Source organism: Anomaloglossus baeobatrachus, chromosome 4 (genome assembly GCF_048569485.1).
Source record: "Anomaloglossus baeobatrachus isolate aAnoBae1 chromosome 4, aAnoBae1.hap1, whole genome shotgun sequence".
NCBI lineage: Eukaryota > Metazoa > Chordata > Amphibia > Anura > Aromobatidae > Anomaloglossus > Anomaloglossus baeobatrachus.
The window spans coordinates 703787868-704076225 of record NC_134356.1 but is presented as its reverse complement, the minus strand read 5'-3'; the positions used below and the strand labels follow the sequence as shown (position 1 = coordinate 704076225).

Here is a 288358-nt window from a genome sequence, read left to right as displayed (position 1 = left end):
GTATACAGGACAGGGGAAGTGGTACTGTGCAGTGTATATATACAGAATAATACAGATACTGAGGACTACACCCAGTATACAGGACAGGAGAAGTGGTACTGTGCAGTGTATATATACAGAATAATACACATACTGAGGATTACACCCAGTATACAGGACAGGAGAAGTGGTACTGTGCAGTGTATATATACAGCATAATACAGACACTGAGGATTACACCCAGTATACAGGACAGGAGAAGTGGTACTGTGCAGTGTATATACACAGAATAATACAGACACTGAGGATTACACCCAGTATACAGGACAGGAGAAGTGGTACTGTGCAGTGTATACATACAGAATAATACAGATACTGAGGATTACACCCAGTATACAGGACAGGAGAAGTGGTACTGTGCAGTGTATATATACACAGAATAATACAGGTACTGAGGATTACACCCAGTATACAGGACAGGAGAAGTGGTACTGTGCAGTGTATATATACAGAATAATACAGATACTGAGGATTGCACCCAGTATACAGGAGAAGTGGTACTGTGCAGTGTATAAATACAGAATAATACAGATACTGAGGATTACACCCAGTATACAGGACAGGAGAAGTGGTACTGTGCAGTGTATATATACACAGAATAATACAGGTACTGAGGATTACACCCAGTATACAGGACAGGAGAAGTGGTACTGTGCAGTGTATATATACACAGAATAATACAGGTACTGAGGATTACACCCAGTATACAGGACAGGAGAAGTGGTACTGTGCAGTGTATATATACAGAATAATACAGATACTGAGGATTACACCCAGTATACAGGAGAAGTGGTACTGTGCAGTGTATATATACAGAATAATACAGATACTGAGGATTACACCCAGTATACAGGACAGGAGAAGTGGTACTGTGCAGTGTATATATACAGAATAATACAGATACTGAGGATTACACCCAGTATACAGGACAGGAGAAGTGGTACTGTGCAGTGTATATATACAGAATAATACAGGTACTGAGGATTACACCCAGTATACAGGACAGGGGAAGTGGTACTGTGCAGTGTATATATACACAGAATAATACAGACACTGAGGATTACACCCAGTATACAGGACAGGAGAAGTGGTACTGTGCAGTGTATATATACACAGAATAATACAGATACCGAGGACTACACCCAGTATACAGGACAGGGGAAGTGGTACTGTGCAGTGTATATATACACAGAATAATACAGATACTGAGGATTACACCCAGTATACAGGACAGGAGAAGTGGTACTGTGCAGTGTATATATACAGAATAATACAGATACTGAGGATTACACCCAGTATACAGGGCAGGAGAAGTGGTACTGTGCAGTGTATATATACAGAATAATACAGATACTGAGGATTACACCCAGTATACAGGACAGGAGAAGTGGTACTGTGCAGTGTATATATACAGAATAATACAGATACTGAGCATTACACCCAGTATACAGGACAGGAGAAGTGGTACTGTGCAGTGTATATATACAGAATAATACAGATACTGAGGATTACACCCAGTATACAGGACAGGAGAAGTGGTACTGTGCAGTGTATATATACAGAATAATACAGATACCGAGGACTACACCCAGTATGCAGGACAGGAGAAGTGGTACTGTGCAGTGCATATATACAGAATAATACAGATACTGAGGATTACACCCAGTATACAGGACAGGAGAAGTGGTACTGTGCAGTGTATATATACAGAATAATACAGGTACTGAGAATTACACCCAGTATACAGGACAGGGGAAGTGGTACTGTGCAGTGTATATATACACAGAATAATACAGGTATTGAGGATTACACCCAGTATACAGGACAGGAGAAGTGGTACTGTGCAGTGTATATATACAGAATAATACAGATACCGAGGACTACACCCAGTATACAGGACAGGAGAAGTGGTACTGTGCAGTGTATATATACAGAATAATACAGGTACTGAGGATTACACCCAGTATACAGGACAGGAGAAGTGGTACTGTGCAGTGTATATATACAGAATAATACAGGCACTGAGGATTACACCCAGTATACAGGACAGGAGAAGTGGTACTGTGCAGTGTATATATACAGAATAATACAGGTACTGAGGATTACACCCAGTATACAGGACAGGGGAAGTGGTACTGTGCAGTGTATATATACAGAATAATACAGGTACTGAGGATTACACCCAGTATACAGGAGAGGGGAAGTGGTACTGTGCAGTGTATATATATACACAGAATAATACAGGTACTGAGGATTACACCCAGTATACAGGACAGGGGAAGTGGTACTGTGCAGTGTATATATACAGAATAATACAGGTACTGAGGATTACACCCAGTATACAGGACAGGAGAAGTGGTACTGTGCAGTGTATATATATATACAGAATAATACAGGTACTGAGGATTACACCCAGTATACAGGACAGGAGAAGTGGTACTGTGCAGTGTATATATATATACACAGAATAATACAGGTACTGAGGATTACACCCAGTATACAGGACAGGAGAAGTGGTACTGTGCAGTGTATATATACAGAATAATACAGATACCGAGGACTACACCCAGTATACAGGACAGGAGAAGTGGTACTGTGCAGTGTATATATACAGAATAATACAGATACCGAGGACTACACCCAGTATACAGGACAGGAGAAGTGGTACTGTGCAGTGTATATATACAGAATAGTAGGTTCACCGCAGTCCAGTTCTTGTACTCTGAGGTTCTGGTTCCAGCTGTTGATGGGCCGTTGTCCTCCATTCCTTCTGCTCTGATCCCACCGCTGCCAACCAGTTTGTGACGGGGTGTACAGCAGAGCAGTGAGGGACGCCAGGCCAAGGAACAATCCAAAGGGCTTTATTGGAACCACAAAGATAAAGCACCAAACATAAATATAGATCCTTAAAGTCTGGAAGGAGTCCACAACAAAACAAAAGATCCAGGGGCACCGCCTGGTATTCCGATGCCAGGGAAAATAGGGCAATGGTCCTTATATGAGTTCCTTGAGTCCAACAGGTGAACAACAAAACGCAATCCCACGTTGTCATGATGTATGTAGTTTTCTCCATCCCATATTTTTGTATAAGATGCCATGTGATGTATTTTACCTTCTCACTGTATTTGCTGTAATACTATGTCTTGGGATGTAAGTGACTATACCTTTTCCCAGCCTGTATCATATTGCACTCAGGCTTCAGCAGTAGCTATTGTCATTGATTTTGTGGGGGTTGCATATATATATTGTTCTTCTCAGCATGGGACTTCTCCAATCTACAACTTGGTAAACAGAACAGAGCCAGCAGTCTAAAGTCCATTCATGCATCAAATGGCCAGGGGGAGGTGTTCAAACCTAAGGGGCTGATCCCAGGAGAGAAGAACATGTTAGTTCAGTTAGTTGGAGCTCGGCTGGAGTAGGACTAGGATCCATAGCTGAGGCTGGATCCTGGGGTCTGTGTGTGTGGAATGTTACAGACTGGAGATCCGCGGCCCGTGGGATTGTGTGGAACTCTTTGGACTACTGTAAGGACGATTGCTTTGTTATCCGGTCCGAGGATTGTCGGGAAGGGCCCCGAATCTGTTTTTCGTGGACTTATCGTGCACTGTTCCAGTGTTCTTGTGAATAAACCTGTTGGATCGTCCCTCGGCCTCGTCCATCCTTTGCTCTGTTGTACACCCCCGTCACAAACTGGTTGGCAGCGCTGGGATCAGAGCAGAAGGAATGGAGGACAATGGCTCAACATCAGGAACCAGCACTGCAGAGTACAAGACCTGGACTTTGGGGAGCCTGCAATCAAAGGCCCGTGAAGTAGGAGTTCGTTTCAAAGGACTCTCCAAGGAGCAGCTGATTGAGGTGTTGGAAGGAGTTTGCTCGCAAAATGACGTGGAGGAAGGATCCTCACAGCAAACGGAAGAAAGACGGCAGCCGGAGGTAAATACCCAAAAACGTCAGTGGGTTGTGTGGTACGAGGAGGAGATGGCCTTGCTGGGAGAGGAGACCACCATAGAATATAAGATGGAGGTCATGCGTAGAGCTAAAGAGAAGGAGCGCAGGATGGAGGAGATGGCATTGCTGGATAAGCAGCTCGCTGTGGAAGCCGCGAGAGGTTCCAGACAGACTGTAACCCCAGCACCCATCATGAGGGAACTTCCCAGGGTGTCCCGCAAAGACTTTAAGCCATTTAATGAGGCTGCTGGTGACATTGAGGGCTTCTTCCAGGACTTTGAGCATCAGTGTCGATTAATGGAAGTCCCGGACAGGGAGCGTGTCCGGCATCTGGTTGGGCTCCTAGAGGGGGGAGCTGCTGAAGCCTATAGAGCTATGGACCCTCGGTGGAACTGTGAGTATGCGGATATTAAACAGAATATTCTAGAACATTATGCTGTGACCCCAGACACTTACAGGACTCAGTTCCGTGCTTTAGCCTGTGATGGGGAAGTGTCTTTTAAGATATATGCTCATAGACTCAAACAAATATGTAATCGCTGGCTGGAGGCAGAGGAGGCCTTATCTTGGGAGACCTTCCTGCAGGTCATCCTAAAAGAACAATTCTTTGCCCAGTGCCCCGCTGAGATCCGGGAATGGGTGCGTGAGAGAAAACCAGCGACAGTGGAGGAAGTTGCTGCTCTAGCTGATGAGGTGCTCACTATCAAGCCTCAGTGGAGGGTTCTGTTGGAGGATGGAGAGACGCCTAACAGCTCCACAACACCGAATGCCCCCAGTTATTCTGTCACCATTGTTCCCCGTTCCTCTAAGCCACCACATGTTGATACCCGTGTTAATGTGCCTCCAGTTGCTTCTACTGCACTTTCTGGAATACGCCGGGGTCCCGGGCATTTGCAGGCCTCATGCCCAGCCAGCCCATGGAGGAATCATCTTCAAACCCCTACAGCACCTTCAGGTGGGAGCCGGCCTCCAAGTTCCCCTACCCCTTACCCAAGAGGACGCCTTGGATGGAGGGAGACCCAGCTCAGATGCTATCAATGTGGACAGCCAGGGCATCGGCAAGTCTCCTGCCCAGCTGTTCAAATGAGGACTGATCCTGCACCCAATCGGATTGTTAATTATTTACAGCCCAGTGCCATGGAGGAAGATGTGGCACCGCTATGTGAGGACTGGCCTAGTGACTCAGCCCCCCATGTTGCACCACCAGGAGTTTACGGGGTGCGACCCGCAGTAATGACGACTTTTGCTCATCGAGGTAAGCACTTGCAGGAGGTTGTGCTGGATGGACAGAGACTTGTTGGATTTTGTGACTCGGGTGCTTTCCTCACACTGGCTGATCCCCGAGTGGTTCGGCCTGAGGCAATCCATAGAGGACCTGGGATTGTCATTGAACTGGCTGGTGGACAATGGAGGACTATTCCCACAGCCACTGTGGATCTGAACTTTGGTTTTGAGGTCAGGCGATGTGTGGTTGGGGTGATGGGTGGTCTGCCTGCAGCTGTTCTCCTGGGCAATGATGTGGGAGAGCTACGATGCCAATTCGTGGCTGCATGAAGCCACATGTAAGTAACGCTCTGCCTGTGTGTACTTAACCAGTGACCTGTAGAGGTCCCTAGTATGTACACAAGTTGGGAGGGGAAGGAATTGTCATGATGTATGTAGTTTTCTCCATCCCATATTTTTGTATAAGATGCCATGTGATGTATTTTACCTTCTCACTGTATTTGCTGTAATACTATGTCTTGGGATGTAAGTGACTATACCTTTTCCCAGCCTGTATCATATTGCACTCAGGCTTCAGCAGTAGCTATTGTCATTGATTTTGTGGGGGTTGCATATATATATTGTTCTTCTCAGCATGGGACTTCTCCAATCTACAACTTGGTAAACAGAACAGAGCCAGCAGTCTAAAGTCCATTCATGCATCAAATGGCCAGGGGGAGGTGTGCCCACCTAAGGGGCTGATCCCAGGAGAGAAGAACATGTTAGTTCAGTTAGTTGGAGCTCGGCTGGAGTAGGACTAGGATCCATAGCTGAGGCTGGATCCTGGGGTCTGTGTGTGTGGACTGTTACAGACTGGAGATCCGCGGCCCGTGGGATTGTGCGGAACTCTTTGGACTACTGTAAGGACGATTGCTTTGTTATCCGGTCCGAGGATTGTCGGGAAGGGCCCCAAATCTGTTTTACGTGGACTTATCGTGTGCTGTTCCAGTGTTCTTGTGAATAAACCTGTTGGATCGTCCCTCGGCCTCGTCCATCCTTTGCTCTGTTGTACACCCCCGTCACACACGTGGCCACTGATCTCCAGTCTGTAACTGTCCATACACCGGCTCTAGGATCCAGCCTCAGCTATTCCCACCCAGAGGATCAATCTTATCATAGTTATCATAGTATCATAGTTTTTAAGGTTGAAGGGAGACTCTAAGTCCATCTAGTTCAACCCGTAGCCTAACATGTTGATCCAGAGGAAGGCAAAAAACCCCAATGTGGCAAACAAGTTCCAATGGGGAAAAAATTTCCTTCCTGACTCCACATCCGGCAATCAGACTAGTTCCCTGGATCAATACCCTGTCATAAAATCTAATATACATAACTGGTAATATTACATTTTTCAGGAAAGGCGTCCAGGCTCTGCTTAAATGTTAGTAGTGAATCACTCATTACAACATCATGTGGCAGAGAGTTCCATAGTCTCACTGCTCGTACAGTAAAGAATCCTCGTCTGTGATTATGATTAAACCTTCTTTCCTCAAGACGTAGCGGATGCCCCCGTGTTCCAGTCGCAGGCCTAGGTGTAAATAGATCTTTGGAAAGGTCTCTGTACTGTCCCCTCATATATTTATACATTGTGATTAGATCTCCCCTAAGCCTTCGTTTTTCCAGACTAAATAACCCCAAGTTTAATAACCTGTCTTCGTATTGCAGCCCCCCCATTCCTCTAATAATCTTGGTCGCTCTTCTTTGCACCCTCTCCAGTTCAGCTATGTCCTTCTTATATATCGGTGACCAGAATTGTACACAGTATTCTAAGTGCGGTCGCACTAGTGACTTGTACAGAGGTAGAACTATATTTTTTTCATGAACACTTATACCTCTTTTAACACTTATACCTCTTCTTTCTTCAAGTTTCACACAGACTGACTGAATCTCCCAGGTAAGCAGAGAGTTTACACTAGTTGGACTCTAGGCCCACCTCCCCCTACTCCCAGGGATGGAAGTGCCTCAAGAGGCTATAATCTTGCACTATAGGGGGTGATTACCTACAAACAATAGAAATGTACACAGAAGTAGTTCAAATAAGACAATGAACCAAGCTTGAAATAGGAATCTGTACAGCAATATACACCTCCCCCATATCCCACCATCACATTGATTGATTGATTGATCCCGGGGCCCGGTGGTGTAACGGGGAGGCTGGATGGTTGGGGTGCAGGGTTGCAGGGGCAGCGCGGCACGGTGCCGGATGGCACTGGTGTACTCACTCAGGCAGTCAATGACAGAGTCTCTGGTAAACCAAACGGCCGGATGGACGGGTCCCGCAGCCGGCTGCAGTGTTGTTGTTGTGCTCTCCCCGAACAGCTGATGGTGGCTGTCTTTCCCTGCACTTGTTAGAATGTTCTGACTCCTGTGGTTGCCCACCGGTAGTCTGCTCCCCGGCGTATAGGTACCGAAGGAGCCCGTTTTGCCCGCAGTCGCTGGCCCTTGGATCTCTGGCCTATGGCGGTGGCTGTATATCCTCACGGTGTGCTGGCCCTTGGATCTCTAGCCTATGGCGGTGGCTGTATATCCTCACAGTGTGGACTGTTGCCTTCTATCGGGTCTTGGTTGTTGTGAAACCCCTGGGGTTCCGGTTACACTTGGATTTGACCGTTGTCAGCGGCTCCAAGCCTAGTCGGGGTCCGATGGCCCTGCCTGTGTGCTTAGCTTCACTCCACTCCCCGGTTCGGTACCGGCGAGCCACCGCCCGACCCCGGTCCTACGGTTCTGCAGAGGTCCACTAACTCCTGCAGACGGCCAACACCGTCTGCCAACCTTGCTGTTTGTGTCTTGGCCCCTACCCAGACACCGACAGTTTTCTGTCCTCTCACTTTCACTGTCTACTCAGATCTGTCTCTTTTTCCGCCTCCAGACCTGTGAACTCCTCGGTGGGTGGCGTCAACCGCCTGGCTCCGCCCCACCTGGTGTGGACATCAGACCCTGGAGGGAGGCAACAAGGGATTTTGTTTGACTGGTGTGACTGTCCAGGGGAGGGGGTGTGTGAGGTGTTATGTCTGTGACTACCTGGCTAGTCCAGGGCATCACAAGAGCAACAAGCAAAAAATGAAGCAGGACATTCAGCAATGAACGGCGACCTCACAGCAGGGTCCGGGTCGTTGCTGGATGTCACACACAGCGACAGCAACGGGACGTCGCTGCTACGTCACAGAAAATGGTGACGTAGCAGCGACGTCGTTGTCGTCGTCGCTATGTGTGAACCCAGCTTTACACTAGACTCCTAAGTGTCTTGTACAAACAATGAGGGATTATCCCCTGTCTATAAACAAACTATCTTCATGTCTGGCTGGATTTTAAGAAATTTAACCTATGCTTGGCACTGACAGAGTCCATATCGTCACTTCCTCCCTATTCTTAATATTAGCCAGACAGGATAGGCTTCTGATCATCCTTCTCCACCTGTCGAGAAAGCCCATCCGCATTTCCATGGTTCTTGCCTTGCTTATGGGAGATGGAAAAATTGTAGGATTGTAACACCAGACTCCACCTGAGCAAGCGTCCGTTGTCCCTGGCAGTGCGATTTAGGCAACTCAATGGATTGTGGTCAGTGAGGACTGTGAACTCATTGCCATAGAGGTAGGGCTGCAATTTTTTCAGAGCCCAGACTATGGCCAGGCATTCTTTTTCTATGGTGGCATAAGCCCTTTCTTGGTCCAACAGTTTCTGGGAGAGGTACGCTATCGGATGTTCCTCACCGTTGTCCCCCACTTGGCTATGTAGAGCTCCTAGTTCTGTGTCCGATGCGTCTGTTTGGACGATGAACCTGCGACGGAAGTCAGGAGCAGTCAGGACTGGGCTTTGGGCTAGCCGGTCTTTCAATTGGAGGAACGCAGTCTCACATTCTGGGGTCCAGATAAGGTTACGGGCATATCTTTTGGTTGTGAGGTCAGTGAGTGGTTTTGCTACGGTACTGTAATTGAGGATAAACTTTCGATAATAGTTTGCGGTTCCTAGGAACGCATGGACCTGTTTTTGGTTGACCGGGCGTGGCCACTAGGTAATGGCTTCTACCTTTGCAGGTCCTGGACGAATGCACCCACTTCCCACCCGATGTCCCAGGTATAGAACTTCGGCCATCCCCATTTGGCATTTGTCAGGTCGGATGGTGAGCTGGGCTTTGGCTACCCTCTTCAGTACCTGGGACACATGCTGAAGATGCTCTTCCCAAGTGTCGCTGAAGATAGCGATGTCATCCAAATAGGCCTGGGCATACCCCTGACATCCCTCTAGTAAATGGTCTACCATCCTCTGGAAGGTGGCCGGGGCATTTTTCATCCCAAAAGGCATGCTGGTAAACTCAAATAGGCCAAAAGGGGTTATGAAGGCCAATTTCTCTTGAGCGTCTTTTGTGAGTGGGATCTGCCAGTATCCCTTGCTCAAATCGAGGGTAAATATAAACAGAGATCCCCCTAACCTATCTAGTAGTTCATTCACCCGGGGCATGGGGTAAGCATCTGTAATCGTGACCTCATTGAGCCGTCTATAGTCCACACAGAAACGAGTACTCTTGTCCTTTTTTTGGCACCAACACCACACTGGCAGCCCATGGGCTATGGGAGGGAACTATGACTCCCATATTTAACATGTCATCCACCTCGGCCTTTGTTAAAAAATATACACTTAAATATATTTTTCTTCAAATACGTAAAAGCACATGAAAGAAAGGACTTCCAAAAATGTAAAAAATAAATGTATTTTATCTATTTAAAAAATGGTTGCCAGGGTTCAGTTACAGAAAGGAAAAATAATATACTTTGTTAGCTTAGGTAAAAAGAGTTCATTTAGTCCAAACTGAACAATGGGAAATCTTTACCCATCTCTCTTTGGTTCCTGAATGGCAAGGCAGGGGATGTCATCTCTTAGGCCGGACAGCGTGTGTGTTCATCTTGCAGCACTGGAGTCGTCTGGCAGCAGGCAATGTGGAGGAGCCCCCAATAGCCCCCTCCATCGTGTGTTATATGGCAACTGTCCAACCCATATAGGGTGTTTTAACTGAACACAGTTCCATGACATAATCTTCTAGAAGCTTCTGGAAGAATATAAATATATCCTTCCATGCTCAGCACATATATATATATATATATTCAATATGGGCATTTTAATACTTATTCCTTATAAAAACTTTATTAATAAACTATGCCCTCCAACATAAACAGAACTATGAACTTATATGTCCTACTATAAACTATTTGATAACTAGATGTATTAATTTTAATGTTTTTACAAACCCCCCTTGAAGCGGGTGGAATAACCCCGAAAATTAATTAATACATCATTAAAATAACAAATCTTCTTTCCTTATTTGGCGATAATGGATTAATATCAATAATAATGATGAAGAATAATTAATTTGCATTATTCATGTTGTAAGTTCAATAATATAATAATGTGGATTCATGTTATGATAGGCCATGACTGATCAATCATATAAAAATATATAACTATACTTCGCTAGACCTAAAAAGAAATGCAAAAAACAAATCCGGTCACCATATGATGTCCTCTGAGTTGATGTCTTCTTATCTCCGATGTAATCCGGCATAAACACAGTCTCTTAGAAATAAATCCTTTGATAAAAATGGATGGTTACCAATTCATACAGTCCCATATTGCGTTTATCATTGTTAGATCAAAGTCCATAAACTTTATTTTTTATTACAAAATCCATATCCAATGTTGATAAACCACAGTTCATGAGTGTAGAAGAATAGCAAAAGTCTTTGATGTCTGTGCAGTGTAATTTACATTAGTCACCTTTTTATCCTTCATGCTGCCTGTTGTCAAATCCTGGAACAGATGTTAAGACGTTCTTGGTCAGCACGACAGGGGTTAACTTTAACACGTCATTGCTCTTCTTAGTAACTTTAGGGAGGTCTTAATGCTCAGACCATGTGTCATTGTCCATCCTGGAATCATAGGACTATTATGTTTCTGAAGTGCAAACACGGTAAGTGTATTTTGTATGTTTCACAGTCTTATTTGAGACGTTACCTTTTGGACCTTTTTGCAGAATCCCTTTTAACTTTAGGATAATTATAAAGTCTTTTTATCTTCTATAATCTTGATTGAAGACTTCATTCCCTACCTAAATACCAAATATGGCAATAACTATCACTAATAAATGTCATAGCGTATCATAACTCTAATACTATAATACCATGTCATTATTATTATCGTAGAAGTATTAATATAATTGATACTCAGAATGATAAAATACTGCATAATGGTATAGACAATAGTATTTTCTTGTAATGACCTTTTTGTCGTTGGTGCATTACCCTTCCAAACCCATAGGTGGCAATGTGTTGAATGTAGCCGAAATATAATATAAAATATGAAATAATGTAATGTGTACCTATACCATGTATCATATTATAAATATGAAAGGCAACAATGTGGCTTATTTAGTTAGATCACTTATAAAATTATAAACCAAAGCAAATAACTTTTTAGAAAAGACTGGAGGATTCCATCAAAACACAATAATACCCATTATAAATTATTATTGATTAAAAAATATAATATATATTATTTGTAAATATAGGAAGGTAAACCTAGATGTACCTCGATCTTCCATCTTTATTACGCTAATTTAATCATTGATTTGTCTATTCTTTATTAAAGAACCTATTATAAGAAAATGTGTAACTATAAGTAATATTTCATCCTTATTGTGTTAACATACTAATATAAAAATAATGTATTACTAGGAAGTAGACAATTGTATATATTGATGAAGGAAGTATCTTTTCTTCCAAAAAAATGGAACTTTTCCCTTTTAATATGATTCATATTTAATAAAGTAATATTCTTATATTCGATATTACTGAACTAAATATTGAAGTGTTTTCTCAATTGAAATATTTAAAATCTGAAGAAAAAAAATAAAAATTGTAGAATTTAAGATTTTGATTAAAAATGTGAATATTAAATAATAATTAATATAAAAAAATAGGAATAAAAGGAAAAATGAAAATTGGAATAAAAATAAAAATTGAAATAAAAATAAGGCCTTCTATGTATATAACACCTATGTCTTTAATAATACATAACCTTAATGTTACCAATATCTTATAGGATTTCCATACCTATCAGTAACCTATAAAAATAATTAAGTCATGTAACCTTGCAAATAATACACTTCTCTTAGTATATAAATGCATTATGATATACTTGTAAAATGATTGAAATTAATACATCAAGTTATCAAATATTTCATAGTAAGACATATACGTTCATAGTTCTGTTCATGTTGGAGGGCATAGGTTATTAATAAAGTTTATAAGGGATAAATATGCCCATATTGAATATACTTGAGTGATGAGCATGGAGGGATATATTTGAATCCTTCCCGAAGCTTTCCGAAGTTTCCAGAAGGTTACGTAATATGGAACTATATTCAACTGTGTTACACTAGAATGCCCTATATGGTCTGAACAGCTGGTATATAATGCACGATGGAGGGGGCTACTGGTCGCTCCCCACATTGCCTGCTGTGAGAAGACTCGAGGCTACAAAGATGAAGGCACGCTAAGAGAAGACACCCCCTGCCTTGCCACTCAGGACCCAAAGAAAGATGGGTAAAGACTTCCCATTGATCATTATGGACTAAATGAACTCTTTGCGTAAGCTTTCAACGTATATTATTTTTCCTTTCTGTAACTGAACCCTGACAACCATTTTTAAATAGATAAAATACATTTATTTTTTACATTTTTGAGGTCTTTTCATTCATGCGCCTTTACGTATTTGAAGGAAAATATATTTAAGAGTATATTTTTTTAACAATACTTCAAATATATTTTTTTTCCCAATTCTTCCTTTGTACTTGAAATATTAATTATTAAAGTATCTTGTAAACAGATATATTATCAAATATAAATATGTGTGATTGAGACCAAACCTCTCCCTTTCAATATCATGAAATATGATATTATAAAAATTAATATGTTTAGATTAAATTAAATTAAAATTTGTGTTGTATATCTTCAAGACCATATTATAAATATCACTTCCATATTTGAAAAGAAAAATGATTTTCAATCTATGTACCAATAAAAGAAGTGACTAACACAAAAGATATAAAAAAAATCAAAACGTTATAACCTTATTCTAGAATGTAACTCTTCAGAATAAACCCTTAATAAAAAATCCTAATATCTCTATACTAAAGAAATATGTCTAAGAATAATATATATATATATATATTCGGTATAAATTCCTTCATTTATACTTATGTACTATAACTTATTATCTAATAGTATACATACATATATTATAACCTCGAAGTTAAAACAAAAATTCCCTTTTTTTTTCCTCTCTGGATCCAAGTACTTTGACTTTAGCAGCTGCTCAGACAATCAATCATTCATAGACACATCTATGCACACAAGACTGCCATGGTTCTTTAACATATACTTCTTCACTTCTTCTAAACTGACAAACACATATCCCTTTTTTTTTCCCAATATTCTATGCGCATTTCAAAAATTATGTTACTAATTTGAAGTACTTCTTGAAAAATACAAATTCCAATGTATTACATACTGTACATTTGACCATGGAACCGACAGACATTTATTATTAGCTTTAGTAATTCAAGTCACATGCTCTAGTACGTGCAAGGAACACCATTCCAAAACAGCAAGCAGTTTTACTACACTCCAAAGCTCAGATTACATTTCTAATATCTCTAAAGAAGATATATATTCATAAAAGAAACGTTAAAGCAATAATACTCTGGCAATTGGTACCTGAGAAAATAATAATTATTAATTGTGCTTTCGCGATTTAACCTTACCCAATAAAATATATGTTACCTGATTGAGGACCAGAACAAATGTATAAATAAAAAGTTAATACTTCATCAATCTGCTTTACTGATAAATTCTGAGGGAAATAAAAGAATACAATTATTATCATATTCATGATAAAAATGAAACACTCAAAATCTGTTACTTTCTCTTATTATTTTATTTTAAATATTATTATTCATATACAGAGATCAAATTATTAATTTATAACATTAAACTACCATTTACTAAATGAAAATATGACCTTAATTTACTGTCACTACCTTTAATATATATATATATATATATATATATATATATATATATATATATATATATGTATATATATACATAAATTCACTGTATATGAATAAACATATTTATCAAACAATAAAATTAATTTCCCCAGAAATCCACTTTATCTTGCTGAAGACTAAACCTAAATTTTTCTTCAAAGATTCGATTTATGAGATCCATTTTAAACTTATAGGAATCTCTGAACTTATGTAATTCAAGTTTTTCTCTTATATGAGAAAGAATGTCTCTCTCTGAAAGACCACCCAGCTGCCACTGGCTATGAAATCCCAACCCAGGGAAAGAATCTGTACAAGACACCTGTTTCTGGTTTTCAAAGCTTTTACTCATCATTTGTCTGGGATCCTCAATCCCAGTGACCGATCCCTTCACTGGTGACAAGGGTTTTTCCTGTGGAAAAAGACTTTTAGATGACAAAAATTGGGGTGGATTGTATGGTTTATAACACGTATGCATCTTCCTCCGAACTTCATACACCCTGTCACAGAAATATCTGGATCTGGGAGACACTGTTGGTTTTTCACAAAAACTCTCCCTTTTTTGTATTGGTTTTTCAGAATTAATTAATTTCTGTTTTGATTGACTTTGGCGACTTCTAACAAAATCGCTAAATGTCGTACATTCGAATAGGGACTTTTTATTTAATGCCACCGCACTGGCTGCATTGTCAAGGAAATGAAATTTCTTGATGAATAAACGTATCATTCCATCCAATCTGACATTTGGAATGACCGCCCTATACAAACGTTCAAAAACGGACATAAATGAGAACGTACTCTCATTCTGTTCAATTTGTAATTCCTTCAAAATCTCATAATTTGGATCAGGTTCATTCCTTGCACAGAAGATGAGATTTTTCAGCCTTATGATATCGTTATCATTTGAACAATCAAATGTCTCATTGTCAGAAGACTTTTTTAATGCCAATTGTCTAAAAAAATGCTGAGGTAACCACATACGGAATAACTGATTCGTCTCACTATTGGTTAAATTTAACTTCTCAATGGAACTTTCAAATATCTCTGAATTTATACAAACATGTATTTTAGGATTATATGCGGGAATTAATTTGCATATGTCCAATAGACTCTTTCTAAGTTTAATTCCTAAATTTGTCTGTTCTATTTTTAGAAACTGATCGTCGCCATTTTCTCTCTCCACGTGTCCTTTCTGCACGTGTCCCACTCTGGCTCCTCCCCCTTCTGGCTTCTCTACGTCATTTCCTGCTCCATTCCCTGTGTCCTGAAAATGACCTTGATTACGTAGCACATGTCTGCCGCCATTATCAAAATTCTGATTTGCAAAATTACAGCCAACATTACAGTCAGAATTCACCATATCACTGACTGACATTCCAGGTTCTAAGCAGTCTTTGGATTTCTCTGTCACTGACTCTCCTGACAATTCAGGTTGTCTATTTCCACCATTTTTACACTTTTCTACGATTAACTTGTGAAAATCATAGACTAAATGACAGACATTTCTGATTTTCTGTTTCTCTCTATTAAAAGACCTTGCACATTCTATACGTGAATTCTCAAGTTCACACTCCTCATAAAAGCGTAACCAAAGCTCTTCCACATTAGAAATATCTGGATAAGTGAACTGAAGTTTACTTTGCTTAACATATGAAGAGATAAAATCCATTTTCTTACCTGAAATGATCAGATGATCTGATGGATGATCCTGTAAGACTTGATTCACCTTGCTCAGCACGTCCAATACTTCTTATGGACTGACTTTATCTTTCTTGCTCAAAAATACGTCAAAAGTTAACTTCTGTGGCTTTGTAAAGACTTTAAAGTTCATTCAAAAAAAAACTTTCATGCAACTTGACTTATACGTATTTCCTAGGTTCTGCGTGATTTTTATAAATTGTCGATTCCTGATCCTTTGCAGGAGATACTTAAAATACTTATTACTTCGATCCCCCTTATGCAAAGTGAAGGAACAACAAAAATATGTAAAAAAAAAATCACGAATGACTGAGCTCGCCAAAATGTTAAAAAATATACACTTAAATATATTTTTCTTCAAATACGTAAAAGGACATGAAAGAAAGGACTTCCAAAAATGTAAAAAATAAATGTATTTTATCTATTTAAAAAATGGTTGCCAGGGTTCAGTTACAGAAAGGAAAAATAATATACTTTGTTAGCTTAGGTAAAAAGAGTTAATTTAGTCCAAACTGAACAATGGGAAATCTTTACCCATCTCTCTTTGGTTCCTGAATGGCAAGGCAGGGGATGTCATCTCTTAAGCTGGTGTCACACACAGCGACAACGACAACGACGTCGCTGCTACGTCACCATTTTCTGTGACGTTGCAGCGACGTCCCGTCGCTGTCGCTGTGTGTGACATCCAGCAACGACCTGGCCCCTGCTGTGAGGTCGCCGGTCGTTGCTGAATGTCCAGCTTCATTTTTTGGTCGTCACTCTCCCGCTGTGACACACACATCGCTGTGTGTGACAGCGAGAGAGCGACGAAATGAAGCGAGCAGGAGCCGGCACTGGCAGCTGCGGTAAGCTGTAACCAGCGTAAACATCGGGTAACCAAGGGAAGTCCTTTCCCTGGTTACCCGATGTTTACGCTGGTTACCAGGCTCCGCTCTTGCTGCCAGCGCCGGCTCCTGCACTGTGACATGTGGCTGCAGTATGCATCGGGTAATTAACCCGATGTATACTGTAGCAAGGAGAGCAAGGAGCCAGCGCTAAGCAGTGCGCGCGGCTCCCTGCTCTCTGAACTGTGACATGTAGCTGCAGCACACATCGGGTTAATTAACCCGATGTGTACTGTAGGAGAGCAAGGAGCCAGCGCTAAGCGCGGCTCCCTGCTCTCTGCACATGTAGCACAGCGACGTTATGATCGCTGCTTCTGCTGTGTTTGACAGCTAAGCAGCGATCATAACAGCGACTTACAAGGTCGCTGTTACGTCACCGAAAATGGTGACGTAACAGCGACGTCGTTGTCGCTGTCGTTTAGTGTGAACCCAGCTTTAGGCCGGACAGCGTGTGTGTTCATCTTGCAGCACTGGAGTCGTCTGGCAGCAGGCAATGTGGAGGAGCCCCCAATAGCCCCCTCCATCGTGTGTTATATGGCAACTGTCCAAACCATATAGGGTGTTTTAACTGAACACAGTTCCATGACATAATCTTCTAGAAGCTTCTGGAAGAATATAAATATATCCTTCCATGCTCAGCACATATATATATATATATATATATATTGTAGCGGGGTGGGGGTCCCCCAGGACCACAAAGACGCCGTGACTCAAATAGTCCGATCAAAACAGCTTTATTGTCCTCGCTGTACATGTAATGGACCCGGAACACAGCCGGGATATGCACCGTCCATACGGGTCCCCGTCACACAGGCACCCTTTGCCGTAGGAGACGGTCTTACGATGCCCCGTTCGGCTGTTCCAGGAGGGTCCACAAACTTATAATCGCTCCACGCCGGCCTGGAGCTTTTCCAGGCTTCCGGCTCTGCAGCTTACAGAGCAGAGCTTTTCCAGGCTTCCGGCTCTGCAGCTTACAGAGCAGAGCTTTAGTACAAGATCATAGTGGGAGTTTTAACCACTTTCCTTACTCTCTGGCACCGGGTAGCAGACACCTCTAGCTGAGGTTCCTTCTTGGCCCCAGGGCCCTCTGCAGACCACTGGGTCTGTGTCTCCTCCAGGAGAGGTTCGGCCATACAGCCCTAGTCTGGCTGCACTCACCTCAGTCTGAATATCTGAGTCCTGTGCTGAACCTCCACACAGGCTGCTCCATGCAGAGCTCCGGCTCTGCTCTCACTCTCTCCCAGCACACACGCTGGAAGTCTAGAGCTAGTCTCTATCCAGACTGCCCTAGACACACACCACCCAGGTTCTGAGACTGGATTGCTTTAACCCCTCGAGCCACACCCACAGGTGGAGGTCTGTGAATCTCAGCCCTGCAGAGCACCTTGGGATTATTAAAGGGAACCTGACCCTTATGTGTAGCAAGAAACCTTTGTGGACTACAAGTCCCATAGCAACCTTTTTCGTCTAGATATCGCAGATACCTTCTCCACTGTGACATATAGCGACCATTTACCACGTTGGTGGTCGCTACGTCACATATCCCCCCCTCTGTTCAAACTTGTAGGGTTGAACACTCGATACCCTACAGGGGCCCGGAGACAGGGCAACCGGGCCACAGTGCGCTAACAGGCAAGAGGGCCCTTCAGGACACCCTCGAGCTTCTGGTCTCGCCGGACCGTCCGTCACCAAACCCTGCGCAGGAAACCCACTACTCAGACACGGTCCCCGGCCAGACCCATCCCACCAAGGCTGTCGCCCAAGGTCTGTGCCAGCGGGAGATCCTCCCTTAGTTGGCACCATCGTCCTGTCAGTCCCTGAGCTAACCTGACCACTAGGGGCCTCACTATCGAGGGGCCTCCGCGGGGAGATGATAGAAGAGACGCCATAACTAGGACCTCCGCATGAGCCGTTCACAGATCTCTCGTGGGCTCTTCTTCCCGGGCATCTTCGTCTGGGTCTCGGATAGCGTACTTTCTTGTCAGCGTCTTTGGCTAATGATGCAGCACTCCTTTCATTCAGTCCTTCGGATTGTGTCTCGCAGGACTGAGACCCTTCAGAGTCCGTACTATAGCCTGACAAATATCCGGGTCCTCTGTGACCCCGGCTCACTTTATCAACAGGCTTTCTTTCGCCCTCTGAGGTAACCCGTTCATTGAGTGGGCTACCTTCCTCTTCGAGGCCATAACCCCTATATGGTCGCCATCCCACACCAACTTGGCGGAGTTGGCTCGCAATTCTCTGTTTTTCTAAATTCAACTGTTTTAAGTCTTCCAAGTATCCCAGGCGGTAGTCTAGGAGGACTCGCATATCGGCAACACACTCTGTCGTTCCCGCAATGGCACCGGGAACCATGCCGACTTCACAGGGTATCATGGCTTTATTATGAATATCTATTCTTACTCTCGTCACGCCGGTCTTATCAACCATCTCCTGCATGGCTCTTCCATGTCGTCCAATAAGCCTCATGACCATCTCTTTGGGCACTTGAATGCTCTCTTCAACAAACTCCAATAACCGTCGAGCTGTCTTCACCGCTTCTGCAGTCTTTCCATAGATACGGAAGGTTCCGCTGTCTTTTTCGAAGTGTACAGCTGTAACCCCTGGAACCTCCCTGGCTTGCTTAACGTTATTTCTTAGCGCTCTCAATGCCAGCCCGATCAATGTTGTCTTCACAACCACCACCTCGTGAAACCCTGTGGTCAGCTGCGCCAAGCGTCTGGCGTCTGCATCCTTCTTGGCAGTGATGAGCCACTTCGTACGAAGACATCGGAGGTGCATGTCACTTAGGATAGCCACTCGCTTCTTTGTGACGTCACTAAAAGAGCACACCACCAACTGATTAGACTCTGCGGCAAAGTACACTTTACAGGCCCCTACTGCCTTCTGGAATCTCTCATGCACCCTCTCACTGGCACAGGCTTCTCTTAAGTCTTCCGGCACGTCGATCCAGCACTTGAAGACTGGTTTGCTTCCTTCACTGTTAAGGACACTAGACTGGTCCTGAGGTCTCTTGTCTTCCTCCATATTCTTGGTCTTACCCACTGAGTCAGTCAGGTTCTCAGCTCCTGATGAGACCTTACGTCCGATTTCCACCTCTTCCTCAGAGGCTCTTTCCATTTTTTCAGCACCAGCCGTGTCTTGGGACTTCACTGCATTCCCTCCTACTTCCTCTTGGGTCTCTGCAGTGACACCCTCTGCCTGGGTGTCACGCCCTTCAGCACGGTACTCTGTTCTTCCCAGAATCTTGGCACCATTTTCAACATTCAACACCTCACCACTGGGTAGCTTACCGGTCCGCTCACCAGGACCTTTATGGATTTGTGCTCCGTCAACACTGTCTAGGTTTACTTCTCCTAGATTACTCTGTAGTATGTCATCTCCTAAAGCGCCTTCATCCGACAGACCACCAGATTCATGCTTGGAAATTATAGAAGACACCGCCATTACTCCTTTGGTCGGTTCTTTCCCTGCAATTTCACCCTGCTGAATTCCGTCGTTACAATGTGTCAGTTCCAGCACAGACACATCTTTCTTTTGCATGATTTTGCTGTCCGACTCTACATTAGCGGTTGCTATCGGCAACGTGCCTTTCTTAAACTTCTCTGTACACTCAGATTCTAGAAGGGAATCCGCACTGTGGGCAGACATACACGACACTGTCTCTAGCTGGTCCTTATTTTCTGAGGTTGTAACTTGCTTCGCCCTTCTGTGCCTGTTGCGCCTTCGGCAACTGGAGGAGGATTTCCCCTCTTTGCTCATCAGTCTGTCACTGTACTCATTTGTCACTTTAGTAACGTCAGTGTCTATTCTGGAGTCATCGTCAGTCCCCCTGATGTTCTGGACTACCACGTCCCCACTTAACCAGGTGTCGGACCCCTTGTCTGGAGCTCTCCCGTTTTCAACGGTCACACTACCATTGGTTACTTTAACGGTCATGTCGCTAAGTTGGGCATGTCCCCCATTATCTTTGGTCACCCCTAACTCAGGACTGTCCTTACGTGGAGGTACCTCCTCCTCAGTGTACCTCAATGTCCCACCGGGAACCTGTATAACCTCTTGCGGAAAAGAGGCTTCCGTAGACGGGAGCCGACTTATTCCTGTGCCATCGGTCCTGGCCTCTGTCTTCCAGAGGTCCCAAAAGAACTCAAAGTCCTGTCCTATGACAACCGGATATAGCAGATCTGGAGCTACACCCACATCAGGGCGCCCCACACCTTTGGCCGACCAAATCATCATCCTGGCCAGAGGATATTCCTTAGTGGTCCCATGCACACAACGGCCTTCTATTTTCCTACCCTCCATAAAATGGAGATCGGACATGGGTCTCACTAAGGTCAACTGGCTACCCGGGTCTAACAGACCAAACACACTTAGCCCATTCAAGTCCACGGAGCACTTCTGTGGCCTCACATCGGATGAATATCCTATACCGCAGGTAGGACATAGGTAAGGCGAATCCCATTGCCCCTTGCTATAGTCCCTCTGCTCGGACCCTGAATGCTCCACCCCTCTGTGGATCACCACCACTTTCTGGGGTCCCGCCCCCTGTTGGGTAACTACCCCGTTTCGGGCCTCCGCCCCCTGTTGGGCAACCACCCCTTTTTGGGACTCCGCCCCCTTTTGGGCAACCACCCCTTTTTGGGACTCCGCCCCCTTTTGGGGTTTCCATGCAATGTCCTTAGCCCCCAGTTCACCCTGTTCGCCCTTATTTCCCTGGGCACCCAGTGTCCATACTGGCCGCCGAAGGGAACACACAAACTGGTTCATGGCTATGACATCGCTACACTCTGACAGCTCCTGCTGTTCCACAATGTCCGCAGGGACCTTTCCCTCTTTTTGGCTTTCAGCCCCCACTGCTGTCGCTGGACCTCCTGGCCCATGCTGCTTGTGCTGCTGACTCTGTAGCAGCTGGTTCAGGAGCTCCTCCATGCTGCAACGAGAAGAGGAACAGGAGGGGCGCTCCAATGGGTAATACCCGGTGGTCAAAGACAGGGGGGGGGGGTTAGAGAACCACTAACCTTTCCAGGTTGTACCGCCCGTACAACCTGGGTCTCCAGCCTGTGGTGTATCACTGCTCACCAAGCAGGGCCTCGCAATTCCGGCTGGCCTGGAACCTCCGGTCACTGGTCTCTCGCCCCTGCAGATCCGCTGATTCACCGCCAGCAGCTGGAGCGCTCTATCCCCGTTCGTGGACCCGCCGATCCACCGCCAGCTGCTTGAGTGCGCAGACGATTTTCGTGGACCCGCCGATCCACCGCAAACCGCTCCAAAAAAAAATTTTTTTTTTTTTCCACAGCAAGCAGTCCGTATCCACAGGAATATGTCCTATGCCGTTGCCCCTAGCAACCAGGCTGCATGCCCGCATTCTCCACCATAATGTAGCGGGGTGGGGGTCCCCCAGGACCACAAAGACGCCGTGACTCAAATAGTCCGATCAAAACAGCTTTATTGTCCTCGCTGTACATGTAATGGACCCGGAACACAGCCGGGATATGCACCGTCCATACGGGTCCCCGTCACACAGGCACCCTTTGCCGTAGGAGACGGTCTTACGATGCCCCGTTCGGCTGTTCCAGGAGGGTCCACAAACTTATAATCGCTCCACGCCGGCCTGGAGCTTTTCCAGGCTTCCGGCTCTGCAGCTTACAGAGCAGAGCTTTTCCAGGCTTCCGGCTCTGCAGCTTACAGAGCAGAGCTTTAGTACAAGATCATAGTGGGAGTTTTAACCACTTTCCTTACTCTCTGGCACCGGGTAGCAGACACCTCTAGCTGAGGTTCCTTCTTGGCCCCAGGGCCCTCTGCAGACCACTGGGTCTGTGTCTCCTCCAGGAGAGGTTCGGCCATACAGCCCTAGTCTGGCTGCACTCACCTCAGTCTGAATATCTGAGTCCTGTGCTGAACCTCCACACAGGATGCTCCATGCAGAGCTCCGGCTCTGCTCTCACTCTCTCCCAGCACACACGCTGGAAGTCTAGAGCTAGTCTCTATCCAGACTGCCCCAGACACACTCCACCCAGGTTCTGAGACTGGATTGCTTTAACCCCTCGAGCCACACCCACAGGTGGAGGTCTGTGAATCTCAGCCCTGCAGAGCACCTTGGGATTATTAAAGGGAACCTGACCCTTATGTGTAGCAAGAAACCTTTGTGGACTACAAGTCCCATAGCAACCTTTTTCGTCTAGATATCGCAGATACCTTCTCCACTGTGACATATAGCGACCATTTACCACGTTGGTGGTCGCTACGTCACAATATATATATATATATATATATATTCAATATGGGCATTTTAATACTTATTCCTTATAAAAACTTTATTAATAAACTATGCCCTCCAACATAAACAGAACTATGAACTTATATGTCCTACTATAAACTATTTGATAACTAGATGTATTAATTTTAATGTTTTTACAGCCTTCATCATTGCCAACACAGGAGGGGTCACCCGGTAGGCGGGTTGTCTTAGTGGGGTGGCTGCCCCTGTATTGACATGATGCTGGACCAGGGGGGGTTCTACCAGGCTGACTTGTGAACAGTGTTTCATATGTTTCGAGTAGGTCTGATATCTGTCGCTTCTGTGATGGACCAAGCTGCTCCCCTAGTGATACATCTTTTACCCCCATTTCCCTTTTGGAGTCCACTAATAGGTCTGGGATCTGGTCCAACTCTGGGTCATTAACTCTGGACAACAAACTGCTAAATTGGTGACTTCTCGTTCCTCATAAGCTTTTAGCCTGTTGATGTGGTAGGTACGCTCACGAACACCTGCTCGATCCAGGGCCACGGTGTAGTCAGTATTGCCACATTTCTTGGTAATGGTGAATGGACCCGCCCACATGGCTTGCAGCTTGTTTTTTTCGTACCGGTACTAGTACTAGGACCTTCTGTCCACAGGCAAATTCTTGGATTCGGGCTGTAACGCCTGCCTGGATCAACAGACTCAGGGGGGATGTAATGGACAGACTAGAGGGAAGCCACTCACCAAGCAGGACCCCCAGAACCCTGAAACCCTTTAACCCCTATACAGGGATTTGGAATTACACAGGGCCCTGGAGATCACTACCTGTGGAAGGCTGCAGTCCGATGAGAGTAGTCGTCAGGCAGGGTCAAACCAGGAATAGCAGAACAGGGACAGAATCGGCAGACAAGGACGTAATCAGAAAACGGAGCAGAAGTCAAATCCAGATCGGGCAGCGAGGTACAAAAACAGCAGACAGAAGGGTAGTCAGAAAACACGCAGAAGTCAGCACACAGGAATCACAAAACAGAATAGGGCAGACCAGGAGCCAGGAAATCAGAACTATATCTGGCAGTGTGACAGGAGGGGGAATAAGAAGGGTGTGGTGTCTTCCCATTGGCTGTAGCTGAACGCTGGCAACTTCAGCTGGAAGACACACGCCACCAACAGTCAGCCAGCGGTACTGCAGATTCCAAGATAACCCAGCCAAGTGGATGATCGGAGCCTGCGCCCACCGGTGCCGCTGGCATCGACTCCTCTCCCATCACCAGCACCATCCATGGCAGGAACACGGCGTCGCCTGGCGATCGCAGCAGAAGTCGCTGGAGCAGACTCCGGCAGTGACGTAACGCAGGCAGTGCGGTCGTAACAACGTTTTTGCCATTCCTGAGCCACTTCTAAATTCCCGTGGGCTAACGCCATGAGGTGCCTCATCCTTTCCCTAAACTTTTGAACATAGTCCAGTATGGGAACCTCTTCTGTGGGGAAAGTGCCCTCCCAACTCTCTCGTACCAGCTCTAGGGGCCCTCGTACCTTTCGGCCATACAGCAATTCAAAGGGGGAGAACCCGGTGGAGTCTTGCGGCACCTCCCGGTAAGCAAAAAGGAGCTGCTGCAGGTTTTTCTCCCAGTCCCCCCCCTCAGACTCCACGTAATGACTAATGAGCTGCTTGAGCGTTCCGTTGAAGCGCTCACACAATCCATATGTTTCAGGATGGTAGGCGGTTGTGCGCACGGGGCGGACTCCATGTTTCTCCCACAGGGTCTGAATCAGTTCACTTTGGAACTGTGCCCCCTGGTCAGTCAATACTTTCTGTGGAAACTTTACCCGGCTAAATATGTCCAGTAGAGCTTCAGCCACGTGCTCTGTATATATGGAGGTTAAGGCAACGGCTTCTGGGTAGCGGGTGGCAAAGTCTACCAGGGTGAGGATGAATCTTTTTCCACTGCGGCTGGGGATGGCTAAGGGGCCTACTATATCAATGGCAACTCTCTGGAACGGTTCTCCTATCAAGGGCATGGGTTTTAGTGGGGCACGACATGGGGCTCCCCCCATACGTTGACACATTGGGCAAGAGGCTCTGTATTTTTGCACTCCTTGAGTAACCTTTGGCCAGAAAAAACTATGCAACAGGCGGGCCCGGGTCTTTTTGGTCCCCATGTGCCCAGCTGCAGGAACATCATGAGCTAAACGCTATAGTTGGGGTCGGTATTGCTGGGGTACCACAAGCTGATGTACATGGGTCCAGGGTTTTTCTGGGCAGGATGCGGGCTTTTCCAGATATAAAAGAGGCCTTTTTCCCATCTATACACCTCCCCCTTATTTCCTCCCCCAGGTTGTGCGGCAGCACTACGGATAATCTCTAGGGTGGGGTCTGTCAGTTGGGCTTCCCTGAATTCATTACGATCTATCTCCCACAGTCAATGGGCACAGTTGGGTCTGATGTACTCACATTCGTTGGCTCTGATGAGGAGGCTGAAGATTGAGGAGGAGAGTTCTCCTCTGATGGGTTGGTGGAAAGACCTGCACCAGGATGATGATTGGCTTTGCTGCGGGTGATGGCGGTGACAAACTGGCTGGATAGTCCTTGTCCTAGGTCATTTCCCAAAATAACAGGGGTGGGGAGGCCGTCCATGAGCCCCACTTCAACCTCTCCTTGGTCAGTTCCCCAGTCCAACTGCACTTGTGGCAGAGGGATGTTCGAGCGCTGGCCCCCAGCAAGGGTGATGGTCACTTGGGGGCCAGGTAAATGATGTTCTGTGGGAACAATATCTGGGCTGACCAGGGTGATGGACGATCCAGTGTCTCGAAGTCCCTGAGCCTGCATATTACCGACCTTGACCGTCTGGATGTGGCAATGGAGGTTGGCTGGTGTACACTGTCCGGCCTGCCATAGGGTGTGGACTGGGTAAACCACTTCCTCAGCTATTGGTGTTTCTCGGGAGTAGCATTCCTCAGGTCTCGTTGGTTCATCTCGGCATATGTTGACTGGTTGGACTGGCAGATGGGCTCCAGGCATGGGGCCCTGGCTTTGAAGACACTCTTTGGCCATGTGTCCAAGGCGCCCACACGTATAACAGCGCCGTGGGTTAGACAAGTCACCGGCCCTGTTGGTAAACCTTTGTCTTGTTGGGGCTTCTGTGGGGTAATGAGTTAGTCCAGCTTGGGAGTCTGGAGGTCGCTGGGATCCAGGGTTGAGGGACCTCTTTGGATCAGTGGGCCTATCCGGCCTCCAGCTGGGTCGATTGGCTGTAAATTCGTCAGCCAATTGCGCTGCTTGCTCTGGGGTGTGGGGCTTCCTGTCAGCTACCCATTCTCGGATTTCCGGGTCCATCTTCTCCAGCAGCTGTTCAAGCACCATCACATCCCGGAGGGCAGCAGCGGAGTGGGCAGCCTGACCATCGAGCCAGCGATTACAGTGTCGTCGGAGTTGACTGCCAAATTCGACGTACAAGACACCCTGGCGAGACATAGTCCGGAACTTAGTGCGATGTCTCTCGGGGTTTATGGTAAAAAGGGACAACAAAGTATCCTTAATTCCATAATCCAGGCAGTCCTGAGGCCCAAGTGACCGGACAGCCTCCTGGGCCCCGGCAGGCAAGCTTGTTCACAGGTATTTGGACCACTCAGCTGTGGGCACCTGGTGCATGCGCATTAGCACCTCAAAGTTTTGCAAGTGTTCATCCATCTCAGTGCTGGAATCATTAAACACTGGCACGTCGCTGTAGCGAAGATGACTTCCTTGGTGGTGGTCTATCCTGGAGGTAGGTGCTGGTGGTAAGGAAATTGGAACTCCCAACATGAATTGCAGAACACCATCCCTCTCTTTCCTTGAAGCTTCAGGCCCCAATGCAGCCAACAATTCCTTGACTCGGTCTGCTTGGGCTTGGTTTGTTTCCAGACTGTCACTGGATCTAGGATGAGATACAGGATTTACCTTCTCTGATACCACAACGGCAGTGTCCTCATCATCCTCTGCATCATTCTGGGTCCCTCAATGGACCAATTTCCGGATCAAGTCTGACCGAGTGTCAGCATTCCTGTAGTCAATCTTTCGCATCTGGCACAGATCCTGTAGCATCCGTTTACTGCTGCGGTCGTAACTCCTCTCCGGTCCTTGTCCCATGGCTGAGCTGGTGGGGTTGGACATGGCAGCGTCCGAAACCTGAATGCCTCCCCTATGGCCTGCTGGGCATGCTTATGTGCCTCCCTGGTTGTTGAGCCCTGGACGGTGTCTGCGAACACTAGTCCTCTGCAGCTCCCATGGATAAACCAGGCTGAGCAGTATCCCACTGCTGCCACCAATTGTGGAGACACGGGGCTCAGTGGGTGCTCTTGTCCGCTGGCCCAGCCGCCTTTAGAAAGACAGCGTGGCTCAGGACTCAACTCAACTGAACGCCGGCCTCCTTAACCGTGGGCGTAACACTACTCAGACAACACAGGGTGAGGGAATCACAATATTAAGACTTTATTGTATCCCCAAACAATTAACGGCACATAACACATAACCAGCAAAACACACAAATGTAACAGGCAACAGAGTCTCACCCTTCCGCTGCTCACCAGGGATTTAGAATGTCCGTGCCTCAGAGCTTCCAGGGCTACTTTGCCACCCACCAAGAATGGAATAACGCCAGATTTAGGAAGCTGGCTGAGGACCGCAAAGTGTGTAGTCCAGTGACTGGTTGGTCCCAAGCTGGATTCCTTCCTTAGGTAGTCCTTGATATCTCAGCCGAATCCTTGCATTCGATGCTGAAGTCCATGTAGTTTTATAATCCAGGTTCAGCTATGGCTTGCCAATCGTATCCGCAGATCCTAGATTGGTATCATGTAGCAATGGACAATCTATCTTCTTATACCCCTGAGCTCTCCATTCAGACCATTGGGGTCTTCATGATTGGTGGATAAGACTGGGCTCTTATTGGCTAGATCTCAAGCCACATATAAAATATCCCTATTAGTAATGGTCTCTGACAGGGAGACAACAAGGTCCCTAACAAGGGAGACAGCCCAGCCACATCGCATCCAACAATACAATGGAGGTGTAATGCCTGATTGGAGCCACAGACTCAGACTGGCTGTAAGGGGAGTCTAGAGAAAAGCTGCTCACAAAGCAGGACCCCAAGAACTCTGCAATCCTTTAACCCCTCTACAGGGATTTGGAATTACACAGAGCTCCAGAGGTCACTACCTGTGGTAGGCTGTAGTCCGTGGTCGTCAGGCAGGGTCAAAAACCAGGAGATGCAAAACAGGAACCGAATCGGCAGCCAAGGGCATAGTGAGGAGACAAAGCAGAGGTCAAATCCGGAACTGGCAGCAAGGTACAAAAACGACAGGCAGGAGGGTAGTCAAAAAACAAGCAAAGGTCAGCGCACAGGAATCAACATACAAACAGCACATGAGCCAGGAGTACAGAATTATCTCTGGCAGTGGTCATGTGACAGGAGAGGGAATAAGAAGGGTGTGGTGTCTTCCCATTGGCTGCAGGTGAATGTTGGCAACTTCAGCTGGAAGACACACACGCCACCTACAGTCAGCCAGTGGTACTGCAGGTTCCAGGGAAACCCAGCCTAGTGGATGAGCGGAGCCTGTGCTCCGCAGAGCCATGGGCACCGACTCCTCTCCCATCACCAGCACTATCCATGGTGGGAACATGGCGTCGTCTGGCACTCGGAGCAGAAGTCGCAGGAGCGGGCTCCGGTGGGGACGTGACAATACCCCCACCTCCACGAGGGGCCACCGGACCCTCAAAACCCGGCTTGTCAGGGAACTGGAGGTGAAATCGCCTGACAAGACCTTTAGCATGGACCTCACTTGCTGGGACCCATGACCGCTCCTCCGGGCCATAACCCTTCCAATGTACAAGATACTGCACCGCCCCTCTAACAATACGGGAGTCAAGGATTCTCTGTACTTCATACTCCAGGCTACCCTTGACCAAAAAAGGAGGAGGGGGGGGGCTTGACTGGATGAATGGGAACACGATACAACTTGAGGAGGGATTTGTGGAACACGTTCGAAATTTTGAAGGACTGAGGGAGGTTCAGGCGGAAAGCTGTGGGATTGATGACCTCGACCATCTCGTAAGGTCCGATAAATCTGGGACCCAGCTTAGCAGAAGGGACCTTGAGTTTAATATGACGGGTGGACAACCATAGCTTATCCCCAACTCCAAGGCTTGGGCCCTTGGAACGCCTCTTATTAACAGCTGAGGCTTGACCACCCTGTGCCCTCTTCAAGTTCTCTTTCACCTCAGACCAGATAGCCTTCAGTTTGTTCACAGTGCTTTCAGCCTCAGGAGTATCCACCATAGCGGAAGAAAAGGAGCCAAAACGTGGATGCAACCCGAAATTGCAGAAAAAAGGGGTAGTCTGGATGGATTCCTGATACTGATTATTGATAGCGAACTCAGCTAGCGGCAGATATTCCACCCAGTCAGACTGACGGTCAGACACATAACACCGGAGATATTGTTCTAAGATTTGATTAGTACGTTCGGTCTGACCATTGGCCTCTGGGTGGTAGGCGGAAGAAAAAGATAACTCTATATTAATCTTTTTACAAAAAGCCCTCCAGAATTTCGAGACGAACTGCGTTCCTCTGTCAGAAACAATATTCTCGGGAACCGCACAATATGCCTAATGAGCAACCTGCTAAGCGTTTCAGAATTAGGTAAACCGGACAATGGAACAAAATGACACTGTTTACTGAATCTATCCACTACTACCCAGATACAAGTCTTCCCTTCTGAGGGTGGAAGGTCAGTGATGAAGTCCATGGAGAGGTGGGTCCAAGAACTTTCTGGAATAGGTAGGGACTGGAGAAATCCAGCGGGACGGGTACGGGGTGTCTTGGCTCAAGCACAAGTTTCACAGGCCAGTACGTATTCCTTACATTCCTTTGCTATGGTTGGCCACCAAAAGCTCCTAGTTACAAGTCGGAGGGTATTGCCTATACCAGGGTGACCTGCAAGGACAGAATTATGGGACTCCTGAAGTACCCGTAAACGAAGTGGGGAAGCAACAAACAGTTTACGGTCAGGAGTGGTTTCAGGGGCCTGGTCATGGGCATCACGGATTTGTTCTATCAAATCTATGGATACCGATGATACAACAATGCCCTTACCTAAAATAGGGACTGGTTCGATGTTTTCTGACTGAGAGGGACAGAAGCTACGGGAAAGTGCATCAGCTCTTGTGTTCTTGGTACCGGGCCGAAATGTCACCATGAAATCAAATCTGGGGAAGAACAATGCCCACCTAGCTTGCCTAGGATTGAGTCTCTTAGCAGATTCCAGATAAGTGAAGTTCTTATGGTCTGTGATGACTGTGACCTTATGATTGACGCCTTCGAGGAAGTGGCGCCATTCCTCATAGGCCCATTTGATGGCCAACAGCTCACGATTACCAATATCATAGTTTGTCTCGGTGGGAGAAAATTTGCAGGAAAAGAAGGCACAAGGACGAAGCTGAGTGAGAGATGGAGTACCTTGAGATAGCACCACTCCCACTCCGACCTCAGATGCATCGACTTCCACAATAAATGGATGCATAAGGTCAGGCTGAACCAGAATTGGGTCTGAGGAAAAACATTCTTTTAATGTAGCGAAGGCATGGATCGCCTCTGGCTTCCAATTTACCACATCAGCCCCCTTTTTAGTCAATTCGGTGAGGGGTTTGGCAATCTTGGAAAAATCCCTAATAAATTTGCGATAATAATTTGCAAACCCAAGGAAACGCTGCAAATGTGGCGCCCTGGACAAGCCAGGGGCCACAGGTAACTACACCACCACACCCTACAGCCCGGTTAGGCACATCTAAGCCAGACACAAAACCCTTGTTGCCTTCCTCCAGGGGCTGATGTCCACACCAGGGGGTGGGCCAGGCGGTTGGCCCCGCCCACCGAGGAGTTCACAGTCCTGGAGGCGGGAAAACCAGGCAGATTAATTTTGGAGATGAGTGAGGACAGTTGGGAAGTGAAAGGGAGAGAGGAGAAAAGTGACAGCTAAGCAGCCTGAAGTGAGTCCGGGTGTGTGGCCCGGACGGAGCAGCAAGGTTGGCAGACGGTGGTGACCGTCTGCAGGAGTGGCCTATCGGAGTTTGCCGTAAGGACCGTGGACGGGCGGTGGCCCGGCGGTACCGGACCGGTACACAAGGAGAAGCCAGCACCATTGGCAGGGGCTTTTTGGACCCCGGCAAGGCTAGGAGTCGCCGTGAATTTGCCGAATCCGTTAGTGAAGGGGACCCCCTGGGTTTCCAAACAGTCAAGTCCCGACAGAAGGCAACCGTCCAACCGTGAAGGGGAGACACCGCCACCGCCAAGGGCAACCGTTTCCCAGGGCCAGCGCCTGCGGGCAAAAGGGGCTCCTCCGGCCCACATCCAAGTCGGGGAGCGGGTTACCGGTGGGAACCCATCGGAATCAACATAGAACATAGGTGCAGGGAGAGACAGTCATCACTAACCTACGGGGAAGAAAGCACCGCAGCCGTCTGGGGGACCCGTCCATCCAGCCGTGTGTTTTACCGAGAACTGTGTCATCGTCTCAGGCTGAGTGAGTACCCCCGTGCCGTACGGCACAGCGCTGCCCCTGCGACCCTGCACCTCACCAGGCCCCGCAACCCGCCTGCCATCATCCCTACCTACCCCATCACCGGGCCCGGGACAACCAACCCCCTACCCACGGAGGGGAGAAATAACAACTCAGCTGCTCCCTGTCACCGCTCCCGGGATCCCCATTCAGAGCAGCGGTGGTGTCACCAAAATCACCACAACCGTGGGTGGCGTCACGGACAATATACAAATATCCATAATCAAAACCCCCACCACCAATCATCCCCCTTTTCACTCACAGGCGAGGAGCGTCGCTTGAGTCCCCGGGATCTGGCCCACCACTCGAGCCACCACCGAGCAGCAGCAGCGGCCGCAGCAGCAGCGGCAGCCGGACCCGAGCAGTGGGAGAGCGCAGCGTCCCCTCCTCCGCCCGCGACAACTTGGCGTCACGAACAGGATCTTACCGCTCTGCCGTCTGGTAAAGGTGCTCCTTGTTACCGCCGGAGGTGTCCGGCCGGAAAATTTCAGAAGCCGCCATCTTTGGTGCGAAAAGTTCCCGCTCGAGTGTCTCGAGTAGTGGAGGCGCGAAGGCCAAGACCCCGCCCCTGTAGAGGAGGAGCCGGAAAGAGGCTAGGGGGGGACGAAATGGCGGCTGGCCGCATGTGAGCGCGGCTCTGGAAGCAGGGACGCCAGGACCCTGCGGCCATTTACTGGTTCCTGGAATAGGCCGCTGCTAAGGATGCTGAGTCCGACCGACAACACCGTGGTCCCCGCGCCTGGCACCGCAGCATGGGTGGAAGTCCGGACCGTCCAGCTAAGCAGCCGTCTGCAGGTCCGCATGCAGCTCCTCCTGGAGGAGTGGGAGGCCGACATGGCGGAAGTGGTGGCGGCCATACGGAGACGCGAGGTGGAGGGAGTCTTGGAAGGGAGGGTAAGTGACCCACGCCCCTGTACCCCTAGTGGGTCGGTCATCGCGGCTGAGGGACCCGGTCCATACCTGCTCGCCCTGCTACCTCCCCCGCTACCCGTGTTGGCTGCTGCTGCCCCGCCACTAGGCCCGCTACCACCACCACCGGTAGCGGTACCCTACCAATCCGCCCCGGCGGACCGACCTGCAGCAAAAGCTCATGACCGCCCTGATCCGCTTCCATGGAAGAAGCCGAAGGCTGAGGCCGTCAGCAAAGATGCACCGGAGGCACGGCGGGGATGCAGCTGCCAGGAGGCAGAGCAAACCATGTCACAGCGGGGTCCCTCATTACTGAAGGTGCCGGTCGTAGCCGACACGGAGGGACTCTGGCTGGGTCCGTCCCCCGCACATGCTGAACCGGAGCAAGCAGAAAGTGCTCCAGACTGGGAGCGGCGGCAACGGCAGCTGCGCAGAGAGATCAATGCCCGAGAGGGGTGTAGAGCGGATGTGCATGCCCGCATGAATATGGAGGAAGATCACCCGCAGCGAGCTACCATCGGGGTCCACAGCGGTGCACCATGTGAAGGTGGCACTAGAGCCCTGCGATTGAGAATGGACTGTTGAGCAGTAAAAGTTGGCGGTCCTCCGCCTAAAAGTTGTCCCCATTGGGACCACCAGTGTGTTTAAAGTTTTGGAGAATGATAAGTAAAGGATACCGTGAAAAAGTTACCTGATTGTCAACCGTGATTTGGAACCGGTCGTAGCCGGCAGCTGGTCCCATTTTGGGACCCCCCTTCACCACTTTACATAAAAACTACTATGAACATGCCTGAGAACTTGCAAGGCAACCACAAACTTGTGGCCTGTAAATAATTATTTTGTTGCAGCTCCCACCGTTACCGCCTCCGGAGAGGCAGATTGGAGGAAGGGCCCGCAGTGGAGTAGGCTGGGGCCCAGTCACCACCGGAACCGGTGGCAATCTTCTGGGGGTTTCAGGGGTTCCCCATGGACGTGGGTCCCCTGAAAAGGACAGAACCCGCTTGGGCAACTTGTGCAGGACTGGGGGTCAAGGGGTGCTGCCTGTTTGCTTAGGGGCAGCATCAGGGCCAGGTTGCTTGGGTGGGAGAGAGCGGAAGCCGTAACCGTTTACCGTTGCAACGTTTAAGTAAGAGTACCTTCCGATGTGGGAAGATGTTATTATAATTGTATTGTCTGTTACAGTTATTTATGTCTTTTTTTTCAGTTGGTGAAAATAAAACCGGTGATGGACGGGCAGCCCACGGACGGTCTGCATTTTGCTAAGGGGGAATGTGGCGCCCTGGACAAGCCAGGGGCCACAGGTAACTACACCACTGTGGAGACACGGGGCTCAGTGGGTGCTCTCGTCCGCTGGTCCAGCCGCCTTTAGAAAGACAGCGTGGCTCAGGGCTCATCCCAACTGAACGCCGGCCTCCTTAAACGTGGGCGTAACACTACTCAGACAACACAGGGTGAGGGAACCACAATAATTAGAGTTTATTGGATCCCCAAACAATTAACGGCACATAACACATAACCAGCAAAACACACAAATGTAACAGGCAACAGAGTCTCACCCTTCCGCTGGCTCACCAGGGATTTAGAATGTCCATGCCTCAGAGCTTCCAGGGCCGCTTACTCCAGTCCAGCAGCACCCCGCTTTTGGCGGGAACCCACCGAGAAAGGAATAACGCCAGATTTAGGAAGCTGTGTGAGGTCTGCAAAGTCTGTAACAGGTGACTGAACTGTCCCAACCTGAGTGTCCTCCTTAGGTAGTCCTGGTATGATGTTACAATCCTGGCAGCCGGAGTCGAAATCCCTAGGCTGTGGATATGGTCTCCAACCGGATCCGGAGTCCCTAGATTGAAGCCATAAGATATCCTGATCCTCTAGTCAGCTCCAAAGAGCGTAGACTGGATCCATCAGCATCCATCAACCTTCATCAACCCTGGTGGCATAAAGAAGTCCCTTTTATAGCCATAACCTTCCCTTAGGATACACTGCGTGCTCATCGATTGGTTGGACAAGATTGCTTCTCCCATTGGATGAATTTCAAGCTGCATGGATAATGTTCATTTAAATGATGTGCATAGAAAGACTCAGTATATCTACATGGAGTCGGCAAGTCACCGACTAGACAATGGCTACTAAGGTAATTACATTATCAATACACATCTACATTACAATGATTACTGGAAGGGTCTGGAGAACAATAGCTAAGCAAACATGACTTAGCACACATAAGAACAATAGTCTGGCTGAATGTTAAGTAACTTGAACCCATGAGAGTCCATGTCGTCACAACCACCACACCCTACAGCCCGGTTAGGCACATCTAAGCCAGACACAAAACCCTTGTTGCCTTCCTCCAGGGGCTGATGATCACACCAGGGGGTGGGCCAGGTGGTTGGTCCCGCCCACCGAGGAGTTCACAGTCCTGGAGGCGGGAAAACCAGGCAGATTAGTTTTGGAGAGGAGTGAGGACAGTTGAGAAGTGAAAGTGAGAGAGGAGAAAAGTGACAGCTAAGCAGCCTGAAGTGAGTCCGGGTGTGTGGCCCGGACGGAGCAGCAAGGTTGGCAGACGGTGGTGACCGTCTGCAGGAGTGGCCTATCGGAGTTTGCCGTAAGGACCGTGGATGGGCGGTGGCCCGGCGGTACCGGACCGGTACACAAGGAGAAGCCAGCACCATTGGCAGGGGCTTTTCGGACCCCGGCAAGGCTAGGAGACGCCGTGAATTTGCCGAATCCGTTAGTGAAGGGGACCCCCTGGGTTTCCAAACAGTCAAGTCCCGACAGAAGGCAACCGTCCAACCGTAAAGGGGAGACACCGCCACCACCAAGGGCAACCGTTTCCCAGGGCCAGCGCCTGCGGGCAATAGGGGCTCCTCCGGCCCACATCCAAGTCGGGGAGCGGGTTACCGGTGGGAACCCATCGGAATCAACATAGAACATAGGTGCAGGGAGAGACAGTCATCACTAACCTACGGGGAAGAAAGCACCGCAGCCGTCTGGGGGACCCGTCCATCCAGCCGTGTGTTTTACCGAGAACTGTGTCATCGTCTCAGGCTGAGTGAGTACCCCCGTGCCGTACGGCACAGCGCTGCCCCTGCGACCCTGCACCTCACCAGGCCCCGCAACCCACCTGCCATCATCCCTACCTACCCAATCACCGGGCCCCGGGACAACCAACCCCCTACCCACGGAGGGGAGAAATAACAACTCAGCTGCTCCCTGTGACCGCTCCCGGGATCCCCATTCAGAGCAGCGGTGGTGTCACCAAAATCACCACAACCGTGGGTGGCGTCACGGATAATATCCAAATATCCATAATCAAAACCCCCACCACCAATCATCCCCCTTTTCACTCACGGGCGAGGAGCGCCGCTCGAGTCCCCGGGATCCGGCCCACCGCTCGAGCCACCACCGAGCAGCAGCAGCGGCCGCAGTAGCAGCGGCAGCCGGACCCGAGCAGTGGGAGAGCGCAGTGTCCCCTCCTCCGCCCGCGACACAAGGCTTTCAGGGACTTGGGTTGCACCCACTCCTTAATTGGCTGTAGCTTAGAGGGATCCATGCGGAAGCTTCTGCAGACAATATATAACCAGGGCTGTGGAGTCGGAGTCGGAGCTCATTTTGGTGGAGTCGGTATAAAATGCACCGACTCCGACTCCTAAAATATATAATAAATTGGGGACAGTAGAGCAATGCAGAATGTGCTGAATATTTTACTAAATAATATTTAGTATAATGCTTATATTTAAGTGAAAAATGTATTGTAGTACAATGTGAACATCAGACATTTAATTATTTTTATGATACAATAATCAAGATATTTGGATAGAACATAAAATATTTATTGGAATACAACTTTAGAGCACAAAAAACTGTAAATATGTAATTATATATATATATATATATATATATATATACACACACACACACACACACACACAAGATATATATGTAATCTACTGTATATTACATAGTGTATAACATATTTACAATTTATTAGTTTGTGTTCTAAAGTTGTATTCCAATAAATATATTTTATGTTCTAGCTAAATATCTTGATTATTGTATCATAAAAATTATTAAATGTCTGATGTTCACATACACATGTTCTGTTCATGCACTACAAAACATTTTTCACCTAACTATAAGCAATATATGTAGGAGTCGGAGTCGGAGTCGGTGCAAGAGAAATTGAGGAGTCGGAGTCGAAGGTTTGGCTTACCGACTCCACAGCCCTGTATATAACCCAGGAAATTAACTTCTGCCTCAAAAAAACCCACATTTTTCATATTTAGCAAATAGGGAGTTCTCCCTGAGTCTCTGGAGTACAGTGCGGACATGTTGGACATGTGATGTAGCATCAGGAGAATAAATCAGGATGTCATCCAGATAGACCACCACATATTGACCACAAATATCTCTGAAAATGTCATTAACAAAGTTCTGAAAGACAGCCGGCGCATTACTTAACCCAAAAGGCATTACAAGGTACTTGTAGTGTCCCTCTGGAGTGTTAAATGCCGTTTTCCACTCATCCCCTTCTCTGACGCGGATTAGGTTATATGCACCCCTGAGATCCAGCTTGGTGAACCACCGGGCTCCTATAAGCTGGTTAAACAGATCAGGATGAGTGGCAGAGGGTACTGATTCTTTACAGTAATAGCATTAAGTTCACGGTAGTCAATACAAGGTCTGAGGCCACCATCTTTCTTATCAACAAAAAAGAATCCAGCGCCGACTGGTGACCTGGATGGTCTGATGAACCCTCTCTGCAGACTGTCTGCTATATAATCTTTCATGGCCTGACGCTCCGGACCAGAAAGATTATAAATCCTACCCTTGGGGAGTCGGGAATTGGGGACCAAATCTATGGGGCAGTCATATTCCCTGTGTGAAGGTCATTTTTCAGAGTCAGAAACAGAGAACACGTCAGCAAATTCCCTGAATGTGTCACGGGCGGAGGAGGGGACGCTGCGCTCTCCCACTGCTCGGGTCCGGCCGCTGCTGCTGCTGCGGCCGCCGCTGCTGCTCGGTGGTGGCTCGAGCGGTGGGCTGGATCCCAGGGACTCGAGTGGCGCTCCTCGCCCGTGAGTGAAAAGGGGATTTTGATTGTGGGGGTTTTGATTATTGTCCGTGACGCCACCCACGGTTGTGGTGATATTGGTTACACCACCGCTGCTCTGGACGGGGATCCCGGGAGCGGTGACAGGGAGCAGCTTTGTTGTTAGTTCTCCCCTCCGTGGGTAGGGGGGTTGGTTGTCCCGGGGCCCGGTGATGCGGTAGGGATGGATTGTAGGCGGGCTACGGGGCCTGGTGAGGTGCAGGGTCGCGGGGGCAGCGCTGTGCCGCACGGCACGGTGGTACTCACTCAGCCAATGATGAGGACACAGTTCTCGGTAAAACAAACGGCTGGATGGACGGGTCCCACAGGTGGCTGCGGTGTTGTTTCTCCCGGCAGGTTGGTGGTGACTGCCTTTCCCTGCACCTATGTACGGTAGATGGTTCCAATGGGTTCCCACCGGTAACCCGCTCCCCAGCTTGGATATGGGCTGGAGGAGCCCCTTTTGCCCACAGGCTCTGGCCCCGAGAAACGGTTGCCTTGGCGGTGGCGGTGTCTCCCTCCCTTGGTTGGACTGTTGCCTTCTGTCGGGACTTGGCTGTTGGGAAACCCAGGAGGTTCCCTTCACTAACGAATTCGGCAAATTCACGGCGACTCCTAGCCTTGCCGGGGTCCGTAAGCCCCTGCCAGATGGTGCTGGCTTCTCCTTGCGTACCGGTCTGGTACCGCCGGGCCACCGCCCGTCCACGGTCCTTACGGTAGACTCCGATAGGCCACTCCTGCAGACGGTCACCAACGTCTGCCAACCTTGCTGATCTGTCCGGGCCACACACCTGGACCAACTTCAGGCTGCTTAACTGCCACTTTCCTCCTTCTACTTCAAACTCCACAACTAATCTGCCTGGTTTTCCCGCCTCCAGGACTGTGAACTCCTCGGTGGGTGGGGCCAACTGCCTGGCCCACCCCCTGGTGTGGACATCAGCCCCTGGAGGAAGGCAACAAGGGTTTTGTGTCTGACTTCGGTGTGCCTGACCGGGAGTGTGGGGTGTGTGGGTGTTGTGCTCTGTGGCCCCTGGCTTGTCCAGGGCGCCACAAATGCATAAGGTATGAAGATAGGTTCACCTCTAGTCAGGTTAACAGATAAAGACATACACGTCTCTTGACACTCAGGGCTCGAGCGCACAATCTCACCCTGGTGCCAGTCTATGACTGGGTTGTGCTTGCCCAGCCATGGCATGCCCAATACCACTGCTGACATCAGGTTCTCAAGACCAAAAAATGACACTGACTGTACATGCAGAGCCCCAACAAGCATGGAGATCTCTGGAGATACAAAAGTAACCACACCCTGAGTGAGAGGGGTATTATCAATAGCAGAGATTTTAATGGGAGAGTTCAGTCTCAGCAAAGGCAAACCCAGCTCTCTTACTACATCAGAGTTTATGAAATTAGCCGCAGACCCACAATCAATAAAACCTGGAGCCACACAGCTTTTCCCTGGTGAGATAATGAGACAGGTAACATTAACTTCATAGGGTCTGCAGGGAGTACCTGGGCACCTGAGTGAGTATCCTGGGGCTCAATCAGGTGCGGTTGCTGCTCTGGAGGCGATTGTCTCTGAGATCCAGGCTGTCCATGATGGTCTCCCCAACGTGATCTGCTCCCTTGACGTCGATGGGACTCCGGACATGATGAGGGAGGTGCTGCAGAAGCTTGGACCTGGGCAGATTGGAGCTCTTGCACCTGCTGTGCGAGTCCCCGAACCAAGCCAGACAGGGTCAGCACCTGGTCCATCATAGTTTGGAGAGGATCCTTTTATTTGTGTTAGTGGGCCAGAGATAATGTAATGCCTGATTGGAGCCACAGACTCAGACTGGCTGTAAGAGGAGTCTAGAGAAAAGCCGCTCACAAAGCAGGACCCCAAGAACTCTGCAACCCTTTAACCCCTCTACAGGGATTTGGAATTACACAGAGCTCCAGAGGTCACTACCTGTGGTAGGCTGTAGTCCGTGGTCGTCAGGCAGGGTCAAAATCCAGGAGATGCAAAACAGGAACAGAATCGGCAGCCAAGGGCATAGTGGGGAGACAAAGCAGAGGTCAAATCCGGAACTGGCAGCAAGGTACAAAAACGACAGGCAGGAGGGTAGTCAAAAAACAAGCAAAGGTCAGCGCACAGGAATCAACATACAAACAGCACATGAGCCAGGAGTACAGAACTATCTCTGGCAGTGGTCATGTGACAGGAGGTGGAACAAGAAGGGTGTGGTGTCTTTCCATAGGCTGCAGGTGAATGTTGGCAACTTCAGCTGGAAGACACACACGCCACCTACAGTCAGCCAGCGGTACTGCAGGTTCCAGGGAAACCCAGCCTAGTGGATGAGCAGAGCCTGTGCTCCGCAGAGCCACGGGCACAGACTCCTCTCCCATCACCAGCACTATCCATGGTGGGAACATGGCGTTGTCTGGCGATCGGAGCAGAAGTCGCAGGAGCAGGCTCCGGTGGGGATGTGACAGGAGGTACACAATTGATTTGTCTGGGTATCTGATCCTCTCTGGTCAAGGTAATTACATGAGTCAACAAGAACTTTAAGGGGTGCTTCACACACAGCGAGCTCACTGCCGAGATCGCTGCTGAGTCACGCTTTTTGTGATGCAGCAGTGACCTCATTAGCGATCTCGCTGTGTGTGACACTGGATCTGGCCCCTGCTGCGAGATCGCTGCTCGTTACACACAGCCCTGGTTCGTTTTCTTCAAAGGCGCTCTCCCACTGTGACACACAGATCGCTGTGTGTGACAGCGAGAGAGCGACAAATGAAGCGAGCAGGGAGCAGGAGCCGGCGTCTGACAGCTGAGGTAAGCTTGTAACCAAGATAAACATCGGGTAACCAAGGTGGTTACCCGATATTTACCTTAGTTACCAGCCTCCGCAGCTCTCACGCTGCCTGTGCTGCCGGCTCCGGCTCTCTGCACATGTAGCTGCTGTACACATCGGGTTAATTAACCCGATGTGTACTGTAGCTAGGAGAGCAAGGAGCCAGCGCTCAGTGTGCGCGGCTCCCTGCTCCCTGCACACACAGCTAAGCGGTGTGCGCTGGTAACTAATGTAAACATCGGGTAACCATACCTGATGTTTACCTAAGTTACCAGTCTCCGCAGCTTCCAGACGGCGGCTCCGTGCAAGCGCAGCGTCGCTTGCACGTCGCTGCTGGCTGGGGGCTGTTCACTGGTCGCTGGTGAGATCTGCCTGTTTGACAGCTCACCAGCGACCATGTAGCGATGCAGCAGCGATCCTGACGAGGTCAGATCGCTGGTCGGATCGCTGCTGCATCGCTAAGTGTGAAGGTACCCTAACACTAGACTCAATGAAACAAAACTATGAGGGCTTATCCAATGAGGGCTTATCCCCCGTTTATAAACAAAATATCTTCATGTCCATGTGTTGAATGTTAAGAAACGTTAACCCTTGCTAGGCACTGACAGAGTCCATGTCGTCACACCATGGGTGAAAGCATCCCTGATGGTGTCGGCCGCAGCCTTATTGGGGTAACGTTCTAGCCATGGCTTCATCTCGTACACTTTCACTGGAGTCTTTGGGACCTGGTGGTGCAGTTTTGGTGTGGTGCCTGGCTGGTTGTTTGTCGCATTTGGAGGTGTTGTGGTTGCCCTCGCATGATGAGCACTCGTGTTTGTATTTGCAGAGTCCCTGAAACCTGCGGTGGCCTTCGTTGAAGAGCCAGCAGCATCCAGGTCTGTGGACGTTGGCAGCTCCCGATGTAGCGTGGTGGGTTAAAAAGGACGGTGACCCAGGAAGGGGTTGTTGGGCCTTTTGCGCCATCATAAGTCTGAGCCACGAATCGGTGGCTTTCACGCCCCAACCCAGTTGGGATTGGAGGGCCAAACGTCTCCTGAATTCCTCATCGTACTTCCACCAAGCAGAACCCCCATGGGTTTTTTTAGGAGTTGTAAATGGTGTTGCAGTACGTGAACAGTTCTGAGCAGCATTCGGGGTGCTTTTGACCCATCATGCACCCCAGAACGCAGAAAGCCTGCAACCAATTATTTATGGTCTTCGCTACGGTAGGTTTTCTTGCGAGTGGGCGATCATTGCCTCGCCTTTCTTTGTCAAAAGTGTTCTGGTCCACTGATACTAATGACCAGATGACTACATATTCGTTTGCCCACATTTTTTGGGGTTAGGTGTGTTCCTAGCAGTGATTCGCCGCAGTAGAACATGTCCCTGTGTCAGTCAGGTCGCTCTGTTACCTCTGGTCTTTGGACAAACGTGGGGTTGACCAGAACTGTACCCGATGGTGTGCGACCCGCTTCCCTCACTACCCCTGGATGGGCCCCCCTTGCCCATGCGTTGGTAAAACTGTACTCACCGGCCGATGTCGTAGGTTAGTCCGCTGGCGACGCATTCTGGTGTCATTGTTCAGTTGCTGTTTCGATGTGTGAGCAGTGGATAGAAGACCTTTCACCTGGAGGACCGCTTAGCGAGCGGCTGTGGCATGAGTCGGATGACGTAGTGCTGGATGGTGTGTGATATCTTCTGCGCAATACCCTCTCACTGTGCTTCGACGAACGAGAGTGTCGATTTTGCTGTGAGCACCGGGAATGGCGTTTGTGGCTCCCTCGGCTCCTGCTGCGGGAGGTGGATGTTGATCTTCTGGGCTCATGACCCCTAAGGGGCCCTCGACGAGGAGCCGTCGTGCGCTGCTCGGCTGACCCCACGAGCAAAGACAAGGACTGCATTGTTTTGAAATGTGCTGGGGAGGCTGGCAGGATGTGCAGGGGGTGGTCTTGCGAGGATCGGCAGGGGCTACAGGGGGTTAAAGCTAGCGGCTGGGGAGTACCTTGTGTTTCTCGCTATTCTGGTGGTAGGAGGGAGCATGGGGGTGTTAAAGGTAATGATGGGTCCTCCGCTCCGTGGTACTCCATGCCTTTGGAAGCTGCCTGGTTATGGTGCCCATAATGGTACCTGCATTGCTGGTGTGAGTCTGTACATGATGGCTCCTCCGCTGATGAGCTTCTGCTTTCAGAGGTTCCCATAGTGTGGCCTGGCTGCTGTGGGTTAATGGGGCAGTGGACTCTTGCTTGGGGGATGTGTGGGAGGCTGCTGGTGGCCAGTGCAATCGAGCTGAAATGTGCTCCAACGCCAAGTCGGAAGTGACGCTGAAACACATGGGGCTTGGCTTTTTTGGTGTGGGAAATCGTTTTTTTCCTTTAAATTTCGCACTTTCCCCGGCTGTAACGTCACTTCCGGTCCGGGATCTGAAAACCGGAAGTGACGTGTGGTCATATGGGCGCCACATCACAGGAAGTGACACGGCGGCCATGGATACAGGATGTGACGGCGAGTCACATGGGGGCCGCCTCATCCTGTGGGACGCACCGCGCTGCGAGACCGAAGGGGGAGGTGCACAGCATGGCTGTGGTGACCGCACATTCGGGAAACCCGGGGGCTTGCGAGCTGGAGGTGAGAGCGGACCAGTCCTTCTGGACCGGGCCGCCCTGCACCTGGGGTCTGAAGTGGGGCTCAAACGCTGCGGTGGACGGGAGGATCTGGAAGACCTGCGCCCACCGCTGCTGGTGTGACGCCCTGGCAAAACCAGGTTGTCACACAGGTTAGGCCCCCGCACAACACCGCTCCCACACAGGGTTAAAGCAGCTGACCTGAAACCCTAGTCACCCCCTCAGGGAAGGACAGACACACCAGTGGGCGGGACCACCGCTCGGTCCGCTGCCACAAGCAACGGCAGTGGTACCCGTTCCATCTGCCTGTGAGGACCCAGCCGCGGAGTCCTCAGGCCCTGAGCACGCCACCGCTTCCACACTCGTAGCAGCCCCGCGAAAGATCAAGACCCAGAAGACATCCCCTCCGGCCCCGAGCCCAGCCACTCCAGAGATGACATCATCCCCGATCCCGGAGAAGACGGCGCACTCGATGACGTCGGCCCCGGCAATCCGCCCGGCGGCAGCAGCAGGGGCGACGCCCGACCGGAAGTCAGCAAAGACTCCGGCCGTTCCCCAGTATCCAATCCCGGCTGAGGCGCAGCTGGGATGCACCTGCAGGGCAGCAGAGCAGGCCGCGGATCAACGGAGCCCTCTTCCACTTCACGTGAGCCCGGTCGTAGCCAGCAGTGAGGGCGTCCGGATGGTTCAAGCACCTGTGCAAGGGGAAGCAGAGTGCGGAGCCGGTGCTCCTTATTAGGAGCGGCAGCGGCAGCAGCTGAAGACGGAGATAGCGGCTCAGGAGAAGCAGAAGGCCGAAGCACTAAACCAGACCTACCGGGAGAAAGAAAACCTCCGGCAGGCAACATTCCAGGTGTGGGGCTTGACGTTCCAAGGACAGGTCCGGTATTTTAACCCCCAAAAGGGATGGGGTTTTATTTATGGACCGGGCCTGGAGGCCGAGATTTTTGTGTCCCGGAGGGACATGGCCTCTTATTTGCCTACAGGCCACCAGGACCGTGACCTGGAGCCAGGAGAGCTGGTCTCCTGCACCCGGCACTGCAGAGAGAGTGGGTGGTTTGCCCTCGATGTGAGGAAGTGGGGCAAGATGGATGAAAAGGTGTGCCTCCACCCCCCTCCGCCATCTTCAAGCCAAGAATGTTAAGGTAGCGGTTCCCGGCTACCCCAGTTAAAGTTGAACCCCGTTACCGTTTAAAATATGGACCATGGCTTTGGACTGGAAAGCCAACCCAAAAACGTTTGGGCTTTGTAAATACACCCCGACCACCCTCTTTGTCCTGTAGCAGTCTCTGGAGAGGCTGATTGGAGGAAGGGCCTGCGGTAGAGTCGGCCGAGGCCCAGTCACCACCAAAACCGGTGACTACCGTCCAGGCCAGGGGTCCCCGGACTTGGGGCCTTTGAGATAGACTGCCGGGTAAGGAACTTTTTACCCGGCCCGTGTGAGCGTCACCCGGACCGGCTCCTGGACTTAGGAAAAGGGGTGCCAACCAGTTCTAGGAGGGGGCATCAGGGTCAGGTTTGTTTGGGTGGGCGTAGCAAGAGGGTGGTCTGGTCCGTCCCGTTATGTTTACATGTGCAACGTTTAAGATTTGTGCCTCCCGTAAAGGAAGAAATTGTAAATATGTTATTATAATTGTACCTGTTTTAACCTTTTCCACAGTTCCGGTTTAAAATAAAAGGTGGTGGTCGGACAGCCCGCGGACGGTCTGTATTAAACCAAGGGGGAATGTGACGCCCTGGCAAAACCAGGTAGTCACACAGGGTAGGCCCCCGCACAACACCGCTCCCACACAAGGGTTAAAGCAGCCGACCTGAAACCCTAGTCACCCCCTCAGGGAAGGACAGACACACCAGTGGGCGGGACCAGGTGGAAAGGAAATGCCCACCTAGGGGTCTGGAGAGCCCGGGGCGGGAAAAAAACAGTAGATGAGTTTTGATGTTCAAGTTGAGAGGAGTGAGGAGGAGAAGCTGACAGGTGTCAGGGTCGGAGCCCTGACATATTGGCTAGGTGGCAGACGGTGGTCACCGCCAGCAGGAGACGGGAAGACGGCTCAGCAGATCCGAGGTGGATCGGGGCAGGGTTGTAGCCCGCCGGTACCGACACCGGAGAACAGACCCGGAAATCGTGCACACAAGGGGGTACTCGGACCCTGAAGCCAGGACCGGTACCAACGGTCTTGCTAATTAACCGATTGAGGGCAGGATTCCAGGTCCTGTCCCAACCTAAGTCCCGAAAAGTAGACAATCACCCATAGAGAGGGTTAGGCCATCCGCCAGGGCCCGGTAGATCCCACGGGTCAGCGTCAGACGGGCACGGCTGCCAAAAAAAGTACCGGGAGCGGACTCCTGCGTTACACACTGTGAAGTCTACAAAAGAAAACACAAAGTGCAGAGTAAAGGGGCATTGACCATCAGCCCAGGTGGGGGACTGTGGCGCCCCTGACTGCTTATAAGGCCTGGGGGAGGTCCCAGGCCAGGGAAGGGAGGCAGCGGGGGGCATTGCACAGCAGGCAGAGGGGGAGGTTATCGTGGGAGCCCATAGCAGGGGGCTCAGCAGTCAGGGGCAGCGGCCGCAGTGCCCTGCATTCTGTTCAGCATTTGTAACATTTGTTGAGGGATTCCACAGGAGGATTATACACTGGTGCACATAACCTTATGGAGCCACCAGGGACGCTGACATTAACCCCTCCTTCAGTGAAGACCATGAGGGACCACCAGGGATGGTGACGTTGACCTTCCCTCTGCTGCAGACCACCAGGGATGCTGACATTGACCCCTCCACTGTAGACAACCAGGGACGGCACGGAGGCATATGAAGCCTGGGACTTGTAGTGCACACCAGATATTCACATTCACTCCTCAGAGGCGCCAGGTCAGACAGATACAATCTTTATTCAGATGGAGGATACTGGGTGCGTTATAACAACCGGCCGGAATCTGGGTTGTCAGGTTGTCAGACAGTCGTTATCTCATAAATGTCAGTTATTTGTGGCCACAATACATGGTCCAGTGTGCCGGGGTGCGATGCTCTGCGGAGAAGACGTTACCGGATACAGGAGGCCGAGGAGACTGCGGCATCCATTCCGGCCTCCACTCCACCCTAGGAGCTATTCTGCGCTCGGCTCTGAAGATTGCTCCGCGACACTTTAATTAAATGGTTCTGAAAAAAATAAAATCTAATCAATATAAGAGAAACTGCAAAAACATTAGCGGGAAAAGAGGAAGAAGAAAAAGGAGAAGAGAAAAAGGAGGCGGAGGAAGAAAAGGAGGAAGAAGAAAAAGGAGGAGAGAGAAGAGAAAAAGGAGGAGGAGGACGAGGAGGAGGAAGAAGAAAAAGGAGAGGAGAGAAGAGAAAAAAGGAGGAGGCGGAGGAAGAAGAGGAGGAAGAAGAAAAAGGAGGAGAGAGAAGAGAAAAAGGAGGAGGAGGAGGACGAGGAGGAGGAAGAAGAAAAAGGAGAGGAGAGAAGAGAAAAAGGAGGAGGCGGAGGAAGAAGAGGAGGAAGAAGAAAAAGGAGAAGAAGAGATAAAGGAGGTGGAGGAAGAAAAAGGAGATGAAGAGAAGAGAAAAAGGAGGCGGAGGAAGAAGAAGAGGAGGAAGAAGAAAAAAGAAAAGAGAGAAGAGAAAAAGGAGGAGGAGGCCGAAGAAAGAGGAGAAGAGGAGGAAGAAGAAAAAGGAGAAGAGAGAAGAGAAAAAGGAGGCGGAGGAAGAAGAGGAGGAAGAAGAGAGAAGAGAAAAAGGAGGCGGAGGAAGAAGAGGAGGAAGAAGAAAATGGAGAAGAAGAGAGAAGAGAAAAAGGAGGCGGAGGAAGAAGAGGAGGAAGAAGAAAAAAGAGAAGAGAGAAGAGAAAAAAGGAGGAGGAGGACGAAGAAAAAGGAGGAGGAAGAAGAGAAAAAGGAGGAGGAAGAAGAGAAAAAGGAGGAGGAGGAAGAAGAAAAAGGAGGAGGAAGAAGAAAAAAGAAAAAGGAGGAGGAGGAAGAAGAAAGAGGAGAAGAAGAGGAGGAAGAATGAAAAGGAGAAGAAGAGAAGAGAAAAAGGAGGAGGAGGAAGAAGAGGAGGAAGAAGAAAAAGAAGAAGAAGAGAGAAGAGAAAAAGGAGGCGGAGGAAGAAGAGGAGGAAGAAGAAAAAGGAAAAGAAGAGAAAAGAGAAAAAGGAGGCGGAGGAAGAAGAAAAAGGAGAAGAGAGAAGAGAAAAAGGAGGTGGAGGAAGAAGAGGAGGAAGATGAAAAAGGAAAAGAAGAGAAAAGAGAAAAAGGAGGCGGAGGAAGAAGAAGAGGAGGAAGTAGAAAAAGGAAAAGAAAGAAGAGAAAAAGGAGGCGGAGGAAGAAGAAGAGGAGGAAGTAGAAAAAGGAAAAGAAGAGAAAAAGGAGAAGAAAGAAGAGAAAAAGGAGGAGGAAGAAGAGAAAAAGGAGGAGGAAGAAGAGAAAAAGGAGGAGGAGGAAGAAGAAAAAGGAGGAGGAAGAAGAAAAAAGAAAAAGGAGGAGGAGGAAGAAGAAAGAGAAGAAGAGGAGGAAGAATGAAAAGGAGAAGAAGAGAAGAGGAAAAAGGAGGAAGAGGAGGAGGAAGAAGAAAAAGAAGAAGAGAAGAGAAAAAGGAGGAGGAGGAGAGGAAGAATAGGAGAAGGAAGAAGAAAAAGGAGAAGAAGAGAAGAGAAAAAGGAGGAGGAGGAAGAAGAGGAAGGCAATAAGAAGGAAGAGGAGAAGAGAGATGAGAATCGTAAGGAGGAAGAAGAGGAGAGTGAAGGTGACGAAAAGGAAGAGGAGAAGCAGAAGGAAGAGGAAAAGAAGAGAGAAGAGAAAAATGAGGAGGAGGAAGAAGAGAAGGATGAAGAAAAAGGAGAAGAAGAGAAAAGAGAAAAAGAAGGAGGAGGAAGAAGAGGAGAAAGAAGAAAAAGGAGAAGAGAGAAGAGAAAAAGGAGGAGGAGGACGAGGAGGAGGAAGAAGAAAAAGGAGAAGAAGAGAGAAGAGAAAAAGGAGGAGGAGGAAGAAGAAAAAAGAAAAAGGAGGAGGAGGAAGAAGAAAGAGGAGAAGAAGAGGAGGAAGAATGAAAAGGAGAAGAAGAGAAGAGAAAAAGGAGGAGAAGGAAGAAGAGGAGGAAGAAGAAAAAGGAGAAGAAGAGAGAAGAGAAAAAGGAGGCGGAGGAAGAAGAGGAGGAAGAAGAAAAAGGAGAAGAGAGAAGAGAAAAAGGAGGAGGAGGAAGAAGAAAAAAGAAAAAGGAGGAGGAGGAAGAAGAAAGAGGAGAAGAAGAGGAGGAAGAATGAAAAGGAGAAGAAGAGAAGAGAAAAAGGAGGAGAAGGAAGAACAGGAGGAAGAAGAAAAAGGAGAAGAAGAGAGAAGAGAAAAAGGAGGCGGAGGAAGAAGAGGAGGAAGAAGAAAAAGGAGAAGAAGAGAGAAGAGAAAAAGGAGGTGAAGGAAGAAGAAGAGGAGGAAGAAGAAAAAGAAGAAGAAGAGAGAAGAGAAAAAGGAGGCGGAGGAAGAAGAGGAGGAAGAAGAAAAAGGAGAAGAAGAGAGAAGAGAAAAAGGAGGTGAAGGAAGAAGAAGAGGAGGAAGAAGAAAAAGGAGAAGAAGAGAGAAGAGAAAAAGGAGGCGGAGGAAGAAGAGGAGGAAGAAGAAAAAGGAGAAGAAGAGAGAAGAGAAAAAGGAGGTGAAGGAAGAAGAAGAGGAGGAAGAAGAAAAAGGAGAAGAAGAGAGAAGAGAAAAAGGAGGCGGAAGAAGAAGAAAAGAAGAAGAGAAGAGGAAAAAGGAGGAAGAGGAGGAGGAAGAAGAAAAAGAAGAAGAGAAGAGAAAAAGGAGGAGGAGGAGAGGAAGAATAGGAGAAGGAAGAAGAAAAAGGAGAAGAAGAGAAGAGAAAAAGGAGGAGGAGGAGGAAGAAGAAGAGAAGGAGGAAGAAGAGGAAGAAGAAAAAGAAGAGAGAACAGAAAAAGGAGGAGGAGGAAGAAGAGGAAGGCAATAAGAAGGAAGAGGAGAAGAGAGATGAGAATCGTAAGGAGGAAGAAGAGGAGAGTGAAGGTGACGAAAAGGAAGAGGAGAAGCAGAAGGAAGAGGAAAAGAAGAGAGAAGAGAAAAATGAGGAGGAGGAAGAAGAGAAGGATGAAGAAAAAGGAGAAGAAGAGAAAAGAGAAAAAGAAGGAGGAGGAAGAAGAGGAGGAAGAAGAAAAAGGAGAAGAGAGAAGAGAAAAAGGAGGAGGAGGACGAGGAGGAGGAAGAAGAAAAAGGAGAAGAAGAAAGAAGAGAAAAAGGAGGAGGAGGAAGAAGAAAAAAGAAAAAGGAGGAGGAGGAAGAAGAAAGAGGAGAAGAAGAGGAGGAAGAATGAAAAGGAGAAGAAGAGAAGAGAAAAAGGAGGAGAAGGAAGAACAGGAGGAAGAAGAAAAAGGAGAAGAAGAGAGAAGAGAAAAAGGAGGTGAAGGAAGAAAAAGAGGAGGAAGAAGAAAAAGGAGAAGAAGAGAGAAGAGAAAAAGGAGGCGGAGGAAGAAGAGGAGGAAGAAGAAAAAGGAGAAGAAGAGAGAAGAGAAAAAGGAGGTGAAGGAAGAAGAAGAGGAGGAAGAAGAAAAAGGAGAAGAAGAGAGAAGAGAAAAAGGAGGCGGAGGAAGAAGAAGAGAAGAGGAAAAAGGAGGAAGAGGAGGAGGAAGAAGAAAAAGAAGAAGAGAAGAGAAAAAGGAGGAGGAGGAGAGGAAGAATAGGAGAAGGAAGAAGAAAAAGGAGAAGAAGAGAAGAGAAAAAGGAGGAGGAGGAGGAAGAAGAAGAGAAGGAGGAAGAAGAGGAAGAAGAAAAAGAAAAGAGAACAGAAAAAGGAGGAGGAGGAAGAAGAGGAAGGCAACAAGAAGGAAGAGGAGAAGAGAGATAAGAATCGTAAGGAGGAAGAAGAGGAGAGTGAAGGTGACGAAAAGGAAGAGGAGAAGCAGAAGGAAGAGGAAGAGAAGAGAGAAGAGAAAAATGAGGAGGAGGAAGAAGAGAAGGATGAAGAAAAAGGAGAAGAAGAGAAAAGAGAAAAAGAAGGAGGAGGAAGAAGAGGAGGAAGAAGAAAAAGGAGAAGAGAGAAGAGAAAAAGGAGGAAGAAGAATAACAGGAGGAAGAAGAAAAAAGAGAAGAGAAAAAGGAGGAGGAAGAAGAAAAAGGAGAAGAGAGAAGAGAAAAAGGAGGAGGAGGAAGTGGAGGAAGGTGACGAGAAGGAAGAGGAGAAGAGAGATGAGAATCCTGAGGAGGAAGAAGACAGAGAAGATGACAAAAAGGAAGAGGAGAAGAAGAGAGAGGAGAAAAAGGAGGAAGAAGAAGAGGAGGAGGAAGAAGAAAAAGGAGAAGAAGAGAGAACCACACCAGGGCTGGCACAGAGATGAGTGTGGCTATGGCGGCCTTATCTGATCGGCTCCTGGACTGTGGTATTTATGACCGGGGGATGGAAGTAACTGGAGGGAAATGTGCAGAGAACGACGTCCTATGTTCTTCTAAGTAAAAAAGCCATGAACCCAGATTTCAGATGCCGCGTTAATATGAGAAATATGAGAAGCATAGTGCTTGAATCCTGGCAAAGCGCTAAACGCGGAGCACTGTTTTGCTTTGCTGGGCGAACGCTGATATCCCAACAGATGGGTATTGACCAATAAAATCCTGCTAGATGTGTGTGCCGCCCCGGTGTTGGTCGGGCTGCTCGGATCCGGGATCGTGGCTCGAGGGGGTCCGGACCCGGGTTGGCGGACACTTTGATCCGTGAAAGGGGATTATTAACAGGGGATTAGTTTGTGATGCCACCTGTGGGTTGCGGTAATGGGAGTACCACCGCTGATGTAAGGAGTACCGGGGCAGGTGGTGTTGAGCAGCCTGATGTTAGTCCCTCCGCAGGTAGGGAAGGCCCCGGGCTCAGGGGTGTTGGTGGTTGTTTGGGAGAGCAGGGTGCAGGGTACCAGGGTACTCACTGCGGGTAGTCGTGGTGCTGGATGAGGTTTATAAAGGAGACACTCACACTGTAGGTAAATTAAAGTCTCTGAGTGCCGCTTATGGAGCCCGTCCAAGTACCCGGTCCCATCGGTGTCACATAGTAATCCGGAGCCTGCCTCCGTCCGTGCACAGTTTCGTGTCCGTGAGGGCCCCTCTAGCTTGAAGCTGTAACGTCCCGTTCTTCAGTTTTTAAGTGAAGTCTTGCTCCTAAGGGCTGGCTCTTGGACTTTATTTATGGACTTTAATGGGTTGCTTTTTCTGGAAAACTCTGTCCCCCGTGGTGTGCTGATGCCCTTAGTCTCTGAGCTCTCTGGGAAGGTCTCTGAATGTCCCCTTCCTCTGCAGGCTAATTGTCAGGACGTTGAATCAGCTCCTGACCTAGGGTCCTGTATCCCGTCGTGCTCGGTACTGGTCAGTTCTTTGGGCTTTCTGATGCCGACAGTGCTCCAAGACTATGTCCGTAACACCCTTATCCAATATCACTGTTAACGGTCCCCGACTCCTTTGGTCCTGGACCATCGTCTGCGACCCAACCTTGGTCTTTCTAGCTCCCCGGGAGCTAACACTCCCAGCTCCTCTCTCTTTGAGGGCTCTCTCTTGACTCTCTCCTCCATCCCTCCCACCAGTCTGCCTGACCCTTAGGTGGGTTGCCCTGTTCCAGCTAGACCACCCACTGGTGTGTCTGACAGGTCATGATGTGAGATGTTGAGTGGGATTTGTGGTACTGATGGAGGTGACACTTCTGGGAACTTGGAACCATGGGAGGTAGGTCCTGCACCCTGGGAAAAGGATGCAGTTCCCTGTAGCACCCTGATGTATTCGGGGGCGCTACATGTGCATTATTTGATATATATGTGATGGAAAAATTGGGATATAAAATATGACGCTAACATATCTCATCTGTGTGTCCCAGGGGCAAAGATATGTGTAGCACCCAGGGATATGGGGTACTTGGTTCCGGGCAGTGTCTCTATTGGGAATGTCACGGTGGTGGCCGTTGCCCATTTCCAGGCCCTGGGCCATTTTTCTAATGGGGTGTATTTACAGGGGATTGGTGAATAAAGTTATTTGTGACGCCACTTGCGGTGTTGCGGCTATATGTAGGGAGCCGCCGCTGCAGAATGTCTCTACTGGGGCTGGTGGTATTGGCAACTAGTGTGGTAGTCCCTCCGCAAGTAGATTATTGCCCCAGCGTTTTTTATGGGGCGGTGAACGTCGGAAGAAGGAGTCCAGACAGGTATTCAGTGCAACTGGTTTACTTACTTGGATGTTAACTTGTTGCCCGAGGCCGGCTGGTTTCGCACCCAGGTCCCCTTCGTCCCAGTGCCAGTCTGGTTCCCTGGTACCTTTTTCCCCTGCACCTGTCTCTGGTAAGTGGGTCCCCGTGGTATGGAACACTGGGGTCCCCGGTCTGTGGTTTGCCTACTTCTGTCCAACCCTGTGTGGTTGGAGTCTCTGGTCCTGTCCCCGGTTCTCCCTTTGCTATTGAGTCTTCGGATTCTTTAGGGTCAGCGAGGTCCTTGATGGTTCTTTGCTGTGCAGGTGTTAACAGGTTAGCTTGAAGCTCTTTCCTGTCCTTGGGTCCTGTACCTTGTCGGTGCGTAGTACTGGGAGTACTCCACCAGTAACCACTTCTCCTGGGTACCAGGTCACCGTTAACCCGAGTCAGGACATCTCCTCAGTCACACATTTACACTTTTGCTGTCACTGCAGTTCAGACTTAGACTGACTACTGACTTTCTGTGTTCCCGACTACTCTCCACAGTCTGCCCCTCCCCACCTGGAAAAATAGTGGACTGGAGTGGCTCTACCTCTAGTAGGCCATCCATGGTCCCACCATAGGTACCATTGTATGGGGGATTGTTGGGGAAAACTGGGATTACCTGGGTTTTTGGTGTTACCGGCACTGGGGTTCTGGGTCCCTAAGGGGGTAGGCCCTGCATCCTGGTGGGTATGGCTTCAGGGGCCCTACATTCCCCCTTGGTTAATTCCAGCACGTCCTTGGGCTGCAAGGTAAAAGTGGTTACAAATTTTTTTCTTTTTCTTTTCAACAGGTAAATATAAACAGGTTCATCCCACGCAGGGGAGGTTCATCACTTCAACGTTGCAACCTGGGTATCCCTCCCTGCACCCACCACCCAAAGGTCCTGGTCCCAGAACCCTTCTAAGGAGGCAGATCACCAGTTTCACTGGTGACCAGGTCTCGGCCGCCTCTGCTGCAGACCTTTCCTGCACCCGGCCTCTCCAGGTGGCGGTGCACACAGCAATGTCCGCTGGATGGGTGTACCCTGGTGGGGCACAATTGGTGCAACTATTTACAGAAACACAAGTTTGTGTTGGCTGCTGCCAGTCCTGCAGCCTCGGTCCATTTTTATATCAAAAACACGAAACTGGTAATTTTTTCAATTGTCCATTTTCAACACATTCAAAAGGTAGGTTAAATCAACATTTTTAAACTTTCAGGAACAGTTCAACAGTAAACAAAACAAACTGGTAGCATAGCAGGTAACGGCTACCATGGTGCTGGGTAGGGGCCATCAGGTTCATTTGGCCTTCTGGGATCAGCAACTAGAGTCTGTGTGCACTGGTCCCATGCACCTGCACTGCCTCCTGGTGGCAGCCAAGGGACTGGTGCTGAAGTGGGTTCTGAAGTGGGAGCGGGGGATGACTTTGCAGCAAGAACCTACACATCAAGAGCATACCAGCCCCACTCTCCATAGTGCCGTGTGTAGGCCACTTTGTCACCCACATGCAAGTCCCGATCAAGGTGTCCTCTGGGGAGATGGGGTCTCACATCCTGGCGGGAGATGAACACTCCCTCCTTCAGGTCGGGCCTGGTACCACTTTGCCCTTCTACAGCGGAGAAGGTGATGCGACCGCTTCTGGTCTCTCTGGCTCTGGCGGTGACACGGCCTGGTCGAGGATGGATCCCAGTAGCTGGATCGGTGCAGCCTGGTCAAGTGGCGCTCCACTCTCTTGAGCCTGCATAGCTGCCACCAACTCCATCATCTCCACCTTCCACTCCTCTACTCGCTGCAAGTGTTCTGCTCGTAGAGTCCAGCACATCAATGGACCTCTGCCTCTAGCCTCTCCGCGGTCCAGGTCCCTGGTTGACCTGGGGCACTGGCACGATCCCCTGGAGCAGGGCCTCCAAGCTCCCTGCTTCCGGTTTCGTTTTTACATTCCGGATACTTCAAGGGGGCAGGGCTTTTTTTTCGCGCCTTTTAGTCTGCTGTGGCGCAGTAATTTTTCACAGCCAAATGGCGGTGGTTTTTCAAACAATAAAGTTCAGTCCATATAATACAACTTTTAAGGCACACGTCACCCAGTTTGAGCGGGTCCCGTTCAATCCTGTTCGCAGTGGCAGAAAACAGGGTTGTAGCACCCAGGAATATGGGGTACTCTGTTTTGGGCAGAGTCTCTATTGGGGATGTCAGGATGGTGGCTGTTACACGGTTCCGTGCCCTGGGCCCTTTTTGTAATGGGGATAGTTACAGGGGATTGGTGAATAAAGCTTATTCAAGTTTCACTTGCGGTGCCGCGGCTAAGTATAGGGGCCGCCGCTGCACAATGTCTCTACCAGGGCTGGTGGTATTGGCAGCTAGTATGGTAGCCATTATATAGTAATAGAGGACATTAGAGGGAGTGATTGTAGTGTATACGTTATGAGGTCTGCCTTGCTTGAATGGGTAACTTGGTGCAAACAGATCTCATAACTTATATACTACAGTCACTTCCTCTATTGTCCTTTATTACTGTATAATGCCTCTCTCCTATATCATCCAGGGAGCCAACCTGGCGGCCATACATTAGGCATAAGAGCGCCACGTATACTTCATACCTGAGCTATGTCTCTTACACATTTTCTCTCAATAGCTGACAAGTTACACGACCTCCCATATCCCACCATCACAACCTCTCCCTCCTTCTGAATAAGTGAGTACACCATGAGGTCTACACAGACCTCTGGCCATCTCACTTAAGTCAATGTTGCCCAGCTGTGGATGGTCTATGGTTCTTCTTGCTGAGACAGTCCCTCAGCGTTCTGGTGTTGGCTTCCACGCTTGTATTGGATGGAGAAGCTGTGGATAGTCCCTTGTACAGCGGTAGGGTTGGAAGGACAAGCTTCCCTTTGTGTCCTCCTTCACTCAAACTGTGTTTCCTGCACCCACAAATCGGCATTGTAGATCTCCCACATAATTTCCTAGGAGAATATCTGCAGGCAGCCGCTCATCACCCCAACCACACATTGCTTGACCCCAAAGCCAAAGTCCAGATCTACAGTCACCTTTGGGATAATCCTCTTTTGTCCTCCAGCCAATTCAATAACAATCCCTGGTCCATGATGTATCGCCTCTGACCGAACACCCGGGGATCAGCTATTGTGAGAAATGCCCCGGAGTCACAAAATCCAATGACTCTCTGTCCATCCAGGACAACCTCCTGTAAGTGCTTACTTTGATGAGGAGAGTAACTCGGGGCTGTGGCTCGCACCCCATAAACCTCTAGTGGTCGACCACGAGTGTCTGAGTCATTAGGCAAGTCAGCTTGAAGGGGTGAGAATTCTTCCCCCCTTGTATTCAGCTGTAGGGAATGAACAGGTCGATTTGGTGCAAGTGTGCATGCTGGTGGCAGTACAATACAGGTAATCCAGAAGGCTGACCGAGGTGTGGCTACACAGGCGCATAGTAATCAGGTCTCACACATCTACCTTTGGGAGGACTCCTGAGAGCTTCCAGGAGAGGGCGCGGCCTCCATGTCCACTCAGGGGGTGTGGTAGAGAGCCTGGTTGCTAGGTTGTGTAAGCAAGAACAGGAGAGGAGGAAGTAGTGAGCCAGTTAGTGAGTGCAGCTCAGGGAGAGCAGTCGCATGCAGCAGACCCTGGAGTCTGTCATAAGCTGACAGCGTACGCGCAGTGACTACCGACGGGGGAGATCGGTCACCTGGTAGTGCCGCCCGAAATCCACCCAAGGCTAGAGAGAGCAAAGGGGTGGCAGAGTAAGGGGACTGCCAGGGAGGTACCAGGCCCGCAGGGGTAACAGGTCCCAGTGCAGAGATAGATCCAGCTTTCTTCTGCCAAACCTGCCGGTGTGGGGCCCTTAAAGCCCACACCATACCACCACAGAGTCCGCAGCCACGTAGCAAAGAGAGGGCCCATAGTTCACAGGAGGCAAGCAGCCGGAGTGACCTGGTCCAGGCTACAAGCAAACGGGCCGAAACGAGAAGAGCTCAACTTCCCTGGGTGACCCCCGTAGGGACTGCAAGTCGGGGTCATCACAAACAACAGAAGGGCTAAAGAAGGCGAGTCAGTAACCACCCTCACAAGTCAGCCTGAAGGACGCCTGGTTCCAGCCTGGTTCATCCCAGCTACGCCCGGGTTACTCACCCTGCCACCATCAGTGAGTAAAACCCCTGAAAGACATTCTGCTTGTGTTTGAGTCATTCTGCGCCTTGTGGTTCCACACACTTACACAGGGCCCTGGGGCTTGCCTCACTCTCGGGAGGCCACTACAACTGACTGCACCCACCATCAGCCCCAGGCACCCCTTAATCTGCAGTGGCGGTCACCCTGACCGCAATACCGAGAGTTGCGTCACGACAATCCTAGAAGGTTCCCTACCTGTGACCAGACCGTCCCGCCATGTGGAGTCCCTGAAGGTAATGCACCGACACAACACCGGCAGGGCTTCACACAAGGTCATTCCTCAATCGACCAGCAGGGCAGGTGTTTTGCAGATGCCCAGGCTGCCACATCGATAACATCTCATCTGCGTAATACTCCTTCTGATGTGCATTCTGGAGAAGGCAGTAGGAGAACCTGGTGACGAAGGCTGGAGGCCATACACTCCAACAGGGGCATCTATGGTGCAGGGGTCAGCGGTACACTCCAACAGGGGCATCTATGGTGCAGGGGTCAGCGGTACACTCCGGTGGAGGTGGTAGTACCTCTTCCTCTGGCTGGATGGAGTGCACAAAATGCACCAGAGGTGGAGGTGTGTGGGGTTCTCTCCGAGTCCTTGCGGGACAATTGAATTGCAGGTGTCCAGGTTGCCCGCACCCATAACATCTCCTCTCTGTGATCCCCCCAGGGCGTGGTCGGAACTGTTGGGGCCCAGGATTGTGACCTGTGGTTGTCATCGGTCTGAGGCTGGTTGGAGGGGCAGATATAACTGTAGGGGTCTGGGGTGCAGGAGCAGGCTGTGTCTTATTGTCCAGAAGCCCCCTCCATTGTGGTCGGATAGTAAGGGCCTCATCAGCCAGGGCTGCAGCTCTATCCCCGGCGTGCGGTCTCTGACCCATTCCCGTATTTCTGAGGGACACTTGTAAAGAAATTGTTCTATTAGAAATACTTGTGTAACGTCTTCCATAGTGAAGGCGTCTTCCGCTTCCAGCCATCTCCGATATGCTTGCGATGTCTTATGGGCATACACCCTAAACGATCCCCCCGTGGTGCATGGGAGGTCTCGGAGCTGTGCCCTATGTGAGTCTGGGGTGATGGCATGGTAATCCAGGATAATCCACTTTACAATGTTGTAATCCCGGTTCTGCTGTGAGGCAATGGTGCGATAAGCCTCTGCCAGGCTTCCGTTCAGGAGTCCCACTAACAAACGCACCCAGCCAGAGTGGGGAACCTCCATCACTGCACACTGCTGCTCAAAGTCCTGCCATCTCTTCATCATATGACACCAATCACTGGCTTTTTGGGGCAGGGATCCCCGTCCCCAGTGCTTGTCTGTTAGACATCTGGGATGAGGGGGTCTGGCTCTCACCCACCAGTAGATAATTTAAGGCCTCTTTACTCAGTCCCTGGTAGTTCAGGCCCAGACCTCTGGCTCTCTCCTGTAGACTGGATGCGGTCCAGTTTCTGTACTCACATATCACACAATCAACAGAGAGATGAGTGAACAATCCAATGAATATTTATTTCATGCACACCAGAATGTCCATCAAATAATCCACCACAAATAGTACAGGAACACGGATACAGTCCAGTAAGCGAAAATGTTTAGGTCTCTCTGGGGAGCCTCAGCTTCTCCCACAGGCGATAAATTAGTCACAATCCTCCAGCAGTCCTTTTCCTGGGAAATCAGGGCTTCTCACAGTTTCTCTGGGGTATCAGCTTCTTTCTCAGAGGATGAATCTAAAGGCCCCTTTACACGCAATGACATCGCTGACGAGATGTCGTTGGGGTTATTCGTGACGCACATCCGACCTCGTTAGCGACATTGTTGCGTGTGAAACGCACGAACGACCATTAACGATCAAAATTACTTAACTTATCGTTGACACGTCGTTCTAATCCCAATTATCGTTGCTGTTGCAGGATGCAGGTTGTTCGTCGTTCCTGCGGCAGCACACATTGCTATGTGTGACACCCCAGGAACGAGGAACATCTCCTTACCTGCGACCGCCGGCAATGAGGAAGGAAGGAAGGAAGGAGGTGGGCGAGATGTTACGTCCGCTCATCTCTGCCCCTCCGCTTCTATTGGGCGGCCGCTTAGTGATGCCGCTCTGACGCTGAACGAACCACCCCCTTAGAAAGGAGGTGGTACGCCGGTCACAGCGACGTCGTCAGGCAGGTTAAGTAGTGTGACGGGTCCGAGCGATGTTGTGCGCCACGAGCAGCGATTTGCCCGTGACGCACAACCGACGGGGGTGGGTGCTTTCACCAGCTACATCGCTAGCGATATCGCAGCGTGTAAAGCGGCCTTTACTCCTTCTCTCTTTCTCAGCCAGACTGAATAATCCCCCAGGTAAGCAGAGAGGTTAGGTGGATTCCAGGCCCCCCTCCCCCAGACTAAAGCCCGCTACACACGCTTCAATATATCTCACAATCCGTCGTTGGGGTCAAGTTGTAAGTGACGCACATCCGGCATCGTTTGTGAGGTATCTGCGTGTGACAGCTACATGCGATCAGGATTGAACGCAAAACCGTTGATCGCAAACACATCGTATCATTCTCTAGAATTGAGCGTTTTGTTGCACGAACCTAGTCAATTGTAACGTGTGACATCCCTCATACGATTTTGTTGTCTGATGCTATGTGCGCAGGTGTGCGCTCTGCACCGCAGCTTAAAAAAGGTCTGCTTCAGAGCGCAGCTGAAAAGCTGCGTTCTGAAGCGCCTCACAATGTCTGTCATGCACTAATCTCTGTCAGTCCGTCACTATCTCTGTCCCTCACTCTCTGTCCATGTCAGTCTATCCCCCTCTCTCATATACTCACCGATCCCCGATCCCCGGCGCTGCACGGCATTCACACTGCTCCGGCGGCTTTTACTGTTTTGAAAAAGCCGGCCGCCCATTAAACAATTTCGTATTCCCTGCTTTCCCCGCCCACCAGCGCCTATGATTGGTTACAGTGAGACACGCCCCCACTCTGAGTGACAGGTGTCACACTGCACCCAATCACAGCAGCCGGTGGGCGTGTCTATACGGTGTAGTGAAATAAATAATTAAATAATTAAAAAAAACGGCGTGCGGTTCCCCCCATTTTTAAAACCAGCCAGATAAAGCCATACGGCTGAAGGCTGGTATTCTCAGGATGGGGAGCTCCACGTTATGGGGAGCCCCCCACCCTAACAATATCAGCCAACAGCCGCCCAGAATTGCCGCATACATTAGATGCGACAGTTCTGGGACTGTACCCGGCTCTTCCCGATTTGCCCTGGTGCGTTGGCAAATCGGGGTAATAAGGAGTTATTGGCAGCCCACAGCTGCCAATAAGTCCTAGATTAATCATGTCAGGCGTCTATGAGACACCTTCCATGATTAATCTGTAAATTACAGTAAATAAACACACACACCCGAAAAAATCCTTTATTAGAAATAAAAACACACACATATACCCTGGTTCACCACTTTAATCAGCCCCAAAAAGCCCTCCATGTCCGGCGTACTCCAGGATGATGCAGCGTCGCTTCCACCGCAGCTGCATGGAGGTGACCGGAGCCGCAGCAGACACCGCCGCTCCTGTCATCTCCACACAGCAAATGAACACAGCCGCGCGATCAGCTGAGCTGTCACTGAGGTTACCCGCGGCCACCGGTGGATGCAGCGGTGACAGCGGGTAACCTCAGTGACAGCAGCTGATCGCGCGGCTGTGTTCATTTGCTGTGTGGAGGTGACCGGAGCGGCTGTGTCTGCTGCGGCTCCGGTCACCTCCATGCAGCTGCGGTGGAAGCGACGCTGCATCATCCTGGAGTACGCCGGACATGGAGGGCTTTTTCTGGCTTATTAAATTGGTGAACCAGGGTATATGTTTGTGTTTTTTATTTCTAATAAAGGATTTTTTGGGTGTGTGTGTTTATTTACTGTCACTTACAGATTAATCATGGAAGGAATCTCGGGGAGACGCCTGACATGATTAATCTAGGACTTATTGGCAGCTATGGGCTGCCAATAACTCCTTATTACCCCGATTTGCCAACGCACCAGGGCAAATCGGGAAGAGCCGGGTACAGTCCCAGAACTGTCGCATATAATGTATGCGGCAATTCTGGGCGGCTGTTGGCTGATATTGTTAGGGTGGGGGGCTCCCCATAACGTGGAGCTCCCCATCCTGAGAATACCAGCCTTCAGCCGTATGGCTTTATCTGGCTGGTTTTAAAAATGGGGGGAACCGCACGCCGTTTTTTTTAATTATTTAATTATTTATTTCACTACACCGTATAGACACGCCCACCGGCTGCTGTGATTGGGTGCAGTGTGACACCTGTCACTCAGAGTGGGGGCGTGTCTCACTGTAACCAATCATAGGCGCTGGTGGGCGGGGAAAGCAGGGAATACGAAATTGTTTAATGGGCGGCGCGGCCGGCTTTTTCAAAACAGTAAAAGCCGCCGGAGCAGTGTGAATGCCGTGCAGCGGTGGGGATCGGGGATTGGTGAGTATGAGAGAGGGCTGCTCACTTCAGTCACTCAGGAGATTAGCGGTCACCGGTGAGTCTTCACAGGTGACCGCTAATCAGGGCGCGACACAGACAGAGCCGCAGCATGACCGTGAAGTCGGGTGAAGTTCACTTGAGTTCATTCTGACAGTGCGGCTCTGTCTGTGTCTGCTGTCATCTGCCATTCAGCTCTGCTACATGGCTGTCTGTGTCTGCTGTCATCTGCCATTCAGCTCTGCTACATGGCTCTGTCTGTCTGCTGTCATCTGCCATTCAGCTCTGCTACATGGCTGTCTGTGTCTGCTGTCATCTGCCATTCAGCTCTGCTACATGGCTGTCTGTGTCTGCTGTCATCTGCCATTCAGCTCTGCTACATGGCTGTCTGTGTCTGCTGTCATCTGCCATTCAGCTCTGCTACATGGCTGTCTGTGTCTGCTGTCATCTGCCATTCAGCTCTGCTACATGGCTGTCTGTGTCTGCTGTCATCTGCTATTCACCGCTGCTACATGGCTGTCTGTGTCTGCTGTTAGCGGCCATGTAGCAGAGCTGAATGGCAGATGACATAGTAAAAACGCATCCCACATTACACACGCTTGGCAAGTCAATAAATAAAAAAAAAAAAAGGTGCTCAATGCATACGTCACAGAACACATGATGTAAAGGATCGCACACAAAATTGACCAATTTAACATAGACTACTAACGCTCGTGTGACAGCAAATGAACGACCAACGTGAAATCTCATAGATCCCGTATGTGACCCGGGCGTGTCACATCGCAAATGCGATTGTACAACTAATTGCAACGTGTAAAGTGGGCTTTAGGGATAAAAGCCCGGCAAGGGGTGATTAACCTGCAAATAGGACAATGTACACAGAATGGACAAAGCACCACACCTAAAATACGAACCTACACAAAACGATACACAACCCCCATATTCCACCATCACATCCTCTAACGCACGTTTTTGTAACGTCTGTAATTTGCTGCTCCTCACGATGCGCGGACCTTGGAAGGTTTGAGTATTTGTCACTTTGGAGATGCCATAATAATTATCTGCACATGTAGCGGAGATCGCAGACTTCACTTATTGTTTAGTCCCTTTTGGAAAGTGTCTTTCTTTCCTTGTGTCCTTGTCTGTGGCATCTGAGTCGTGTTCGCGTCTCCTTGTGCCACCTCGTAGTCTTCGCTTTTCGAGTGATCCCTCTGTCACTTTCTCTGGGGTCCGGCACGCTCCTCTCTCCTCTGATATCAGTCTTCTGGTCTTTACATATCCCAGTGCATTAATCAGGGCAGGGTGTAAACTGCACAGTAAAGTGGCTGCAGCCTGACCGTCTTTTATATCCTCACCCACATTTATTTGCTCCTTTGTATTGTGTCTTTTGCCAAGTCTCATTTTATACAGGTTTCTTAGCAGGTATAACCTGCAGGTTAGATTGTGACTCCTACAGCTTTAGGATGTTACCAGCTCCAGCGCCGGGCCTCGCTCTCTCTGCTCTACTCTTTGGCGGGTTACTAATATCCAAGTCACTTTCCGCTGCATCATCACTTCCAGTCCGGGCTGCTCACCGTGACCTACAGCTCAGAGAATCTGCATCTTAGGAAAGCTACATCTGTGCCGCCCCCGTGCCAGCAGCCGGTTGCTGCTCGGGCCCGGACCTTCCGGGGTGGTGGCTCGAGGGTCTCCGGACACGCCGAATAAAATGGGGGACGTAGATGTACGGGATAGGCCGTAATAGGTTCGTGATGCCATCCACGGGTTGTGGTGAAGGTGGACACCACCGCTGCTGTTACGTGGGCACCCAGGGGAGATGTTGTGCAGCAAGATGTTAACCCCGTCGTGGGCAGGGATGGTGGCCCCGGGACCCGATGGCTCTAGTGCAGGGAAGATGGCGGCAGCAGGGGGTGTTGGTGTACTCACTGTCAGTAGTAAAACACGCAAGTCTCTGGTAAACCAACATGGTGGTGGCCGGTGCCGCGGCTGGTTGCGTTCGGGATCCCCCACCCTGCTGGCGGTCTCTATCCTTGTCCTGCACCCTTTTAGTAGAAAAGACTTCCTTGTATGAAACGTAGGAGTTCGCTCCTGGCTGGATGTGGCCTAAGGAGCCGTGCCCGCACACGCTGGCCCGTGGGATCTCTGGGCCTTGGCGGTGACCTCTTATCCCTATTCGGTGGGCTGTTGTCTTCTATGAGGGACTTTGAGGCCAGGACTAGAGATCCTGTCCCACCCAATCAGTTAATTAACCAGTTCCAGTAGGTTCTGGTTCCTGGCTTCAGGGTCAGAGTACCCCCCTTTGTGCACGGTTTCCGGTCGGGTCCCCGGTGTAGGTACCGGCGGGCTACAACCATGTCCCGGACCACCTTGGTTCTGCCGAGCCGTCTTCCCGTCTCCTGCTGATGGAGACCACCGTCTGCCTCCTAGCCAGTGGCACTAGGGCTCCTACCCTGGTACCTGTCAGTTTACTTCAGGCCTGACACACAGGCCTGACCTCCACTCTCCACTGAACTCAGACTTTCACTACCTGTTTTCCCGCCCCTGGCTGTCTAGACTCCTAGGTGGGCATCTTCCAACTGCCTGACTCCGCCCCCCTGGTGTGTCTATCAGTCCCTAAGGGGGTGACTAGGGTTTAATGGTTGGCTGTGTGTATCCTAATGAGGGAAAGGTGTAATGCGGGGGCCTAACTGTGACTACCTGGTTTTGCCAGGGCGTCACACATCAGCATCATGAATTTCATTACCAGTGTTCCTATGTGGATCCTCCACTAATAACGTCCATGGTCTTGACTCTGTCTGTCATGTCCCATTCCTGACTATTAGTCTGCGGTCTCTGTGACATTTCTAGAACTCAGGGTAATTCATGTGGGGAAGCCATCAGATGTCCCTCATCTCGCCCCAGAGATCACCAGCATCCTACATGGAGGCAACTACTCACCAGGTACAGGGAAGAGCTCAACAACATGGCCTTCAGCGTCACCTCCAGGTCCAGAGGGAAGGAGACCAGAATGTGATCACCCTCCATCTTAATCATTCCCACAACATGCTGCTCATCCTGAGACTTCACCTGAGGGAGAGAAGAGATGTGGGTCTCCCGAAACTTATCACCCTAAGAGGGGCGGGGAATACAGCTTCTTTCTATCTGTATCACCCTACAGGGGCATGGTCATATCTCGCATCTGTCTCTATACCCTACAGGGGCGGGGTCATATCTCGCTTCTGTCTCTATACCCTACAGGGGCATGGTCATATCTCGCTTCTGTCTCTATACCCTACAGGGGCATGGTCATATCAAGCTTCTGTCTCTATACCCTGCAGGGAGGAGTCATATCTCGCTTCTGTCTCTATACCCTACAGGGGCATGGTCATATCTCGCTTCTGTCTCTATACCCTGCAGGGAGGAGTCATATCTCGCTTCTGTCTCTATACCCTGCAGGGAGAGGTCATATCTCGCTTCTGTCTCTATACCCTGCAGGGAGGGGTCATATCTCGCTTCTGTCTCTATACCCTGCAGGGAGGGTGTCATGATGTATTTTACCTTCTCACTGTATTTGCTGTAATACTATGTCAGGATGTGATGTCACTTTCCTTTGGTTGTACTTACTGAACACTTTGAAATGTCTTGGGATGTAAGTGACCATACCTTCCCCCCATCTCCTGTGTCTCTGGGCCAATAATGCAATTATCTCTTGTCCACACAGCCAGGGGAACTTCTCATTGTTTCGTAAGCAGTGGATAACGCCAACTACACAAACCTGTAGACATCTCGGAGCCAACCTTCTAGAATCTTCTAGTGGGCCCAACCATTGCATAGACCCCTACCCTTGAGGGGCGGGCCCACGAGCTCAAACAATTCCCTCCTGTTTCTAAATGCAGTTGGGAGTTGAGTTTTTGAAGAGGAAGGGAGCGAGATCTGAATCTGCGGACAGACCTCGCCGTCCAGTGGATTGTGTGGGATTTCTGGGACTCTGAAAAGGACTATTACGTTGTGATCTGGCACTTTGGATTATCGGGAGGTGCCCCCGAATCTGTTTTATTTGGACTTGTCGTGTGCTGTTACTGTATTCCTGTTAGTAAACCTGTTGGATCATCCTCGGCCTGTTGTCTCTCTTTGCTCTGATGTACACCCCGTCACAAACTGGTGGCAGCGGTGGGATCAGAGCAGAAGAAATGGAGGACAACAGCCAATCGACGTCTGAAACCAGAATCTCAGGATACAGGAACTGGACTGTGGCGAGTCTACAAACAAAGGCCCGTGAATTAGGTGTCGGCTACAAAGGACTCTCTAAGGAGCAACTAATTGAGGCATTGGAACACGCTTGCCTGCAAGATGGCACCGAGGAACAATTTCCACAGCAAGGGGAGCAAAGACGGGAGCCGGAGGTGAATACCCAAAAAAGTCAATGGGTTGTGTGGTACAAGGAGGAGATGGCACTGCTTGGAGATGAGGCCACCATAGAAGATAAGAGGGAGGCCATGCGTGGAGCTAAAGAGAAGGAGCGCAGGATGGAGGAGATGGCATTGCTGGATAAGCAGCTCGCTGTGGAAGCCGCGAGAGGTTCCAGACAGACTGTAACCCCAGCACCCATCATGAGGGAACTTCCCAGAGTGTCCCGCAAAGACTTCAAGCAGTTTAATGAGGCTGCTGGTGACATTGAGGGCTTCTTCCAGGACTTTGAGCATCAGTGTCGATTAATGGAAGTCCCAGAAAGGGAGCGCGTCCGGCATCTGGTTGGGCTCTTAGAGGGTGGAGCTGCTGCAGCCTATAGAGCTATGGACCCTCGGTGGAACTGTGAGTATGCGGATATTAAACAGACTATTCTAGAACATTATGCTGTAACGCCAGACACTTACAGGACTCAGTTCCGTACTCTAGCATGTGATGAGGAAGTGTCCTTCAAGATGTATGCCCACAAACTCAAACATCTGTGGCATCGTTGGTTGGAGGCAGAGGAGGCCTTAACCTTGGAGACCGTCCTCCAGGTCCTCCTAAAAGAGCAGTTTTACTTCAAGTGCCCCGCTGAGATCCGGGAATGGGTGCGTGAAAGGAGACCAGCCACTGTGGAGGAAGCTGCAGCTCTAGCTGATGAGGCTCTCACCATCAAGCCTCAGTGGAAAAAACTACTACTCAGTGAGAAAAAAAACACCAGCCCCCCAATGCTGGCCCCTGGTCCTTCTGGCCCCAATGTTCACCATCACCCTAGACCGTCAACTCATGGGGACCTTCGTGTGACTGTGCCTCGCATTACTCATGCTCCACCTTTGGGAATACGACGCGGAGGAAGAATCCCAGAGCGCAGATGTTATGGATGTGGGCAGCCTGGGCACATGCAATTCCAATGTCCAGGTGTTCGTAGACAGAACAGCTACAGACCGCCTTTGCCTGTTCATTACCTACAGACACCTTCACCAGGAGAAGAGCTGGATTCTGTGCCTGATGACTTGCCAAGTGACTCAGATATCCTGGCTCCCCTACCCGGAGTCTATGGGGTGCGAGCTCCAGCCACCTGTTCTTCTGATCTTCAGGACAAACATCTACAGGAGGTCGTGCTGGATGGCCAAAAAGTTGTTGGCTTCCGTGACACTGGGGCTTTCCTCACCATAGCCGATCCCCGAGTAATTCAACCACAAGCAATTCAAAAGGGACCAGGAATTGCCATTGAACTGGCAGGAGGTACCCAGAGATATATTCCAAGAGCGAGTGTGACCCTGGATTATGGCTTTGGGGCAAAACAATGTGTGGTCGGTGTGATGAGCGGCCTCCCTGCAGACGTTCTTCTAGGAAATGATGTGGGGAATCTTCATTGCCACTTTGTCGGTGCGGTAACCAGAAGTCAAGCCAAGAGAGCAGCCCATGTGGACGTGTACAACCCATCCATGGAACTGAGGCCACCAGAACTGCCATTACAGCCGGTGAGTGATTCTTCTTGTGGGGATAATATGAATGTTACTTGGGATAAAGTTCAGTTTAGACAAGATGTAGAGACTGACCCCACCCTTGCTAGTTTTAGAACTCGGGCTGAAATAGGGCAGCTAGGGGAGAACGGAGAAAGAATTATCAGAGAAAATGGACTTCTGTATCGGGTTGCCAATGCCGACTCCCTAGATAAGCCCTGGACTTATAGCAAACAGCTGATTGTTCCTCAGAAGTACAGAATTCCCCTATTACACCTGGCTCATGACATTCCTACGGCTGGCCATCAAGGCAAAACCCGCACCGAGAGACGATTGACTCAAACTTTTTATTGGCCGGGGATTTCCCAAGCAGTGGCGCATTTCTGCCGAACTTGTGACATATGTCAGCGTAGAGGGCGACCCGGAGATCACCCAAAGGCACCCCTGCAACCGCTCCCTATAATAGAAGAACCCTTTCAAAGAGTAGCTGTTGATATCATTGGACCTCTGGCTAAACCAAGTAAATCTGGAAAGCAGTACATTCTCACTGTTGTGGACTACGCCACCCGATATCCAGAAGCCGTGGCCTTGTCAAGTATCTCTGCAGCCAAGGTGGCCGAGGCCTTGGTTATTATTTTTACCAGAGTAGGATTCCCCAGTGAGATCTTGTCGGACCAAGGCTCCCAGTTTATGTCAGAGTTGGTCCAGTGTCTGTGGCGCACCTGTGGAGTACGAGCGATCCGAACGACCCCGTATCATCCCCAAACAAATGGACTTTGTGAACGATTCAACGGCACTCTGAAGAATATGCTGACGGCCTTCACGGACCGAGATTCAGACTGGGAGAAGTACCTACCCCATCTCTTGTTTGCCTATCGGGAAGTTCCCCAGGAGTCCACTGGGTTCTCCCCCTTTGAACTACTCTATGGAAGAAAGGTCCGAGGACCCTTAACCCTGCTCAAGGAATACTGGGAGGGGCAAGTTGAAGATACAGGAGCCCATGTTGTCCCTTATGTCCTAAAGCTGCGAGAAACCTTGGCCCAACTTGCTAGTTTTGCCCAGAGTCATTTGCGTATGGCTCAAACTAGACAGAAGACATGGTATGACCGTAACGCACGCTATCGGGAGTTTGTAGAAGGACAACAAGTCTTAATGATTGTTCCCCATCGGCAGAATAAACTGCAGACCACATGGGAGGGTCCCTTCCGGGTTCTCAGAAAACTGAATGATACCAATTACCTTCTTGCTTTAGATGATCAGGGGCTAAGGCAAAAGACTGTCCATGTGAATATGATTAAGGAGTACCATGACCGGAACATTCCAATGATAGCAAGCTGTCGGTTGGCTTCAGAAGATGGTCAAGAGGATGAGGACTCTCTACCTGATCTCGTGGAAGCAGCGAGAGCCCCATCCACTGTGGAACAGGTTCCCCTGGGAGATTACCTGGACTCCTTACAGAAAATCCAGATGCTGGAAGTGCTTCAACAGAGACGGGCTGCTTTCTCATCCCAACCAGGTCGAACCACCGTCACCCAACATCATGTGGACACTCAGGGCATCCGTCCCATACAACTGGCTCCTTACCGGGTACCTGAATCAGTTCGAAACACCATGCAGCACGAACTGGAGGAGATGTTACAGCTTGGGGTAATCCAGGCCTCCCATAGCCCTTGGGCCTCCCCTGTGGTGTTAGTACCCAAGAAGGATGGGAGTACTCGATTTTGTGTGGACTATCGGCGACTAAACGACCATACTGTCAGCGATCCTTACCCAATGCCTCGTATTGACGAACTTCTAGACCGACTGGCTGGGTCCCGATATGTCAGTACCTTGGATCTCAGTAAGGGATACTGGCAGATCCCTCTAACGGATGAAGGGAGAGAACGGTCCGCTTATAACCCCCTTTGGTCTGTATGAATTTCTAAGCATGCCTTTTGGAATGAAAAATGCCCCGGCCACCTTCCAGAGAATGGTGGATCAGATCCTCCGGGGATGTGGTGACTTTGCTTGTGCCTACTTGGATGATATCGCCGTCTTCAGCCACACATGGGAGGAATGTTACGGGGGGCTGTCTGATAATAACCGAAAGGAGTATCAGACAGTCAGGGTCCACCGTGCAAAGACTTTGCTGCAGACTATGGCAGAGTGCAATACCTCTGTTAACTCACAGAAGGATATAATAAGAAAGTAAAGCAATTCCTCCCTTACTTGGAGGGTGTGTGGAATGATCTCTGTTAATAATCACAGAGACAAAGGCAATGTGTGCGAAATGGCACCTACCTAGGTCCGCTCTTCTAGTGGTGCAAAAGAGACGAACAGCAGCGTAAGCCGCACAAAGCTCCTACCTGCGTTCGCTCCACTAGTGTGCGAGGACACGAACCACTAGATATGGCACCTGCCTAGGTCCGCTCTTCTAGTGGTGCAAAAGAGACGAACAGCAGCGTAAGCCGCACAAAGCTCCTACCTCTGTTCGCTCCCCTAGTGTGCGAGGATACGAACAACTGCCAGACGCAGTATAAGGAACGTTACCCTAGCGGCAACGTCCACCTACGAGTAGAATCACAAGGCCCAGCCAGACCATGTGCCTCAGGCACCTGCCTATGTCCGCTCCCCTAAGAGGTAAGGATACGGACAGCAGCCGAAGCTGTAAGGTATAAGAACGCTACCCTGCCGGTAGCGCTCACCTAGCATAGACAGAGGAATGCCTAGAGGAACGCGCACAGAGCGTCTACTCATATGCATGAACCAAGAGGACTGAGCACCATGCGGCGTGTGTCAGGGTCTTATATAGACTCTGTGCCTCATCCAAGATGGAGGACACCAGAGCCAATCCGCTGCCAGAACGACAGGAGTGACGTCATGCTGGCCTATCACCGAGCAAGATGTCACAAGCACATGACCAGCGACCAATCGGCATAGAAGGTGTCAGAGACATGTGACCTCGTGTCAGCGATGATGTCACCCGCACATGTGCAATGGCTCCAAGATTGGACTTAGTCTCCGGCGCTCGCACATGAGCAGTAGCAAGAAATCTGGACTTAGTCTCCAGCGCTCGCACATGTGCAGTAGCAAGAAATCTGGACATAGTCTCCAGTGCTCGCAGCAACCGTAACAGTACCTCCCCCTCAAGGGCCCCCCTCCCGGCGACGCAGGTAATCGGCAACTAAGTCGGGAGCATGGACAGCCTCCTCAGGCTCCCAAGAGCGATGTTCCGGGCCATACCCCTCCCAATCTATCAAGAAGAACCTGCGCCCTCTAACCATCTTAGAACCAACTATGGCTCGTACCTCATAGCTAGAGCGAGAGGAATCAGAGGCAGGAGAGTGCACTTCACGAGCGTGAGGTAAAATAGCCGGCTTTAGCAGTGAAACATGGAATTTGTCATGAATCCTAAGATGGACAGGTAACTTCAATTGATAGACTACAGGATTTACCTGTCGAAGAACCTCATAAGGACCCAGGAAGCGAGGAGCAAATTTGACAGAGCTCACTCTAAGTCTCACGTGTTTTGCAGAGAGCCACACAAAGTCCCCTGGAGAAAAGACAGGAGCCGGGCGACGAAACCGATCGGACACCGTCTTCATACGGTCCTTAGCTGCTTGGATCGACTCTTGAGTCCGATCCCAAACCTCTCTGGCATTAGTTGCCCAGTCGGCCACAAGAGGACGAGGTGCAGCAGCGGGAAACGGTACCGGTACCCTAGGGTGTTGCCCATTATTGAGTACGAACGGTGTCTGCCCAGTGGCCTCAGCCAGCGAATTGTTAAGGGCAAATTCTGCCCAGGGTAGGAGGGAGGACCAGTTATCGTGGTTCTCAGCAACAAAGTGTCGAAGGTATATAATCATAGATTGATTGGTACGTTCAACCAAACCATTAGTCTCCGGATGGTATGCCGAAGAGAGATTCAACTCAATTTGCAGAAGGCTACAAAGATCTCGCCAGAAACGGGAAGTAAATTGCGGGCCTCTATCACAAATGATACGATCTGGCATCCCGTGAAGCCTAAAGACATGCTTGAGGAATAGTTTGGCTAGTACCCTGGAAGATGGGATTCTCGATAACGGTACGAGATGAACCATCCGGGAGAAATGGTCCGTAATGACCCACACAAATCTATGTCCCTGTGAACATGGAAGATCACCCACAAAGTCCATGCCTACCACCTCCCATGGTCTATCTGGCACTGGTAAAGGATGCAAGAGCCCAGCCGGTCTCTGCCGTAATGGACGGTTGCGAGCACACGAGTAGCAGGAACCGACATATCTCTTGACGTGGCTGGCTAAGTGTGGCCACCAATACCACCTCTCCAGTAACTCTCGTGTCCGCCTAATACCAAAATGCCCACCCACCTTTGAGGTGTGGGCCCATGACAGTATATCATTCTGTCGATCAGGCGGAACAAAGGTCTTGCCCGGTGGGATTTGGTCTAACGTCACAGGGGAGAGCGTATGAAAAACCCTGGAGGGAAGGATAAGACGAGGTTCGTCAATCTCTTCCTGGGTAGAAAGCATAGAGCGAGACAGGGCGTCTGCCTTGTTATTCTTACTCCCAGACAGATAGTTGATGGAGAAGTGAAAGCGGGAGAAAAACAAGGACCAGCGGGCTTGGCGAGGATTCAGACGCTGAGCGGTTTGTAAGTACGTCAGATTCTTATGGTCTGTATAGACCTGGAAAGGATGTTTCGCTCCTTCCAGCAAGTGACGCCACTCCTCCAAGGCTAATCTCAAGGCGAGCAGTTCCCTATCCCCAATGGTATAGTTTCTCTCTGCCGGTGAAAAGGTTTTAGCAAAGAAGAAACACGGCCTTTTTCTACCTGCACCGTTCTTTTGATACAAGACCGCACCAGCACCCACTGAAGAGGCATCAACCTCTAAGAGGAAGGGCTTATTCTCATCGGGTCTTTGTAGAACGGGAGCAGTTGAAAAGTGTCTTTTTACTGTCTCAAAAGCCTGAGATGTCTCAGTAGACCAGGCTTTGGGATTAGCACCTTTCTTAGTCAAGGCCACCAAAGGGGCCACCAAAGTAGAAAAATGGGGTATGAACTGCCTGTAATAATTTATGAATCCTAAGAAGCGTTGCACCGCCTTCAAGGAATGAGGTTCGGACCATTGCAGGACAGCAGAGAGCTTCGCAGGATCCATAGCCAGACCCTCTTGTGAGATAATGTAACCCAAAAAAGGCAATGAGGACTGCTCGAATACACATTTCTCGAGTTTAACAAACAATGAGTGCTCCCTTAAACGGGAAAGGACACGAACGACATCCTGACGATGAGTCTCCAGATCAGGAGAAAAAAATCAGGATGTCGTCCAGATACACCACTACTGAGGATAACAGTAAATCCCTGAACACATCGTTTACGAAGTCCTGAAATACTGCCGGTGCATTACATAACCCAAAAGGCATGACGAGGTATTCATAGTGACCGTCTCGGGTGTTAAAAGCGGTCTTCCATTCGTCACCCTTTCGAATTCGTACCAAGTTATACGCACCCCGCAGATCCAACTTCGTAAAAACTTGAGCTCCTCTCAGTCTGTCAAAGAGCTCCGAAATTAAAGGTAATGGGTATTTGTTCTTTATTGTGATTGCGTTGAGACCCCTGTAATCTATGCAGGGACGCAAATCACCCTCTTTCTTCCGAACAAAGAAAAACCCAGCTCCCGCGGGAGAGACAGACTTACGAATGAACCCCTTCTCTAAACTCTCTCTTATATAGGTCGACATGGCCTCCGACTCAGGTATCGACAGGGGGTAAACCCTGCCTTTAGGTGGAACCGAACCTGGGATAAGGTCTATGGCACAGTCATACGGCCTATGGGGTGGAAGAACCTCAGCACCCTGTTTGGAGAACACGTCAGCGAAATCCAAATAGGGTGTAGGTATGGGAGAGAGATCAGTTGATGCAACCGCAACGACCTTAGGTGGTAAGGGAAGACATCGGGACTGACATTTCGAACCCCAACTAATAATGCTGTCAGACTCCCAGTCAATGTGAGGAGCATGAGTCCGAAGCCATGGAAGACCCAGAAGGACGTCGTCTATACCCTCAGGCAAAACAAGAAAATAAATCTCCTCTATGTGACCCTGAGACAGGGAAAGGCGCAAGGGAACTGTCCTCAATGTAATGGAGTCAGACAACATAGTTCCATTAACAACACGGACAGGAATAGGCGCCTCTAACATGATAGAGGGAATATTGTGTCCCTTTACAAATCCTGAGGACACAAAAATCCCGTCAGCTCCGGAATCCACAAAAGCCATAATAGGCCATGTATTCTCAGATAACGAGAGCTGACCTGGGATACAACACTTAGAGGGTGCAGAAGACGTCTCTAGTAACACCCCTCTAATGGTTACTAGGCCAGGGAGTTTCCCTGACGACTAGGACACTTGTTGGCATAGTGCCCAGCCTGACGACATACGTAACATATAGGAGGACCAGACTTGCGTAGTCTGGAAAACGTATGACCTAACTCCATAGGAGTGGGAGATGTTTCAGATGCTGAGGAAGATGGTAGTGGACCCTCAACAACTGGAATAGCCCGATGCTTAGGGCGTGAGGAAGAGACCTCGAGTCTACGTGCCTTATGGCGTACATCGATCCTCGTTGCTACTGTGATCAAGTCCTCCAGAGAAGCAGGGACCTCACGAGTAGCAAGGGCATCCTTGACATAGCCTGCCAACCCTCTCCAGAAGATAGGAATCAACACCTTCTCTGGCCAATCTAGTTCTGCCACCAGAGTTCTAAAAGCAATGGCATAAGAACTAGTGGATAACGAACCCTGAGATAGATCTAACAGTCTCAGGGCCGCATCATGGGTAACCTGCGGACCCATGAATACCGCCTTAAGAGCATCAAGAAAGTCTTGATGTCTCAGAGTAACCACATCAGAGCGCTCCCATAGGGGAGTCGCCCATTCTAAGGCTTTGTCCTGAAGTAAGGAGATGATAAAGCCTACTCTGGACGTCTCCGTAGAGAAGCGAGAAGAGTTGACCTCTAGGTGTATCTGACACTGACTAATGAAACCACGACATGATCTGGCATCGCCAGAATATCTGTTTGGCAGAGCAAGTCGAGGATCATGTGCAGATGTCACCATGGTCTGAGGTTTATCCTCTATACTCTTGAGCCGTGACTCAAGTACTTGTATGTAACGGTGTAACTGCTGATATTCTGCCATAACTGCCAGACCCTTGGCTCAGTCCTAATATTACGGGGGGCTGTCTGATAATAACCGAAAGGAGTATCAGACAGTCAGGGTCCACCGTGCAAAGACTTTGCTGCAGACTATGGCAGAGTGCAATACCTCTGTTAACTCACAGAAGGATATAATAAGAAAGTAAAGCAATTCCTCCCTTACTTGGAGGGTGTGTGGAATGATCTCTGTTAATAATCACAGAGACAAAGGCAATGTGTGCGAAATGGCACCTACCTAGGTCCGCTCTTCTAGTGGTGCAAAAGAGACGAACAGCAGCGTAAGCCGCACAAAGCTCCTACCTGCGTTCGCTCCACTAGTGTGCGAGGACACGAACCACTAGATATGGCACCTGCCTAGGTCCGCTCTTCTAGTGGTGCAAAAGAGACGAACAGCAGCGTAAGCCGCACAAAGCTCCTACCTCTGTTCGCTCCCCTAGTGTGCGAGGATACGAACAACTGCCAGACGCAGTATAAGGAACGTTACCCTAGCGGCAACGTCCACCTACGAGTAGAATCACAAGGCCCAGCCAGACCATGTGCCTCAGGCACCTGCCTATGTCCGCTCCCCTAAGAGGTAAGGATACGGACAGCAGCCGAAGCTGTAAGGTATAAGAACGCTACCCTGCCGATAGCGCTCACCTAGCATAGACAGAGGAATGCCTAGAGGAACGCGCACAGAGCGTCTACTCATATGCATGAACCAAGAGGACTGAGCACCATGCGGCGTGTGTCAGGGTCTTATATAGACTCTGTGCCTCATCCAAGATGGAGGACACCAGAGCCAATCCGCTGCCAGAACGACAGGGGTGACGTCATGCTGGCCTATCACCGAGCAAGACGTCACAAGCACATGACCAGCGACCAATCGGCATAGAAGGTGTCAGAGACATGTGACCTCGTGTCAGCGATGATGTCACCCGCACATGTGCAATGGCTCCAAGATTGGACTTAGTCTCCGGCGCTCGCACATGTGCAGTAGCAAGAAATCTGGACTTAGTCTCCAGCGCTCGCACATGTGCAGTAGCAAGAAATCTGGACATAGTCTCCAGTGCTCGCAGCAACCGTAACAAGGAACATCTGAATCAAGTAGCCATTATTTTGGACCTGATTCTTGCAGCCGGCCTAACTATTCGACCCGATAAATGCCAATTGGGGATGGGGGAAGTCCAGTACCTAGGACATAGAGTGGGAGGAGGGAAGCTCCGACCTGAGCCTGCCAAAATCCAGGCTATTAGAGACTGGCCTGTACCCCAAACTAAGAAACAAGTTATGGCTTTTCTGGGCACTGCCAGTTATTACCGAAAATTTGTTTCTCATTTCAGTACTGTGGCCAAGCCTCTTACCGACCTGACCAAGAAAACAATGCCCCGGCTGGTGATCTGGACTCCAGCCTGTGATGAGGCTTTTAACCGGCTGAAGGACGCTTTGATCTGCGATCCTGTCCTGGCTGCTCCAGACTACAAGAGGAGATTCATTGTGCAAACGGATGCCTCTGCTTATGGACTGGGAGCTGTCCTCAGCCAGGTGAATGCAGCTGGGGACGAGCACCCCATCGCCTATCTCAGCCGGAAACTGCTGGACCGAGAAGTGGCCTATGCAACTGTTGGGAAGGAATGTCTGGCTGTAGTGTGGGCCCTTAAGAAACTATGGCCGTATCTGTATGGACGAGAATTCACTGTGGTTACTGATCACAATCCCCTCACCTGGCTGAACAGAGTCTCTGGGGACGATGGACGCTTACTACGATGGAGCCTGGCTCTGCAGCCCTATAACTTTACCATACAATATAGAAGGGGCAGCCAACACCAAAATGCAGATGGACTGTCCAGGCAAGAGGAGCCTTGAGTCCTGTCAGCCATGCCTGCGTGTACTGAGGGATCATATCTCGCTTCTGTCTCTATACCCTGCAGGGAGGGGTCATATCTCGCTTCTGTCTCTATACCCTGCAGGGAGGGGTCATATCTCGCTTCTGTCTCTATACCCTACAGGGGCATGGTCATATCTCGCTTCTGTCTCTATACCCTGCAGGGAGGGATCATATCTCGCTTCTGTCTCTATACCCTGCAGGGAGGGGTCATATCTCGCTTCTGTCTCTATACCCTGCAGGGAGGGGTCATATCTCGCTTCTGTCTCTATACCCTGCAGGGAGGGGTCATATCTCGCTTCTGTCTCTATACCCTGCAGGGAGGGGTCATATCTCGCTTCTGTCTCTATACCCTGCAGGGAGGGGTCATATCTCGCTTCTGTCTCTATACCCTGCAGGGAGAGGTCATATCTCGCTTCTGTCTCTATACCCTGCAGGGAGGGGTCATATCTCCCTTCTGTCTCTATACCCTGCAGGGGAGGGGTCATATCTCGCTTCTGTCTCTATACCCTGCAGGGAGGGGTCATATCTCGCTTCTGTCTCTATACGCTGCAGGGAGAGGTCATATCTCCCTTCTGTCTCTATACCCTGCAGGAAGGGGTCATATCTCGCTTCTGTCTCTATACCCTGCAGGGAGGGATCATATCTCGCTTCTGTCTCTATACCCTACAGGGGCATGGTCATATCTCGCTTCTGTCTCTATACCCTGCAGGGAGGGGTCATATCTCGCTTCTGTCTCTATACCCTGCAGGGAGGGGTCATATCTCGCTTCTGTCTCTATACCCTGCAGGGAGAGGTCATATCTCCCTTCTGTCTCTATACCCTGCAGGAAGGGGTCATATCTCGCTTCTGTCTCTATACCCTGCAGGGAGGGATCATATCTCGCTTCTGTCTCTATACCCTACAGGGGCATGGTCATATCTCGCTTCTGTCTCTATACCCTACAGGGAGGGGTCATATCTCGCTTCTGTCTCTATACCCTACAGGGGCATGGTCATATCTCGCTTCTGTCTCTATACCCTACAGGGAGGGGTCATATCTCGCTTCTATCTCTATACCCTACAGGGGCATGGTCATATCTCGCTTCTGTCTATACCCTGCAGGGAGGGGTCATATCTCGCTTCTATCTCTATACCCTACAGGGGCATGGTCATATCTCGCTTCTGTCTCTATACCCTGCAGGGAGGGGTCATATCTCGCTTCTGTCTCTATACCCTGCAGGGAGAGGTCATATCTCGCTTCTGTCTCTATACCCTGCAGGGGCGGGGTCATATCTCGCTTCTGTCTCTATACCCTACAGGGAGGGGTCATATCTCGCTTCTGTCTCTATACCCTGCAGGGAGGGATCATATCTCGCTTCTGTCTCTATACCCTGCAGGGGAGGGGTCATATCTCTCTATTATCTGTATCACCCTGCAGGGGCATGGTCATATCTCTCTATTATCTGTATCACCCTGCAGGGAGGGGTCATATCTCTCTACTATCTGTATCACCCTGCAGGGAGGGGTCATATCTCTCTACTATCTGTATCACCCTGCAGGGAGGGGTCATATCTCGCTTCTGTCTCTATACCCTGCAGGGAGGGGTCATATCTCGCTTCTGTCTCTATACCCTGCAGGGAGGGGTAATATCTCGCTTCTGTCTCTATACCCTGCAGGGAGAGGTCATATCTCGCTTCTGTCTCTATACCCTGCAGGGAGGGGTCACATCTCGCTTCTGTCTCTATACCCTGCAGGGAGGGGTCATATCTCGCTTCTGTCTCTATACCCTGCAGGGAGGGGTCATATCTCGCTTCTGTCTCTATACCCTGCAGGGAGAGGTCATATCTCGCTTCTGTCTCTATACCCTGCAGGGAGGGGTCATATCTCGCTTCTGTCTCTATACCATGCAGGGAGGGGTCATATCTCGCTTCTGTGTCTATACCCTGCAGGGCGGGGTCATATCTCGCTTCTGTCTCTATACCCTGCAGGGAGGGATCATATCTCGCTTCTGTCTCTATACCCTGCAGGGAGGGGTCATATCTCGCTTCTGTCTCTATACCCTGCAGGGAGGGGTCATATCTCGCTTCTGTCTCTATACCCTGCAGGGAGGGATCATATCTCGCTTCTGTCTCTATACCCTGCAGGGGAGGGGTCATATCTCTCTATTATCTGTATCACCCTGCAGGGGCATGGTCATATCTCTCTATTATCTGTATCACCCTGCAGGGAGGGGTCATATCTCTCTACTATCTGTATCACCCTGCAGGGAGGGGTCATATCTCTCTACTATCTGTATCACCCTGCAGGGAGGGGTCATATCTCGCTTCTGTCTCTATACCCTGCAGGGAGGGGTCATATCTCGCTTCTGTCTCTATACCCTGCAGGGAGGGGTAATATCTCGCTTCTGTCTCTATACCCTGCAGGGAGAGGTCATATCTCGCTTCTGTCTCTATACCCTGCAGGGAGGGGTCACATCTCGCTTCTGTCTCTATACCCTGCAGGGAGGGGTCATATCTCGCTTCTGTCTCTATACCCTGCAGGGAGGGGTCATATCTCGCTTCTGTCTCTATACCCTGCAGGGAGAGGTCATATCTCGCTTCTGTCTCTATACCCTGCAGGGAGGGGTCATATCTCGCTTCTGTCTCTATACCATGCAGGGAGGGGTCATATCTCGCTTCTGTGTCTATACCCTGCAGGGCGGGGTCATATCTCGCTTCTGTCTCTATACCCTGCAGGGAGGGATCATATCTCGCTTCTGTCTCTATACCCTGCAGGGAGGGGTCATATCTCGCTTCTGTCTCTATACCCTGCAGGGAGGGATCATATCTCGCTTCTGTCTCTATACCCTGCAGGGAGGGGTCATATTTCGCTTCTGTCTCTATACCCTGCAGGGTGGGGTCATATCTCGCTTCTGTCTCTATACCCTACAGGGAGGGATCATATCTCGCTTCTGTCTCTATACCCTGCAGGGAGGGATCATATCTCGCTTCTGTCTCTATACCCTGCAGGGAGAGGTCATATCTCGCTTCTGTCTCTATACCCTGCAGGGAGGGGTCATATCTCGCTTCTGTCTCTATACCCTGCAGGGAGTGATCATATTTCGCTTCTGTCTCTATACCCTGCAGGGAGGGGTCATATCTCGCTTCTGTCTCTATACCCTACAGGGGCATGGTCATATCTCGCTTCTGTCTCTATACCCTGCAGGGAGGGGTCATATCTCGCTTCTGTCTCTATACCCTGCAGGGAGGGGTCATATCTCGCTTCTGTCTCTATACCCTGCAGGGAGTGATCATATTTCGCTTCTGTCTCTATACCCTGCAGGGAGGGGTCATATCTCGCTTCTGTCTCTATACCCTACAGGGGCATGGTCATATCTCGCTTCTGTCTCTATACCCTGCAGGGAGGGGTCATATCTCGCTTCTGTCTCTATACCCTGCAGGGAGGGGTCATATCTCGCTTCTGTCTCTATACCCTGCAGGGAAGGGTCATATCTCGCTTCTGTCTCTATACCCTGCAGGGAGGGGTCATATCTCGCTTCTGTCTCTATACCCTGCAGGGAGGGATCATATCTCGCTTCTGTCTCTATACCCTGCAGGGAGGGGTCATATCTCGCTTCTGTCTCTATACCCTGCAGGGAGGGGTCATATCTTGCTTCTGTCTCTATACCCTGCAGGGAGGGGTCATATCTCGCTTCTGTCTCTATACCCTGCAGGGAGGGGTCATATCTCGCTTCTGTCTATACCCTGCAGGGAGGGATCATATTTCGCTTCTGTCTCTATACCCTGCAGGGCGGGGTCATATCTCGCTTCTGTCTCTATACCCTGCAGGGAGGGGTCATATCTCGCTTCTGTCTATACCCTGCAGGGAGGGGTCATATCTCGCTTCTGTCTCTATACCCTGCAGGGAGAGGTCATATCTCGCTTCTGTCTATACCCTGCAGGGAGGGGTCATATCTCGCTTCTGTCTCTGTACCCTGCAGGGAGGGATCATATCTCGCTTCTGTCTCTATACCCTGCAGGGAGAGGTCATATCTCGCTTCTGTCTCTATACCCGGCAGGGAGGGGTCATATCTCGCTTCTGTCTCTATACCCTGCAGGGAGGGGTCATATCTCGCTTCTGTCTCTATACCCTGCAGGGAGGGGTCATATCTCGCTTCTGTCTCTATACCCTGCAGGGAGGGGTCATATCTCGCTTCTGTCTCTATACCCTGCAGGGAGGGGTCATATCTCGCTTCTGTCTCTATACCCTGCAGGGAGGGGTCATATCTCGCTTCTGTCTCTATACCCTGCAGGGGTGGGGTCATCTCTCTCTACTATCTTTATTAGTCTGCAGGGAGGGGTCATATCTCGCTTCTGTCTCTATACCCTGCAGGGAGGGGTCATATCTCGCTTCTGTCTCTATACCCTGCAGGGAGGGGTCATATCTCGCTTCTGTCTCTATACCCTGCAGGGAGGGGTCATATCTCGCTTCTGTCTCTATACCCTGCAGGGAGGGGTCATATCTCGCTTCTGTCTCTATACCCTGCAGGGAGGGGTCATATCTTGCTTCTGTCTCTATACCCTGCAGGGAGGGGTCATATCTCGCTTCTGTCTCTATACCCTGCAGGGAGGGGTCATATCTCGCTTCTGTCTCTATACCCTGCAGGGAGGGGTCATATCTCGCTTCTGTCTCTATACCCTGCAGGGAGGGGTCATATCTCGCTTCTGTCTCTATACCCTGCAGGGAGGGGTCATATCTCGCTTCTGGCTGTATCACCCTGCAGAGGGCGGGGCACACATCCCATAATTTGTGATTTACCTCATAGGTTACGTTGCCAAAGATACTGTCTTGGAATCTTGGTCCCAGGATGAGCAGAGCCACCTGCTTGGAGGAGTTCATGATGGACAGGTGGGTGACCATCAAATTATTATGCATTTGAGAAATCCAGCTGTACGCCCCGGAGGACAGTGCACCTCCATCTACAGGAGGAAGAACATGGTGTCAGGAGTGACCATCAGAGGCGCCACACACAGGGTCAGAGCTCGTGTCGCCCCATAGGGCGGCTCCTCAGGGGATAATAAATGTCCGGCCCTCCCATGTAATGACAGGAATGTTAGCGGTGTATCTCCGCTCTATGACTGTGGATGTCTGGAGCTCAGTGCGGTGACCTCTCCGGCACAGGTCATGCCATGTTTCCCCGAAAATAAGACACTGTCATATTATTTTCCGCCCATAAAATTGAGCTAGACAGGTCGTTGTCTTCTCCACAGAAGTCCTCCCCTGCTTCCAGCCGGCCGGCACTTACTCATCACACACATCCGGTGATACCGCACTGCAGCCGGCAAACAAGGGAGCCTGTGACGCTATGGAACATGAGGATCTGCGGTGGAGTGCATCGAGGACCTGCGGTGGAGTACGTCGAGGACCTGCGGTGGAGTGCGTCGAGGACCTGCGGTGGAGTGCGTCGAGGACCTGCGGTGGAGTGCGTCGAGGACCTGCGGTGGAGTGTGTCGAGGACCTGCGGTGGAGTGCGTCGAGGACCTGCGGTGGAGTGCGTCGAGGACCTGCGGTGGAGTGCGTCGAGGACCTGCGGTGGAGTGCGTCGAGGACCTGCGGTGGAGTGCGTCGAGGACCTGCGGTGGAGTGCGTCGAGGACCTGCGGTGGAGTGCGTCGAGGACCTGCGGTGGAGTGCGTCGAGGACCTGCGGTGGAGTGCGTCGAGGACCTGCGGTGGAGTGCGTCGAGGACCTGCGGTGGAGTGCATCGAGGACCTGCGGTGGAGTGCATCGAGGACCTGCGGTGGAGTGCGACGAGGACCTGCGGTGGAGTGCATCCATGAGTTTCACCACATGTCCTTAATGCGTTCCACCGCAGGTCCTCACGTTCCACAGCGTTTCGCTGGTTTGTACGACTGCGGGGTCTTTCTTCTTTCTTTTGGGGGGTGTCTGTGTTCTTTAATGAAGTGTCCTGCAGTATTCTTAAATTTTTTTAGCTACATGGACACTTCATTATTGATCTGCAACTAGGGCTTATTTTCGGGGTAGGGCTTATATTTAATTCTTACTTCGAAAAGGCTGAAAATTCCTGCTAGGGGAATAGGGTAGAACTGCCTCACCTCCCGAGTACAGGTCACAGTCCCGCCTCACCTCCCGGGTACAGGTCACAGTCCCGCCTCACCTCCCGGGTACAGGTCACAGTCCCGCCTCACCTCCCGGGTACAGGTCACAGTCCCGCCTCACCTCCCGGGTACAGGTCACAGTCCCGCCTCACCTCCCGGGTACAGGTCACAGTCCCGCCTCACCTCCCGGGTACAGGTCACAGTCCCGCCTCACCTCCCGGGTACAGTTCACTGTCTCGCCTCACCTCCGGGGTACAGGTCACAGTCTCGCCTCACCTCCCGGGTACAGGTCACAGTCTCGCCTCACCTCCCGGGTACAGGTCACTGTCTCGCCTCACCTCCCGGGTACAGTTCACTGCCTCGCCTCACCTCCCGGGTACAGTTCACTGTCTCGCCTCACCTCCCGGGTACAGTTCACTGTCTCGCCTCACCTCCCGGGTACAGGTCACAGTCTCGCCTCACCTCCCGGGTACAGATCACAGTCCCGCCTCACCTCCCGGGTACAGGTCACTGTCTCGCCTCACCTCCCGGGTACAGTTCACTGTCTCGCCTCACCTCCCGGGTCACAGGTCACAGTCCCGCCTCACCTCCCGGGTACAGGTCACTGTCTCGCCTCACCTCCCGGGTACAGTTCACTGCCTCGCCTCACCTCCCGGGTCACAGGTCACAGTCCCGCCTCACCTCCCGGGTACAGTTCACTGTCTCGCCTCACCTCCCGGGTACAGGTCACAGTCTCGCCTCACCTCCCGGGTACAGTTCACTGTCTCGCCTCACCTCCCGGGTACAGGTCACAGTCTCGCCTCACCTCCCGGGTACAGTTCACTGTCTCGCCTCACCTCCCGGGTCACAGTTCACAGTCTCGCCTCACCTCCCGGGTACAGGTCACTGTCTCGCCTCACCTCCCGGGTACAGTTCACTGTCTCGCCTCACCTCCCGGGTACAGGTCACAGTCTCGCCTCACCTCCCGGGTACAGTTCACTGTCTCGCCTCACCTCCCGGGTCACAGGTCACAGTCTCGCCTCACCTCCCGGGTACAGGTCACTGTCTCGCCTCACCTCCCGGGTACAGTTCACTGCCTCGCCTCACCTCCCGGGTACAGGTCACTGTCTCGCCTCACCTCCCGGGTACAGTTCACTGTCTCGCCTCACCTCCCGGGTACAGTTCACTGTCTCGCCTCACCTCCCGGGTACAGGTCACAGTCTCGCCTCACCTCCCGGGTACAGATCACAGTCCCGCCTCACCTCCCGGGTACAGGTCACAGTCCCGCCTCACCTCCCGAGTACAGGTCACAGTCTCGCCTCACCTCCCGGGTACAGGTCACAGTCCCGCCTCACCTCCCGGGTCACAGTTCACAGTCTCGCCTCACCTCCCGGGTACAGGTCACTGTCTCGCCTCACCTCCCGGGTACAGTTCACTGTCTCGCCTCACCTCCCGGGTACAGGTCACAGTCTCGCCTCACCTCCCGGGTACAGTTCAGTGTCTCGCCTCACCTCCCGGGTCACAGGTCACAGTCTCGCCTCACCTCCCGGGTACAGGTCACTGTCTCGCCTCACCTCCCGGGTACAGTTCACTGCCTCGCCTCACCTCCCGGGTACAGTTCACTGTCTCGCCTCACCTCCCGGGTACAGTTCACTGTCTCGCCTCACCTCCCGGGTACAGGTCACAGTCTCGCCTCACCTCCCGGGTACAGATCACAGTCCCGCCTCACCTCCCGGGTACAGGTCACTGTCTCGCCTCACCTCCCGGGTACAGTTCACTGTCTCGCCTCACCTCCCGGGTCACAGGTCACAGTCCCGCCTCACCTCCCGGGTACAGGTCACAGTCCCGCCTCACCTCCCGGGTACAGTTCACAGTCCCGCCTCACCTCCCGGGTACAGGTCACAGTCTCGCCTCACCTCCCGGGTACAGTTCACTGTCTCGCCTCACCTCCCGGGTCACAGGTCACAGTCCCGCCTCACCTCCCGGGTACAGGTCACAGTCCCGCCTCACCTCCCGGGTACAGGTCACAGTCTCGCCTCACCTCCCGGGTACAGGTCACAGTCTCGCCTCACCTCCCGGGTACAGGTCACAGTCTCGCCTCACCTCCCGGGTACAGGTCACAATCCCGCCTCACCTCCCGGGTACAGGTCACAGTCCCGCCTCACCTCCCGAGTACAGGTCACAGTCTCGCCTCACCTCCCGGGTACAGGTCACAGTCCCGCCTCACCTCCCGGGTACAGGGGACAGTCTCGCCTCACCTCCCGGGTACAGGTCACAGTCCCGCCTCACCTCCCGAGTACGGGTCACAGTCCCGCCTCACCTCCCGGGTACAGGTCACCTCACCTCCCGGGTCACAGTCCCGCCTCACCTCCCGGGTCCAGGTCACAGTCCCGCCTCACCTCCCGGGTCCAGGTCACAGTCCCGTATCACTGTGATGACATGGACTCTGAATGCCTAGCATGGGTTAAAGTTTCTTAACATTCCGCCAGACATGAAGACAGTTTGTTTACAGATGGGGGATGATCCCTCATTGTTCTACAAGACTCTTGGGAGTTTAGTATTGAAGTTTTTGTTGACTCATGTAATTGTTTTGGCCACTGAAGGCCAGACACCCAGATAACTCAATTATGTGAACTTCCCATTGTATTACTAAGTGAATTGCTAGATGTGATGTAACTTACCTGTCTCACCCTTGTCTCTGGATACTTGAATATAGCTTGAAATTCATCCAATAAAAGAAGCAATCTTGTACATGCAATCCAATAAGGGCACAGTATATCCGAAGGGAAGGCTATGGCTATAAAAGGGGACTTCTTTAAGTCACCAGTGGTTGATAGATGTTGCATGATCCAGTCTAAGCTCTTAGGAGCTGACTAGGGGATCAGAACCAGGATGCCTTTTGGACTCGGTCTAGGGACTTTGGCTCCGACTAGAGGATCACTTGGCTACAAGGCTTCAATCTAGGGACTCCGATTCCGATTGGAGACCGTACCACAGTCTAGGGATTTCGATTCCGGCTGCCAGGATTATATCACATCATCATACCAGAGACTACTTAAGGAGGAAACCCAGGTTGGGACAATTTGGTCACCTGGCTACAGACTTTGCGGTCCTCAGCCAGCTTCCTAAATCTGGCGTTATTCCATTCTCTGTGGGTGCCTGTCGAAAGCGGGGTGCTGCTGGATTGGAGTAAGTAGCCCTGGAACCTCTGAGGCACGGACATTCTAATCCCTGGTGAGCAGCGGAAGGGTGAGAAAATGTTGCCTGTTACATTTGTGTGTTTTGCTGGTTATGGGTTATGTGCCGTTAATATTTTGGGGATCCAATAAAGTCTTATTATTGTGATTCCCTCACCCTGTGTTGTCTGAGTAGTGTTCCACCCACGGTTAAGGAGGTAGTGCGGTCAGTTGGGATGAGCACTGGGCCACGCTGTCTTTCTAAAGGCGGCCGGGCCAGCTAATGAGAGCACCCACTGACCCCCGTGTCTCCACAGGAGTGCACCCACTGACCCCCGTGTCTCCACAGGAGAGCACCCACTGACCCCCGTGTCTCCACAGGAGTGCACCCACTGACCCCCGTGTCTCCACAGGAGAGCACCCACTGACCCCCGTATCTCCACAGGAGAGCACCCACTGACCCCCGTGTCTCCACAGGAGAGCACCCACTGACCCCCGTGTCTCCACAGGAGAGCACCCACTGACCCCCGTGTCTCCACAGGAGAGCACCCACTGACCCCCGTGTCTCCACAGGAGTGCACCCACTGACCCCCGTGTCTCCACAGGAGAGCACCCACTGACCCCCGTATCTCCACAGGAGAGCACCCACTGACCCCCGTGTCTCCACAGGAGAGCACCCACTGACCCCCGTGTCTCCACAGGAGAGCACCCACTGACCCCCGTGTCTCCACAGGAGAGCACCCACTGACCCCCGTGTCTCCACAGGAGAGCACCCACTGACCCCCGTGTCTCCACAGGAGAGCACCCACTGACCCCCGTGTCTCCACAGAAGAGCACCCACTGACCCCCGTGTCTCTACAGGAGAGCACCCACTGACCCCCGTGTCTCCACAGAAGAGCACCCACTGATCCCCGTGTCTCCACAGGAGAGCACCCACTGACCCCCGTGTCTCTACAGGAGAGCACCCACTGACCCCCGTGTCTCCACAGGAGAGCACCCACTGACCCCCGTGTCTCCACAGGAGAGCACCCACTGACCCCCGTGTCTCCACAGGAGAGCACCCACTGACCCCCGTGTCTCCACAGGAGAGCACCCACTGACCCCCGTGTCTCCACAGGAGAGCACCCACTGACCCCCGTGTCTCCACAGGAGAGCACCCACTGACCCCCGTGTCTCCACAGGAGAGCACCCACTGACCCCCGTGTCTCCACAGGAGAGCACCCACTGACCCCCGTGTCTCCACAGGAGAGCACCCACTGACCCCCGTGTCTCCACAGGAGAGCACCCACTGACCCCCGTGTCTCTACAGGAGAGCACCCACTGACCCCCGTGTCTCCACAGGAGAGCACCCACTGACCCCCGTGTCTCCACACTCACCTCCCGGGTACAGGTGCAGCCGCAGCTCTCCAGCAGCTGCAGAACCTCATTTCCGCTGTTGTCCATGATCTTCACGTCGTACAGAGGTGCGCAGACCGCAATATGCTGAAACGCCTGGAACAGTCGCTGACCAACATGGTTCAATATATCAAAGCTGCAGCTCAGACCCTGCGACACCGTATCTGGTGGGAAGAGGCACAAGAATAGATCAGTACCAGAACCCAGAGGACTGTCACATCAGACAGATAGGACCATAGTCATGGACAGCCCCGATGTAGAAGACAAAAATGAGGCCAAACTCGAGAAGACAACACACCATGCAAGGTCCTATCTCCAGGTAATAGCAGGGTGTGTGGAGCCACCAGCCTGGAAGCAAAACATCAACCACTAACAGAAGAATGGAAACCATGAATGAGATAGAAACCCGGCACGAACCCACTAGACTGCGGGACCCCAGAGGATATAACACTAGACTGCGGGACCCCAGAGGATATAACACTAGCCTGCGGGACCCCAGAGGATATAACACTAGACTGCAGGACCCCAGAGGATATAACACTAGACTGCGGGACCCCAGAGGATATAGCACTAGACTGCAGAACCCCAGAGGATATAGCACTAGACTGCGGGACCCCAGAGGATATAACACTAGACTGCGGGACCCCAGAGGATATAACACTAGCCTGCGGGACCCCAGAGGATATAACACTAGACTGCAGGACCCCAGAGGATATAACACTAGACTGCGGGACCCCAGAGGATATAACACTAGACTGCAGGACCCCAGAGGATATAACACTAGACTGCGGGACCCCAGAGGATATAACACTAGACTGCGGGACCCCAGAGGATATAGCACTAGACTGCAGAACCCCAGAGGATATAGCACTAGACTGCGGGACCCCAGAGGATATAACACTAGACTGCAGAACCCCAGAGGATATAGCACTAGACTGCAGGACCCCAGAGGATATAGCACTAGACTGCGGGACCCCAGAGGATATAACACTAGACTGCAGAACCCCAGAGGATATAACACTAGACTGCGGGACCCCAGAGGATATAGCACTAGACTGCAGAACCCCAGAGGATATAACACTAGACTGCAGAACCCCAGAGGATATAGCACTAGACTGCAGAACCCCAGAGGATATAGCACTAGACTGCGGGACCCCAGAGGATATAACACTAGACTGCAGAACCTTAGTGGATATAACACTAGCCTGCGGGACCCCAGAGGATATAACACTAGACTGCAGAACCCCAGAGGATATAGCACTAGACTGCGGGACCCCAGAGGATATAGCACTAGACTGCAGAACCCCAGAGGATATAGCACTAGACTGCAGAACCCCAGAGGATATAGCACTAGACTGCAGGACCCCAGAGGATATAACACTAGACTGCAGAACCTTAGTGGATATAACACTAGACTGCGGGACCCCAGAGGATATAGCACTAGACTGCAGAACCCCAGAGGATATAACACTAGACTGCAGGACCCCAGAGGATATAGCACTAGACTGCAGAACCCCAGAGGATATAACACTAGACTGCGGGACCCCAGAGGATATAACACTAGACTGCGGGACCCCAGAGGATATAACACTAGACTGCAGAACCCCAGAGGATATAACACTAGACTGCGGGACCCCAGAGGATATAACACTAGACTGCAGGACCCCAGAGGATATAACACTAGACTGCAGAACCCCAGAGGATATAACACTAGACTGCAGAACCCCAGAGGATATAGCACTAGACTGCGGGACCCCAGAGGATATAGCACTAGACTGCAGAACCCCAGAGGATATAACACTAGACTGCAGAACCCCAGAGGATATAGCACTAGACTGCGGGACCCCAGAGGATATAACACTAGACTGCAGAACCCCAGAGGATATAACACTAGACTGCAGAACCCCAGAGGATATAACACTAGACTGCGGGACCCCAGAGGATATAACACTAGACTGCGGGACCCCAGAGGATATAACACTAGACTGCGGGACCCCAGAGGATATAACACTAGACTGCGGGACCCCAGAGGATATAGCACTAGACTGCGGGACCCCAGAGGATATAGCACTAGACTGCAGAACCCCAGAGGATATAACACTAGACTGCAGAACCCCAGAGGATATAGCACTAGACTGCGGGACCCCAGAGGATATAACACTAGACTGCGGGACCCCAGAGGATATAGCACTAGACTGCAGAACCCCAGAGGATATAACACTAGACTGCAGAACCCCAGAGGATATAACACTAGACTGCAGAACCCCAGAGGATATAACACTAGACTGCGGGACCCCAGAGGATATAACACTAGACTGCGGGACCCCAGAGGATATAACACTAGACTGCGGGACCCCAGAGGATATAACACTAGACTGCGGGACCCCAGAGGATATAACACTAGACTGCGGGACCCCAGAGGATATAACACTAGACTGCGGGACCCCAGAGGATATAACACTAGACTGCGGGACCCCAGAGGATATAACACTAGACTGCGGGACCCCAGAGGATATAGCACTAGACTGCGGGACCCCAGAGGATATAGCACTAGACTGCAGAACCCCAGAGGATATAACACTAGACTGCGGGACCCCAGAGGATATAACACTAGACTGCAGAACCCCAGAGGATATAACACTAGACTGCGGGACCCCAGAGGATATAGCACTAGACTGCGGGACCCCAGAGGATATAGCACTAGACTGCAGGACCCCAGAGGATATAACACTAGACTGCGGGACCCCAGAGGATATAGCACTAGACTGCGGGACCCCAGAGGATATAGCACTAGACTGCGGGACCCCAGAGGATATAACACTAGACTGCAGGACCCCAGAGGATATAGCACTAGACTGCGGGACCCCAGAGGATATAGCACTAGACTGCGGGACCCCAGAGGATATAACACTAGACTGCAGGACCCCAGAGGATATAGCACTAGACTGCGGGACCCCAGAGGATATAACACTAGACTGCGGGACCCCAGAGGATATAGCACTAGACTGCGGGACCCCAGAGGATATAGCACTAGACTGCGGGACCCCAGAGGATATAGCACTAGACTGCAGGACCCCAGAGGATATAACACTAGACTGCAGGACCCCAGAGGATATAGCACTAGACTGCGGGACCCCAGAGGATATAGCACTAGACTGCGGGACCCCAGAGGATATAACACTAGACTGCGGGACCCCAGAGGATATAGCACTAGACTGCGGGACCCCAGAGGATATAGCACTAGACTGCGGGACCCCAGAGGATATAACACTAGACTGCAGGACCCCAGAGGATATAACACTAGACTGCAGGACCCCAGAGGATACAACACTAGACTGCAGGACCCCAGAGGATATAACACTAGACTGCGGGACCCCAGAGGATATAACACTAGACTGCGGGACCCCAGAGGATATAACACTAGACTGCGGGACCCCAGAGGATATAGCACTAGACTGCAGGACCCCAGAGGATATAACACTAGACTGCGGGACCCCAGAGGATATAACACTAGACTGCGGGACCCCAGAGGATATAACACTAGACTGCGGGACCCCAGAGGATATAACACTAGACTGCAGGACCCCAGAGGATATAACACTAGACTGCAGGACCCCAGAGGATATAACACTAGACTGCGGGACCCCAGAGGATATAACACTAGACTGCGGGACCCCAGAGGATATAACACTAGACTGCGGGACCCCAGAGGATATAACACTAGACTGCAGGACCCCAGAGGATATAACACTAGACTGCAGGACCCCAGAGGATATAACACTAGACTGCGGGACCCCAGAGGATATAACACTAGACTGCAGGACCCCAGAGGATATAACACTAGACTGCAGGACCCCAGAGGATATAACACTAGACTGCGGGACCCCAGAGGATATAACACTAGACTGCGGGACCCCAGAGGATATAGCACTAGACTGCAGGACCCCAGAGGATATAACACTAGACTGCAGGACCCCAGAGGATATAACACTAGACTGCAGGACCCCAGAGGATATAGCACTAGACTGCGGGACCCCAGAGGATATAGCACTAGACTGCGGGACCCCAGAGGATATAGCACTAGACTGCAGGACCCCAGAGGATATAGCACTAGACTGCAGGACCCCAGAGGATATAACACTATACTGCGGGACCCCAGAGGATATAGCACTAGACTGCAGGACCCCAGAGGATATAACACTAGACTGCGGGACCCCAGAGGATATAACACTAGACTGCGGGACCCCAGAGGATATAACACTAGACTGCGGGACCCCAGAGGATATAACACTAGACTGCGGGACCCCAGAGGATATAACACTAGACTGCGGGACTCCAGAGGATATAACACTAGACTGCAGGACCCCAGAGGATATAACACTAGACTGCGGGACCCCAGAGGATATAACACTAGACTGCAGGACCCCAGAGGATATAACACTAGACTGCAGGACCCCAGAGGATATAACACTAGACTGCGGGACCCCAGAGGATATAACACTAGACTGCAGGACCCCAGAGGATATAACACTAGACTGCAGGACCCCACAGGATATAACACTAGACTGCGGGACCCCAGAGGATATAACACTAGACTGCGGGACCCCAGAGGATATAACACTAGACTGCGGGACCCCAGAGGATATAACACTAGACTGCAGGACCCCAGAGGATATAACACTAGACTGCAGGACCCCAGAGGATATAACACTAGACTGCGGGACCCCAGAGGATATAACACTAGACTGCGGGACCCCAGAGGATATAACACTAGACTGCAGGACCCCAGAGGATATAACACTAGACTGCGGGACCCCAGAGGATATAACACTAGACTGCAGGACCCCAGAGGATATAACACTAGACTGCAGGAAAAACCAACAAACCCTCGGACAGAGCAGAGGGAATCCAGCGTCCGTGATCCAGTAAGAAAGGCTTTAGAGAAAACACCACGAGTATAATATGCCGCGCGGTTCGGATCACTTATGCTCCTTCTTCATCGGCCATGAGAAATGATCCTGAGTGGTCAGAAACGCGCTGCATACTTTACTATTATTTTGTGTTCTCTTTTCACGGAGTTTTGAAGGAAGCCTTTTTTTACAGGATCGGGGGAGCTATGGGACTAAACCACCAAAGCACAGAACACCAGGGAATATAACACTAGACTCCAGGACTAAACTGCCAAACCACAGGACAAAAAATGAATATACCACTACACTGCAGAACTAAACCGCAAAAGCACCGGACACCAGGGATATAAGACTAGACTGTCAGAATAAATCCACATAATTACAAGATACCAGGCAATATGACATTAAACTGAAAGTCTCAACCACAGGCCATCAGGCCACATAACAACAGTCCAAGAACGCAAGAGTACACCAACAGGGACTGGAGCATTACACCAGTGGACACCAAGAACAGGAGCAGTACACCAGTGGACATCAAGGACTGGAGCATTACACCAGTGGACACCAAAAACAGGAGCTTTACACCAGTGGACACCAAGGACTGGAGCATTACACCAGTGGACACAAAAAGCAGGAGCGGTACACCAGTGGACACCAAAAACAGGAGCAGTACACCAGTGGACACCATGGACTGGATCATTACACCAGTGGAAACCAAAAACAGGAGCAGTTCACCAGTGGACACCAAAAACAGGAGCAGTACACCAGTGGACACCAAAAACAGGAGCAGTACACCAGTGGACACCAAAAACAGGAGCAGGACACCAAAAACAGGAGCAGTACACCAGGGGACACCAAGGAAAGGAGCATTACACCAGGGGACACCAAGGAAAGGAGCATTACACCAGTGGGAACAAAGTACTAGAGCATTACACCAGTAGACACCAAGGACTGGAGCATTACACCAATGGACACCAAGAACTGGAGCATTACACCAGTGGACACCAAGGAAAGGAGCATTACACCAGTGGACACCAAGGAAAGGAGCATTACACCAGTGGACACCAAGGAAAGGAGCATTACACCAGTGGACACCAAGGAAAGGAGCATTACACCAGTGGACACCAAGGAAAGGAGCATTGCACCAGTGGACACAAAGTACTAGAGCATTACACCAGTGGACACAAAGTACTAGAGCATTACACCAGTGGACACCAAGGACTGGAGCATTACACCAGTGGACCCCAGGGACTGGAGCATTACACCAGTGGACACCAGGGACTGGAGCATTACACCAGTGGATACCAGGTATTGGAACAGTTCACAAGTGGACACCAAGCACTGGAGCATTAAACAGTGGACAGCAGGGACTGGAGCATTAAACCAATGGATAGCAGATAATGGAGCATTACACTAGTGGACACCAAGGACTGGAACATTACACTAGTTGACACCAAGGACTGGAACGTTACACCTGTGGACACCAAGTACTTGAGCATTACACCAGTGGACACCAGGGACTGGAGCATTACACCAGTAAGTGGACACTAAGGACTTAAACTTTACATCAGTGGACACCAAGGACTGGAACATTAAACTACTAGGTATTAGGGAATTAATTGCATCATTTGTCCTTATATCTACGCCTAAATTGCGTAGGAACCACGATACGAGGCACAAGTACATAAAATCTTGTACAATAATATTTGCTACAGAAAATTAAGATATAATCCATTAAATTACTTCCTTAAAGAGTTAACTAATATTCTAGATAAAGCGGTAGAACAGGGGACTAGCACCAAAAAACTAAAAGAGGGAATTTTGAGACCTAACCCCAGAATGCCAACTTTCTATCTAGTGCCCAAACTACATAAAAATCCAAAAGACCCCCCCCCCGGGAGACCCATAGTATCGGGAAATGGTGGTTTGAATGAACCAATATGTGATTTTATTGAGTTCTACCTAAAAAAATTGGTAGAGGCCCTCCCGTCACACATCAAGGACACCACCACAGCCCTACAGAGCCTAGATAACCGGAACATAGGAAGAACATCCCTCATGGTCACAGCTGATGTGGAGGCTCTATATTCGTACATCAAACATCAGGACGGATTAGAGGCCAGCTCCTTCTCTTTACACACCAGTAATTTAGATCCGGAACTGATACAGCTAATTTTGGACCTATTAAATTTTATCTTGACACATAACTGTTTTTTGTTTCAAGAGGAAACCTATGTCCAGATACAAGGAACAGCTATGGGGGCCTCTTGTGCCCCCTCTTATGCAAAATTTTTTTTAGGCTTGTGGGAACAAAACATCTTCCAGGTGGATCCGGTGGAGTCGGTGTGTCTGGTCCAGAATTGGATCAGATACATCGACGACATCTGGTTCATCTGGGAGGGGGACGAGAGGGGCCTACACAAATTCATGGATGGTTTAAACCATAATAACAAAAATATAAGACTCACATATAAATATGGTAGGGAGGTGGAATTTCTCGATATAAAAATTAGGGCCACAATAGAAGGGGAATTGGTCACAGATGTATTTCAGAAAGAGACAGCAACGAATACGTTGCTACATGCAACGTCCTGTCATCCACATATATATCTAACAGAGGGAGGAGTAATTACGCATTTATAATATGCAAAAAGATTTTTATTGGTACAAAATAAACTCAAAAATACAATACAATTGTATAAAACACATTAAAAACTTGAAGTATTACAGTGTATGATACACAATGAAGGAGATTTGGAACACTATGCAGGTTATAATAACTGTGGCTTTATAATATTATCGTTTATTACAACAGCAGTGTGCCGTTACTTTGTGTCTGTGCGACTGTTAACAATAGTGGATGTCCACCCTTGCTGTGAACTCAGAGCAGTGCTGGTGCTAAGGCTTGTAAAATTCTATCACTATAGACACATAGTGTGAGCCCGCATATAGTGCGTGTGCAGCAGTCACATATAACAAAGTTATCATTTAAATGAAGCCAAATAGTTTAGGATCATACCCATATTAGTAACTTCCACGTGTTGTCTCCTGTGCCCCGATGCGCATTTCACATCGTGCTTCCTCAGGGGGCTGCTAGATAATCGGCACCCCACATCTTATAAAGACGAACATTCACATAAGCCAGCTGGCAGTCATTAGCGGCGCACGCATTGATATGTAGCGTTACTTACGGTTCTGTGCGCGCGCCTGCCGCACTCCGGTCCCTGGCCCCGGATCGCGCCGCTGGCTATGGGGTTGACGCGTGTGCGCTGACTTTTGGAGTCGGTGCGCGCACGTCCTCGCCGCTGACGAGCGGCGGGCCTGGAGGGGTGATCGGACGGTGGCATGCGTGCGCCGCTAATGACTGCCAGCTGGCTCATGTGAATGTTCGTCTTTATAAGATGTGGGGTGCCGATTATCTAGCAGCCCCCTGAGGAAGCACGATGTGAAATGCGCATCGGGGCACAGGAGACAACACGTGGAAGTTACTAATATGGGTATGATCCTAAACTATTTGGCTTCATTTAAATGATAACTTTGTTATATGTGACTGCTGCACACGTTGTGTTCAAACAGAGGTATGCACTATATGCGGGCTCACACTATGTGTCTATATCGATAGAATTTTACAAGCCTTAGCACCAGCACTGCTCTGAGTTCACAGCAAGGGTGGACATCCACTATTGTTAACAGTTGCACAGACACAAAGTAACGGCACACTGCTGTTGTAATAAGCGGTAATATTATAAAGCCACAGTTGTTTGCGTAAAGTATATAATCTTACTTCGTTGGTTTTAACACCTGATATGCTATCTGTGTTGGAAAAGGGCTTAAACTATTGTATACCAGAATCATTTGACTTGACTGATTTTCATATTGATTTATTTAAGGGCTGTAGAAAACTGCATTTAAAAAATTTTTATAGTCAAAAGAAAAGCTTGCCCACTTCTGAAGTAACCGATTTACAATGTGAAATAGGTCCACTTGGCTTTTTTGGTACAAATAATGAATATACTGCTATTGAAAAAGATGCGTCTGTTCTTTTAAGTATAGCGGACCCCAGTCACATTGAACCCGGTTCTTCAGGTATTGTAAGTACCCAAATAAATCCTACATCTAGTTCTTCATTTTTTAATAAAGGGATAAAATCTACCTTTTGCCCCCCACTAACGCCTGGGAACAGCATAGACTTATTTCAGGAGCTGGTAATAAAAGATATACAAGCTCTAAAATACCCCTCTCCTCCTCAGAACCTCACTCGGGGGGAAACCGCGGCACTAAAAATCCTGCAGTCACAAAAAGATATTATTATCCGCAGAGCGGACAAGGGGGGCGCCACTGTTCTATTAACAAAAGAAGCCTATTTGCAAGAAGCCAATAGGCAACTTCAGGATATAAGAGTATATCAGAAATTATCTAATGATCCCACTGGGTCTTTTGTTAAAAAACTTAGAAGCCTTTTACATAAATATGTCAGTTTAGGTACTATTTCTAAAAAAACTGCTGAAAAATTACTCCCTCTTTTTCCGAAAAAACCTCATTGGTATTATCTGCCAAAGATTCACAAGAACAGTGTCTCCCCCCCTGGCCGCCCTATTGTGGCAGGAATAGGTTCAGTGACAGAGCCCTTATCTCACTACCTAGAATGGCTACTTAAACCACTACTGACCCGCATCCCCTCGTTCTTAAAAGATACGGGAGATCTAATTAAAATGCTTGATAATTTTCAATGGCAGAAAGGTTTCTCTCTTGCCGCTTTGGATATTGAGAGTCTGTACACCCGTATCCCGCAGGATCAGGGTGTGCAGACCATTAAGAGAGTCTTGCTGAATTTTGACCAGAATCCAATCTTAGTAGACTTCATCACAGAAGCCTTAAGCTTTATTTTGCATCATAATGCATTTAAATTTGATGATCAGTGGTACTTGCAATGCGGGGGTACCGCGATGGGTACCCCCGCTGCATGTACTTTTGCAAATCTCTTTTTGGCAGCATTTGAGGAAGACTTTATCTACAGTCCTAAAAATCCATATCTGAAACATATAAAAAAATATGCCAGATACATGGATGATGGCTTCTTTGTATGGGACGGTTCTGCGCAGGATTTTGAAAATTTTGTGTCATATCTAAATAATGATAATTCCTACAACATGTACTTTACACATGTTTTTGGGGACCAAAAATTGGATTTTTTAGATGTCACACTCAGTATATCGGATGGTATTATTGACAGACAAGTATATAGAAAACCAACTGCAGTGAACACTCTGCTTCATTTTAATAGTGCGCACCCCTCCCATACAAAGAGAGCCCTTCCATATGGACAATTTCTGCGGCTAAAAAGAGTACACAATAATTCTGAGACCTTTCTGCATCAAGCATCAGACTTGAAAAAACGTCTATTAGAACGAGGATATCCCATATCAGTTATCAATTCTGCCTTCGAAAAATCCTTAAATTATGATCCAAATGATAAAAATAAGAATAAAGAATACAAAAATAAAAGTGGAAATAAGAATAAAAATGTAAATGCCATTTCGAAAAAAAAAAAAATCGAAAGTTCAAATAGATGCGTTTTTAATTTTAAATTTAATTCCATGTATGATGCAATAAAATCAAGCATCAAAAAACACTGGCATTTAATTAATAAAGACAAGGATCTCTGTGAAATGACAAACGAGGGTCCTTTGATTTCATATAGGCGATGCAAAAACATAGGAGATGTTCTGATAAATAATCGTATTACTACACCCAAACTAGGTACGTGGCTAGACCGAAATAAAATCAAAGGAAACCATAGGTGCGGCGGCTGCCCCTTTTGTGAATATCACTGTACAGGAGACACTTTAAAAATTGGTACTGAGCTATTCAAAATAAAAGATCTTATCACATGTAAGTCCAATTATCTGGTATATGTTATTTTTTGCCCCTGTCAAAAATATTATATAGGTAAAACAATTCGGCCTTTATATGTTCGATTTAGGGAGCATTTTAAGTCTATAACCTCCGGGATAGGTTCTCCACGTTTAATTGCCCATATGCAGGAACATCATAGTGGTAATCCACGCCTCTTAAAATTTGCAGGCGTAATAAAAATTAATCCCTGTCCCACTGGAGGTGATATGCACCGTTCTTTACTTAGAAAGGAATCGAGATTGATTATAGACTTAAATGCTCTCGGTCCTCTTGGCCTGAACGACAAGAATGATTTGTCAGTGTTCCTATAATGCTGGTCTTCTTCTATAAGCCTGTTTTTTATAGTGTTTTTTGAGATGTCTTTGGTTAAACTATAATGAACACTATATTTAATTTTTTACTCTAACTATACCCATGTATGTTACGATTATTTATAATCCATTTTGGAATTGATATGTAATAAGTTTCTATGTGAATTTGATATATGTGCAGCTGGTATGTTTTTAATTTGCACTTCATTCACGCAAGGACGCTGCACCCAATTCACCTGTTATTTAAGGGTGGATGCAGCACCTTTGCATGCACTGGACCCGTAGAAGCAAGGTTACTTGCGAAACGGCTGCCGTCGTCCGACGTGGCACCCCCTCATCCTCCCTCACTACCTGTACCCCTGATGTGATCGTGGAATAAAAAGAAAAATATTTTATTCGACCTTTGGAGTGCGACCTTTCATCTCTTCATTGTGGATCTTGTATCGCCTTTGCTTTGGGACACGCACCCAGGTCTCCACCTGCCTGAAAGCACAGCTTTGTCAGCCTTAGGGTACTTTCACACTTGCGTTATTTTCCTTCCGTTACAATCCGCCCTTTTGGGAAACAGCGGAATCCGTTAACGGATTCCGCTGTTTCCCATAGACTTGTATGGTTGACGGATTGTACCAAAAGGAGCTGCGTTGCTTCCGCTGGGCGACGCTCCGTTGCTTCCGCCCAGCGGGAGGAACGCAGCATGTAACGTTATTTTGAGCAGCGGAATCCTCTGGATTTCACTGCGCATGCTCTTTTTTTTTTTTTTTTTTTTTTTTTTAAATCAAACTTTATTTTGGCTCGCGGTGGCCGAACGTTCAGCTGAGCGCCCGGCCGTCGGCAAGCGACAGCGCTCAGCTGAATGACCGGCCACCAGCATGCCCGGCCGCCGGCAAGTCACAGCGCTCAGCTGAGCGCCCGCCCGCCGGCATGCCCGGGCGCCGGCAAGTGACAGCGATCAGCTGATCACCCGGCGGCCGGCTGCAGGGAGCGATCAGCTGATCACCCGGCGGGCGGGAGCGATCAGCTGATCACCCGGCGGCCGGCTACTGGGAGCAATCAGCTGATCACCCAGCGGCCGGCTGCAGGGAACGATCAGCTGATCGTTCACTATAGTCTGCCGCTGGTAAAACCGGGAAAAAAAAAAAAAAAAAATCAAAACGAATTGCGTTGTTTTGCAGCATCCGTTGTGTCACTATATGCAACACATCCGTTGCATCCGTTACACAACGCAATGCAACGGATACCGTTCAACGCAAGTGTGAAAGTAGCCTTACAGGGATCAGCGGTGCCCGGTATCCTCCACTCAGCTTTAAGCCACAGTTATTATAACCTGCATAGTGTTCCAAATCTCCTTCATTGTGTATCATACACTGTAATACTTCAAGTTCTTAATGTGTTTTTATACAATTGTATTGTATTTTTGAGTTTATTTTGCACCAATAAAAATCTTTTTGCATATTATAAATGTGTAATTACTCCTCCCTCTGTTAGATATACATGTATTATGGAGTTAGCATAAAAATGGAAATCTGGATAAGTCTATGTCTAGTCCTGTCATCCACAGTCCACCTTAAAAGGGATTCCTGCTTCACAGTTTTTGAGAACAAAACGTATTTGCACGACACAGGAAGATTGTAACAAACAGGCTAATGACTTAAACAAATCGCTTTCTACATAGAGGATACAGCAGGAGATGGATAAAGAAGGGCTACAGAAGGGCTAATGAAACAACAAGAGATGCCCTCTTGTATCCTAACCCAAAAGAGGCGCAAGAACAACCAGTAAGGCTATGTGCACACGTTGCTTTTTTTCCAGCGCGGAAAAAAAACGCACCCTCTGGCAGAGGGGAGAATTGTAAACAATGCTTTTTGAGAAAAACGCATCGAAAACGCATGCGTTTTTCATGCGTTTTTCATGCGTTTTTCATGCGTTTTTTTTTGGTGCGTTTTTTAAGACTTGTCAGTGTTAATAAAGTTGGTTGAACACAGACCTTTGGAAAAAAATCCCTGTGATGTCATTTCCTTCTCCACATTCTGTTTGGATAAATGGGAGGGCTTGGAATGGAAGGAGCACCATTTGAATTTTGGAAAAGTTGAAATAAACTTCGCGCACCGAGCCCCTTGGGTACCTATACGTCAGAAAACCCCCACAAGTGACCCCATTTTGGAATCTGCACCCATCAAGGATTTTATTCAGGAGTATATTAAGCATTTTGAATCCACAGCTACTTCACCCAAAATGTTGCTGTAGCAACAATATTCTCACTTTTAGGCCCGTTTCACACGTCAGTGAAAAACACGCACATGTCCCTCCGTGTGCCGTGAATCACGGCACACGTGGGTTGTCTAAGTGCAATCCGGGCTCCGTTCTCCGTGGCCCGTGATTGCACTCAGTAATCAACTCACCTGCGCCCGCTCCCTCTCTCCATGGTGCTGATCGCTCCCGCGACGCAGCATCCGGCCGGCGCTGACCCCTGCAGCAGCTGCTTCCGGGTCGGCTGTGTCGCACATCATGAATATGCGCGACAATAATGAGCCGGCTCAGAAGCAGCAAGCTGCACAGGCTGCAGAGGACATCGCTGGATGCCGGGTGAGTTAAAATGATTTTTATTTTAAAAGCACGTTTTTTTCTGGCACGTGTTTCACGGATCACACCACTGCGTGGTCCGTGGAACATCAGTGATGCCAGAAAAAAAATGGACATGTCTCCGTGCAGCAATCACGCACACGCGGGTACACCGCACGGAGACACGTGCAGTGAAAAATCACTGATGTGTGAGCAGACCCATTCATTATAATGGGTCTGCGTATGTCAGTGATCCTGGTACGTTTAAAAAAAAGAACAAACGTACCAGAATCACTGACGCGTGAAAGGGGCCTAAGGCTATGTGGCCATGATCCAGCAACACGACGTCTAGTACACAGTGTCAGCCTTCCTGCAGCTGCCCATGCCCACGATTTGGGTTCAGGCTGCTGTGGAGCTCTATGCTACCTGCAGAGAACACTCTCGTCTCCGCAGCATAAACTGACATGCTGAGGCTCGGGAAGCCACGCTACCGGTCAGTTTATGCTGCGGAGAAAAGAAGCAGAGTGGGCATGGGATCTCCAAAAATCCTTCCACTGTGCTTCTACTGCACAACGCAGCGTTATGGACGCAGGGAAAACACTCAGCGCCCATAACGCTGCAAACCCTGATTGTGGGCACACAGCCTAAAATGTGTCAATGGATGAAGGGATGTCAAATATATATAACGTCCCACCCCCGTCTGCATATTCTAAACTGGCAATTTTAGTACCTTTCATGTGACACTAAAGGATGCCTAGCTTAGTATTTATCCAAAAAAAAAAAACAAAAAAACAAACAATGAAAAAAATGGCGTGGGTCCCCCCTATTTTTGATAGCCAGTCAGGGTAAAGCAGACAGCTGTAGCCTGCAAACCACAGCTGGCAGCTTCATCTTGGCTGGTGATCAATTTGGAGGGCTCCCCAGGCTTTTTTTTTTATTTATAAATAAAGAGTTAAAAAAAAAATAACGTGGGGTCCCCCCAAATTAGATCACCAGCCAAGGTGAAGCTGACAGCTGGGGTCTGGTATTCTCAGGGTGGGAAGAGCCATGGTTATTGGACTCTTCCCAGCCTAAAAATAGCAGGCCGCAGCCGCCCCAGAAGTGGCGCATCCATTAGATGCGCCAATCCTGGCGCTTCGCCCCAACTCATCCCGCGCCCTGGTGCGTTGGCAAACAGGGTAATAAATGGGGTTGATACCAGATGTGTAATGTCACCTGGCATCAAGCCCAGCAATTAGTGATGTCACGGCGTCTATCAGATACCCGACATCACTAATTGACAGTAAACAAAAGCAAAAAAAATGACAAAAAATGTTTTATTAGAAAAAACACTCCCTAAATCATTCCCTTGTTCTCCAATTTAATCAAAAAATTTGAAAAAAATGGGTCAGCAGAAATCCATATGGACGTCCCACATCGCCTCTGGACCTTCTAGAATATGGGGGCACGCTCAGGGAACGTATCCCCCATTTTCTAGGAGGGCAGACCCTCCATTTGAGGAGAGTGGGTGCAAAGAATCTGCACCCATTCTCCCCGGGTCACAGCTGCAGAGTGCCGAGCAGCCAGCGCAGCTCTCTGAACACCGTGCTGGCTGTCAGCTGCTCTGCTCATGTGACCGCACTGACCGGCGTCTGCTGTGAAGGAGGAGGGGCCGCGGGGGATCAGCGCTGCGACCGGACAGGTAATGGGGAATACCGGGGGAGAATAGGGGGTGACCGGGCAGGGCCTGGGGGCATTTTTCTGTCGCATGTGTTATTGCACATGCAACAGAAATCATAGGAGCACGGCGGCCGGTGCGCTACTGTGCGCGCGGCCATGTTGGATTTTCGGGAGGGGGGTCGGGGGTCGGGGCGGGCACTTTGGCGACACCGGGGGCTTTCCTGAACTTTGCCAGGAAGTGAGGTCAACAGGAAACCTCTTGACCTCACTTCCAGGTAAATGCCTGCGTTCTGGCGTGCCGACAAAGCCCGCGGACCGCAACAAAAAAGCAGCGAACTGCGGTGTAGCTGCGTTCTGACCCACATCATTGATTCAATGGGGGAGAGAACGCAGCCACACCGCACAAAAGAAGTGACATGCTGCTTTTCTTTCCGCACCGATTTTTGGCATCCAAAACGCTACGTTTAGAAACGCAGGTGTGCACTGATTTTTCGGCTTTCTCATACACTTTGCTGGGAAAGCTGAACGCATGCAATTTGCCACTGAAACGCTGCGGTTCTAAACGCAGCGTTTCCGCGGTAAAAGACGCAACGTGTGCACACAGCCTAAGGGTGATTACAACCTTCCACAATCAATGGGGACAGTTCCTATCTATTTTACTGTTAATGATTGTTGTACATATACCCTCTCTCACTTGGAAAGCGCCATGGAATAAATGGCGCTATAATAATAAATAATAATAATAATAAATAATATTTAAAAAGACATTGGAATGTGTTACAATCAGACCCTATTCTCAAAAAAATGCATCCCGGATAATCCAAAGGTAACAGCAAGAAGCAGCAAAAATCTAAAAGATTCATTAGTTCACAGTTACCATCAAAAAAGCAGAGCTAACCCATTCCATCCCACAGCCGGCGTCTGCCCTTGTGGACGCTGTAAAGGATGCAGGAATATGGATATGTCGCGGGCGGAGGAGGGGACGCTGCGCTCTCCCACTGCTGCTCGGGTCCGGCTGCCCTTGTGGACTCTGTAAAGGATGCAGGAATATGGATATGTCGCGGGCGGAGGAGGGGACGCTGCGCTCTCCCACTGCTGCTCGGGTCCGGCTGCCCTTGTGGACTCTGTAAAGGATGCAGGAATATGGATACATCCTTCTCTTTAAGGGAAATAAAGATTCAAAGATCTATGATATAAGAGCACATCTCACCTGTACCTCAAAAAACGTTATTTATCAAGCAGAATGTCCCTGATAGGCCTCACCACACCAGATCCTAAAATAAGGGTGAGGGAACATATAAGGGACATCGAAAAAGCGAAGACAGCAAAGGAGGATGAACATCGAAAATCAATCCCCAGACACCTCCAAAAATGTCACCAGTGCAATCCAATAGGACTTAATGAATCTAGGACCAAGAGGGGGTGATGTAAGTAAAGCCTTGGCCCATTTGGAAAGCCAATGGATCTTCAGACTAGGCACGGTCACACCTCAAGGACTCAATGAACACTTTAACTTCAACTGTTTTTTGGAGTAATCCGGCATTGGAGGTCTCTACCATGGATTCCTCCACTTTTATGTATTAACACAATAGGATTTTAGGGTTGTTTTAATTACACACACATATGCTCAACATCAAAACAACATATATAGGGTGCAGTCATGGACAAAGGATAAGAACACATGGCCGTGAACCCTGGGGCTCCCGCAGGATGAGGAGGCAGAGACACGTATTAATAGGGGTCCTTTGTTTGCCCTAGACTTCATCTAATCTAATTTCTCATGACAATATTGACCGCTCCATGGAAGAAGCAATGGCGGCCTTGGACGCTCCATGGAAGAAGCAATGGCGGCCTTGGACGCTCCATGGAAGAAGCAATGGCGGCCTTGGACGCTCCATGAAAGAAGCAATGGCGGCCTTGGACGCTCCATGGAAGAAGCAATGGCGGCCTTGGACGCTCCATGGAAGACGCAATGGCGGCCTTGGACGCTCCATGGAAGAAGCAATGGCGGCCTTGGACGCTCCATGGAAGAAGCAATGGCGGCCTTGGACGCTCCATGGAAGAAGCAATGGCGGCCTTGGACGCTCCATGGAAGAAGCAATGGCGGCCTTGGACGCTCCATGGAAGAAGCAATGGCGGCCTTGGACGCTCCATGGAAGAAGCAATGGCGGCCTTGGACGCTCCATGGAAGAAGCAATGGCGGCCTTGGACGCTCCATGGAAGAAGCAATGGCGGCCTTGGACGCTCCATGGAAGAAGCAATGGCGGCCTTGGACGCTCCATGGAAGAAGCAATGGCGGCCTTGGACGCTCCATGGAAGAAGCAATGGCGGCCTTGGACGCTCCATGGAAGAAGCAATGGCGGCCTTGGACTGGTTAACATAAAAGAGAGAAAAGAAATGAACACATTTAAAAGAAGAAAGCGTGGCTTCCCCCCTCCGCCCTCACCCCTACTCATCATGGAGCGTAATGATCAATATCCCATTAACAACTGGTTTTGATTCTATAGATTATATGATGTAAAAATGATGAAGGGTAATAGCATAAGAGGTTAATAAGTAAGGGGCCGTGATTGACAGACGTCGGTTGCTGGGTGCAGGGGGAGGGGGAGCCACAAGATTAATAAGAGGATTAACATGAAATTGTTTAACCACCAATCAATAGGTATTAATAAGTGAATATATGAAGGAGTCAGTAAATTAATATACAAAAGATAAATGGATTGAAATTATTGGGATTTGGAGGGTTAGAATAAATGGAAATATGCTAAAAGACTGAATGTAACAATCACTACAAATACCAAAAATTTAGAAGGGGAAAAAATAGCAAGTCTAAAGGCCCTGTCACACACAGAGATAAATCTTTGGCAGATCTGTGGTTGCAGTGAAATCATGGACATATTGGTCCATTTGTACAGCCACAAACCTGGCACTGATTGTCCACAATTTCACTACAACCACAGATCTGCCGCAGATTTATCTCTGTGTGTGACAGGGCCTTAACAGTGATTAGATTATACACACAGAGATGATAGAAAAGTAAGAATGGGAAGAATCCATCATTCCTGGTATGTGTGATGAGATGCCGATAATACTATCACGTAGAATAACAGGGGTCCGGTCCCATAAAATGTAATAACAGAACTCCCCTATTAGATATAGTTTTAATCTCGGAGTATTACCCACAGCCACAAAAATCCCAAGGCACTATAGTCACGCTAATGTCAGTACACAACCCCCTTACACTATAAGCAGCTGTGAGATAGAAATTCCCCCTGCACGCAAAATCACCCCGCTTACCTGGGAGCCGATTCTGACATCACGGCAAATTTGGCGCGCATGCACGATCCTGATTTCCACGGCAGCAATACTGTGGTGACTGACACGCAGCGTGCGCTCCAGATGCCGGAACTTGAAATTGGCACGTGAACCCGGAAGTAAGGGCGATTGCGCGTCACAACAAAGGGAAACCCCACAAACGTCACTACCCATGTGACGGGAATCACTCATTAAAGGCATCGCTATATAAAGGCACAACTTATAACACAGGCACACATCCCCTGAAGAAGTGGGAAACACGCGTCGGGACTAAGGACAGCACAACCACATTAAGTATTAAACAGGTTGGTAAAAGCTGCGCTTGACCATATTATCTCCCAGGTTAACCAACCTCCCCACTAATCACTAGTATGCAGTGCAAATTTAATAGCACATGGGAGGAATAGGGAGTAGGAAATAGTACATTTAAGCATCCACATGGAGGAGAAATTCTACCAATTAATGCAGAATGGTCACGATAAATGTTAATAACAGGTCAATGCAGCAATAGAACCTAAAACAGTGGAATTGGAGCAAGTCCAGTGTGAAAAATTTTTTTGTGACCTTGTTTACACTTATGTATGTCAATGAAAAATATTTTTAAATTTTGTATTTAATAAAGTATTAATATTAAGGAAATGCACCAATGTAGATCTAAACAACTGGACACCATGGACTAGGATGATTCCACCCGTCACACAGGAGCACACAACAATAGTATTTTGTATAAATATATATTTTCTTACATTTCTCTTTGACGATTAGCTGGTTAATCTGAAACAGAAAACCATCATTAGTGATGACTCAGAAAGGAGAAATGGACGACATCACAACCAGAAAGACAGGCAGGGGACACAGGGGGACACAGGCGGGAGAAACAGGCGGGAGAAACAGGCGGGAGAAAGGAGGAAAAGGAAGGAGAAATGGACAACATCACAACCAGAAAGACATGCAGGGGAGACAGGGGGACACAGGCGGGAGAAACAGGCAGGAGAAACAGGCGGGAGAAACAGGCGGGAGAAACAGGCGGGAGAAAGGAGGAAAAGGAAGGAGAAATGGACGACATCACAACCAGAAAGACAGCCAGGAAAGTCATGCAGGGGAGACAGGGGGAAAAGGAAGGAGAAATGGACGACATCACAACCAGAATGACATGCAGGGGACACAGGGGGAAAAGGAAGGAGAAATGGACGACATCACAACCAGAAAGACATGCAGGGGAGACAGGGGGACACAGGCGGGAGAAACAGGCGGGAGAAACAGGCGGGAGAAACAGGCGGGAGAAAGGAGGAAAAGGAAGGAGAAATGGACGACATCACAACCAGAAAGACATGCAGGGGAGACAGGGGGACACAGGCGGGAGAAACAGGCGGGAGAAACAGGCGGGAGAAACAGGCGGGAGAAAGGAGGAAAAGGAAGGAGAAATGGACGACATCACAACCAGAAAGACATGCAGGGGAGACAGGGGGACACAGGCGGGAGAAACAGGCGGGAGAAACAGGCGGGAGAAACAGGCGGGAGAAAGGAGGAAAAGGAAGGAGAAATGGACGACATCACAACCAGAAAGACAGCCAGGAAAGTCATGCAGGGGAGACAGGGGGAAAAGGAAGGAGAAATGGACGACATCACAACCAGAATGACATGCAGGGGACACAGGGGGAAAAGGAAGGAGAAATGGACGACATCACAACCAGAAAGACATGCAGGGGAGACAGGGGGACACAGGCGGGAGAAACAGGCGGGAGAAACAGGCGGGAGAAACAGGCGGGAGAAAGGAGGAAAAGGAAGGAGAAATGGACGACATCACAACCAGAAAGACATGCAGGGGAGACAGGGGGACACAGGCGGGAGAAACAGGCGGGAGAAACAGGCGGGAGAAACAGGCGGGAGAAACAGGCGGGAGAAAGGAGGAAAAGGAAGGAGAAATGGACGACATCACAACCAGAAAGACAGCCAGGAAAGTCATGCAGGGGAGACAGGGGGAAAAGGAAGGAGAAATGGACGACATCACAACCAGAATGACATGCAGGGGACACAGGGGGAAAAGGAAGGAGAAATGGACGACATCACAACCAGAAAGACATGCAGGGGAGACAGGGGGACACAGGCGGGAGAAACAGGCGGGAGAAACAGGCGGGAGAAACAGGCGGGAGAAACAGGCGGGAGAAACAGGCGGGAGAAAGGAGGAAAAGGAAGGAGAAATGGACGACATCACAACCAGAATGACATGCAGGGGAGACAGGGGGACACAGGCGGGAGAAACAGGCGGGAGAAACAGGCGGGAGAAACAGGCGGGAGAAACAGGTGGGAGAAAGGAGGAAAAGGAAGGAGAAATGGACGACATCACAACCAGAAAGACAGGCAGGAAAGTCATGCAGGGGAGACAGGGGGAAAAGGAAGGAGAAATGGACGACATCACAACCTGAATGACATGCAGGGGACACAGGGGGAAAAGGAAGGAGAAATGGACGACATCACAACCAGAAAGACAGGCAGGGGAGACAGGAGGAAAAGGAAGGAGAAATGGACGACATCACAACCAGAAAGACATGCAGGGGAGACAGGGGGAAAAGGAAGGAGAAATGGACGACATCACAACCAGAATGACATGCAGGGGAGACAGGGGGAAAAGGAAGGAGAAATGGACGACATCACAACCAGAAACACAGGCAGGGGAGACAGGAGAAAAAGGAAGGAGAAATGGACGACATCACAACCAGAAAGACAGGCAGGAAAGTCATGCAGGGGAGACAGGAGGAAAAGGAAGGAGAAATGGATGACATCACAACCAGAATGACAGGCAGGAAAGTCATGCAGGGGAGACAGGAGGAAAAGGAAGGAGAAATGGACGACATCACAACCCGAAAGACAGGCAGGAAAGTCATGCAGGGGAGACAGGAGGAAAAGGAAGGAGAAATGGACGACATCACAACCCGAAAGACAGGCAGGAAAGTCATGCAGGGGAGACAGGAGGAAAAGGAAGGAGAAATGGACGACATCACAACCAGAATGACATGCAGGAAAGTCATGCAGGGGAGACAGGAGGAAAAGGAAGGAGAAATGGACGACATCACAACCAGAAAGACAGGCAGGAAAGTCATGCAGGGGAGACAGGAGGAAAAAGAAGGAGAAATGGACGACATCACAACCAGAAAGACATGCAGGAAAGTCATGCAGGGGAGACAGGAGGAAAAGGAAGGAGAAATGGACGACTTCACAACCAGAAAGACATGCAGGGGAGACAGGAGGAAAGGGAAGGAGAAATGGACGACTTCACAACCAGAAAGACATGCAGGGGAGACAGGAGGAAAGGGAAGGAGAAATGGACGACATCACAACCAGAAAGACAGGCAGGAAAGTCATGCAGGGGAGACCGGAGGAAAAGGAAGGAGAAATGGACGACATCACAACCAGAAAGACAGGCAGGAAAGTCATGCAGGGGAGAGAGGAGGAAAAGGAAGGAGAAATGGACGACATCATAACCAGAAAGACAGGCAGGAAAGTCATGCAGGGGAGACAGGAGGAAAAGGAAGGAGAAATGGACGACATCACAACCAGAAAGACAGGCAGGAAAGTCATGCAGGGGAGACAGGAGGAAAAGGAAGGAGAAATGGACGACATCACAACCAGAAAGAAAGGCAGGAAAGTCATGCAGGGGAGACAGGAGGAAAAGGAAGGAGAAATGGACGACATCACAACCAGAAAGACAGGCAGGAAAGTCATGCAGGGGAGACAGGAGGAAAAGGAAGGAGAAATGGACGACTTCACAACCAGAAAGACATGCAGGGGAGATAGGAGGAAAGGGAAGGAGAAATGGACGACATCACAACCAGAAAGACAGGCAGGAAAGTCATGCAGGGGAGACAGGAGGAAAAGGAAGGAGAAATGGACGACATCACAACCAGAAAGACAGGCAGGAAAGTCATGCAGGGGAGAGAGGAGGAAAAGGAAGGAGAAATGGACGACATCACAAACAGAAAGAAAGGCAGGAAAGTCATGCAGGGGAGACAGGAGGAAAAGGAAGGAGAAATGGACGACATCACAACCAGAAAGACAGGCAGGAAAGTCATGCAGGGGAGACAGGAGGAAAAGGAAGGAGAAATGGACGACATCACAACCAGAAAGACAGGCAGGAAAGTCATGCAGGGGAGAGAGGAGGAAAAGGAAGGAGAAATGGACGACATCACAACCAGAAAGACAGGCAGGAAAGTCATGCAGGGGAGACAGGAGGAAAAGGAAGGAGAAATGGACGACATCACAACCAGAAAGACAGGCAGGAAAGTCATGCAGGGGAGAGAGGAGGAAAAGGAAGGAGAAATGGACGACATCACAACCAGAAAGACAGGCAGGAAAGTCATGCAGGGGAGACAGGAGGAAAAGGAAGGAGAAATGGACGACTTCACAACCAGAAAGACATGCAGGGGAGACAGGAGGAAAGGGAAGGAGAAATGGACGACATCACAACCAGAAAGACAGGCAGGAAAGTCATGCAGGGGAGACAGGAGGAAAAGGAAGGAGAAATGGACGACATCACAACCAGAAAGACAGGCAGGAAAGTCATGCAGGGGAGACAGGAGGAAAAGGAAGAAGAAATGGACGACATCACAACCAGAAAGAAAGGCAGGAAAGTCATGCAGGGGAGACAGGAGGAAAAGGAAGGAGAAATGGACGACATCACAACCAGAAAGACAGGCAGGAAAGTCATGCAGGGGAGACAGGAGGAAAAGGAAGGAGAAATGGACGACATCACAACCAGAAAGACAGGCAGGAAAGTCATGCAGGGGAGAGAGGAGGAAAAGGAAGGAGAAATGGACGACATCACAACCAGAAAGACAGGCAGGAAAGTCATGCAGGGGAGACAGGAGGAAAGGGAAGGAGAAATGGACGACATCACAACCAGAAAGACAGGCAGGAAAGTCATGCAGGGGAGACAGGAGGAAAAGGAAGGAGAAATGGACGACATCACAACCAGAATGACATGCAGGAAAGTCATGCAGGGGAGACAGGAGGAAAAGGAAGGAGAAATGGACGACATCACAACCAGAAAGACAGGCAGGAAAGTCATGCAGGGGAGACAGGAGGAAAAGGAAGGAGAAATGGACGACATCACAACCAGAAAGACAGGCAGGAAAGTCATGCAGGGGAGACAGGAGGAAAAGGAAGGAGAAATGGACGACATCACAACCAGAAAGAAAGGTAGGAAAGTCATGCAGGGGAGACAGGAGGAAAAGGAAGGAGAAATGGACGACATCACAACCAGAAAGACAGGCAGGAAAGTCATGCAGGGGAGAGAGGAGGAAAAGGAAGGAGAAATGGACGACATCACAACCAGAAAGACAGGCAGGAAAGTCATGCAGGGGAGACAGGAGGAAAAGGAAGGAGAAATGGACGACATCACAACCAGAATGACATGCAGGAAAGTCATGCAGGGGAGACAGGAGGAAAAGGAAGGAAAAATGGACGACATCACAACCAGAAAGACAGGCAGGAAAGTCATGCAGGGGAGACAGGAGGAAAAGGAAGGAGAAATGGACGACATCACAACCAGAAAGACAGGCAGGAAAGTCATGCAGGGGAGACAGGAGGAAAAGGAAGGAGAAATGGACGACATCACAACCAGAAAGACAGGCAGGAAAGTCATGCAGGGGAGACAGGAGGAAAAGGAAGGAGAAATGGACGACATCACAACCAGAAAGACATGCAGGAAAGTCATGCAGGGGAGACAGGAGGAAAAGGAAGGAGAAATGGACGACTTCACAACCAGAAAGACATGCAGGGGAGACAGGAGGAAAGGGAAGGAGAAATGGACGACATCACAACCAGAAAGACAGGCAGGAAAGTCATGCAGGGGAGACAGGAGGAAAAGGAAGGAGAAATGGACGACATCACAACCAGAAAGACAGGCAGGAAAGTCATGCAGGGGAGAGAGGAGGAAAAGGAAGGAGAAATGGACGACATCACAACCAGAAAGACAGGCAGGAAAGTCATGCAGGGGAGACAGGAGGAAAAGGAAGGAGAAATGGACGACATCACAACCAGAAAGACAGGCAGGAAAGTCATGCAGGGGAGACAGGAGGAAAAGGAAGGAGAAATGGACGACATCACAACCAGAAAGAAAGGCAGGAAAGTCATGCAGGGGAGACAGGAGGAAAAGGAAGGCGAAATGGACGACATCACAACCAGAAAGACAGGCAGGAAAGTCATTCAGGGGAGACAGGAGGAAAAGGAAGGAGAAATGGACGACCTCACAACCAGAAAGACAGGCAGGAAAGTCATGCAGGGGAGAGAGGAGGAAAAGGAAGGAGAAATGGACGACATCACAACCAGAAAGACAGGCAGGAAAGTCATGCAGGGGAGACAGGAGGAAAGGGAAGGAGAAATGGACGACATCACAACCAGAAAGACAGGCAGGAAAGTCATGCAGGGGAGACAGGAGGAAAAGGAAGGAGAAATGGACGACATCACAACCAGAAAGACAGGCAGGAAAGTCATGCAGGGGAGACAGGAGGAAAAGGAAGGAGAAATGGACGACATCACAACCAGAAAGACAGGCAGTAAAGTCATGCAGGGGAGAGAGGAGGAAAAGGAAGGAGAAATGGATGACATCACAACCAGAAAGACAGGCAGGAAAGTCATGCAGGGGAGACAGGAGGAAAAGGAAGGAGAAATGGACGACATCACAACCAGAAAGACAGGCAGGAAAGTCATGCAGGGGAGAGAGGAGGAAAAGGAAGGAGAAATGGACGACATCACAACCAGAAAGACAGGCAGGAAAGTCATGCAGGGGAGACAGGAGGAAAAGGAAGGAGAAATGGACGACATCACAACCAGAAAGAAAGGCAGGAAAGTCATGCAGGGGAGACAGGAGGAAAAGGAAGGAGAAATGGATGACATCACAACCAGAAAGACAGGCAGGAAAGTCATGCAGGGGAGACAGGAGGAAAAGGAAGGAGAAATGGATGACATCACAACCAGAAAGACAGGCAGGAAAGTCATGCAGGGGAGAAAGGAGGAAAAGGAAGGAGAAATGGACGACATCACAACCAGAAAGACAGGCAGGAAAGTCATGCAGGGGAGACAGGAGGAAAAGGAAGGCGAAATGGACAACATCACAACCAGAAAGACAGGCAGGAAAGTCATGCAGGGGAGAGAGGAGGAAAAGGAAGGAGAAATGGACGACATCACAACCAGAAAGACAGGCAGGAAAGTCATGCAGGGGAGAGAGGAGGAAAAGGAAGGAGAAATCGACGACATCACAACCAGAAAGACAGGCAGGAAAGTCATGCAGGGGAGACAGGAGGAAAAAGAAGGAGAAATGGACGACATCACAACCAGAAAGACAGGCAGGAAAGTCATGCAGAGGAGAGAGGAGGAAAAGGAAGGAGAAATGGACGACATCACAACCAGAAAGACAGGCAGGAAAGTCATCCAGGGGAGACAGGAGGAAAAGGAAGGAGAAATGGACGACATCACAACCAGAAAGACAGGCAGGAAAGTCATGCAGGGGAGACAGGAGGAAAAGGAAGGAGAAATGGACGACATCACAACCAGAAAGACAGGCAGGAAAGTCATGCAGGGGAGAGAGGAGGAAAAGAAGAAACAGGCGGGAGAAACAGACAGGAGAAACAGGCAGCAGGAGCAGGCAGGAGCAACAGGCAGGAGGAACAGGCAGGAGGGAGAAACAGGCAGGAGAAACAGGCAGCAGGAGCAACAGAGAGGAGAAACAGGCAGGAGGGAGAAACAGGCAGGAGAAACAGGCAGCAGGAGCAGGCAGGAGCAACAGACAGGAGAAACAGGCAGGAGGGAGAAACAGGCAGGAGAAACAGGCAGGAGGGAGAAACAGGCAGGAGAAACAGGCAGGCGGGAGAAAAAGGCAGGCGGGAGAAACAGGCAGGAGAAACAGGCAGGCGGGAGAAACAGGCAGGAGGGAGAAACAGGCAGGAGAAACAGGCAGGCGGGAGAAACAGGCAGGCGGGAGAAACAGGCAGGAGAAACAGGCAGGCGGGAGAAACAGGCAGGAGAGACAGGCAGGAGAGACAGGCAGGAGAGACAGGCAGGGAAGATATAGAGTACAGTATGAAGAAAAATAGGAGAAAGATACAATACATAGAGAAGGCAAACAGGACAATTAGGGCTCGCTCACAAGAGCGTATGAATCGGACTAGTGCAATCTGATAAAGCCTGCCATTACACTCAACCCAATGATAAGGGTGCTTTACACGTTGCGACATCGCGATTGCTAGCGATGTCGCGAGTGTTAGCACCTGCCCCCGTCGTTGGTGCGATATGTGGTGATCGCTGCCGTAGCGAACATTATCACTACGGCTGCGTCACACGCACATACCTGGTTGGCGACGTCGCTGGAGACACCGAACAATCCCTCCTTCAAGGGGGAGGTGCGTTCGGCGTCATAGCAATGTCACTGCGGCGTCACTAAGAGGCCGCCCAATAACAGAGGAGGGGCGGAGATGAGTGGGACGTAACATCCCGCCCACCTTCTTCCTTCCGCATTGCGGGTGGCCGCAGGTACGACAAACAACCTCGCTACTGACCAGACAACGATTTTTGGTAAGTGAACGACGTCTCACAGACCAACGATTTTTGCCTCTTTTGCGAACGTTTAAGGTCGCTCATAGGTGTCACACGCTGCGACATCGCTAACGACGCCAGATGTGCGTCACGAACACCGTGACCCCGTCAATATATCATTCGCGATGTCGCAGCGTGTAAATGGCCCTTAAGTCAGTGATGCCGGCCAGATCTGCAAGTTTTTCCTAATTTCTTGGTAGTGTGAGTGTGTGAAACATCTGACTGCACTCAATGTTATCAGTACAGGAGAATATACCCAGAAGATGGAGATGAACCTGTGATTCCATTCTCACATGCAGCAGAGTTGATGACGCTCGGCTCACGCTCGCAGCAGACGACGCTCGGCTCACGCTCGCAGCAAACGACGCTCGGATCACGCTCGCAGCAGACGACGCTCGGCTCACGCTCGCAGCAGACGACGCTCGGCTCACGCTCGCAGCAGACGACGCTCGGATCACGCTCGCAGCAGACGACGCTCGGCTCACGCTCGCAGCAGACGACGCTCGGCTCACGCTCGCAGCAGACGAAGCTCGGCTCACGCTCGCAGCAGACGACGCTCGGATCACGCTCGCAGCAGACGACGCTCGGCTCACGCTCGCAGCAGACGACGCACGGCTTACGATCGCAGCAGACGACGCACGGCTCACGCTGGCAGCAGATGACGCTCGGCTCACGCTGGCAGCAGATGACGCTCGGCTCACCCTCGCAGCAGATGACACTCGGCTCAGGCTCGCAGCAGATGACGCTCGGCTCAGGCTCGCAGCAGATGACGCTCGGCTCAGGCTCGCAGCAGATGACGCTCGGCTCAGGCTCGCAGCAGATGACGCTCGGCTCAGGCTTGCAGCAGATGAAGCTCGGCTCACGCTCGCAGCAGATAACGTCCGGCTCACGTTCGCAGCAGATGACGCTCTGCTCACGCTCGCAGCAGATGACACTCGGCCGCTCGGCTCACGCTTGCAGCAGATGACGCTCGGCTCACGCTCGCAGCAGATGACACGCGGCTCACGCTCGCAGCAGATGACGCTCTGCTCACGCTCGCAGCAGATGACGCTCGGCTCACGCTCGCAGCAGATGACGCTCGGCTCACGCTCGCAGCAGATGACGCTCGGCTCACGCTCGCAGCAGATGACGCTCGGCTCACGCTCGCAGCAGATGACACTTGGCCGCTCGGCTCACACTTGCAGCAGATGACGCTCGGCTCAAGCTCGCAGCAGATGACACGCGGCTCACGCTCGCAGCAGATGACGCTCGGCTCACGCTCGCAGCAGACGACGCACGGCTCACGCTGGCAGCAGATGACGCTCGGCTCACGCTGGCAGCAGATGACGCTCGGCTCACCCTCGCAGCAGATGACGCTCGGCTCAGGCTCGCAGCAGATGACGCTCGGCTCAGGCTCGCAGCAGATGACGCTCGGCTCAGGCTCGCAGCAGATGAAGCTCGGCTCACGCTCGCAGCAGATAACGTCCGGCTCACGTTCGCAGCAGATGACGCTCTGCTCACGCTCGCAGCAGATGACACTCGGCCGCTCGGCTCACGCTTGCAGCAGATGACGCTCGGCTCACGCTCGCAGCAGATGACACGCGGCTCACGCTCGCAGCAGATGACGCTCTGCTCACGCTCGCAGCAGATGACGCTCGGCTCACGCTCGCAGCAGATGATGCTCGGCTCACGCTCGCAGCAGATGACGCTTGGCTCACGCTCGCAGCAGATGACACTCGGCCGCTCGGCTCACACTTGCAGCAGATGACGCTCGGCTCAAGCTCGCAGCAGATGACACGCGGCTCACGCTCGCAGCAGATGACGCTCGGCTCACGCTCGCAGCAGATGACTCTTGGCTCACGCTCGCAGCAGATGACGCTCGGCTCACGCTCGCAGCAGATGACGCTCGGCTCACGCTCGCAGCAGATGACGCTCTGCTCACGCTCGCAGCAGATGACGCTCTGCTCACGCTCGCAGCAGATGACGCTCGGCTCACGCTCGCAGCAGATGACGCTCGGATCACGCTCGCAGCAGACGACGCTCGGCTCACGCTCGCAGCAGATGACGCTCGGCTCACGCTCGCAGCAGATGACGCTCGGCTCACGCTCGCAGCAGATGACGCTCGGCTCACGCTCGCAGCAGATGACACTCGGCCGCTCAGCTCACACTTGCAGCAGATGACGCTCGGCTCAAGCTCGCAGCAGATGACACGCGGCTCACGCTCGCAGCAGATGACGCTCGGCTCACGCTCGCAGCAGATGACGCTCGGCTCACGCTCGCAGCAGATGACTCTTGGCTCACGCTCGCAGCAGATGACGCTCGGCTCACGCTCGCAGCAGATGACGCTCGGCTCACGCTCACAGCAGATGACGCTCTGCTCACGCTCGCAGCAGATGGCGCTCGGCTCACGCTTGCAGCAGATGACGCTCGGCTCAAGCTCGCAGCAGATGACGCTCCCCTCACGCTCGCAGCAGATGAGGCTCGGCTCACGCTCGCAGCAGATGACGCACGGCTCACGCTCGCAGCAGATGAAGCTCGGCTCACGCACGCAGCAGATGACGCACGGCTCACACTCGCAGCAGATGACGCACGGCTCACGCTCGCAGCAGATGATGCACGGCTAACGCTCGCAGCAGATGACGCACGGCTCACGCTCGCAGCAGATGACGCTCGGCTCACGCTCGCAGCAGATGACGTCCGGCTCACGCTCGCAGCAGAGGACTCTCGGCTCACGCTCGCAGCAGATGACGCACGGCTCACGCTCGCAGCAGATGACGCTCGGCTCACGCTCGCAGCAGATGACGTCCGGCTCACGCTCGCAGCAGAGGACTCTCGGCTCACGCTCGCAGGAGATGACGCTCGCAGCAGATGACGCTCGGCTCACGCTCGCAGCAGATGACGCTCGGCTCATGCTCGCAGCAGATGACGCTCGGCTCACGCTCGCAGCAGATAAGACATTTCAAGATGGTAAGACATATGATGTTGAATTAAACATTTAGAGGCGTCATGCCTCTTTATCATAGCCTTGTCATGAATAGGAAGCATGACGTCTTGAAATCCATAATCCAACATCAGGGCTATGTCTAAAGGCCCCGTCACACTAAGCAACATCGCTAGCAACATCGCTGGTAATGAACAACTTTTGTGACGTTGCTAGCGATGTTGCTGTGTGTGACATCCAGCAACAACCTGGCCCCTGCTGTGAGGTCGTTGGTTGTTGCTGAATGTCCCGGGCCATTTTTTAGTTGTTGCTGTCTCGCTGTGAAGCACACATCACTGTGTGTGACAGCGAGACAGCAACAACTAAATGTGCAGGCAGCAGGAGCCGGCTTCTGCAGAGGCTGGTAACCAATGTAAACATCGGGTAACCAAGAAGCCCTGTCCTTGGTTACCCGATATTTACCTTTGTTACCAGCCTCCGCCGCTCTCACTGTCAGTGCCGGCTCCTGCTCTGTGCACATGTAGCTGCAGGACACATCGGGTTAATTAACCCTATGTGTGCTGTAGCTAGGAAAGCAGGGAGCCAGCGCTAAGCATTGTGCGCTGCTCCCTGCTCTCGGCACGTGTAGCTGCAGGACAGATCGGGTAATTAACCCGATGTGTGCTGTAACTAGGAGAGCAGGGAGCCAGCGCTAAGCAGTGTGCGCTTCTCCCTGCTCTGTGCACGTGTAGCTGCAGGACAGATCGGGTAATTAACCCGATGTGTGCTGTAACTAGGAGAGCAAGGAGCCAGCGCTAAGCATTGTGCGCTGCTCCCTGCTCTCGGCACGTGTAGCTGCAGGACAGATCGGGTAATTAACCCGATGTGTGCTGTAACTAGGAGAGCAGGGAGCCAGCGCTAAGCAGTGTGCGCTTCTCCCTGCTCTGTGCACGTGTAGCTGCAGGACAGATCGGGTAATTAACCCGATGTGTGCTGTAACTAGGAGAGCAAGGAGCCAGCGCTAAGCATTGTGCGCTGCTCCCTGCTCTCGGCACGTGTAGCTGCAGGACAGATCGGGTAATTAACCCGATGTGTGCTGTAACTAGGAGAGCAGGGAGCCAGCGCTAAGCATTGTGCGCTGGCTCCCTGCTCTGTGCACATTTAGCTGCAGCACACATCGGGTAATTAACCCGATGTGTGCTGTAACTAGGAGAGCAGGGAGCCAGCGCTCAGTGTGCGCTGCTCCCTGCTCTCTGCACGTGTAGCTCCATGCAGTGGTAACCAAGGTAAATATCGGGTTGGTTACCCGATATTTACCTTAGTTACCAAGCGCAGCATCTTCCACGCGGCGCTGCTGGCTGGGGGCTGGTCACTGGTTGCTGGTGAGCTCACCAGCAACTCGTGTAGCCACGCTCCAGCGATCCCTGCCAGGTCAGGTTGCTGGTGGGATCTCTGGAGCGTCGCAGTGTGACATCTCACCAGCAACCTCCTAGCAACTTACCAGCGATCCCTATCGTTGTTGGGATCGCTGGTAAGTTGCTTAGTGTGACTGGACCTTTACCATCTAGAAATGTCTTTTAAAGGATGAAATAAAAATGATATGGTTTTGATAGTGCTAGATCCCTCTTTGGGATTCCTTAGACAGGTAAAGGAGACAGAAAGGGGGAACAGACAGGCAGGGAAAGAGAAAGATGAGGCAAAGGAGAAAAGCAGACAGACGTCCAGCAAATATAGAGGGATGGGCAGATAAGACACAGGAGACACAAATAAAAAATACAGCGAGGAGAGACCGAGGAGGCAGGAACGGGAGAGAAAGGAGACAAACATGCTGGGAAGACGAGCAGGCGTCACAGTGCTTTACTACACTCACCTGAGGGGCATAGGTGGACCCCCGGAGATAAACTCTGTCCTATAGCTCCTAATGGAAGACGCTATGGGGAGCACACACAAGACACAGAGACAGATGACTTACCTGGAGAAGGTGCTCCATGCCAGGGGGGAGGCCTTTCATTATTGGGGTGTCTAGTTGATAACTTGGTGGGGCAGATGGTACACCTGTATCCGGGGGAGCATACGGTGCAATGACATTGTAGCTCGGAGGCTCATCTTCAGGATGTTTAGTCTGGGGCATTGATGAATCTGCAAAGAGTTCAGACACTAAATGTGAAGTTTTGTAAACCTTATAGGTTTGTTGTCATCTCCTGCATCAAACTCTCCTCCATCAAACTCTCCTCCATCAAACTCTCCTGCATCAAACTCTCCTCCATCAAACTCTCCTCCATCAAACTCTCCTCCATCAAACTCTCCTGCATCAAACTCTCCTCCATCAAACTCTCCTGCATCAAACTCTCCTCCATCAAACTCTCCTGCATCAAACTCTCCTCCATCAAACTCTCCTGCATCAAACTCTCCTCCATCAAACTCTCCTCCATCAAACTCTCCTCCATCAAACTCTCCTCCATCAAACTGTCCTCCATCAAACTGTCCTCCATCAAACTCTCCTCCATCAAACCCTCCTCCATCAAACTCTCCTGCATCAAACTCTCCTGCATCAAACTCTCCTCCATCAAACTCTCCTGCATCAAACTCTCCTGCATCAAACTCTCCTGCATCAAACTCTCCTGCATCAAACTCTCCTGCATCAAACTCTCCTCCATCAAACCCTCCTCCATCAAACCCTCCTCCATCAAACCGTCCTCCATCAAACCATCCTCCATCAAACCGTCCTCCATCAAACCGTCCTCCATCAAACCGTCCTCCATCAAACTGTCCTCCATCAAACTGTCCTCCATCAAACTGTCCTCCATCAAACCCTCCTCCATCAAACCCTCTGTTACGGGGGGCTGTCTGATAATAACTGAAAGGAGTATCAGACAGTCAGGGTCCACCGTGCAAAGACTTTGCTGCAGACTATGGCAGAGTGCAATACCTCTGTTAACTCACAGAAGGATATAATAAGTAAGTAAAGCAATTCCTCCCTTACTTGGAGGGTGTGTGGAATGATCTCTGTTAATAATCACAGAGACAAAGGCAATGTGTGCGAAATGGCACCTACCTAGGTCCGCTCTTCTAGTGGTGAAAAAGAGACGAACAGCAGCATAAGCCGCACAAAGCTCCTACCTGCGTTCGCTCCACTAGTGTGCGAGGACACGAACCACTAGATATGGCACCTGCCTAGGTCCGCTCTTCTAGGGGTGCAAAAGAGACGAACAGCAGCGTAAGCCGCACAAAGCTCCTACCTCTGTTCGCTCCCCTAGTGTGCGAGGATACGAACAACTGCCAGACGCAGTATAAGGAACGTTACCCTAGCGGCAACGTCCACCTACGAGTAGAATCACAAGGCCCAGCCAGACCATGTGCCTCAGGCACCTGCCTATGTCCGCTCCCCTAAGAGGTAAGGATACGGACAGCAGCCGAAGCTGTAAGGTATAAGAACGCTACCCTGCCGGTAGCGCTCACCTAGCATAGACAGAGGAATGCCTAGAGGAACGCGCACAGAGCGTCTACTCATATGCATGAACCAAGAGGACTGAGCACCATGCGGCGTGTGTCAGGGTCTTATATAGACTCTGTGCCTCATCCAAGATGGAGGACACCAGAGCCAATCCGCTGCCAGAACGACAGGAGTGACGTCATGCTGGCCTATCACCGAGCAAGACGTCACAAGCACATGACCAGCGACCAATCGGCATAGAAGGTGTCAGAGACATGTGACCTCGTGTCAGCGATGATGTCACCCGCACATGTGCAATGGCTCCAAGATTGGACTTAGTCTCCGGCGCTCGCACATGTGCAGTAGCAAGAAATCTGGACTTAGTCTCCAGCGCTCGCACATGTTCAGTAGCAAGAAATCTGGACTTAGTCTCCAGCGCTCGCACATGTGCAGTAGCAAGAAATCTGGACTTAGTCTCCAGCGCTCGCACATGTGCAGTAGCAAGAAATCTGGACATAGTCTCCAGTGCTCGCAGCAACCGTAACAGTACCTCCCCCTCAAGGGCCCCCCTCCCGGCGACGCAGGTAATCGGCAACTAAGTCGGGAGCATGGACAGCCTCCTCAGGCTCCCAAGAGCGATGTTCCGGGCCATAGCCCTCCCAATCTATCAAGAAGAACCTGCGCCCTCTAACCATCTTAGAACAAACTATGGCTCGTACCTCATAGCTAGAGCGAGAGGAATCAGAGGCAGGAGAGTGCACTTCACGAGCGTGAGGTAAAATAGCCGGCTTTAGCAGTGAGACATGGAATTTGTCATGAATCCTAAGATGGACAGGTAACTTCAATTGATAGACTACAGGATTTACCTGTCGAAGAACCTCATAAGGACCCAGGAAGCGAGGAGCAAATTTGACAGAGCTCACTCTAAGTCTCACGTGTTTTGCAGAGAGCCACACAAAGTCCCCTGGAGAAAAGACAGGAGCCGGGCGACGAAACCGATCGGACACCGTCTTCATACGGTCCTTAGCTGCTTGGATCGACTCTTGAGTCCGATCCCAAACCTCTCTGGCATTAGTTGCCCAGTCGGCCACAAGAGGAGGAGGTGCAGCAGCGGGAAACGGTACTGGTACCCTAGGGTGTTGCCCATTATTGAGTACGAACGGTGTCTGCCCAGTGGCCTCAGCCAGTGAATTGTTAAGGGCAAATTCTGCCCAGGGTAGGAGGGAGGACCAGTTATCGTGGTTCTCAGCAACAAAGTGTCGAAGGTATATAATCATAGATTGATTGGTACGTTCAACCAAACCATTAGTCTCCGGATGGTATGCCGAAGAGAGATTCAACTCAATTTGCAGAAGGCTGCAAAGATCTCGCCAGAAACGGGAAGTAAATTGCGGGCCTCTATCACAAATGATACGATCTGGCATCCCGTGAAGCCTAAAGACATGCTTGAGGAATAGTTTGCTAAGTACCCTGGAAGATGGGATTCTCGATAACGGTACGAGATGAACCATCCGGGAGAAATGGTCCGTAATGACCCACACAAATCTATGTCCCTGTGAACATGGAAGATCACCCACAAAGTCCATGCCTACCACCTCCCATGGTCTATCTGGCACTGGTAAAGGATGCAAGAGCCCAGCCGGTCTCTGCCGTAATGGACGGTTGCGAGCACACGAGTAGCAGGAACCGACATATCTCTTGACGTGGCTGGCTAAGTGTGGCCACCAATACCACCTCTCCAGTAACTCTCGTGTCCGCCTAATACCAAAATGCCCACCCACCTTTGAGGTGTGGGCCCATGACAGTATATCATTCTGTCGATCAGGCGGAACAAAGGTCTTGCCCGGTGGGATTTGGTCTAACGTCACAGGCGAGAGCGTATGAAAAACCCTGGAGGGAAGGATAAGACGAGGTTCGTCAATCTCTTCCTGGGTAGAAAGCATAGAGCGAGACAGGGCGTCTGCCTTGTTATTCTTACTCCCAGACAGATAGTTGATGGAGAAGTGAAAGCGGGAGAAAAACAAGGACCAGCGGGCTTGGCGAGGATTCAGACGCTGAGCGGTTTGTAAGTACGTCAGATTCTTATGGTCTGTATAGACCTGGAAAGGATGTTTCGCTCCTTCCAGCAAGTGACGCCACTCCTCCAAGGCTAATCTCAAGGCGAGCAGTTCCCTATCCCCAATGGTATAGTTTCTCTCTGCCGGTGAAAAGGTTTTAGCAAAGAAGAAACACGGCCTTTTTCTACCTGCACCGTTCTTTTGATACAAGACCACACCAGCACCCACTGAAGAGGCATCAACCTCTAAGAGGAAGGGCTTATTCTCATCGGGTCTTTGAAGAACGGGAGCAGTTGAAAAGTGTCTTTTTACTGCCTCAAAAGCCTGAGATGTCTCAGTAGACCAGGCTTTGGGATTAGCACCTTTCTTAGTCAAGGCCACCAAAGTAGAAAAATGGGGTATGAACTGCCTGTAATAATTTATGAATCCTAAGAAGCGTTGCACCGCCTTCAAGGAATGAGGTTCGGACCATTGCAGGACAGCAGAGAGCTTCGCAGGATCCATAGCCAGACCCTCTTGTGAGATAATGTAACCCAAAAAAGGCAATGAGGACTGCTCGAATACACATTTCTCGAGTTTAGCAAACAATGAGTGCTCCCTTAAACGGGAAAGGACACGAACGACATCCTGACGATGAGTCTCCAGATCAGGAGAAAAAATCAGGATGTCGTCCAGATACACCACTACTGAGGATAACAGTAAATCCCTGAACACATCGTTTACGAAGTCCTGAAATACTGCGGGTGCATTACATAACCCAAAAGGCATGACGAGGTATTCATAGTGACCGTCTCGGGTGTTAAAAGCGGTCTTCCATTCGTCACCCTTTCGAATTCGTACCAAGTTATACGCACCCCGCAGATCCAACTTCGTAAAAACTTGAGCTCCTCTCAGTCTGTCAAAGAGCTCCGAAATTAAAGGTAATGGGTATTTGTTCTTTATTGTGATTGCGTTGAGACCACTGTAATCTATGCAGGGACGCAAATCACCCTCTTTCTTCCGAACAAAGAAAAACCCAGCTCCCGCGGGAGAGACAGACTTACGAATGAACCCCTTCTCTAAACTCTCTCTTATATAGGTCGACATGGCCTCCGACTCAGGTATCGACAGGGGGTAAACCCTGCCTTTAGGTGGAACCGAACCTGGGATAAGGTCTATGGCACAGTCATACGGCCTATGGGGTGGAAGAACCTCAGCACCCTGTTTGGAGAACACGTCAGCGAAATCCAAATAGGGTGTAGGTATGGGAGAGAGATCAGTTGATGCAACCGCAACGACCTTAGGTGGTAAGGGAAGACATCGGGACTGACATTTCGAACCCCAACTAATAATGCTGTCAGACTCCCAGTCAATGTGAGGAGCATGAGTCCGAAGCCATGGAAGACCCAGAAGGACGTCGTCTATACCCTCAGGCAAAACAAGAAAAGAAATCTCCTCTATGTGACCCTGAGACTGGGAAAGGCACAAGGGAACTGTCCTCAATGTAATGGAGTCAGACAACATAGTTCCATTAACAACACGGACAGGAATAGGCGCCTCTAACATGATAGAGGGAATATTGTGTCCCTTTACAAATCCTGAGGACACAAAAATCCCGTCAGCTCCGGAATCCACAAAAGCCATAATAGGCCATGTATTCTCAGATAACGAGAGCTGACCTGGGATACAACACTTAGAGGGTGCAGAAGACGTCTCTAGTAACCCCCCTCTAATGGTTACTAGGCCAGGGAGTTTCCCTGACGACTAGGACACTTGTTGGCATAGTGCCCAGCCTGACGACATACGTAACATATAGGAGGACCAGACTTGCGTAGTCTGGAGGACGTATGACCTAACTCCATAGGAGTGGGAGATGTTTCAGATGCTGAGGAAGATGGTAGTGGACCCTCAACAACTGGAATAGCCCGATGCTTAGGGCGTGAGGAAGAGACCTCGAGTCTACGTTCCTTATGGCGTACATCGATCCTCGTTGCTACTGTGATCAAGTCCTCCAGAGAAGCAGGGACCTCACGAGTAGCAAGGGCATCCTTGACATAGCCTGCCAACCCTCTCCAGAAGATAGGAATCAACACCTTCTCTGGCCAATCTAGTTCTGCCACCAGAGTTCTAAAAGCAATGGCATAAGAACTAGTGGATAACGAACCCTGAGATAGATCTAACAGTCTCAGGGCCGCATCATGGGTAACCTGCGGACCCATGAATACCGCCTTAAGAGCATCAAGAAAGTCTTGATGTCTCAGAGTAACCACATCAGAGCGCTCCCATAGGGGAGTCGCCCATTCTAAGGCTTTGTCCTGAAGTAAGGAGATGATAAAGCCTACTCTGGACCTCTCCGTAGAGAAGCGAGAAGAGTTGACCTCTAGGTGTATCTGACACTGACTAATGAAACCACGACATGATCTGGCATCGCCAGAATATCTGTTTGGCAGAGCAAGTCGAGGATCATGTGCAGATGTCACCATGGTCTGAGGTTTATCCTCTATACTCTTGAGCCGTGACTCAAGTACTTGTATGTAACGGTGTAACTGCTGATATTCTGCCATAACTGCCAGACCCTTGGCTCAGTCCTAATGTTACGGGGGGCTGTCTGATAATAACTGAAAGGAGTATCAGACAGTCAGGGTCCACCGTGCAAAGACTTTGCTGCAGACTATGGCAGAGTGCAATACCTCTGTTAACTCACAGAAGGATATAATAAGTAAGTAAAGCAATTCCTCCCTTACTTGGAGGGTGTGTGGAATGATCTCTGTTAATAATCACAGAGACAAAGGCAATGTGTGCGAAATGGCACCTACCTAGGTCCGCTCTTCTAGTGGTGCAAAAGAGACGAACAGCAGCGTAAGCCGCACAAAGCTCCTACCTGCGTTCGCTCCACTAGTGTGCGAGGACACGAACCACTAGATATGGCACCTGCCTAGGTCCGCTCTTCTAGTGGTGCAAAAGAGACGAACAGCAGCGTAAGCCGCACAAAGCTCCTACCTCTGTTCGCTCCCCTAGTGTGCGAGGATACGAACAACTGCCAGACGCAGTATAAGGAACGTTACCCTAGCGGCAACGTCCACCTACGAGTAGAATCACAAGGCCCAGCCAGACCATGTGCCTCAGGCACCTGCCTATGTCCGCTCCCCTAAGAGGTAAGGATACGGACAGCAGCCGAAGCTGTAAGGTATAAGAACGCTACCCTGCCGGTAGCGCTCACCTAGCATAGACAGAGGAATGCCTAGAGGAACGCGCACAGAGCGTCTACTCATATGCATGAACCAAGAGGACTGAGCACCATGCGGCGTGTGTCAGGGTCTTATATAGACTCTGTGCCTCATCCAAGATGGAGGACACCAGAGCCAATCCGCTGCCAGAACGACAGGAGTGACGTCATGCTGGCCTATCACCGAGCAAGACGTCACAAGCACATGACCAGCGACCAATCGGCATAGAAGGTGTCAGAGACATGTGACCTCGTGTCAGCGATGATGTCACCCGCACATGTGCAATGGCTCCAAGATTGGACTTAGTCTCCGGCGCTCGCACATGTGCAGTAGCAAGAAATCTGGACTTAGTCTCCAGCGCTCGCACATGTTCAGTAGCAAGAAATCTGGACTTAGTCTCCAGCGCTCGCACATGTGCAGTAGCAAGAAATCTGGACTTAGTCTCCAGCGCTCGCACATGTGCAGTAGCAAGAAATCTGGACATAGTCTCCAGTGCTCGCAGCAACCGTAACACCCTCCTCCATCAAACTCTCCTCCATCAAACCCTCCTCCATCAAACCCTCCTCCATCAAACCCTCCTCCATCAAACCCTCCTCCATCAAACCCTCCTCCATCAAAATCTTCTAGATCAAATTATTGTTTTAACAAAATAATGAAATTTGTAGTAAGTCACATATTAGCTATGAACCTTATATCATGAGCAGCCGGGAGACTCACACAGACATACCACCCATGTTCATGAGTTTGTAAAGAAATAGCTTTTTGGCGCCCCCTTATCGTCAGGACAATTACGGAATTGACAGACTGTCCTGCACTGTCCGTAGTCACACACATGGATATATTACAGCGTCAGACTCTGTTCACATTGCAGCCTGGTTTCTGTTACGTGCTTAGCTCTGCTCGCACCCGTGCACCACCGATTTGTCTGGGTTCATCCGTGTCTACTGATAGGGAGGATACTGGCATTGAGACGCCATTACATGTCTCTAGCTTTCAGACGTCTACCCAAATGCACAGCCAGTGACAGTCCTTCCTCCAGGGACCGCGGGCAGGGACCATACGCACAAGTGGCTCCGAATAGCAGGGTGGCTCCAGGAGGGCTCCATTGCCTGACGTCTGAGTTGTGAGCAGTAGCCCTCCGCTATGGTTTCCCGGGACCAGCCGGCGGATCTCAGGCTCTGCTACTGCGACTTTGTCAGGGTCGTCATAAATGAGGCCAAGGGCAGAGAATGAGGAACATGCTGGAGAGTCCTCAAAGAAAAGGGGCAAGCCAAGGATCCCCACAGAGCAAAGGCAAGACAAAGCCCCTCCATGACCCTCACCCCCAGAAGACACAGGACAAAGGTGAAAACACAGGAGGCAAAAATAGTGAAAATTTGCTTCAGTCATTGTCAATGCAGTGCGGCAATGTCACCACTGGATCAGATGTGGCCTTCTGATGGAAAATTGCTCTGTAGCGGCAGAACGTGCGCGGTGCTGCCTGACATCCGCCACTTCCAGAGGAAAGGTCCAAACTTGGCCAAGAAACCACAGGAACCAAACTGACGTCTCAGCGCACACTAATGAGGAAGGCTATAATGTTCTGCACCGAAGTATCCAACATGGGTAAGAGGGGAGATAAAGCCGATCTCAATACAGCCGAGCCTGCACCCTACTGGATCCTGTACAGACTAGTATCCCCAACTGCCGAGCCCCTACTGGATCCTGTACAGACTAGTATCTCCAGCTGCACAGCCCCTACTGGCTCCTGTACAGACTAGTATCACCAAATGCTGAGCCCCTACTGGATCCTGTACAGACTAGTATCCCCAACTGCCGAGCCCCTACAGGATCCTGTACAGACTAGTATCTCCAGCTGCCCAACCCCTACTGGATCCTGTACAGACTAGTATCTCCAGCTGCACAGCCCCTACTGGATCCTGTACAGACTAGTATCTCCAGCTGCCCAACCCCTACTGGCTCCTGTACAGACTAGTATCCCCAGCTGCACAGCCCCTACTGGCTCCTGTACAGACTAGTATCTCCAGCTGCCCAACCCCTACTGGCTCCTGTACAGACTAGTATCCCCAGCTGCTCAGCCCCTACTGGATCCTGTACAGACTAGTATCCCCAACTGCCGAGCCCCTACTGGATCCTGTACAGACTAGTATCTCCAGCTGCCCAACCCCTACTGGATCCTGTACAGACTAGTATCTCCAGTTGCCCAACCCCTACTGGATCCTGTACAGACTAGTATCCCCAACTGCCCAGCCCCTACTGGATCCTGTACAGGCTAGTATCCCCAACTGCACAGCCCCTACTGGATCCTGTACAGACTAGTATCCCCAACTACCCAGCCCCTACTGGATCCTGTACAGACTAGTATCCCCAACTGCCGAGCCCTACTGGCTCCTGTACAGACTAGAATCCCCAACTGCACAGCCCCTACTGGATCCTGTACAGACTAGTATCCCCAACTACCCAGCCCCTACTGGATCCTGTACAGACTAGTATCCCCAACTGCCGAGCCCTACTGGCTCCTGTACAGACTAGAATCCCCAACTGCACAGCCGCTACTGGATCCTGTACAGACTAGTATCCCCAACTGCCGAGCCCCTACTGGATCCTGTACAGACTAGTATCCCCAACTGCCGAGCCCCTACTGGATCCTGTACAGACTAGTATCTCCAGCTGCCCAACCCCTACTGGATCCTGTACAGACTAGTATCCCCAACTGCCCAGCCCCTACTGGATCCTGTACAGACTAGTATCCCCAACTGCACAGCCCCTACTGGATCCTGTACAGACTAGTATGCCCAACTGCCTAGCCCCTACTGGATCCTGTACAGACTAGTATCCCCAACTGCCGAGCCCCTACTGGATCCTGTACAGACTAGTATCACCAAATGCTGAGCCCCTACTGGATCCTGTATAGACTAGTATCCCCAACTGCCCAGCCCCTACTGGATCCTGAACAGACTAGTATCCCCAACTGCCGAGCCCCTACTGGATCCTGTACAGACTAGTATTCCCAACTGCCGAGCCCTACTGGCTCCTGTACAGACTAGTATCCCTATCTGCCCAGCCCCTAATGGATCCTGTATCCTGTACAGACTAGTATCCCCAACTGCCGAGCCCTACTGGATCCTGTACAGACTAGTATCCCCAACTGCCCAGCCCCTACTGGATCCTGTACAAACTAGAATCCCCAACTGCACAGCCCCTACTGGATCCTGTACAGACTAGTATCCCCAACTGCACAGCCCCTACTGGCTCCTGTACAGACTAGTATCCACAACTGCCCTGCCCCTACTGGATCCTGTACAGACTAGTATCCCCAGCTGTACAGCCCCTACTGGATCCTGTACAGACTAGTATCCCCAACTGCACAGCCCCTACTGGCTCCTGTACAGACTAGTATCCCCAGCTGCACAGCCCCTACTGGATCCTGTACAGACTAGTATCCCCAGGTGCACAGCCCCTACTGGATCCTGTACAGACTAGTATCCCCAGCTGCCGAGCCCCTACTGGATCCTGTACAGACTAGTATCTCCAGCTGCACAGCCCCTACTGGATCCTGTACAGACTAGTATCCCCAGCTGCACAGCCCCTACTGGCTCCTCTACAGACTAGTATCTCCAACTGCACAGCCCCTACTGGATCCTGTACAGACTAGTATCCCCAACTGCACAGCCCCTACTGGATCCTGTACAGACTAGTATCTCCAGCTGCACAGCCCCTACTGGATCCTGTACAGACTAGTATCTCCAGCTGCACAGCCCCTACTGTATCCTGTACAGACTAGTATCCCCAGCTGCACAGCCCCTACTGGATCCTGTACAGACTAGTATCCCCAGCTGTACAGCCCCTACTGGATCCTGTACAGACTAGTATCTCCAACTGGCCAGCCCCTACTGGATCCTCTACAGACTAGTATCCCCAGCTGTACAGCCCCTACTGGATCCTGTACAGACTAGTGTCCCCAGCTGCACAGCCCCTACTGGATCCTGTACAGACTAGTATCCCCAGCTGTACAGCCTCTACTGGATCCTGTACAGACTAGTATCTCCAACTGGCCAGCCCCTACTGGATCCTCTACAGACTAGTATCCCCAACTGCACAGCCCCTACTTGATACTGTACTGACTAGTATCCCCAACTGCACAGCCCCTACTGGATCCTGTACAGACTAGTATCCCCAACTGCACAGCCCCTACTGGCTCCTGTACAGACTAGTATCCCCAACTGCACAGCCCCTACTGGATCCTGTACAGACTAGTATCCCCAACTGCACAGCCCCTACTGGATCCTGTACAGACTAGTATCCCCAACTGCACAACCCCTACTGGATCCTGTACAGACTAGTATCCCCAACTGCACAGCCTCTACTGGATCCTGTACAGACTAGTATCCCCAACTGCACAACCCCTACTGGATATTGTACAGACTAGAATCCCCAGCTGCACAGCCCCTACTGGTTCCTGTACAGACTAGTATCCCCAGCTGCACAGCCCCTACTGGTTCCTGTACAGACTAGTATCCCCAGCTGCACAGCCCCTACTGGATCCTGTACAGACTAGTATCTCCAGCTGCACAGCCCCTACTGGCTCCTGTACAGACTTGTATCTCCAGCTGCACAGCCCCTACTGGCTCCTGTACAGACTAGTATCCCCAGCTGCACAGCCCCTACTGGCTCCTGTACAGACTAGTATCCCCAGCTGCACAGCCCCTACTGGCTCCTGTACAGACTAGTATCCCCAGCTGATAATATTTCATCTTCTATTTCTTCTGATAATCTTACTCGGCAGGAACGGGTGAGGCTACGGGAACTGCAGGCTCTGCCTGATGTTGTGATGAAGCCGGCGGATAAAGGAGGGAACGTTGTTGTCTGGCCGCGAGAACTCTATGAAAAAGAAGTGTATAGGCAATTGCGGGATAAAGTCTGTTATAAGAAATTGACCTTCAATCCCCTATCTGCGTACACCATCCAATTACAAAAGATTCTCAAAGCGGCATTAGACAACAACGTTGTCACCAAAGAGCTGGCTTCCGCGCTTCAGATGGCTGAGCCTGTAGTTCCCACGCTATACCTCCTGCCTAAGATACATAAAGATGTCAACTTTCCACCTGGGAGACCAATTGTGTCTGGTAGAGGGAATTTCTTGGAACATGTGAACCGATGGATTGACTCCAAATTACAACCCTTGGTTGAGGGATTGCCATCCTTCACTAAGGATACTAGTGAGTTCTTAAGGAAGGTTGATGGACTGTGTGTGGGTGATGATGCTTTGCTGGTGACCTGAGACGTCGAGTCTCTGTACACCAGCATCAGACATAGCGATGGTCTCCGGGCTACCAGATTTTTTCTGGATATGTCCAACTTACCCGGAGACATAGTTAATTTAGTTATGGAGTTATTGGAATTTACTTTAACACACAACTTTTTTGTTTTTAAGGGGTCCTTTTACCTGCACCTCCAGGGCACGGCTATGGGGGCGGCTTTTGCCCCCTCGTATGCCAATTTATTCCTGGGGCTGTGGGAGAGGGACCTCTTCCTGTCAGATCATTTGTCGTCGATGGACCGTGTCCCCTTTTGGACGCGGTACATCGACGACATATTTTTGATCTGGCAGGGTGTGGAATCTGATCTCCATGATTTTTTCAAAATTCTGAATTCTAATGATGTAAACATCCGCATCACATATACTCACCACCCACAGTCCATTGACTTCCTTGATGTCACGGTTATGAGAGACTCTTCCAACATCTTACAGACCGATATTTGTCGTAAGGAGACTGCTGGGAACATGCTACTACATGCCTCTTCATCTCACCCGGGCTTTATGATCAGGTCCATCCCCGTGGGCCAGTTTCTGCGCCTCCGCAGGATCTGCTCCACGGATTTGGACTTTGAGACCAGAGCAGTCGAATTAAAACAGAGGTTTTATGCCCGTGGGTATAGTAGGAGATGTGTCAAAAGAGCTTATAACAGAGCTAGACATCATACCAGACACTCTTTACTATATGCCCCTAAAAAATCCAGCTCAGGGGAGACGACGAGATTTGTCACGGATTATCATGGCCAATTTGCTGCCATGCGATCCTGCCTACAGAAATTCTGGCCGGTATTACAGGCAGATCCAGTATTGGCTAGGATTATTCCAGACAGACCTATGATGAGTATACGTAGATCCAAAAATCTACGGGACTATTTGGTTACAAGCCATTATGAGTGCATAACTCAACCTTCTCCTTTTGGTCCAGTGCTCCCCCGTACTGGCTGTGTGGCTTGTGGACATTGTGTCACCTGTCAAAATATTGATAGGGCAGACTCATTTAGTGACTCTATGGGAATTCGTAATTTTAAAATGAAAAAATTCATTACATGCACTACTACTGCAGTAATTTATTACGCTCTGTGTCCGTGCCCAAAAATCTATGTGGGACTCACGACTAGGCCTCTCAAGACTAGAGTTAGAGAACACGTTAATGGGATAAAGGCAGCAGTAGAATGCAAAGATATCTCCCTCCTAAAATCCATCCCTCGCCAATTTTTCCTACACCACCAGATTCCAAATTATTTCGAGTTAGAGGCATTGATTACGTATTATTGATTATGAATATACGTGGTGGAAAAATCAGTCAAAGGCTGGCGAGAATGGAGACAAGTATCCAAGTACAGACTAGTATCCCCAGCTGTACAGCCCCTACTGGATCCTGTACAGACTAGTATCCCCAGCTGTACAGCCCCTACTGGATCCTGTACAGACTAGTATCCCCAACTGCACAGCCCCTACTGGCTCCTGTACAGACTAGTATCCCCAGCTGCTCAGCCTCTACTGTATCCTGTACAGACTAGTATCCCCAACTGCACAGCCCCTACTGGATCCTGTACAGACTAGTATCTCCAACTGCACAGCCCCTACTGGATCCTGTACAGACTAGTATCCCCAGCTGCTCAGCCTCTACTGTATCCTGTACAGACTAGTATCCCCAACTGCACAGCCCCTACTGGATCCTGTACAGACTAGTATCTCCAGCTGCACAGCCCCTACTGGTTCCTGTACAGACTAGTATCCCCAGCTGCTCAGCCTCTACTGTATCCTGTACAGACTAGTATCCCCAACTGCACAGCCCCTACTGGATCCTGTACAGACTAGTATCCCCAACTGCACAGCCCCTACTGGCTCCTGTACAGACTAGTATCCCCAGCTGCACAGCCCCTACTGGATCCTGTACAGACTAGTATCCCCAACTGCACAGCCCCTACTGGCTCCTGTACAGACTAGTATCCCCAACTGCACAGCCACTACTGGATCCTGTACAGACTAGTATCCCCAGCTGCAAAGCCCCTACTGAATCCTGTACAGACTAGTATCCCCAACTGCACAGCCCCTACTGGATCCTGTACAGACTAGTGTCCCCAACTGCACAGCCCCTACTGGTTCCTGTACAGACTAGTATCCCCAGCTGCTCAGCCTCTACTGTATCCTGTACAGACTAGTATCCCCAACTGCACAGCCCCTACTGGATCCTGTACAGACTAGTATCCCCAACTGCACAGCCCCTACTGGCTCCTGTACAGACTAGTATCCCCAACTGCACAGCCCCTACTGGATCCTGTACAGACTAGTATCCCCAGCTGCACAGCCCCTACTGGATCCTTTACAGACTAGTATCCCCAACTGTACAGCCCCTACTGGATCCAGTACAGACTAGTATTCCAGCTACACAGCCCCTACTGGCTCCTGTACAGACTAGTATCCCCAACGGCACAGCCCCTACTGGCTCCTGTACAGACTAGTATCCCCAACTGCACAGCCCCTACTGGCTCCTGTTCAGACTAGTATCCCCAACTGCACAGCCACTACTGGATCCTGTACAGACTAGTATCCCCAGCTGCAAAGCCCCTACTGGATCCTGTACAGACTAGTATCCCCAGCTGCACAGCCCCTACTGGATCCTGTACAGACTAGTATCCCCAGCTGCAAAGCCCCTACTGGATCCTGTACAGACTAGTATCCCCAACTGCACAGCCCCTACTGGATCCTGTACAGACTAGTATCCCCAACTGCACAGCCCCTACTGGATCCTGTACAGACTAGTATCCCCAACTGCACAGCCCCTACTGGATCCTGTACAGACTAGTATCCCCAACTGCACAGCCCCTACTGGCTCCTGTACAGACTAGTATCCCCAACTGCACAGCCCCTACTGGCTCCTGTACAGACTAGTATCCCCAACTGCACAGCCCCTACTGGATCCTGTACAGACTAGTATCCCCAACTGCACAGCCCCTACTGGATCCTGTACAGACTAGTATCCCCAACTGCACAACCCCTACTGGATCCACTACAGACTAGTATTCCAGCTACACAGCCCCTACTGGCTCCTGTACAGACTAGTATCTCCAGCTGCACAGCCCCTACTGGATCCTGTACAGACTAGTATCTCCAGCTGCACAGCCCCTACTGGCTCCTGTACAGACTAGTATCCCCAACTGCACAGCCACTACTGGATCCTGTACAGACTAGTATCCCCAGCTGCACAGCTCCTACTGGATCCTGTACAGACTAGTATCCCCAACTGCACAGCCCCTACTGGATCCTGTACAGACTAGTATCCCCAACTGCACAGCCCCTACTGGATCCTGTACAGACTAGTATCCCCAACTGCACAGCCCCTACTGGATCCTGTACAGACTAGTATCCCCAACTGCACAGCCCCTACTGGCTCCTGTACAGACTAGTATCCCCAACTGCACAGCCCCTACTGGCTCCTGTACAGACTAGTATCCCCAACTGCACAGCCCCTACTGGATCCTGTACAGACTAGTATCCCCAACTGCACAGCCCCTACTGGATCCTGTACAGACTAGTATCCCCAACTGCACAACCCCTACTGGATCCTGTACAGACTAGTATCCCCAACTGCACAGCCTCTACTGGATCCTGTACAGACTAGTATCCCCAACTGCACAACCCCTACTGGATATTGTACAGACTAGAATCCCCAGCTGCACAGCCCCTACTGGTTCCTGTACAGACTAGTATCCCCAGCTGCAAAGCCCCTACTGGATCCTGTACAGACTAGTATCTCCAGCTGCACAGCCCCTACTGGATCCTGTACAGACTAGTATCCCCAGCTGTACAGCCCCTACTGGATCCTGTACAGACTAGTATCCCCAGCTGTACAGCCCCTACTGGATCCTGTACAGACTAGTATCCCCAACTGCACAGCCCCTACTGGCTCCTGTACAGACTAGTATCTCCAACTGCACAGCCCCTACTGGATCCTGTACAGACTAGTATCCCCAGCTGCTCAGCCTCTACTGTATCCTGTACAGACTAGTATCCCCAACTGCACAGCCCCTACTGGATCCTGTACAGACTAGTATCTCCAGCTGCACAGCCCCTACTGGTTCCTGTACAGACTAGTATCCCCAGCTGCTCAGCCTCTACTGTATCCTGTACAGACTAGTATCCCCAACTGCACAGCCCCTACTGGATCCTGTACAGACTAGTATCCCCAGCTGCAAAGCCCCTACTGGATCCTGTACAGACTAGTATCCCCAACTGCACAGCCGCTACTGGCTCCTGTACAGACTAGTATCCCCAACTGCACAACCCCTACTGGATCCTGTACAGACTAGTATCCCCAACTGCACAGCCTCTACTGGATCCTGTACAGACTAGTATCCCCAACTGCACAACCCCTACTGGATATTGTACAGACTAGAATCCCCAGCTGCACAGCCCCTACTGGTTCCTGTACAGACTAGTATCCCCAGCTGCACAGCCCCTACTGGTTCCTGTACAGACTAGTATCCCCAGCTGCACAGCCCCTACTGGATCCTGTACAGACTAGTATCTCCAGCTGCACAGCCCCTACTGGATCCTGTACAGACTAGTATCCCCAGCTGTACAGCCCCTACTGGATCCTGTACAGACTAGTATCCCCAGCTGTACAGCCCCTACTGGATCCTGTACAGACTAGTATCCCCAACTGCACAGCCCCTACTGGCTCCTGTACAGACTAGTATCCCCAGCTGCACAGGCCCTACTGGATCCTGTACAGACTAGTATCCCCAGCTGCTCAGCCTCTACTGTATCCTGTACAGACTAGTATCTCCAACTGCACAGCCCCTACTGGATCCTGTACAGACTAGTATCCCCAGCTGCTCAGCCTCTACTGTATCCTGTACAGACTAGTATCCCCAACTGCACAGCCCCTACTGGATCCTGTACAGACTAGTATCTCCAGCTGCCCAGCCCCTACTGGTTCCTGTACAGACTAGTATCCCCAGCTGCTCAGCCTCTACTGTATCCTGTACAGACTAGTATCCCCAACTGCACAGCCCCTACTGGATCCTGTACAGACTAGTATCCCCAACTTCACAGCCCCTACTGGCTCCTGTACAGACTAGTATCCCCAGCTGCACAGCCCCTACTGGATCCTGTACAGACTAGTATCCCCAACTGCACAGCCCCTACTGGCTCCTGTACAGACTAGTATCCCCAACTGCACAGCCACTACTGGATCCTGTACAGACTAGTATCCCCAGCTGCAAAGCCCCTACTGGATCCTGTACAGACTAGTATCCCCAACTGCACAGCCCCTACTGGATCCTGTACAGACTAGTATCCCCAACTGCACAGCCCCTACTGGTTCCTGTACAGACTAGTATCCCCAGCTGCTCAGCCTCTACTGTATCCTGTACAGACTAGTATCCCCAACTGCACAGCCCCTACTGCATCCTGTACAGACTAGTATCCCCAACTGCACAGCCCCTACTGGCTCCTGTACAGACTAGTATCCCCAACTGCACAGCCCCTACTGGATCCTGTACAGACTAGTATCCCCAGCTGCACAGCCCCTACTGGATCCTTTACAGACTAGTATCCCCAACTGCACAGCCCCTACTGGATCCTGTACAGACTAGTATTCCAGCTACACAGCCACTACTGGCTCCTGTACAGACTAGTATCCCCAACGGCACAGCCCCTACTGGCTCCTGTACATACTAGTATCCCCAACTGCACAGCCACTACTGGATCCTGTACAGACTAGTATCTCCAACTGCACAGCCCCTACTGGATCCTGTACAGACTAGTATCTCCAGCTGCACAGCCCCTACTGGCTCCTGTTCAGACTAGTATCCCCAACTGCACAGCCACTACTGGATCCTGTACAGACTAGTATCTCCAACTGCACAGCCCCTACTGGATCCTGTACAGACTAGTATCTCCAGCTGCACAGCCACTACTGGATCCTGTACAGACTAGTATCTCCAACTGCACAGCCCCTACTGGATCCTGTACAGACTAGTATCCCCAACTGCACAGCCCCTACTGGATCCTGTACAGACTAGTATTCCAGCTACACAGCCCCTACTGGCTCCTGTACAGACTAGTATCCCCAACGGCACAGCCCCTACTGGCTCCTGTACAGACTAGTATCCCCAACTGCACAGCCCCTACTGGCTCCTGTTCAGACTAGTATCCCCAGCTGCACAGCCACTACTGGATCCTGTACAGACTAGTATCTCCAACTGCACAGCTCCTACTGGCTCCTGTACAGACTAGTATCTCCAGCTGCACAGCCCCTACTGGCTCCTGTACAGACTAGTATCCCCAGCTGCACAGCCCCTACTGGATCCTGTACAGACTAGTATCCCCAGCTGTACAGCCCCTACTGGCTCCTGTACAGACTAGTATCCCAAGCTGCTCAGCCCTTCTGGATCCTGTACAGACTAGTATCCTCAGCTGCACAGCCCCTACTGGCTCCTGTACAGACTAGTATGTCATGATGTATTTTACCTTCTCACTGTATTTGCTGTAATACTATGTCAGGATGTGATGTCACTTTCCTTTGGTTGTACTTACTGAACACTTTGAAATGTCTTGGGATGTAAGTAACCATACCTTCCCCCCATCTCCTGTGTCTCTGGGCCCATAATGCAATTATCTCTTGTCCACACAGCCAGGGGAACTTCTCATTGTTTCGTAAGCAGTGGATAACGCCAACTACACAAACCTGTAGACATCTCGGAGCCAACCTTCTAGAATCTTCTAGTGGGCCCAACCATTGCATAGACCCCTACCCTTGAGGGGCGGGCCCACGAGCTCAAACAATTCACTCCTGTTTCTAAATGCAGTTGGGAGTTGAGTTTTTGAAGAGGAAGGGAGCGAGATCTGAATCTGCGGACAGACCTCGCCGTCCAGTGGATTGTGTGGGATTTCTGGGACTCTGAAAAGGACTATTACGTTGTGATCTGGCACTTTGGATTATCGGGAGGTGCCCCCGAATCTGTTTTATTTGGACTTGTCGTGTGCTGTTCCTGTATTCCTGTTAGTAAACCTGTTGGATCATCCTCGGCCTGTTGTCTCTCTTTGCTCTGATGTACACCCCGTCACAAACTGGTGGCAGCAGTGGGATCAGAGCAGAAGAAATGGAGGACAACAGCCAATCGACGTCTGAAACCAGAACCTCAGGATACAGGAACTGGACTGTGGCGAGTCTACAAACAAAGGCCCGTGAATTAGGTGTCGGCTACAAAGGACTCTCTAAGGAGCAACTAATTGAGGCATTGGAACATGCTTGCCTGCAAGATGGCACCGAGGAACAATTTCCACAGCAAGGGGAGCAAAGACGGGAGCCGGAGGTGAATACCCAAAAAAGTCAATGGGTTGTGTGGTACAAGGAAAAGATGGCACTGCTTGGAGATGAGGCCACCATAGAAGATAAGAGGGAGGCCATGCGTGGAGCTGAAGAGAAGGAGCGCAGGATGGAGGAGATGGCATTGCTGGATAAGCAGCTCGCTGTGGAAGCCGCGAGAGGTTCCAGACAGACTGTAACCCCAGCACCCATCATGAGGGAACTTCCCAGAGTGTCCCGCAAAGACTTCAAGCAGTTTAATGAGGCTGCTGGTGACATTGAGGGCTTCTTCCAGGACTTTGAGCATCAGTGTCGATTAATGGAAGTCCCAGAAAGGGAGCGCGTCCGGCATCTGGTTGGGCTCTTAGAGGGTGGAGCTGCTGCAGCCTATAGAGCTATGGACCCTCGGTGGAACTGTGAGTATGCGGATATTAAACAGACTATTCTAGAACATTATGCTGTAACGCCAGACACTTACAGGACTCAGTTCCGTACTCTAGCATGTGATGAGGAAGTGTCCTTCAAGATGTATGCCCACAAACTCAAACATCTGTGGCATCGTTGGTTGGAGGCAGAGGAGGCCTTAACCTTGGAGACCGTCCTCCAGGTCCTCCTAAAAGAGCAGTTTTACTTCAAGTGCCCCGCTGAGATCCGGGAATGGGTGCGTGAAAGGAGACCAGCCACTGTGGAGGAAGCTGCAGCTCTAGCTGATGAGACTCTCACCATCAAGCCTCAGTGGAAAAAACTACTACCCAGTGAGAAAAAAAAACACCAACCCCCCAACGCTGGTGGCCCCTGGTCCTTCTGGCCCCAATGTTCACCATCACCCTAGACCGTCAACACATGGGGACCTTCGTGTGACTGTGCCTCGCATTACTCATGCTCCACCTTTGGGAATACGACGCGGAGGAAGAATCCCAGAGCGCAGATGTTATGGATGTGGGCAGCCTGGGCACCTGCAATTCCAATGTCCAGGTGTTCGTAGACAGAACAGCTACAGACCGCCTTTGCCTGTTCATTACCTACAGACACCTTCACCAGGAGAAGAGCTGGATTCTGTGCCTGATGACTTGCCAAGTGACTCAGATATCCTGGCTCCCCTACCCGGAGTCTATGGGGTGCGAGCTCCAGCCACCTGTTCTTCTGATCTTCAGGACAAACATCTACAGGAGGTCGTGCTGGATGGCCAAAAAGTTGTTGGCTTCCGTGACACTGGGGCTTTCCTCACCATAGCCGATCCCCGAGTAATTCAACCACAAGCAATTCAAAAGGGACCAGGAATTGCCATTGAACTGGCAGGAGGTACCCAGAGATATATTCCAAGAGCGAGTGTGACCCTGGATTATGGCTTTGGGGCAAAACAATGTGTGGTCGGTGTGATGAGCGGCCTCCCTGCAGACGTTCTTCTAGGAAATGATGTGGGGAATCTTCATTGCCACTTTGTCGGTGCGGTAACCAGATGTCAAGCCAAGAGAGCAGCCCGTGTGGACGTGTACAACCCATCCATGGAACTGAGGCCACCAGAACTGCCATTACAGCCGGTGAGTGATTCTTCTTGTGGGGATAATATGAATGTTACTTGGGATAAAGTTCAGTTTAGACAAGAAGTAGAGACTGACCCCACCCTTGCTAGTTTTAGAACTCGGGCTGAAATAGGGCAGCTAGGGGAAAACGGAGAAAGAATTATCAGAGAAAATGGACTTCTGTATCGGGTTGCCAATGCCGACTCCCTAGATAAGCCCTGGACTTATAGCAAACAGCTGATTGTTCCTCAGAAGTACAGAATTCCCCTATTACACCTGGCTCATGACATTCCTACGGCTGGCCATCAAGGCAAAACCCGCACCGAGAGACGATTGACTCAAACTTTTTATTGGCCGGGGATTTCCCAAGCAGTGGCGCATTTCTGCCGAACTTGTGACATATGTCAGCGTAGAGGGCGACCCGGAGATCACCCAAAGGCACCCCTGCAACCGCTCCCTATAATAGAAGAACCCTTTCAAAGAGTAGCTGTTGATATCATTGGACCTCTGGCTAAACCAAGTAAATCTGGAAAGCAGTACATTCTCACTGTTGTGGACTACGCCACCCGATATCCAGAAGCCGTGGCCTTGTCAAGTATCTCTGCAGCCAAGGTGGCCGAGGCCTTGGTTATTATTTTTACCAGAGTAGGATTCCCCAGTGAGATCTTGTCGGACCAAGGCTCCCAGTTTATGTCAGAGTTGGTCCAGTGTCTGTGGCGCACCTGTGGAGTACGAGCGATCCGAACGACCCCGTATCATCCCCAAACAAATGGACTTTGTGAACGATTCAACGGCACTCTGAAGAATATGCTGAGGGCCTTCACGGACCGAGATTCAGACTGGGAGAAGTACCTACCCCATCTCTTGTTTGCCTATCGGGAAGTTCCCCAGGAGTCCACTGGGTTCTCCCCCTTTGAACTACTCTATGGAAGAAAGGTCCGAGGACCCTTAACCCTGCTCAAGGAATACTGGGAGGGGCAAGTTGAAGATACAGGAACCCCTGTTGTCCCTTATGTCCTAAAGCTGCGAGAAACCTTGGCCCAACTTGCTAGTTTTGCACAGTCATTTGCGTATGGCTCAAACCAGACAGAAGACATGGTATGACCGTAACGCACGCTATCGGGAGTTTGTAGAAGGACAACAAGTCTTAATGATTGTTCTCCATCGGCAGAATAAACTGCAGACCACATGGGAGGGTCCCTTCCGGGTTCTCAGAAAACTGAATGATACCAATTACCTTCTTGCTTTAGATGATCAGGGGCTAAGGCAAAAGACTGTCCATGTGAATATGATTAAGGAGTACCATGACCGGAACATTCCAATGATAGCAAGCTGTCGGTTGGCTTCAGAAGATGGTCAAGAGGATGAGGACTCTCTACCTGATCTCGTGGAAGCAGCGAGAGCCCCATCCACTGTGGAACAGGTTCCCCTGGGAGATTACCTGGACTCCTTACAGAAAATCCAGATGCTGGAAGTGCTTCAACAGAGACGGGCTGCTTTCTCATCCCAACCAGGTCGAACCACCGTCACCCAACATCATGTGGACACTCAGGGCATCCGTCCCATACAACTGGCTCCTTACCGGGTACCTGAATCAGTTCGAAACACCATGCAGCACGAACTGGAGGAGATGTTACAGCTTGGGGTAATCCAGGCCTCCCATAGCCCTTGGGCCTCCCCTGTGGTGTTAGTACCCAAGAAGGATGGGAGTACTCGATTTTGTGTGGACTATCGGCGACTAAACGACCATACCGTCAGCGATCCTTACCCAATGCCTCGTATTGACGAACTTCTAGACCGACTGGCTGGGTCCCGATATGTCACTACCTTGGATCTCAGTAAGGGATACTGGCAGATCCCTCTAACGGATGAAGGGAGAGAACGGTCCGCTTTTATAACCCCCTTTGGTCTGTATGAATTTCTAAGCATGCCTTTTGGAATGAAAAATGCCCCGGCCACCTTCCAGAGAATGGTGGATCAGATCCTCCGGGGATGTGATGACTTTGCTTGTGCCTACTTGGATGATATCGCCGTCTTCAGCCACACATGGGAGGAACATCTGAATCAAGTAGCCATTATTTTGGACCTGATTCTTGCAGCCGGCCTAACTATTCGACCCGATAAATGCCAATTGGGGATGGGGGAAGTCCAGTACCTAGGACATAGAGTGGGAGGAGGGAAGCTCCCACCTGAGCCTGCCAAAATCCAGGCTATTAGAGACTGGCCTGTACCCCAAACTAAGAAACAAGTTATGGCTTTTCTGGGCACTGCCAGTTATTACCGAAAATTTGTTTCTCATTTCAGTACTGTGGCCAAGCCTCTTACCGACCTGACGAAGAAAACAATGCCCCGGCTGGTGATCTGGACTCCAGCCTGTGATGAGGCTTTTAACCGGCTGAAGGATGCTTTGATCTGCGATCCTGTCCTGGCTGCTCCAGACTACAAGAGGAGATTCATTGTGCAAACGGATGCCTCTGCTTATGGACTGGGAGCTGTCCTCAGCCAGGTGAATGCAGCTGGGGACGAGCACCCCATCGCCTATCTCAGCCGGAAACTGCTGGACCGAGAAGTGGCCTATGCAACTGTTGAGAAGGAATGTCTGGCTGTAGTGTGGGCCCTTAAGAAACTACGGCCGTATCTGTATGGACGGGAATTCACTGTGGTTACTGATCACAATCCCCTCACCTGGCTGAACAGAGTCTCTGGGGACAATGGACGCTTACTGCGATGGAGCCTGGCTCTGCAGCCCTATAACTTTACCATACAATATAGAAGGGGCAGCCAACACCAAAATGCAGATGGACTGTCCAGGCAAGAGGAGCCTTGAGTCCTGTCAGCCATGCCTGCGTGTACTTAACCAGCGACCTGTAGAGGTCCCTAGTACGTACACAAGTTGGGAGGGGAAGGAATTGTCATAATGTATTTTACCTTCTCACTGTATTTGCTGTAATACTATGTCAGGATGTGATGTCACTTTCCTTTGGTTGTACTTACTGAACACTTTGAAATGTCTTGGGATGTAAGTAACCATACCTTCCCCCCATCTCCTGTGTCTCTGGGCCCATAATGCAATTATCTCTTGTCCACACAGCCAGGGGAACTTCTCATTGTTTCAGAAGCAGTGGATAACGCCAACTACACAAACCTGTAGACATCTCGGAGCCAACCTTCTAGAATCTTCTAGTGGGCCCAACCATTGCATAGACCCCTACCCTTGAGGGGCGGGCCCACGAGCTCAAACAATTCACTCCTGTTTCTAAATGCAGTTAGGAGTTGAGTTTTTGAAGAGGAAGGGAGCGAGATCTGAATCTGCGGACAGACCTCGCCGTCCAGTGGATTGTGTGGGATTTCTGGGACTCTGAAAAGGACTATTACGTTGTGATCTGGCACTTTGGATTATCGGGAGGTGCCCCCGAATCTGTTTTATTTGGACTTGTCGTGTGCTGTTCCTGTATTCCTGTTAGTAAACCTGTTGGATCATCCTCGGCCTGTTGTCTCTCTTTGCTCTGATGTACACCCCGTCACATAGTATCCACAACTGCCCAGCCCCTACTGGATCCTGTACAGACTAGTATCAACAACTGCCCTGCCCCTACTGGATCCTGTACAGACTAGTATCCACAACTGCCCTGCCCCTACTGGCTCCTGTACAGACTAGTATCCCAAGCTGCTCAGCCCCTACTGGATCCTGTACAGACTAGTATCCCCAGATGCTCAGCCCCTACTGGATCCTGTACAGACTAGTATCCCCAGCTGTACAGCCCCTACTGGATCCTGTACAGACTAGTATCCCCAGCTGTACAACCCCTACTGGATCCTGTACAGACTAGTATCCCCAGCTGTACAGCCCCTACTGGCTCCTGTACAGACTAGTATCCCAAGCTGCTCAGCCCCTACTGGATCCTGTACAGACTAGTATCCTCAGCTGCACAGCCCCTACTGGCTCCTGTACAGACTAGTATCCACAACTGCCCAGCCCCTACTGGATCCTGTACAGACTAGTATCAACAACTGCCCTGCCCCTACTGGATCCTGTACAGACTAGTATCCACAACTGCCCTGCCCCTACTGGCTCCTGTACAGACTAGTATCCCAAGCTGCTCAGCCCCTACTGGATCCTGTACAGACTAGTATCCCCAGCTGCTCAGCCCCTACTGGATCCTGTACAGACTAGTATCCCCAACTGCACAGCCCCTACTGGATCCTGTACAGACTAGTATCCCCAACTGCACAACCCCTACTGGATCCTGTACAGACTAGTATCCCCAACTGCACAACCCCAACTGGATCCTGTACAGACTAGTATCCCCAGCTGCTCAGCCCCTACTGGATCCTGTACAGACTAGTATCCCCAGCTGCTCAGCCCCTACTGGATCCTGTACAGACTAGTATCCCCAACTGCACAGCCCCTACTGGATCCTGTACAGACTAGTATCCCCAACTGCACAACCCCTACTGGATCCTGTACAGACTAGTATCCCCAGCTGCTCAGCCCCTACTGGATCCTGTACAGACTAGTATCCCCAGCTGCACAGCCCCTACTGGATCCTGTACAGACTAGTATCCCCAGCTGCTAAGCCCCTACTGGATCCTGTACAGACTAGTATCCCCAACTGCACAGCCCCTACTGGCTCCTGTACAGACTAGTATCCCCAGCTGCACAGCCCCTACTGGATCCTGTACAGACTAGTATCCCCAGCTGCTCAGCCTCTACTGTATCCTGTACAGACTAGTATATCCAACTGCACAGCCCCTACTGGATCCTGTACAGACTAGTATCCCCAGCTGCTCAGCCTCTACTGTATCCTGTACAGACTAGTATCCCCAACTGCACAGCCCCTACAGGATCCTGTACAGACTAGTATCCCCAACTGCACAGCCCCTACTGGCTCCTGTACAGACTAGTATCCCCAACTGCACAGCCCCTACTGGATCCTGTACAGACTAGTATCCCCAGCTGCACAGCCCCTACTGGATCCTGTACAGACTAGTATCCCCAACTGCACAGCCCCTACTGGATCCTGTACAGACTAGTATCCCCAACTGCACAGCCCCTACTGGATCCTGTACAGACTAGTATCCCCAACTGCACAGCCCCTACTGGCTCCTGTACAGACTAGTATCCCCAGCTGCACAGCCCCTACTGGATCCTGTACAGACTAGTATCCCCAACTGCACAGCCCCTACCGGATCCTGTACAGACTAGTATCCCCAACTGCACAGCCCCTACTGGCTCCTGTACAGACTAGTATCTCCAACTGCACAGCCCCTACTGGCTCCTGTACAGACTAGTATCCACAACTGCCCAGCCCCTACTGGATCCTGTACAGACTAGTATCAACAACTGCCCTGCCCCTACTGGATCCTGTACAGACTAGTATCCACAACTGCCCTGCCCCTACTGGCTCCTGTACAGACTAGTATCCCAAGCTGCTCAGCCCCTACTGGATCCTGTACAGACTAGTATCCCCAGCTGCTCAGCCCCTACTGGATCCTGTACAGACTAGTATCCCCAACTGCACAGCCCATACTGGATCCTGTACAGACTAGTATCCCCAACTGCACAACCCCTACTGGATCCTGTACAGACTAGTATCCCCAACTGCACAACCCCTACTGGATCCTGTACAGACTAGTATCCCCAGCTGCTCAGCCCCTACTGGATCCTGTACAGATTAGTATCCCCAGCTGCTCAGCCCCTACTGGATCCTGTACAGACTAGTATCCCCAACTGCACAGCCCCTACTGGATCCTGTACAGACTAGTATCCCCAACTGCACAACCCCTACTGGATCCTGTACAGACTAGTATCCCCAGCTGCTCAGCTCCTACTGGATCCTGTACAGACTAGTATCCCCAGCTGCACAGCCCCTACTGGATCCTGTACAGACTAGTATCCCCAGCTGCTCAGCCCCTACTGGATCCTGTACAGACTAGTATCCCCAACTGCACAGCCCCTACTGGCTCCTGTACAGACTAGTATCCCCAGCTGCACAGCCCCTACTGGATCCTGTACAGACTAGTATCCCCAGCTGCTCAGCCTCTACTGTATCCTGTACAGACTAGTATATCCAACTGCACAGCCCCTACTGGATCCTGTACAGACTAGTATCCCCAGCTGCTCAGCCCCTACTGGATCCTGTACAGACTAGTATCCCCAACTGCACAGCCCCTACTCGATCCTGTACAAACTAGTATCCCCAACTGCACAGCCCCTACTGGCTCCTGTACAGACTAGTATCCCCAACTGCACAGCCCCTACTGGATCCTGTACAGACTAGTATCCCCAGCTGCACAGCCGCTACTGGATCCTGTACAGACTAGTATCCCCAACTGCACAGCCCCTACTAGATCCTGTACAGACTAGTATCCCACCCTGCACAGCCCCTACTGGATCCTGTACAGACTAGTATCCCCAACTGCACAGCCCCTACTGGCTCCTGTACAGACTAGTATCCCCAGCTGCACAGCCCCTACTGGATCCTGTACAGACTAGTATCCCCAACTGCACAGCCCCTACTGGATCCTGTACAGACTAGTATCCCCAACTGCACAGCCCCTACTGGATCCTGTACAGACTAGTATCCTCAGCTGCACAGCCCCTATTGGATCCTGTACAGACTAGTATCCCCAACTGCACAGCCCCTACTGGATCCTGTACAGACTAGTATCACCAAATGCTGAGCCCCTACTGGATATTGTACAGACTAGAATCCCAATCCCACCATGACCTGTATATACACAGTCCAGACACCACTACACCATGCCCTGTATATACACAGTCCAGACACCACTACACCATGCCCTGTATATACACAGTCCATACACCACTACACCATGACCTGTATATACACAGTCCAGACACCACTACACCATGACCTGTATATACACAGTCCAGACACCACTACACCGTGACCTGTATATACACAGTCCAGACACCACTACACCGTGACCTGTATATACACAGTCCAGACACCGCTACACCATGCCCTGTATATACACAGTCCATACACCACTACACCATGACCTGTATATACACAGTCCATACACCACTACACCATGTCCTGTATATACACAGTCCAGACACCACTACACCATGCCCTGTATATACACAGTCCATACACCACTACACCGTGACCTGTATATACAGCGTCCAGACACCACTACACCATGCCCTGTATATACACAGTCCAGACACCACTACACCATGACCTGTATATACACAGTCCAGACACCACTACACCATGCCCTGTATATACACAGTCCAGACACCACTACACCATGACCTGTATATACACAGTCCAGACACCACTACACCGTGACCTGTATATACACAGTCCAGACACCGCTACACCATGCCCTGTATATACACAGTCCATACACCACTACATCATGACCTGTATATACACAGTCCATACACCACTACACCATGTCCTGTATATACACAGTCCAGACACCACTACACCATGCCCTGTATATACACAGTCCATACACCACTACACCGTGACCTGTATATACACCGTCCAGACACCACTACACCATGCCCTGTATATACACAGTCCAGACACCACTACACCATGACCTGTATATACACAGTCCAGACACCACTACACCATGATCTGTATATACACAGTCCAGACACCACTACACCATGACCTGTATATACACAGTCCATACACCACTACACCATGACCCGTATATACACAGTCCAGACACCACTACACCATGACCTGTATATACACAGTCCAGACTCCACTACACCGTGACCTGTATATACACAGTCCAGACTCCACTACACCATGACCTGTATATACACAGTCCAGACACCACTACACCATGACCTGTATATACACAGTCAAGACACCACTACACCATGCTCTGTATATACACAGTCCAGACACCACTACACCATGACCTGTATATACACAGTCCAGACACCACTACACCGTGACCTGTATATACACAGTCCAGACACCACTACACCATGCTCTGTATATACACAGTCCAGACACCACTACACTGTGACCTGTATATACACAGTCCAGACACCACTACACCATGACCTGTATATACACAGTCCAGACACCACTACACCATGACCTGTATATACACAGTCCACACACCTCTACACCGTGACCTGTATATACACAGTCCACACACCTCTACACCATGCTCTGTATATACACAGTCCAGACTCCACTACACCATGCCCTGTATATACACAGTCCACACACCTCTACACCGTGACCTGTATATACACAGTCCAGACACCACTACACCATGACCTGTATATACACAGTCCAGACACCACTACACCATGAACTGTATATACACCGTCCAGACACCACTACACCATGCCCTGTATATACACAGTCCAGACACCACTACACCGTGACCTGTATATACACAGTCCAGACACCACTACACCATGACCTGTATATACACAGTCCAGACACCACTACACCATGCCCTGTATATACACAGTCCAGACACCACTACACCGTGACCTGTATATACACAGTCCAGACACCACTACACCGTGACCTGTATATACACAGTCCACACACCTCTACACCGTGACCTGTATATACACAGTCCAGACACCTCTACACCATGCCCTGTATATACACAGTCCAGACACCACTACACCATGACCTGTATATACACAGTCCAGACACCACTACACCATGAACTGTATATACACAGTCCATACACCACTACACCATGACCCGTATATACACAGTCCAGACACCACTACACCATGCCCTGTATATACACAGTCCAGACACCACTACACCATGCCCTGTATATACACAGTCCAGACTCCACTACACCGTGACCTGTATATACACAGTCCAGACTCCACTACACCATGACCTGTATATACACAGTCCAGACACCACTACACCATGACCTGTATATACACAGTCCAGACTCCACTACACCGTGACCTGTATATACACAGTCCAGACTCCACTACACCGTGACCTGTATATACACAGTCCAGACTCCACTACACCATGACCTGTATATACACAGTCCAGACACCACTACACCATGCCCTGTATATACACAGTCCAGACTCCACTACACCGTGACCTGTATATACACAGTCCAGACACCACTACACCATGTCCTGTATATACACAGTCCAGACACCACTACACCATGTCCTGTATATACACAGTCCATACACCACTACACCGTGACCTGTATATACACCGTCCAGACACCACTACACCATGCCCTGTATATACACAGTCCAGACACCACTACACCATGACCTGTATATACACAGTCCAGACACCACTACACCATGACCTGTATATACACAGTCCAGACACCACTACACCATGACCTGTATATACACAGTCCATACACCACTACACCATGACCCGTATATACACAGTCCAGACACCACTACACCATGACCTGTATATACACAGTCCAGACTCCACTACACCGTGACCTGTATATACACAGTCCAGACTCCACTACACCATGACCTGTATATACACAGTCCAGACACCACTACACCATGACCTGTATATACACAGTCAAGACACCACTACACCATGCCCTGTATATACACAGTCCAGACACCACTACACCATGACCTGTATATACACAGTCCAGACACCACTACACCATGACCTGTATATACACAGTCCACACACCTCTACACCGTGACCTGTATATACACAGTCCACACACCTCTACACCATGCTCTGTATATACACAGTCCAGACTCCACTACACCATGCCCTGTATATACACAGTCCACACACCTCTACACCGTGACCTGTATATACACAGTCCAGACACCACTACACCATGACCTGTATATACACAGTCCAGACACCACTACACCATGAACTGTATATACACCGTCCAGACACCACTACACCATGCCCTGTATATACACAGTCCAGACACCACTACACCGTGACCTGTATATACACAGTCCAGACACCACTACACCATGACCTGTATATACACAGTCCAGACACCACTACACCATGCCCTGTATATACACAGTCCAGACACCACTACACCGTGACCTGTATATACACAGTCCAGACACCACTACACCGTGACCTGTATATACACAGTCCAGACACCACTACACCCTAACCTGTATATACACAGTCCAGACACCACTACACCATGACCTGTATATACACAGTCCACACACCTCTACACCGTGACCTGTATATACACAGTCCACACACCTCTACACCATGCCCTGTATATACACAGTCCAGACACCACTACACCATGACCTGTATATACACAGTCCAGACACCACTACACCATGAACTGTATATACACAGTCCATACACCACTACACCATGACCCGTATATACACAGTCGAGACACCACTACACCATGCCCTGTATATACACAGTCCAGACACCACTACACCATGCCCTGTATATACACAGTCCAGACTCCACTACACCGTGACCTGTATATACACAGTCCAGACTCCACTACACCATGACCTGTATATACACAGTCCAGACACCACTACACCATGACCTGTATATACACAGTCCAGACACCACTACACCATGCCCTGTATATACACAGTCCAGACTCCACTACACCGTGACCTGTATATACACAGTCCAGACACCACTACACCGTGTCCTGTATATACACAGTCCAGACACCACTACACCATGTCCTGTATATACACACAGTCCAGATACCACTACACCATGACCTGTATATACACAGTCCAGACACCACTACACCATGCCCTGTATATACACAGTCCAGACACGACTACACCATGCCCTGTATATACACAGTCCAGACACCACTACACCATGCCCTGTATATACACAGTCCAGACACCACTACACCGTGACCTGTATATACACAGTCCACACACCTCTACACCGTGACCTGTATATACACAGTCCAGACACCACTACACCATGACCTGTATATACACAGTCAGGACACCACTACACCATGACCTGTATATACACAGTCCAGACACCACTACACCGTGACCTGTATATACACAGTCCAGACACCACTACACCATGCCCTGTATATACACAGTCCAGACACCTCTACACCATGCCCTGTATATACACAGTCCAGACACCACTACACCATGCCCTGTATATACACAGTTCACACACCTCTACACCGTGACCTGTATATACACAGTCCACACACCTCTACACCGTGACCTGTATATACACAGTCCACACACCTCTACACCATAACCTGTATATACACAGTCCATACACCACTACACCGTGCCCTGTATATACACAGTCCAGACACCACTACACCATGCCCTGTATATACACAGTCCAGACACCTCTACACCATGCCCTGTATATACACAGTCCAGACACCACTACACCATGCCCTGTATATACACAGTCCATACACCACTACACCATGACCTGTATATACACAGTTCACACACCTCTACACCGTGACCTGTATATACACAGTCCACACACCTCTACACCATGCCCTGTATATACACAGTCCATACACCACTACACCATGACCTGTATATACACAGTCCATACACCACTACACCGTGCCCTGTATATACACAGTCCACACACCTCTACACCATGACCTGTATATACACAGTCCAGACACCGCTACACCATGCCCTGTATATACACAGTCCAGACACCGCTACACCATGACCCGTATATACACAGTCCAGACACCACTACACCATGACCTGTATATACACAGTCCAGACACCACTACACCGTGACCTGTATATACACAGTCCATACACCACTACACCATGCCCTGTATATACACAGTCCAGACACCACTACACCATGCACTGTATATACACAGTCCAGACACCACTACACCATGCCCTGTATATACACAGTCCAGACACCACTACACCATGACCTGTATATACACAGTCCAGACACCACTACACCATGCCCTGTATATACACAGTCCAGACACCACTACACCATGACCTGTATATACACAGTCCAGACTCCACTACACCATGACCTGTATATACACAGTCCATACACCACTCCACCATGCCCTGTATATACACAGTCCAGACACCACTACACCATGCCCTGTATATACACAGTCCAGACACCACTACACCATGCCCTGTATATACACAGTCCAGACACCACTACACCGTGACCTGTATATACACAGTCCATACACCACTACACCATGACCTGTATATACACAGTCCAGACTCCACTACACCATGACCTGTATATACACAGTCCAGACACCACTACACCGTGCCCTGTATATACACAGTCCAGACACCACTACACCATGCCCTGTATATACACAGTCCAGACACGACTACACCATGCCCTGTATATACACAGTCCAGACACCACTACACCATGCCCTGTATATACACAGTCCAGACACCACTACACCATGCCCTGTATATACACAGTCCAGACACCACTACACCATGCCCTGTATATACACAGTCCAGACACCACTACACCGTGACCTGTATATACACAGTCCATACACCACTACACCATGACCTGTATATACACAGTCCAGACTCCACTACACCATGACCTGTATATACACAGTCTATACACCACTCCACCATGACCTGTATATGTGGCGCCCCTGACCTGGTCAGGCACCACTGAGTACTGCACCCATGCTGGGGACAGTACAATACAGGTAATCCAGAAGGCTGACCGAGGTGTGACTACACAGGCGCATAGTGATCAGGTCTCACACATGTACCTATGAGAGGACCCCTGGGGATCCCAGGAGGGGGAAAAGCCTTCACCTCCACTGGAATAGTGGAGGGGGCCAAAAGCCTCCATCTCCTCTCAAGGGGTGTGGTAAGAGAGCCTGGTTGCTAGGTGGCGTAGGCAAGAACAGGAGAGGAGGAGCAGTGAGCCGGTTCAGGGCAGTGCAGAGTCCAGGGAGCTCCGAGAGGAGCTGACCCCTACCCCTGGGGCTGTTGCAGTCTGACAGCGCCCGCGCAGTGGCTACCGACGGGGGAGAACGGTCACCTAGGAGTGCTACCCGAAACCCATCTCCAGCTAGAGAGAGAGCACAGAGTGGGAAGTAAGGAGACTGCTAGGGAGTACCAGGCCCAAACGGGCGGCAGATCCCGGAGCGGGGATAGATCTACCTTTCCTCCCTAAACCTGCCGGTGTGGGGCCCTCAAAGCCCACACCACAACACCCAAAAGCCGCAGCCACGTAGCCACAGTTAGGGCCCATAGTTCACAGGAGGCAAGCAGCTGGAGTGATCTGGTCCAGGCGACAAGCAAACGGCAACCAAACGAAGGGGAGAGAGGCTTCAGCAACTTCCCTGGGTGACCCCCATAGGGACTAAAAGTCGGGGTTACCCCAAACCACAGAAGGGCTAAGGAAGGCGAGTCGGTAGCCACCCTCATCAGTCAGCCTGAAGGATACCTGGTTCCAGCCTGGTTCATCCCAGCTACGCCCGGGTTACTCACCCTGCCATCAACTGTGAGTAAAACCCCTGAAAGACATCCTGCTTGTGTGGAGTTATTCTGCGCCTTGTGGTTCTACACACCTACACAGGGCCCTGGGGCTTGCCTCACTCTCAGGAGGCTACTACACCCTACTGCACCCACCATCAGCCCCAGGCATCCCTTAATCTGCAGTGGCGGTCCCCACTGACCGCAATTCTGAGAGTGGCGTCACGACAAAAAGAAGATCTCCTACCTGTGACAGGATCCAGCAGAGTGGAGTCCCTGAAGGTAATGCACCGACACAACACCTGTGGGCCTTCACATCTGGCGTCACGAACAGGATAAGGACTAGACCTGTTCAGACAGGTGACCATGTGCCTGGGCGGTCCGCTTGAAAAATTGGAAGCGCCGCCATATTGCCACCATGAAAAGCGCGCTGAAAAACAACAGCAGCCCGCGCTGGGAGAAGTTACCGCCCACGAAGAGGTGTGGCTACCCAGAGATCCCCTGCAGAGTTCTGACCTCGCTTGTGAAGAGAGCGGAAGCATCCAGAGACGGCGGAACGGAAAAGAAGCCAGCAGCTTGTTGCTAGAGAAAATGGCGTCTGAATGCAGAGACCCAGAGCCAGGCTCCGCTGCCTGGTGGTGTCGGGAGCTCGCCGAGTTCTGCGATCAACTGGAGGCCAGGGTCGGAAGGCTGATCAGAGAGGGACGGACGGAGTTTCTGTGGATGACCGCGGCGGTTCAGGCCTATGAAGGGAGAGCCGCGCGCCGAGTGCCAGACCGGGCGGTGACGACTCAGACCCCGATGCTGCCACCGATGGGTGAGTCCAGTGATGCCCCTGCCAGCGCGAGTGCCCCGACCCCTGCTGCCACGTCCGCGGTCCCTGAAGAGGCGTCCGGCGCGGCGACGCTGGAGCAGGCCGCAGCCACGCCAGGTGCAGCCCGCCAAGCTCAGGCCGCCGCAGCGATGCCCTGCTCGGCCCACCAAGACCCGGTCCCTGCAGCGACGCCCAGTCCGGCCCGCAAAGAACCGGCTGCCACCGCGACCCTCATCCACGCCGCAGGTGTGACGCTGACCCTGGCCGCCGCCTTGCTAGGCCCGGCCCGCCGAGACCCCACCGCAGCAGCAACGCTCGTCCGCGCCGCAAGTGAGGTGCTGAACCAGGCCGCAGCCCCGCCAGGTGCGGCCCGCCAAGCTCCGATCGCTGCAGCGACGCCCAGCCCAGCCTGCACCGATCCCATCGCGACAGCGACGCCGATCCAGGCCGCCATGCAGGGCGCGGCCCGCCAAGACCAGGCCGCCGCCATGTCAGGCGCGGCCCGCCAAGATAAGATTGCATCACCATTTTCCCCGGCCTGCAAGGCCAGAGCAGACACCGCTCCCCAGTCCAAGGAGGTCCCTGCTAGGAAGCCCACGCTGGGGGAGGACCCTGCATACTGGCAGCTGAAGGCTGACATGGAGGCCAAGTTCCCACAGGAGATGGTGGATCAGTACATGCTCCCTCCGCACACCCCCAAGAGGATTCCGGCAACCCCTGCAGCAACTACGCCAAAGAGTCCCCCGCCTGGGCCTGCTGAAGAAAGTCCATCCCCAGCACTGCCACCAAAGGAGTGCTCAGAAGAACTAAGGGGGAGGGGAGGCCAGGAAGCTGAGGAGCTGACTCAGGAGCCACCAGCAGTGGATCCATACCCCGAGCCAGAGATGCTGCCGTATTCCCGCTGGGACGAGGAAGACCCGATACCTTCCGCTGAAGAAGATCTGCCCAAAAGCCTCACCTGGGAGCTTGTAAGCTGTACCTCGCAGAATCCAGCCCGCAAGACACGGCGCCGTAACAGAACCCAGTCTTTCCCTGCACCGCAGTCCCCAGAGCCGAGAGATGAAATAACGGCCAGAGACCTAGAGGAGAAACGGTTCCTGAGAAGAGCCAAAGCCCAGGTCAGAGGACCCCTTTGTCGAGGAGTAGTGGAAGATTTTAGCCTAAAATCAGGATACGGCTTCATCGTAGCACCTGGTATGAAAGAAGGCATTTTTGTCAACAGAAGAGACGTTAGAGCCCATTTGCCCAGAGGACATCCTGGAAGAAACCTGAGAATGGGAGACACAGTGCAGTTTACCATGCATCAAGGCGAAAGAGGCTGGTATGCGCTAGATGTAGCACCATGTCCTAAAGAAGAAAGGAAAGACAGCGATAAAGAAAGAAAAGACAAAGGACCTACTGACGAGACTACCACAGATGAAGAAAGAGGTCAAGGAAGCAACAGGTGCCCCAGCCCTACAGGCCCAAGCCCTGGTGAGGAGGAGTCTGCATAAAGTTCATGTAAAGTAAAGCAAGTTACCAGTTTGGAAAAAGTTTGTTTTGCAACGTTTTACAAGTTTAAGAATGTGCCCACATAAACTCATGTGAGAAATGAACCTTAAGGCTATGAACTGGCTATAGCCACAAACTCTCGCAGTGTAAATAGTTACACCAGAGGGCACCACCACCACCAGAGCCAGCCTGTTTAGGGGCTTGGCTCGTCTGCAACCAGGGAGCACGTCCGTATATAGGGCCTTGGCTCACCTGCAACCAGAGAGCATGCCTGTTTATGGGGCCTGGCTCTCCACCACAGAGAGGGTACTTGGTCAGCACCAACTGTGGAGGCCGCCTCTACATCCTGCCAGAAGAGGCTGAAGGCGCGGCTCCACCAGGCCAGGTATACCCTGAAGACCACCAGACCATGAAAGCCGCCTCTACATCCTGCCAGAAGTGGCTGAAGGCGCGGCCAACGTGAGAGGGTTTTGGGTGGGTTAACGGACTTGTGGGTGGAGGGTGGTGATGTATGGTACCTGGGGCTTTTAAAAATGTTTTACATGTTTTAATGTTTTATGCATCTTAAAATGTTGTCTTGCAGCCCGAGGACGTGCTGGTGATAACTAAGGGGGAATGTGGCGCCCCTGACCTGGTCAGGCACCACTGAGTACTGCACCCATGCTGGGGACAGTACAATACAGGTAATCCAGAAGGCTGACCGAGGTGTGACTACACAGGCGCATAGTGATCAGGTCTCACACATGTACCTATGAGAGGACCCCTGGGGATCCCAGGAGGGGTAAAAGCCTTCACCTCCACTGGAATAGTGGAGGGGGCCAAAAGCCTCCATCTCCTCTCAAGGGGTGTGGTAAGAGAGCCTGGTTGCTAGGTGGCGTAGGCAAGAACAGGAGAGGAGGAGCAGTGAGCCGGTTCAGGGCAGTGCAGAGTCCAGGGAGCTCCGAGAGGAGCTGACCCCTACCCCTGGGGCTGTTGCAGTCTGACAGCGCCCGCGCAGTGGCTACCGACGGGGGAGAACGGTCACCTAGGAGTGCTACCCGAAACCCATCTCCAGCTAGAGAGAGAGCACAGAGTGGGAAGTAAGGAGACTGCTAGGGAGTACCAGGCCCAAATGGGCGGCAGATCCCGGAGCGGGGATAGATCTACCTTTCCTCGCTAAACCTGCCGGTGTGGGGCCCTCAAAGCCCACACCACAACACCCAAAAGCCGCAGCCACGTAGCCACAGTTAGGGCCCATAGTTCACAGGAGGCAAGCAGCTGGAGTGATCTGGTCCAGGCGACAAGCAAACGGCAACCAAACGAAGGGGAGAGAGGCTTCAGCAACTTCCCTGGGTGACCCCCATAGGGACTAAAAGTCGGGGTTACCCCAAACCACCAAGGGCTAAGGAAGGCGAGTCGGTAGTCACCATCATCAGTCAGCCTGAAGGATACCTGGTTCCAGCCTGGTTCATCCCAGCTACGCCCGGGTTACTCACCCTGCCATCAACTGTGAGTAAAACCCCTGAAAGACATCCTGCTTGTGTGGAGTTATTCTGCGCCTTGTGGTTCTACACACCTACACAGGGCCCTGGGGCTTGCCTCACTCTCAGGAGGCTACTACAACCGACTGCACCCACCATCAGCCCCAGGCATCCCTTAACCTGCAGTGGCGGTCCCCACTGACCGCAAATCTGAGAGTGGCGTCACGACAAAAAGAAGATCTCCTACCTGTGACAGGATCCAGCCGAGTGGAGTCCCTGAAGGTAATGCACCGACACAACACCTGTGGGGCTTCACATATATACACAGTCCAGACTCCACTACACCATGACCTGTATATACACAGTCCAGACACCACTACACCATGACCTGTATATACACAGTCCAGACACCACTACACCATGCCCTGTATATACACAGTCCAGACACCACTACACCATGCCCTGTATATACACAGTCCAGACACCACTACACCATGCCCTGTATATACACAGTCCAGACACCACTACACCATGCCCTGTATATACACAGTCCAGACACCACTACACCATGCCCAGTATATACACAGTCCAGACACCACTACACCATGACCTGTATATACACAGTCCAGACACCACTACACCGTGACCTGTATATACACACAGTCCAGACACCACTACACCGTGACCTGTATATACACAGTCCAGACACCACTACACCATGCCCTGTATATACACAGTCCAGACACCACTACACCATGCCCTGTATATACACAGTCCAGACACCACTACACCATGCCCTGTATATACACAGTCCAGACACCACTACACCATGCCCTGTATATACACAGTCCAGACACCACTACACCGTGACCTGTATATACACAGTCCAGACACCACTACACCATGCCCTGTATATACACAGTCCAGACACCACTACACCGTAACCTGTATATACACAGTCCAGACACCACTACACCATGACCTGTATATACACAGTCCAGACACCACTACACCATGACCTGTATATACACAGTCCAGACACCGCTACACCATGCCCTGTATATACACAGTCCAGACACCACTACACCATGCCCTGTATATACACAGTCCAGACACCACTACACCATGCCCTGTATATACACAGTCCAGACACCACTACACCATGCCCTGTATATACACAGTCCAGACACCGCTACACCATGACCTGTATATACACAGTCCAGACACCACTACACCATGCCCTGTATATACACAGTCCAGACACCACTACACCATGCCCTGTATATACACAGTCCAGACACCGCTACACCATGACCTGTATATACACAGTCCAGACACCACTACACCATGACCTGTATATACACAGTCCAGACACCACTACACCATGACCTGTATATACACAGTCCAGACACCACTACACCATGACCTGTATATACACACAGTCCAGACACCACTACACCATGCCCTGTATATACACAGTCCAGACTCCACTACACCATGACCTGTATATACACAGTCCAGACACCACTACACCATGCCCTGTATATACACAGTCCAGACACCACTACACCATGCCCTGTATATACACAGTCCAGACACCACTACACCATGCCCTGTATATACACAGTCCAGACACCGCTACACCATGACCTGTATATACACAGTCCAGACACCACTCCACCATGCCCTGTATATACACAGTCCAGACACCACTACACCATGCCCTGTATATACACAGTCCAGACACCACTACACCATGCCCTGTATATACACAGCCCAGACACCACTACACCATGACCTGTATATACACAGTCCAGACACCACTACACCATGCCCTGTATATACACAGTCCAGACACCACTACACCATGACCTGTATATACACAGTCCAGACACCACTACACCGTGCCCTGTATATACACAGTCCAGACACCACTACACCATGCCCTGTATATACACAGTCCAGATACCACTACACCATGCCCTGTATAGACACAGTCCAGACACCACTACACCATGCCCTGTATATACACACAGTCCAGACACCACTACACCATGACCTGTATATACACAGTCCAGACACCACTACACCATGCCCTGTATATACATAGTCCAGACACCACTACACCATGCCCTGTATATACACAGTCCAGACACCACTACACCATGCCCTGTATATACACAGTCCATACACCACTACACCGTGCCCTGTATATACACAGTCCATACACCACTACACCATGCCCTGTATATACACAGTCCAGACACCACTACACCATGCCCTGTATATACACAGTCCAGACACCACTACACCGTGCCCTGTATATACACAGTCCAGACACCACTACACCATCACCTGTATATACACACAGTCCAGACACCGCTACACCATGCCCTGTATATACACAGTCCACACACCACTACACCATGCCCTGTATATACACAGTCCAGACACCACTACACCATGACCTGTATATACACAGTCCAGACACCACTACACCATGCCCTGTATATACACAGTCCAGACACCACTACACCATGCCCTGTATATACACAGTCCAGACACCACTACACCGTGCCCTGTATATACACAGTCCAGACACCACTACACCATGACCTGTATATACACAGTCCAGACACCACTACACCATGCCCTGTATATACACAGTCCATACACCACTACACCGTGCCCTGTATATACACAGTCCAGACACCACTACACCGTGCCCTGTATATACACAGTCCAGACACCACTACACCATGCCCTGTATATACACAGTCCAGACACCACTACACCATGCCCTGTATATACACAGTCCAGACACCACTACACCATGCCCTGTATATACACAGTCCAGACACCACTACACCATGACCTATATATACACAGTCCAGACACCACTACACCATGCCCTGTATATACACAGTCCATACACCACTACACCATGACCTGTATATACACAGTCCAGACACCACTACACCATGCCCTGTATATACACAGTCCAGACACCACTACACCATGCCCTGTATATACACAGTCCAGACACCTCTACACCGTGCCCTGTATATACACAGTCCAGACACCACTACACCATGCCCTGTATATACACAGTCCAGACACCACTACACCATGACCTGTATATACACAGTCCAGACACCTCTACACCATGCCCTGTATATACACAGGCCAGACACCGCTACACCGTGCCCTGTATATACACAGTCCAGACACCACTACACCGTGCCCTGTATATACACAGTCCAGACACCACTACACCATGCCCTGTATATACACAGTCCAGACACCACTACACCATGCCCTGTATATACACAGTCCAGACACCACTACACCATGCCCAGTATATACACAGTCCAGACACCACTACACCATGACCTGTATATACACAGTCCAGACACCACTACACCGTGACCTGTATATACACACAGTCCAGACACCACTACACCGTGACCTGTATATACACAGTCCAGACACCACTACACCATGCCCTGTATATACACAGTCCAGACACCACTACACCATGCCCTGTATATACACAGTCCAGACACCACTACACCATGCCCTGTATATACACAGTCCAGACACCACTACACCATGCCCTGTATATACACAGTCCAGACACCACTACACCGTGACCTGTATATACACAGTCCAGACACCACTACACCATGCCCTGTATATACACAGTCCAGACACCACTACACCGTAACCTGTATATACACAGTCCAGACACCACTACACCATGACCTGTATATACACAGTCCAGACACCACTACACCATGACCTGTATATACACAGTCCAGACACCGCTACACCATGCCCTGTATATACACAGTCCAGACACCACTACACCATGCCCTGTATATACACAGTCCAGACACCACTACACCATGCCCTGTATATACACAGTCCAGACACCACTACACCATGCCCTGTATATACACAGTCCAGACACCGCTACACCATGACCTGTATATACACAGTCCAGACACCACTACACCATGCCCTGTATATACACAGTCCAGACACCACTACACCATGCCCTGTATATACACAGTCCAGACACCGCTACACCATGACCTGTATATACACAGTCCAGACACCACTACACCATGACCTGTATATACACAGTCCAGACACCACTACACCATGACCTGTATATACACAGTCCAGACACCACTACACCATGACCTGTATATACACACAGTCCAGACACCACTACACCATGCCCTGTATATACACAGTCCAGACTCCACTACACCATGACCTGTATATACACAGTCCAGACACCACTACACCATGCCCTGTATATACACAGTCCAGACACCACTACACCATGCCCTGTATATACACAGTCCAGACACCACTACACCATGCCCTGTATATACACAGTCCAGACACCGCTACACCATGACCTGTATATACACAGTCCAGACACCACTCCACCATGCCCTGTATATACACAGTCCAGACACCACTACACCATGCCCTGTATATACACAGTCCAGACACCACTACACCATGCCCTGTATATACACAGCCCAGACACCACTACACCATGACCTGTATATACACAGTCCAGACACCACTACACCATGCCCTGTATATACACAGTCCAGACACCACTACACCATGACCTGTATATACACAGTCCAGACACCACTACACCGTGCCCTGTATATACACAGTCCAGACACCACTACACCATGCCCTGTATATACACAGTCCAGATACCACTACACCATGCCCTGTATAGACACAGTCCAGACACCACTACACCATGCCCTGTATATACACACAGTCCAGACACCACTACACCATGACCTGTATATACACAGTCCAGACACCACTACACCATGCCCTGTATATACATAGTCCAGACACCACTACACCATGCCCTGTATATACACAGTCCAGACACCACTACACCATGCCCTGTATATACACAGTCCATACACCACTACACCGTGCCCTGTATATACACAGTCCATACACCACTACACCATGCCCTGTATATACACAGTCCAGACACCACTACACCATGCCCTGTATATACACAGTCCAGACACCACTACACCGTGCCCTGTATATACACAGTCCAGACACCACTACACCATCACCTGTATATACACACAGTCCAGACACCGCTACACCATGCCCTGTATATACACAGTCCACACACCACTACACCATGCCCTGTATATACACAGTCCAGACACCACTACACCATGACCTGTATATACACAGTCCAGACACCACTACACCATGCCCTGTATATACACAGTCCAGACACCACTACACCATGCCCTGTATATACACAGTCCAGACACCACTACACCGTGCCCTGTATATACACAGTCCAGACACCACTACACCATGACCTGTATATACACAGTCCAGACACCACTACACCATGCCCTGTATATACACAGTCCAGACACCACTACACCATGCCCTGTATATACACAGTCCATACACCACTACACCGTGCCCTGTATATACACAGTCCAGACACCACTACACCGTGCCCTGTATATACACAGTCCAGACACCACTACACCATGCCCTGTATATACACAGTCCAGACACCACTACACCATGCCCTGTATATACACAGTCCAGACACCACTACACCATGCCCTGTATATACACAGTCCAGACACCACTACACCATGACCTATATATACACAGTCCAGACACCACTACACCATGCCCTGTATATACACAGTCCATACACCACTACACCATGACCTGTATATACACAGTCCAGACACCACTACACCATGCCCTGTATATACACAGTCCAGACACCACTACACCATGCCCTGTATATACACAGTCCAGACACCTCTACACCGTGCCCTGTATATACACAGTCCAGACACCACTACACCATGCCCTGTATATACACAGTCCAGACACCACTACACCATGACCTGTATATACACAGTCCAGACACCTCTACACCATGCCCTGTATATACACAGGCCAGACACCGCTACACCGTGCCCTGTATATACACAGTCCAGACACCACTACACCGTGCCCTGTATATACACAGTCCAGACACCACTACACCATGCCCTGTATATACACAGTCCAGACACCACTACACCATGCCCTGTATATACACAGTCCAGACACCACTACACCATGACCTGTATATACACAGTCCAGACACCACTACACCGTGCCCTGTATATACACAGTCCAGACACCTCTACACCATGCCCTGTATATACACAGTCCAGACACCTCTACACCGTGCCATGTATATACACAGTCCAGACACCACTACACCGTGCCCTGTATATACACAGTCCAGACACCACTACACCATGCCCTGTATATACACAGTCCACACACCACTACACCATGACCCGTATATACACAGTCCAGACACCGCTACACCATGCCCTGTATATACACAGTCCAGACACCACTACACCATGCCCTGTATATACACAGTCCAGACACCACTACACCATGACCTGTATATACACAGTCCAGACACCTCTACACCGTGCCCTGTATATACACAGTCCAGACTCCACTACACCATGACCTGTATATACACAGTCCAGACACCACTACACCATGACCTGTATATACACAGTCCAGACACCACTACACCATGCCCTGTATATACACAGTCCAGACACCACTACACCATGACCTGTATATACACAGTCCAGACACCACTACACCATGACCTGTATACACACAGTCCAGACACCGCTACACCATGCCCTGTATATACACAGTCCACACACCACTACACCATGCCCTGTATATACACAGTCCAGACACCACTACACCGTGCCCTGTATATACACAGTCCAGACACCACTACACCATGCCCTGTATATACACAGTCCAGACACCACTACACCATGCCCTGTATATACACAGTCCAGACACCGCTACACCATGCCCTGTATATACACAGTCCAGACACCACTACACCATGCCCTGTATATACACAGTCCAGACACCACTACACCATGCCCTGTATATACACAGTCCAGACACCTCTACACCGTGCCCTGTATATACACAGTCCAGACTCCACTACACCATGACCTGTATATACACAGTCCAGACACCACTACACCATGCCCTGTATATACACAGTCCAGACACCTCTACACCATGACCTGTATATACACAGTCCAGACACCACTACACCATGCCCTGTATATACACAGTCCAGACACCACTACACCATGCCCTGTATATACACAGTCCAGACACCACTACACCATGACCTGTATATACACAGTCCAGACACCTCTACACCATGCCCTGTATATACACAGGCCAGACACCTCTACACCGTGCCCTGTATATACACAGTCCAGACACCACTACACCGTGCCCTGTATATACACAGTCCAGACACCACTACACCATGCCCTGTATATACACAGTCCACACACCACTACACCATGACCCGTATATACACAGTCCAGACACCGCTACACCATGCCCTGTATATACACAGTCCAGACACCACTACACCATGCCCTGTATATACACAGTCCAGACACCACTACACCATGACCTGTATATACACAGTCCAGACACCTCTACACCGTGCCCTGTATATACACAGTCCAGACTCCACTACACCATGACCTGTATATACACAGTCCAGACACCACTACACCATGACCTGTATATACACAGTCCAGACACCACTACACCATGCCCTGTATATACACAGTCCAGACACCACTACACCATGACCTGTATATACACAGTCCAGACACCACTACACCATGACCTGTATATACACAGTCCAGACACCACTACACCATGCCCTGTATATACACAGTCCAGACACCACTACACCATGCCCTGTATATACACAGTCCAGACACCACTACACCGTGACCTGTATATACACAGTCCATACACCACTACACCATGCCCTGTATATACACAGTCCAGACACCACTACACCATGCCCTGTATATACACAGTCCAGACACCACTACACCATGCCCTGTATATACACAGTCCAGACACCACTACACCATGCCCTGTATATACACAGTCCAGACACCATTACACCGTGACCTGTATATACACAGTCCAGACTCCACTACACCATGCCCTGTATATACACAGTCCAGACACCACTACACCATGACCCGTATATACACAGTCCAGACACCACTACACCATGCCCTGTATATACACAGTCCAGACACCACTACACCATGACCTGTATATACACAGTCCAGACACCACTACACCATGACCTGTATATACACAGTCCAGATACCACTACACCATGCCCTGTATATACACAGTCCAGACACCACTACACCATGACCTGTATATACACAGTCCAGACACCACTACACCATGCCCTGTATATACACAGTCCAGACACCTCTACACCATGACCTGTATATACACAGTCCAGACACCACTACACCATGCCCTGTATATACACAGTCCAGACACCACTACACCATGACCTGTATATACACAGTCCAGACACCACTACACCATGCCCTGTATATACACAGTCCAGACACCTCTACACCATGACCTGTATATACACAGTCCAGACACCACTACACCATGCCCTGTATATACACAGTCCAGACACCACTACACCATGACCTGTATATACACAGTCCAGACACCACTACACCATGCCCTGTATATACACAGTCCAGACACCACTACACCGTGCCCTGTATATACACAGTCCAGACACCACTACACCATGCCCTGTATATACACAGTCCAGACAGCACTACACCATGACCTGTATATACACAGTCCAGACACCACTACACCGTGCCCTGTATATACACATTCCAGACACCACTACACCGTGACCTGTATATACACAGTCCAGACACCACTACACCATGCCCTGTATATACACAGTCCAGACACCACTACACCGTGACCTGTATATACACAGTCAAGACACCGCTACACCATGCCCTGTATATACACAGTCCAGACACCACTACACCGTGACCTGTATATACACCGTCCAGACACCACTACACCATGCCCTGTATATACACAGTCCAGACACCACTACACCATGCCCTGTATATACACAGTCCACACACCACTACACCATGACCCGTATATACACAGTCCAGACACCGCTACACCATGCCCTGTATATACACAGTCCAGACACCACTACACCATGCCCTGTATATACACAGTCCAGACACCACTACACCATGACCTGTATATACACAGTCCACACACCTCTACACCATGCCCTGTATATACACAGTCCACACACCACTACACCATGACCTGTATATACACAGTCCAGACACCACTACACCATGCCCTGTATATACACAGTCCAGACACCACTACACCATGCCCTGTATATACACAGTTCACACACCTCTACACCGTGACCTGTATATACACAGTCCACACACCTCTACACCATGCCCTGTATATACACAGTCCAGACACCACTACACCATGCCCTGTATATACACAGTCCAGACACCACTACACCATGCCCTGTATATACACAGTCCAGACACCTCTACACCATGCCCTGTATATACACAGTCCAGACACCACTACACCGTGACCTGTATATACACAGTCCAGACACCACTACACCATGCCCTGTATATACACAGTCCATACACCACTACACCATGACCTGTATATACACAGTCCAGACACCACTACACCATGCCCTGTATATACACAGTCCAGACACCACTACACCATGACCTGTATATACACAGTCCAGACACCACTACACCATGCCCTGTATATACACAGTTCACACACCTCTACACCGTGACCTGTATATACACAGTCCACACACCTCTACACCGTGACCTGTATATACACAGTCCACACACCTCTACACCATGACCTGTATATACACAGTCCATACACCACTACACCGTGCCCTGTATATACACAGTCCAGACTCCACTACACCATGACCTGTATATACACAGTCCAGACACCACTACACCATGCCCTGTATATACACAGTCCAGACACCACTACACCATGCCCTGTATATACACAGTCCAGACACCACTACACCGTGACCTGTATATACACCGTCCAGACACCACTACACCATGCCCTGTATATACACAGTCCAGACACCACTACACCATGCCCTGTATATACACAGTCCAGACACCACTACACCATGCCCTGTATATACACAGTCCAGACACCTCTACACCATGCCCTGTATATACACAGTCCAGACACCACTACACCATGCCCTGTATATACACAGTCCAGACACCACTACACCGTGCCCTGTATATACACAGTCCAGACACCACTACACCATGCCCTGTATATACACAGTCCAGACACCACTACACCATGCCCTGTATATACACAGTCCAGACACCACTACACCATGCCCTGTATATACACAGTCCAGACACCACTACACCATGCCCTGTATATACACAGTCCAGACACCACTACACCATGCCCTGTATATACACAGTCCAGACACCACTACACCGTGCCCTGTATATACACAGTCCAGACACCACTACACCATGCCCTGTATATACACAGTCCAGACACCACTACACCATGCCCTGTATATACACAGTCCAGACACCACTACACCATGCCCTGTATATACACAGTCCAGACACCACTACACCATGACCTGTATATACACAGTCCAGACACCACTACACCATGCCCTGTATATACACAGTCCAGACACCACTACACCATGCCCTGTATATACACAGTCCAGACACCACTACACCATGCCCTGTATATACACAGTCCAGACACCACTACACCATGCCCTGTATATACACAGTCCAGACACCACTACACCATGACCTGTATATACACAGTCCAGACACCACTACACCATGACCCGTATATACACAGTCCAGACACCACTACACCATGCCCTGTATATACACAGTCCAGACACCACTACACCATGACCTGTATATACACAGTCCAGACACCACTACACCATGCCCTGTATATACACAGTCCATACACCACTACACCATGCCCTGTATATACACAGTCCAGACACCACTACACCATGCCCTGTATATACACAGTCCATACACCACTACACCATGCCCTGTATATACACAGTCCAGACACCACTACACCATGCCCTGTATATACACAGTCCATACACCACTACACCATGCCCTGTATATACACAGTCCAGACACCACTACACCATGCCCTGTATATACACAGTCCAGACACCACTACACCATGACCCGTATATACACAGTCCAGACACCACTACACCATGCCCTGTATATACACAGTCCAGACACCACTACACCATGCCCTGTATATACACAGTCCATACACCACTACACCGTGCCCTGTATATACACAGTCCAGACACCACTACACCATGACCCGTATATACACAGTCCAGACACCGCTACACCATGCCCTGTATATACACAGTCCAGACACCACTACACCATGCCCTGTATATACACAGTCCACACACCACTACACCATGCCCTGTATATACACAGTCCAGACACCACTACACCATGCCCTGTATATACACAGTCCAGACACCACTACACCATGCCCTGTATATACACAGTCCACACACCACTACACCATGCCCTGTATATACACAGTCCAGACACCACTACACCATGCCCTGTATATACACAGTCCATACACCACTACACCGTGCCCTGTATATACACAGTCCAGACACCACTACACCATGACCCGTATATACACAGTCCAGACACCACTACACCATGCCCTGTATATACACAGTCCAGACACCACTACACCATGCCCTGTATATACACAGTCCATACACCACTACACTGTGCCCTGTATATACACAGTCCAGACACCGCTACACCATGACCCGTATATACACAGTCCAGACACCGCTACACCATGCCCTGTATATACACAGTCCAGACACCACTTACAGTTTCCTTACTTTTCCCTCTCTCGCTTCCTCTTTACTTCTGGACAATGTGCAGTATAACAGGAAGCGGTGTCCTGTGTGACAAAGGAGACGATTTATCAGTAAAACTGGACACAGGGAGCAAAGATTCATAACCGGGGAGGAGCAATATACAGGACAGGAGAAGTGGTACTGTGCAGTGTATATATACAGAATAATACAGATACTGAGGATTACATCCAGTATACAGGACAGGAGAAGTGGTACTGTGCAGTGTATATATACAGAATAATACAGGTACTGAGGATTACACCCAGTATACAGGACAGGAGAAGTGGTACTGTGCAGTGTATATATACAGAATAATACAGGTACTGAGGATTACACCTAGTATACAGGACAGGAGGAGTGGTACTGTGCAGTGTATATACAGAATAATACAGGTACTGAGGATTACACCCAGTATACAGGACAGGAGAAGTGGTACTGTGCAGTGTATATATACAGAATAATACAGATACTGAGGATTACATCCAGTATACAGGACAGGAGAAGTGGTACTGTGCAGTGTATGTATACAGAATAATACAGATACTGAGGATTACACCCAGTATACAGGACAGGAGAAGTGGTACTGTGCAGTGTATATATACAGAATAATACAGATACTGAGGATTACACCCAGTATACAGGACAGGAGGAGTGGTACTGTGCAGTGTATATATACAGAATAATACAGATACTGAAGATTACACCCAGTATACAGGACAGGAGAAGTGGTACTGTGCAGTGTATATATACAGAATAATACAGATACTGAGGATTACACCCAGTATACAGGACAGGAGAAGTGGTACTGTGCAGTGTATATATACAGAATAATACAGATACTGAGGATTACATCCAGTATACAGGACAGGAGAAGTGGTACTGTGCAGTGTATATATACAGAATAATACAGATACTGAGGATTACACCCAGTATACAGGACAGGAGAAGTGGTCCTGTGCAGTTTATATATACAGAATAATACAGGTACTGAGGATTACACCCAGTATACAGGACAGGAGAAGTGGTACTGTGCAGTGTATATATACAGAATAATACAGATACTGAGGATTACACCCAGTATACAGGACAGGAGAAGTGGTACTGTGTAGTGTATATACACAGAATAATACAGGTACTGAGGATTACACCCAGTATACAGGACAGGAGAAGTGGTACTGTGCAGTGTATATATACACAGAATAATACAGATACTGAGGATTACACCCAGTATACAGGACAGGAGGAGTGGTACTGTGCAGTGTATATACACAGAATAATACAGATACTGAGGATTACACCCAGTATACAGGACAGGAGAAGTGGTACTGTGCAGTGTATATATACAGAATAATACAGATACTGAGGATTACACCCAGTATACAGGACAGGAGAAGTGGTACTGTGTAGTGTATATATACAGAATAATACAGATACTGAGGATTACATCCAGTATACAGGACAGGAGAAGTGGTACTGTGCAGTGTATATATACAGAATAATACAGGTACTGAGGATTACACCCAGTATACAGGACAGGAGAAGTGGTACTGTGCAGTGTATATATACAGAATAATACAGGTACTGAGGATTACATCCAGTATACAGGACAGGAGAAGTGGTACTGTGCAGTGTATATATACAGAATAATACAGGTACTGAGGATTACACCCAGTATACAGGACAGGAGAAGTGGTACTGTGCAGTGTATATATACAGAATAATACAGGTACTGAGGATTACACCTAGTATACAGGACAGGAGGAGTGGTACTGTGCAGTGTATATACAGAATAATACAGGTACTGAGGATTACACCCAGTATACAGGACAGGAGAAGTGGTACTGTGCAGTGTATATATACAGAATAATACAGATACTGAGGATTACATCCAGTATACAGGACAGGAGAAGTGGTACTGTGCAGTGTATGTATACAGAATAATACAGATACTGAGGATTACACCCAGTATACAGGACAGGAGAAGTGGTACTGTGCAGTGTATATATACAGAATAATACAGATACTGAGGATTACACCCAGTATACAGGACAGGAGGAGTGGTACTGTGCAGTGTATATATACAGAATAATACAGATACTGAAGATTACACCCAGTATACAGGACAGGAGAAGTGGTACTGTGCAGTGTATATATACAGAATAATACAGATACTGAGGATTACACCCAGTATACAGGACAGGAGAAGTGGTACTGTGCAGTGTATATATACAGAATAATACAGATACTGAGGATTACATCCAGTATACAGGACAGGAGAAGTGGTACTGTGCAGTGTATATATACAGAATAATACAGATACTGAGGATTACACCCAGTATACAGGACAGGAGAAGTGGTCCTGTGCAGTTTATATATACAGAATAATACAGGTACTGAGGATTACACCCAGTATACAGGACAGGAGAAGTGGTACTGTGCAGTGTATATATACAGAATAATACAGATACTGAGGATTACACCCAGTATACAGGACAGGAGAAGTGGTACTGTGTAGTGTATATACACAGAATAATACAGGTACTGAGGATTACACCCAGTATACAGGACAGGAGAAGTGGTACTGTGCAGTGTATATATACACAGAATAATACAGATACTGAGGATTACACCCAGTATACAGGACAGGAGGAGTGGTACTGTGCAGTGTATATACACAGAATAATACAGATACTGAGGATTACACCCAGTATACAGGACAGGAGAAGTGGTACTGTGCAGTGTATATATACAGAATAATACAGATACTGAGGATTACACCCAGTATACAGGACAGGAGAAGTGGTACTGTGTAGTGTATATATACAGAATAATACAGATACTGAGGATTACATCCAGTATACAGGACAGGAGAAGTGGTACTGTGCAGTGTATATATACAGAATAATACAGATACTGAGGATTACACCCAGTATACAGGACAGGAGAAGTGGTCCTGTGCAGTTTATATATACAGAATAATACAGGTACTGAGGATTACACCCAGTATACAGGACAGGAGAAGTGGTACTGTGCAGTGTATATATACAGAATAATACAGATACTGAAGATTACACCCAGTATACAGGACAGGAGAAGTGGTACTGTGCAGTGTATATATACAGAATAATACAGATACTGAGGATTACACCCAGTATACAGGACAGGAGAAGTGGTACTGTGCAGTGTATATATACAGAATAATACAGATACTGAGGATTACATCCAGTATACAGGACAGGAGAAGTGGTACTGTGCAGTGTATATATACAGAATAATACAGATACTGAGGATTACACCCAGTATACAGGACAGGAGAAGTGGTACTGTGCAGTGTATATATACAGAATAATACAGATACTGAGGATTACACCCAGTATACAGGACAGGAGAAGTGGTACTGTGCAGTGTGTGTATATATACAGAATAATACAGATACTGAGGATTACATCCAGTATACAGGACAGGAGAAGTGGTACTGTGCAGTGTATATATACAGAATAATACAGATACTGAGGATTACATCCAGTATACAGGACAGGAGAAGTGGCACTGTGCAGTGTATATATACAGAATAATACAGACACTGAGGATTACACCCAGTATACAGGACAGGAGAAGTGGTACTGTGCAGTGTGTGTATATATACAGAATAATACAGATACTGAGGATTACATCCAGTATACAGGACAGGAGAAGTGGTACTGTGCAGTGTATATATACAGAATAATACAGATACTGAGGATTACACCCAGTATACATGACTGATGGACTAGTGAATTGCGCTCCTGGAAACCTAATAAATAAGACACCACACACTGCGTGACGTGGATTAAAATTTTGGCCACAGCAGCCCTTTATTTTTAATAAGAAAAAACATCAACAAGAAAAAACAAGATTATCGGCCCAGAGATGTGGTTGTTATAAATCCCAGCCCCATATCCCCCTCCGCCGTGTACACCTAGCTCAAGGGGGAATCTGGGTATACCCCTTGATCATTTTCCTTGTGTCCGCTGAGCTCCTCCCCAGGGACCCATCTATTCCACTGTCCACTGAGCTCCTCCCCAGGGACCCATATTCCGCTGTCCGCTGAGCTCTGGCCCAGGGACCCCATTAAAAACATAATTCTCCAACCAACAAAGAGGGGGTTTAAACAACCACATCCCGCCAAGACTCGCTCTTGTGACACCTTACAAGAGTGAGTTCCTCCACAACTTAATGGCTCGTTCTACTCCTTCTTGTATTCCCAACATCCATATATCAATGCCAATGTCATTAAGATGTACCTTATCATCTCTCCAAAATTGTTCCTTTGTATTTTCCAGCATCTGGTGACGTATGGCCACCCCTCCGTTTTCCAACACAAATTTTGTTATTTTTTTATTAACTTTTATCCTTGTATTATTGATGCGAGCCACTGATCGCGCTGTTCTCCGCATTTGTCTAGCTACTATATCCGACCAGACCACCACTGTTTCTGGGTAAGACCTCCATAAATTCAACATGTCAAGCTTTATGTTCCTAACTAAATGTCTTGATGTTCTTATTGCTAAATCATTACCACCTAAATGGATAAGTAAGACGTCCGGGGGCGGTAGAACTCCACATGATACTGGATTTCTCTCAACAGCTGATGCCACTGCATTCCCCTCTTTCCTATCCATGTCACCCGTGCCAAGGAACTGGGCAACCCCAACTGTTTGCCATTAGGCCTGACTGCTGCACGTAAGGCCCCCCAAAAAACAATTGAATGTCCCATGATCCAAACCAGGCATTGCTGTTCAGCTAAAACAAAAAACAAAAACACAATTATCACACAATTGTCTAAATGAAGACACAACTACTATAAGATTACCACAATGTACACATATATATACATGTACGCCATTTATAATAAATGCAATCTAATGTAACTCTTAAATCTGCTCGATTCCCATCTCCCGATTTTTTTAACTATGTCCGGCTCTAAGCCCCATCTAGCCGCTTCTGTGGCTGCTCCTATCCTAAATGAGTGTGAAGTGAATGCGTTTGGAGACTCTCCCAATATTGTCAGGCATTTTTTAAGCACTGCTGTGAATTGAAATTGTGACAATGACTTACAATCCTCATGAATTAGTAATGAACCTTGGATATTTGGCCTTCTTGAGACATAGTTTCTAAAACAGATGACCGGGCAGGCCCTGGACCCGCTTAAAGGAAACAATGTGATCCATTTTCCTCTACCCTGTTGATCAGTTTTTGACTTTGCCAGAAAACATTCTAATCTGTCTGTGTACTGATGCACGTCCTCAGCTTGTAGACCCCCTCTGTCTGTGTACTGATGCACGTCCTCGGCTTGTAGACCCCCTCTGTCTGTGTACTGATGCACGTCCTCGGCTTGTAGACCCCCACTTCTGGTGGAGCTACTCGACACTAACTCGCTGATTCTCAAAAGCGCCAAAAAAAGGCCAGTGTGAATGCACAACTAAAGAGAAACACTTCAAAGGGACTGCTCCAGACTCGGCCTAGTACACTCAGTATCTGCTGCAATAACTGGAAAGAAATCGGACGCCGTTTATCTCTGGTCTTCTTACAACTTTTCCTGTAACCCTTTAGGGCCTGCTTAACTAAAAAATGCTTTGTGTAATCAGTGAAGTCATGCAGCTTAAACCAAAAAGCTAATCCAGACATTTTACTATCAATACTGGACAATGAAGTACCGTCCACAAAGGCCCTGCTAATGTAAAATAACAACAAGGAAACATTGTCATGTAACCTGGCATCATGTCCCACTAGAGCACACAAGTTTTCCCATTCCCTCCATGCTGACTGGTACCTCTGCCATGTGCTTACACCCACAGACCGTTCTATCAGAGCGTATGCGGTGTCACTGGCAGTGACCACAGAAAATCCGGACACTTCTTGCCTTGTACCTCTGCCATCGGGGCTAACGAACGGAATCTGTCCCACTGAAAACGAGACAGAGCATTAGTCCCAGAATTGCAAACACCGGGGACATGCACAGCTGTAATCTGACAATTTGACTTTAAACAGCGCAGCACTAGATGACGCAGCAACGTAACAACAGGCAGGGAAGACGCTGATTGTTTGTTGATGACTTCTACAACTCCCAAGTTATCACAATGAAATCTCACTTTTCGGTTTTGGAAAATATTGCACCAAATTTCACAAGCAACCACTATGGGGAGCAATTCAAGGAGTACTAAGTTTCGTGTTAACTCATTGTTTCTCCAACTCTCTGGCCACCTATCTGCACACCACTGTCCCGAACAATATGCACCAAAACCAGTTGACCCCGCTGCATCAGTGTGGATGTCTAGATCAAAATTTGAAACCGGTGGTCTGATCCACAATGACCTCCCATTAAACTCCATTAAGAACTGTTCCCATACCGCCAGATCGTCCTTTAATGTTCTAGCCAGCCGCACAAAGTGATGTGGAAAGGTTATGCCTGAGGTAGCTGCAGCTAGGCGCCTACAAAAAACTCTACCCATTGGAATAATGCGACACGCAAAGTTCATTTTTCCTAACAGCGATTGTAGATCCTTTAATCTGATCTTACGGTGAGATCTAGCTTCTCTGACTGCCTCCAGCAGATCACTGACCTTGTCATCCGGTAATCTGCACTCCATTGCTTCACTGTCAATCAAAATTCCTAAAAACTTGATAAGTGTAGACGGGCCTTCTGTTTTATCTGATGCTAACGGTACTCCGAAACACTTAAAAACCGACTGAATCGCTGCCAATAATGAAGTACAAACAAATGACTTTGGTGGACCAATACATAGGAAATCATCTAGATAATGCAGGACAGAACGCACGCCGGCTTCCTTCTTTACTACCCACTCCAAAAATGTGCTAAATGATTCAAACAAGGAGCATGAGATGGAGCAGCCCATCGGTAAACACAAGTCTACATAAAACATTCCCTGCCACTGACAACCCAAGAGATGGAAGCTTTCTGGATGGACTGGTAAGAGTCTAAAGGCAGCTTCAATGTCTGTTTTTGCCATTAAAGCTCCTCTGCCGTACTTCTGAACCCATGCAATCGCTGTATCAAATGAAGTATACGAGACTGTGCAAAGTTCCTGATCGATTCCATCATTAACTGAGCTTCCATGAGGGAAGGACAGATGATGGATCAGCCTAAACTTATTGGGTTCCTTCTTTGGGACCACCCCCAATGGAGAGACTCTTAAGTTTTCTATTGGCATTTTGGGGAATGGACCTGCCATGCGGCCCAGGTCAATTTCTTTGTTTAGTTTTGTGGAGACAATGTGAGAATATGTATAAGCTGAAGCAAGGTTACGAGAACAGGTTAATGGGCCTGAAGTAGATGGGATCTTAAAACCTTCTGAGAAACCCTCCCCCAGCAATTGTGCTGCTTTTCTATCTGGGTACCTGCTTAGATAGCCCACCATCTCCCCGAGTCTAATTGGGGTTTCCCCCTTTTTGGTTAATCTCTGCTGTTGGGGTTTTATTTCGTTTAAAGCATTTTGATAGGCTATGGTTTCCACTACAGAAACTGCATTCATGTTTGTACCTGCATGTGTTTCCGAATCTGCACTGGCTATCATTGAACTGCCAGCAGCAACCTTTTCTGTTTGCTGCCGACAATCCGATTGCTGATGATCTGCCGACATAATGTTCAGGAGTTTTTTGGCCTATCACACTTGCTAATATGGCAAAGGCATGGAACCAATTGCTAAATGTTTGGGGGATGAGACAATACCGTCTTTCTTGTTCCTCTCTTTTCCTCTCATCAAACCTGACTCTATCCAAGTTATATTTTTCTAAGGGCAATAATGAAAATATTTCCACATATTCGTCGGCCCAAATCTTCTCCCTAACCTCCTGTTTCAAATGAATTCCTAGAGGACCCTCAAAACATACATATAATTCTCCTTTTGCTGCATCAGATAATGGAACCCCTTGTGAAATTACTGCGTCCTCCTGTGTGTCTGGATCAGCACACGACTGACTTACCACCTCCGGTGTCCGGGGACCATTCCCGCACCATGCAGCAATAGGAGAAGAAGTTATGGGTAAGCTAGACTGACTCAAAGCCTCCTTAACCCCTGACACTAATTGCTGTACTACTGAATTAAGATCCCATCCTACATTGCCGGGACCTGTACCCCTAACTGCGCCCACTGGATTCATTACAGGTGTTGTTACACTAGATATACGACAAGAAAAAGTGTTCTCACCAATACCTGGCTGCGTCCTAGGTTGACCAGCCGTTCGTGACGTATTAGTTATAGTCTCTACAGCCCCTCCATTATTGAAGTGCTGCGTGCTGCTGCCCTCTAGTGGGCAGTCGTTATCTGTGTCATAGTCATTGTCTGGAATCTCTTCTGAGTCTTGTAGCTGTAGATTTCTTGCCGGACTCATATCCTGAGCCTGCCGAAGAAGTCTTTGTCTGGTTAAAGTACTTTTGCGCAGTTGTCTTTTTGGATTCCTACCACTCCTCGTGTAATGAGAACCCGGATCCGGAAATGTTGTGTGTCCTAAGCCAATCCCCCCGTGTTGATTTATTTCCTGGGGTGAGGCCGTATGATGTCCTCTAGAATGATGCAAAGTTTGTTGAGGAAGTTCTAAGGATTCATGGTGGGCTGTCGTCACGTCAGTTGTAGCTTGTGTGGCTGCTTCTCTGGCTGGCACCTCAGTAGAGCTGGACTTTCTCCTTGCACTTCTTGGAGTCTCTCTGGTTAGATGGTCGGGCTCTTTTCTCTGTCCCTTTGTTATTCTGGTTCTGTAGTTTCCTTCCTGGTTTGTAAGATGGATCAGAGGCCGTGCTGCGCTTTGCTCTTTTCCTAGAGGTAACGGAAGGACTTATGATCCTATTGTGAGTCCTATTGGCCATTTCAGAAGTTAGTCTCTCAGGAGGTCTGGATCTTCTTAGAGTTTGATGTTCAGAAAGTTCAGAAGGGACAGATGCTGTATCCCGGGCACTCTTCAGCAATTCGTCTAGCTGGGCCTGAATCCATTCGGGCCTACATGTCAAAGCCGCGGCCTGAACGCTCTTCAGCAAGGCATTCACAACTGCTTGTTCAGTCTTTGAGTCCAGGACAAAGGAATGACACGTTAACATGGGACCTATTTCTTATATGGCCCCTGCCCCCATCTCTCCTCCTGCTCGCTCACCCCCACCACCACATTCCTTAGGTAAAACCCCCATCCCTTACTCCTTAACCCTTTCCTGGATCTATCACTGCCTCAGTCATGTACGTTACGGCTATCTGCCTTCACTCTGCTGGACAGGAGAAGTGGTACTGTGCAGTGTATATATACAGAATAATACAGACACTGAGGATTACACCCAGTATACAGGACAGGAGAAGTGGTACTGTGCAGTGTATATATACAGAATAATACAGATACTGAGGATTACACCCAGTATACAGGACAGGAGAAGTGGTACTGTGCAGTGTATATACAGAATAATACAGACACTGAGGATTACATCCAGTATACAGGACAGGAGAAGTGGTACTGTGCAGTGTATATATACAGAATAATACAGGTACTGAGGATTACACCCAGTATACAGGACAGGAGAAGTGGCACTGTGCAGTGTATATATACAGAATAATACAGATACTGAGGATTACACCCAGTATACAGGACAGGAGAAGTGGTACTGTACTGTGTATATATATACAGAATAATACAGATACTGAGGATTACACCCAGTATACAGGACAGGAGGAGTGGCACTGTGCAGTGTATATATACAGAATAATACAGACACTGAGGATTACACCCAGTATACAGGACAGGAGAAGTGGTAATGTGCAGTGTATATATACAGAATAATACAGGTACTGAGGATTACACCCAGTATACAGGACAGGAGAAGTGGTACTGTGCAGTGTATATATACAGAATAATACAGACACTGAGGATTACACCCAGTATACAGGACAGGAGAAGTGGTACTGTGCAGTGTATATATACAGAATAATACAGACACTGAGGATTACACCCAGTATACAGGACAGGAGAAGTGGTACTGTGCAGTGTATATATACAGAATAATACAGATACTGAGGATTACACCCAGTATACAGGACAGGAGAAGTGGTACTGTGCAGTGTATATATACAGAATAATACAGATACTGAGGATTACACCCAGTATACAGGACAGGAGAAGTGGTACTGTACTGTGTATATATATACAGAATAATACAGATACTGAGGATTACACCCAGTATACAGGACAGGAGAAGTGGTACTGTGCAGTGTATATATACAGAATAATACATATACTGAGGATTACACCCAGTATACAGGACAGGAGAAGTGGTACTGTGCAGTGTATATATACAGAATAATACAGACACTGAGGATTACACCCAGTATACAGGACAGGAGGAGTGGTACTGTGCAGTGTATATACAGAATAATACAGATACTGAGGATTACACCCAGTATACAGGACAGGAGAAGTGGTTCTGTGCAGTGTATATATACAGAATAATACAGATACTGAGGATTACACCCAGTATACAGGACAGGAGAAGTGGTTCTGTGCAGTGTATATATACAGAATAATACAGACACTGAGGATTACACCCAGTATACAGGACAGGAGAAGTGGTAATGTGCAGTGTATATATACAGAATAATACAGATACTGAGGATTACACCCAGTATACAGGACAGGAGAAGTGGTACTGTGCAGTGTATATATACAGAATAATACAGGTACTGAGGATGACACCCAGTATACAGGACAGGAGAAGTGGTACTGTGCAGTGTATATATACAGAATAATACAGGTACTGAGGATTACACCCAGTATACAGGACAGGAGAAGTGGTACTGTGCAGTGTATATATACAGAATAATACAGGTACTGAGGATTACACCCAGTATACAGGACAGGAGAAGTGGTACTGTGCAGTGTATATATACAGAATAATACAGATACTGAGGATTACACCCAGTATACAGGACAGGAGAAGTGGTACTGTGCAGTGTATATATACAGAATAATACAGATACTGAGGATTACATCCAGTATACAGGACAGGAGAAGTGGTACTGTGCAGTGTATATATACAGAATAATACAGATACTGAGGATTACACCCAGTATACAGGACAGGAGAAGTGGTCCTGTGCAGTTTATATATACAGAATAATACAGGTACTGAGGATTACACCCAGTATACAGGACAGGAGAAGTGGTACTGTGCAGTGTATATATACAGAATAATACAGATACTGAGGATTACACCCAGTATACAGGACAGGAGAAGTGGTACTGTGTAGTGTATATATACAGAATAATACAGATACTGAGGATTACACCCAGTATACAGGACAGGAGAAGTGGTACTGTGCAGTGTATATATACAGAATAATACAGGTACTGAGGATTACACCCAGTATACAGGACAGGAGAAGTGGTACTGTGCAGTGTATATATACAGGATAATACAGATACTGAGGATTACACCCAGTATACAGGACAGGAGAAGTGGTACTGTGCAGTGTATATATACAGAATAATACAGATACTGAGGATTACACCCAGTATACATGACTGATGGACTAGTGAATTGCGCTCCTGGTAATCTAATAAATAAGACACCACACACTGCGTGACATGGATTAAAATTTTGGCCACAGCAGCCCTTTATTTTAATAAGAAAAAACATCAATAAGAAAAAACAAGATTATCGGCCCAGAGATGTGGTTGTTATAAATCCCAGCCCCATATCCCCCTCCGCCGTGTACACCTAGCTCAAGGGGGAATCTGGGTATACCCCTTGATCATTTTCCTTGTGTCCGCTGAGCTCCTCCCCAGGGACCCATCTATTCCACTGTCCACTGAGCTCCTCCCCAGGGACCCATATTCCACTGTCCGCTGAGCTCTGGCCCAGGGACCCCATTAAAAACATAATTCTCCAACCAACAAAGAGGGGGTTTAAACAACCACATCCCGCCAAGACTCGCTCTTGTGACACCTTACAAGAGTGAGTTCCTCCACAACTTAATGGCTCGTTCTACTCCTTCTTGTATTCCCAACATCCATATATCAATGCCAATGTCATTAAGATGTACCTTATCATCTCTCCAAAAATGTTCCTTTGTATTTTCCAGCATCTGGTGACGTATGGCCACCCCTCCGTTTTCCAACACAAATTTTGTTATTTTTTTATTAACCTTTATCCTTGTATTATTGATGCGAGCCACTGATCGCGCTGTTCTCCACATTTGTCTAGCTACTATATCCGACCAGACCACCACTGTTTCTGGGTAAGACCTCCATAAATTCAACATATCAAGCTTTATGTTCCTAACTAAATGTCTTGATGTTCTTATTGCTAAATCATTACCACCTAAATGGATAAGTAAGACGTCCGGGGGGCGGTAGAACTCCACATGATACTGGATTTCTTTTAACAGCTGATGCCACTGCATTCCCCTCTTTCCTATCCATGTCACCCGTGCCAAGGAACTGGGCAACCCCAACTGTTTGCCATTAGGCCTGACTGCTGCACGTAAGGCCCCCCAAAAAACAAATGAATGTCCCATGATCCAAACCAGGCATTGCTGTTCAGCTAAAACAAAAAACAAAAACACAATTATCACACAATTGTCTAAATGAAGACACAACTACTATAAGATTACCACAATGTACACATATATATACATGTACGCCATTTATAATAAATGTAATCGAATGTAGCTCTTAAATCTGCTCGATTCCCATCTCCCGATTTTTTTAACTATGTCCGGCTCTAAGCCCCATCTAGCAGCTTCTGTGGCTGCTCCTATCCTAAATGAGTGTGAAGTGAATGCATTTGGAGACTCTCCCAATATTGTCAGGCATTTTTTAAGAACTGCTGTGAATTGAAATTGTGACAATGACTTACAATCCTCATGAATTAGTAATGAACCTTGGATATTTGGCCTTCTTGAGACATAGTTTCTAAAACAGATGACCGGGCAGGCCCTGGACCCGCTTAAAGGAAACAATGTGATCCATTTTCCTCTACCCTGTTGATCAGTTTTTGACTTTGCCAGAAAACATTCCAATCTGTCTGTGTACTGATGCATGTCCTCAGCTTGTAGACCCCCTCTGTCTGTGTACTGATGCACGTCCTCGGCTTGTAGACCCCGTCTGTCTGTGTACTGATGCACGTCCTCAGCTTGTAGACCCCGTCTGTCTGTGTACTGATGCATGTCCTCAGCTTGTAGACCCCCTCTGTCTGTGTACTGATGCACGTCCTCGGCTTGTAGACCCCCACTTCTGGTGGAGCTACTCGCCACCAACTCGCTGATTCTAAAAGCGCCAAAAAAGGCCAGTGTGAATGCACAACTAAAGAGAAACACTTCAAACGGACTGCTCCAGACTCAGCCTAGTACACTCAGTATCTGCTGCAATAACTGGAAAGAAATCGGACGCCGTTTATCTCTGGTCTTCTTACAACTTTTTCTGTAACCCTTTAGGGCCTGCTTAGCTAAAAAATGCTTTGTGTAATCAGTGAAGTCGTGCAACTTAAACCAAAAGCTAATCCAGACATTTTACTATCGATAGTGGACAATGAAGTACCGTCCACAAAGGCCCTGCTAATGTAAAATAACAACAAGGAAACATTGTCATGTAACCTGGCATCATGTCCCACTAGAGCACACAAGTCTTCCCATTCCCTCCATGCTGACTGGTACCTCTGCCATGTGCTTACACCCACAGACCGTTCTATCAGAGCGTATGCGGTGTCACTGGCAGTGACCACAGAAAATCCGGACACTTCTTGCCTTGTACCTCTGCCATCGGGGCTAACGAACGGAATCTGTCCCACTGAAAACGAGACAGAGCATCAGCCACAGAATTGCACACACCGGGGACATGCACAGCTGTAATCTGACAATGTGACTTTAAACAGCGCAGCACTAGATGACGCAGCAACGTAACAACAGGCAGGGAAGACGCTGATTGTTTGTTGATGACTTCTACAACTCCCAAGTTATCACAATGAAATCTCACTTTTCGGTTTTGGAAAATATTGTACCAAATTTCACAAGCAACCACTATGGGGAACAATTCAAGGAGTACTAAGTTTCGTGTTAACCCATTGTTTCTCCAACTCTCTGGCCACCTATCTGCACACCACTGTCCCGAACAATATGCACCAAAACCAGTTGACCCCGCTGCATCAGTGTGGATGTCTAGATCAAAATTTGAAACCGGTGGTCTGATCCACAATGACCTCCCATTAAACTCCATTAAGAACTGTTCCCATACCGCCAGATCGTCCTTTAATGTTCTAGCCAGCCGCACAAAGTGATGTGGAAAGGTTATGCCTGAGGTAGCTGCAGCTAGGCGCCTACAAAAAACTCTACCCATTGGAATAATGCGACACGCAAAGTTCATTTTCCCTAACAGCGATTGTAGATCCTTTAATCTGATCTTACGGTGAGATCTAGCTTCTCTGACTGCCTCCAGCAGATCACTGACCTTGTCATCCGGTAATCTGCACTCCATTGCTTCACTGTCAATCAAAATTCCTAAAAACTTGATAAGTGTAGACGGGCCTTCTGTTTTATCTGATGCTAACGGTACTCCAAAACACTTAAAAACCGACTGAATCGCTGCCAATAATGAAGCACAAACAAATGACTTTGGTGGACCAATACATAGGAAATCATCTAGATAATGCAGGACAGAACGCACGCCGGCTTCCTTCTTTACTACCCACTCCAAAAATGTGCTAAATGATTCAAACAAGGAGCATGAGATGGAGCAGCCCATCGGTAAACACAAGTCTACATAAAACCTGCCACTGACAACCCAAGAGATGGAAGCTTTCTGGATGGACTGGTAAGAGTCTAAAGGCAGCTTCAATGTCTGTTTTTGCCATTAAAGCTCCTCTGCCGTACTTCTGTACCCATGCAATCGCTGTATCAAATGAAGTATACGAGACTGTGCAAAGTTCCTGATCGATTCCATCATTAACTGAGCTTCCATGAGGGAAGGACAGATGATGGATCAGCCTAAACTTATTGGGTTCCTTCTTTGGGACCACCCCCAATGGAGAGACCCTTAAGTTTTCTATTGGCATTTTGGGGAATGGGCCTGCCATGCGGCCCAGGCCAATTTCTTTGTTTAGTTTTGTGGAGACAATGTGAGAATATGTATAAGCTGAAGCAAGGTTACGAGAACAGGTTAATGGGCCTGAAGTAGATGGGATCTTAAAACCTTCTGAGAAACCCTCCCCCAGCAATTGTGCTGCTTTTCTATCTGGGTACCTGCTTAGATAGCCCACCATCTCCCCGAGTCTAATTGGGGTTTCCCCCTTTTTGGTTAATCTCTGCTGTTGGGGTTTTATTTCGTGTAAAGCATTTGGATAGGCTATGGTTTCCACTACAGAAGCTGCATTCATGTTTGTACCTGCATGTGTTTCCGAATCTGCACTGGCTATCATTGAACTGCCAGCAGCAACCTTTTCTGTTTGCTGCCGACAATCCGATTGCTGATGATCTGCCGACATAGCCCTGAAAGGGCTGATTAACCCCACGTGGCGCTGTCATGAGACGCATCCATAAACTAATATCTTTGTGATCCCAACGAATCCCTTGGCGACCAGCCTTTCGTTGGCGAAACTGCTCATCATAGCGCAGCCATGCTAAACCTCCATACGCACGGTGCGCCTCCCCGATAGAATTCATGTAACAAAATAAGGCAGAGCAATGTTCAGGAGTTTTCTGGCCTATTACACTTGCTAATATGGCAAAGGCATGGAACCAATTGCTAAATGTTTGGGGGATGAGACAATACCGTCTTTCTTGTTCCTCTCTTTTCCTCTCATCAAACCTTACTCTATCCAAGTTATATTTTTCTAAGGGCAATAATGAAAATATTTCCACATATTCGTCGGCCCAAATCTTCTCCCTAACCTCCTGTTTCAAATGAATTCCTAGAGGACCCTCAAAACATACATATAATTCTCCTTTTGCTGCATCAGATAATGGAACCCCTTGTGAAATTACTGCGTCCTCCTGTGTCTCTGGATCAGCACACGACTGACTTACCACCTTCGATGTCCGGCGACCATTCCCGCACCATGCAGCAATAGGAGAAGAGGTTATGGGTAAGCTAGACTGACTCAAAGCCTCCTTAACCCCGGACACTAATTGCTGTACTACTGAATTAAGATCCCATCCTACATTGCCGGGAACTGTACCCCCAACTGCGCCCACTGGACTCATTACAGGTGTTGTTACACTAGATATAGGACAAGAAAAAGTGTTCTCACCAATACCTGGCTGCGTCCTAGGTTGACCAGCCGTCCGTGACGTATTAGTTATAGTCTCTACAGCCCCTCCATTATTGAAGTGCTGCGTGCTGCTGCCCTCTAGTGGGCAGTCGTTATCTGTGTCATAGTCATTGTCTGGAATCTCTTCTGAGTCTTGTAGCTGTAGATTTCTTGCCGGACTCATATCCTGAGCCGGCCGAAGAAGTCTTTGTCTGGTTAAAGTACTTTTGCGCAGTTGTCTTTTTGGCTTCCTGCCACTCCTCGTGTAATGAGAACCCGGATCCGGAAATGTTGTGTGTCCTAAGCCCATCCCCCCGTGTTGGTTTATTTCCTGGGGTAAGGCCGTATGATGTCCTCTAGAATGATACAAAGTTTGTTGAGGAAGTTCTAAGGATTCATGGTGGGCTGTGGTCACGTCAGTTGTAGCTTGTGTGGCTGCTTCTCTGGCTGGCACCTCAGTAGAGCTGGACTTTCTCCTTGCACTTCTTGGTGTCTCTCTGGTTAGGTGGTCGGGCTCTTTTCTCTGTCCTTTGTTATTCTTGTACTGTAATTTCCTTCCTGGTTTGTAAGATGGATCAGAGGCCGTGCTGCGCTTTGCTCTTTTCCTAGAGGTAACGGAAGGACTTATGATCCTATTGTGAGTCCTATTGGCCATTTCAGAAGTTAGTCTCTCAGGAGGTCTTGATCTTCTTAGAGTTTGATGTTCAGAAAGTTCAGAAGGGACAGATGCTGTATCCCGGGCATTCTTCAGCAATTCGTCTAGCTGGGCCTGAATCCATTCGGGCCTACATGTCAAAGCCGCGGCCTGAACGCTCTTCAGCAAGGCATCCATACTGCTTGTTCAGTCTTTAAGTCCAGGACAAAGGAATGACACCTTAACATGGGACCTATTTCTTATATGGCCCCTGCCCCCATCTCTCCTCCTGCTCGCCCACCACCACATTCCTTAGGTAAAAACCCCCATCCCTTACTCCTTAACCCTTTCCTGGATCTATCACTGCCTCAGTCATGTACGTTACGTCTATCTGCCTTCACTCTGCTGGACAGGAGAAGTGGTACTGTGCAGTGTATATATACAGAATAATACAGATACTGAGGATTACACCCAGTATACAGGACAGGAGAAGTGGTCCTGTGCAGTTTATATATACAGAATAATACAGGTACTGAGGATTACACCCAGTATACAGGACAGGAGAAGTGGTACTGTGCAGTGTATATATACAGAATAATACAGATACTGAGGATTACACCCAGTATACAGGACAGGAGAAGTGGTACTGTGCAGTGTATATATACAGAATAATACAGGTACTGAGGATGACACCCAGTATACAGGACAGGAGAAGTGGTACTGTGCAGTGTATATATACAGAATAATACAGGTACTGAGGATTACACCCAGTATACAGGACAGGAGAAGTGGTACTGTGCAGTGTATATATACAGAATAATACAGGTACTGAGGATTACACCCAGTATACAGGACAGGAGAAGTGGTACTGTGCAGTGTATATATATACAGAATAATACAGGTACTGAGGATTACACCCAGTATACAGGACAGGAGAAGTGGTACTGTGCAGTATATATACAGGATAATACAGGTACTGAGGATTACACCCAGTATACAGGACAGGGGAAGTGGTAATGTGCAGTGTATATATACAGAATAATACAGATACTGAGGATTACACCCAGTATACAGGACAGGAGAAGTGGTACTGTGCAGTGTATATATACAGAATAATACAGATACTGAGGATTACACCCAGTATACAGGACAGGAGAAGTGGTACTGTGCAGTGTATATATACACAGAATAATACAGATACTGAGGATTACACCCAGTATACAGGACAGGAGGAGTGGTACTGTGCAGTGTATATATACACAGAATAATACAGATACTGAGGATTACACCCAGTATACAGGACAGGAGAAGTGGTACTGTGCAGTGTATATATACACAGAATAATACAGATACTGAGGATTACACCCAGTATACAGGACAGGAGAAGTGGTACTGTGCAGTGTATATATACAGAATAATACAGGTACTGAGGATTACACCCAGTATACAGGACAGGAGAAGTGGTACTGTGCAGTGTATATATACAGAATAATACAGGTACTGAGGATTACACCCAGTATACAGGACAGGAGAAGTGGTACTGTGCAGTGTATATATACAGAATAATACAGGTACTGAGGATTACACCCAGTATACAGGACAGGAGAAGTGGTACTGTGCAGTGTATATATACAGAATAATACAGACACTGAGGATTACACCCAGTATACAGGACAGGAGAAGTGGTACTGTGCAGTGTATATATACAGAATAATACAGATACTGAGGATTACACCCAGTATACAGGACAGGAGAAGTGGTACTGTACTGTGTATATATATACAGAATAATACAGATACTGAGGATTACACCCAGTATACAGGACAGGAGGAGTGGCACTGTGCAGTGTATATATACAGAATAATACAGACACTGAGGATTACACCCAGTATACAGGACAGGAGAAGTGGTAATGTGCAGTGTATATATACAGAATAATACAGGTACTGAGGATTACACCCAGTATACAGGACAGGAGAAGTGGTACTGTGCAGTGTATATATACAGAATAATACAGACACTGAGGATTACACCCAGTATACAGGACAGGAGAAGTGGTACTGTGCAGTGTATATATACAGAATAATACAGACACTGAGGATTACACCCAGTATACAGGACAGGAGAAGTGGTACTGTGCAGTGTATATATACAGAATAATACAGATACTGAGGATTACACCCAGTATACAGGACAGGAGAAGTGGTACTGTACTGTGTATATATATACAGAATAATACAGATACTGAGGATTACACCCAGTATACAGGACAGGAGAAGTGGTACTGTGCAGTGTATATATACAGAATAATACATATACTGAGGATTACACCCAGTATACAGGACAGGAGAAGTGGTACTGTGCAGTGTATATATACAGAATAATACAGACACTGAGGATTACACCCAGTATACAGGACAGGAGGAGTGGTACTGTGCAGTGTATATACAGAATAATACAGATACTGAGGATTACACCCAGTATACAGGACAGGAGAAGTGGTTCTGTGCAGTGTATATATACAGAATAATACAGGTACTGAGGATTACACCCAGTATACAGGACAGGAGAAGTGGTACTGTGCAGTGTATATATACAGAATAATACAGATACTGAGGATTACACCCAGTATACAGGACAGGAGAAGTGGTTCTGTGCAGTGTATATATACAGAATAATACAGACACTGAGGATTACACCCAGTATACAGGACAGGAGAAGTGGTAATGTGCAGTGTATATATACAGAATAATACAGATACTGAGGATTACACCCAGTATACAGGACAGGAGAAGTGGTTCTGTGCAGTGTATATATACAGAATAATACAGACACTGAGGATTACACCCAGTATACAGGACAGGAGAAGTGGTACTGTGCAGTGTATATATACAGAATAATACAGATACTGAGGATTACACCCAGTATACAGGACAGGAGAAGTGGTTCTGTGCAGTGTATATATACAGAATAATACAGACACTGAGGATTACACCCAGTATACAGGACAGGAGAAGTGGTAATGTGCAGTGTATATATACAGAATAATACAGGTACTGAGGATTACACCCAGTATACAGGACAGGAGAAGTGGTACTGTGCAGTGTATATATACAGAATAATACAGACACTGAGGATTACACCCAGTATACAGGACAGGAGAAGTGGTACTGTGCAGTGTATATATACAGAATAATACAGACACTGAGGATTACACCCAGTATACAGGACAGGAGAAGTGGTACTGTGCAGTGTATATATACAGAATAATACAGATACTGAGGATTACACCCAGTATACAGGACAGGAGAAGTGGTACTGTACTGTGTATATATATACAGAATAATACAGATACTGAGGATTACACCCAGTATACAGGACAGGAGAAGTGGTACTGTGCAGTGTATATATACAGAATAATACATATACTGAGGATTACACCCAGTATACAGGACAGGAGAAGTGGTACTGTGCAGTGTATATATACAGAATAATACAGACACTGAGGATTACACCCAGTATACAGGACAGGAGGAGTGGTACTGTGCAGTGTATATACAGAATAATACAGATACTGAGGATTACACCCAGTATACAGGACAGGAGAAGTGGTTCTGTGCAGTGTATATATACAGAATAATACAGGTACTGAGGATTACACCCAGTATACAGGACAGGAGAAGTGGTACTGTGCAGTGTATATATACAGAATAATACAGATACTGAGGATTACACCCAGTATACATGACTGATGGACTAGTGAATTGCCGCTCCTGGAAACCTAATAAATAAGACACCACACACTGCGTGACATGGATTAAAATTTTGGCCACAGCAGCCCTTTATTTTTAATAAGAAAAAACATCAACAAGAAAAAACAAGATTATCGGCCCAGAGATGTGGTTGTTATAAATCCCAGCCCCATATCCCCCTCCGCCGTGTACACCTAGCTCAAGGGGGAATCTGGGTATACCCCTTGATCATTTTCCTTGTGTCCGCTGAGCTCCTCCCCAGGGACCCATCTATTCCACTGTCCACTGAGCTCCTCCCCAGGGACCCATATTCCACTGTCCGCTGAGCTCTGGCCCAGGGACCCCATTAAAAACATAATTCTCCAACCAACAAAGAGGGGGTTTAAACAACCACATCCCGCCGCCGCCAAATGCTGCTGTAACATACAATTTTAAAATGTTAATACAATATTAATATGTTGATATGACATTGTCAATTTGGATACATTACTGATAACAATTGATACAATACGATACAATACTAATAATGTTGATAAAATACCGATGATGTTGAATACCAATAACATTGTTAGAATATTGACAGTGTTGCAAAGTCCTGATATTGATACATTTCCCTTTATTATAGGGAGGGTGGGTGGGACAACTGCTTGTTCAGTCTTTGAGTCCAGGACAAAGGAATGACCTCTTAACATGGGACCTATCTCTTATATGGCCCCTGCCCCCCGTCTCTCCTCCTGCTCGCTCACCCCCACCACCACATTCCTTAGGTAAAACCCCCATCCCTTACTCCTTAACCCTTTCCTGGATCTATCACTGCCTCAGTCATGTACGTTATGGCTATCTGCCTTCACTCTGCTTGACTGATGGACTAGTGAATTGCCGCTCCTGGAAACCTAATAAATAAGACACCACACGCTGCGTGACATGGATTAAAATTTTGGCCACAGCAGCCCTTTATTTTTAATAAGAAAAAACATCAACAAGAAAAAACAAGATTATCGGCCCAGAGATGTGGTTGTTATAAATCCCAGCCCCATATCCCCCTCCGCCGTGTACACCTAGCTCAAGGGGGAATCTGGGTATACCCCTTGATCATTTTCCTTGTGTCCGCTGAGCTCCTCCCCAGGGACCCATCTATTCCACTGTCCACTGAGCTCCTCCCCAGGGACCCATATTCCACTGTCCGCTGAGCTCTGGCCCAGGGACCCCATTAAAAACATAATTCTCCAACCAACAAAGAGGGGGTTTAAACAACCACATCCCGCCAAGACTCGCTCTTGTGACACCTTACAAGAGTGAGTTCCTCCACAACTTAATGGCTCGTTCTACTCTTTCTTGTATTCCCAACATCCATATATCAATGCCAATGTCATTAAGATGTACCTTATCATCTCTCCAAAAATGTTCCTTTGTATTTTCCAGCATCTGGTGACGTATGGCCACCCCTCCGTTTTCCAACACAAATTTTGTTATTTTTTTTATTAACTTTTATCCTTGTATTATTGATGCGAGCCACTGATCGCGCTGTTCTCCACATTTGTCTAGCTACTATATCCGACCAGACCACCACTGTTTCTGGGTAAGACCTCCATAAATTCAACATATCAAGCTTTATGTTCCTAACTAAATGTCTTGATGTTCTTATTGCTAAATCATTACCACCTAAATGGATAAGTAAGACGTCCGGGGGGCGGTAGAACTCCACATGATACTGGATTTCTTTTAACAGCTGATGCCACTGCATTCCCCTCTTTCCTATCCATGTCACCCGTGCCAAGGAACTGGGCAATCCCAACTGTTTACCATTAGGCCTGACTGCTGCACGTAAGGCCCCCCAAAAAACAAATGAATGTCCCATGATCCAAACCAGGCATTGCTGTTCAGCTAAAACAAAAAACAAAAACACAATTATCACACAATTGTCTAAATGAAGACACAACTACTATAAGATTACCACAATGTACACATATATATACATGTACGCCATTTATAATAAATGCAATCTAATGTAACTCTTAAATCTGCTCGATTCCCATCTCCCGATTTTTTTAACTATGTCAGGCTCTAAGCCCCATCTAGCAGCTTCTGTGGCTGCTCCTATCCTAAATGAGTGTGAAGTGAATGCATTTTGGAGACTCTCCCAATATTGTCAGGCATTTTTTAAGAACTGCTGTGAATTGAAATTGTGACAATGACTTACAATCCTCATGAATTGCTTAAAGGAAACAATGTGATCCATTTTCCTCTACCCTGTTGATCAGTTTTTGACTTTGCCAGAAAACATTCTAATCTGTCTGTGTACTGATGCACGTCTTTGTCTTGTAGACCCCCACTTCTGGTGGAGCTACTCGACACCAACTCGCTGATTCTCAAAAGCGCCAAAAAAGGCCAGTGTGAATGCACAACTAAAGAGAAACACTTCAAACGGACTGCTCCAGACTCAGCCTAGTACACTCAGTATCTGCTGCAATAACTGGAAAGAAATCGGACGCCGTTTATCTCTGGTCTTCTTACAACTTTTTCTGTAACCCTTTAGGGCCTGCTTAGCTAAAAAATGCTTTGTGTAATCAGTGAAGTCGTGCAACTTAAACCAAAAGCTAATCCAGACATTTTACTATCGATAGTGGACAATGAAGAACCGTCCACAAAGGCCCTGCTAATGTAAAATAACAACAAGGAAACATTGTCATGTGACCTGGCATCATGTCCCACTAGCATCAGCCACAGAATTGCAAACACCGGGAACATGCACAGCTGTAATCTGACAATTTGACTTTAAACAGCGCAGCACTAGATGACGCAGCAACGTAACAACAGGCAGGGAAGAAGCTGATTGTTTGTTGATGACTTCTACAACTCCCAAGTTATCACAATGAAATCTCACTTTTCGGTTTTGGAAAATATTGCACCAAATTTCACAAGCAACCACTATGGGGAACAATTCAAGGAGTACTAAGTTTCGTGTTAACCCATTGTTTCTCCAACTCTCTGGCCACCTATCTGCACACCACTGTCCAGAACAATATGCACCAAAACCAGTTGACCCCGCTGCATCAGTGTGGATGTCTAGATCAAAATTTGAAACCGGTGGTCTGATCCACAATGACCTCCCATTAAACTCCATTAAGAACTGTTCCCATACCGCCAGATCGTCCTTTAATGTTCTAGCCAGCCGCACAAAGTGATGTGGAAAGGTTATGCCTGAGGTAGCTGCAGCTAGGCGCCTACAACAAACTCTACCCATTGGAATAATGCGACACGCAAAGTTCATTTTTCCTAACCGCGATTGTAGATCCTTTAATCTGATCTTACGGTGGGATCTAGCTTCTCTGACTGCCTCCAGCAGATCACTGACCTTGTCATCCGGTAATCTGCACTCCATTGTCTCACTGTCAATCAAAATTCCTAAAAACTTGATAAGTGTAGACAGGCCTTCTGTTTTATCTGATGCTAACGGTACTCCAAAACACTTAAAAACCGACTGAATCGCTGCCAATAATGAAGCACAAACAAATGGCTTTGGTGGACCAATACATAGGAAATCATCTAGATAATGCAGGACAGAACGCACGCCGGCTTCCTTCTTTACTACCCACTCTAAAAATGTGCTAAATGATTCAAACAAGGAGCATGAGATGGAGCAGCCCATCGGTAAACACAAGTCTACATAAAACATTCCCTGCCACTGACAACCCAAGAGATGGAAGCTTTCTGGATGGACTGGTAGAGTCTAAAGGCAGCTTCAATGTCTGTTTTTGCCATTAAAGCTCCTCTGCCGTACTTCTGAACCCATGCAATCGCTGTATCAAATGAAGTATACGAGACTGTGCAAAGTTCCTGATCGATTCCATCATTAACTGAGCTTCCATGAGGGAAGGACAGATGATGGATCAGCCTAAACTTATTGGGTTCCTTCTTTGGGACCACCCCCAATGGAGAGACCCTTAAGTTTTCTATTGGCATTTTGGGGAATGGGCCTGCCATGCGGCCCAGGTCAATTTCTTTGTTTAGTTTTGTGGAGACAATGTGAGAATATGTATAAGCTGAAGCAAGGTTACGAGAACAGGTTAATGGGCCTGAAGTAGATGGGATCTTAAAACCTTCTGAGAAACCCTCCCCCAGCAATTGTGCTGCTTTTCTATCTGGGTACCTGCTTAGATAGCCCACCATCTCCCCGAGTCTAATTGGGGTTTCCCCCTTTTTGGTTAATCTCTGCTGTTGGGGTTTTATTTCGTGTAAAGCATTTGGATAGGCTATGGTTTCCACTACAGAAGCTGCATTCATGTCTGTACCTGCATGTGTTTCCGAATCTGCACTGGCTATCATTGAACTGCCAGCAGCAACCTTTTCTGTTTGCTGCCGACAATCCGATTGCTGATGATCTGCCGACATAGCCCTGAAAGGGCTGATTAACCCCACGTGGCGCTGTCATGAGACGCATCCATAAACTAATATCTTTGTGATCCCAACGAATCCCTTGGCGACCAGCCTTTCGTTGGCGAAACTGCTCATCATAGCGCAGCCATGCTAAACCTCCATACGCACGGTGCGCCTCCCCGATAGAATTCATGTAACAAAATAAGGCAGAGCAATGTTCAGGAGTTTTTTGGCCTATTACACTTGCTAATATGGCAAAGGCATGGAACCAATTGCTAAATGTTTGGGGGATGAGACAATACCGTCTTTCTTGTTCCTCTCTTTTCCTCTCATCAAACCTTACTCTATCCAAGTTATATTTTTCTAAGGGCAATAATGAAAATATTTCCACATATTCGTCGGCCCAAATCTTCTCCCTAACCTCCTGTTTCAAATGAATTCCTAGAGGACCCTCAAAACATACATATAATTCTCCTTTTGCTGCATCAGATAATGGAACCCCTTGTGAAATTACTGCGTCCTCCTGTGTGTCTGGATCAGCACACGACTGACTTACCACCTCCGGTGTCCGGGGACCATTCCCGCACCATGCAGCAATAGGAGAAGAGGTTATGGGTAAGCTAGACTGACTCAAAGCCTCCTTAACCCCGGACACTAATTGCTGTACTACTGAATTAAGATCCCATCCTACATTGCCGGGAACTGTACCCCCAACTGCGCCCACTGGATTCATTACAGGTGTTGTTACACTAGATATAGGACAAGAAAAAGTGTTCTCACCAATACCTGGCTGCGTCCTAGGTTGACCAGCCGTCCGTGACGTATTAGTTATAGTCTCTACAGCCCCTCCATTATTGAAGTGCTGCGTGCTGCTGCCCTCTAGTGGGCAGTCGTTTTCTGTGTCATAGTCATTGTCTGGAATCTCTTCTGAGTCTTGTAGCTGTAGATTTATTGCCGGACTCATATCCTGAGCCGGCCGAAGAAGTATTTGTCTGGTTAAAGTACTTTTGCGCAGTTGTCTTTTTGGATTCCTGCCACTCCTCGTGTAATGAGAACCCGGATCCGGAAATGTTGTGTGTCCTAAGCCCATCCCCCCGTGTTGGTTTATTTCCTGGGGTAAGGCCGTATGATGTCCTCTAGAATGATACAAAGTTTGTTGAGGAAGTTCTAAGGATTCATGGTGGGCTGTGGTCACGTCAGTTGTAGCTTGTGTGGCTGCTTCTCTGGCTGGCACCTCAGTAGAGCTGGACTTTCTCCTTGCACTTCTTGGTGTCTCTCTGGTTAGATGGTCGGGCTCTTTTCTCTGTCCTTTGTTATTCTTGTACTGTAATTTCCTTCCTGGTTTGTAAGCAGGATCAGAGGCCGTGCTGCGCTTTGCTCTTTTCCTAGAAGTAACGGAAGGACTTATGATCCTATTGTGAGTCCTATTGGCCATTTCAGAAGTTAGTCTCTCAGGAGGTCTTGATCTTCTTAGAGTTTGATGTTCAGAAAGTTCAGAAGGCACAGATGCTGTATCCCGGGCATTCTTCAGCAATTCGTCTAGCTGGGCCTGAATCCATTCGGGCCTACATGTCAAAGCCGCGGCCTGAACGCTCTTCAGCAAGGCATCCATACTGCTTGTTCAGTCTTTGAGTCCAGGACAAAGGAATGACCTCTTAACATGGGACCTATCTCTTATATGGCCCCTGCCCCCCGTCTCTCCTCCTGCTCGCCCACCACCACATTCCTTAGGTAAAAACCCCCATCCCTTACTCCTTAACCCTTTCCTGGATCTATCACTGCCTCAGTCATGTACCTTATGGCTATCTGCCTTCACTCTGCTGGACAGGAGAAGTGGTTCTGTGCAGTGTATATATACAGAATAATACAGACACTGAGGATTACACCCAGTATACAGGACAGGAGAAGTGGTAATGTGCAGTGTATATATACAGAATAATACAGATACTGAGGATTACACCCAGTATACAGGACAGGAGAAGTGGTACTGTGCAGTGTATATATACAGAATAATACAGGTACTGAGGATTACACCCAGTATACAGGACAGGAGAAGTGGTACTGTGCAGTGTATATATACAGAATAATACAGACACTGAGGATTACACCCAGTATACAGGACAGGAGAAGTGGTACTGTGCAGTGTATATATACAGAATAATACAGATACTGAGGATTACACCCAGTATACAGGACAGGAGAAGTGGTACTGTACTGTGTATATATATACAGAATAATACAGATACTGAGGATTACACCCAGTATACAGGACAGGAGGAGTGGCACTGTGCAGTGTATATATACAGAATAATACAGACACTGAGGATTACACCCAGTATACAGGACAGGAGAAGTGGTAATGTGCAGTGTATATATACAGAATAATACAGGTACTGAGGATTACACCCAGTATACAGGACAGGAGAAGTGGTACTGTGCAGTGTATATATACAGAATAATACAGACACTGAGGATTACACCCAGTATACAGGACAGGAGAAGTGGTACTGTGCAGTGTATATATACAGAATAATACAGACACTGAGGATTACACCCAGTATACAGGACAGGAGAAGTGGTACTGTGCAGTGTATATATACAGAATAATACAGATACTGAGGATTACACCCAGTATACAGGACAGGAGAAGTGGTACTGTACTGTGTATATATATACAGAATAATACAGATACTGAGGATTACACCCAGTATACAGGACAGGAGAAGTGGTACTGTGCAGTGTATATATACAGAATAATACATATACTGAGGATTACACCCAGTATACAGGACAGGAGAAGTGGTACTGTGCAGTGTATATATACAGAATAATACAGACACTGAGGATTACACCCAGTATACAGGACAGGAGGAGTGGTACTGTGCAGTGTATATACAGAATAATACAGATACTGAGGATTACACCCAGTATACAGGACAGGAGAAGTGGTTCTGTGCAGTGTATATATACAGAATAATACAGGTACTGAGGATTACACCCAGTATACAGGACAGGAGAAGTGGTACTGTGCAGTGTATATATACAGAATAATACAGATACTGAGGATTACACCCAGTATACAGGACAGGAGAAGTGGTTCTGTGCAGTGTATATATACAGAATAATACAGACACTGAGGATTACACCCAGTATACAGGACAGGAGAAGTGGTAATGTGCAGTGTATATATACAGAATAATACAGATACTGAGGATTACACCCAGTATACAGGACAGGAGAAGTGGTTCTGTGCAGTGTATATATACAGAATAATACAGACACTGAGGATTACACCCAGTATACAGGACAGGAGAAGTGGTACTGTGCAGTGTATATATACAGAATAATACAGATACTGAGGATTACACCCAGTATACAGGACAGGAGAAGTGGTTCTGTGCAGTGTATATATACAGAATAATACAGACACTGAGGATTACACCCAGTATACAGGACAGGAGAAGTGGTAATGTGCAGTGTATATATACAGAATAATACAGGTACTGAGGATTACACCCAGTATACAGGACAGGAGAAGTGGTACTGTGCAGTGTATATATACAGAATAATACAGACACTGAGGATTACACCCAGTATACAGGACAGGAGAAGTGGTACTGTGCAGTGTATATATACAGAATAATACAGACACTGAGGATTACACCCAGTATACAGGACAGGAGAAGTGGTACTGTGCAGTGTATATATACAGAATAATACAGATACTGAGGATTACACCCAGTATACAGGACAGGAGAAGTGGTACTGTACTGTGTATATATATACAGAATAATACAGATACTGAGGATTACACCCAGTATACAGGACAGGAGAAGTGGTACTGTGCAGTGTATATATACAGAATAATACATATACTGAGGATTACAGCCAGTATACAGGACAGGAGAAGTGGTACTGTGCAGTGTATATATACAGAATAATACAGACACTGAGGATTACACCCAGTATACAGGACAGGAGGAGTGGTACTGTGCAGTGTATATACAGAATAATACAGATACTGAGGATTACACCCAGTATACAGGACAGGAGAAGTGGTTCTGTGCAGTGTATATATACAGAATAATACAGATACTGAGGATTACACCCAGTATACAGGACAGGAGGAGTGGTAATGTGCAGTGTATATATACAGAATAATACAGATACTGAGGATTACACCCAGTATACAGGACAGGAGAAGTGGTACTGTGCAGTGTATATATACAGAATAATACAGATACTGAGGATTACACCCAGTATACAGGACAGGAGAAGTGGTACTGTGCAGTGTATATATACAGAATAATACAGATACTGAGGATTACACCCAGTATACAGGACAGGAGAAGTGGTACTGTGCAGTGTATATATACAGAATAATACAGGTACTGAGGATTACACCCAGTATACAGGACAGGAGAAGTGGTACTGTACAGTGTATATATACAGCATAATACAGACACTGAGGATTACACCCAGTATACAGGACAGGAGAAGTGGCAGTGTGCAGTGTATATATACAGCATAATACAGATACTGAGGATTACACCCAGTATACAGGACAGGGGAAGTGGTACTGTGCAGTGTATATATACAGAATAATACAGATACTGAGGATTACACCCAGTATACAGGACAGGAGAAGTGGTACTGTGCAGTGTATATATACAGAATAATACAGATACTGAGGATTGCACCCAGTATACAGGACAGGAGAAGTGGTACTGTGCAGTGTATATATACAGCATAATACAGATACTGAGGATTACACCCAGTATACAGGACAGGGGAAGTGGTACTGTGCAGTGTATATATACAGAATAATACAGATACTGAGGATTACACCCAGTATACAGGACAGGAGAAGTGGTACTGTGCAGCGTATATATACAGAATAATACAGATACTGAGGATTACACCCAGTATACAGGACAGGAGAAGTGGCAGTGTGCAGTGTATATATACAGCATAATACAGATACTGAGGATTACACCCAGTATACAGGACAGGAGAAGTGGCACTGTGCAGTGTATATATACAGAATAATACAGACACTGAGGATTACACCCAGTATACAGGACAGAAGTGGCACTGTGCAGTGTATATATACAGAATAATACAGGTACTGAGGATTACACCCAGTATACAGGACAGGAGAAGTGGCACTGTGCAGTGTATATATACAGAATAATACAGGTACTGAGGATTACACCCAGTATACAGGACAGGAGAAGTTGTACTGTGCAGTGTATATATACAGAATAATACAGATACTGAGGATTACACCCAGTATACAGGACAGGAGAAGTGGTACTGTGCAGCGTATATATACAGAATAATACAGATACTGAGGATTACATCTAGTATACAGGACAGGAGAAGTGGTACTGTGCACTGTATATATACAGAATAATACAGATACTGAGGATTACACCCAGTATACAGGACAGGAGAAGTGGTACTGTGCAGTGTATATATACAGAATAATACAGATACTGAGGATTACACCCAGTATACAGGACAGGAGGAGTGGTACTGTGCACTGTATATATACAGAATAATACAGATACTGAGGATTACACCCAGTATACAGGACAGGAGAAGTGGTACTGTGCAGTGTATATATACAGAATAATACAGATACTGAGGATTACACCCAGTATACAGGACAGGAGAAGTGGTACTGTGCACTGTATATATACAGAATAATACAGATACTGAGGATTACACCCAGTATACAGGACAGGAGAAGTGGTACTGTGCAGTGTATATATACAGAATAATACAGATACTGAGGATTACACCCAGTATACAGGACAGGAGAAGTGGTACTGTGCAGTGTATATATACAGAATAATACAGACACTGAGGATTACACCCAGTATACAGGACAGGAGAAGTGGTACTGTGCAGTGTATATATACAGAATAATACAGATACTGAGGATTACACCCGGTATACAGGACAGGAGAAGTGGTACTGTGCAGTGTATATATACAGAATAATACAGATACTGAGGATTACACCCAGTATACAGGACAGGGGAAGTGGTACTGTGCAGTGTATATATACAGAATAATACAGGTACTGAGGATTATACCCAGTATACAGGACAGGAGAACTGGTACTGTGCAGTATATATATATATACAGAATAATACAGATACTGAGGATTATACCCAGTATACAGGACAGGAGAACTGGTACTGTGCAGTATATATATATACAGAATAATACAGGTACTGAGGATTACACCCAGTATACAGGACAGGAGAAGTGGTACTGTGCAGTGTATATATACAGAATAATACAGATACTGAGGATTACACCCGGTATACAGGACAGGAGAAGTGGTACTGTGCAGTGTATATATACAGAATAATACAGATACTGAGGATTACACCCAGTATACAGGACAGGAGGAGTGGTACTGTGCAGTGTATATATACAGAATAATACAGGTACTGAGGATTACACCCAGTATACAGGACAGGAGAAGTGGTACTGTGCAGTGCAGAATAATACAGGTACTGTAGATGATGGGGCTGTGAGTCACTGGGTGTGATCCGGGCTGTGTTGCGTTTGTCAGCGGTTTAGTCATGTGACTGATCAGGTTTCCATTCTGCTCCTGGCAGGTTTTGGCTCCGGTTTTCTGCCGCACCCAGCGCTGTAATTCGGGCGACCTTAGGACCTTGGTGCTTATTGAGGAGTATAGATCAGTGCCATTAGAGCGCACATGTTATGGAGGGTGGGAGCCTCGGAGTGTGGCAGAGTCGGGGCATCTAGAGTGTTTATATTAATGCAATGATAAAGCCGCCTCAGTGTGACAGGCACATCCTCCTGGATACTGAGGGAACTATAGCCATGATGGCAGGAGTGACAGAGCAGAGGATGGGCTGGTAACACAGGCCTGAGGAGACATAAGGGGGCTTTACGCGCTGCGACATCGCTAGCGATATATCGTCAGGGTCACGTCGTTAGTGACGCACATCCGGCGTCGGTAGGGACATCGCAGCGTGTGACACCAAGGAGCGACGATCAACGATCGTAAAAACGTCAAAAATTGTTGCTCGTTGACACGTCGCTCCTTTTCATAATCTCGTTGGTGGTGCATGCCGCTGGTTGTTCCTCGTTCCTGCGGCAGCGCACATCGCTGTGTGTGACACCGCAGGAGCGATGAACCCCACCTTACCTGCGTCCACCGGCAATGAGGAAGGAAGGAGGTAGGCGGCATGTTCCGGCCAATCATCTCCGCCCCTCGTCTGCTATTAGACAGCTGCTGGGTGACGTCGCTGTGACGCCTGACGAACCGCCCCCTTAGAAAGAAGGCGGATTGCCGGTCACAGCAACGTCGCTAGACAGGTAAGTTCGTGTGATGGGTGTTAGCGATGTTGTGCGCCACAGGCAGCGATTTGCCCGTGATGCACAACTGACGGGGGCGAATATCTCGCTAGTGATATCGCAACGTGTAAAGTGCCCTTTAGTTCTGCAGAAAGGTTCCAGGTGTGCGGATAGTTCTTGGTAACTTGTACCCATCAGGGAACCAGGAGGTATCCTCTGTGTGTCCCGAGTCTACACTCACACTACATTCCCCCATACACAGTACAATATCCTCACAGTACATTCCCCCCACACACACAGTATAATGTCCTCACAGTACATTCCCCCACACACAGTATAATGTCCTCACAGTACATTCCTCCACACACAGTATAATGTCCTCACAGTACATTCCCCCACACACAGTATGATGTCCCCACAGTACATTCCCCCACACACAGTATAATGTCCTCACAGTACATTCCCCCCACACACAGTATAATGCCCTCACAGTACATTCCTCCACACACAGTATAATGTCCTCACAGTACATTCCCCCCACACAGAGTATGATGTCCTCACAGTACATTCCCCCCACACACAGTATAATATCCTCACACTACATTCCCCCATACACAGTACAATATCCTCACAGTACATTCCCCCATACACACAGTATGATATCCTCACAGTACATTCCCCCAACACACACAGTATAATGTCCTCACAGTACATTCCCCCACACACACAGTATAATGTCCTCACAGTACATTCCCCCCACACAGAGTATGATGTCCTCACAGTACATTCCCCCCCACACACAGTATGATGTCCTCACAGTACATTCCCCCCACACAGTATGATGTCCTCACAGTACATTCCCCCACACACAGTATGATATCCTCACAGTACATTCCCCCACACACAGTATAATGTCCTCACAGTACATTCCCCCCACACAGAGTATGATGTCCTCACAGTACATTCCCCCCACACACAGTATAATATCCTCACAGTACATTCCCCCACACACAGTATAATGTCCTCACAGTACATTCCCCCCACACACACAGTATAATGTCCTCACAGTACATTCCTCCACACACAGTATAATGTCCCCACAGTACATTCCCCTCACACACAGTATAATGTCCTCACAGTACATTCCCCCACACACAGTATAATGTCCCCACAGTACATTCCCCTCACACACAGTATGATGTCTCCACAGTACATTCCCCTCACACACAGTATGATGTCCTCACAGTACATTCCCACATACACAGTATAATGTCCCCACAGTACATTCCCCCACATACAGTTTAATGTCCTCACAGTACATTCCCCCACACACAGTATGATGTCCTCACAGTACATTTTCCCCACACACAGTATAATGTCCTCACAGTACATTCCCCCCACACACAGTATAATATCCTCACAGTACATTCCCCCACACACAGTATAATGTCCTCACAGTACATTCCCCCCACGCACACAGTATAATGTCCTCACAGTACATTCCTCCACACACAGTATAATGTCCCCACAGTACATTCCCCTCACACACAGTATGATGTCTCCACAGTACATTCCCCCACACACAGTATAATGTCCCCACAGTACATTCCCCTCACACACAGTATGATGTCTCCACAGTACATTCCCCTCACACACAGTATGATGTCCTCACAGTACATTCCCCCCCCACACAGTATAATGTCCCCACAGTACATTCCCCTCACACACAGTATGTCTCCACAGTGCATTCCCACACACACAGTATAATGTCCTCACAGCACATTCCCCCCACACACAGTACAATATCCTCACAGTACATTCCTCCACACACAGTATAATGTCCTCACAGTACATTCCTCCACACACAGTATAATGTCCCCACAGTACATTCCCCTCACACACAGTATGATGTCTCCACAGTACATTCCCCCACACACAGTATAATGTCCCCACAGTACATTCCCCTCACACACAGTATGATGTCTCCACAGTACATTCCCCCACACACAGTATGATGTCCTCACAGTACATTCCCCTCACACACAGTATAATGTCCCCACAGTGCATTCCACCCACAGACAGTATAATGTCCTCACAGCACATTCCCCCCACACACAGTACAATATCCTCACAGTACATTCCCCCACACACAGTACAATAACCTCACAGTACATTCCCCCATACACAGCACAATATCCTCACAGTACATTCCCCCATACACAGTACAATAACCTCACAGTACATTCCCCCATACATAGTACAATATCCTCACAGTACATTCCCCCACACACAGTATGATGTCCCCACAGTACATTCCCCCATACACAGTACAATATCCTCACAGCACATTCCCCCCACACACAGTACAATATCCTCACAGTACATTCCCCCATACACAGTACAATAACCTCACAGTACATTCCCCCATACACAGTACAATATCCTCACAGTACATTCCCCCATACACAGTACAATATCCTCACAGTACATTCCCCCATACACAGTACAATAACCTCACAGTACATTCCCCCATACACAGTACAATATCCTCACAGTACATTCCCCCATACACACAGTATGATATCCTCACAGTACATTCCCCCATACACACAGTATGATATCCTCACAGTACATTCCCCCCACACACAGTATGATATCCTCACAGTACATTCCCCCATACACAGTACAATAACCTCACAGTACATTCCCCCATACACAGTACAATAACCTCACAGTACATTCCCCCATACACAGTACAATATCCTCACAGTACATTCCCCCATACACAGTACAATATCCTCACAGTACATTCCCCCATACACAGTACAATAACCTCACAGTACATTCCCCCATACACAGTACAATACCCTCACAGTACATTCCCCCATACACAGTACTATATCCTCACAGTACATTCCCCCACACACAGTATAATATCCTCACAGTACATTCCCCCACACACAGTACTATATCCTCACAGTACATTCCCCCATACACAGTATAATATCCTCACAGTACATTCCCCCACACACAGTATGATGTCCTCACAGTACATTCCCCCACACACAGTATGATGTCCTCACAGTACATTCCCCCACACACAGTATAATATCCTCACAGTACATTCCCCCCACACACAGTACTATATCCTCACAGTACATTCCCCCATACACAGTACTATATCCTCACAGTACATTCCCCCATACACAGTATGATGTCCTCACAGTACATTCCCCCACACACAGTATAATATCCTCACAGTACATTCCCCCATACACAGTACTATATCCTCACAGTACATTCCCCCATACACAGTATGATGTTGTCATGATGCATGTGCTTTTCTCCATCCCATATTTGTTGTATAAGATGCCATGTGATGTATTTTACCTTCTCACTGTATTTGCTGTAATACTACAGTTAGGTCCAGAAATATTTGGACAGTGACACAAGTTTTGTTATTTTAGCTGTTTAGAAAAACATGTTCAGAAATACAATTCTATATATAATATGGGCTGAAAGTGCACACTCCCAGCTGCAATATGAGAGTTTTCACATCCAAATCGGAGAAAGGGTTTAGGAATCATAGCTCTGTAATGCATAGCCTCCTCTTTTTCAAGGGACCAAAAGTAATTGGACAAGGGACTCTAAGGGCTGCAATTAACTCTGAAGGCGTCTCCCTCGTTAACCTGTAATCAATGAAGTAGTTAAAAGGTCTGGGGTTGATTACAGGTGTGTGGCTTTGCATTTGGAAGCTGTTGCTGTGACCAGACAACATGCGGTCTAAGGAACTCTCAATTGAGGTGAAGCAGAACATCCTGAGGCTGAAAAAAAAAGAAAAAATCCATCAGAGAGATAGCAGACATGCTTGGAGTAGCAAAATCAACAGTCGGGTACATTCTGAGAAAAAAGGAATTGACTGGTGAGCTTGGGAACTCAAAAAGGCCTGGGCGTCCACGGATGACAACAGTGGTGGATGATCGCCGCATACTTTCTTTGGTGAAGAAGAACCCGTTCACAACATCAACTGAAGTCCAGAACACTCTCAGTGAAGTAGGTGTATCTGTCTCTAAGTCAACAGTAAAGAGAAGACTCCATGAAAGTAAATACAAAGGGTTCACATCTAGATGCAAACCATTCATCAATTCCAAAAATAGACAGGCCAGAGTTACATTTGCTGAAAAACACCTCATGAAGCCAGCTCAGTTCTGGAAAAGTATTCTATGGACAGATGAGACCAAGATCAACCTGTACCAGAATGATGGGAAGAAAAAAGACTGGAGAAGAAAGGGAATGGCACATGATCCAAGGCACACCACATCCTCTGTAAAACATGGTGGAGGCAACGTGATGGCATGGGCATGCATGGCTTTCAATGGCACTGGGTCACTTGTGTTTATTGATGACATAACAGCAGACAAGAGTAGCCGGATGAATTCTGAAGTGTACCGGGATATACTTTCAGCCCAGATTCAGCCAAATGCCGCAAAGTTGATCGGACGGCGCTTCATAGTATAGATGGACAATGACCCCAAGCATACAGCCAAAGCTACCCAGGAGTTCATGAGTGCAAAAAAGTGGAACCTTCTGCAATGGCCAAGTCAATCACCAGATCTTAACCCAATTGAGCATGCATTTCACTTGCTCAAATCCAGACTTAAGACGGAAAGACCCACAAACAAGCAAGACCTGAAGGCTGCGGCTGTAAAGGCCTGACAAAGCATTAAGAAGGAGGAAACCCAGCGTTTGGTGATGTCCATGGGTTCCAGACTTAAGGCAGTGATTGCCTCCAAAGGATTCGCAACAAAATATTGAAAATAAAAATATTTTGTTTAGGTTTGGTTTATTTGTCCAATTACTTTTGACCTCCTAAAATGTGGAGTGTTTGTAAAGAAATGTGTACAATTCCTACAATTTCTATCAGATATTTTTGTTCAAACCTTCAAATTAAACGTTACAATCTGCACTTGAATTCTGTTGTAGAGATTTCATTTCAAATCCAATGTGGTGGCATGCAGAGCCCAACTCGCCAAAATTGTGTCACTGGCCAAAGATTTCTGGACCTAACTGTATGTCAGGATGTGAAGTCACTTTCCTTTGGTTGTACTTACTGAACACTCTGAAATGTCTTGGGATGTAAGTAACCATACCTTCCCCCCATCTCCTATGTCTCTGGGCCCATAATGCAATTATCTCTCGTCCACACAGCCAGGGGAACGTCCCATTGTTTCGTAAGCAGTGGATAACGCCAACTACACAAACCTGTAGACATCACGGAGCCAACCTTCTAGAATCTTCTAGTGGGCCCAACCATTGTATAGACCCCCTACCCTTGAGGGGCGGGCCCACAAGCTCAGACAATACACTCCTGTTTCTAAGTGCAGTTGGGAGCTGAGCTTTGAAGAGGAAGGGAGCGAGATCTGATTCTGCGGACAGATCTCGCCGTCCAGTGGATTGTGTGGGATTTCTGGGACTCTGAAAAGGACTATTATGTCGGGATCTGGCACTTTGGATTATCGGGAGGTGCCCCCGAATCGGTTTTATTTGGACTTGTCGTGTGCTGTTCCTGTGTTCCTGTTAGTAAACCTGTTGGATCATCCTCGGCCTGTTGTCTCTCCTTGCTCTGCTGTACACCCAGTCACAAACTGGTTGGCAGCTGTGGGATCAGAGCAGAAGGAATGGAGGACAACGGCCCATCAACAGCTGGAACCAGAACCCCAGAGTACAAGAACTGGACTGCGGTGAACCTACAAACAAAGCCCCGTGAACTGGGAGTCAGCTACAAGGGACTCTCCAAGGAGCAGCTGATTGAGGCTTTGGAAGGAGTTTGCTCGCAAAATGACGCTGAGGAGGGATCCTCCCAGCAAACGGAAGAAAGATGTCAGCCGGAGGTAAATATCCAAAAACGTCAGTGGGTTGTGAGGTACGAGGAGGAGATGGCCTTGCTGGGAGAGGAGACCACCATAGAATATAAGATGGCGGTCATGCGTGGAGCTAAAGAGAAGGAGCGCAGGATGGAGGAGATGGCACTGCTGGATAAGCAGCTCGCTGTGGAAGCCGCTAGAGGTTCCAGAGAGACTGTAACCCCAGCGCCCACCATGAGGGAACTTCCCAGAGTGTCCTGCAAAGACTTCAAGCAGTTTAATGAGGCTGCTGGTGACATTGAGGGCTTCTTCCAGGACTTTGAGCATCATTGTCGAATAATGGAAGTCCCAGAAAGGGAGCGCGTCCGGCATCTGGTTGGGCTCTTAGAGGGTGGAGCTGCTGCAGCCTATAGAGCTATGGACCCTCGGTGGAACTGTGAGTGTGCGGATATTAAACAGACTATTCTAGAACATTATGCTGTAACGCCAGACACTTACAGGACTCAGTTCCGTACTTTAGCATGTGATGAGGAAGTGTCTTTCAAGATGTATGCCCACAAACTCAAACATCTGTGGCATCGTTGGCTGGAGGCAGAGGAGGCCTTAACCTTGGAGACCGTCCTCCAGGTCCTCCTAAAAGAGCAGTTTTACTTCAAGTGCCCCGCTGAGATCCGGGAATGGGTGCGTGAAAGGAGACCAGCCACTGTGGAGGAAGCTGCAGCTCTGGCTGATGAGGCTCTCACCATCAAGCCTCAGTGGAAAAAACTACTACCCAGTGAGAAAAAAACCACCAACCCCCCAACGCTGGCGGCCCCTGGTCCTTCTGGCCCCAATGTTCACCATCACCCTAGACCATCAACTCATGGGGACCTTCGTGTGACTGTGCCTCGCATTACTCCTGCTCCACCTTTGGGAATATGACGTGGAGGAAGAATCCCAGAGCGCAGATGTTATGGATGTGGGCAGATTGGGCACATGCAATTCCAATGTCCAGGTGTTCGGAGGCAGAACAGCTACAGACCGCCTTTGCCTGTTCATTATCTACAGACACCTTCACCAGGAGAAGAGCTGGATTCTGTGCCTGATGACTTGCCAAGTGACTCAGATATCCTGGCTCCCCTACCCGGAGTCTATGAGGTGCGAGCTCCAGCCACCTGTTCTTCTGATCTTCAGCACAAACATCTACAGGAGGTCGTGCTGGATGGCCAAAAAGTTGTTGGCTTCCGTGACACTGGGGCTTTCCTCACCATAGCCGATCCCCGAGTAATTCAACCAGAAGCAATTCATAAGGGACCAGGAATTGCCATTGAACTGGCAGGAGGTACCCAGAGATATATTCCAAGAGCGAGTGTGACCCTGGATTATGGCTTTGGGGCCAAACAATGTGTGGTCGGTGTGATGAGCGGCCTCCCTGCAGACGTTCTTCTAGGAAATGATGTGGGGAATCTTCATTGCCACTTTGTCGGTGCGGTATCCAGAAGTCAAGCCAAGAGAGCAGGCCATGTGGACGTGTACAACCCATCCATGGAAATGAGGCCACCAGAACTGCCATTACAGCCGGTGAGTGATTCTTCTTGTGGGGATAATATGAATGTTACTTGGGATAAAGTTCAGTTTAGACAAGAAGTAGAGACTGACCCCACCCTTGCTAGTTTTAGAGCCCGAGCTGAAATAGGGCAGCTAGGGGAGAACTGAGAAAGAATTATCAGAGAAAATGGACTTCTGTATCGGGTTGTCAATGCCGACTCCCTAGATAAGCCCTGGACTTATAGCAAACAGCTGATTGTTCCTCAGAAGTACAGAATTCCCCTATTACACCTTGCTCATGACATTCCTACGGCTGGCCATCAAGGCAAAACCCGCACCGAGAGACGATTGAGTCAAACTTTTTATTGGTCGGGGATTTCCCAAGCAGTGGCGCATTTCTGCCGTACTTGTGACATATGTCAGCGTAGAGGGCAACCCGGAGATCACCCAAAGGCACCCCTGCAACCGCTCCCTATAATAGAAGAACCCTTTCAAAGAGTAGCTGTTGATATCATTGGACCTCTGGCTAAACCAAGTAAATCTGGAAAGCAGTACATTCTCACTGTTGTGGACTATGCCACCCGATATCCAGAAGCCGTGGCCTTGTCAAGTATTTCTGCAGCCAAGGTGGCCGAGGCCTTGGTTATTATTTTTACCAGAGTAGGATTCCCCAGTGAGATCTTGTCGGACCAAGGTTCCCAGTTCATGTCAGAGTTGGTCCAGTGTCTGTGGCGCACCTGTGGAGTACGAGCGATCCGAACGACCCCGTATCATCCCCAAACAAATGGACTTTGTGAACGATTCAATGGCACTCTGAAGAATATGCTGAGGGCCTTCACGGACCGAGATTCAGACTGGGAGAAGTACCTACCCCATCTCTTGTTTGCCTATCGGGAAGTTCCCCAGGAGTCCACTGGGTTCTCCCCCTTTGAACTACTCTATGGAAGAAAGGTCCGAGGACCCTTAACCCTGCTCAAGGAATACTGGGAGGGGCAAGTTGAAGATACAGGAGCCCATGTTGTCCCTTATGTCCTAAAGCTGCGAGAAACCCTGGCCCAACTTGCTAGTTTTGCCCAGAGTCATTTGCGTATGGCTCAAACCAGACAGAAGACATGGTATGACCGTAAAGCACGCTATCGGGAGTTTGTAGAAGGACAACAAGTCTTAATGATTGTTCCCAATCGGCAGAATAAACTGCAGACCACATGGGAGGGTCCCTTCCGGGTTCTCAGAAAACTGAATGATACCAATTACCTTCTTGCTTTAGATGATCAGGGGCTAAGGCAAAAGACTGTCCATGTGAATATGATTAAGGAGTACCATGACCGGAACATTCCAATGATAGCAAGCTGTCAGTTGGCTTCAGAAGATGGTCAAGAGGATGAGGACTCTCAACCTGATCTCGTGGAAGCAGCGAGAGCCCCATCCACTGTGGAACAGGTTCACCTGGGAGATCACCTGGATTCCTTACAGAAAATCCAGATGCTTGAAGTGCTTCAACAGAGACAGGCTGCTTTCTCATCCCAACCAGGTCGAACCACCGTCACCCAACATCCTGTGGACACTCAGGGCATCCGTCCCATACAACAGGTTCCTTACCGGGTCCCTGAATCAGTTCAAAACACCATGCAGCATGAGCTGGAGGAGATGTTACAGCTTGGGGTAATCCAGACCTCCCATAGCCCTTGGGCCTCCCCTGTGGTGTTAGTACCCAAGAAGGATGGGAGTACTCGATTTTGTGTGGACTATCGGTGACTAAACGACCATACCGTCAGTGATCCTTACCCAATGCCTCGCATTGACGAACTTCTAGACCGACTGGCTGGGTCCCGATAGGTCACTACCTTGGATCTCAGTAAGGGATACTGGCAGATCCCTCTAACGGAGGAAGGTAGCGAAAGGTCAGCTTTTATAACCCCCTTTGGTCTGTATGAATTTCTAAGCATGCCTTTTGGAATGAAAAATGCCCCGGCCACCTTCCAGAGAATGGTGGATCAGATCCTCCGGGGATGTGATGACTTTGCTTGTGCCTACTTGGATGATATCGCCGTCTTCAGCCACACATGGGAGGAACATCTGCATCAAGTAGCCGTTATTCTGGACCTGATTCTTGCAGCCGGCCTAATCATTCGACCCGATAAATGCCAATTGGGGATGGGTGAAGTCCAGTACCTAGGGCATAGAGTGGGAGGAGGGAAGCTCCGTCCTGAGCCTGCCAAAATCCAGGCTATTAGAGACTGGCCTGTACCCCAAACTAAGAAACAAGTTATGGCGTTTCTGGGCACTGCCAGTTATTACCGAAAATTTGTTTCTCATTTCAGTACTGTGGCCAAGCCTCTTACCGACCTGACCAAGAAAACAATGCCCCGGCTGGTGATCTGGACTCCAGCCTGTGATGAGGCTTTTAACCGGCTGAAGGACGCTTTGATCTGCGATCCTGTCCTGGCTGCTCCAGGCTACAATAGGAGATTCATTGTGCAAACGGATGCCTCTGCTTATGGACTGGGAGCTGTCCTCAGCCAGGTGAATGCAGCTGGGGACGAGCACCCCATTGCCTACCTCAGCCGGAAACTGCTGGACCGAGAAGTGGCCTATGCAACTGTTGAGAAGGAATGTCTGGCTGTAGTGTGGGCCCTTAAGAAACTACGGCCGTATCTGTATGGACGGGAATTCACTGTGGTTACTGACCACAATCCCCTCACCTGGCTGAACAGAGTCTCTGGGGACAATGGACGCTTACTGCGATGGAGCCTGGCTCTGCAGCCCTATAACTTTACCATACAATATAGAAGGTGTGAGGTAAATCCGGAGATATGACGATAAATCATGATATTCAAGTATGTCAGGAAGCCCTCTCCTGGTGTCACCCCCCCTTTCCTTCACACAACTGGTCTAGCAACAAATCCCATGGCCATGTCCTGTGATATGGAAATTAGGTGGCTTTAGGAACAAAGGACACAGGATGACTCCCTGCCGTCACCCTGTAGTAGGAGCTGCTATCTAATTAGCAAGGCTATGGAAATAGCCAGACAGAACGACTCCAGTAAAAAATGGTTCATATCTCGCAAGCCATATTTCCGATAAATATGGCAACCATAAAAATGGTGTCTCCGCATGCGGACGATGCCGGCACACCCTTTTTATGGGAGCAGGACATTGGGAAATGCCCCAGGCGTGATATCAGCCAATGGGGAACTGGCAGACAGGTCATGAGTCCCCTCGTTCTGTAGCTAAATTCATAACTGTCACAATGAGAGCATTGGCGTCCGCCTACGACGCTCCCAGGCAAAGTTATGGCCATATTCCATGTTGGGATATTGTCCATAACTCAAGCCAGGGGTGGAGCAGTGCTCCCTGTGAGGTCACGAAGGTAGGAGGGGACCTGGATCTGCCCAGGTTGATAACCCTACTTCGGCCATTTTCCAAGGTTCTTCTCGCTGGGGGCACGTGTAGGAAACATCTGTGGGAGTTCCTGGAAACCTGGTCTACAGCGCCCCCCTGTGGCCAGACACACAAGGTAACTGATGTAATTGTATACCTGTTTGTAACCCATGCTTTATCTGTAACTGTACTCTGACATAACTGTATATTCTGTAGATTCCCTATTGTATATATTGTAGTTTCTAGTGTGCTTTAGGCGATTAAATTATATAATTAATCCTGGGCTGTTCTGTTATCTCGATCTTGAATCCCACGTCTGTGTGTTCGGCTAATAGTTACCGTGAAGCGGTTGGTGGCAGCGAGTTGTGCCAAGGATTATTGTGGGGAGGCCAGTGAGATTCGGGAAGATATTATATATTCCGCCCGCGGAGGTCGGGGGAATATATACCCTACTCTCACCGGGGACCCTTCAATAATCGGCATAAGTAGTATAGCGGCCTCCTTGCTTATTGTCGGGCAATTCCATAATTGGCCTGACTATAAGAGGGGCGCTAGAGAGCGCGTCACGTGCTCTGTCTGTCGGTCGGGAGGTATAAAGGAGGGGTGACCCCCCACTTGTTACCCCCCGATTGTGACGTACTGGTAGCCAGCGCGGGGGATTTCTGAGTGACCCCCCCGGTGGTTTGTGACAGAAGGGGCAGCCAACACCAAAATGCAGATGGACTGTCCAGGCAAGAGGAGCCTTGAGTCCTGTCAGCCATGCCTGCGTGTACTTAACCAGCGACCTGTAGAGGTCCCTAGTACGTACACAAGTTGGGAGGGAAGGGATTGTCATGATGTATTTTACCTTCTCACTGTATTTGCTGTAATACTATGTCAGGATGTGATGTCACTTTCCTTTGGTTGTACTTACTGAACACTTTGAAATGTCTTGGGATGTAAGTAACCATACCTTCCCCCCATCTCCTGTGTCTCTGGGCCCATAATGCAATTATCTCTTGTCCACACAGCCAGGGGAACTTCTCATTGTTTCGTAAGCAGTGGATAACGCCAACTACACAAACCTGTAGACATCTCGGAGCCAACCTTCTAGAATCTTATAGTGGGCCCAACCATTGCATAGACCCCTACCCTTGAGGGGCGGGCCCACGAGCTCAGACAATTCACTCCTGTTTCTAAGTGCAGTTGGGAGCGCAGTTTTGAAGAGGAAGGGAGCGAGATCTGAATCTGCGGACAGACCTCGCCGTCCAGTGGATTGTGTGGGATTTCTAGGACTCTGAAAAGGACTATTACGTCGTGATCTGGCACTTTGGATTATCGGGAGGTGCCCCCGAATCTGTTTTATTTGAACTTGTCGTGTGCTGTTCCTGTATTCCTGTTAGTAAACCTGTTGGATCATCCTCGGCCTGTTGTCTCTCCTTGCTCTGATGTACACCCCGTCACAGATGTCCTCACAGTACATTCCCCCAAACACACAGTGTGATGTCCTCACAGTACATTCCCCCCACACACACAGTATGATGTCCTCACAGTACATTCCCCCCACACACAGTATGATGTCCTCACAGTACATTCCCCCCCACACACAGTATGATGTCCTCACAGTACATTCCCCCCACACACAGTATGATGTCCTCACAGTACATTCCCCCCACACACAGTATGATGTCCTCACAGTACATTCCCCCCACACACAGTATGATGTCCTCACAGTACATTCCCCCACACACAGTATGATGACCTCACAGTACATTCCCCCACACACACAGTATGATGTCCTCACAGTACATTCCCCCACACACAGTATGATGTCCTCACAGTACATTCCCCCACACACACAGTATGATGTCCTCACAGTACATTCCCCCCACACACAGTATGATGTCCTCACAGTACATTCCCCCACACACAGTATGATGTCCCCACAGTACATTCCCCCCACACACAGTATGATGTCCTCACAGTACATTCCCCCACACACACAGTATGATGTCCTCACAGTACATTCCCCCCACACACAGTATGATGTCCTCACAGTACATTCCCCCCACACACAGTATGATGTCCTCACAGTACATTCCCCCACACACAGTATGATGTCCTCACAGTACATTCCCCCCACACACAGTATTATGTCCTCACAGTACATTCCCCCCACACACAGTATGATGTCCTCACAGTACATTCCCCCACACACAGTATGATGTCCTCACAGTACATTCCCCCCACACACAGTATAATGTCCTCACAGTACATTCCCCCACACACAGTATGATGTCCCCACAGTACATTCCCCCACACACAGTATGAGGTCCTCACAGTACATTCCCCCCACACACAGTATAATGTCCTCACAGTACATTCCCCCACACACAGTATGATGTCCCCACAGTACATTCCTCCACACACAGTATGATGTCCTCACAGTACATTCCCCCACACACAGTATGATGTCCTCACAGTACATTCCCCCCACACACAGTATTATGTCCTCACAGCACATTCCCCCCACACACAGTATAATGTCCTCACAGTACATTCCCCCACACACAGTATGATGTCCCCACAGTACATTCCCCCACACACAGTATGATGTCCCCACAGTACATTCCTCCCACACACAGTATGAGGTCCTCACAGTACATTCCCCCCACACACAGTATAATGTCCTCACAGTACATTCCCCCACACACAGTATGATGTCCCCACAGTACATTCCCCCACACACAGTATGATGTCCCCACAGTACATTCCTCCCACACACAGTATGATGTCCTCACAGTACATTCCCCCACACACAGTATGATGTCCTCACAGTACATTCCCCCCACACACAGTATTATGTCCTCACAGCACATTCCCCCCACACACAGTATAATGTCCTCACAGTACATTCCCCCACACACAGTATGATGTCCCCACAGTACATTCCCCCACACACAGTATCATGTCCCCACAGTACATTCCCCCCCACACACAGTATGATGTCCTCACAGTACATTCCCCCACACACAGTATGATGTCCTCACAGTACATTCCCCCCACACACAGTATAATGTCCTCACAGTACATTCCCCCCACACACACAGTATAATGTCCTCACAGTACATTCCCCCCCACACAGTATGATGTCCTCACAGTACATTCCCCCACACACAGTATTATGTCCTCACAGCACATTCCCCCACACACAGTATGATGTCCTCACAGCACATTCCCCCACACACAGTATGATGTCTTCACAGTACATTCCCCCACACACACAATATGATGTCCTCACAGTACATTCCCCCACACACAGTATGATGTCCTCACAGTACATTCCTCCCACACACAGTATGATGTCCTCACATTACATTCACCCACACACACAATATGATGTCCTCACAGTACATTCCCCCACACACAGTATAATGTCCTCACAGTACATTCCTCCCACACACAGTATTATGTCCTCACAGCACATTCCCCCACACACAGTATGATGTCCTCACAGCACATTCCCCCACACACAGTATGATGTCTTCACAGTACATTCCCCCACACACACAATATGATGTCCTCACAGTACATTCCCCCACACACAGTATGATGTCCTCACAGTACATTCCTCCCACACACAGTATGATGTCCTCACAGTACATTCCCCCACACACACAATATGATGTCCTCACAGTACATTCCCCCACACACAGTATAATGTCCTCACAGTACATTCCTCCCACACACAGTATTATGTCCTCACAGCACATTCCCCCACACACAGTATGATGTCCTCACAGCACATTCCCCCACACACAGTATGATGTCTTCACAGTACATTCCCCCACACACACAATATGATGTCCTCACAGTACATTCCCCCACACACAGTATGATGTCCCCACAGTACATTCCCCCACACACAGTATGATGTCCCCACAGTACATTCCCTCATACACAGTATAATGTCCTCACAGTACATTCCCCCACACACAGTATGATGTCCTCACAGTACATTCCCCCACACACACAGTATGATGTCCTCACAGTACATTCCCCCACACACACAGTATGATATCCTCACAGTACATTCCCCCACACACACAGTATGGTGTCCTCACAGTACATTCCCCCACACATAGTATGATGTCCTCACAGTACATTCCCCCACACACACAGTATGATGTCCTCACAGTACAATGTCCTCACAGTACATTCCCCCCACACACAGTATGATGTCCTCACAGTACATTCCCCCCACACAAAGTATGATGTCCTCACAGTACAATGTCCTCACAGTACATTCCCCCACACACAGTATGATGTCCTCACAGTACAATGTTCTCACAGTACATTCCCCCCACACACAGTATGATGTCTTCACAGTACATTCCCCCACACACACAATATGATGTCCTCACAGTACATTCCCCCACACACAGTATGATGTCCCCACAGTACATTCCCCCACACACAGTATGATGTCCTCACAGTACATTCCCCCCACACACAGTATGATGTCCTCACAGTACATTCCCCCCCACACACAGTATGATGTCCTCACAGTACATTCCCCCCACACACAGTATGATGTCCTCACAGTACATTCCCCCCACACACAGTATGATGTCCTCACAGTACATTCCCCCCACACACAGTATGATGTCCTCACAGTACATTCCCCCACACACAGTATGATGACCTCACAGTACATTCCCCCACACACACAGTATGATGTCCTCACAGTACATTCCCCCACACACAGTATGATGTCCTCACAGTACATTCCCCCACACACACAGTATGATGTCCTCACAGTACATTCCCCCCACACACAGTATGATGTCCTCACAGTACATTCCCCCACACACAGTATGATGTCCCCACAGTACATTCCCCCCACACACAGTATGATGTCCTCACAGTACATTCCCCCACACACACAGTATGATGTCCTCACAGTACATTCCCCCCACACACAGTATGATGTCCTCACAGTACATTCCCCCCACACACAGTATGATGTCCTCACAGTACATTCCCCCACACACAGTATGATGTCCTCACAGTACATTCCCCCCACACACAGTATTATGTCCTCACAGTACATTCCCCCCACACACAGTATGATGTCCTCACAGTACATTCCCCCACACACAGTATGATGTCCTCACAGTACATTCCCCCCACACACAGTATAATGTCCTCACAGTACATTCCCCCACACACAGTATGATGTCCCCACAGTACATTCCCCCACACACAGTATGAGGTCCTCACAGTACATTCCCCCCACACACAGTATAATGTCCTCACAGTACATTCCCCCACACACAGTATGATGTCCCCACAGTACATTCCTCCACACACAGTATGATGTCCTCACAGTACATTCCCCCACACACAGTATGATGTCCTCACAGTACATTCCCCCCACACACAGTATTATGTCCTCACAGCACATTCCCCCCACACACAGTATAATGTCCTCACAGTACATTCCCCCACACACAGTATGATGTCCCCACAGTACATTCCCCCACACACAGTATGATGTCCCCACAGTACATTCCTCCCACACACAGTATGAGGTCCTCACAGTACATTCCCCCCACACACAGTATAATGTCCTCACAGTACATTCCCCCACACACAGTATGATGTCCCCACAGTACATTCCCCCACACACAGTATCATGTCCCCACAGTACATTCCCCCCCACACACAGTATGATGTCCTCACAGTACATTCCCCCACACACAGTATGATGTCCTCACAGTACATTCCCCCCACACACAGTATAATGTCCTCACAGTACATTCCCCCCACACACACAGTATAATGTCCTCACAGTACATTCCCCCCCACACAGTATGATGTCCTCACAGTACATTCCCCCACACACAGTATTATGTCCTCACAGCACATTCCCCCACACACAGTATGATGTCCTCACAGCACATTCCCCCACACACAGTATGATGTCTTCACAGTACATTCCCCCACACACACAATATGATGTCCTCACAGTACATTCCCCCACACACAGTATGATGTCCTCACAGTACATTCCTCCCACACACAGTATGATGTCCTCACATTACATTCACCCACACACACAATATGATGTCCTCACAGTACATTCCCCCACACACAGTATAATGTCCTCACAGTACATTCCTCCCACACACAGTATTATGTCCTCACAGCACATTCCCCCACACACAGTATGATGTCCTCACAGCACATTCCCCCACACACAGTATGATGTCTTCACAGTACATTCCCCCACACACACAATATGATGTCCTCACAGTACATTCCCCCACACACAGTATGATGTCCTCACAGTACATTCCTCCCACACACAGTATGATGTCCTCACAGTACATTCCCCCACACACACAATATGATGTCCTCACAGTACATTCCCCCACACACAGTATAATGTCCTCACAGTACATTCCTCCCACACACAGTATTATGTCCTCACAGCACATTCCCCCACACACAGTATGATGTCCTCACAGCACATTCCCCCACACACAGTATGATGTCTTCACAGTACATTCCCCCACACACACAATATGATGTCCTCACAGTACATTCCCCCACACACAGTATGATGTCCCCACAGTACATTCCCCCACACACAGTATGATGTCCCCACAGTACATTCCCTCATACACAGTATAATGTCCTCACAGTACATTCCCCCACACACAGTATGATGTCCTCACAGTACATTCCCCCACACACACAGTATGATGTCCTCACAGTACATTCCCCCACACACACAGTATGATATCCTCACAGTACATTCCCCCACACACACAGTATGGTGTCCTCACAGTACATTCCCCCACACATAGTATGATGTCCTCACAGTACATTCCCCCACACACACAGTATGATGTCCTCACAGTACAATGTCCTCACAGTACATTCCCCCCACACACAGTATGATGTCCTCACAGTACATTCCCCCCACACAAAGTATGATGTCCTCACAGTACAATGTCCTCACAGTACATTCCCCCACACACAGTATGATGTCCTCACAGTACAATGTTCTCACAGTACATTCCCCCCACACACAGTATGATGTCTTCACAGTACATTCCCCCACACACACAATATGATGTCCTCACAGTACATTCCCCCACACACAGTATGATGTCCCCACAGTACATTCCCCCACACACAGTATGATGTCCCCACAGTACATTCCCTCATACACAGTATAATGTCCTCACAGTACATTCCCCCACACACAGTATGATGTCCTCACAGTACATTCCCCACACACACAGTATGATGTCCTCACAGTACATTCCCCCCCACACACAGTATGATATCCTCACAGTACATTCCCCCACACACACAGTATGGTGTCCTCACAGTACATTCCCCCACACATAGTATGATGTCCTCACAGTACATTCCCCCACACACACAGTATGATGTCCTCACAGTACAATGTCCTCACAGTACATTCCCCCCACACACAGTATGATGTCCTCACAGTACATTCCCCCCACACAAAGTATGATGTCGTCACAGTACAATGTCCTCACAGTACATTCCCCCACACACAGTATGATGTCCTCACAGTACAATGTTCTCACAGTACATTCCCCCCACACACAGTATTATGTCCTCACAGTACATTCCCCACACACACAGTATGATGTCCTCACAGTACATTCCCCCACACACAGTATAATGTCCTCACAGTACATTCCCCCACACACAGTATGATGTCCTCACAGTACATTTCCCCCCCACACACACACACACAACAGAGGTGTATCTAGGCTTTCCAGCACCCGGGGCAAGAATTCAGTTTGGCGCCCCCCATGTGACCAATTATTCATATATGATTTGCACACTTACAGTCACGTGATGACGAGCTGCTCTTAATTTACCTGATGTTCAAAGAGAAACGTAAGAAGAAAAGCTAATTGTCACATGTAGGTATGAAACTCATATATGAGTGGAGGGGCCATATGATGACTACTAGAACCAGAAGCAGAGCTGAATCCTGACAGGGAGTATATTACATGCTGCTAGGATTGGGAAAAACTGTTTAATTTTTTTTAAGTAAAGGGCTTCTCCAGGTTTGATATAAAAATCTGCAGTCACTCTGTGTCTCTCTGTGACTGCAGACTGCTGAATTCTCACACTGCACACGGTCAGGATTCTCTGGTGCCGGCAGTGAGAGGTCACGAAACTGCAAGTATGCGATTTACATACATATGGTCACATGCCAATAAAAATGAATTGAATAAGGCTGGACACGTGAAATCATAATGTGGCCAGAAATATAAGAATCTCATACTTGCGCTCACATGACCATCCACTCCCGCCACTGGCACCGGAGAATACTAAAAATGTGCTAGCGCTGTGAGAATTCAGAAGCCTGCAGTCACCTAGAGAGATTAGAAACTTTCATCTCAAACCCGGATAAGACACTACTTATAAAATTCAGCAGTATAGCCGAATTCTAAGTAGGGGTGGTCCAATCTCACAATTTATGTATTGCTACTCGTGTACAGGATCAGAACTAGTAACAGCACCAGAACCACCAGAGGTACAGAAATACATAATTAGAACCCCCATCAATACAGAAACACAGCATCACAACCACCATCAGTACAGAAATACATCAATATAACCCCACCAGTTCAGAAACAGCATCAAAACCTTCTTCAGTAGAGAAATACATCATCAGAACCACAAGCATGGTACATCAATTGTAATGTCAGGTCAGACACATAGACATTTCTATTGCAGGAATCTACAACTTCCAATACATCCTTAAAGGCAATCTGTCACTAGGATATTAACATCTTATCTGAGAGCAGCATAATGTAGGGGTAGAGATCCTGATTCTAGCAGTGTGTCACTTACTGTGCTGCTTAGTGTAGTTTTGATAAAAATCACTGTTTAATCAGCAGTAGATTATCACTACAGGACTACTTGGCATGCTGCCAGTAGTCCAGCATATTCATCAGCTCTGTATGACTGCTAGATCTGCAGCAGAGAAAACATTGATTTTATCAAAATGACAGCAAACAACCCAGTAAGTGACACATCACTGGAATCAGGGTCTCTGTCTCTACATTATGCTGCTCTCAGATGGGGGCACAAAAACCTGGTGACAGGTTCCTTTTAACAATGGTAAGTAGATTCTTGGGAGTTAATAGTCATCATCAGACTGCGGACTATACAGGAACTACAGTAAGGAGTCAGTTCCACTTGTGTTATTCACGGACGAGTGCAATCTGATAAAATATCGAGTGTCCATCTGCAATTGATTTTGCATGATATATTGGCATGAGAAAAGAATTGCAGCATGCTGCGAGTCAGAGATTCTCAGCTCACTCACCCATACAAGTCTACGGGAGCGTGTGAATATCGCACTGCACTTGGATGTAATCAGAGTGCAGTACAATGTACGCAGAGAGGCCGTGGATAAGGGGGAAATTACTCCCTCCCTTCGTCTTGTCCGCAGCTGTGATCTGATCGCAAGATCGGATCACAGTTGCATGACACTCGGCTCACGCTCACAGCAGAGCCTGAGCCGAGAGTCATTAGCATATTGCATCTGATGACCTTGCATGGGAAGCAATGCGCAAGTGGGACTGAGGCCTAATGATGAGAATTAGTCACACTGTCCTCTACACTATGGCCCCTTATACTGCCCAGTCTTATACTGGGCCCCTTATCACACTCCCCCTTCTTGCCATGGCTTCACACTATCCTCTCATGCTATCCCCTTTCCTTGACAGCCGGACTCAGAATAACCGGCTCCCACTACGGGGGCGGCAAAATGCAGCTGCAGGCAGGGCCAGCTCCAGGTTTTTGTGGGCCCTGGGTGAGTCTCAATGGGCCCCATCCTCACATAGACACGCACATACAGAAATATGTACACATACAAGCATACAGTCAGGGCCAGAAATATTTGGACAGTGACACAAGTTTTGTTATTTTAGCTGGTTACAAAAACATGTTCAGAAATACAATTCTATATATAATATGGGCTGAAAGTGCACACTCCCAGCTGCAATATGAGAGTTTTCACATCCAAATCGGAGAAAGGGTTTAGGACTCATAGCTCTGTAATGCATAGCCTCCTCTTTTTCAAGGGACCAAAAGTAATTGGACAAGGGACTCTAAGGGCTGCAATTAACTCTGAAGGCGTCTCCCTCGTTAACCTGTAATCAATGAAGTAGTTAAAAGGTCTGGGGTTGATTACAGGTGTGTGGTTTTCCATTTGGAAGTTGTTGCTGTGACCAGACAACATGCGGTCTAAGGAACTCTCAATTGAGGTGAAGCAGAACATCCTGAGGCTGAAAAAAAGAAAAAATCCATCAGAGAGATAGCAGACATGCTTGGAGTAGCAAAATCAACAGTCGGGTACATTCTGAGAAAAAAGGAATTGACTGGTGAGCTTGGGAACTCAAAAAGGCCTGGGCGTCCACGGATGACAACAGTGGTGGATGATCGCCGCATACTTTCTTTGGTGAAGAAGAACCCGTTCACAACATCAACTGAAGTCCAGAACACTCTCAGAGAAGTAGGTGTATCTGACTCTAAGTCAACAGTAAAGAGAAGACTCCATGAAAGTAAATACAAAGGGTTCACATCTAGATGCAAACCATTCATCAATTCCAAAAATAGACAGACCAGAGTTACATTTGCTGAAAAACACCTCATGAAGCCAGCTCAGTTCTGGAAAAGTATTCTATGGACAGATGAGACAAAGATCAACCTGTACCAGAATGATGGGAAGAAAAAAGACTGGAGAAGAAAGGGAACGGCACATGATCCAAGGCACACCACACCCTCTGTAAAACATGGTGGAGGCAACGTCATGGCATGGGCATGCATGGCTTTCAATGGCACTGGGTCACTTGTGTTTATTGATGACATAACAGCAGACAAGAGTAGCCGGATGAATTCTGAAGTGTACCGGGATATACTTTCAGCCCAGATTCAGCCAAATGCCGCAAAGTTGATCGGACGGCGCTTCATAGTACAGATGGACAATGACCCCGAGCATACAGCCAAAGCTACCCAGGAGTTCATGAGTGCAAACAAGTGGAACATTCTGCAATGGCCAAGTCAATGACCAGACCTTAACCCAATTGAGCATGCATTTCACTTGCTCAAATCCAGACTTCAGACGGAAAGACCCACAAACAAGCAAGACCTGAAGGCTGCAGCTGTAAAGGCCTGGCAAAGCATTAAGAAGGAGGAAACCCAGCGTTTGGTGATGTCCATGGGTTCCAGACTTAAGGCAGTGATTGCCTCCAAAGGATTCGCAACAAAATATTGAAAATAAAAATATTTTGTTTAGGTTTGGTTTATTTGTCCAATTACTTTTGACCTCCTAAAATGTGGAGTGTTTGTAAAGAAATGTGACAATTCCTACAATTTCTATCAGATATTTTTGTTCAAACCTTCAAATTAAACGTTACAATCTGCACTTGAATTCTGTTGTAGAGGTTTCATTTCAAATCCAATGTGGTGGCATGCAGAGCCCAACTCGCCAAAATTGTGTCACTGGCCAAAGATTTCTGGACCTAACTGTACATACATATACATATTTAAAGACAAATTCACAAAAATACATATAAACAGAGATAAATCTATACACCGTCATATACACTGACATACACAGACACACATCATACATTGCCACAGACACATTACAGATATTATTAATATGGGGAAGCCGGCAGCAGCCTCACTCACCTCCCCGCTTGTCTCCATCCAGCTCCACCTGGGCATGTGGCTGTGCCGCGCTGATTGGTGGCCATGACTAAAAGACATAGCCACACACAGAGCACACTGACACTGCTGTATATACATCACAGGGGAGGCTGGGGACATACAGCAATGGGGGGGGGGGAGCACATACCGCTCCAGAGGGGACATACAGTTCTAGAGGAGAGCAATCAGATCTGAGAAGGTATATAGCTCTGGGGGATATACAGCACTGGAGTGGGGGGACAAACAACTCTGGGGGGATACAGCACTGGGTTGGAGAGAGATACAGCTCTGGGGTATACAGCTCTTGGGTGGTATACTGCACTGGAGTGGGCGACGTACTGCACTGGAGTGGGAGACAAACAGCTCTGGAAGGTATACAGCACTGAGGTGGAGGACAAACAATTCTGAGGGTATACAGCACTGGAGTGGGGGACAAACAGCTCTGGGGTATATATGGCGCCCTGGACAAGCCAGGACGTCACATGTACTACACCAACACACCCCACACCCCGGTCAGCCACACCTAAGTCAAACAAAAACGCTTGTTGCCTTCCTCCAGGGGCTGATGTCCACACCAGGGGGTGGGCCAGGCGGTTGGTCCCGCCCACCGAGGAGTTCACAGTCCTGGAGGCAGGAAAACAGTTGAGAGTTTGCAGACAGAGTTAGGGAAGTGAAGAGAGAAGTGGTAGTGGAGCAGTCTGAAGTTGGTCCGGGTGTGTGGCCCGGACGGAAAAGCAAGGTTGGCAGACGGTGGTGACCGTCTGCAGGAGAGGTGTATTGGAGCCAGCCGTAAGGACCGTGGACGGGCGGTGGCCCGGCGGTACCGGACCGGTACGCAATGAGAAGCAAGTACCAACCGGCAGGGCTTACGGACCCCGACAAGGCTAGGAGTCGCTGTTGAAATTGTCAAATCCGTTAGCGAAGGGAACCTCCGGGGTTTCCCAGCAGCCAAGTCCCGACAGAAGGCAACAGCTCACACCGTAAAGGGAAACACAGTCACCGCCAAGGCTACAGTTCCCAGGGCCAGAGCCTGCGGGCAAAAGGGGCGCCCTCAGCACCCATCCAAGCTGGGGAGCGGGTTACCGGTGGGAAGCCATTGGAACCGTACACACTACACAGGTGCAGGGAAAGGCAGTCACCATCAACCTACCGGGAGGAGAAACACCGCAGCCGTCTGTGGGACCCGTGCATCCAGCCGTTTGTTTTACCGGAGACTTTGTGTTCATGATTGGCTGAGTGAGTACTGCCCCCGCGACCCTGCACCTCACCAGGCCCCGTAACCCGCCTGCCATCCATCCCTACCCCATCACCGGGCCCCAGGACAACCAACCCCCTACCCACGGAGGGGAGAACTAACATCCAGGCTGCTCCCTGTCACCGCTCCCGGGATCCCCGTCCAGAGCAGCGGTGGTGTCACCTCCTCCGCCCGCGACATATACAGCACTGGGATGGGGGGGAACAGACAGTTCTGAGGTGCTATTCAGCACTGGGGTCAGGGGACAGACAGTTCTGGGGGGTATATAGCACTGCGGTGGGGGGGATATTATAGGCAGTTCTGAGGGGTATACATCACTGGGGGGTTATAGGCAGTTCTGGGGGTATATAACACTGGGGTGGGGGGATATTATAGGCAGTTCTGAGGGGTATACATCACTGGGGGGTTATAGACAGTTCTGGGGGGTTATAGACAGTTCTGGGGGTATACATCACTGTGGGTGACAGGACATACAGCTCGGCGGCTTATTTATTCCTCTGTGCGTTGAGCCTAGAATGTATGGGCTCCTTCCAGGTAATGGGCGTGACCAGCTTCATGACAAATTAAGTCATACCTGGACGGAGCCCATACATTCTATCATCTACCATCATCTGTGGGACGGCAGGGCAGTGCACGGTGCGTGCTAGCTCCGCCCACAGACAAACTTAACCCCTACATAGCGGTGAAGGCTGCATTCAGGTGTGGATTTAAGAGTCTGCAGCTGTCGGCATGAGCATGAGCGCTTGTCCTCACAGTACATTCCCCCACACACACAGTATGATGTCCTCACAGTACATTCCCCCACACACAGTATGATGTCCTCACAGTACATTCCCCCACACACAGTATGATGTCCCTACAGCACATTCCCCCCACACACAGTATAATGTCATCACAGTACATTCCCCCCATACACAGTATGATGTCCTCACAGTACATTCCCCCACACACAGTATGATGTCCTCACAGTACATTCCCCCCCACACACAGTATGATGTCCTCACAGTACATTCCCCCATACACAGTATAATGTCCTCACAGTACATTCCCCCACACACAGTATGATGTCCTCACAGCACATTCCCCCACACACAGTATAATGTCATCACAGTACATTCCCCCACACACAGTATAATGTCCTCACAGTACATTCCCCCACACACAGTATGATGTCCTCACAGTACATTCCCCCCCACACACAGTATGATGTCCTCACAGTACATTCCCCCATACACAGTATAATGTCCTCACAGTACATTCCCCCACACACAGTATGATGTCCTCACAGCACATTCCCCCACACACAGTATAATGTCATCACAGTACATTCCCCCACACACAGTATAATGTCCTCACAGTACATTCCCCCACACACAGTATGATGTCATCACAGTACATTCCCCCACACACAGTATAATGTCCTCACAGTACATTCCCCCACACACAATATAATGTCATCACAGTACATTCCTCCCACACACAGTATGATGTCCTCACAGTACATTCCCCCCACACACAGTATAATGTCATCACAGTACATTCCCCCACACACAGTATAATGTCCTCACAGTACATTCCCCCCACACACAGTATAATGTCCTCACAGTACATTCCCCCACACACAATATAATGTCATCACAGTACATTCCTCCCACACACAGTATGATGTCCTCACAGTTCATTCCCCCCACACACAGTATAATGTCATCACAGTACATTCCCCCACACACAGTATAATGTCCTCACAGTACATTCCCCCACACACAATATAATGTCATCACAGTACATTCCCCCACACACAGTATGATGTCCTCACAGTACATTCCTCCACACACAGTATGATGTCCTCACAGTACATTCCCCCACACACAGTATAATGTCATCACAGTACATTCCCCCACACACAGTATAATGTCCTCACAGTACATTCCCCCACACACAATATAATGTCATCACAGTACATTCCCCCACACACAGTATGATGTCCTCACAGTACATTCCCCCACACACAGTATGATGTCCTCACAGTACATTCCTCCCACACACAGTATGATGTCCTCACAGTACATTCCCCCACACACACAGTATGATGTCCTCACAGTACATTCCCCCACACACACAGTGCAATATCCTCATAGTACATTCCCCCACACACAGTATGATGTCCTCACAGTACATTCCCCCACACACACAGTATAATCTCCCCACAGTATATTCCCCCCCACACACAGTATAATGTCATCACAGTACATTCCCCCACACACACAGTATAATGTCCCTACAGTATATTCCCCCCCACACACAGTATAATGTCATCACAGTACATTCCCCCACACACAGTATAATATCCCCACAGTATATTCCCCCCCACACACAGTATAATGTCATCACAGTACATTCCCCCCACACACAGTATAATGTCCTCACAGTACATTCCCCCCACACACAGTATGATGTCATCACAGTACATTCCCCCACACACAGTATAATGTCCCCACAGTACATTCCCCCCACACACAGTATAATGTCATCACAGTACATTCCCCCCACACACACATTATGATGTTCCCACAGTACATTCTCCTACAGACAGTATAGCAGTAGAAAAAAAACACCAGCTCACCCACTTGGAGTTCCATAAGAATGTGACCGGTGCACGGACATCAGCAGGACCCACTGAAGTGTGAATATGAAGAAAGGAATTTCCGGCATCCAGGTTCCAGATTATTTTAAAAAATTAATTTCTTTATTCCAAAATGATTTAAACGAAGAAAGCAGTGGAAAAATCCAGCTGGACTCCAAAGGGATAAATAAAAATGCTTCTTTATTTATATCAACTCGATTAAAAATATATATCCATTTCTCAAGTAAAGACACCGGCTTGTTCACACTGATGCATGGCAGATGTATACTACTACGCGTTTCGGCGTAACGCCTTCCTCGGGTCATGCTATGTACACGGTACCGGTACACGGTGCACATATGTGTATCGCCGTGTACCGGCGCCATGCTCTAGCACACGGTCGACTCCCCGTTCCGTTAGGGACCGGCTGACACAGCCGGTCATTAACGGAGATCACCGTTGCCATAGCAACGCAGTTAGCGGTGACGTCACCGCTAACCGCGGCTCCGAGAGCACCGTTGCTATGGTAACGCGTCTGTCAGCGTTACCGCTGTTACCGCTGACAGCCAGCACTGATCACTCACGGAGTGAAGGCTGCATGCTGCTTCCCGATTGTAGTGAGGATTGTAGTGAGGATGAGGTTCCCCAGCCCCAAGTGATGAGCTGGTGAACCTCATCCTTCCTCACTACAATCGTCACTACTACTACACTAGAAAGAAAGAAGACATAAGAGCAGGATCGTGGAGGGCTGACAGGGGGTAATAAAGATGGAGTCTCTAATGTGTCTGTGCATTTATTTCTATTAAAGTATTTTTTCTCTGTGTGGTGTTTTTTTTAACCCTTTATTGGAGATTCTTAATGGCCGGGTCAAACGTGCCTGACATTAAGAATCTCTGGCTTAATACTGGCTAGTAAAACAAAGCCAGTATTAACTCATGATTACCCAACAGGCCACCCGGCTCCAGGGCTGTTGGAAGAGTTGGATACAGCGCCAGATGATGGCGCTTTTATGAGAGCGCCATTTTCTGGGACGGCTGCGGACTGAAATCTGCAGCAGAGGCGCCCAGAAACCTCGGGCTAACCTGTGCTGCGGATTCCAATCCCCAGCTGCCTAGTTGTACCCGGCTGGAAACAAAAATGGGGCGAAGCCCACGTCATTTGTTTTTTAATTATTTCATGAAATAAGTGAAATAATTAAAATAAAACGGGCTTCCCTATATTTTTGGTTCCCAGCCGGGTACAAATAGGCAACTGGGGGTTGGAGGCAGCCCGTGGCTGCCTGCTGTACCTGGCTAGCATACAAAAATATGGGGAAGCCCACGTCATTTTTTTGGTGGGCAAAAAAATTCTGCATACAGTCCTGGATGGAGTATGCTGAGCCTTGTAGTTCTGCAGCTGCTGTCTGCTCTTCTCCATACAGACAGACAGCAGCTGCAGAACTACAAGGCTCAGCATACTCCATCCAGGACTGTATGCAGAAGTTTTTTGCCCCCTGAAAAAATTATGTGGCCTTCGCCATATTTTTGTATGCTAGCCAGGTACAGCAGGCAGGTACGGCTGCCCCCAACCCCCAGTTGCCTATTTGTACCCGGCTGGGAACCAAAAATAAAGGGAAGCCCTTTTTTATTATTTCATGAATTTCATGAAATAATTAGAAAACAAATGACGTAGGCTTCGCCCCATTTTTGTGTCCAGCCAGGTACAACTAGGCAGCTGGGGATTGGAATCCGCAGCACAGGTTGGCCTGAGCTTTCTGGGCCCCACTGCTGCGAATTGCAGTCTGCAGTCGCCTCAGAAAATGGCATTTTCATAGAAGCGCCATCTTCTGGCGCTGTATCCAACTCTTCCACCACCTGCCTGCTATACCTGGCTAGCATACAAAAATATGGCGAAGCTCACGTCCTTTTTTTGTAGTTTTTTGGCAAAAAAAATAAAAAATGCTTCCCTGGATTTTCCATTGCCAGTGAAGGTAACACCAAGCAGTGGGGGTTAGCAGCCAGTAGCTGCTTGGATTACCCTTAGCTAGCAATACAAAAAATGCAGCGGGAGTCCATATATATTTTTTTTAATTATTTATTTAAATAACTAAAAATAAAATGGGCTTCCCTGTATTTTGATTGCTGGACATCACAGTGCTGTAAAAATAAATCTTTAAAAAAATGACATAGCGCTCCGCGGTATTTTTGATTTTCAGCGCAGATAAAGCAGACAGCTATGGGTTGCCACCCCCATCTGCCTGCCGTTACCTTGGTTGGCAATCAAAATACAGGGAAGCCCATTAATTTTTTCTATTTAAAAAATAGTTAAAAAAAAAAAATGACGTTGGGTCCCCCCATTTTTGATAGCCAGCTAGGGTAAAGCAGACGGCTGTAGCCTGAAAACCACAGCTGGCAGCTTTACCGTAGTTGGGGATCCAATGTGGAGGTCCCCTCAGGCTCTTTTTTATAATTATTTTATAAATATTAATAATTACACAATAAAAGTAGGGTCCCCCCCAAATTGGATCACCAGCCAAGGTAAAGCGGACAGCTGTGGTCTGGTATTCTCAGGGTGGGAAGGTCCATAGTTATTGGGCCTTCACATCCTAAAAATAGCAGGCCGCAGGCACCCCAGACGTGGCGCATCCACTAGATGCGCCAATCCTGGCGCTTCACCCCAGCTCATCCCGTGCCCTGGTGCAGTGGCAAACGGGGTAATAAATCGGGTTGATACTAGCTGGAAAGTCACCTGAGATCAAGCCCAGCAGTTTGTGATGTCATGGCGTCTATTAGATACCCAACATCATAAACTGTCAGTACTAACAAAAAAAAAAAATCGACAAAAGAAATTTATTTGAAAAAACAGTCCCCAAAACATTTCCTCTTTCACCAATTTATTGTAAGAAAAAAAATAAAGGGGTCCCACGACGACTCTGGACCGTCTAGAATATGGGGGGGAGACACTCAGGGAACGTATCCCCCATTTTCTAGGAGTGCGGACCCTTCATGTGAGGAGCGTGGGTGCAATGAATCTGCACTCACTCTCCCCGGGTCCACAGCAGCAGAGTCCATGTCGTAATGGTTGCTACCAAAGCTGCAATGCCCTGCTCATGAGGTAAGGGCATGCCTAATCAGGAGAACTACTGTAGAGGAAGCTCTGCTCACTGGTATATAGGTGCTCAGAGGTAATAATAGATAAAATTAGTGAGTAACCTCGGCACTCTAAATCTCCCAGACTAAGTCAGTAAGTCACAATGGATAGTAATGCAAAATCACTCTTTATTGGTCCGTATTAAGAAAAAAAAAATTTTCATAAGCATATATGTTTTTGTCCAAAACAAGTTACAAATGACGTTTCGGCCTGAGCCTTCGTCAGATTGCACTTATCTGCATGTAATCATGAAAAATGACAATAATCAGTATCACATAAGAGTGAGAGAACAATAACATAAACTCGAACAATGTAGAGGTACAATTGGGATGCAGCAAAAAAATTGCAACACAGCAAGAAATGAAACACATGATACAAATGTCATAATACAGTACAAGGACAATATAGTAATGACAAATATGGGGTCAGAGTAGACTTAGACAGCTCTGGTACGAAAGAGATGTCAATCATAAAGTAACATGTGCAGTAGGTGTAGAGCTACACTATGCATGGCAGAGCTAATGGGTAGACCGACCATAGAAAAAGAACGGAGAAAAAGTGGAGAAAAAGTGGAGAAAAAAATGGAGAAAAAGTGGAGAAAAAGTGGAGAAAAAGTGGAGAAAAAGTGGAGAAAAAGTAGAGAAAAAGTGGAGAAAAAGTGGAGAAAAAGTGGAGAAAAAAATGGAGAAAAAGTGGAGAAAAAGTGGAGAATAAGTGGAGAAAAAAATGGAGAAAAAGTGGAGAAAAAGTGGAGAATAAATGGAGAAAAAGTGGAGAAAAAATGGAGAAAAAGTGGAGAAAAAGTGGAGAAAAAGTGGAGAATAAGTGGAGAAAAAATGGAGAAAAAGTGGAGAAAAAGTGGAGAAAAAGTGGAGAAAAAAAATGGAGAAAAAGTGGAGAAAAAAATGTAGAAAAAGTGGAGAAAAAAATGTAGAAAAAGTGGAGAAAAAATGTAGAAAAAGTGGAGAAAAAATGGAGAAAAAGTGGAGAAAAAGTGGAGCACCCTTTGGTGCCTTTCATGTGGCACTAAGGGGTGCTTAGCTTTGTATTTAGCCAAAAAAATGAAAAAAAAAATGACGTAGGGTTCCCCCTAGTTTTGTAGCCAGCTAGGGTAAAGCAGACGGCTGCAGCCTGCAGACCACAGCTGGCAACCTCACCTTAGCTGGTAATCCAAAACTGAGGGCACCGCACGCTGTTATTTTAAATTAAATAAATAATTAAAAAAAAAAACACGTAGGGGTCCCCCAAAATTGGATCACCAGCCAAGGTAAAGCAGACAGCTGGGGCCTGATATTCTCAAACTAGGGAGGTCCATGGTTATTGGACTCTCCCCAGCCTAAAACTAGCAGGCCGCAGCCGCCCCAGAAGTGGCGCATCCATTAGATGCGCCAATCCTGGTGCTTCGCCCCAGCTCATCCCGCGCCCTGGTGCGGTGGCAAACGGGGTAATATATGGGGTTAATACCAGATGTGTAATGTCACCTGGCATCAAGGCCTGGGGTTGGTGAGGTCAGGCGTCTATCAGATACCCGACATCACCAACCCAGTCAGTAATAAAAAAAATAGACGACAAACACATTTTTATTTGAAAAAACACTCCCCAAAACATTCCCTCTTTAACCAATTTATTAGAATGAAAAACAAATCCAGGTCTGGTGTAATCCAAGGGGTTGCCATGACGATCCACACTGTCCCAGTCAATGAAGAGCAGGATGTTCCCCATTGGCTGGGAGAGCAGTGCAGTGACCTGAGCTAACATCAATGGGTCAGCCCAGGTCACTGTAGGGCATGACAAGTGCTGCTGTCAGCGAGGTACATTACCTGCGATGATCTCCTGCACTGCTGACAGCACCTGTCACTGAGGTCAATGACCGGCGCCTTCACAGCAAGTATCGCAAGAGGCCCGTGACGTCACCGCTAGTCAGTCTCGGGTCGGAAGCAAGAGGTGATGTGACAAGCGGCGGCCATGGAGGACAGTGACAGCGCTGAGGTCGGGATGGTGGGACTTCATCACCGCAGGTAAGCCGAGCGGGACCATGTGTGTGTGTGTGTGTGTGTGTGTGTGTGTGTGTGTGTGTGTACATGCCGCGGGCAGGAGGGGGCGGAGCGAGCTGAGCGGGGAAGTGTGGGCTTCCTGCACGTAACTAAGATAAACATCGGGTTACTAACCAAAGCGCTTTGCTTGGCTACCCGATGTTTATCTTGGTTACCAGCTTGTGGCAGGCTGCCAGCGATGGCTCCTGCACACTGTAGCTGTAAGAAGCCCTGCTTTTTGCTGCTAGAACTGTTCTCGGACGTATCTAGAACTATCGAGCTTTTGCAAAAAGCTTGAGTTCTAGTTCGATCTCGAACAGCCCCCAAAATCACTCGAGCTTAGAACTGGAGAACCTCGAACCGCGCTCAACTCTATTGGACACTAGATTAAGCCCACTGGCAAAGTTGTCTCCAGTTATACGCATGACACAACACATGCGCTCAATATTTGTAATAAATTTAAATGGAATAAATCATGCGGTGGTTACCATGCGACATCCCAAATCTCTGTCCATCTATCCCCCATGACCTAGCCATTCTAGCCTTCACAAAATACATGTCACAATACACCAATTATTCAATTCACCTACAAACCTAGATTATAGAGGTCGCATTTTTTCTTCTAAAAAACAACTATTTCACTTTTTTGGATGTGTTCTTTGTTCAGACACAGGGTTGTTCGATGGGGTCCATATTTTCCCCTTCTCTTGCCAATGTCTTCATGGCCTGGTGGGAGGAGGGGTACATTTTTACTGATACAAACCCCTTTGAATCTAATTTCAATATTTTCCTGAGGTATATTGATGACGTGATAATGGTCTGGGAGGGGGATGGGAAGACATGGAAAGATTTATTTATTACATGAACAATAATCCCTGTAATATTATTTTTTACCCATCAAACTGATCCCACTTCAATTTCCTTCTTGGACCTTCCATTGACAGCTAATGCTGGTGCTGACAGTGTGGATTGTGACCTATACAGAAAGGCAGCTGCGGGCAACTCCCTATGATATGCCTCCAGCTGCCATCCACGTATGATATGCCTCCAGCTGCCATCCACGTATGATATGCCTCCAGCTGCCATCCACGTATGATATGCCTCCAGCTGCCATCCACGTATGATATGCCTCCAGCTGCCATCCCCGCCATGTCATCAATAACATACCTGTGGGGGAATTCATTAGGGCCAGACGCACTGCACTTCTGAAGGCTCTTACCAGAAGCAATGCGATATTATTACAAACAGGTTCAAAAACAGGGGCTATTCCCCAAAGGTCATTACCAAGCAAAGCTAAACTCTGAACAGAAAAACGCAGCAATATCTGGAACAAACTCCACATTCTGTGTCTGCACAACCTCTCCCAGGCAGCTTTCATCCTGTTTTAGTAGTGATTATTATCATGTCATCGATATTGTCTAGACATTTTTACCTATCTTGCAGGTTGACAACACCTTAAAAGACATTCCGGCTAATGGCGTGAGATTTGTGTGTAAGCGCAACACTACAAAGGCCAATCGCGTCTCACCAGTGACCACACAATGCTCAATAAGCATATAAGTCACTGTTCACATAACTGGTTACCCACATTGCGCTCCTACAAATGTGCTCAAAAACGGTGGTTTATGTAGGTTCATGTTTAATACCACTAAATTCACATCTTGCGCTAATAACCGAGAATTTACCATTAAGTCCTTTACTAATTGCGGTACCGCTGCGGTGGTCTACATCATCACCTGCACGAGCTGCCGCGTCCAGTATGTGGGAAGTACCTCCCGTACATTACGCCGTCTATGATGTAAACCATACCACTACACGCAGCTTCTACCGCATCTAAACATTACATGTGCATGCCGGCAATCTGACATCGCTCAAAGTGAACGCTGCCGAAAAAGTGACCCCCTAAAACGGGCGGTGATCTGATAAAACTGTTACACTGCTGCAAAGCAAAACGGATAATTTTACTTAATAGCAGATTGCCGCATGGGCTCAATGTGAAAAATGAAATTTCAAATGTATTGTAAAAAGTCTCTCTCATGTGCTACCCACTCAGTCGTGTTTCTACACATGTGATCTCATTTCTCTGTGATTTTCCCCTCCCCCTTGACCTTTTTTAAGGGCTTTTCATTTGAATGGTGTTGTCTCAGACTAAGGAGATGATCCTCCGAAACGCGTATCTGTTTGATAATTGCCACTTGTTTTTATACATATGGAATCACCTTATAATCATTTTGGAATAAAGAAATTCGTTTTCTAAAATAATCTGAAACCTGAATGCTGGAAATTCCTTTCTTCATATTCCCCCACACACAGTATAATGTCCTCACAGTACATTCCCCCACACACAGTATAATGTCCTCACAGTACATTCCCCCACACACAGTATGATGTCCTCACAGTACATTCCCCCACACACAGTATAATGTCCTCACAGTACATTCCCCCACACACAGTATAATGTCCTCACAGTACATTCCCCCACACACAGTATGATGTCCTCACAGTACATTCCCCCACACACAGTATGATGTCCTCACAGTACATTCCCCCCACACACAGTATGATGTCCTCACAGTACATTCCCCCACACACAGTATGATGTCCTCACAGTACAATCCCCCCACACACAGTATGATGTCCTCACAGTACATTCCCCCCACACACAGTATTATGTCCTCACAGTACATTCCCCCACACACAGTATAATGTCCTCACAGTACATTCCCCCATACACAGTATGATGTCCTCACAGTACATTCCCCCCACACACAGTATGATGTCCTCACAGTACATTCCCCCCACACACAATATGATGTCCCCACAGTACATTCCCCCACACACAGTATAATGTCCTCACAGTACATTCCCCCACACACAGTATGATGTCCTCACAGTACATTCCCCCCACACACAGTATAATGTCCTCACAGTACATTCCCCCACACACAGTATAATGTCCTCACAGTACATTCCCCCCACACACAGTACAATATCCTCACAGTACATTCCCCCACACACAGTATAATGTCCTCACAGTACATTCCCCCCACACACAGTACAATATCCTCACAGTACATTCCCCCACACACAGTACAATATCCTCACAGTACATTCCCCCCACACACAGTACAATATCCTCACAGTACATTCCCCCACACACAGTACAATATCCTCACAGTACATTCCCCCACACACAGTATAATGTCCTCACAGTACATTCCCCCACACACAGTATGATGTCCTCACAGTACATTCCCCCACACACAGTATGATGTCCTCACAGTACATTCCCCCCACACACAATATGATGTCCCCACAGTACATTCCCCCACACACAGTATAATGTCCTCACAGTACATTCCCCCACACACAGTATAATGTCCTCACAGTACATTCCCCCATACACAGTATGATGTCCTCACAGTACATTCCCCCCACACACAGTATGATGTCCTCACAGTACATTCCCCCCACACACAATATGATGTCCCCACAGTACATTCCCCCACACACAGTATAATGTCCTCACAGTACATTCCCCCACACACAGTATGATGTCCTCACAGTACATTCCCCCCACACACAGTATAATGTCCTCACAGTACATTCCCCCACACACAGTATGATGTCCTCACAGTACATTCCCCCACACACAGTATGATGTCCTCACAGTACATTCCCCCCACACACAATATGATGTCCCCACAGTACATTCCCCCACACACAGTATAATGTCCTCACAGTACATTCCCCCACACACAGTATAATGTCCTCACAGTACATTCCCCCATACACAGTATGATGTCCTCACAGTACATTCCCCCCCACACAGTATGATGTCCTCACAGTACATTCCCCCCACACACAATATGATGTCCCCACAGTACATTCCCCCACACACAGTATGATGTCCTCACAGTACATTCCCCCCACACACAGTATGATGTCCTCACAGTACATTCCCCCACACACAGTATGATGTCCTCACAGTACATTCCCCCCACACACAGTATGATGTCCTCACAGTACATTCCCCCATACACACAGTATGATATCCTCACAGTACATTCCCCCACACACAGTATAATGTCCTCACAGTACATTCCCCCACACACAGTATGATGTCTTCACAGTACATTCCCCCACACACAGTATAATGTCCTCACAGTACATTCCCCCACACACAGTATGATGTCCTCACAGTACATTCCCCCACACACAGTATGATGTCCTCACAGTACATTCCCCCCACACACAGTATGATGTCCTCACAGTACATTCCCCCACACACAGTATGATGTCCTCACAGTACAATCCCCCCACACACAGTATGATGTCCTCACAGTACATTCCCCCCACACACAGTATTATGTCCTCACAGTACATTCCCCCACACACAGTATAATGTCCTCACAGTACATTCCCCCATACACAGTATGATGTCCTCACAGTACATTCCCCCCACACACAGTATGATGTCCTCACAGTACATTCCCCCCACACACAATATGATGTCCCCACAGTACATTCCCCCACACACAGTATAATGTCCTCACAGTACATTCCCCCACACACAGTATGATGTCCTCACAGTACATTCCCCCCACACACAGTATAATGTCCTCACAGTACATTCCCCCACACACAGTATGATGTCCTCACAGTACATTCCCCCACACACAGTATGATGTCCTCACAGTACATTCCCCCCACACACAATATGATGTCCCCACAGTACATTCCCCCACACACAGTATAATGTCCTCACAGTACATTCCCCCACACACAGTATAATGTCCTCACAGTACATTCCCCCATACACAGTATGATGTCCTCACAGTACATTCCCCCCACACACAGTATGATGTCCTCACAGTACATTCCCCCCACACACAATATGATGTCCCCACAGTACATTCCCCCACACACAGTATGATGTCCTCACAGTACATTCCCCCCACACACAGTATGATGTCCTCACAGTACATTCCCCCACACACAGTATGATGTCCTCACAGTACATTCCCCCCACACACAGTATGATGTCCTCACAGTACATTCCCCCACACACAGTATGATGTCCTCACAGTACAATCCCCCCACACACAGTATGATGTCCTCACAGTACATTCCCCCCACACACAGTATTATGTCCTCACAGTACATTCCCCCACACACAGTATAATGTCCTCACAGTACATTCCCCCATACACAGTATGATGTCCTCACAGTACATTCCCCCCACACACAGTATGATGTCCTCACAGTACATTCTCCCCACACACAATATGATGTCCCCACAGTACATTCCCCCACACACAGTATAATGTCCTCACAGTACATTCCCCCACACACAGTATGATGTCCTCACAGTACATTCCCCCCACACACAGTATAATGTCCTCACAGTACATTCCCCCACACACAGTATGATGTCCTCACAGTACATTCCCCCACACACAGTATGATGTCCTCACAGTACATTCCCCCCACACACAATATGATGTCCCCACAGTACATTCCCCCACACACAGTATAATGTCCTCACAGTACATTCCCCCACACACAGTATAATGTCCTCACAGTACATTCCCCCACACACAGTATAATGTCCTCACAGTACATTCCCCCACACACAGTATGATGTCCTCACAGTACATTCCCCCACACACAGTATGATGTCCTCACAGTACATTCCCCCCACACACAGTATGATGTCCTCACAGTACATTCCCCCACACACAGTATGATGTCCTCACAGTACATTCCCCCACACACAGTATGATGTCCTCACAGTACATTCCCCCCACACACAGTATGATGTCCTCACAGTACATTCCCCCACACACAGTATGATGTCCTCACAGTACAATCCCCCCACACACAGTATGATGTCCTCACAGTACATTCCCCCCACACACAGTATTATGTCCTCACAGTACATTCCCCCACACACAGTATAATGTCCTCACAGTACATTCCCCCATACACAGTATGATGTCCTCACAGTACATTCCCCCCACACACAGTATGATGTCCTCACAGTACATTCCCCCCACACACAATATGATGTCCCCACAGTACATTCCCCCACACACAGTATAATGTCCTCACAGTACATTCCCCCACACACAGTATGATGTCCTCACAGTACATTCCCCCCACACAGTATGATGTCCTCACAGTACATTCCCCCATACACAGTATGATGTCCTCACAGTACATTCCCCCCACACACAGTATGATGTCCTCACAGTACATTCCCCCCACACACAATATGATGTCCCCACAGTACATTCCCCCCACACACAGTATGATGTCCCCACAGTACATTCCCCCCACACAGTATGATGTCCCCACAGTACATTCCCCCACACACAGTATGATGTCCTCACAGTACATTCCCCCACACACACAGTATAATGTCCTCACAGTACATTCTCCACACACACACACAGTATAATGTCCTCACAGTACATTCCCCCACACACACAGTATAATGTCCTCACAGTGTATTCCCCCACACACACAGTATAATGTCCTCACAGTACATTCCCCCACACACAGTATAATGTCCTCACAGTACATTCCCCCCACACACAGTATAATGTCCTCACAGTGCATTCCCCCCACACACAGTATAATGTCCTCACAGTACATTCCCCCACACACAGTATAATGTCCTCACAGTACATTCCTCCACACACAGTATGGTGTGCTCACAGTACATTCCTCCACACACAGTATGGTGTCCTCACAGTACATTCCCCCCACACACAGAAACTGTCCCCACAATACATTCCCCCACACACAGTATAATGTCCTCACAGTACATTCCCCCACACACAGTATAATGTCCTCACAGTACATTCCCCCACACACAGAAACTGTCCCCACAACACATTCCCCCACACACAGTATAATGTCCTCACAGTACATTCCCCCACACACAGTATAATGTCCTCACAGTACATTCCCCCACACACAGTATGATGTCCCCACAGTACATTCCCCCACACACAGTATGATGTCCTCACAGTACAATCCCCCACATACAGTATAATGTCCTCACAGTACATTCCCCCACACACAGTATAATGTCCTCACAGTACATTCCTCCACACACAGTATGATGTCCTCACAGTACATTCCCCCACACACAGTATAATGTCCTCACAGTAGATTCCCCCACACACAGTATAATGTCCTCACAGTACATTCCCCCACACACAGTATGATGTCCCCACAGTACATTCCCCCCACACAGTATAATGTCCTCACAGTACATTCCCCCACATACAGTATAATGTCCTCACAGTACATTCCCCCACACACACAGTATGATGTCCTCACAGTACATTCCCCCACACACACAGTATAATGTCCTCACAGTACAATCCCCCCACACACAGTATGATGTCCCTACAGTACATTCCCCCCACACACAGTATAATGTCCCCACAGTACATTCCCCCACACACAGTATAATGTCCCCACAGTACATTCCCCCACACATAGTATAATGTCCCCACAGTACATTCCCCCACACACAGTATAATGTCCCCACAGTACATTCCCCCCACACACAGTATAATGTCCCCACAGTACATTCCCCCCACACACAGTATGATGTCCTCACAGTACATTCCCCCACACACACAGTATGATGTCCTCACAGTACATTCCCCCACACACAGTATGATGTCCTCACAGTACATTCCACCACACACAGTATAATGTCCTCACAGTACATTCCCCCACACACAGTATAATGTCCTCACAGTACATTCCCCCTACACACAGTATAATGTCCTCACAGTACATTCCCCCCCACACAGTATAATGTCCTCACAGTACATTCCCCCTACACACAGTATAATGTCCTCACAGTACATTCCCCCACACACAGTATAATGTCCTCACAGTACATTCCCCCACACACAGTATAATGTCCTCACAGCACATTCCACCACACACAGTATAATGTCCTCACAGTACATTCCCCCACACACAGTATAATGTCCTCACAGTACATTACCCCTACACACAGTATAATGTCCTCACAGTACATTCCCCCACACACAGTATAATGTCCTCACAGTACATTCCCCCACACACACAGTATAATGTCCTCACTGTAGATTCCCCCACACACAGTATAATGTCCTCACAGTACATTCCCCCACACACAATATAATGTCATCACAGTACATTCTCCCACACACAGTATAATGACCCCACAGTACATTCCCCCATACACAGCATGATGTCCTCACAGTACATTCCCCCACACACAGTATAATGTCCTCACAGTACATTCCCCCACACACAGTATAATGTCCTCACAGTACATTCCCCCACACACAGTATAATGTCCTCACAGTACATTCCCCCACACACAGTATGATGTCCTCACAGTACATTCCTCCCACACACAGTATAATATCCTCACAGTACATTCCCCAACACACAGTATAATGTCCTCACAGTACATTCCCCCCACACACAGTATAATGTCCTCACAGTACATTCCCCCCCACACAGTATAATGTCCTCACAGTACATTCCCCCACACACAGTATAATGTCCTCACAGTACATTCCCCCCACACACAGTATAATGTCCTCACAATACATTCCCCCACACACAGTATAATGTCCTCACAGTACATTCCCCCACACACAGTATAATGTCCACACAGTACATTCCCCCACACACAGTATAATGTCCTCACAGTACATTCCCCCACACACAGTATGATGTCCTCACAGTACATTCCTCCACACACAGTATGATGTCCTCACAGTACATTCCCCCCACACACAGTATGATGTCCTCACAGTACATTCCCCCCACACACGGTATGATGTCCTCACAGTACATTCCCCCACACACAGTATGATGTCCTCACAGTACATTCCCCCACACACAGTATGATGTCCTCACAGTACATTCCCCCACACACAGTATAATGTCCTCACAGTACATTCCCCCACACACAGTATAATGTCCTCACAGTACATTCCCCCACACACAGTATAATGTCCTCACAGTACATTCCCCCACACACAGTATGATGTCCTCACAGTACATTCCTCCACACACAGTATGATGTCCTCACAGTACATTCCCCCCACACACAGTATGATGTCCCCACAGTACATTCCCCCGACACACAGTATGATGTCCCCACAGTGCATTCCCCCACACACAGTATAATGTCCTCACAGTACATTCCCTCACACACAGTATAATGTCCTCACAGTACATTCCCCCACAAACAGTATGATGTCCTCACAGTACATTCCCCCCACACACAGTATGATGTCCTCCCAAAACATACCCCCCCGCACACAGTATAATGTCCTCACAGTACATTCCCCCACACACAGTATGATGTCTTCACAGTACATTCCCACCACACACAGTATAATGTCCCCACAGTACATTCTTCCCACACACAATATAATGTCCTCACAGTACATTCCCCCACACACATTATGATCTCCTCACAGTACATTCCCACCACACACAGTATAATGTCCCCACAGTACATTCCTCTCACACACAATATAATGTCCTCACGGTACATTCCCCCACACACAGTATGATGTACCCACAGTACATTCCCACCACACACAGTATGATGTCCTCCCAACACATACCACCCCACACACACTATGATGTCCTGACAATACATTCCCCCCACACACAGTATGATGTCCCCACAGTACATTCCCCCCACACACAGTATGATGTCCTCACAGTACATTCCCCCACACACAGTATAATGTCCCCACAGTACATTCCCCCACACACAGTATAATGTCCCCACAGAACAATCCCCCACACACAGTATGATGTCCTCACAGTACATTCCCCCACACACAGTATAATGTCCTCACAGTACATTCCCCCACATACAGTATGATGTTCCCACAGTACATTCCCCCCACACACAGTATGATGTATTCACAGTACATTCCCCCACACACAGTATAATGTCCTCACAGTACATTCCCCCACACACAGTATGATGTCCTCACAGTACATTCCCCCCACACACAGTATGATGTCCCCACAGTACATTCCCCCGACACACAGTATGATGCCCCCACAGTGCATTCCCCCACACACAGTATAATGTCCTCACAGTACATTCCCTCAAACACAGTATAATGTCCTCACAGTACATTCCCCCACACACAGTATGATGTCCTCACAGTACATTCCCCCCACACACAGTATGATGTCCTCCCAAAACATACCCCCCCACACACAGTATAATGTCCTCACAGTACATTCCCCCACACACAGTATGATGTCTTCACAGTACATTCCCACCACACACAGTATAATGTCCCCACAGTACATTCTTCCCTCACACAATATAATGTCCTCACAGTACATTCCCCCACACACAGTATGATCTCCTCACAGTACATTCCCACCACACACAGTATAATGTCCCCACAGTACATTCCTCCCACACACAATATAATGTCCTCACAGTACATTCCCCCACACACAGTATGATGTCCCCACAGTACATTCCCCCCACACACAGTATGATGTCCTCACAGTACATTCCCCCACACACAGTATAATGTCCCCACAGTACATTCCCCCACACACAGTATAATGTCCCCACAGAACAATCCCCCACACACAGTATGATGTCCTCACAGTACATTCCCCCACACACAGTATAATGTCCTCACAGTACATTCCCCCACACACAGTATGATGTCCTCACAGTACATTTCCCCCACACACAGTATGATGTCCCCACAGTACATTCCCCCGACACACAGTATGATGCCCCCACAGTGCATTCCCCCACACACAGTATAATGTCCTCACAGTACATTCCCTCAAACACAGTATAATGTCCTCACAGTACATTCCCCCACACACAGTATGATGTCCTCACAGTACATTCCCCCCACACACAGTATGATGTCCTCCCAAAACATACCCCCCCACACACAGTATAATGTCCTCACAGTACATTCCCCCACACACAGTATGATGTCTTCACAGTACATTCCCACCACACACAGTATAATGTCCCCACAGTACATTCTTCCCTCACACAATATAATGTCCTCACAGTACATTCCCCACACACAGTATGATCTCCTCACAGTACATTCCCACCACACACAGTATAATGTCCCCACAGTACATTCCTCCCACACACAATATAATGTCCTCACAGTACATTCCCCCACACACAGTATGATGTACCCACAGTACATTCCCACCACATACAGTATGATGTCCTCCCAACACATACCCCCCCACACACACTATGATGTCCTGACAATACATTCCCCCCACACACAGTATGATGTCCCCACAGTACATTCACCCACACACAGTATGATGTCCTCACAGTACATTCCCCCACACACAGTATAATGTCCTCACAGTACATTCCCCCACACACAGTATAATGTCCCCACAGTACATTCCCCCACACACAGTATAATGTCCCCACAGAACATTCCCCCACACACAGTATGATGTCCTCACAGTACATTCCCCCATACACAGTATAATGTCCTCACAGTACATTCCCCCACATACAGTATAATGTTGTCACAGTACATTCCCTCATACACAGTATAATGTCCTCACAGTACATTCCCCCACACATAGTATGATGTCCTCACAGTACATTCCCCCCACACACAGTATGATGTCCTCCCAACACATACCCCCCCACGCACAGTATGATGTCCTCACAGTAAATTCCCCCACACACAGTATGATGTCCTCCCAACACATACCCCCCACACACAGTATGAAGTCCTCACAGTACATTCCCCCACACACAGTATGATGTCCTCACAGTACATTCCCCCACAGACAGTATGATGTCCTCACAGTACATTCCCCCCACACACAGTATGATGTCCCCACAGTACATTCCCCCCATACACAGTATGATGTCCTCACAGTACATTCACCCACACACAGTATGATGTCCTCACATTACATTCACCCACACACAGTATAATGTCCTCACAGTACATTCCCCCCACACACAGTATGATGTCCTCACAGTACATTCCCCCACACACACAGTATAATGTCCTCACAGTACATTCCCCCACACACAGTATGATGTCCTCACAGTACATTCCCACCACACACAGTATAATTTCCCCACAGTACATTCCTCCCACACACAATATAATGTCCTCACAGTACATTCCCCCACACACAGTATGATGTACCCACAGTACATTCCCACCACAGACAGTATGATGTCCTCCCAACACATACCCCCCCACACACACTATGATGTCCTGACAATACATTCCCCCCACACACAGTATGATGTCCCCACAGTACATTCACCCACACACAGTATAATGTCCTCACAGTACATTCCCCCCACACAGTATGATGTCCTCACAGTACATTCCCCTCACACACAGTATAATGTCCCCACAGTACATTCCCCCACACACAGTATAATGTCCTCACAGTACATTCCCCCCACACACAGTATAATGTCCTCACAGTACATTCCCCCCACACACAGTATGATGTCCTCACAGTACAATCCCCCACAAACAGTATAATGTCCTCACAGTACATTCCCCCACACACAGTATGATGTCCTCACAGTACATTCCCCCACACACAGTATGATCTCCTCACAGTACATTCCCCCACAAACAGTATGATGTCCTCACAGTACATTCCCCCACACACAGTATGATGTCCTCACAGTACATTCCCCCCACACACAGTATGATGTCCTCACAGTACATTCCCCCACACACAGTATGATGTCCCCACAGTACATTCCCCCTACACACAGTATGATGTCCTCACAGTACATTCCCCCACACACAGTATAATGTCCTCACAGTACATTCCCCCACACACACAGTATAATGTCCCCACAGAACATTCCCCTACACACAGTATCATGTCCTCACAGTACATTCCCACACACACAGTATAATGTCCTCACAGTACATTCCCCCACATACAGTATGATGTCCCCACAGTACATTCCCCCCACACACAGTATGATGTCCTCACAGTACATTCCCCCACACATAGTATGATGTCCTCACAGTACATTCCCCCACACACAGTATGATGTCCTCACAGTACATTCCCCCCACACACAGTATGATGTCCCCACAGTACATTCCCCCCACACACAGTATGATGTCCTCACAGTACATTCCCCCACACACAGTATAATGTCCTCACAGTGCATTCCCCCACACACAGTATAATGTCCCCACAGTACATTCCCCCACACACAGTATAATGTCCCCACAGAACATTCCCCCACACACAGTATGATGTCCTCACATTACATTCCCCCACACACAGTATAATGTCCTCACAGTACATTTCCCCCACATACAGTATAATGTCCTCACAGTGCATTCCCCCACACACAGTATGATGTCCCCACAGTACATTCCCCCACACACAGTATAATGTCCCCACAGAACATTCCCCCACACACAGTATGATGTCCTCACAGTACATTCCCCCACACACAGTATAATGTCCTCACAGTACATTCCCCCACATACAGTATAATGTCCTCACAGTACATTCCCTCATACACAGTATGATGTCCTCACAGTACATTCCGCCACACACAGTATGATGTCCTCACAGTACATTCCCCCCACACACAGTATGATGTCCTCCCAACACATACCCCCCCACACACAGTATGATGTCCTCACAGTAAATTCCCCCACACACAGTATGATGTCCTCACAGTACACTCCCCCACACACAGTATGATGTCTTCACAGTACATTCCCCCCACACACAGTATGATGTCCCCACAGTACATTCCCCCACACACAGTATGATGTCCTCACAGTACATTCCCCCACACACAGTATAATGTCCTCACAGTACATTCCCCCACACACAGTATAATGTCCCCACAGAACATTCCCCCACACACAGTATGATGTCCTCACAGTACATTCCCCCACACACAGTATAATGTCCTCACAGTACATTCCCCCACACACAGTATGATGTCCCCACAGTACATTCCCCCACACACAGTATGATGTCCCCACAGTACATTCCCCCCACACACAGTATGATGTCCTCGCAGTACATTCCCCCACACACAGTATGATGTCCTCACAGTACATTCCCCCACACACAGTATAATGTCCTCACAGTACATTCCCCCCACACACAGTATGATGTCCCCACAGTACATTCCCCCCACACACAGTATGATGTCCTCACAGTACATTCCCCCACACATAGTATAATGTCCTCACAGTGCATTCCCACACACACAGTATAATGTCCCCACAGTACATTCCCCCACACACAGTATAATGTCCCCACAGAACATTCCCCCACACACAGTATGATGTCCTCACAGTACATTCCCCCACACACAGTATAATGTCCTCACAGTACATTTCCCCCACATACAGTATAATGTCCTCACAGTACATTCCCCCACACACAGTATAATGTCCCCACAGTACATTCCCCCACACACAGTATAATGTCCCCACAGAACATTCCCCCACACACAGTATGATGTCCTCACAGTACATTCCCACACACACAGTATAATGTCCTCACAGTACATTCCCCCACATACAATATGATGTCCCCACAGTACATTCCTCCCACACACAGTATGATGTCCTCACAGTACATTCCCCCACACACAGTATGATGTCCTCACAGTACATTCCCCCCACACACAGTATGATGTCCTTACAGTACATTCCCCCACACACAGTATGATGTCCCCACAGTACATTCCCCTACACACAGTATAATGTCCCCACAGAACATTCCTCCACACACAGTATGATGTCCTCACAGTACATTCCCCCACACACAGTATAATGTCCTCACAGTACATTCCCCCACATACAGTATAATGTCCTCACAGTACATTCCCTCATACACAGTATAATGTCCTCACAGTACATTCCCCCACACACAGTATGATGTCCTCACAGTACATTCCCCCCCACACAGTATGATGTCCTCACAGTACATTCCCCCCACACACAGTATGATGTCCTCCCAACACATACCCCCCCACACACAGTATGATGTCCTCACAGTAAATTCCCCCACACACAGTATGATGTCCTCACAGTACATTCCCCCACACACAGTATGATGTCTTCACAGCACATTCCCCCCACACACAGTATAATGTCCTCACAGTACATTACCCCCACACACAGTATGATGTCCTCACAGTACATTCCCCCACACACAGTATGATGTCCCCACAGTACATTCCCCCACACACAGTATGATGTCCTCACATTACATTCACCCACACACAGTATAATGTCCTCACAGTACATTCCCCCTCACACAGTATAATGTCCCCACAGTACATTCCCCCACACACAGTATAATGTCCTCACAGTACATTCCCCCCCACACAGTATAATGTCATCACAGTACATTCCCCCACACACAGTATGATGTCCCCACAGTACATTCCCCCACACACAGTATAATGTCCTCACAGTACATTCCCCCCACACACAGTATGATGTCCTCACAGTACATTCCCCCACACACAGTATAATGTCCTCACAGTACATTCCCCCACACACAGTATAATGTCCCCACAGTACATTCCCCCACACACAGTATAATGTCCTCACAGTACATTCCCCCCACACACAGTATGATGTCCTCACAGTACATTCCCCCACACACAGTATGATGTCCTCACAGTACATTCCCCCACACACAGTATAATGTCCTCACAGTACATTCCCCCACACACAGTATAATGTCCTCACAGTACATTCCCCCCACACACAGTATAATGTCCTCACAGTACATTCCCCCCACACAGAGTATGATGTCCTCACAGTACATTCCCCCACACACAGTATAATGTCCTCACAGTACATTCCCCCCACACAGAGTATGATGTCCTCACAGTACATTCCCCCACACACAGTATAATGTCCTCACAGTACATTCCCTCACACACACAGTATGATTTCCTCACAGTACATTCACCCACACACAGTATGATGTCCTCACAGTACATTCCCCCCACACACAGTATGATGTCCTCATAGTACATTCCCCCACACACAGTATGATGTCCTCACAGTACATTCCCCCACACACAGTATGATGTCCTCACAGTACATTCCCCCCACACACAGTATGATGTCCCCATAGTACATTCCCCCCACACACAGTATGATGTCCTCACAGTACATTCCCCCACACACAATATAATGTCCTCACAGTACATTCCCCCACACACAGTATAATGTCCCCACAGTACATTCCCCCACACACAGTATAATGTCCCCACAGAACATTCCCCCACACACAGTATGATGTCCTCACAGTACATTCCCACACACACAGTATAATGTCCTCACAGTACATTCCCCCACATACAATATGATGTCCCCACAGTACATTCCTCCCACACACAGTATGATGTCCTCACAGTACATTCCCCCACACACAGTATGATGTCCTCACAGTACATTCCCCCCACACACAGTATGATGTCCTTACAGTACATTCCCCCACACACAGTATGATGTCCCCACAGTACATTCCCCCACACACAGTATGATGTCCCCACAGTACATTCCCCTACACACAGTATGATGTCCTCACAGTATATTCCCCCGCACACAGTATGATGTCCTCACAGTTCATTCCTCCCACACACAGTATGATGTCCTCACAGTACATTCCCCCACACACAGTATGATATCCAATTAGTACATTCCTCCCACACACAGTATAATGTCCTCAAGGTACATTCCCCTCACACACAGTATGAAGTCCTCACAGTACATTCCCCCACACACAGTATGATATCCTCACAGTACATTCCCCTCACACACAGTATGATGTCCTCACAGTACGTTCCGCCTACACACAGTATGATGTCCGCACAGTACATTCCCCTCACACACAGTATGATGTCCTCACAGTACATTCCCTCACACAGAGTATGATGTCCTCACAGTACATTCCCCCCACACACAGTATGATGTCCTCACAGTACATTCCCCCACACACAGTATGATGTCCTCACAGTACATTCCCCCACACACAGTATGATGTCCCCACAGTACATTCCCCCACACACAGTATGATGTCCTCACATTACATTCACCCACACACAGTATAATGTCCTCACAGTACATTCCCCCCACACACAGTATGATGTCCTCACAGTACATTCCCCCGCACAAAGCATGATGTCCTCACAGTATATTCCCCCATACATAGTATAATGTTCTCACAGTACATTCCCCCACACACAGTATGATGTCCCCACAGTACATTCCCCCACACACAGTATAATGTCCCCACAGTACATTCCCCCACACACAGTATAATGTCCTCACAGTACATTCCCCAACACACAGTATGATGTCCCCACAGTACATTCCCCCACACACAGTATAATATCATCACAGTACATTCCCCCACACACAGTATAATGTCCTTACAGTACATTACCCCCCCACACAGTATGATGTCCTCACAGTACATTTCCCCACACACAGAATGATGTCCTCAAAGTACATTCCCCCACACATAGTATAATGTCCTCACAGTACATTCCCCACACACAGTATGATGTTCCCACAGTACATTCCCCCACACACAGTATAATGTCCCCACAGTACATTCCCCCACACACAGTATAATGTCCTCACAGTACATTCCCCCACACACAGTATAATGTCCTCACAGTACATTCCCACACACACAGTATAATCTCCTCACAGTACATTCCCCCACACACAGTATGATATCCTCACAGTACATTCCCCCACACACACAGTACAATGTCCTCCCAGTACATTCCCCCCACACACAGTATAATGTCCTCACAGTACATTCCCCCCTCACACAGTATAATATCCTCACAGTACATTCCCCCACAGACAGTATAATATCCTCACAGTACATTCCTCCCACACACAGTATGATGTCCTAACAGTACATTCCCCCCCACACACAGTAGGATGTCCCCACAGTACATTCCTCCCCACACACAGTATAATGTCATTACAGTATGTTCCCCCACACATAGTATAATGTCCTCACAGTACATTCCCCCACACAGAGTATAATGTCCTCACAGTTCATTCCCCCACACACAGTATGATGTCCCCACAGTACATTCCCCCCACACACAGTATGATGTCCTCACAGTACATTCCCCCCACACACACAGTATGATGTCCTCACAGTACATTCCCCCACACACACAGTATAATATCCTCACAGTACATCCCCCCACACACAGTATAATGTCCTCACAGTACATTCCTTCACACACAGTATGATGTCCTCACAGTACATTCCCCCACACACACAGTATAATGTCCTCACAGTACATTCCCCCACACACACAGTAGGATGTCCTCACAGTATATTCCCCCATACATAGTATAATGTCCTCACAGTACATTCCCTCACACACAGTATGATGTCCCCACAGTACATTCCCCCACACACAGTATAATGTCCCCACAGTACATTCCCCCACACACAGTATGATGTCCTCACAGTACATTCCCCCACACACACAGTAGGATGTCCTCACAGTATATTCCCCCATACATAGTATAATGTCCTCACAGTACATTCCCTCACACACAGTATGATGTCCCCACAGTACATTCCCCCACACACAGTATAATGTCCCCACAGTACATTCCCCCACACACAGTATGATGTCCCCACAGTACATTCCCCCACACACAGTATAATGTCCCCACAGTACATTCCCCCACACACAGTATGATATCCTCACAGTACATTCCCCCACACACAGTATGATGTCCTCACAGTACATTCCCCCACACACAGTATAATGTCCTCACAGTACATTCCCCAACACACAGTATGATGTCCCCACAGTACATTCCCCCACACACAGTATAATGTCCTCACAGTACATTCCCCCACACACACAGTATGATGTCCTCACAGTACATTCCCCCACACACAGTATGATGTCCTCACAGTACATTCCCCCCACACACAGTATAATGTCCTCACAGTACATTCCCCCACATACAGTATGATGTCCTCACAGTACATTCCTCCCACACACAGTATGATGTCCTCACAGTACATTCCCCCACACACAGTATGATGTCCTCACAGTACATTCCCCCACACACAGTATGATGTCCTCACAGTACATTCCCCCCACACACAGTATGATGTCCTCACAGTACATTCCCCCCTCACACAGTATGATGTCCTCACAGTACATTCCCCTCACACACAGTATGATGTCCACACAGTACATTCCCCCACACACAGTATGATGTCCTCACAGTACATTCCCCCCACACACAGTATAATGTCCTCACAGTACATTCCCCCCTCACACAGTATAATATCCTCACAGTACATTCCCCCACACACAGTATAATATCCTCACAGTACATTCCTCCCACACACAGTATAATATCCTCACAGTACATTCCTCCACACACAGTATGATGTCTTAACAGTACATTCCCCCCACACACAGTAGGATGTCCTCACAGTACATTCCCACACACACACAGTATGATGTCCCCACAGTACATTCCTCCCCACACACAGTATGATGTCCTCACAGTATACTCCCCCACACACAGTATGATGTCCTCACAGTACATTCCCCCACACACAGTATGATGTCCTCACAGTACATTCTCCCACACACAGTATGATGTCCTCACAGTACATTCCCCCCACACACAGTACAATGTCCTCACAGTACATTCCCCCCACACACAGTATGATGTCCTCACAGTACATTCCCCCAACACACAGTATGATGTCCTCACAGTATATTCCCCCATACACTGTATGATGTCCTCACAGTACATTCCTCCCACACACAGTTTGATGTCCTCACAGTACATTCCCCCACACACAGTATGGTGTCCTCACAGTACATTCCTCCCACACACAGTATAATGTCCTCACAGTACATTCCCCTCACACACAGTATAATATCCTCACAGTACATTCCCCTCACACACAGTATGATGTCCTCACAGTACATTCCCCCACACACAGTATGATGTCCTCACAGTACATTCCCCTCACACATAGTATGATGTCCTCACAGCATATTCCCCCTACACAGAGTATGATGTCCCCACAGTACATTCCCCTCACACACAGTATGATGTCCTCACAGTACATTTCCCCAAACAGTATGATGTCCTCACAGTATATTCCCCCACACACAGTATGATGTCCCCACAGTACATTTCCCCCACACACACAGTATGATGTCCCCACAGTACATTCCCCCACTCACAGGATGATGTCCTCCCAGCACATTCCCCCCACACAACAGTATGATGTCCTCACAGTACATTCCCCCCACACACAGTATGATGTCCTCACAGTACATTCCCCCACACACAGTATGATGTCCCCACAGTACATTCCCCCACACACAGTATGATGTCCCCACAGTACATTCCCCCACACACAGTATGATGTCCTCACAGTATATTCCCCCGCACACAGTATGATGTCCTCACAGTACATTCCTCCCACACACAGTATGATGTCCTCACAGTACATTCCCCCACACACAGTATAATGTCCTCACAGTACATTCCCCTCAAACACAGTATGATGTCCTCACAGTACATTCCCCCACACACAGTATGATATCCTCACAGTACAATCCGCTCACACACAGTATGATGTCCTCACAGTACATTCCCCCTACACACAGTATGATGTCCGCACAGTACATTCCCCTCACACACAGTATGATGTCCTCACAGTACTGTCCCTCACACACAGTATGATGTCCTCACCATACATTCCCCCGCATAAAGTATGATGTCCTCACAGTATATTCCCCCATACATAGTATAATGTCCCCACAGTACATTCCCCCACACACAGTATGATGTCCTCACAGTATATTCCCCCACACACAGTATAATATCCTCACAGTACATTCCCTCACACACAGTATAATGTCCTCACAGTACATTCCCCTCACACAGTATGATGTCCTGACAATACATTCCCCCACACACAGTATGATGTCCTCACAGTATATTCCCCCACACACAGTATAATATCCTCACAGTACATTCCCTCACACACAGTATAATGTCCTCACAGTACATTCCCCTCACACAGTATGATATCCTCACAGTACATTCCCCACACACAGTATGATGTCCTCACAATACATTCCCCCACACACAGAATGATGTCCTCACAGTACATTCCCACACACACACAGTATGATGTCCCCACAGTACATTCCTCCCCACACACAGTATGATGTCCTCACAGTACTTTCCTTCACACACAGTATGATGTCCTCACAGTACAGTCCCCCACACACAGTATGATGTCCTCACAGTATATTCCCCCACACATAGTATAATGTCCTCACAGTACATTCCTCCACACACAGTATAATATCCTCACAGTACATTCCCCCACACACAGTATAATGTCCTCACAGTACATTCCCCCACACACAGTATGATATCCCCACAGTACATTCCCCCCACACACAGTATGATGTCCTCACAGTACATTCCCCCCACACACACAGTATGATGTCCTCACAGTACATTCCCCAAACACACACAGTATAATATCCTCACAGTACATCCCCCCACACACAGTATAATGTCCTCACAGTACATTCCTTCACACACAGTATAATGTCCTCACAGTACATTCCCCCACACACAGTATGATGTCCCCACAGTACATTCCCCCACACACAGTATAATGTCCTCACAGTACATTCCCCCAAACACAGTATGATTTCCTCACAGTACATTCCCCACCACACACAGTATGATGTCCTTACAGTACATTCCCCCACACACACAGTATGATGTCCTCACAGTACATTCCCCCACACACACAGTAGGATGTCCTCACAGTATATTCCCCCATACATAGTATAATGTCCTCACAGTACATTCCTTCACACACAGTATAATGTCCTCACAGTACATTCCCCCACACACAGTATGATGTCCCCACAGTACATTCCCCCACACACAGTATAATGTCCTCACAGTACATTCCCCCAAACACAGTATGATTTCCTCACAGTACATTCCCCACCACACACAGTATGATGTCCTCACAGTACATTCCCCCACACACACAGTATGATGTCCTCACAGTACATTCCCCCACACACACAGTAGGATGTCCTCACAGTATATTCCCCCATACATAGTATAATGTCCTCACAGTACATTCCCCCACACACAGTATGATGTCCCCACAGTACATTCCCCCACACACAGTATAATGTCCCCACAGTACATTCCCCCACACACAGTATGATGTCCTCACAGTACATTCCCCCCACACACAGTATGATGTCCCCATAGTACATTCCCCCCACACACAGTATGATGTCCTCACAGTACATTCCCCCACACACAATATAATGTCCTCACAGTACATTCCCCCACACACAGTATAATGTCCCCACAGTAAATTCCCCCACACACAGTATAATGTCCCCACAGAACATTCCCCCACACACAGTATGATGTCCTCACAGTACATTCCCACACACACAGTATAATGTCCTCACAGTACATTCCCCCACATACAATATGATGTCCCCACAGTACATTCCTCCCACACACAGTATGATGTCCTCACAGTACATTCCCCCACACACAGTATGATGTCCTCACAGTACATTCCCCCCACACACAGTATGATGTCCTTACAGTACATTCCCCCACACACAGTATGATGTCCCCACAGTACATTCCCCCACACACAGTATGATGTCCCCACAGTACATTCCCCTACACACAGTATGATGTCCTCACAGTATATTCCCCCGCACACAGTATGATGTCCTCACAGTACATTCCTCCCACACACAGTATGATGTCCTCACAGTACATTCCCCCACACACAGTATGATATCCAATTAGTACATTCCTCCCACACACAGTATAATGTCCTCAAGGTACATTCCCCTCACACACAGTATGAAGTCCTCACAGTACATTCCCCCACACACAGTATGATGTCCGCACAGTACATTCCCCTCACACACAGTATGATGTCCTCACAGTACATTCCCTCACACAGAGTATGATGTCCTCACAGTACATTCCCCCCACACACAGTATGATGTCCTCACAGTACATTCCCCCACACACAGTATGATGTCCTCACAGTACATTCCCCCACACACAGTATGATGTCCCCACAGTACATTCCCCCACACACAGTATGATGTCCTCACATTACATTCACCCACACACAGTATAATGTCCTCACAGTACATTACCCCCCCACACAGTATGATGTCCTCACAGTACATTTCCCCACACACAGAATGATGTCCTCAAAGTACATTCCCCCACACATAGTATAATGTCCTCATAGTACATTCCCCACACACAGTATGATGTTCCCACAGTACATTCCCCCACACACAGTATAATGTCCCCACAGTACATTCCCCCACACACAGTATAATGTCCTCACAGTACATTCCCCCACACACAGTATAATGTCCTCACAGTACATTCCCACACACACAGTATAATGTCCTCACAGTACATTTCCCCACACACAGTATAATGTCTTCACAGTACATTTCTTCACACACAGTATGATGTCCTCACAGTACATTCCCCCACACACACAGTATAATGTCCTCACAGTACATTCCCCCACACACACAGTAGGATGTCCTCACAGTATATTCCCCAATACATAGTATAATGTCCTCACAGTACTTTCCCACACACACAGTATAATATCCTCACAGTACATCCCCCCACACACAGTATAATGTCCTCACAGTACATTTCTTCACACACAGTATGATGTCCTCACAGTACATTCCCCCACACACACAGTATAATGTCCTCACAGTACATTCCCCCACACACACAGTAGGATGTCCTCACAGTATATTCCCCAATACATAGTATAATGTCCTCACAGTACATTCCCTCACACACAGTATGATGTTCCCACAGTACATTCCCCCACACACAGTATAATGTCCCCACAGTACATTCCCCCACACACAGTATAATGTCCTCACAGTACATTCCCCAACACACAGTATGATGTCCCCACAGTACATTCCCCCACACACAGTATGATTTCCTCACAGTACATTCCCCCACACACAGTATGATGTCCTCACAGTACATTCCTCCCACACACAGTATGATGTCCTCACAGTACATTCCCCCACACACAGTATGATGTCCTCACAGTACATTCCCCTACACACAGTATAATGTCCCCACAGTACATTCCCCCACACACAGTATAATGTCCTCACAGTACATTCCCCAACACACAGTATGATGTCCCCACAGTACATTCCCCCACACACAGTATAATATCATCACAGTACATTCCCCCACACACAGTATAATGTCCTTACAGTACATTACCCCCCCACACAGTATGATGTCCTCACAGTACATTTCCCCACACACAGAATGATGTCCTCAAAGTACATTCCCCCACACATAGTATAATGTCCTCATAGTACATTCCCCACACACAGTATGATGTTCCCACAGTACATTCCCCCACACACAGTATAATGTCCCCACAGTACATTCCCCCACACACAGTATAATGTCCTCACAGTACATTCCCCCACACACAGTATAATGTCCTCACAGTACATTCCCACACACACAGTATAATGTCCTCACAGTACATTCCCCCACACACAGTATGATATCCTCACAGTACATTCCCCCACACACACAGTACAATGTCCTCCCAGTACATTCCCCCCACACACAGTATAATGTCCTCACAGTACATTCCCCCCTCACACAGTATAATATCCTCACAGTACATTCCCCCACACACAGTATAATATTCTCACAGTACATTCCTCCCACACACAGTATGATGTCCTAACAGTACATTCCCCCCCACACACAGTAGGATGTCCTCACAGTACATTCCCACACACACAGTGTGATGTCCCCACAGTACATTCCTCCCCACACACAGTATAATGTCATTACAGTATATTCCCCCACACATAGTATAATGTCTTTACAGTACATTCTTTCACACACAGTATAATATCCTCACAGTACATTCCCCCACACAGAGTATAATGTCCTCACAGTTCATTCCCCCACACACAGTATGATGTCCCCACAGTACATTCCCCCCACACACAGTATGATGTCCTCACAGTACATTCCCCCCACACACACAGTATGATGTCCTCACAGTACATTCCCCCACACACACCGTATAATATCCTCACAGTACATCCCCCCACACACAGTATAATGTCCTCACAGTACATTTCTTCATACACAGTATGATGTCCTCACAGTACATTCCCCCACACACACAGTATAATGTCCTCACAGTACATTCCCCCACACACACAGTAGGATGTCCTCACAGTATATTCCCCCATACATAGTATAATGTCCTCACAGTACATTCCCTCACACACAGTATGATGTCCCCACAGTACATTCCCCCACACACAGTATAATGTCCCCACAGTACATTCCCCCACACACAGTATAATGTCCTCACAGTACATTCCCCAACACACAGTATGATGTCCCCACAGTACATTCCCCCACACACAGTATGATTTCCTCCCAGTATATTCCCCCACACACAGTATGATGTCCTCACAGTACATTCCTCCCACACACAGTATGATGTCCTCACAGTACATTCCCCCACACACAGTATGATGTCCTCACAGTACATTCCCCCACACACAGTATGATGTCCTCAGAGTACATTCCCCCCTCACACAGTATGATGTCCTCACAGTACATTCCCCTCACACACAGTATGATGTCCACACAGTACATTCCCCCACATACAGTATGATGTCCTCACAGTACATTCCCCCCACACACAGTATAATGTCCTCACAGCATATTCCCCCTACACACAGTATGATGTCCTCACAGTACATTCCCCCCTCACACAGTATAATATCCTCACAGTACATTCCCCCACACACAGTATAATATCCTCACAGTACATTCCTCCCACACACAGTATAATATCCTCACAGTACATTCCTCCACACACAGTATGATGTCTTAACAGTACATTCCCCCCACACACAGTAGGATGTCCTCACAGTACATTCCCACACACACACAGTATGATGTCCCCACAGTACATTCCTCCCCACACACAGTATGATGTCCTCACAGTATACTCCCCCACACACAGTATGATGTCCTCACAGTACATTCCCCCACACACAGTATGATGTCCTCACAGTACATTCCCCCACACACAGTATGATGTCCTCACAGTACATTCCCCCCACACACAGTACAATGTCCTCACAGTACATTCCCCCCACACACAGTATGATGTCCTCACAGTACATTCCCCCAACACACAGTATGATGTCCTCACAGTATATTCCCCCACACACAGTATGATGTCCTCACAGTACATTCCCCCACACACAGTATGATGTCCTCACAGTACATTCCCCCCACACACAGTATGATGTCCTCACAGTACATTCCCCCCACACACAGTATGATGTCCTCACAGTACATTCCCCCCACACACAGTATGATGTCCTCACAGTACATTCCCCCCACACACAGTATGATGTCCTCACAGTACATTCCACCCACACACAGTTTGATGTCCTCACAGTACATTCCCCCACACACAGTATGGTGTCCTCACAGTACATTCCTCCCACACACAGTATAATGTCCTCACAGTACATTCCCCTCACACACAGTATAATATCCTCACAGTACATTCCCCTCACACACAGTATGATGTCCTCACAGTACATTCCCCCACACACAGTATGATGTCCTCACAGTACATTCCCCTCACACATAGTATGATGTCCTCACAGCATATTCCCCCTACACACAGTATGATGTCCCCACAGTACATTCCCCTCACACATAGTATGATGTCCTCACAGCATATTCCCCCTACACACAGTATGATGTCCTCACAGTACATTCCCCTCACACATAGTATGATGTCCTCACAGCATATTCCCCCTACACACAGTATGATGTCCTCACAGTACATTTCCCCAAACAGTATGATGTCCTCACAGTATATTCCCCCACACACAGTATGATGTCCCCACAGTACATTTCCCCCACACACACAGTATGATGTCCCCACAGTACATTCCCCCACTCACAGGATGATGTCCTCCCAGCACATTCCCCCCACACAACAGTATGATGTCCTCACAGTACATTCCCCCCACACACAGTATGATGTCCTCACAGTACATTCCCCCACACACAGTATGATGTCCCCACAGTACATTCCCCCACACACAGTATGATGTCCCCACAGTACATTCCCCCACACACAGTATGATGTCCTCACAGTATATTCCCCCGCACACAGTATGATGTCCTCACAGTACATTCCTCCCACACACAGTATGATGTCCTCACAGTACATTCCCCCACACACAGTATAATGTCCTCACAGTACATTCCCCTCACACACAGTATGATGTCCTCACAGTACATTCCCCCACACACAGTATGATATCCTCACAGTACAATCCCCTCACACACAGTATGATGTCCTCACAGTACATTCCCCCTACACACAGTATGATGTCCGCACAGTACATTCCCCTCACACACAGTATGATGTCCTCACAGTACATTCCCTCACACACAGTATGATGTCCTCACCATACATTCCCCCGCATAAAGTATGATGTCCTCACAGTATATTCCCCCATACATAGTATAATGTCCCCACAGTACATTCCCCCACACACAGTGTCCTCACAGTATATTCCCCCACACACAGTATGATGTCCTCACAGTACATTCCTCCCACACACAGTATAATATCCTCACAGTACATTCCCCCACACACAGTATAATGTCCTCACAGTACATTCCCCCACACACAGTATAATGTCCTCACAGTACATTCCCCTCACACACAGTATGATGTCCTCACAGTACATTCCCCCACACACACAGTATGATGTCCTCACAGTACATTCCCCCCACACACAGTATAATGTCCTCACAGTACATTCCCCCCTCACACAGTATAATATCCTCACAGTACATTCCCCCACACACAGTATAATATCCTCACAGTACATTCCTCCCACACACAGTATAATATCCTCACAGTACATTCCTCCACACACAGTATGATGTCCTAACAGTACATTCCCCCCCACACACAGTAGGATGTCCTCACAGTACATTCCCACACACACACACAGTATGATGTCCCCACAGTACATTCCTCCCCACACACAGTATGATGTCCTCACAGTATACTCCCCCACACACAGTATAATGTCCTCACAGTACATTCCCCCACACATAGTATAATGTCCTCACAGTACATTCCTCCACACACAGTATAATATCCTCACAGTACATTCCCCCACACACAGTATGATGTCCTCACAGTACATTCCCCCACACACACAGTATGATGTCCCCACAGTACAATCCCCCACACACACAGTATAATGTCCTCACAGTACATTCCCCCACACACAGTATGATGTCCCCACAGTACATTCCCCCACACACAGTATGATGTCCCCACAGTACATTCCACCCACACACAGTATGATGTCCTCACAGTACATTATCCCCACACACACAGCATGATGTCCTCACAGTACATTCCCCCCACACACACAGTATAATATCCTCACAGTACATCCCCCCACACACAGTATAATGTCCTCACAGTACATTCCTTCACACACAGTATGATGTCCTCACAGTACATTCCCCCACACACACAGTATGATGTCCTCACAGTACATTCCCTCACACACACAGTAGGATGTCCTCACAGTATATTCCCCCATACATAGTATAATGTCCTCACAGTACATTCCTTCACACACAGTATGATGTCCCCACAGTACATTCCCCCCACACACAGTATGATGTCCTCACAGTACATTATCCCCACACACACAGTATGAAGTCCTCACAGTACATTCCCCCCACACACACAGTATAATATCCTCACAGTACATCCCCCCACACACAGTATAATGTCTTCACAGTACATTCCTTCACACACAGTATGATGTCCTCACAGTACATTCCCCCACAAACACAGTATGATGTCCTCACAGTACATTCCCCCACACACACAGTATGATGTCCCCACAGTACATTCCCCCACACACAGTATAATGTCCCCACAGTACATTCCCCCACACACAGTATGATGTCCCCACAGTACATTCCCCCACACACAGTATAATGTCCTCACAGCACATTCCCCCCACACACAGTATGATGTCCCCACAGTACATTCCCCCACACACAGTATAATGTCCACACAGTACATTCCCCCCACACACAGTATGATGTCCCCACAGTGCATTCCCCCACCCACAGTATAATGTCCACACAGTACATTCCCCAACACACAGTATGATGTCCCCACAGTACATTCCCTCACACACAGTATAATATCCTCACAGTACATTCCCTCACACACAGTATAATGTCCTCACAGTACATTACCCCACACACAGTATAATATCCTCACAGTACATTCCTCCACACACACACAATATGATGTCCTCACAATACATTCCCCCACACACACAGTATGATGTCCCCACAGTACATTCCTCCCCACACACAGTATGATGTCCTCACAGTACTTTCCTTCACACACAGTATGATGTCCTCACAGTACAGTCCCCCACACACAGTATGATGTCCTCACAGTATATTCCCCCACACATAGTATAATGTCCTCACAGTACATTCCTCCACACACAGTATAATATCCTCACAGTACATTCCTCCACACACAGTATAATGTCCTCACAGTACATTCCCCCACACACAGTATGATATCCCCACAGTACATTCCCCCCACACACAGTATGATGTCCTCACAGTACATTCCCCCCACACACACAGTATGATGTCCTCACAGTACATTCCCCAAACACACACAGTATAATATCCTCACAGTACATCCCCCCACACACAGTATAATGTCCTCACAGTACATTCCTTCACACACAGTATAATGTCCTCACAGTACATTCCCCCACACACAGTATGATGTCCCCACAGTACATTCCCCCACACACAGTATAATGTCCTCACAGTACATTCCCCCAAACACAGTATGATTTCCTCACAGTACATTCCCCACCACACACAGTATGATGTCCTCACAGTACATTCCCACACACACACAGTATGATGTCCTCACAGTACATTCCCCCACACACACAGTAGGATGTCCTCACAGTATATTCCCCCATACATAGTATAATGTCCTCACAGTACATTCCCCCACACACAGTATGATGTCCCCACAGTACATTCCCCCACACACAGTATAATGTCCCCACAGTACATTCCCCCACACACAGTATGATGTCCTCACAGTACATTCCCCAACACACAGTATGATGTCCCCACAGTACATTCCCCCACACACAGTATAATGTCCTCACAGCACATTCCCCCCACACACAGTATGATGTTTTCACAGTACATTCCCCCACACACAGTATAATATCCTCACAGTACATTCCCCAACACACAGCATGATGTCCCCACAGTACATTCCCCCACACACAGTATAATGTCCTCACAGTACATTCCCCCACACCCAGTATGATGTCCCCACAGTACATTCCCCCACACACAGTATAATGTCCTCACAGCACATTCCCCCCACACACAGTATGATGTCCTCACAGTACATTCCCCCACACACAGTATAATATCCTCACAGTACATTCCCCCACACACAGTATAATGTCCTCACAGTACATTCCCCCACACACAGAATGATGTCCTCACAGTACATTGCCACACACACAGTATAATGTCCCCACAGTACATTCCCCCACACACAGTATAATGTCCTCACAGTACATTCCCCAACACACAGTATGATGTCCCCACAGTACATTCCCCCACACACAGTATGATTTCCTCCCAGTATATTCCCCCACACACAGTATGATGTCCTCACAGTACATTCCTCCCACACACAGTATGATGTCCTCACAGTACATTCCCCCACACACAGTATGATGTCCTCACAGTACATTCCCCCACACACAGTATGATGTCCTCAGAGTACATTCCCCCCTCACACAGTATGATGTCCTCACAGTACATTCCCCTCACACACAGTATGATGTCCACACAGTACATTCCCCCACATACAGTATGATGTCCTCACAGTACATTCCCCCCACACACAGTATAATGTCCTCACAGCATATTCCCCCTACACACAGTATGATGTCCTCACAGTACATTCCCCCCTCACACAGTATAATATCCTCACAGTACATTCCCCCACACACAGTATAATATCCTCACAGTACATTCCTCCCACACACAGTATAATATCCTCACAGTACATTCCTCCACACACAGTATGATGTCTTAACAGTACATTCCCCCCACACACAGTAGGATGTCCTCACAGTACATTCCCACACACACACAGTATGATGTCCCCACAGTACATTCCTCCCCACACACAGTATGATGTCCTCACAGTATACTCCCCCACACACAGTATGATGTCCTCACAGTACATTCCCCCACACACAGTATGATGTCCTCACAGTACATTCCCCCACACACAGTATGATGTCCTCACAGTACATTCCCCCCACACACAGTACAATGTCCTCACAGTACATTCCCCCCACACACAGTATGATGTCCTCACAGTACATTCCCCCAACACACAGTATGATGTCCTCACAGTATATTCCCCCACACACAGTATGATGTCCTCACAGTACATTCCCCCACACACAGTATGATGTCCTCACAGTACATTCCCCCCACACACAGTATGATGTCCTCACAGTACATTCCCCCCACACACAGTATGATGTCCTCACAGTACATTCCCCCCACACACAGTATGATGTCCTCACAGTACATTCCCCCCACACACAGTATGATGTCCTCACAGTACATTCCACCCACACACAGTTTGATGTCCTCACAGTACATTCCCCCACACACAGTATGGTGTCCTCACAGTACATTCCTCCCACACACAGTATAATGTCCTCACAGTACATTCCCCTCACACACAGTATAATATCCTCACAGTACATTCCCCTCACACACAGTATGATGTCCTCACAGTACATTCCCCCACACACAGTATGATGTCCTCACAGTACATTCCCCTCACACATAGTATGATGTCCTCACAGCATATTCCCCCTACACACAGTATGATGTCCCCACAGTACATTCCCCTCACACATAGTATGATGTCCTCACAGCATATTCCCCCTACACACAGTATGATGTCCTCACAGTACATTCCCCTCACACATAGTATGATGTCCTCACAGCATATTCCCCCTACACACAGTATGATGTCCTCACAGTACATTTCCCCAAACAGTATGATGTCCTCACAGTATATTCCCCCACACACAGTATGATGTCCCCACAGTACATTTCCCCCACACACACAGTATGATGTCCCCACAGTACATTCCCCCACTCACAGGATGATGTCCTCCCAGCACATTCCCCCCACACAACAGTATGATGTCCTCACAGTACATTCCCCCCACACACAGTATGATGTCCTCACAGTACATTCCCCCACACACAGTATGATGTCCCCACAGTACATTCCCCCACACACAGTATGATGTCCCCACAGTACATTCCCCCACACACAGTATGATGTCCTCACAGTATATTCCCCCGCACACAGTATGATGTCCTCACAGTACATTCCTCCCACACACAGTATGATGTCCTCACAGTACATTCCCCCACACACAGTATAATGTCCTCACAGTACATTCCCCTCACACACAGTATGATGTCCTCACAGTACATTCCCCCACACACAGTATGATATCCTCACAGTACAATCCCCTCACACACAGTATGATGTCCTCACAGTACATTCCCCCTACACACAGTATGATGTCCGCACAGTACATTCCCCTCACACACAGTATGATGTCCTCACAGTACATTCCCTCACACACAGTATGATGTCCTCACCATACATTCCCCCGCATAAAGTATGATGTCCTCACAGTATATTCCCCCATACATAGTATAATGTCCCCACAGTACATTCCCCCACACACAGTGTCCTCACAGTATATTCCCCCACACACAGTATGATGTCCTCACAGTACATTCCTCCCACACACAGTATAATATCCTCACAGTACATTCCCCCACACACAGTATAATGTCCTCACAGTACATTCCCCCACACACAGTATAATGTCCTCACAGTACATTCCCCTCACACACAGTATGATGTCCTCACAGTACATTCCCCCACACACACAGTATGATGTCCTCACAGTACATTCCCCCCACACACAGTATAATGTCCTCACAGTACATTCCCCCCTCACACAGTATAATATCCTCACAGTACATTCCCCCACACACAGTATAATATCCTCACAGTACATTCCTCCCACACACAGTATAATATCCTCACAGTACATTCCTCCACACACAGTATGATGTCCTAACAGTACATTCCCCCCCACACACAGTAGGATGTCCTCACAGTACATTCCCACACACACACACAGTATGATGTCCCCACAGTACATTCCTCCCCACACACAGTATGATGTCCTCACAGTATACTCCCCCACACACAGTATAATGTCCTCACAGTACATTCCCCCACACATAGTATAATGTCCTCACAGTACATTCCTCCACACACAGTATAATATCCTCACAGTACATTCCCCCACACACAGTATGATGTCCTCACAGTACATTCCCCCACACACACAGTATGATGTCCCCACAGTACATTCCCCCACACACACAGTATAATGTCCTCACAGTACATTCCCCCACACACAGTATGATGTCCCCACAGTACATTCCCCCACACACAGTATGATGTCCCCACAGTACATTCCACCCACACACAGTATGATGTCCTCACAGTACATTATCCCCACACACACAGCATGATGTCCTCACAGTACATTCCCCCCACACACACAGTATAATATCCTCACAGTACATCCCCCCACACACAGTATAATGTCCTCACAGTACATTCCTTCACACACAGTATGATGTCCTCACAGTACATTCCCCCACACACACAGTATGATGTCCTCACAGTACATTCCCTCACACACACAGTAGGATGTCCTCACAGTATATTCCCCCATACATAGTATAATGTCCTCACAGTACATTCCTTCACACACAGTATGATGTCCCCACAGTACATTCCCCCCACACACAGTATGATGTCCTCACAGTACATTATCCCCACACACACAGTATGAAGTCCTCACAGTACATTCCCCCCACACACACAGTATAATATCCTCACAGTACATCCCCCCACACACAGTATAATGTCCTCACAGTACATTCCTTCACACACAGTATGATGTCCTCACAGTACATTCCCCCACAAACACAGTATGATGTCCTCACAGTACATTCCCCCACACACACAGTATGATGTCCCCACAGTACATTCCCCCACACACAGTATAATGTCCCCACAGTACATTCCCCCACACACAGTATGATGTCCCCACAGTACATTCCCCCACACACAGTATAATGTCCTCACAGCACATTCCCCCCACACACAGTATGATGTCCCCACAGTACATTCCCCCACACACAGTATAATGTCCACACAGTACATTCCCCCCACACACAGTATGATGTCCCCACAGTGCATTCCCCCACCCACAGTATAATGTCCACACAGTACATTCCCCAACACACAGTATGATGTCCCCACAGTACATTCCCTCACACACAGTATAATATACTCACAGTACATTCCCTCACACACAGTATAATGTCCTCACAGTACATTACCCCACACACAGTATAATATCCTCACAGTACATTCCTCCACACACACACAATATGATGTCCTCACAATACATTCCCCCACACACAGAATGATGTCCTCACAGTACATTCCCACACACACACAGTATGATGTCCCCACAGTACATTCCCCCACACACAGTATAATGTCCCCACAGAACATTCCTCCACACACAGTATGATGTCCCCACAGTACATTCCTCCCCACACACAGTATGATGTCCTCACAGTACTTTCCTTCACACACAGTATGATGTCCTCACAGTACAGTCCCCCACACACAGTATGATGTCCTCACAGTATATTCCCCCACACATAGTATAATGTCCTCACAGTACATTCCTCCACACACAGTATAATATCCTCACAGTACATTCCTCCACACACAGTATAATGTCCTCACAGTACATTCCCCCACACACAGTATGATATCCCCACAGTACATTCCCCCCACACACAGTATGATGTCCTCACAGTACATTCCCCCCACACACACAGTATGATGTCCTCACAGTACATTCCCCAAACACACACAGTATAATATCCTCACAGTACATCCCCCCACACACAGTATAATGTCCTCACAGTACATTCCTTCACACACAGTATAATGTCCTCACAGTACATTCCCCCACACACAGTATGATGTCCCCACAGTACATTCCCCCACACACAGTATAATGTCCTCACAGTACATTCCCCCAAACACAGTATGATTTCCTCACAGTACATTCCCCACCACACACAGTATGATGTCCTCACAGTACATTCCCACACACACACAGTATGATGTCCTCACAGTACATTCCCCCACACACACAGTAGGATGTCCTCACAGTATATTCCCCCATACATAGTATAATGTCCTCACAGTACATTCCCCCACACACAGTATGATGTCCCCACAGTACATTCCCCCACACACAGTATAATGTCCCCACAGTACATTCCCCCACACACAGTATGATGTCCTCACAGTACATTCCCCAACACACAGTATGATGTCCCCACAGTACATTCCCCCACACACAGTATAATGTCCTCACAGCACATTCCCCCCACACACAGTATGATGTTTTCACAGTACATTCCCCCACACACAGTATAATATCCTCACAGTACATTCCCCAACACACAGCATGATGTCCCCACAGTACATTCCCCCACACACAGTATAATGTCCTCACAGTACATTCCCCCACACCCAGTATGATGTCCCCACAGTACATTCCCCCACACACAGTATAATGTCCTCACAGCACATTCCCCCCACACACAGTATGATGTCCTCACAGTACATTCCCCCACACACAGTATAATATCCTCACAGTACATTCCCCCACACACAGTATAATGTCCTCACAGTACATTCCCCCACACACAGAATGATGTCCTCACAGTACATTGCCACACACACACAGTAGAATGTCCTCACAGTACATTCCTCCCCACACACAGTATGATGTCCTCACAGTACATTACCCCACACACAGTATAATATCCTCACAGTACATTCCTCCACACACACACAATATGATGTCCTCACAATACATTCCCCCACACACAGAATGATGTCCTCACAGTACATTCCCCCCACACACAGTATGATGTCCTCACAGTACATTCCCACACACACACAGTATGATGTCCCCACAGTACATTCCTCCCCACACACAGTATGATGTCCTCACAGTACTTTCCTTCACACACAGTATGATGTCCTCACAGTACAGTCCCCCACACACAGTATGATGTCCTCACAGTATATTCCCCCACACATAGTATAATGTCCTCACAGTACATTCCTCCACACACAGTATAATATCCTCACAGTACATTCCCCCACACACAGTATAATGTCCTCACAGTACATTCCCCCACACACAGTATGATATCCCCACAGTACATTCCCCCCACACACAGTATGATGTCCTCACAGTACATTCCCCCCACACACACAGTATGATGTCCTCACAGTACATTCCCCAAACACACACAGTATAATATCCTCACAGTACATCCCCCCACACACAGTATAATGTCCTCACAGTACATTCCTTCACACACAGTATAATGTCCTCACAGTACATTCCCCCACACACAGTATGATGTCCCCACAGTACATTCCCCCACACACAGTATAATGTCCTCACAGTACATTCCCCCAAACACAGTATGATTTCCTCACAGTACATTCCCCACCACACACAGTATGATGTCCTCACAGTACATTCCCACACACACACAGTATGATGTCCTCACAGTACATTCCCCCACACACACAGTAGGATGTCCTCACAGTATATTCCCCCATACATAGTATAATGTCCTCACAGTACATTCCCCCACACACAGTATGATGTCCCCACAGTACATTCCCCCACACACAGTATAATGTCCCCACAGTACATTCCCCCACACACAGTATGATGTCCTCACAGTACATTCCCCAACACACAGTATGATGTCCCCACAGTACATTCCCCCACACACAGTATAATGTCCTCACAGCACATTCCCCCCACACACAGTATGATGTTTTCACAGTACATTCCCCCACACACAGTATAATATCCTCACAGTACATTCCCCAACACACAGCATGATGTCCCCACAGTACATTCCCCCACACACAGTATAATGTCCTCACAGTACATTCCCCCACACCCAGTATGATGTCCCCACAGTACATTCCCCCACACACAGTATAATGTCCTCACAGCACATTCCCCCCACACACAGTATGATGTCCTCACAGTACATTCCCCCACACACAGTATAATATCCTCACAGTACATTCCCCCACACACAGTATAATGTCCTCACAGTACATTCCCCCACACACAGAATGATGTCCTCACAGTACATTGCCACACACACACAGTAGAATGTCCTCACAGTACATTCCTCCCCACACACAGTATGATGTCCTCACAGTATATTCCCCCACACATAGTATAATGTCCTCACAGTACATTCCCCACACACAGTATGATGTCCCCACAGTACATTCCCCCACACACAGTATAATGTCCCCACAGTACATTCCCCCACACACAGTATAATGTCCTCACAGTACATTCCCCCACACACACACTATGATGTCCTCACAGTATATTCCACCACACACTGTATAATATCCTCACAGCACATTCCCCCCACACACAGTATGATGTCCTCACAGTACATTCCCCCCCACACAGTATGATGTCCTCACAGTACATTACCCCCACACTGTACAATGTCCTCACAGTACATTCCCCCCACACACAGTACAATGTCGTCACAGTACATTCCCCCCACACACAGTATGATGTCCTCACAGTACATTCCCCCCACACACAGTATGATGTCCTCACAGTACATTCCCCCCACACACAGTATGATTTCCTCACAGTACATTCCCCCACACACAGTATGATGTCCCCACAGTACATTCACCCCACACACAGTATGATGTCCTCACAGTTTATTCCCCCACACACAGTATGATGTCCTCACAGTACATTCCTCCCACACACAGTATGATGTCCTCACAGTACATTCCTCCCATACACAGTATGATGTCCTCACAGTACATTCCCCCACACACAGTATGATGTCCTCACAGTACATTCCTCCCACACACAGTATAATGTCCTCACAGTACATTCCCATCACACACAGTATGATGTCCTCACAGTACATTCACCCACACACAGTATGATGTCCTCACAGTACATTCCCCTCACACACAGTATGATGTCCTCACAGTACATTCCCCCTACACACAGTATGATGTCCTCACAGTACATTCCCCACACACACAGTATGATGACCTCATGGTAAATTCCCTCCACACAAAGTATGAGCTCCCCACAGTACATTTCCCCAAACAGTATGATGTCCTCACAGTAAATTCCCCCACACACAGTATGATGTCCCCACAGTACATTTCCCCCACACACAGTATGATGTCCCCACAGTACATTCCCCCACTCACAGGATGATGTCCTCCCAGCACATTCCCCCCACACCACAGTATGATGTCCTCACAGTACATTCCCCCCACACACAGTATGATGTCCTCACAGTACATTCCCACATACACAGTATGATGTCCTCACCATACATTCCCCCACACACAGTATGATGTCCCCATAGTACATTCCCCCACACACAGGATGATGTCTTCCCAGCACATTCCCCCCACACCACAGTATGATGTCCTCACAGTACATTCCCCCCACACACAGTATGATGTCCTCACAGTACATTTCCCCCATACACAGTATGATGTCCTCAAAGTACATTCCCTCACACACAGTATGATGTCCTCACCATACATTCCCCCGCACAAAGTATGATGTCCCCACAGTACATTCCCCCACTCACAGGATGATGTCCTCCCAGCACATTCCCCCCACACCACAGTATGATGTCCTCACAGTACATTCCCCCCCCACACAGTATGATGTCCTCACAGTGCATTCCCCACACACAGGATGATGTCCTCACAGTACATTCCTTCCACACAGTATGATGTCCTCACAGTACATTTCCCCACACACAGTATGATGTCTTCACAGTACATTCCCCCCACACACAGTATGATGTCCTCACAGTACATTCCCCCACACACAGTATAATATCCTCACAGTACATTCCCCCACACACAGTATAATGTCCTCACAGTACATTCCCCCACACACAGAATGATGTCCTCACAGTACATTGCCACACACACACAGTAGAATGTCCTCACAGTACATTCCTCCCCACACACAGTATGATGTCCTCACAGTATATTCCTCCACACATAGTATAATGTCCTCACAGTACATTCCCCACACACAGTATGATGTCCCCACAGTACATTCCCCCACACACAGTATAATGTCCCCACAGTACATTCCCCCACACACAGTATAATGTCCTCACAGTACATTCCCCCACACACACACTATGATGTCCTCACAGTACATTCCACCACACACTGTATAATATCCTCACAGCACATTCCCCCCACACACAGTATGATGTCCTCACAGTACATTCCCCCCCAAACAGTATGATGTCCTCACAGTACATTCCCCCACACACAGTATGATGTCCTCACAGTACATTACCCCCACACTGTACAATGTCCTCACAGTACATTCCCCCCACACACAGTACAATGTCGTCACAGTACATTCCCCCCACACACAGTATGATGTCCTCACAGTACATTCCCCCCACACACAGTATGATGTCCTCACAGTACATTCCCCCCACACACAGTATGATTTCCTCACAGTACATTCCCCCACACACAGTATGATGTCCCCACAGTACATTCACCCCACACACAGTATGATGTCCTCACAGTTTATTCCCCCACACACAGTATGATGTCCTCACAGTACATTCCTCCCACACACAGTATGATGTCCTCCCAGTACATTCCTCCCATACACAGTATGATGTCCTCACAGTACATTCCCCCACACACAGTATGATGTCCTCACAGTACATTCCTCCCACACACAGTATATTGTCCTCACAGTACATTCCCATCACACACAGTATGATGTCCTCACAGTACATTCACCCACACACAGTATGATGTCCTCACAGTACATTCCCCTCACACACAGTATGATGTCCTCACAGTACATTCCCCCTACACACAGTATGATGTCCTCACAGTACATTCCCCACACACACAGTATGATGACCTCATGGTAAATTCCCTCCACACAAAGTATGAGCTCCCCACAGTACATTTCCCCAAACAGTATGATGTCCTCACAGTATATTCCCCCACACACAGTATGATGTCCTCACAGTATATTCCCCCACACACAGTATAATGTTCCCACAGTACATTCCCCCACACACAGTATGATGTCCCCACAGTACATTCCCCCACACACAGTATGATGTCTTCACAGTACATTCCCCCCACACACAGTATGATGTCCCCACAGTACATTCCCCCACACACAGTATAATATCCTCACAGCACATTCCCCCCACACACAGTATGTTGTCCCCACAGTACATTCCCCCCCACACAGTATGATGTCCTCACAGTACATTCCCCCACACACAGTATGATGTCCTCACAGTACATTCCCCCCACACACAGTACAATGTCCTCACAGTACATTTTCCCCACACACAGTATGATGTCCTCACAGTACATTCCCCCCACACACAGTATGATGTCCTCACAGTACATTCCCTCCACACACAGTATGATGTCCTTACAGTACATTCCCACACACACAGTATGATGTCCCCACAGTACATTCCCCCACACACAGTATGATGTCCCCACAGTACATTCCCCCACACACAGTATGATGTCCTCACAGTATATTCCCCCGCACACAGTATGATGTCCTCACAGTACATTCCTCCCACACACAGTATGATGTCCTCACAGTACATTCCCCCACACACAGTATGATGTCCTCATAGTACATTCCTCACACACACAGTATAATGTCCTCACAGTACATTCCCCTCACACACAGTATGATGTCCTCACAGTACATTCCCCCACACACAGTATGATATCCTCACAGTACATTCCGCTCACACACAGTATGATGTCCTCACAGTACATTCCCCCTACACACAGTATGATGTCCGCACAGTACATTCCCCTCACACACAGTATGATGTCCTCACAGTACATTCCCTCACACACAGTATGATGTCCTCACCATACATTCCCCCGCACAAAGTATGATGTCCTCACAGTACATTCCACCACACACAGTATGATGTCCTCACAGTACATTCCCCCACACACAGTATAATATCCTCACAGCACATTCCCCCCACACACAGTATGTTGTCCCCACAGTACATTCCCCACACACAGTATGATGTCCTCACAGTACATTCCCCCCACACACAGTACAATGTACTCACAGTACATTTTCCCCACACACAGTATGATGTCCTCACAGTACATTCCCCCCACACACAGTATGATGTCCCCACAGTACATTCCCCCACACACAGTATGATGTCCTCACAGTATATTCCTCCCACACACAGTATGATGTCCTCACAGTACATTCCCCCACACACAGTATGATGTCCTCACAGTATATTCCCCCACACACAGTATGATGTCCTCACAGTACATTCCCCTCACACACAGTATGATGTCCCCACAGTACATTCCCCCACACACACAGTATGATGTCCTCACAGTACATTCCTCCACACACAGTATGATGTCCTCACAGTACATTCCCCTCACACACAGTATGATGTCCTCACAGTACATTCCCCTCACACACAGTATGATGTCCTCACAGTACATTCCCTCACACACAGTATGATGTCCTCACAGTACATTCCCCTCACACACAGTATGATGTCCTCACAGTACATTCCCCCACACACACAGTATGATGTCCTCACAGTACATTCCCCCACACACAGTATGATGTCCTCACAGTACATTCCCTCACACACAGTATGATGTCCTCACAGTACATTCCCCCACACACACAGTATGATGTCCTCACAGTACATTCCCCCACACACACAGTATGATGTCCTCACAGTACATTCCCCTCACACACAGTATGATGTCCTCACAGTACATTCCCCTCACACACAGTATGATGTCCTCACAGTACATTCCCCCTACACACAGTATGATGTCCGCACAGTACATTCCCCTCACACACAGTATGATGTCCTCACAGTACATTCCCTCACACACAGTATGATGTCCTCACCATACATTCCCCCGCACAAAGTATGATGTCCTCACAGTATATTCCACCACACACAGTATGATGTCCTCACAGTACATTCCCCCACACACAGTATAATATCCTCACAGCACATTCCCCCCACACACAGTATGTTGTCCCCACAGTACATTCCCCACACACAGTATGATGTCCTCACAGTACATTCCCCCCACACACAGTACAATGTACTCACAGTACATTTTCCCCACACACAGTATGATGTCCTCACAGTACATTCCCCCCACACACAGTATGATGTCCCCACAGTACATTCCCCCACACACAGTATGATGTCCTCACAGTATATTCCTCCCACACACAGTATGATGTCCTCACAGTACATTCCCCCACACACAGTATGATGTCCTCACAGTATATTCCCCCACACACAGTATGATGTCCTCACAGTACATTCCCCTCACACACAGTATGATGTCCCCACAGTACATTCCCCCACACACACAGTATGATGTCCTCACAGTACATTCCTCCACACACAGTATGATGTCCTCACAGTACATTCCCCTCACACACAGTATGATGTCCTCACAGTACATTCCCCTCACACACAGTATGATGTCCTCACAGTACATTCCCTCACACACAGTATGATGTCCTCACAGTACATTCCCCTCACACACAGTATGATGTCCTCACAGTACATTCCCCCACACACACAGTATGATGTCCTCACAGTACATTCCCCCACACACAGTATGATGTCCTCACAGTACATTCCCTCACACACAGTATGATGTCCTCACAGTACATTCCCCCACACACACAGTATGATGTCCTCACAGTACATTCCCCTCACACACAGTATGATGTCCTCACAGTACATTCCCCTCACACACAGTATGATGTCCTCACAGTACATTCCCTCACACACAGTATGATGTCCTCACAGTACATTCCCCTCACACACAGTATGACGTCCTCACAGTACATTCCCCCTACACACAGTATGATGTCCGCACAGTACATTCCCCTCACACACAGTATGATGTCCTCACAGTACATTCCCTCACACACACAGTATGATGTCCTCACCATACATTCCCCCGCACAAAGTATGATGTCCTCACAGTATATTCCACCACACACAGTATGATGTCCTCACAGTACATTCCCCCACACACAGTATAATATCCTCACAGCACATTCCCCCCACACACAGTATGTTGTCCCCACAGTACATTCCCCCCCACACAGTATGATGTCCTCACAGTACATTCCCCACACACAGTATGATGTCCTCACAGTACATTCCCCCCACACACAGTACAATGTACTCACAGTACATTTTCCCCTCACACAGTATGATGTCCTCACAGTACATTCCCCCCACACACAGTATGATGTCCCCACAGTATATTCCCCCACACACAGTATGATGTCCTCACAGTACATTCCTCCCACACACAGTATGATGTCCTCACAGTATATTCCCCCACACACAGTATGATGTCCTCACAGTACATTCCCCCACACACAGTATGATGTCCTCACAGTACATTCCCACACACACAGTATGATGTCCTCACAGTATATTCCCCCACACACAGTATGATGTCCTCACAGTACATTCCCCCACACACATTATGATGTTCTCACAGTACATTCCCCCACACACACAGTATGATGTCCTCAAAGTACATTCCCTCACACACAGTATGATGTCACCACAGTACATTCCCCCACACACACAGTATGATGTCCTCACCATATATTCCCCCACACACAGTATGATGTCCTCACAGTACATTCCCCCCACAAACTGTATGATGTCACCACAGTACATTTCCTCACACACACAGTATGATGTCATCATAGTATCATAGTATCATAGTTTTTAAGGTTGAAGGGAGACTCTAAGTCCATCTAGTTCAACCCATAGCCTAACATGTTGATCCAGAGGAAGGCAAAAGAAACCCCAATGTGGCAAACAAGTTCCAATGGGGAAAAAATTTCCTTCCTGACTCCACATCCGGCAATCAGACTAGTTCCCTGGATCAATACCCTGTCATAAAATCTAATATACATAACTGGTAATATTACATTTTTCAGGAAAGGCGTCCAGGCTCTGCTTAAATGTTAGTAGTGAATCACTCATTACAACATCATGCGGCAGAGAGTTCCATAGTCTCACTGCTCGTACAGTAAAGAATCCTCGTCTGTGATTATGATTAAACCTTCTTTCCTCAAGACGTAGCGGATGCCCCCGTGTTCCAGTCGCAGGCCTAGGTGTAAAGAGATCTTTGGAAAGGTCTCTGTACTGTCCCCTCATATATTTATACATTGTGATTAGATCCCCCCTAAGCCTTCGTTTTTCCTGTCTTGGTATTGCAGCCCCCCCATTCCTCTAATAATCTTGGTCGCTCTTCTCTGCACCCTCTCCAGTTCAGCTATGTCCTTCTTATATATCGGTGACCAGAATTGTACACAGTATATAAGTGCGGTCGCACTAGTGACTTGTACAGAGGTAGAACTATATTTTTTTCATGAACACTTATACCTCTTTTAATACATCCCATTATTTTATTAGCCCTGGCAGCAGCTGCCTGACACTGGCCACTAAAGTGAAGTTTACCATCCCCCCATACACCCAAGTCTTTTTCTGTGTCTGTTTTACCCAGTGTTCTACAATTAAGTACATAATCATAAATGTTATTTCCTCTACCCAAGTGCATGACCTTACATTTATCTACATTAAACTTCAATTGCCACTTCTCAGCCCAATCCTCCAATTTACATAAATCTCCCTGTAATATAAACTTATCCTCCTCTGTATTGATTACCCTGCAGAGTTTAGTATCATCTGCAAATATTGAAATTCTACTCCGCATGCCCCCAACAAGGTCATTTATAAATATGTTGAAAAGAAGCGGGCCCAATACTGACCCCTGTGGTACCCCACTATGAACTGAGACCCAGTCCGAGTACGTACCATTAATACCCACCCTTTGTTTCCTATCACTGAGCCAGTTTTTAACCCAGTTACACATATTTTCCCCTATCCCCATTATTCTCATTTTATGTAGCAACCTTTTGTGTGGCACCGTATCAAAAGCTTTTGAAAAGTCCATATATACAACATCCACTGCATTTCCCTGCTCCAGGCTTGAACTTACCTCTTCATAGAAGCTGATCAGTGTGACAGGATCGATCCCTCATAAACCCATGTTGATACTCTGTCATAAGGTTATTTTTCTTGAGATACTCCAGTATAGCATCTCTCAAGAAACCCTCAAGGATTTTACCAACCGTAGAGGTTAAACGTACCGGCCTATAATTTCCCGGCTCAGTTTTTGTCCCCTTTTTGAATATTGGCACCACATTTGCTATGCGCCAGTCCTGCGATACCGACCCTGTTATTAAGGAATCTGAGAAGATTAAAAATAATGGTCTATCTATCACAGAACTCAATTCCTGTAGTACTCTGGGGTGTAGCCATCCGGGCCCGGAGATTTGTCAACCTTAGTGATTTCGAGGTGGCGGCGTACTTCCTGCTGGGTTAAGCAGGTAATATTCAAGGGTGAATTTATGGTATCACTGGTCATGTCATCTGCCATGGCATTTTCTTCTATAAAAACCGTAGAAAAAAAGTCATTCAGCAGGTTGGCTTTACCCTCATCCCCTTCCACCATTTCACCAAGACTATTTTTAAGGGGGCCAACACTATCGCTTTTCAGTTTTTTACTGTTTATGTAGTTAAAGAATATTTTAGGATTATTTTTACTTTCTCTCGCAATGAGTCTCTCTGTCTCAAACTTAGCTAACTTAATTTGCTTTTTACATATTTTATTTAATTTTCTATAATTATATAATGCCTCATCACTACCTACCCTCTTTAATTCTTTTAAGGCTTTCTGTTTTTCTTTTATTGCTTCCCTTACAGCTCTATTTAGCTATAGGGGTTTCCTCCTATTTCTAGCATGTTTGTTCCCATAGGGTATATTTTCTGCACAAGCCCTATTCAGGATGCCCATAAAAGTCTCCCATTTGCTTTGTGTACTTTTATTACTTAGTACTTCATCCCAGTTTATTGCACTAAGATCATCTCTCAACCGTTTAAAATTTGCTTTCCTGAAGTTTAGTGTCCTTGTAGCCCCTCTACTAGACATCTTACTAAAGAATACATGAAAACTTATTATTTTGTGATCACTATTCCCCAAGTAACCCCCAACTTGTATATTTGATATGCGGTCTGGCCTATTGGTTAGTACAAGGTCTAGTAGTGCTCCCCCTCTTGTGGGGTCCTGTACCATTTGTGAAAGGTAATTATCTTTCATTGTTATCAGAAATCTATTTCCTTTGCTGGAACTGCAAGTTTCTGTTCCCCAATTTATATCAGGATAGTTAAAGTCCCCCATAATAATTACCTCTCCGAGACTCGCTGCTTTATCAATTTGCTTTATGAGGAGATTCTCTACCTCTTCCATAATATTCGGCGTCTTATAACACACCCCTATCAGTATTTTATTATTCATTCCCCCCCCCCCCTTATCTCCACCCATAGGGACTCTACATTCTCAGTACCCTCACATATGTTGTCACGCAGGATGGGTTGTAAGGATGATTTTACATATAGACACACCCCTCCCCCTCGCTTATTTGTACGGTCATTCCTGAATAGGCTATAACCCTGTAAATTAACAGCCCAGTCATAGCTCTCATCCAGCCATGTCTCTGATATCCCCACTATAGCATCATTTTCCTCCAACAATATTAATTCTAATTCCTCCACCTTATTTGTGAGGCTTCGGGCATTAGTGTACATGCACGTTACGTATGACTCTGTACCTGTATTCCTGCTTACTGTATTAACTGTCCTAACCCTTCCCCCCCGTACCACCCCCAATTTCATTACTTGTGCCCTGGTCACTATCTGCACTACATTCCCCTTCTATAAAGTGAATACCCTCGCCCCCCATTCCTAGTTTAAACACTCCTCCAACCTTCTAGCCATTTTCTGCCCCAGCAGAGCTGCACCCTCCCCATTAAGATGCAGCCCATCCCTAGCATAGAATCTGTAGCCAACTGAAAAGTCTGCCCAATTCTCCAGGAACCCAAAACCCTCTTTCCTACACCAATTCCTGAGCCACCTGTTACCCTCCCTGATCTCTTTGCCTCTCTGGTGTGGCTCGTGGCACAGGTAGTATTTCCGAAAATACCACCTTTGAGGTCCATGCTTTAAGCTTACAACCTAATTCCCTGAAATCATCTTTAAGGACCTTCCACCTACCTCTAACTTTGTCATTTGTGCCAATGTGTACAATGACCGCTGGGTCCTCCCCAGCCCCTCCCAGTAATCTGTCAACCCGATCAGCGATGTGCCGAACTCGAGCGCCAGGAAGACAACACACTGTTCGGCGATCCCTGTCTTTGTGACAGATTGCCCTATCTGTCCCCCTAATAATTGAGTCCCCCACTACCAGTACCTGTCTTGCCTGCCCTGCACTCCTATTCCCCCCCTTACTGGAGCAGACACTCCTCTGGCGTTCAGAGGTCATGCCTTGCTGCAGCAATGCTACCCCTGTAATGACATCCCCCTCATCTGCCAAGTTTGCAACCCTATTGGGGTGTGTCAGTTCAGGACTAGCCTTCCTAGCACTTTTCCCTTTACCCCCTTTCTAACTGTCACCCAGCTACCTACCTCACCGTCCTGCCGCTCCCTACTACGATCCTCCCCCTCATCTGACCCAGCAAGCTGCTGCTCAGTGAGCGACAAACTCCTCTCCATATTGCTAATGCATCTCAGAGTTGCCAGCTGCTCATTTAGATCCAGTATCTGGGCTTCCAAACGTGCAACTTGCTCACATCTCGAACAACAGTATGCACCCTCCAACAGCAGTATACACCCTCCAACAACAGTATGCACCCTCCAACAACAGTATGCAGCCTCCAACAACAGTATGCAGCCTCCAACAACAGTATGCACCATCCAACAACAGTATGCACCCTCCAACAGCAGTATGCACCCTCCAACAGCAGTATGCACTCTCCAACAACAGTATGCACCCTCCAACAACAGTATGCACTCTCCAACAGCAGTATGCAACCTCCAACAGCAGTATGCACCCTCCAACAACAGTATGCACCCTCCAACAGCAGTATGCACCCTCCAACAGCAGTATGCACCCTCCAACAACAGTATGCACCCTCCAACAACAGTATGCACCCTCCAACAACAGTATGCACCCTCCAACAACAGTATGCACCCTCCAACAACAGTATGCACCCTCGAACAACAGTATGCACCCTCCAACAACAGTATGCACCCTCCAACAACAGTATGCACCCTCAAACAACAGTATGCACCCTCGAACAACAGTATGCACCCTCCAACAGCAGTATGCACCCTCCAACAGCAGCATGCACCCTCCAACAGCAGCATGCACCCTCCAACAACAGTATGCACCCTCCAACAACAGTATGCACCCTCCAACAGCAGTATGCACCCTCCAACAACAGTATGCACCCTCCAACAACAGTATGCACCCTCCAACAGCAGTATGCACCCTCCAACAGCAGTATGCACCCTCCAACAACAGTATGCACCCTCCAACAGCAGTATGCACCCTCCAACAACAGTATGCACCCTCCAACAACAGTATGCACCCTCCAACAACAGTATGCACCCTCCAACAGCAGTATGCACCCTCCAACAACAGTATGCACCCTCCAACAGCAGTATGCACCCTCCAACAGCAGTATGCACCCTCCAACAACAGTATGCACCCTCCAACAACAGTATGCACCCTCCAACAGCAGTATGCACCCTCCAACAGCAGTATGCACCCTCCAACAGCAGTATGCACCCTCCAACAGCAGTATGCACCCTCCAACAACAGTATGCACCCTCCAACAGCAGTATGCACCCTCCAACAACAGTATGCACCCTCCAACAACAGTATGCACCCTCCAACAGCAGTATGCACCCTCCAACAGCAGTATGCACCCTCCAACAACAGTATGCACCCTCCAACAACAGTATGCACCCTCCAACAGCAGTATGCACCCTCCAACAACAGTATGCACCCTCCAACAGCAGTATGCACCCTCCAACAACAGTATGCACCCTCCAACAACAGTATGCACCCTCCAACAACAGTATGCACCCTCCAACAACAGTATGCACCCTCCAACAACAGTATGCACCCTCCAACAACAGTATGCACCCTCCAACAGCAGTATGCACCCTCCAACAACAGTATGCACCCTCCAACAACAGTATGCACCCTCCAACAGCAGTATGCACCCTCCAACAACAGTATGCACCCTCCAACAGCAGTATGCACCCTCCAACAACAGTATGCACCCTCCAACAACAGTATGCACCCTCCAACAACAGTATGCACCCTCCAACAGCAGTATGCACCCTCGAACGGCTTTTCAAGGACTGCATACATGAGACAAGATGTACACTGGATCGCATTAGCAATAGTGGAGCACATTTTCTAATGGGAATAGCACTAAACAAATGTTAAGTAATTAAACAACTAAATACAAACAATTCTACTCACACTTACTTTTGCTCACACTTTGCTCACTGACGCTCACAATGAAGAAGACAGGCTAAAATTAGCGGCGCGCGGCTTTCAGAAGTCTTCCTTCCGGCTGTAACGGCCAAAACCCGGTTCTCCTTGAGCTCGCGGTGACTCTTCACTTATCCCAGAAGGCACTGGGAATATGCAAATTATCCTCGCAAGACTCCTTCCCTTCCCAAGTATGATGTCCTTACAGTACATGACACACACACACACACACACACACACAGTATGATGTTCTCACAGTACATTCCCATCACACACGGTATGATGTCTCCACAGCTCATTCAGTACAGCTTATGGGTGGCTGCATGGTGCAGTATGACACTGTATTCATTCCCTTGGTTCTCCTGGGCCACATTTTGACAAGTTGTTTGACACATGTAAGTAGATCAAACTCACTGATTCTGGAAGGCTGATACAGCCATTTTTTATATGGAGCTCTGCTGTGTGGCGCTATGTTGCCTGCAGCCTTGGTATCTGGCTGCAGTTGTGTAGTTTTGCTATATCCTTTTGTCTATTTCCCCTGTCTGTTTACCTACCCTTGTGTTTGATTATTGCAGTGGTGAGACTAGTGCTCTCGCTGGCATTCTCATTAGCCAGGGTGAGTTCAGGGCAAGTGAGAGCCCTAGGTGCGTGATCCGCGACAAGGTGAAATAACCTGTATAGGGATATTAGGGAGTGCAGGGATCAGTCGCAGGTGAGTGTAGGAGGTTACCCTGCTCTCCTTTCCCCAGCGCCAGAGACCATTGTTGTATCGTGTCCCCTGTGTTCCCTATTTATTGAGGCACTCACTGATAGTTCCCTTATTCTTGGCGAATCTCTGATAGACACAACATGACAGAAGCAGGAGGGAAGGACCAAGAAGCTGCTGATCACAGTAAGGGTTAAATCAGGACAGAATCAAGTTCAGATGTGCTTCTACAAGTTCTGCGATCACACGGTGGATCACTGCCCTGAGGACGGATGAATGTACGCAGTGGTGCAGTCTTCCCGGATTCTCATATTCATCTTTATCGGCTGCTGCAGCGACCAACACAGTGCCGCCCTAGGTTCTGGTTATCAGATTATCTAGGACAAGGTTGGCTAGCACAGAATGGTGACCGAATCCACTTGTTTCAGATCCAATAGAGCTTGTCCAGGTTCTTTCTATGTAGATACGAGGGGCTGCTGATAAGTCTTTGGCTTTACCCAGAAACAAACAAGATAGGATGATGAGACTTTCCATTTCTTCCACACACTATCCACTGATGACAACTCACTTCTTACATCGGTATTCCAAGTTTAGTAAGCCTAGCAAAAAGAAGGATTTCGGTTGTGCCTCACACCAGGCATCCGTAGCAGCCATGGCATCAGAAATGGAGTGACATTTGGTCCCTTGAGGTGTTTCTTCAGGTTTGGAAACAGAAGATAGTCAGAGGGAGCTAGATCTGGTGAATAAGGTGGGTGGTCACCAGCTGGAAGCCCAGCTCTGCCAGTTTTGCCGTAGTTGCTTGTGCAGTGAGAGCAGAGGCGTTGTCTTGCACGAACAAGATTCCTTTGGACAGCTTGCCGCGCCTTTTGGCCTTCAGATCTGCCTTCAATTGGTCCAAAAGTTCAATGTAATACCTTGCATTGATGGTGGAACCCTTTTGAAGGTAGTCCACTAGCAGCACACCCTCCTTATCCCAGAACACAGACGCCATCACCTTAGTGGCTGATTTTTGCACCCTTCTTTGGACGAGGAGAACCACTGTGCCTCTTTTAACTGCTCCTTGTTTTCAGGGTCATACAAATAAATCCAGGTCTCATCCATAGTGACCGGTCGCTCCAGAAAGTTCTCATCAGTCCGGAAACAATGACAAATGGACCGGGAAGTTTTTACTCGCTGCTTCTCTGATCTGTGGTCAGACATTTGGGGACCCACTTTACAGAAGCTTCCTCATGTCCAAATGTTCATGGATAATGACACAAACACGTTCACAGGAATTCCCCATGATGTCTGCTATTGCTTCAGCTGGAATTGGTGGATTCTCCAGTATGAGGTTGTGCACAGCATCGACGATCTCCAGAACAACAACCACTCTCGGTCATCCAGGACGTTCCTCATCATTGGGGCTGAAGGGGCCCGTTTTACATTTGGTATCCCAGTTCTTACCTCTGGAATATGAAGAGCATTGATCCTCCAATGTCTGCAACATATCACCATGAATATCCGCCGCGGACTTTCCTTGCAGAAGTAAGAAATTTATCCCTCCGCTGCTCTTAGTTGTGTGAATATCGTATTACACGCCGCCATGTTGTTTTCCCGCGTGCGTAGAACACTGTTGCCATAAGCAACAAACACAAAATTTTGAAAACATGTATTAGACATATAGGGCTTTCATGTGATTTAACATTCGTTACCATAGAAACAAAAAAAAGATCACAAAGCCAAAGACTTATCAGCAGCCCCTCGTATAAAGACTTTATGTTGAAGCACAGAGTTGACCAGCGCCATCCATATTGGTAAGGTGGGAACATCGAGAGCCCGTTCTTGCCAGTCAGACACGCGTGGTACCGGACTCACATCCTTTCATGTCACCACTTTTTGTAAGGTTAAAGCTCCATCCCTCTCCTGCTCCAATGTGGACGACCCAGATCCAACTCTACACCCTCTGAATGGAGAAATAAGAGAAGATTAACCAAATTAGTGATTAAGCTGAGAATTCAAATTGGTGATTAGGGCAGAGGGGCTACCCAAGAGCTAGGACGGTAAATTTAGGGCGTCATTGATGAGGTGTCTGCATAAGTCACATTTACATTTTGTAAAATGGAAGAATTGAGCCGGTGTCGGGTGGAATCATTGCTTGGATGACCGGGAACTCCTCGGTACCAGCACCAGGCTACTAATGTACTGTATATCTGAGAGATAAACCTTCCCCCTTTCAGGGTGTGACGACCCTGCTCCCGGGAGGCCTCCGGGGTCCAGCACCAGGATAATGTACTGTATAACCGAGAGATAAACCTTTCCCCTTTCAGGGTGGGACGACCCTGCTCCCGAGAGGCCTCCGGGGTCCCAGCACCAGGCTACTAATGTACTGTATATCTGAGAGATAAACCTTTCCCCTTTCAGGGTGTGACGACCCTGCTCCCGAGAGGCCTCCGGGGTCCCAGCACCAGGCTACTAATGTACTGTATATCGGAGAGATAAACCTTCCCCCTTTCAGGGTGTGACGACCCTGCTCCCGGGAGGCCTCCGGGGTCCAGCACCAGGATAATGTACTGTATAACCGAGAGATAAACCTTTCCCCTTTCAGGGTGTGACAACCCTGCTCCCGAGAGGCCTCCGGGGTCCCAGCACCAGGCTACTAATGTACTGTATATCTGAGAGATAAACCTTTCCCCTTTCAGGGTGTGACGACCCTGCTCCCGAGAGGCCTCCGGGGTCCCAGCACCAGGCTACTAATGTACTGTATATCGGAGAGATAAACCTTCCCCCTTTCAGGGTGTGACGACCCTGCTCCCGAGAGGCCTCCGGGGTCCCAGAGCCAGGATAATGTACTGTCTATCCGAGAGATAAACCTTTCCCCTTTCAGGGTGTGACGACCCTGCTCCCGAGAGGCCTCCGGGGTCCCAGCACCAGGATAATGTACTGTATATCGGAGAGATAAACCTTCCCCCTTTCAGGGTGTGACGACCCTGCTCCCGAGAGGCCTCCGGGGTCCCAGAGCCAGGATAATGTACTGTATAACCGAGAGATAAACCTTTCCCCTTTCAGGGTGGGACGACCCTGCTCCTGAGAGGCCTCCGGGGTCCCAGCACCAGGCTACTAATGTACTGTATATCTGAGAGATAAACCTTCCCCCTTTCAGGGTGTGACGACCCTGCTCCCGGGAGGCCTCCGGGGTCCAGCACCAGGATAATGTACTGTATATCCGAGAGATAAACCTTTCCCCTTTCAGGGTGTGATGACCCTGCTCCCGAGAGGCCTCCGGGGTCCCAGCGCCAGGCTACTAATGTACTGTATATCGGAGAGATAAACCTTCCCCCTTTCAGGGTGTGACGACCCTGCTCCCGGGAGGCCTCCGGGGCCCAGCACCAGGATAATGTACTGTATATCTGAGAGATAAACCTTCCCCCTTTCAGGGTGTGACGACCCTGCTCCCGGGAGGCCTCCGGGGTCCCAGCACCAGGATAATGTACTGTCTATCCGAGAGATAAACCTTTCCCCTTTCAGGGTGTGACGACCCTGCTCCCGAGAGGCCTCCGGGGCCCAGCACCAGGATAATGTACTGTATATCCGAGAGATAAACCTTTCCCCTTTCAGGGTGTGACGACCCTGCTCCCGCGAGGCCTCCGGGGTCCCAGCACCAGGCTACTAATGTACTGTATATCTGAGAGATAAACCTTCCCCCTTTCAGGGTGTGACGACCCTGCTCCCGGGAGGCCTCCGGGGTCCCAGCACCAGGATAATGTACTGTATATCGGAGAGATAAACCTTCCCCCTTTCAGGGTGTGACGACCCTGCTCCCGGGAGGCCTCCGGGGCCCAGCACCAGGATAATGTACTATATATCCGAGAGATAAATCTTTCCCCTTTCAGGGTGTGACGACCCTGCTCCCGGGAGGCCTCCGGGGCCCAGCACCAGGATAATGTACTGTATATCCGAGAGATAAACCTTTCCCCTTTCAGGGTGTGACGACCCTGCTCCCGGGAGGCCTCCGGGGCCCAGCACCAGGATAATGTACTGTATATCGGAGAGATAAACCTTCCCCCTTTCAGGGTGTGACGACCCTGCTCCCGAGACGCCTCCGGGGTCCCAGCACCAGGATAATGTACTGTCTATCCGAGAGATAAACCTTTCCCCTTTCAGGGTGTGACGACCCTGCTCCCGAGAGGCCTCCGGGGTCCCAGAGCCAGGATAATGTACTGTCTATCCGAGAGATAAACCTTCCCCCTTTCAGGGTGTGACGACCCTGCTCCCGAGAGGCCTCCGGGGTCCCAGCACCAGGATAATGTACTGTCTATCCGAGAGATAAACCTTTCCCCTTTCAGGGTGTGACGACCCTGCTCCCGGGAGGCCTCCGGGGTCCCAGAGCCAGGATAATGTACTGTATATCGAAGAGATAAACCTTCCCCCTTTCAGGGTGTGACGACCCTGCTCCCGAGAGGCCTCCGGGGTCCCAGCGCCAGGATAATGTACTGTATATCCGAGAGATAAACATTTCCCCTTTCAGGGTGTGACGACCCTGCTCCCGAGAGGCCTCCGGGGTCCCAGCACCAGGCTACTAATGTACTGTATATGTGTCGCCCTGGGCAAGCCAGGGGACACGGGTCACACCACCACCACACCCCACACTCCAGGTAGGCAC

General features: G+C 48.6%; 1 pseudogene; it reads right to left on the bottom strand.

Annotated features, from left to right (window-relative positions):
* Nucleotides 1-46063: 46063 nt before the first annotated feature.
* LOC142302201 (phospholipid scramblase 3-like) lies at nucleotides 46064-168890 on the bottom strand (annotated as a pseudogene).
* Nucleotides 168891-288358: the final 119468 nt, after the last annotated feature.